Source organism: Diplotaxodon limnothrissa, linkage group LG7 (assembly GCF_057381915.1).
Source record: "Diplotaxodon limnothrissa isolate DT_005_m linkage group LG7, D_limnothrissa_male_GT1.1, whole genome shotgun sequence".
NCBI lineage: Eukaryota > Metazoa > Chordata > Actinopteri > Cichliformes > Cichlidae > Diplotaxodon > Diplotaxodon limnothrissa.
Window position 1 is genome coordinate 46,550,530 of NC_140602.1, and position 288,358 is coordinate 46,838,887.

At 40.7% G+C, this 288,358-nt stretch overlaps 5 protein-coding genes across 5 annotated transcripts in view; 3 read left to right on the forward strand and 2 right to left on the reverse strand.

The window, feature by feature from the left end:
• Positions 1-27,536: 27,536 nt before the first annotated feature.
• bmpr1bb (bone morphogenetic protein receptor, type IBb) lies at positions 27,537-46,225 on the forward strand. Its single transcript, XM_085359775.1, has 11 exons — positions 27,537-27,761; positions 36,588-36,747; positions 39,199-39,301; positions 39,558-39,660; positions 40,905-40,995; positions 41,076-41,220; positions 41,529-41,721; positions 44,141-44,438; positions 44,535-44,710; positions 44,798-44,928; positions 45,887-46,225. The coding sequence occupies exons 1-11, from the start codon at positions 27,674-27,676 to the stop codon at positions 46,010-46,012; spliced, it is 1,614 nt and encodes a 537-aa protein (XP_085215901.1). The 5' UTR covers positions 27,537-27,673; the 3' UTR covers positions 46,013-46,225.
• A 2,748-nt stretch (positions 46,226-48,973) lies between these two features.
• On the reverse strand, positions 48,974-191,474 carry unc5cb (unc-5 netrin receptor Cb). Its single transcript, XM_085359774.1, has 17 exons — positions 191,357-191,474; positions 125,850-126,080; positions 117,139-117,282; positions 110,832-110,935; positions 88,453-88,633; positions 85,656-85,823; positions 85,266-85,430; positions 81,317-81,373; positions 78,010-78,201; positions 74,254-74,616; positions 68,704-68,791; positions 68,408-68,579; positions 54,839-55,072; positions 54,028-54,177; positions 53,759-53,923; positions 52,391-52,569; positions 48,974-49,133 (listed from the first exon to the last, which is right to left on the reverse strand). Exons 1-17 carry the CDS (start codon positions 191,472-191,474, stop codon positions 48,974-48,976), a joined length of 2,871 nt encoding a protein of 956 aa, XP_085215900.1.
• A 51,567-nt stretch (positions 191,475-243,041) lies between these two features.
• Positions 243,042-243,859, forward strand: LOC146629010 (uncharacterized). The gene is made up of 3 exons (XM_085357105.1): positions 243,042-243,339; positions 243,444-243,641; positions 243,732-243,859. Exons 1-3 carry the CDS (start codon positions 243,042-243,044, stop codon positions 243,857-243,859), a joined length of 624 nt encoding a protein of 207 aa, XP_085213231.1.
• Positions 243,860-246,588: 2,729 nt separating this feature from the next.
• On the reverse strand, positions 246,589-250,067 carry LOC146629011 (uncharacterized). Its single transcript, XM_085357106.1, has 6 exons — positions 248,687-250,067; positions 248,237-248,384; positions 247,745-247,888; positions 247,527-247,631; positions 247,153-247,417; positions 246,589-246,798 (listed from the first exon to the last, which is right to left on the reverse strand). The coding sequence occupies exons 1-6, from the start codon at positions 248,826-248,828 to the stop codon at positions 246,589-246,591; spliced, it is 1,014 nt and encodes a 337-aa protein (XP_085213232.1). The 5' UTR covers positions 248,829-250,067.
• Positions 250,068-286,329: 36,262 nt separating this feature from the next.
• glis3 (GLIS family zinc finger 3) overlaps positions 286,330-288,358 on the forward strand; it is a 14,060-nt gene continuing 12,031 nt past the window's right edge. Inside the window, exons 1-3 of the mRNA XM_085358270.1 lie at positions 286,330-286,696; positions 287,324-287,501; positions 287,582-288,358. The exon at positions 287,582-288,358 is cut by the window's right edge and continues 370 nt beyond it. Coding sequence (XP_085214396.1) covers positions 286,330-286,696; positions 287,324-287,501; positions 287,582-288,358 — 1,322 coding nt within the window. The remainder of the gene's footprint in view (positions 286,697-287,323; positions 287,502-287,581) is intronic.

Here is a 288,358-nt window from a genome sequence, read left to right on the forward strand (position 1 = left end):
ACCATGATTTAATTCATTCATGTGATGGTAAATTCATACATAATACTTAAAATCAGACTTTGAAGATTAAGTTCTTGCTATAGATCTCTTGTTTCACTTTATATGTTGCTGCAGAAACCTAATCAGGCTGTAATTGTCTTACGCAGATGCGCAAGTTTATATTAGGGACCCAGTACAAATAGAGTTCATGGCCATCTCAGTCCCCTGTGAATTCAAAGGATGGATCACTGCGTCCAATCGTTTCTTTACCCACTGTCTGTCTTCATTAGATACGGAGTGACAGGACAGCTGTTTCTATGTCTGGCATGTATAACTCAGTGTGCCGTCTCCTTGCTTTGACATTGAACCATAAAGAAGAATCATCACCAGTGAATCCGACAGACTTTGATCACAAGCCAGTCCAATGAAGGTGCAGGATTGATGCCTCGTGTGAAGGAGAAAGTATGCCATGCTGAAAACTGTGCAGTGTGTGACACAATTGTACAAAACTTATCTGCACAGTGGACTATGAATTGGCTGATGTAAAATAGCTTACAGTATTACAGTAAATTGCCAATCAAAACCAAGGACACTGCTTTTCTGCAGTGACACACACACACACAAATACAGCAGCAATTATGACTTCATCCTGAAGGCCAACAACCACAGATTAGTGTCATAAACAAACAGAAGCCATAATGAGACTGAAGTTGGTCACCATGATTGTTTACATTCCTTCACACAGAGCCTTCAAATGCAAACTGCAGAGATCATAAGAAAGCCATAACTGCTGATTAGCATCCAATAAACAATGATAAACATACTGCAGAGGATCATCGTGACATTTCAGTGACTTTTTACCCACTTCACTCTCAAACAGGATGTAGTTAGTCCTTAAAACAGGCCACCCCAATCTCCATGATGAATACGTTGTCTCCATAGGATTAAGTACATGAGAGCTAGTTATGGGTTGCAGCGCTGAAAAGATTAAATTAGTTGATGGTTGAAAACACTGCAGCAAGCTAATGATATTGATGGAGTAAAGCCCATCAGTTAAGAGTGATATAGTCTGCAGTGGCCTGAGGTTTCATTTTCTGTGTTAGACGGACACTTCAGATGAAAACCCTTGTGGTTGTCACCCTTGGATACCATTAAGCTGAACAGCAGTAGGAGTCCTTTACATAAACTTCTGGAGAAGGCGGAAACTGCCATCCATCATGTGTAGCATGTGATGACATGTTTGACCGTTTGTCCTCTCCCACTCTACACACACACGCACACGCACACACACACTAAAATACTGCCTGTTTGGGTCTCCACTGACATTGCCATGCCTTTCCCCATTTGAAGACATTTATCACTACATCTCAGTGTAAAAAAAAAAAAAGAGAAAAAAAAGTATGTGTTTTTATCTGTATTTTCCACTAACCTTTTCATTTTCAGACAAGTGCAGCTCAGAGGCTACTTTCTGGAAGAGGGATTAAATGGAGGGGAATTCTGAAATGAATTTGGACTGATACAAATCAGTGTGACTGTCTGATTTGCTTTACAAAGCATGCATTTGTGTAATATGGAAATTGTTTTTTAAAGTTATTTTCTTTGTATTGGCTCAAACCCAGGCTGGATATAATTATAAAAGAATACCAGGCCACTCGCTTAACAATACATTTCTTCATGTTGAGTCATCTGTAGACTCACAGAAACTTTAATCCCCCCTTTTTAAACAAACACGATTTAAATAAGTTAATTCATGCAACCAGTAATTTATTGCAGCAGTAATAAGATACACAGCATGATAGTTATCTGAGTTTCATTCAAGTTATTTCTTTAGGTTCTCTGCTTTAAAATGTATTAAATCTGAAAAATAAGCATAAAGGTTGAAAGTTTCCTTTTAATATGAGTTGGCGTTGTCTTTTTGTAAGGGGTGAGAATAGGTGGGTATGACAGTGAAAAGGTCATGAAGCTAAAAAAAGGAGCAATCAGAGATATATCAGCTAGAAAATGGAAACCAAGACCACGTTAAGGACAAGATATGTGGGTGATAAGAAAGATGTTCATATTGCAAAGGAAACCCTCTATTTGACAGCACAGGAAGTGCAGTGCATGTTTCCATTTACTGTAGGTGTACATGTTTCTATGTTAGCAATCAAGACGAGGTTTTGTGAATGCAACCTCATAAGATGTGAACCATCATCAAGCAGAACAAGCAGAAAGAAAGGACTGCAGTTTCTGAACAAAAATCAAAAAGAAACCAGCAGATTTCTTGATCAAAGATTTATCGACTGATTAAAAAGATTTTAATCATATATATTTAGCATAAAATGACTAATGACTATTAATGACCCAAATCTCTTCACCTCATCTTTTGAAAGTGGTGTTTCAGTTATGGCTTGCAGAAGCAACAAATGAGGCATGAAAGAGAATTTTTTTATGCCTGTTTTCAGTCAAAGCTCAAAGACTTCATCTCTCTTAAGGATAGCAATCGTAAATATATACCCAAAACTTATCTGGCATTTGACCTTTGCCATTGCTAAACGTGAACCCAATTAGAAGAGCGGTTAAGTTATCAGCTACCACTGTTTAACTAGAATAGCATCCATACACTGTATAGGTACTGTGATAGACTGTATATAAAGGATGGACAGAGGTTCAAATTTAAAATGTGACATGACTTAAACCTGCATTCTCTGTGGTTCTGACAATTCAAATGCACCAGCAAATAGAAAAAATGCTTCAAAAGCTAAAAAAAAATCACTAAACAAAATGAAATCTTGTCTGGTTTCAGAATACCAAGATGGCAAAAAGCTCAAACTGAGTGTCTAATGCCATCTTTTATATACAGTGTATAATTGTGTTACTAAGACCCAAAACCTGATAATTATGGCAACAACTAATGGATTCAATAATAATAGTATTACTGAATGCCCCCACCAACAATAAATAAATAAAGACAAACAAACTGGTACACAGATTTCTTGGACAGTCTGTGGGTACAGTTAGCTACAGAGAAAACCATTTTATTTTTCAGAAAACTGTATTCAGAAAGACAACAATGCCAGCATAGTATGCTCAAGAAGTCCAGTTCAGGGACTCGTTAGCAAAGGTGAAACCTAGCAGACATCTAGTGGTTCTAGCATGTCCACAGTTTCAGGACCCACTTGTAAGTCAACACCTGACCACGCCAATAAGCAAAAAAGGGGCTTGGCTCATTTTTGGAGCCAGCTTCAAGTGGCTATTTGAAGGTAGTGCATTTTATGTTGTTGCAACAAAGGTTGCCACTAGAGCCAGTGTAGAATTTATAAGTCAGCCAGATTTCGAGAGATTTTGCATGTTGTCACACAGGTACAATACTTTACTGGTGAACCTCTTAATTTCCTACAGCTGCTCCTCTTTAAATACAATTAAACCGAGCAATTGTGTGATGTTGACTTTGGGTTTGGTACACTTTCTCTCTGGTCCTGGTAGCTCGTGCTTTCTGAGGATGACATCATGGGTTTCAGGTTGCCCGTTGTGGCTTTAGTTCCCAGGGGGTTGGGCAGACTGAGTGTAGGCCTGGTGAGCATGCAGTGAATAGACACTCATTCTCTCCTCTCCTTCTGCTCAGTCCACTGACCTTTCTGCTACCTCACTCGGAGCTCAGGGTTTGTTATTGGCTCTGCTGGGATGTGTTGACAGATGAGGCAGATGTGTGTTCCCCTCTTGTTGATAGTTTGGCAGTGTTGCTTTCAAAGTTTAAAAGCTTTCGGAATTAGCTAAGTAAATACAGTAATTTGGCTCAGTGCCATTGTGGTTTGATATGTTTAAAATATCCGTGTTATAATTAAGAAATACTGTTTGGTCTATCATTTGTTTGAAGGGTGGAGAGTGGTTATGTTTTATTTGGGCATACGCAGCATGTGTGGGTCTGCTTTGATTTTTACTTACATGATTTGCATTAAAGCCAGTAGTTCCCTTTAAAAAATGTGATTGTTGTAAGTGGGTAACATTTGCATTTTGTGGATAATCAACAACTTTTTTACAATAGATTTCATTTTAAAACTGCTGGAGTGATGATGTATTTGTTAGTCTTTAAAATGACCAAGCAAGTATAAGTTTTTACTCAAGGTTTTTTTTGTCAGCTGCCACCAGTAACCGGGTTATCAGCGTGATTAATATAAAATATTTTGTAAGTCTGGCTGTTGTATCTCTTATTTCTTTTCATTGATTGGTCTGCTCTCTTTTGGTAAAGAGCTATGTTGATCACATGATTTAGCATCATTAGCCGTGGTACCATTTCTCTCTGCTTCATTTTCATAGTTGCTCTGGTAAGTTGAACACATTTGAACGACGGCTGCAGGTTCAAGTGTTAAATTATCCGCTAACAGTTGATAGCTTGGTTAGTGTGGTGCATCACACAGACACGGATAGCTTCTAAATATTGCTATAAATATAAAAACAAAATATTAGCCATAAATGCAGTTCATGTAAAATACATTAAACCATAATATTGTTGGTTATTTTCATTAAAAATGCTCCAAAACACAACCTCACGGGATACTAGTACATGTTGGGTAGGTCAGCGACTTAGATAAGATGATCACGCTGCTAATAGTCTGTAAATTTAAATCTTTTTAGAGTTTAAAAAACAGCTTACATAGTTTTAGGGTCAAATTTGACACATTTTGACAATTGAAAGCAATAAAAAATACTATAATTGTCATCTTTTTAGTGCAAAATTGAGATACGTTTTATTTGTATTTTTGGGTTCTAAGTGTTAATTAAATATTTAATTAAAATTTGACAATTATAAATTAATTTATTACAATATAGCAGTGAGCATGGTGTTTAATAGTCGTAATGTTTATACATGATTTATACATCCCAGTTCTAACTTGCAGTAGATATATAAGTAAATAATATATTTAAATCTAAGGAACTTGGAAAGAAAAGCGTCTGGACTTCTTTAAGTTGCTTGAAGACGTTTCACCTCTCATCCGAGAAGCTTCTTCATCATCATGACTGCTTTGATTTCATGTCTTGATACAGTACACAAAAAGTGTCAGATCATTATAGCATTATGATGTGTGATAACATGTGTTTTTCTCCAAATACAACACACTCTTCCTGCTCTATGAAACATTAATTAAGGATTAATCATTCATTCATTTATTAACCCTTTAAAGCCGGTCTTTTTTTTGCATAACTAATTTTTAAATCCCCGTAGAACCGGAACCATGTAAGCTAGCGCAATAATTTTTTTTGCATATGAAACCGGAGGAGTTGTACTTACATCTTATGCCATGAACTTGGGTCACAGTTTCCTTTCACATATAGCTTTGCAAAAATTGCATTAAAAGCGCTTGCAGGAAGAAAAACATAATATTCCAGAAACAGGCTTTGCCGATCCGATCAGCTGTTCATAACACTTCCTACATTGAAATAGATGTCAGCGGGAACCATCGCACGTTCGCCATTACCTGCCCAAAACCAGAAGTGACATAATTTTCGCGGAAAATTTAGTTTTTTACTTGTAGACCTTATAAGCCTATACTGGTGTTTTTAAAATAGTTTCTGGGATGCTTAGAACTCAAACTGCACTGCTTTAAATAGTTTGATGCACATGCTGTTTTCTTTGCAAATTTGTATTATAGGATTGTTTTTCGTTTCTTCTGCAGTATATAAAAAATGGTGTATCTCAAAAATAAAACTATGAAGACGCTCAAAATAAATTTCCTGTTGTTGTAAACTATGTTTTGCAACTTTTTTGTATTTAAAGTTTTGAGGGATAAACCTCTTAAATTTCTCCAAGTAGAAATATATGTAAAAAAAAACAAAAACGATTTAATGCATACCTATTATTAAAATTTGGGCTATAACGGTTGTATTGATGTATAGCAACTTGAAATGCTCCCAAAAATGGCACTACAGCATGTAAAAATATAAAGTGAGCTCTGGCGGACTGGGTTCTATGGTAGGTTTTAAAGGGTTAATGTCAGTAGATGTGTGTAGTTCAACATTTTGGAAAGACACTTGCTGTGTGTGTGACGGCCTAAAATATGCACAGTGTGTAAGGGATGAACTCATCCCTCTGTGCAGTAGTCACAGATGGGAATGGGGTAATTGAGTGTGTAGACTGACAGTCACTTTAGCGTTTTATTCTTACTTTAAAGGTTAGACATTTTTATAGGAGGAAGCTATGGGTATTGACTTTTGTTTTTGGAGCCAGCCTAAAGTGGACATTTTCAAAACTGCAGTTTTTGGCACTTGTGCAATGGCTTCATTTTACAACCTCAGAGGGTGATGTTTGCTCAGGATCTGACATTTTTTGTGTACTGTATTAAGTGCTGCCTGACCAGTTGTTATTGGTTGATTTTATGGATATTTTACAGGCAACATAGAACCCAACGTCCTAGTTGATTTCCACGAGTGTCAGTCACTCTGTCAATCATCTGTTTTAGTTATTCATAGAACCCTGCAAAGTGAGCCTCGTCCACTGTGGGGTCAAACTGTGTGAGCCAGCTTTCCTCTGTTTCCTTTTTTCCTCTCCCTGCATGGACACACATGGTGATGGCAATCACACACACACACACACACACACACACACACACACACACACACACACACACACACACACACACACACACACACAGTTATCTTGAGATTTTGTGAAAACGAATATTTTGAAGAAGTTTTCTTGTTTTGTGTAAAATAGAGAAGCAGAAGGCTGATGTAGTTGCCTGTCTGGACAATTCAAGAAGCTTTGCAAGGGAAAACTTAACACTTCACGATTGTGCATAATTGAAATCAAGGTCTGAAGGGAGGGATTTGTCTGTAATCTTGTATTGATCCTTCCTAGACAGCTTGTCTGGTGGACTGACAATCTGCTGTACCTATGGGCACTTAGCCACACAGGCTGCATGCCTTGCCACATCTAACTATAGCAGCAAGTACAAGCTGAGCCCAATTTGTGGTAGATTTAATGGCTCATAGTGGAGTCATTATGTTAGGGCGAAAAAAGGCAAACTTGCGTAGTTTGTTTTCCAGTTTAAATGTCTGTCCCAGAAGTCTTTTCATTATTAGTTGTCGTATGTGCTTTTAATTCTTCATTCCTCCTGACTAACACACTGTGTTCATCTATCCTAATTAAGCTAAAGTGCACTAGAGGGAGTCCGCTCCACTCAAAAAAGTTGCCAGCCAAAGTTCAGGCTTGGAGGAGTCTTAAACCCTGTGCATGTTAGTGAACGAGCAAACAGATAGAATTTGTTGTGTATGATTATTTCTCATTACACAGGAATAATAAAGAGCATTTTTTTTAACTCAGCCAAAATCATAAAAATAAAAAAGCTCCAGTTTTATTATGTCAAAATACTTTGTTTAATAATAAAATGTTTTTGTCTCGCAAACAAGCCTGCAGGGCTCAACTATACTCATGTAATTACCAAATATGAGATTATTATCATGCTATTTTTGTTAATATTGTAGTATTTTGATGTAGTAATGTGAAATTAAACCAGTGCCCTGGTTTAACTCCTGCAGCGACCGTGTCTCCTCTCATATTTTTTTCATATTTGAGCTGTTAATTATCAAATGAACTATGTGCATTTGGAGGAAAAACAAGGGACTGACTGCAGAAATGTATATCCTGTTTATACACCACAATAGCTTGTCAGTGTAGGGACCCTTAACCCTGCTCTGTTTAAACATCATCTGTTAAAAACCCCCAAAACAAAACACAAAAACAAAACTTTTTTGCCTGTGGGTATGTGAAAATTTTTTTACCTTTCTAAGACACAAATACTCTGACAGAGCATCGAATAGTCTGACAAATCCCTTCCGCTCTTGTGTAGTAAAGAGATGCAGCTACGAAGGGAGCAGTGTTCAGGTGTGCTTTCAAGAGCTGCTGTCAACACTTCATTGAGAAAATGTCAAAGAGCTTGGAAATATCTATGAATAAGAATTTTAATGAGTCGGATAGAAATCTTTGTTTGAAATTTCTCAGACATTAATGCTGTACGTACACTTCTGGGGAATGAAAGGAATTAAAGTGTCATTGGCAGTAGATCAACTTCAAATGCGCAGAAATGCTGCTAATGATCCACATCTTGCTCTTAGGTCATGATTCTGTCCAAGAAGAACTGATAACAACCATCATTAATAGGAAACAATGATAACTGGTTCACTGAAAGGTCCAGGAGTTTTGTGTAACAGTGTTATAAACTAGCGTCTTGCTGTCGCTCTGATTGGATAAAAATATTCTTTAGTTATTAATCCAATCTTACTCATATTATTTTACAACATATTTTGCATAATTTGTTTTTAAACATTTCTGTGAGACACCTAACTTCATAATTGTACATTATTTAATGCACCCCTCTGTTAGGAGCAGCCAGACCACTGTAGATGATAATAGCAGGCATGGCTAAATTGGTAGCTACAGTCTGTCTGATGCGTCTGTCTTTGGGACACTAGTTACTCAAACCCCCCTGATCGGTCAGTTGGAAGAACCCAAGCAGTGGCCTTGGTGACCAACTGGGTGCACCACTGCTTTACAGGATAAGTGTGTGAAGTGGGGGTGAAAGATGTTATATACAGTGAAGTGTGCGAGCATAAAAATACCAGGCGGAGAAATTGCTGATGATAGATTGAAAATGTTAGAAAAATATCCATGCCATCAGTTGACATAAGAAGAGAAGGTAGACAGAAAGAGAGAGAGTGACAGGGACAATGGCTGGAGTGTGACTGAACAGCCAGTCGAACCGTGTGGTTGCATTCTCGCTTTGTTCCATGAAATCACAGTTGTGGCAGATGCAGGATAGACTGGGAGCAGCTGTTTTGCTCTCTGTTCTCCAGTTACAGACGCTGGCACTGCCTGCACTCTGGGGATGGGCAGAGGGGCACATTGTCGAGTCTTAATAGTGTTTGTTCTCTGAGGGTGGGCACAAAGAGTCCTCAGACCAGTACTCCATCAGTATTCTTGGCATCGGAAGAGAGAGATGTGGCCGAAGGTGTCAAACAGATTGGGACTGGTGACAAGACATAACATGCAGCTGGTCCCACTCTCATAGGACCCATGGCGCCATTAATTACTATGACTGGGGAGGCTACAGTGAACTCAAAATATTATTGGAATATGCACTTTTATTGTTGCTGTCAGTGGAAGTTAGATCAGATAAGAAGTGGGTATAAATTACATGACAAACACGGGGAAAGTGTAGAAATTTGTCACAGTTAACTAATTCAGACATACTGAGACAGTAACCTTTATTCCAGTAAAGAGTGACAAATGCACTATAACAAGGGCTTGTTTCCTTGGACAGGGAAATAAAAAATAAAAGCACTAATGAGGTATGAAAAGTGTACCCAGCTGCCTGACTCAGTTTTGAGAACCAAGCCAACAGCAGTGTCAGTGTTTACATTGTAAGGAGATTTTCTTGTTCTGTAGGATTCGCTTGTTTGTGTGCTGTCATTTTAATAGGATTTGGCATCTAGAAGCTCAGTTAACTGTATGTATGTATTACTTTGAACAGATGCCTCCCACATTTGTCATCTTGTTCTCAGTAGCAGGGGCATGTGGTGGTTTTGTTGCCCCTGTAGTCTCCTCTGGTGCCCCCATCAAAGCCACTGCATGAGAGTACTGTTAACAACAACAATCTAGCAACAGTAGATTCATTGGCACTTGAGTATTTTACTGTACCAAAGTACAGGCTCAGTGTATTTCTACTTTAAATATATACTTTAAATATATATACGACTACTTTCAATGATATAGGGAAAAGCAGACAATTAAATGACCCCTTTATGAAAATATTTGGTGAAAGTGGGAAGGAAAAACTCCCTTTTAAAAGGAAGAAACATCCAGCAGAACCAGACAAAGGGAGGAAAACAGCACTATTATATTTAAATTCTTGAGCAGCCACTTTTCATGTAATAAACCTGTCCAATGACATAAGGCAGCCCTCAAGTGCATAAATCACACCCAATGTGTTGTAGGACACTGATTTTCTCTCTGATTAAATATTCCAATGACCTGTGGAACAAAAAAACACCCCAAAGCTCCCAAATCCCAGGAAACACCCCTGCAAAGAGAACTAATAGCTATATTTTTAAGTGTATTCAAATACATTAGATGTAGCTGTATAATTTTTTTGCTCGAAACCTAATAAAAACACCATGTACTGAATTCACAACAGTAATAATACGGTCTGTGGGCAACTCAAGCATTGGGTGATTTGGCCTTGAAATTTTCTTCACACTCTCCACATCTTAATGGTGCCATTTGACATTGCATATACCTTTATGTGTGTAATAGTTTCCCAAGCTTGATGTATCACAATAACCAAAACCAGGTGTATGAATACCTTGTGAAAAATATGGAAAGCAGAAGGTTTTAAAGTGGAACAGTCTAATAAGAAGCTTCTGCCAACAACTTTCCAGTCTTCACAGCCAACACCAAGAGTCAAGAGAGTAGAAAACAACCAGATACAATCATTTGAAGAAATCAACACTTTTCCATGAAGTCAGAGTGGATTTTACTAGTGTGTTCTGACTGCAGACACTTTCTGCTTCTGCAAGAGAAAACGTAGGCCTCATCTTATGGTCCTGTTCACAAGTAAAAAATAGATATTTGGCAGAAACTGCTGCTATATGCCCCCTAAATGCTTTTTAACAATACAAATCAATGTAACCCCATTTGTTAATTTAACCCCCCCCAAAAAATGCAACTATTTAACCCATGTTAAATGGACAATACATCATACGAACAATTTCATCGGCCCATTGAAACCCAGACACAAAAGGGAAAATACTATTGAATGGTCCAGAGACAAGCACAGTTACTTTCATTTCATTTAAATGATAATGAAGAATCCACAATTACAAATATAGTCTAACATGCAAAGATAAAAAAATATACGCGAATATATGAAATTGTGGCCTACTGACTAATCCATCACCATCCTTGGATCTCTGTGCACTGACAGTAGGAGGATCTAGTTTTTCATTTGTATCTAATGCCTTTGCATTTCTCTGACGTTTATTAAGAAACATGTAAACATTATTACTGGATTTTTTACAGCATCCTATCCTCTCTGGAAATGCCGTTATACATCAGCCAGACTGACTTACTAGTTGGTCTTTGCAATCATTATATATCATATCACAAAAAGTTATGTTTGTACCTAATATCAGGAGTTGTTTAGACTCTTTTTTAGTTGTTTTTTTTTCCTTCATTATTTTATATGGCTCAGTTGCCAGTGTGCAGCAATTATGGATTTTGTTGCCCAGAACTCATAAAAGTCAACATTAAAGCCAAGAAGTATCAAAGGACATAAGAACAGAGCTGCACATTATCATACTCCATTCCCAGCGACGTCTTTTTTAAAGTATCTCTTACTCCTGGAATGATGTGAAATACAGGCTCATATCTTAAAATAAGAGCCCAATTTAGACACGTAGTCTATACACTGCAATTTTAGTAGTAAAAACTATGTCTGTGGTTGCATATGATGATGCTCTGTCATGGCTGGGGCCGCCTGGTGTAGTCTTCCTCCTTGTCAGCACTGTGGGGATGGTGCCCTCTGTGATGTGCACTTACAGTAAGTGAAGGAGTGATGTTTCAAAGATGGGTAGCATTTCCAGTATATATCGACTGATGCGAGACGCGCTGGATGACACTGCATTCAGATACATTAGTGGTTGAGGGAAGCTTGACGGGCTATCGCAGGGAAAGAGAGGTTTGAGAAGTGAGGAAGGAAGCTGTTAAGACATCACCTAGCTTATAGTTGGACACAGAGACATCGATCGCAGGCCCCGCGCTCTCGAGGCTACTTCCTGTGTTTTCATTGTGCTATCATTGGAAGAGAGCAAACAACACTGTCAGGGGGAAAGGGTACTGATAGCTCCGGATCTAATGCACTCAGACCTCAAGGGAGAAAGATTTACATGGAATACAATGCCCAGTAATTTACTGCACGTCTGGACGCCACAAAATAAGCTATTGCTGATGGAGATATATATATATATATATATATATATATATATATATATATATATATATATATATATATATATATATATATATATATATATATATATATATATATATATATAAGCGTTTCTCATAATTTCTTTAACTAGTTTTCAGAAAAGTTCTCCATGCTTCTTGAAAAATCAAGCCACCGCTAGTCAGGTTCTTTCCATGATTGATCAAAACCTGGCACTTTTTTTGTTTATAATTCTGTAAATTTTGATAAAGTCTCCAACACCTCTGGTTGAAATGCAGCCGAACACCTAGCTGCCACCGTGTTTTACAGATGGCTGTAGATAGTCACTGTTGTACTTCTCTCCTGACTCCCTCCATAAATTAGATGACACACTGGTGAAATATGCAAAGTATCTTTTTAGGAATCACCTTGATGCTGTAAAATATTATTTTATGCCTGTCAAACTGTCATTTATGACATTTTTCATAGCTTCAACAAAAAAATGAAGCAAAAATAAAAATAACCAACAACAAAAGCTTCTACCCTTGTCCCTCCTTTAATATTTTGGAGATGCAACTACAATGAAAATGCTTAAGTACAATTTTATGACAACTTCTTTTGGGCTTACCAATCTGTTTTCAGTTTCTTCTGAAAGCTGATTTTGCATTTGCACTCCATTTTGTTTGCATTTTGAAGTTGTTGGAATTTTTATAGCTGCGATTCCCCGGCATTCTTAGAAAGTAATATTAAAGTGTGCATTATTAAGTATGGCTTTATTGTTAGGGTTTTTAGTGAAAAATAAAATAATAAATCCCATTGATTGTTAAATAATTGCAGAAGGAGAGGGTTCTTTATGATAATATATCAAATTGTTTGAGACGTACAACTCAGTTATGGCTTCATAATGTCACACACATGTTAGATATTCAAAGAAACTAGTGAGTCTCTGATGTGGCTCTCTCTCACAGACGGTCCATCATGAACATCTCACATGTCTTTTATTACTCCCACACTGAGGATATGAATATTTCTCTGTGTATTAGACTTGTAGTGTACTGCATATTTGTCTAAAAACAAATGGGATGCCTAAAATTATAAATATGCTACATTTTTTTGTGAAATTACACTATGTGTGTGTGTATATATATATATATATATATATATATATATATATATATATATATATATATATACGTGTGTGTGTGTGTGTGTGTGTGTGTGTGTGTGTAAAATAAAATGATTCAGTGTGTTTTGTTTTTTTTCATTTTCATCTAAAGCTGCTGAAATCTGTTTTTCATAAGACAAAAAACAGGTGTCCATATTTTCCACCATGTGTAGGGACTGACAGATTTGAGGGAACGCAGACTATGAAGAAGAGTATTATAAAGCAAATTACCTTTCCCACTGAAATAAGTCTTTCAGTGGCGCCTCAATCTAAGCTGATGGACTGTTTCTTCTAATTAAGGCCAAAGTTGTCTGATTGATAAATGAACTGTGGGTCAACCAGGCAACCAGAGACAGGATTTTGCTGCCAAGACTGCAAAGCCCCTGGGTTTCCCATCAGCCACAGGAGCAGATGGTTTAACACTTACTCAAAACTTCCTGGAGGAAAACAGGAATGTCTCATCTGCTTTTGTTAGAGCACGGGGATTATTATGGGCAGCCCCTTGAGTGCAAGGAGGCGAAGCCAGTGACATTAGAATAAATAAATGGAAAAGTGTGTTTTGTGGTTGTTGTATTGGACACTATAATTTGTTGTTGTTCGCCAAGTGGATAAGGATTTGATTTTGGAGTCAAATTAAACTTCATACTTGACCTTCAGTGACTTCAAATTTAACCCCTGAATGCTGACATATTTACATGTGTTTGTAATTGGATTGCATGGCTGCAGAATTTGCATATTGGATTGTTTTGGGGTTTTTTGTGCTCCCTAACTATGTCACAAACAGCAGGGATTACCTATGGCTTTACTATTTTATGATAACAGAGTAAAATTTAGACTTTGTTGATGGAGTTTGGTAATTAAGGAAATTTAATATGTTGATGTGTAAATAAATGGGAAAAATTGGCATGGCATATTTTACCAGCAGTTTAGTCTGACAGACAAGAATAAATGATGTAACTCAGTACTATCTTCTAAATTCTGACTTATCAAAAAAAATGTTGTAGGTTTGTAAGTTTAGTAAGAGCCATATCAAAAATACCTTTGATCTTGAAGTGTGTTTTAGCACGCTAAAACTCCAGTGCACCACCCGTAACTTTACTGCTCTTTTAGGCATTACCAAACTGCCTCTGATGGAAAAAAAATCTACTTTAGCAAAAGGTCAGTGTCCTTGATTTGCTCCAGCATGGAAGTGAGAATTTTACTGAGTAAGTCCAGCTGTGAGATTCACACATTTCAGCTACTGTGTGTCCTTGTCTGGTCAGAAAACGTACACCTTATTCCATTTACTCATTTAGTTAATTTAATTAGGCAGCCATGTGCTCAGGGAGGAATCACGGTAACGGAATCTTTTCATCTCTTCTTCCATTCAGTGTCTTTGCTATGTTAGTGAACGGATAGCCTCTCAGTCTTATATTTGCTGATTTCGTGCTTATTTGATGTTAGAGAATCGAAATGTTTTAAAGAGTTAAGAGTTTGTTTGTTTGTCTTTTAAATAAAAGGACTTTTTTTTTTTAAAAAGGACTTTTAAAGCCTCACCTTAATTTGCAATGACAAAGAAGCTACTAAGTTAAGCACAAATTTAATATTAAAAGTTGCTAGTGACCGTGCACGTTAAACTTCTGTGGTGAATACTTTATCACTGTAGCCTTCACACCACTCACAAACACACAAAAGAGCTTTCAGCACCGCAGTCGAGGGAGGGGTGTGGCCGCACATGGAAAATATGTGCTGAAGACTCCCTCCCTCTCTCTCCCTCCTGCTCTCACCCCGCAGCCCGTCTCAATCACACTCCAACAACACAGAGCAGGTAGTTTGAGCAGAGGCAGCGGGCCGGCTCCTTCTGTTAATTCCCTCTGATTTATATAAAGCTGTAAAACGAAAATTTGTCCAGACACCATTAATCACAAAGGCTCAGAGCGTCTAGGCGTAGTGAAGAGATTCTTTCTGGGGGCATCTACGGGCAGTTAATTTGCCATTTAAACCCCACCTGTCTGTGTCAACTAGTCCGTAGAGAGGTGCATGAATGAAGCCCAATAACTGTTCCAAGGGTTGGGCTGTATCCTTTCCTTCTTGCGTTACCGCAGCCAGGGGCAGGGACCACGTAAAAGGGGATTCAGTGGGCAAATAAATAACACAGGCTTGTTGTTTGTCTAAATAGGCTGTCAGCACAGGGGCCAATTGTTCTGAAAATTTCTTGTGCAGTCTTTGTATTAAGACTGTTGCTTAAAAAAAAAAAGAAAAGAAAGAAAAAAATATTTAAGGTTCAAAAAATAGAGAGGAAAAACATCAATATTATAATAATTTAATAATTTAGACAATTCTTCCAACTGTGTTATGTTTTCTTAAATAAATCTGTGTTATCCTGACAGCTTTGTTTGCTCTGAATTACAGCAGACCGTATCCTCTGGCAGCTGAAAATGGAACAAGATTAAAGACATTTGTTTGTTTACCAACTAAAATGTTAATTGGCTTTTGTTTTATTTCACAGTGTGGTAGTTTGGGCTCACACTTTCCACTTCTTATTATTCTTGACAGATTTGACACATTATATGTTGCCCGAGCTGGTCTCTCTATTAAATGTCCCCCTGCTGCTTAGGAATGACATTCAGTGGGCACACACTCTATTAGAGCTCGTTAAAGAGCACGCGATATGGGAAACACTACATATTCACAGCATCACAGTCTTGGGTGAACCTTAAAGGAAGCAGGTGCTTTGGTTGACTCGTTTCACCTTGCCCTTTGCTGCTTTTTAAAGTAAAACTGAAAGACAACTACTGTGTCTTTTCATCCTTTGTTTTCCCTACACAAATGGACATGTAGTTATGTTTCACGCTGGCTACATTTTCTTTTGTTTTTTTTGGGGGGGGGGGGGGGGGGGGGGGGGGCTTTTCAGTTTCTTCGGCCCTATTTTGCAATATGTCTCTGCAGTGGCTGGAACAACTAATTGGAGTGAGAGACAGGTGGAGCCACTGTGTAACAATCAGTCCTATTAGTGGCAGAGCCTTAGCTCACACTAGGCAGTCTTTTTGTTTTTCCAGGGTGTACACTGAAAAGAGGGCATGAACTTTTGACGCTCTCGCCTACGGGGGCCCTAGAAGCTTGTAAGACTTCACTTACTGCGGTTAATATTAAAGTATCTATATTATAGGGCTAGTTGGTCAAAGCACCTCTTTGCACACATATAGGAAGGGAAACAGATTACACAGATGCCTCTGATACTCTGAAAAGATGATCTTCATTATAACTCCTTTGATGTTTCAGATTTGTGTGTGTGCAAATACAGACCTCAGGATTATACTTCTCTGCACTGATCAACACTTCCATGGCTGGATTTTTTTTCCTAAATTCATCATCACACATTTAAGTGTAATTACTTACCTATAGGTCTGGTTAGCTCTTGCCTCATTCTAAAATTTTGTCTCAGCTTGTGTGTGTGTGTGTGTGTGTGTGTGTGTGTGTGTGTGTGTGTGTGTGTGTGTGTGTGTGTGTGTGTGTGTGTGTGGGTGGGTGGGTGGTGGGTGGGTGGGTGGGTGGGTGGTTTGTATGAGTACCAGTTCCATAGTGATGTGTCGGTAGGAGCCTGTCAATGTGTGCAGGCATGTTGCAGTGTAATGGAAGCAGGCAGGTGTGAGGGTCACGGCCAGTTTGTGAGCCAGCGTCTTAACCCCTGCTGTCTGCTTTGTCTGACCGTCAGAGGAACCCCTTAATTAGACCCTAGTTAGTAACGTCCGCCCGATGCAGCCCAGCAGACATGCTGCAACAATCCTTTCATTAAATGCTCCTGGATGACTTGACAAGGAGAGATTTGGTTTCCCAGTTTCTGCTGCACAAAGGCCATGTTAAGGAAATTTCCTCTCATTTCTCAGTTTGAGAAATGAGAGCACTTTTTGTTCCCTTTACTGAAAAACGAGCATGTGTAAGCCTTAGTTTGTAGACTATTTATATTCATCTAGTTGCTAGGTAAAAAGACCCCCCCCCCCCCCCCCCCCCCCCATCCTTTTTGCAAAGGAAAATAGTTACAAAGCAATAAGATTCACAACATACCTTGGGTGATAGTGACATTATGTGCCTAACTGTTTATTAGTCTATTTCAAAGCTGTAAAATCTTGCTTTTTTGTCATGAGCCATTAATTATAGGTTTACACACTGCTGCATAGTGTTATTTCAGCAAACTGCTGCTTTTGGTCAGTGTATGTTTGCAATATGAGTTATGTAACTTGCCAAACTAAAGAGATCCAAGTGGCCAGAAAATGATTGGAAACAGAGCTGTGAGGGAATTAGCTAAAGTGTGGCTCAGTGGCAGCCAAGTTCGCTGACAAAGACAACAGGTCTCACTCTGTAGAGATCCAGGACCACAACCTGGTCCAGTGACCTTCAGAGGCAGACACAGAGAACGAGAGTGAGGCAAAGGATTTTATTCTGCTGTTCTTGGCCAGTCTGCGTTGTTGCCTTGGCCATGAAAAATCACCTTCCTAATGGCACCTTCAGAGCCAGATGGACATCTCGGAGTGTTGTGCAGCTGTTTGTGCCAGTGCTTGAAATCTGAGCCACAGGTGTGTTTCAGGTGCAGCTACCAGTTTGTCAACAGAAAGGACCTTGTGCTTTGTTGTAACTGTAGGCTGAGCTGGACTCCAGTGCTGGTGGTTATTTCTAAAGAGATTACGACATTGCTGAAGCTTTAATAAGGTTCTCACGAAGAAGCTACATACACAAAGAAAAGTATATATTTTAGTAGGAAATCTGATCATGTTGACATGCACTGCAGCTGTAGATTTTGAGTAGCAGATTGAGAATAAAGAAAAAAAAATCCCCTCACAGGTATATCAGTTAACATCTCAGAACAGGAGGATGTAGAGTTTGTATGTTAGTTGTGAAATGAACGGTATTAGATAAACTGGATTACAGAAATATATATATATATATATACAGTGGGGCAAAAAAGTATTTAGTCAGCCACCGATTGTGCAAGTTCCCCCACCTAAAATGATGACAGAGGTCAGTAATTTGCACCAGAGGTACACTTCAACTGTGAGAGACAGAATGTGAAAAAAAAATCCATGAATCCACATGGTAGGATTTGTAAAGAATTTATTCGTAAATTAGGGTGGAAAATAAGTATTTGGTCACCTCAAACAAGGAAAATCTCTGGCTCTCACAGACCTGTAACGTCTTCTGTAAGAAGCTTTTCTGTCCCCCACTCGTTACCTGTATGAATGGCACCTGTTTGAACTCATCATCTGTATAAAAGACACCTGTCCACAGCCTCAAACAGTCAGACTCCAAACTCCGCCATGGCCAAGACCAAAGAGCTTTCGAAGGACACCAGGAAAAGTATTGTAGACCTGCACCAGACTGGGAAGAGTGAATCTACAATAGGCAAGCAGCTTGGTGTGAAAAAATCAACTGTGGGAGCAATCATCAGAAAATGGAAGACATACAAGACCACTGATAATCTCCCTCGATCTGGGGCTCCACGCAAGATCTCATCCCGTGGGGTCAAAATGATCATGAGAACGGTGAGCAAAGATCCCAGAACCACACGGGGGGACCTGGTGAATGACCTGCAGAGAGCTGGGACCAAAGTAACAAAGGTCACCATCAGTAACACACTACAACGGCAGGGAATCAAATCCCGCAGTGCCAGACGTGTTCCGCTGCTGAAGCCAGTGCATGTCCAGGCCCGTCTGAAGTTTGCCAGAGAGCACATGGATGATACAGCAGAGGATTGGGAGAATGTCATGTGGTCAGATGAAACCAAAGTAGAACTTTTTGGTATAAACTCAACTCGTCGTGTTTGGAGGAAGAAGAATACTGAGTTGCATCCCAAGAACACCATACCTACTGTGAAGCATGGGGGTGGGAACATCACGCTATGGGGCTGTTCTTCTGCCAAGGGGACAGGACGACTGATCCGTGTTAAGGACAGAATGAATGGGGCCATGTATCGTGAGATTTTGAGCCAAAACCTCCTTCCATCAGTGAGAACTTTGAAGATGAAACGAGGCTGGGTCTTCCAACATGACAATGATCCAAAACACACCGCCCGGGCAATAATAATAATAATAATAATAATAATAATGGATACTTTATTGATCCCCATGGGGAAATTACTTGTTTTTCTCTGCATTTGACCCATTCACTCAGTGAAGCAGTGGGCAGCCCACTAAGCAGGCGCCCGGGGAGCAGTGTGTAGGGACGGTACCTTGCTCAGGGGTACCTCAGGGTAGCCGTTAAGTGGATTCGAACCGCCGACCTTCCGATCATGGGGCGACCACTTTACCTACTGAGCTATCCCTGCCCCATTACTGAGCTATCCCTGCCCCAACAAAGGAGTGGCTCCGTAAGAAGCATTTGAAAGTCCTGGAGTGGCCTAGCCAGTCTCCAGACCTCAACCCCATAGAAAATCTGTGGCGGGAGTTGAAAGTCCGTGTTGCTCGGCGACAGCCCCAAAACATCACTGCTCTCGAGAAGATCTGCATGGAGGAATGGGCCAAAATACCAGCTACTGTGTGTGCAAACCTGGTAAAGACCTATAGTAAACGTTTGACCTCTGTTATTGCCAACAAAGGTTATGTTACAAAGTATTGAGTTGTATTTTTGTTATTGACCAAATACTTATTTTCCACCCTGATTTACGAATAAATTCTTTACAAATCCTACCATGTGGATTCATGGATTATTTTTTTTCACATTCTGTCTCTCACAGTTGAAGTGTACCTCTGGTGCAAATTACTGACCTCTGTCATCATTTTAGGTGGGGGAACTTGCACAATCGGTGGCTGACTAAATACTTTTTTGCCCCACTGTGTATATGTGTGTGTATATATATATATATATATATATATATATATATATATATGAATGTTGCAATTATTAAATTAAAATTAATATATTTGCCATCTTGGGTGGCACAGTGGTTAGCACACTCACCTCACAGCAAGAAGATACTGGGCTCGAATCCAGATTCTTCCAGCTGACGCCTTCCTGTGTGGAGTTTGGAACTTGTGCCTACATGTGCTCTTTGACTTCCTGCTACAGCCCAGACTTTAAAACCAGACCTTAGTAAGCCAATGACGGACTGATGTGCTTCTTTGCCAGAAAGTTTAACAATCGCCAGTCTAAAAGCTTCCAAAATTAAACAACAATGTAGTGTAGTTATAGTTAGCTTTATCCTGAAGCTACTGCTTCATCCCATCATTTGACTCTTAATAAACAAATCATATTAATTATTGAATATTTCTGTTTTTATAGAAGATAATGTAGTCTAGTGGAGCGGGGTCAAAGACAGGCAGGCTGCCTTAGCATGCATTCTAAAAATACAAAGTCCATGAGGCCAAAGCAAAATACTTTCCAACAAAACTTTAACCAGACAGGAACAACTAAGGGGAGATTAACAGAAACACTGAGAAAGAACACAGGAGAGACACACTGAGGGTTAATCAGGGGAATAAGACAAGGTACAGGTAAAACCAATCAATTAGATGGAGGACAGAAAAGCAGCGCAAAGGTAAAACAGACAAAAGACTACTAAAAAAAAACAAGTAGTAACAGGAAAGCAGACACCAACTTAACAAAAAAAAAAATGCAAGCAGACACAATGTGGGCCAAACTAAAGAAATACAAAAATAAAATGCCCAAGCCTGAATGAAATCAAAACAGAATAATCCCTCTAACCAAATTCAGAAAACTAGAATAATCATAAAAACCAAAAGACAGCAAAATGTATTCCTAAACAAAACTAGGGCTCAAAAGTAACAAAATATGCAGATTAGCTAGGAAATCCAAAATAACCCCAAAAAAACCATGACCCTCAGTGGCTAAACATGTAATTGAATTAAAACCACAGCCAAAGAACAAAAACTGAATGTTGTCACAAAATAAGCTGCATGGCCATGATGAAAAGGGACAAGCATACAAATTAAAAAGAAAAAAAAGTTTAACTCTGCCTTGTATCAACAGTTCAAGCTGGGCTGGTGATGTAATGGTGAGGGCGGTATGTTGTCGGCACACCATCATTAAAATACATCAGTCCCTGAGTGTTGTTGCTGACCATGTCTATTATGACCACATTGTCTCTCATTATCTCTCATTATTATTAAATGTTTATTTACTTTAAATGAAAGAAACAAGGAAAGAACTTCAGATAGCCCTGGTGTGTAGCATAATCAGAGGTGTAAATTAGAGCATGCTTGAAGAAATTTAGTGTGTAATGTTGTTTAGTGCAAAATAAAAGGGCAACAAGAAAAGAACATTGTGTAAAAAAAAAAAAAAGAAGAAGAAGAAAACAGGTGTCTGAGGGAAGAGAGCCACACAGGAGCTGAGCTCTGAGGGCTTTTATTGAGCTGGCACACTGGTCCCAAGTGCTGCTGGTGTCACTGGAAACGAGCCACACCAGCCCAATAAGGGCCGGAGATGAGACACAAACAGGGCTAAAGAAGCTAGAGTGGAGTGGGTATTCACCTTATTTATGTCATAAAAACAGGCAGAACTGGATTACATTTTAAGATTTTAATTTGATTACACAGGCAATTAAGCAAGTACTGGGTTTCGTAAGATCTCAGATTGTGGGAATTTGCATTTTACAATTGAAATATATGTAGGGGTATGACATTAAAAAATGTTTCCGTCATGATAAAATAACTTATTCACAATGCACTATAAAATGCAAATACAGCTTTACATGTCCTCTCTGCATTCATTTTACTTGACTAGCTGGAGGCAGTGTGCAGTGAAAAGTTTATGAGGTTCACAAACGTTTGACATTTATAGTCTGATGAAGAAAGTGCACGGTTGCGACAGACTTAATTATTACTTGCGAACCGTGCGTTTAATGGTCGTCTTGATGCCGTAAATGCTAGTACGTGGATACGTGTTCCCAGAGAATTTCAGAGGAGTTTACAAGCATTGTTATTTTCCATCAGACAGGTCAGATCCCGAATCAAACATAATTGCATTACATATTCTATCACAAGCTTTTTAGTTTCAGTTTGAAACTTCAGATGAGCATTTAACAGCCAGCACGAACCCTCCAGCGTTTTGTCATTAACAACAATAATATTGGCTGAGAAAAGTGATTCAACAGAAGTGTGATCATGTTTCAGTGCTCTCCGTTGTCACGTCGTAGTGTCATGAAGAAAGAGACGGTGAGACGGCCTGAGTGAGAGAATGAGACAGCATGACAGACAGAGGGAGGGGAAGGAGGGAGAATCTGGCTGTGACAGCCTTTTCACTCTTTATGAATGGAGTTTTTCTTCCCACTCAGCATTCTAAAAAGTATTCGTCAATCTCAGCGCAGTGATTTGGCCCTACTATTGTGGGAATCTTTAATATTCATGAAGATCTTTCTTTTACTTGAAGGTTGAGGCTTTGCTGGGGATATTCACATTCTCCCAATATAGTTACTGTATATATTTATATTCTGAATTATCCTTAGAGATTCAGTAGAGAAGGTGTCCTGTCTACACATGGGCATTGTTAAGTCTTAGCATTGTAGGCTGTAGCCTATTTGGAAATAAAAAAAAATCCAAAACAAATACATATAAAACAATAGAATGGAACATGGTCTTCGCATTATTTTAATGCCTCACGCAGGAGTAAAGTGACGGAGAGTTAAGGTGCAGATGAGACACCAAAAGAGTGACCAAGGTTCTGTTCTATTCAGTTTAGATTTAGTTATGCAGCACTAATCAAAAGCTGCCCCAAGGTGCTTTAGACCTCCTACAATATAGTATTCTGGAGAAAACCCCAACAATCAAATGAACCCCTATGAGCGAGCACTTTGCAAGGAAAAAACATTTCTATGCTGATGACATTCAGTTGTATGTCTTTTAATCCTCACCAGCTGGATAGGCTGTTTAACCTTGATTTGTGCTTGGCCCTTCAGTTACCTTGACCTGAGCTTGAACAAAACTGAGGCCAAGATCATAGCGCCTCCCGATTTACATTCTGAAATCAGTCAGACTCTTACTGCTTTTTGTTCAGCTGCTAAATCCAGTGTTCAGAATCTTAATGCAATATTTGATTCCTTCCTCTTGCATGTAAAGTCTCTTTTTATCTCAGCTTCTTACCAAATGCACTGCTGCGCGCAGTGTTCAATCACATGCTCAGAATCTGCTGTTCCACCTACAAAACTGAAGACCAGGCGATAGAGCTTGTCAGTCTGGGCACCAAGGCTTTGAAAGAGTCTGCCACTAAAATTACATTTAGCTGACTCTGTGGAGTCTTTTGAAAACCAGTTAAAAACCTTTTTGTTTAACGGATACTTTATTGATCCCCATGGGGAAATTACTTGTTTTTCTCTGCATTTGACCCATTCACTCAGTGAAGCAGTGGGCAGCCCACTAAGCAGGCACCCGGGGAGCAGTGTGTAGGGACGGTACCTTGCTCAGGGGTACCTCAGGGTAGCCGTTAAGTGGATTCGAACCGCTGACCTTCCGATCATGGGGCGACCACTTTACCTACTGAGCTATCCCTGCCCATTTTTGTTTAACCAGGTACCTTCATTAATTTTTAATTAATTACATATCTTAACTTGTTTTTGTAATTTTTATGGCATTAAATTTTCTTATTTATTTTACACTTTTTTGCGTACATTACTTATCTATATTAAAATACACACAGGCAGGCACGCACACGCACACACACACCTACACACACACACACACACACTCAACATATTGAATGCTTGTTTGATGAAGACTGTCAGATTGATAGAGTTTGTGAGTATTGTTAAGTTGCTAATTCTCATCTTCACGTTTATATAAGACCACTAATTTCACTGTTGATTAGACAAAAGCTGTGATCTCAGCGATGTCACCTGGATCTCTGAAAACTAAAAGACAGAGCAGTAGTTCAGCTCCATTGTATCAAATGTGGTTAATAATCTTTTCTTATAACTCAATGAAGAAAGGAAGCTAATCTTTGTCCTGCTGGATGATGAAGATAGTGTCACGCTTTCCTGACTCTCGCACCCCGATTGGACCATTTGGTCTAGACAGCTGTATTGTCACGGTAATAAAGTGCTTTCCAGGATTCGGTGACAGCCGTTTTAACGCTGAGCTGCTGAAAATCCTCCTAATTTCACAGAGCTGAGGGTCAGTTTGGCCCCAGCTGAAAAATCGTTCAAGACACGCATTCCATCTTCTGAGAGTAATTTCATCATCTGTGTTCTGCCATGGCTTTTTGTTTCACAGGTTAGCGGTGATTTTTCACAGTCATCTATCCCATTCCTCTTGCTGTGTGATGAAATGCGTGCCCGCTTCTTTAAAGTCACTTTCTTAAACAAAAAACATGGCTCATTTTCATGGTGCATTGCAATGCTAGTGCGGGTATTAAAGTAGGGTCTCTGTTTCAAAAGAAAATGTTTACTTTATGAAATGGAGACAGATTATTACAAACAATGCAATAATTGATCTCTGACTGCTAGAGGGCAGAATGTGAAGCACATAAAATCTGCAAAACGAAGTGACAATAATCTCTGAGCTAATCTACTCTCCACACAAGCCCTCCAAGTAGCACAGCACCCAGTTTACTAAGCCAGAGCTATGGTAGAGCAGCACCAAAGAAGTTACTGTACCTAAAATGGCAAGTGAAAGGGGCTCATACAAGTATGTGGTTTATAGAAGAAACAAAAAACAAGAATTTTTTTATTTTATTCAGGTAAAAGCAGTAATTTGTTCTTTTCAAATAGCTTAGTGTAGTGCAGTTTCCCTCATGTCATTTTGCTATTTTACCCATGCTATTGTACTGCTATTTTACTGCTCCTTTTCATGCTTACTGGAATCATTTGGGATTTATTGGAACTGTCCTGAATTTTTTAAGTTACAGCATACAGCAATAAAGCAACAATATTGTCAGAAAAGAGCAGTGAGAAGAGGGTTTTTGCAATGCATCGATGAGCTCTAATCAGAACCAACAGGGAGAAGGAAAAATCTTTAGTCTGATGAAGAAATTTTGAGCAGACATAAAAATAAAATGAGGTTATAAAAAGATATGTCCCAGGATGGTCACCCAACCATTCTAATAAAAGTGTCTCACTGGGGACATGTGCATGCACGCTTTTTTGGCTATGTATTTTTTGGCCCATGAAAGCCCTTCTTCGGCTTTGTGACCTTTTGATAACTCTGCATAATATTGTGCACAGGAAAGTACATCTGAATCAGTGGGTGTCTTTTGACCTAAACCCACCCTGTGGTCAGAGCATATTTCATCGCAAACAAACTAGACAGTAATAGTTGTTGCACATTATATTTCACACTGTAAGCAATAGTCATTAAATGAGTTCTTCATTTATTTAGGTCTGCAGCTTCTTAAAGGTGCAAGGCTGCAAGGCCTGCAAGAGAACAATTTATTAAGGAAAGATCAAGCCAGTACAAGCTGAAATATTCAATCCGTGATATTGACCAAGGTGTAATTCATACATTTAGAACAAAAAAATGGTTAAGATCATCATAGATTTTATTTTCCTAGAAAGACAGAGCCACGTAGGGAATTCCCATTTATTTTGAATTGATGATTGATCCTACAGCTGACTATGAGACAAACAATTTCTCAAGCAGTATAAATCATCTCTAAATATGTGTGATAGCAGATGTGCTATCACACAGGAAAGGAAGAATTAATTTAACTGAAAATAGCTCTTGCAACCAGTCTGCCCCACTTTGAACCCCTTTGTTTGGTGGAGTGACGCCCACCTACGGAGCTGCTTACTCCACTGGGCCCCCCATCACTGGCCTTTGGGCCCAAGTAGGCTGTGTGAGAGTCCAGAGAGGCTCCACGCTGGGCATTTGATGGAGCGCAGTAGGGTGTGTAAGGTGCAATGACCCATTCACATTGCTCCCCACGCGTTCATGCTCCAGAATAGTCTGACTTATCACATGTAATACACAGAGATGCACAAATCAGGAGTGACAGCTTTAAGGCTGGAGCACTAAAAAGACGAAGAGGCTTCTGGGAGCCGATGTTCCCACCCAGTGAGACTTTCGGAGGGGACAGTTGTGGGTGGAGAAGCCCATTTGGCTGTTGTTGTTTTTGCCTTCTTTTAGCACCACATTTGCTTTTGTTTGTGTCCCCTTGAACCATTTGGAATGAATGAAACTCCACCCAGAAGACCCATACATACGGCATGTGATTGTGGAAATTCTTCCCTCTCGGAAATGTTTATGATTTCTATAGGCGCTCTTGTAGAGTTGACGCAATTTGGCACACGGCTTAGTCAATCCTCTTGACTTTTGCTGTGCAGTGTGTCCCTATTATTATTCATGTTTCTTCTGTTCGGTTGTAAGTTTGCAAGTGTGCTGGATTAGTGTGAAGTTGCAAAGTTGTGGCGGTGCCTGGAGGTGTGAGCTCTAATCGCCTCTAATCACCTGACGTGTGATGGGCTGATCCCTGCTGAAGCTCTTCGCGTGGTTGTGTTTTCACCCCTTTAACACACAGGCTCACTGGAGCAACTGAACAAGATTGAGCCTTCATCTGCACTTTAATACCATACTGTTAGTTACAGATTAATGCCTGCGCGATTTTTGCCATTCACACAACACCTGCGTCTGCAGCTGTAGCTCAGCACACTTTAGGTCAAGATGGGGTTGTGGAAAGGTCGGTTTCTTTTCCTTTTTCCCTCTGATGATTATTGTGGAATGCGTCGCCTTTCTTCTTCAACTATCAAACAAATGAAAGGTGCAGATGAAAGCCTTTTATTTTATAATCTTTCTTAAGATTTTCTAATTGTTAAGTGGGAGACTTAGATGCCATTAAATAACCTCTGCGGTGAGAAAGACGTAAATGTCATGTCTGGAGCACTGGTGCCGAGCCAAGATGGATAACCTGCAATAACCTATTTGTATTAACAACAAATGCAAATTTTCCTCTAGATTCTTGCTTTAGTTGTTCATACTCTCTCTGCCTTGCATGATTTGATATCAGTTTGCTTTACCATAGTATATATACACATGTCCTCTGTAAGTTTATAGTCTTGAGTTCACTCTGTAGCTTCTGTGTCTCTCTTGGCATGCTGTGTGTTTGCACCAGTTCATAATGGCTTCACTGCTACCTTTCACACCTCACGGAGCCTCATGCTTGCATCCATCGCCCCGGTTCACCCCCGAATGCCCCCTCTGCACTGCTGTCTTTTCTGGGTATGAGGGATGAGAAAATTTGCACCGTGTGCCTGTGTTGTAGCAGCACCTCGGGGATGTGTAGATATACTCAGCTGTTCCCTCTGCGGTGGACATCGAAAGGGCTGGACAAATAGCACAGTGAGAGAGCAACAAAGTAACACCCTCCTCCCTCTCTTTTGCTCCCCCCCCCCCCCCCCCCCCCCTCTTTTCTCAGTGTCTGTCTCTCCCAGGCTGTCAGTGTGGAGTAGTGCTGGAGGCTGCAAGGCGACTGTGCTGTGGGAAGTTGCTGAGAGTGCTGAGGGGGAAGTCACTCACAGAGAAACACTTGTACAGAAAAAAGCACTGAGCCTCTTTCACCAGAAGGATATAAAGTGCACTCTCGCACCTCCTCCTTGTTGCGCGGGGTGTGTTCGCTGTGCCAGGACCTCAGGGGCTTGAGGAAAGTTAATGCTGGCATGATGGTGGTGTTGCTGCCTCAGGAGTGGGCCTGGCAGGCTGTTCTCCTGGTGACTGGACTAGCATCACTGAGGCCTGGGTCTGATGGTGAGTGTTTTGATGTTTCTGCTGTCCTGCTGTCTTTATGTTTTGATTAACCATTTGGCTTATATCATAGGCATGTTTTCTTCCTGTGTATGTTGAGACTAGACTGGTTATGCACTTCTTTTACTGGTTGAGTTAGAAGCAAGTTTTCACATGTTTTATAGGCGATATCATACGCTGACAGGTTGATCGTGCTAGCTGTGCACTAGTCGGTCTATTTTTTGCCCTGGGGTATTTATGATGAAAAGCTATTATGATCTCCACAGGGGCTGCCATGAAAACCGGTGTGCATTTATCTCCGCTGTCCTGTCCACCCCCCCACCCCCCCCAACCCTCATGTCCCCAAATCCCCGTTCATGTTTTGAATTGTTTGAAGATGGACAGCCAGTTGTCTTTTATTATGAATGCCAGCAATGTCACAGTGCCCCGTAAGGTTGTGACAAGCTGAACTCCCAGTCTCAAGAAAATGACGCTTGGTTGGAGTAGGTCAGTATGGGTATTACCATGTTTAGGTGGTTTTCAGTTTTTATTGCTATTTGCAGATATTATGACACATAAATCAACACTTAAATTATTTGTTTAAAATCTAAAAATTTCAAAATTAATCAATGAATTCTGCAATTTTTCATGTTGCATTTTCTTTTTCTTAAAACCTTTTACACCAACTATTACAGATAATAAAAAAAAAAAGAAGTTAGTCCTAATATTAAAAAACAGAAACATTAAAAAAATCATTAGTTGCACCTTGACTTTCATACTTCGTAACAACAGAGTTTGGTGTCAAGCTATAAAACCAGCATCTGCTTGCACACAGTAACATGCAGTGTTTATAAATTCTGCCATAAAGAGATGGTCTGGAAAATTTCAGCATGACTCTTAGCTGTGAGTGGATTTCCCTTAAGTGATAGATGGCATGCCACTTCTCTCATTTGTTCACCCAGTGCTGTGTTGGCCTCATCTTGCTCTCCGTTAGTTAAATTGTTTTCTTAGTATAGGATAGGGGCTCATTGGAAAACGGAAGGCTTCAGAAAAAAAGTTGCTCTTGCTGATGAATCCTTTTTAGTGAATTAGCCCAACTCAGATCTTAAACTATGCGGGTTACTGGAGCAAAACTCATCAAAAATGCCTCCGAAGAGCAACATTGATTTTCACTCTTCCAAAACTGCAGCGTTAACTAACTGGAGGCAAAGTGTCTGCTTATTCCTGTCAGCACAGACTGATAAATACTTCCCGAAATGAAGCTGAAGAGCTTCTTGGAAAAGTTTTATACTAAGGTTATTCTTGAGCTTCCTTAGTTTCACTCCCCTATGCTCAGCCTTTTCCCCCACTAACTTTTATCAATACCTTTTCTGTTTCCCCTGTGATTTGATCTTTTAAAGGTCACCCAAATGAGTTTAACATGTGGGAGGTAGCCCATAAATCTAAGTAGCACAGCCAGTTTGCCACCTGTTTCCCTAGGCTGGTAAGGTTCACAGAGAATAGATGAGTCCAAACACTGTTCATCCTGTGGCAATGCAGTGGAAATATAAAAAATATGGTCGGTTATATCATAATAAGTTAGGCTTTTTTGAAACTGATACATTGATATGTGTTAATTTCCTCCTAGCTATATTTTGGGTTAGGTTTTCCCCATGTTTGTCACTGATCGATAAAATATCTGTGGTATCGCTGCTGTTTCAGCTACTACCATTCAAGGAAAAAATGAACAAAAGTTGACGCGGGAGAAGTTGACATGGTATGTGTTTGGCTTAGTGACGTGAAAATATAAAAGGTCTGAAAGCTTGCTTGAGTACACTGGAGGAATTCTCTTGAAAGATGTTTATAATCAGGAGTCTTCACTGAAGAGCTGCTACTAAAGTAACTTGCCATTTATATTTTACTTCCAGCGATCTTCACATATTTGAAAAATGTGCATTGAACATGCAGTGGTTTAGACAGCCTGCAGGAAAACCTGAATAAGTTTAATGTTCTGTAGGTAGTGTTACATTTTTACTGCAATTAATAATTATGTTATTTATACGAGACAAAAGTCTTGACTAATGCACGTACTGCATACATTATTTGAAGTTATCTTAAATGGAGATCGAGCGTTCTTGGATGCTCAAGGAGGATGATGCCTAACTCAAAATCTTCCAGACAAACATGCAGAGGTTTTTGCTCAGTACTTTGCAGGGACAAAAATTATATGCAACAATAATATACCTTTCCTTTGGAACATGTTTGTGAAGCTAAGCGCTGCACAGTAAGGTCAGAGTGTAGCGTGGCGTAGCGGTCCAGCAGTACAAAACAGCAGCAGTTGGTCCTCAGCAGGACCGAGCTCCTTCAGCGTTCTGTGTGCTGCTTCCTGTCAGGATGTGGATACGGTTCCCCCACACAGAATTTGATCCCCAGGCAGATGTGCTGCTCTAGCGGTCAAGCCTGGGAATAAAAACTCTATATGTGTGTGTCTGTGTGTGTGTCTATTAGTCCTTCATGTGAACCATGTTAATATATCTGCTTTGTGAGGTTTGGAAACTTGGGACTATTTTTGTGAGTTTTAAGAACGTACTGAAGGGACTACTAAACCCTAGTTGAATCCTTTTGAAATATGAAATTATATAAAAAGGCCCTGTTGTCTAACAATTAGTTAACAAAGTTAACTATGTTTGCAGGCTTCAGCTGGGATTCTTACTAGACTTTAGAGGTGGCAGCAGGTGGATTTTGTGATTGTGCAAAAGTCCTTAGTCAAAGGCAAACATACTTGAAAATGGAATATATAAGGCAAAAAGAGAGTTTGTGTAATTTTAATGAGCTTCAAATTTAGAATTGGGTATGAGCACCTTTATTATTCCCCACAGCCTAAACTATATTAGCCAAGCTTTCTTTAGGTATCCTTCAGTAATAGTTGTCCAGGGTTTTTGGAGGACATTCAAAGCTCTTCTTTAGGTGCTGCGTGCTTCTTCTTTTTTTTTCATTTTCTGCCAAGATGATTCCACACTGTTTTTGTCTATCCGGTTATGCTTTTAGCACACAGACAGTGTGTTTGAGAACATTGTCACTGCTGAAAAATAAAGCTGTTGCAACCAGATGTTGTCTAGATGGTATTACATGGTTGATCAAAATATGATTTGATAAGATCCCATCAACACTGTCTGAAATGTAGTTTTTGACAGCCACCCTTCCACTGAGTGCTACTGAGGCTTCAGTGAACGGTAGACTGATGAACTGAACGGTCAGATTTATCTCTCAGGTCCTGCATCAGGTGCATTTGGTGGATTTTTTCCTATGTCTTATCAACATGATTTTCAGATATCTGCTGGAGATGGTTTCTTAAGACTGCCACTTTTCCCCTCCACTAGACCAGTTTGCTCAATTTTCTTAAGGACACTCTGTACAGGATACTGAGAAGTTTTTAGCTAATAGCTCTTTGGGAATCATGTTGTTGGTGCAAAAATACTTTTTATACTGTCAAACTGTGTTATTTTTGTCATTTTCCATAGAGTCAACTAAAGAAATGGGAAGAAACTATGTTTTTTAGACATGCTGCTAGTAACAAAGAGCCTAAAGATGCATTTTAAAATTGGTTCCTGTAATGTCTAGACACAACACTAATTCATCCCTTCATTAAGGTGTCCTTTTATGCTTGACTGCACTGAACTGGGCTGAAAAAGCATCCAATGTTCATAGAAAAACTTTGAAAGACCTTCAAAAAGCTTGGAGAGCTATTGTTGAAGACCCCTTTAAAACTTTACATGGAAGTCTGTAAAGCTCCTTGAAAGCAAAACATACGTAATGTAGGGGTGGCTCAAGATTTTTGCGCTATCCTGTATGTCTTCAAGTTTTTCACCCTAAGATACTACTCTCCTGGCTGTACTTTCATATTTAACATATAGACATGTGAGTGTACTATGCTATACTTACAATATACAGTACTTACATAGATTAAACAACCTTAAGTACAAAAGAGAAGCGTCTGCCCACATTTCCTTTTTTTGGGGGGTGCAGAATGGCTAAGGTGACATATTGTGGTGGCGCTATGGCTGCAGTCTGTAATGAACCCCAGAATTTTTCAGTCGCTTGTGGCTTTTTCCAGTAAGTCCAGACCACATGAATAGATAGACGAGCAGTGAGACGCGTTGATGGGAATTGTGGGCAGATAATGTTAAAAAAAAAAAAAGAGAAAATGGGTTTGAGATGAGACAGATACACTTGTGGTGTCAGCACCTACACCTGTTTCTTGTCTATCAATGTGTGTGTTCGTCAGCCAGTGTGTGTCTGTCTGCAAACATTTTGCAAGATTCATACAATTATATGCAAGATTAAGAAGTTTAGTGCATCTGCGCACCCTATATATAGGCCTCTGTGTCTCTGTCTCTTTATGTTGCCGGCATCTGTTGTGAATAGAGCAGTTATTTCGTCTGTCTGTGTGTACATCTGCCTGTGTTTGAGTATTTGCATGTGGATATAGCAGCTCTTTGCTGTATTCACACCCATATGTAGAATTTAGTTTCTGACAGTGGAGCTATTTTTTTTTTTCGAGGGTGGGATTTGAGAAAAATGCAGGGCAGGGTCAACTCCATAAATTTGTCGTGGCATTATTGCTCTGTCTGGTGGGAGCCCCTGTCAGTCCTTCAGAAAGGCAGCCGATAAAGAGAAAACAGGTTGGTGGAAGCTGTGCGCTGGAAACCGATGACCTGATGTGGGTGTAGCAGCAGCAGAGAAGAAGAAGCGAAGAGTGTGGAATGTGCTCCTCGGACACTTTCTTGTGTGTGCGTGTACAATATGCGCACATGTGTGAGTGTCTCATGTGGCACAGGCCTTTGAAGCCTGTAGGGGGTTAAGAGGAATGAGAGTGCAGTGGCAGGGTGGAGGAGGATGTATGGGCCCTTTGCAGGTTGGTTGTGACCCCCTCAGGGTCAGAGTGCACCCGGCAGACAAGGGGGAAGATGCCTCTTTTTGAGAAGGTGATTTATCATGGCCACCTGGAGTAACTTATCCTCCTCTGCACCCATGACGAACAGTTAACAGTCTGTGCAGTGGTCACAGCTCACAGATTCAATGCCTGTTGTCTAGTCTGTGAAGTCTGCTCCTGTTATACAGCTCTGTTAATTGGAGTGCTTATTTTTCAAGGCATGCAAAGCCCGTCACATCCCATTGTTGTTACTGTTTTTATTAAAATCTTTTATTTGTAATAAAGAAAAAGGAAAGTAAAAAAAGTTCAATGAAACAACAATGTAGCACCTCAAACTGACTCAACTTAAAACAATCAGTAAAAGTCGAACATTTGGTTAGAATAAGGAAAAATGGAAGCACGTCTTCCATTAGAACTGGCAAAAATAAAGACGTTCATTTAAAAAAATGCATGTCTTAAAAAACGTTTAAAAAAAACACACCCAAAAAGCCTAACAAACAGAACATGTTATCAAGTGGGAATTTCCATGATTCTTCCATGATGGCTCCCATTTGTCATTGCTGCCATTATAAGATTGTTACAGAGGTCATAGTCATGCTTCGCTTAGCACTATAAAAAAGGAAGGAGGTTGTGTCACAAACAAGGCCAATATTGCTCAGTCACAGCCTTCAGAAATGAACAGAAATGAGAAACATGGTCATAAAGGTGGCAGATAAACTACCGTCAATAATGCAGACATGTTTGGAAAAGTTCAATCCAGTGTGGAAGCGCTCGCATTTACAGTGCCACTGATGGTGATGAGCTGTGACTGAAGGCTCTCCAGCTGGAGTAATTCACCATAATTACACTTCGCTTGCTCAGAGGGTGTGTGTGTGTGTAATATTGTGTCAGAGACAGAGGAGCTGCCTGTGGAATGTGTGAGGGATGCAGATCAGGTTTCTGGGTGACCTTCAGCGTGCTACGTCGCTGACAATGCAAGTTTGTGTGAGGGTCCATGTAAGCTTATGCATCTCCAAGACGAGAGTAAATATAAGGAGGAAACGAAACGAAAGGTGGGCAGTATATATATGTGCATACATGGGTGACAGTGCACTGGTGTAGTAGTTTAAAGTAGTTCATAGTAATGAGTCAAACTTAATGTGATTTCCAGTCACATTAAGTTATAGGACACAGAATATTAGTAGAATTTGATGCCACTCTCCTGCAAATACAAATAATGAGGCGATAATGAGTAAATAAATAAACCTCCAGGGTCTGCAGATGGAAGTTGGGATGTTGAAAGGCTGGAAACAGCAGGAAATGATGAAAGGTGGTATTGGCAGTGAGATGTAAGAGAGTGAGGGATGAGACATTCTGCAGCTAGACCACCTAATTGGGAGAATGCATGTGACACATTATGTGAGAGTCAGTGTGAAGAAAATGTCACATCTTGGTTATTTTCCTGTCTTTAGTTTAAGAGAGGTAGTTTCTCTTTGATTTTTTTCTTCCCATCATTGAGGCTTTTTAGTAATTTGTTGAACATCAGTGACTGTGCAGTAAAATTACTCATATGTACAGCAGGCTTTAAAACTTGTTGGATAAATACTTTCATTATGACTTCCATAACAGACAGTTTGTATTGTAGTCAGGTTGAGGGCCCATCCAATAGTGATTTTCGGCCTTATCTATATCCTCAATTTCAAATTGATGGCAGCAACATAACTATATTTTTAATGAGATACCACAATGTCTCTGTTTAAACACTTGATACATTTTCTGTGTTCTACTGTGAATAAAATGTGAGTTTATAGAGCTTGCAGATCATGTTCTGTTGTTTAAAATTTTTACACAGCCTCCCAACATTTGTTTAATTGGAATTATATATTGGTCCATCAGTCAATGAACTGGCGGATACGATAGAATCTGCATACTTTGTACAGCAAGCTATAAAACTTATTGCCTTCATGTCAAACAATATGTGTAATCAAGCAAGTTTATTTATAAGTACAAATTGTTTGAGACTAATCTGTTCATAGCCAAATGAACTGTTTAGAAAATATGTAATCCATGTGCTGCTCTACGTAATGCTCATTTTTGTGTTTATGTCATTGCAGTTAAGTGCTGTCATGGTACAACGTGCACCTTGTTTACCAAAAGATTAAGTGACTCAGAGCTCTTCAAGACAGAAAGTTCCTTACAGACTCGTGAAACATTCCATTCTTGTGTCCTTGTTTTGAATATTTGCAAAACAGATGTGATAAAGAGACCAAGGCCACTGTGAGGGAGGATCTGAACTTCCCCTCTGACAGAAACCGCAACACAGAGTGAAAGGACACAGTCCCACTTAAAGAATAGTCACTGTATTTGGTATTGCAATCTGATTTAGCCTTTTCATCACGTACTCCTCTGGAGGATTAATCATGTCTCCCTTTTGATGCCTGATTGGCTTTCTGGCTGTTTCTGCCCTTTAGATCTTGTTGCATCTATCAGGGGGAAACTTTTCTTGGATTTGACTAACACTGAGCGCTAACATGGAAATGGGCATTCTTGATGTCTTGAAAGCCTTGACTTTGGCTTCACTGTGTATAATCTGTTAAACAGGTTAATTTTTTTAATATATATATATACATACATACATACATACAAGGAAAATAATGTGAAGGTAAAAGGAAAAGTGAGAATCGGACAGAGAGCAAGAGAAAGACATCCATCTAGTGTGGCACAATGCTGTTCTGCTCTTTGACCACAGTGGTCTTTGGGGATTATCTGCTGTCATGACTGATTTTGCACTGAAAGACTTTATGCAGCTTCAGCTACTTTACAGTAAGAGTGAAAAAAAAGCGCATAAGCTGCACAGTTACTTTTAATTGAAAAATGTTTCTATACCAATGAGCAGGGTTATTATAGTGTGTCATACTGGTTTAAATAATTATACGTCTTTTGGAGATTTCAGCTTGCATTCTTTTTTAGCCCAAATATTTGTTACACGTGTTTTATTAATTTTACAATGTACGATTACAGGTCATATATCTGGCATTATTCACAGTCTAAAAACAATTAAATAACTCCTTTCCATCCATGTTTTCCAAAAAAGGATTTCAAATTTTGATTTGTTGGACCACAGAATAGTTTTCCAGTTTCAGGCCAGAGAGGACAGCAGCCTTTCTGGATCTTGCTCATTTGTGGCTGCTTCTTAGCATGGTAAAGATTTAACCTGCATTTGTGGCTGGCAAGCTGAACTGTGTTCACCCACAAAGATTTCTGGTCTGGTTCTGGTGTTTCTGATGTCCATGACAGAGCCATGCTTGTTTTGAGTTCGGTGAGGATGAGAGGAACATCGAATACTGATTTTCTGACAAAGCTAAAAATACTGATTTCCAGCTTTGTCCCTTGCACACAGAGCTTTTTCCAGATTCTTTGAAATTTTGATGCTATTATGTACTGTAGATGATGATATATTCAAAGTCAATTAAACAATTTTGCATTACAGAACATTATTCCTAAATTGTTCTGCAATTTATAGACACAGTTTGTTTGCAGGTTGCTAAACCTCTCCCCTTTGTTTCTGAAAACTCTTCCCCAGCTGTTTCCTTTTAGTACCGCTTCCTTTTTTCACTCTTTTCCTCCCCTCCCCTATGAGTTTATGAAGTTTGCAAATCGGTCCATTGATCAGTGACGTGGGAGATGCAATAGATCCACATACTTCATATTATGTTTTCACTTGTTTCCTTGATCAGCTCCTTTATCAGCTCTGCTAAACTCTGACCACTTGGAGTTAAATTCAGAACAGCAGGGTTTCTTTCAGCAGCACACTGTTAAACTCCAAACAATGCTAAGCTAGGAAGACAATTGACAGGCTTTGAAAAAGGGGATGTGTTATTATTATTGATCACTGATCACTGATTTTCCTGAGGTGCAGTGTACTAAAGTTTTCTGTCTCCTATGTCTTCACTGTACAGCTAATATGTTGGACACTATGCTCCTGAAGAACGGGGGGAAGGGGGCATCGGATCGAAGGGTGGAGGAGAGCAGCAGCGCAGCCACAGTTTTAGCTCAGAACATGCTTTGGTGCCACTGCTACCATCACTGTCCTGAAGACTCGGTCAACAACACTTGCATGTATGCTGGACTACACACTTGCATGCTCACAAAACAGACACATACAAACTTTTAAAAAACACTGTGTTAAGCTCATTAAAAGACAACGCAAACATTTACCCGGTGTAATTAGCCAAAAGACTCATAATTGCGTGATTAGATCAGAAGCACACAAATGTTTTAATTCAGCTCCATTCTTCTGAAACCCCTGAAGCTTCGTGAGGCACAGCTTATTTCTACTCTCATTATCCATTTCAGTTGTTTGTTTCTTTGTTTCTTTGTTTTGTTTCAGAGATTACATTTTAATACTTAGTGGTACAAGGTCTATATGTGCTTAGATGCAGTTATTTAATATATAAGGATATGAATGTACTATTTGTCATCTTTGCTATCTATTTGTTTTGTGTCATTATTACTTCATCTCAATTTTTTGACTATATTTAAAGGTAAAAAATGTACTCATAAATACACATCATTTAGTGTGTAATTACATCTTCCTACAAATTGATGGATTCTCATAAGCTTAGACTGAATCCATTAAAAATATATAGACGTTAATTTGTGGAAGCCACCATGTTGCGCTGCCACGAATACAGCGGCCACGATCACCACCGCTCTCTGTCCTTCCTCATTTCCATTTCATCCTCATCGTCCTCACCTCAAGCCTCATCTCCTGAACTGAAGTCAGGGCTCTTTCACATTCAAAACATTCATAAATGTGCTAGTGTATTCCTGGTATTGTCACAATTACTCATGCCACTACAGTGGGGCAAAAAAGTATTTAGTCAGCCACCGATTGTGCAAGTTCCCCCACCTAAAATGATGACAGAGGTCAGTAATTTGCACCAGAGGTACACTTCAACTGTGAGAGACAGAATGTGAAAAAAAATAATCCATGAATCCACATGGTAGGATTTGTAAAGAATTTATTCGTAAATCAGGGTGGAAAATAAGTATTTGGTCAATAACAAAAATACAACTCAATACTTTGTAACATAACCTTTGTTGGCAATAACAGAGGTCAAACGTTTACTATAGGTCTTTACCAGGTTTGCACACACAGTAGCTGGTATTTTGGCCCATTCCTCCATGCAGATCTTCTCGAGAGCAGTGATGTTTTGGGGCTGTCGCCGAGCAACACGGACTTTCAACTCCCGCCACAGATTTTCTATGGGGTTGAGGTCTGGAGACTGGCTAGGCCACTCCAGGACTTTCAAATGCTTCTTACGGAGCCACTCCTTTGTTGCCCGGGCGGTGTGTTTTGGATCATTGTCATGTTGGAAGACCCAGCCTCGTTTCATCTTCAAAGTTCTCACTGATGGAAGGAGGTTTTGGCTCAAAATCTCACGATACATGGCCCCATTCATTCTGTCCTTAACACGGATCAGTCGTCCTGTCCCCTTGGCAGAAGAACAGCCCCATAGCGTGATGTTCCCACCCCCATGCTTCACAGTAGGTATGGTGTTCTTGGGATGCAACTCAGTATTCTTCTTCCTCCAAACACGACGAGTTGAGTTTATACCAAAAAGTTCTACTTTGGTTTCATCTGACCACATGACATTCTCCCAATCCTCTGCTGTATCATCCATGTGCTCTCTGGCAAACTTCAGACGGGCCTGGACATGCACTGGCTTCAGCAGCGGAACACGTCTGGCACTGCGGGATTTGATTCCCTGCCGTTGTAGTGTGTTACTGATGGTGACCTTTGTTACTTTGGTCCCAGCTCTCTGCAGGTCATTCACCAGGTCCCCCCGTGTGGTTCTGGGATCTTTGCTCACCGTTCTCATGATCATTTTGACCCCACGGGATGAGATCTTGCGTGGAGCCCCAGATCGAGGGAGATTATCAGTGGTCTTGTATGTCTTTCATTTTCTGATGATTGCTCCCACAGTTGATTTTTTCACACCAAGCTGCTTGCCTATTGTAGATTCACTCTTCCCAGTCTGGTGCAGGTCTACAATACTTTTCCTGGTGTCCTTCGAAAGCTCTTTGGTCTTGGCCATGGCGGAGTTTGGAGTCTGACTGTTTGAGGCTGTGGACAGGTGTCTTTTATACAGATGATGAGTTCAAACAGGTGCCATTCATACAGGTAACGAGTGGGGGACAGAAAAGCTTCTTACAGAAGACGTTACAGGTCTGTGAGAGCCAGAGATCTTGTTTGAGGTGACCAAATACTTATTTTCCACCCTAATTTACGAATAAATTCTTTACAAATCCTACCATGTGGATTCATGGATTTTTTTTTCACATTCTGTCTCTCACAGTTGAAGTGTACCTCTGGTGCAAATTACTGACCTCTGTCATCATTTTAAGTGGGGGAACTTGCACAATCGGTGGCTGACTAAATACTTTTTTGCCCCACTGTAGATTAGACACGCGACTAACATGCTGACAGTCAATAAAAATGATCTTCAGATCTAAATATTTATTTGGATTTCTGTGATGGTGAAATTGTGTGCATATTCTTTGTAGGACTGATGGTTACTGCTTCACTATGGTGGAGGAGGAGGAGGGGGGGATTGCTGTACTCACTGCAGGTTGCCTGGGACTGGCTGGCTCTGAGTTTCAATGCAGAGTAAGTCTGCTGCATGTGAATGCTGCATGTGAATGTGCGTGTGTCACCCGTGAAATCTTTTTAAACCTTTATAAGCTTTACTTGACTTACTGAAGCTGTTGATGAGACCCATTTGAATAAGAATTGTCCAGTCCATTGTGTTTACTTTATACACAGTAGAAGAGCTTTTGTTATATTACAAAATGCTAACTAGCCCCCTCTCATTAGTGTTACATAGACATGCACAGTTCTGACATTTTGTTTGTGTACATGAAAGGACACGTGGAACGCACGTTCAAGGAGAGCTCTCGAGTGTTGCACGGATCAAGACTTCTGCAACAGAGACTTGCGTCCCACCCTTCCTCCACTGATGACATCAAGTAAGACAAACACACACACACATCCACTCTTTCACACATTTTTTTTTTCACATAATGAAATCCTGCCCCTCTTTAAAGTGTGAGTGGCTTTCAAAACTGGCTCTTTTAGGCCACGCTGGGTTGGTGATGGGTAGTGACAGTTTAAGCTGTTACAAACCACAGTGTGGTGCTGGAGTGAAGTGGCACATAGAGAGACAGAGAGAGAGAAGGAGAGAGAGATGAAACGGAGCCTGCAGATTTGGCTTGTTCTCTCACCCTCTAATGAAAAGGACAGCCTCTCCCCAGGGCCTGCTTGAGTTTCTTGCCTCAGGACGGATGTGAGATATCTGTCCATCTGTCATGCCACAACCCACTAACTAACACACACATACACACACTTTCTCTCTCCCTCTGGCACATACACTAACCTATGTGTATTTTTTATACATTCAAGCTACCTCTGCTGTTTTGTTATTTGACTCTTTTTTTCGTAGTTTGAGCTTCATTCTTATCAGTTTTAATAACAAGGAACAGTTCTTACTATGATCTGAGGATAGGATAGAACAAAATCTCAATGGGCCAGAAAGGAGTGTTAAAAAAAAGTTGCAACGCGGCTTTATCACCAAGTGAAAGATTAGCACAAGAAAACAGCAAGCGCTGCTCTCACGTCTGAGGATGAAGTCAGTTTTTAAACAGTAACAATGGACAGTTATGGTAGTAATTTATTCTATGCATTATGTTTTCCTTTAAATGTAGGTTCATTTGAAACATTACTTATCATCAGTTAATTTGCAGTGACCTTATAAGAAGTTCTTTCTCCACGAATTCTTATTGTGTTTGTGTGTGTTATTTTTTCCCCACCATGAAGTATCACTGTTCAGCCATTCGTGTTTCTGTGCTTCTGATTGACAGTGCAGAAAGTCTAGAGCCCCAGAGCTGCTTCAGACCTCTGGGGTTTCTGTAGATGTCCGTGTGACATCTGATATGTGAGATTTGGGAGCGGGATGTGATCGATAAGGCAGTAGGAAAAGGGGGTGCAGGGAAGAAATAGAGAGATGGAAGGGGGAAAACTTGTCCCTGCCAATGAGAGATATTTGGAATGACGCCCATGAACAACTGACTGTCACCTCCATTTATCAGTAGTTGTTCTGTTGACTTTCCATCTTGACCAGACCAGGATTTTTTTTTTTTTGTTGTTTCAAAATCGCTAAATTAAAAAAAAAATAAAAACTCTAATTTACATCTTCTCATCATTACATTTTTAGATTACCACAGTATCCAGTACATGGCTCTCTTAATTTCAGTCACAGTTTGCAGCATCATCCTTGGCATCATCCTCGTATTTTGTTACCTAAGGTAAGAAGGTCGTCTCATACACACATAATTTAAACACTTTCACACCTCTGGATGTTCACTCAGCAAACTTTCTGCGCCAGATATAAACGGCAGGAGTCACGGCCACGCTACAGTATCGATCTGGAGCAGGATGAGACCTACATTCCCCCTGGGGAATCTCTGAAGGACTTGATAGAGCATTCCCGTAGCATTGGGTCTGGCTCTGGGTCAGGACTCCCTCTACTGGTAAGCAAAACTCTCTACACCTCTGCGTCACCTCAAGGTGAGATTAACTGTGATAAAATAATCACTGTGTCACTCCATTGTTTATAAATATATGCAGAATATGCAGAAGAAAATGTCACACAATGAATTTTAGTGCAGTAAAATATCTGAATTACATCAACCTGTTCGCTCGTATAAAACTTAAACAGAGCAAGATGCTCAGAAGGAAGTTTTTCTATATTTATAATGAAAAAAATGGATTTTAAAGAGACTTGTCTTTGTAAAAATGGAATTTATTTTGTTTTGTTGTTTCAATAATTTGTTTCCAGGTGCAGCGCACCATCGCCAAGCAGATTCAGATGGTTAAGCAGATTGGAAAAGGACGATATGGAGAAGTCTGGATGGGCAAGTGGAGAGGAGAGAGAGTGGCTGTCAAAGTCTTCTTCACCACTGAGGAAGAAAGCTGGTTCAGAGAGACTGAAATCTATCAGACCTTCCTGATGAGACACGACAACATACTGGGTAAGGTCCTGAAAACTGCGAAGTGAGTGTAAAAGAATGAATGCACTTAGTTAACAGTGAGCAGCGGTTGCAATCAGCACAATTAAGGTTTGTTTTTGTTTTTCTTCTCAGAGGTCAGTTAGGGTCAGGAAAGTAGTTACTCTGCAGAATGTGTTAATGTTGCAAATGTAATGGTAAAGACAAAAATCCAAGAAAGAACAGTCAGTTGCTGTATTAAATGTATGAAAGTTAATTTAAGAAGAAAAAGGTGAACTTCCAAATGGTACATCCATGAATACAGGAATAAGGCCATAAAATAACTAATACCAAAAGGAAACCTAAAGTCCAAGTTTGATATGCAATTTTATGCAAGTGCATAAAAGGATCGACAGTTCCAAAAATAATTTCCCATTCCAAGTTGGTGTCCCATGGAGCCCTGGCACCCCCATCTGTTGCCATCCTGGGCAGGCGTACCACGTGACTTCCACAGACGACCATTCTAACATTTCCATCGCTATCAAAGTCGTTTTTTTGGTGGGTTATTTTGGAGTTTTGATAGGGGACCATCTTGTTTGTGCCACACATTTGTTTTTCTCGAAGTATCTTGATGCATGTCCTCAGATTCAGCAAAGACTGATTTATATTACCTGCTTCAGGTATACTAGTGCCTTCTGCTCCTGTCCTGCCAGGTCGCTCACTTCATGCCAAGTCCACCAGGCACAGCTGCCTGACACTTATCTGGTTCTTATCCTGGAGAACATTCTTGCCTTTTGCATCAAGAGGGGCCTGAGCCAGTTTAATAATGAACACACTGTGGGAGCGATTGGACTTTCTGTTCAGCCAAGTGTTTGCAACCTTCCTCTTTTTTTTAACCTCTCCAGAACACTTGAAAAGCCTCCTCTGCAGATTTGACTTCCACCTCCAGACAACCAGCCACGTACATGATGTGGGCTTGATTGCATCTTTCCTCCAGGAGATCGTAGATGTTGTAGTTGTAGATTTCTACATAGGAGATGAAGCTGCTGTAGCTGCTGTCATCATCCACGCCATCTGATTTAGAGGCCTCATGGCAGCAATTTCAGGATCAACCTTATAGGAACAGACAAGTTGTTGTCCCGTCTTTGGCGCTCCAACAAAGCATCTACTTCAGTCTGAATCTCCATACCATTTTTATCATCAGTCTTAAATACATATCTCTTGGCCTAGTAAGGACCTAAACTGTTCAAGATCATGTCAACGAATAGTAATATAAGAAAAAAAAGAAAAATCTCCACAGTTCTTTCACATGTTAGAGGAATGCTGCTGTAATGAATGAAAGGAATCTGTCAGCATGACTCTTTGGCAAATGTGTAAAATTACTTTAATAGTTATTGTATAATCATATTTTCTTTTCTTTCTTTTTTTTATGTGGATCTATTGTTAAAAAAACAGAAATTTCTGCAGTAGTGAGTGATAAAATATGATCTCTTCTGGTATTTATTTGCTTTTTATTACTTCATTACTTTGGTATGGTATGAATAGCCACAGGGGAGGACTTTATCAGAAGGAAAAGCTGTAAAACTTTTGAAAATTCAGGTAAAAGTCCAAAATTTATGCTGTCATTCCAATATAGAGGGCTGGATTGGAGTGTCTCAAGCCAATTCTGGCCCCCAGGCCTTAATTTTGACACCCCTGGTTTAGGCTCTTCTTGGAACTCATTGACTGGACTGCTGACTTAGCCTCTGGGGTTAACGACTAATTTCTGGAGTTTCAGAGGGCTCTGGAAGTTTTGATAACTGAGTGCCAATGTCAAAAGCCCGGGAATGATTGATGGTTGCACATTTAGTATTTATGCATCTGCTCAAAGGGCTATATTTATATTTATGTAGGTTTTATAGGTTTTTCAGGTTTATTAACATTTGATTTCTATGTTAATGTTAAGACGATTTAGATTTAAAACTAAAAAGGTCTCATTTTGTTCTGCTTCCACACTCTGACATTAACTGTGGATGCCAGTTGCATGCGGGTCAGACTTTGAAATCTCTAGATTTAGAGGAAAGGAGTGTTGGGTTTCTCAGAACTCATTGTTAACAAGTGTAGCAATTAAAGTCTGAACAGCAAGCTGTCATAGACAAAGACAAAAAAAATATGAAATATCTGTAAAGATACACATTTTTTCAACATGTTTCCAGGGAGATATAGCGATACACTGGGTTTTGCATTTCAAAAGCAGAGGTAATAGCTGACTAACAAATGGAAAATGAGTATTAGAAAGAAAAAATACAGTGCATGGTTCCTACTTCCATGCACTATGTTTGATTGTTTTGGAAGTTACACACACAAATGGATGTTCAGTGACTGAGCACAAGTTGGTGAAATGTCCCCAAAAGTGAATGAAACCATGCGCATTGATTTCTGTTTGTATATTTTAATCCCCTCACACCAGCTATCTAATCCCCAGGATTCATTGCAGCCGACATCAAAGGAACCGGCTCGTGGACTCAGCTGTACTTAATTACAGACTACCACGAGAATGGCTCTTTATACGACTACCTCAAGTCCAACAGCTTAGACGTCAAGGCTCTTCTGAAGCTTTCGTATTCCTCCATATCAGGCCTTTGTCATCTCCACACTGAGATCTACGGCACACAGGGCAAACCAGCTATTGCACACAGAGACCTGAAGAGCAAAAACATCTTGGTTAAAAAGAATGGATCCTGCTGTATTGCAGACCTCGGTCTGGCTGTCAAGTTTAATAGGTACACAAGACATTTTGAGTCTTTTGAGCGTTTACATTAATACTGGACGATGCTAAAAATTCTTTGACTCGTTCCTTTTTTTCCTCCCTGTCTCAGTGACACCAATGAAGTGGATATCCCTCCTAACCTACGCGTTGGAACAAAGCGCTACATGCCACCTGAAGTACTGGATGAGACCCTCAACAGGAGCCACTTCCAGTCTTTTATAACAGCTGACATGTATAGTTTTGGCCTTATTATCTGGGAGATGGCCCGGCGATGCATCTCTGGAGGTGAGGAAGATGTGTTTATTTTGACTTGAAGTGTCTTAATATTTTATTAATGATAATTAATGGACATTTTCTTTCATTAAACTCCAGGTATTGTGGAGGAACATCAGCTTCCCTATTATGACCTCGTCCCGTCCGATCCTTCATATGAGGACATGAGAGAAGTGGTTTGCATAAAAAAACAAAGACCTTCTTTTGCTAATCGATGGAGCAATGATGAGGTACTCTTATCTTTATCCATTTTTAAAACTTAAACTTAATGGCGTTTATGTGTGAACGTCATTACATCAACATGGTTACTTACATTAAAATAAATCCATGTAAATATGCATTAATCTGCATTCTAAGTGGAGATTTCTGCCTCATAGTATGAGAGAAATGATGCATTGAAACAGCTGTTATTAGCACAACAGCTGTTAATCATACACTTTTCCAGAGTATTCTTTAGTGCGTATCATTCTTCCTGTCTGTAAACATGATGCCTCGAAATGTCTTGAATGGATTCTGATGAATCTTTGTAGCAGTGTAGATCATCCACAAAGGTCATTCAAGGTCAAGTTTATGATTTATTGGTCGGAAATTGAGAAAAAGGCTTATAACTTAGAAACTATGATGAAGTGTGGTGTGTATTGTCAAAATATAGAAAGCTTTGTATAAGGATTTAAAATAGCATTTCATATTTCACCTTTGAAGTGATTCTACATTGGCCTTTTTAAACTATGTTATTTCTACAACATATAGAGGGAGCATACAGGGAATGATATATGGGGTTTCTTAATATCACTTTTTTTTATTTCTGTGTTATGTGCATTACAGTTATTGATTATAACCGCTTTTTCTAATTGATATTTATTATTAAATGCTACCCATTTATTATATCCACATAAATAAAAAAAATAATTATACTCAAAATGATATCAAGTATATTAAAATGGGTTTCAGCTTGGCAAATAATAAAAAGCCTGCACTTTGCACATAAACACAACGCTATTCCCTTTAAAAAAACAAAGTACAGCCCTGTTTCTAAGTTATAGGTTGACCTTGTAGGTCTCGGTGGATGTAAGGTACATTTTTGCTAAACATGTTTTTGCATGCCCATAAATAATTAGTAATCATGGATTAAACCATTTGCCTAAAATATACTTGTATTCTTATGCATATGGTCGTGTGTGTCTTTAGTGTCTACGACAGATGGGGAAACTCATGTCGGAGTGCTGGGCTCACAATCCAACTTGTCGTCTCACAGCCCTAAGGGTGAAGAAGACTCTTGCAAAGATGTTAGAGTCCCAAGATATCAAACTGTGACAGAGAGTCCACAGAAAAGATATCATCTCCCAGAGTCTCATCATTACCACTGGCACAGGCCACTCAAGCTGGCCAGAAGAAAGGGAAGAAGAAAAGAGAGACTGTGAATAATAGAACAAATATAACTGACAGGGAGGATGAGTGATAGAGATAATGGTCACCGTAGGGCCAGAATAATGATATATACCAAAAATTTTATTATATCAGGGGACATCTGCTCTACCATTGTCTGAGGCGCCTCTCCCTCAGTGTTGAGACTGTGCTTTCTGTGAAAGCTAAGTGGTTTCTGGTTCCAGACTGTTCAGGGGGCCTTGCAGGACTAAAATCTGGAGGATGCTCTTGCGCTGCTCCTCTAAAGCCATATAGCAGTATTCTACGGGCAGTCTTTTGTACTGTCAAAGCTGCTTTGTGTGTGTGTGTTTTGCTGTTTTGTTTTTTTCTGAGTCAGCCGCTGCATGCTGTGATATCACAGTGGACTTATGACGATGATAGTCATCCATTGACCTCAGTGTAGAAGATGTGGATTCATACCATTATTATTATTGCTGAACAAACAGAAACATGATTAATATATATATATATATATATAGATAGATATATTAAACAAATATACATGCATACACACACACACACACTCAAGGTGAATCAAAAAAGAATCATCTGATTTCTGATTTCAGTGTGCTTTAATTCAACAGCCGGAGACAACAGAGACAATTTGTGAGGTTCATGTGGTTGTTTTTGTAGTTTGACTATCGTATGGCTATATACCATCCGTCCATATTTAGCCTTTTAGTTTAAAATGTACAGGATGGCTTTTGAAACCAGATGATTCTTTATAACCTGTGTGTGCGTGTGTGTATATATATATATATATATATATATATATATATATATATATATATATACACACACACACACACACACATTTGTGTGTGTGTGTATGTATGTGCATATATATATACATACAACCTCTTTTTAGATCTGGGCTTTGCTATCCTGCATCGTCTCATCTTTCTGGTCACGTTTTTTTTTTTTTTTATCCATATGAAGCTGATCTGAAATCTATGTATTATTGCCTTGTTGGATGGTAAAATGCATTTTTGATCAGTGTCTATACATATATATATGTGTGTCTCATCCACTCTGCCACTGTAGCACGTGCCTTATTTAATCTGTACATATGCAAGTAATGAAGGTGTATGAGTGGATCTGCAGAACATTCCCTATTAAAAAAAATATTTGAAAAATATATCTTGAAAGCCCATAAGGTTTTTTTTTTTTTTTAAACACAGTCTCACAAGTCAAATGGTCGCACTCCATTTTCAATGTTGCATATAAATATAATTTATTATTAGTCTTAAAAATTCTTTCTTACAGTTTGTACAATAACTTGACAGATGAAATGCAAGCCGTTGCAAGAAACAGACAGGCTACATTCTCACTATACACAATATTAATCATGAAGCTGAAGCTGAAGAACAACTAGGGAATGCAAAGGCTAGCCCACTGAGAATGTAGAGATTGTTTCAAAGGGATGCAAAGTTTGCATAGACGGCTTCAAGAAAACTGGGACAACTGCCATTCAAAAAAACAAAACCAACCAAGAACACTTGTATGGGCGCAACTGCTGCTCCATCAAAGGAATGTCACATTTACAGATCATTTTTATGCACAGAATCAGTGTCATCGTGATATTGATGGCTTCTGTAGTGAATGTACAAACATCGTTGTCTGAGTTAAAATCTCTTATCCTCCAAAAGTACGCATGAACGTCGGTTGATTGAGACAATATTTAGATGATCACCTTACATGTCAGGTATTTGGTAAAAAGCAGTTGTTTTCAGTTGGACTGGTCCTACAAAAATATACTGGTTTGATTTCCCTTTCTGCACCATCTCCCTCTTCGCTCTGCCTGGTATCTTATGTGAACGCGACATCATCATGAACGTCACACAAATTTGCATCACTCATGACTTTTTTTTCAGTCTGGCTAATTTCCCATATCCTTTTGTTAACAGGATATACGATATGTAGAGATATGTAGTTAGCCAAATGATCCTGCTAAAAAAAGAAAAGAAAAAGAAAAGCAAAAGCAAAATAATCACCAATGCAACTCAAAAATATCACCCATAATAGAAAAGCAATAATTATACATAACATGACTAAAAGTATTAATAGTAGTTATAACAACACTTAAAAAACGGTGTAATGATTATGATCGTTGAGTTCCCTCTGTGTTATAAATGTGGCCGACAGAAAGAATAGTTACAGCGCCAGGTGTCCACCAGGTGGTGCTGTAATACAGTCAAACGCAATGAAAGAAGAAACGAAATACGGTTCAGTAACAGACAGCATAAGATACAAAAAAAGACATGTATAAATAGGCATATCATTAAATACTATGTTGTCACAGAACACATACTTTTCCATGGAGTTGCCATGGAGACTGATTTTTGGAGAATGAGACGTTCTTTCGCCGATCTTCCTCCTTTGATCCATTGACCTGTCACTGTTGTGAGGGCATCATCCACATCTGCACAGTCCATCCGAATAAACCGGAAACATGTTTCCAAGGAAACCATAGCCAAAAATATCAAATCATTCTTACAAGAGAGGGAGAGAGAGAGAGAGAAAGAACGAGGAGAGAAACAGCCTGAAAATGACTGGCAGAGATTCTTGTTTACTCTCCAAGTTTTCACAACCTTTGTTGCCAATATTTAACTGGGTCATGGCAGGGTAGACCTGGCTGTGACTATCTCCTTACTTCTTTGAGTGTACACACAGGCAGCTTCTGTGAGTGTGTGTGCGTGCATTTGTCATCGAGAATGACTTTTCCTGCTTTTTTTTGTTGTTGTTTTTTGGGGTGTGTGTGGGGTGTGTTTGAGGGGGTCCACCCTCTTTTCATATTCACTTTGTGTCTTCTTCCTCCCTGGAATGTCACTTGTCCCTGGCAGGCAGATGTCAGTGTTCAGTCACCGCGGGAACAAGGCTGTCATGGCGTCCCATCTCCTCCAGTACTTGGGCAAGGCGACTGAGGTTGCCGTCAGGAAAATGCTGGGCCTCCCACAAGTCCAGGATCACTCCAGTGGGGCTGGATTTGGTGGCAAAGTAGTTAAGATACCTAAAAGAGTGATCATGTGAAACCAGAGAGAGGTAGGTTAGAAAAGCAGACAAATGGTTAATAGAGAGGAATGAGTTTGCTTATTAGTAATAAAAAACTCGTTGGTGTGCTGCAATAATCTTTTCATCATCAAATACTTTAATTCTTACTTTCTATTTTTTCCTTCTATACACAGTAACCTTTCTGGTCAGTAATGAGATACTGTGGGCATGAGAGGAAAGCAAAGTGAGCACTGATATACATCCTCAAATGTATTTGCAGTCTATGCAGAACTAATGATCGCTTTGTTTTCTTTTAATGACTTTTGCTTTGGCTTTGAATTGATATATATATATATATATATATATATATATATATATATATATATATATATATATTCATTCATTCGAGTCTCTCGCCTTCACCCTTTGTCCTTCATGCCAAAGTCTGCCAGTGGTCTCGTCAATCTGCAGCTGCTGTCTGTGATAAGGCTGCCCTGCTGAGCTGGGACCTTAAAAATGGGTGCGCATTGTACGTCCATCACAAACAGAAGACTATCAAAGACACGGGGATGATGTTTTAAAAAGAGGAACGTCACTCTGTCTCCATTGTTTTTTTCATCTTTCCTCAGCTCTGATGTTTATCAGAATGAGTCACATTCCCACAGATCACTCACAATCAAATTAAAAATAGATCACTTATCAACAGTTTGAGTCCCCATGGACTCTTAATGTTTACTTCTAATGAAAAAACAGCCGTTCTTTCTTTACTGGTACCACGCTATAAAAACCACTATGAATAAACAGAAAATTGACAGTTAATTAAACTGTAGTTAGAAGCTATTTAGGTGTTAGAGCCACTTAGACCCTATCCTAGGACACATTGGGTGAGGGGTGCGGTACACTGCAGACAGTTGGCCAGTCCCATCACAGCAACTAACACAGCAACTCAGACGATTCATGCTCACATATGCATCTAAGGACAATGTGGAATCATTAATTAACCCAAGGGATTCCATGCAGCCACAAGGAAAACACACAACCTTCATGACAAAAGGCCCAAGCTGTGAAATGACAAATAAATATGTTGATAACTGGTTTTTTAAACCAACCGATGAACATTATCAGTGTGGCTATTTTAAAGTTGCATCTGATATTTCTAATACTTGTGTTTCAGCGGACAGTCCAGGTCCCAGTAGGAGAAAAAAAACCTTTAAACCTGGAGCTGCGGTTTATGTTCTGTTCATTATGTATGTGTTCACTGGTTGTTTAGTTAGGTTAATAAATCAAAACTATGCCTGTTCAAAACATTAATCTTGCAGGCTGAAAAGTGACACTTAATGTTTTCCAAGTGAGACCACAGATCAGTAATTAAACCTGTATGACTAAACAACAACCTCTAGTAATATGAATGAATGCATAATGTAATATATAAAAGGCTTATGGGTCATCTCCTCTTGTTAGCTATGATTCAATACATAATATGTAATACAGGGAGTGCAGAATTATTAGGCAAATGAGTATTTTGTCCACATCATCCTCTTCATGCATGTTGTCTTACTCCAACCTGTATAGTCTTGAAAGCCTACTACCAATTAAGCATATTAGGTGATGTGCATCTCTGTAATGAGAAGGGGTGTGGTCTAATGACATCAACACCCTATATCAGGTGTGCATAATTATTAGGCAACTTCCTTTCCTTTGGCAAAATGGGTCAAAAGAAGGACTTGACAGGCTCAGAAAAGTCAAAAATAGTGAGATATCTTGCAGAGGGATGCAGCAGTCTCAAAATTGCAAAGCTTCTGAAGCGTGATCATCGAACAATCAAGCGTTTCATTCAAAATAGTCAACAGGGTCGCAAGAAGCGTGTGGAAAAACCAAGGCGCCAAATAACTGCCCATGAACTGAGAAAAGTCAAGCGTGCAGCTGCCAAGATGCCACTTGCCACCAGTTTGGCCATATTTCAGAGCTGCAACATCAATGGAGTGCCCAAAAGCACAAGGTGTGCAATACTCAGAGACATGGCCAAGGTAAGAAAAGCTGAAAGACGACCACCACTGAACAAGACACACAAGCTGAAACGTCAAGACTGGGCATAGAAATATCTCAAGACTGGTTTTTCTAAGGTTTTATGGACTGATGAAATGAGAGTGAGTCTTGATGGGCCAGATGGATGGGCCCGTGGCTGGATTGGTAAAGGGCAGAGAGCTCCAGTCCGACTCAGACGCCAGCAAGGTGGAGGTGGAGTACTGGTTTGGGCTGGTATCATCAAAGATGAGCTTGTGGGGCCTTTTCGGGTTGAGGATGGAGTCAAGCTCAACTCCCAGTCCTACTGCCAGTTTCTGGAAGACACCTTCTTCAAGCAGTGGTACAGGAAGAAGTCTGCATCCTTCAAGAAAAACATGATTTTCATGCAGGACAATGCTCCATCACACGCGTCCAAGTACTCCACAGCGTGGCTGGCAAGCAAGGGTATAAAAGAAGAAAAACTAATGACATGGCCACCTTGTTCACCTGATCTGAACCCCATTGAGAACCTGTGGTCCATCATCAAATGTGAGATTTACAAGGAGGGAAAACAGTACACCTCTCTGAACAGTGTCTGGGAGGCTGTGGTTGCTGCTGCACGCAATGTTGACGGTGAACAGATCAAAACACTGACAGAATCCAGGGATGGCAGGCTTTTGAGTGTCCTTGCAAAGAAAGGTGGCTATATTGGTCGCTGATTTGTTTTTGTTTTGTTTTTGAATGTCAGAAATGTATATTTGTGAATGTGGAGATGTTATATTGGTTTCACTGGTAAAAATAAATAATTGAAATGGGTATATATTTGTTTTTTGTTAAGTTGCCTAATAATTATGCACAGTAATAGTCACCTGCACACACAGATATCCCCCTAAAATAGCTCAAACTAAAAACAAACTAAAATCTACTTCCAAAAACATTCAGCTTTGATATTAATGAGTTTTTTGGGTTCATTGAGAACATGGTTGTTGTTCAATAATAAAATTAGTCCTCAAAAATACAACTTGCCTAATAATTCTGCACTCCCTGTATATAAGATGTACAGATGGCTGGCCTGCTGGATGGATAAATGAATAATTACTTTTTAAAAACAAATTCTAATATATTTCATTTTAGTTGTCTATATTAACAGAAAAATAGTTTTGTTTAAACTATTTAACTTTAAAGTAAAGGCTGTTTCTGTGGCCAGACTGTGATCCCAGAGGTCCTAAATGTAAGTTACCATTTCACCCTTTTCATTGTTTGTCAACCCACCTGTCAAGATTGAGTTTGTGGGCCAACATCCTCCAGTCATTGCCTCTGGTCTGCGGTGCGTCCAGGCTGCCGCACAGCTTCTGACGGATAGAAACAGGGATGCGAAAGGCATTTGGCCCTACCAGTGTCGTGATGTTGCTGGCAGGATCCAGCAGAGATGTGTCAATACTCTGGGAATCCTGTAAAGAGAGAATGAGAGGGATTAAAGCAGAGACACAGACTGTAGCTGTGGTTTTTTCCCCCCTAGTTTGCAGACTGCCTGGACATAATTCAACACCTCGCAAAATGAAACATAATGTAGTTCAAATGGATTTGTAGCACAGGAAATTTCTTTTTCCAGGTGCCATAAAAAAAATTGAAAACCCTTCGTTGCGTTGCCATCCATTTACTGATGCAAGCTGAGTGATTTTCTTTTAAATATACTGCATCTGGAGGATTAAGCACTGGATGTCTGGCTACAGAAACCAGATCAAGACCCAGAGACAAATGAACCAAGGCCAGGCAGTAACACAGCTCTGCACTGTATGTACTGTAATTTATCTCATTACTGAGCACAAAGCATGAGTGCTCCTCCATCCCTCAAGCTCTATTCTCCTAGCCAGATGGCCTTTGTAAAGCAAGTGCAGCATGACTGGGGGGGGGACACAGGCTTATTATACCCTCCTGTGCTCCTCTCTTGTCATAAGCAAGACTCTATGTAGGCGGCATGGTTGAAACTCCCCTGTCTCACACCTTGCCAGTTTTTGTGAACGTTGCAAAAAGTGGGAAGAGGAAATGGAAACGAGGTTAAATTCATTCTGAGCGTCTGGCTCGGTGGAAGGACAATGAGGGCGAGGTGGAGGGGAAGAGTCAAAACAGCTCTGGATGCAAAATTCATGTGAAAGCAGAGCACAAAAGTCGCACAGACCTTTGAGGTTTCCATTATAATTTCGAAGGCTATGCCCCGTATCCAGTCAAGGTGAATAATTACTTTAAGCCTTTATAAATCAAGTGAAAGCATTAGGAGGGAAACAGTTCATTACAAAATCAAATACAAGCATTTTTCCTCAGCCTGTAGTGCTAGTCGTGTAGTGCTCTTTTATGTGAATATAATGAAATCAGATGGTATTTAATTTGTTATACTTAAAGGTCTGGCATCCAACTTGAGCCTGACTGTCCTACACATTTACATGCTTCACTCTCCTCGTGTCATACACCGTCCCCACCCAATTTATTGTTATTTTTAGGCTCCAAAATCTCCAATCTCCCTCTGACAAGTCAGTGGTGCTGATGCCCTGCATCACTGCCTGCTGCTTCAACCCCTCCACCGGCCCAGCATCCACCTGCAGGGGCCGGGGGGGGATGTTTACTCCAAGTATCAAACGCTACCTCCGACAGTGTAGTGTCCAGCTGAAAAATCTGTCCTTCTCCTTCCACTTGGCGCACACATATTTTGCAGGTCAGGTCCACCGTGCTGGAAGAGAAGCGCTCCAGGGTAAAGCAGCAGTGGAGGTTCCTTTGTGAGCCGCTCCACACCTGCTGAAAGGAAAGCTCCTGCAGAGAAGTGGAAAGTGTAGAGGAGTTACATCGGTGGGAGAAACCATGTGGCACACTGTGCATGGCCTTTTACTGAAAAAGGAGTAAAATGAGCAGTTTACCTGGTACTTGGCTAGCAGTTTGCTCTTCCATAATGTGTGGGGAACATCATGGATGGAAAGCCTCAGGTTGTGGGTGCTGTCCTTAAAGATGAGAGTCTTTGGTTCATCCAACAGTTTCCCACCCATCTGCTTCTCCATTTGAAGGACTTCCTAAATAAACAAAAGCAAGCTTGATTAGCAAGGACACCATCTATACCGACCTCAAAAAGCTTCTTCTTTATACCAGTTGAAAAGCAGACAAACTGCTGCTGTATTCCTGTGATAATAGTCTCTGAGGAATTCTCACAAGTACATTTACAAATGATTAGTTTTTAATAAAATATTACGTTATAATCATCCGCAGGGCTTTACAAACTTAAATCTAGACATGCAAACCTGAAATCAACTTCTGTGTCCTTGCAGCAGGATCACTATCACTTCTCATTACTCATTCCCAAACTTAATAACTGTGTTCAATATCCCTCCTCAGTACAATAATCCTTCCTTATCTTTCCTTCATGCAGGCGCATGAAGGTATTAAACAGAATTGAGGTGATGAGACAACAGTAGAGAAGGAGGGATATATGTGGCTTATTTTGTGTTGTTGCAGCAGCTACGTTATTCAAATACAGGCGCTTGTATCTCCTTATTGTGACACACCAACACAAAGATTTCTCATTCTGCCTCCCACACATCATCTGCTGGCTGTGCTTGCGCATAAACAATTCAGTTACAGTGGGGAAAAAAAAAATCACAATTATATTCATTTCAGTGATACAAATAATGAGACAAAGGCTATGCACACATTCAGTACAGCGTGCTGCGCATTTACCTTGAGTGCGTCCTGTGTGTCGTCCAGGCAGTAGACTCTGATGTGATACTCCATGGCTGGGCAGGTGACGGGGCCAAAGATGGCTAGTTTGAGGCGCTTAGTGGTGGCAGCGCTGAGAGATTGACCCACGAGGCAGTAGGTGCCCAGCGTCTCTGTCAGGATGTGGCAAGCCTCGTCATCCATTTGGATATAGCAAGGTGTGGTGAAATTCTCTTCTCCTACTACCACTATATCCTAGAGCGTGGACAAGGAGAAAGGGGGAAAAAAGAGGAATGTTGAAGAATAAGCCTGGGTTTTGTCATGTATGTATCAAGCAAAAAATAGAAGTGGGGCATGGTTAATACGATTTTTGACTAGAGCAAAATATGCCATATCCAATTTTCCCTACATATCTCCATTTGCTCGCACAATACTGCTACAGCTGTCAGTTCTATTTGGTTGTATTGATCTGTTTCGTGAAGCAGATAACTTCACATTACAGCAAAAATGTAGATAGATACAAGTACCAAAACTGGCATGTATGCTCTCTTTTGATTACTTTTTTGATCGAGCCCATTAGCCATTTGAAAACTGCAGTCATTTTCGTGATGGCTGATGAGAAAGGCGGAAAATATAATTTTTCTTTACATAAAGTAAGCAAGACTTGCATTTATGAATGATTTTAGTGTCAAATTGTGCATGTTCAACTATTTAGAAGTCGACTTTAGTACTCTGAAGTTGCTTTTTCATTTGCACAGGTAATGCTTCTTGTTTCAATTACATTTCATAGATGGACCTGCACATTGCTCAGTGGTTACCCATGACCTCCCAAAAACCTTGTTGTTTTTAATGGCATAGGGCTGATTGTGGTCGGTGGTTTAATCCCCAACTCCTGCATACAATGCTGAAGTGTCCTTGGATAATTCAAGATATTAAACCCCAAGTAGCCTGCAGTGCTGCGTTTGCATACGCGCATAAACCTTAACATTGTGTCCATGTTGCAGTGTAGAAAGTGCTATAGATGTCACAGTTCTGTTTATATATATGCATATGTATATATACACGCACATGACAGGGCGTGCCAGCATGACATGCATCATGGATCAAATATATGAAATTCACTGAACTGAGGAATACATTGGCAAAGGAAGAATGTTGAATGCCTGAGCCTACAGTGCTATGAGAGGGATAAATCCCTCGACCTGCACAGCACTGTGTAGCTACATTTGTCATTGGACCACTGGAGCAAAATATAAGATTGACGTAATTTGAATTATTTTCTTTCACGTGAAATGAAGAAGCTCACATGAAGTTTTGAAGTCATAAATTTGACTTACTCAGTCAAAAGCATATAAATCAAGAGTAAAGCCTCTGAAATGCATCCAGTGGTTGAAATAATTCCCCAGCTGTTTCCCAAGATAGAAATGACCCAGAGTAGACCTCAACAAACATCACCCCGATTACCTCAAACACAGCATGAAAAGGAGGTGACGGTACAGAGGAGGGTTGCAAAGGGGCTTTCAGGAGAACAGCAACTGTAAACGGTTTAATGCATGTTGTCCAGGGAAACTTATGTGAGAACCATATTCTTGCATTATTTGTACATCTGCAGAAAAACTGGAAAATATGCAGCAATGTTATCAAAAGAATAGAAAATGTCACAGCTTGTTGCTGAATTCCATGTTTGAAACCGATTAGATAAATAATCGGTACAGTGTCTTCTTTTTCTTTCAGCTGCCTCTTTATTAAAGGGTCACCACAGATTTTTCTTGTGGATGCACTTCCTGTTACAGCCCTTCCTGGGATTTGTGTCTGCTCCTGGTCTTGAACTACTGTGTGATCTTTTACATGTTATTGTTAACCGCTAGACTACAGAGTTACTGTATAGTATATTGCGTGGAGTTATGGATATATTAACTGGCCTACAGTAGTGAGTCTGTGTATTTAAAAGAGTGTATTTAAAAGCCTCAAGTGTGGATTTGTAAACGTTAAATTGGATTGGCTAATTAGTGAAAACCACATATTTTTACATGAAGTCTTTGCCACTGGGTAATTAATAGCTAAACTTGTACATGTGTTGCTTTTTTGCCACACAGAAATGTGCTCAGTCACATTTAACTGAAACAGAATGAATTTAAATTGCATTTTAATGCAGAAAGCACAATTAATGTCCTGACCTTTTCACAGAAGCCGTGTACTCTCGAAGTAACAGTTAGTGTGTGTGTGTATTACTAATATTTGAGACTGTCTCACGCGGAAAATGGAAGCATAAGTATCCCGACTATTTGCAGTTGACCCCTGTAACGACACCAATGCCAGGACACATTTCTCTTTCATTAGGATTGCAAGGTCTGAGGAGCCTCCTGCGACTCTCCCTCTTTTTCTTTAACCCTCTCTTCATTTCTCTTCATCTCGCTTATTCTTTCTCTTCCTCTCTCCGTCGTTCTCGCTCTAATCCAAACACTCTCACAGAGTGGCACACTGGTATTAATTCAGCCTATTATGAGAGACAGAAGAGGAATTACTTACGGCCTAGCTCACAATTATTGTGAGCTAGGCCGTTTAACAGCAGTATTATGGCAGATCATTAGACTCTTAACTGCTCCTGTGGGATGGCACTAGGGATCCTTATTGGGGGATAATTGGAACGCACAGTGAAAAAGTGGCCCTGCTTCATATGTAGTACTGTGTGCAGGCAGAAACAATTAAACATACAAACATACAAATGTTAATTTAGTCAAAAATTCATCAGCCGGCTTTTTTCCCCCTCCCATGTAGACGTGGGAGGATTTTAAGTAGGAGAGTTACTGAAGCAGAAATCCCCACATGTTCCTCATTATATGACACGCCATCTTCATCATCATCACAACACCATGAGATTGTGTGTGAATCGGTGTGTGCGTGCGTGCATCAACTGGGGAGGGCTGCGGGCTCCCAGACGCCAACGGAACTGATTATTCTCAATATAAATATCCGTGGAAAACTCCTTTGGAGGAGCTCATCTCTCCTGTATCCACTGCAGTGATGAAAACACATTTTGACAGAGCATGTCATATAAAGCAATATTTCACTCATGCAGCGCCGAGGCTGGCCTCAGAGGGAAAAGGAAACTCATACGAAGGAAGCCGCCGTCACATCACATATTACCATCTGCGTTTGTGGCAGGACGGAGATGTAATCAGGAATCATTTCTTCTTTAAAAATCCTCAGTTTACACTGAGCTTTATTGGTTGTGTCCAAGTAATTCATCAATGTCACGAAGGCATGTGGGGGCCAGTTGGGCAGTTTTTCCTCGGCTCTGTAAGTAATGCCATCGCATCAGCAAGAGGAAATTATGTAAGGGCTTGCTGAAAATTACATTATTTAAGTCACTTTTTAATGATGATCTGACAGAAGGCCTTATTATTGGGTATAAACTGATGCTATTGTAGCCCAGTGGCAAACAGATGGAATTAGAGACTGTTTATTGTAATTTATTATTAAAGGTGTTTTATTTTGTTCAGTTAAAAGCACTCATGATTGGAGAGAGACTCTAAAGAAAAAATCCAAATTATTTTGTATGGAATTGCATTATTTGTGTTATTTATTTATTTATTTAGTTTCTCAAAGGTTATTTTTTGACCTGGATACAAATGCAGTCCAACCAATGGGATTGTTTGTCCCGCCTTGTTTTTCATGTTTGGTTGCGCTGCTAAGGCTGCTTAGACCACACGCGCCATAGCAGTACCTGTGGGGAAAACGTGGTAGCTGTTGAAACAGCGAAGCTGTTGGTGTCTGCTTGATTAGCCGCCAGATTTGGATAGCCGAAGCTAGTTTTATGAATACGAAGTGCTTTGCACTGGTGAGTAACGAAACTGTTATAGCCGCTGATCGGCATCCTGAAATGTTAATGTTGTTCGCTTCAAAAAACAAACGCTAATGGTGACGGTACTATGCAAGTAGCTAGCGAGTGTGCTAAACGCTCACTCCCGTTGTTAAGCGTTAGTTGAGAACTTATTAGCTGTTGTTAGGTTAAGGAAAAAACAGTATGTCTATCTGTTGTATTGAAATGTTTTATTGTGTTACTTTTATTCATCACTGTTGTTACTTGACCGTGAGCAGAGTATATTGAGTTTGCTGCTTTTAATGAGCAGTGTGAATTGCTTTAATGATTGGTGATAGCTACATTGCCATGTAATGAAAACGTTTAGAATTTGATTAGTTGTACAACATTAGAAATTGAAACACATTTTGTTCATGATTTATACTTTAAACAGAAGTGTTAGTTAAGTGTGAACCGTGTTCATTTGAAGTAATTCTGACCTCACTCTTAGGTCAGGTTTTTTGAGTTGGAGAAAGGAGCTGAGACTCCTCGGAGAACATTGGATTACAGACTTTGTGGAAATCCGCAGAAGAGGAATAATTTTCCATTGCAATGGATGGCGAGCCACAGCCCATTTGGAATTGAATCTTGAAGTCTGGTTGCCTGAACTGTGGTAGGACAAAACAGTGCAAACCATACATCGATCGTGGACTGAACTCACACCAATAACTCACCAGATCACCAAACAGGCCTGATCTGGATCCTATTGACACTTTAAAAGACCCGGGTCTAACATTCTTTTCTTTTTTATTTTGGGTATCTGTGCGCGCACACACAATTTTGGTTGTTATTGTAAAGGCAATACAGTGCACAAATTTCAAATACAGTTGAACTATTGCTTCATCATTTGCAGTTGTGTTTTCATTGTGGTTACCCATCCTCTGGGCTCCTGTCGTTCCTGAAATCTTCTGATTTGCCCATTGTTTATATATTTTGTTACATACTGGTTACAGTGTAAAAGTGGCGAGCCAGCCAGGAGCCTTGAATTAATGGGTGACGATAGTGAAGCATATTTTGTGTGATTGAGCTTTTGGTAAGACCGTCTGTCGCACCAAAAGATGGATTTTGTTGAAAAATTAGGTATTAAGGTCCCAAATGCTGTCATAGTGCGTGGGGTAACAGGATCAGAAAAGGATGAAGAGATTTTTGAGTTCTTAAAGCAGTACGGCTCTATTAGTAGGGTCCTCACCATTGATGATCAAGTATCTGAATTCAACAAGGATCAGATAGTGGAGTATAACTCAGGAGTAGCAGTGCAAACATTAGGACCCTTGTTGCCCTATGTCCACCCCTCAGCTGCCAATCCTGATGTAGTATTTTCTGTACATGCTTTGACAGATGTTTATTCCCAGAGAGTTGGGGGGAGTGTCACAGATACTTACCTGAGTGAACTGCGAGGAATAGCCAAGCTAAGTGGGAAAGATTTTGAAGAGGTACTGAGAGAGGTGATGACAAAAATTGAAAAGTCTGTGGGTGTCGCCGAAGAAAGTGTTGCACTCAGTACTGAGGTTGAAATAGAGGAAGTTGATCATACTGACAGGCCCAGCCAGACCCCTGCTACTTTTATTGAATCAGCTGGTATTTCAGTCTGTCCTAAGCTTGGCCACGCTGATGATGAATATCGCACACCGACTTTAAGCTCTGGAACCAAGAGATCCCTGACTGTAAATCCTGGTGAGCTTAACCCACCAGACGTACAGAGAATTGTGGTTGAACACATTGTAAAGAGTGATGATAAGATGTCACGTACCCATTCCACCTTGAGACTGAGAGCTTTTTCTGGGAAGATTCCCCGGCCATATAATGAAGCTGATTATGATACTTGGCGCTCTCATGTTGATTTAATGATGGAGGACACTTCTGTTTCTGACTTGGAGAAGACTCATAAAATTCTCGAGAGCCTCCTCATTCCTGCTTCAGATGTAGTTCGACATCTTGGACCTGAAGCGCCACCATCTACCTACCTGCAATTATTGGAATCTGCCTTTGGCACAGTTGAGGATGGGGAGGAATTGTTGGTGAGGTTCATGAACACGTTGCAAGATCCTGGAGAAAAACCCTCAGCTTACCTGCATCGCCTGCAGGTGGCATTGAACCGTACTGTACGCAGGGGAGGTGTACAGCCACAAGAGGTCGACAAACACCTCCTGAAACAATTTTACAGGGGTTGTTGGAATCATGACTTGCTTGCTGTCTTGCAGCTAGAACTTAAGGATCGACAACCCCCATCACTCGCTGAGCTTTTGTTGCTGCTGCGTACTGCAGAAAATAGGCAAGAAACAAAAACTAGTAGAATGAAACGGCACCTTGGTACTACCAAACCTAAGGTTGTCTCCCATAGACAGAGTGTTCAGGAAACAAGCGAAACACAAGCTGAATCTGAATCAAGTGACCTAAGTAAGTTAAAGAAGCAAGTTGCTGACTTGAAGAGTCAATTGACAGCACTCATGAAACAAAGAAAACCCACTGCTTCTAAGAAAGAACACATGCAGAAAGATGAAACTAAAAAACCTGACCATGCAAAGACTGAACCAGGGCCCCCTCCACACAGCGCTTTAACTGTAAAGCCAAAACCGTGGTACTGTTTCCGTTGTGGGGAGGATGGTCATATTGTGGCCACCTGTGAGTCAGATCCAAATCCTGCCCTGGTAGCTGCTAAAAGAAAGGAACTGAGAATCCGTCAGCAGTTATGGGAAAGCCAACACCGAAACACACCTTCGTTAAACTGAATTCAGTCCCTGTCGTGGGACAGATGGGGACTGCAACGGGTCAAACACGTCCCGCTGATAAGAAGCCTAAAGTGACCACTAAGAAGGGTGCCATGTTAACATTGAATGCTGAGCGTGGTAATTTCAAATTACCCAAAGGTTTAATAGGGGCGAAAACTACAGCACAGGTTCAAATAGAGGGCAATTGTGTTAGCTGCTTAATGGATACAGGCTCTCAAGTCACCACTGTTCCCCAGTCGTTTTACAATCAGAACCTGTCACAACATGAGATCCGGCCTCTCTTTGAGCTTTTGGAGGTTGAAGGAGCCAATGGCCAATCTGTGCCTTATCTAGGCTACATTGAGATTAATGCTGTATTCCCCAAAGAGTTTTTAGGTGCTGAGGTTGAAGTCCCCACACTAGCATTGGTGGTTCCAGATGTTCGTACAGTCCCCCAGCCACTAGTTTTGATAGGTACTAACACACTAGATCTACTTTACGAACTCCATCGTGATACCTGTCCTGAAGAGTATGAACCATCACAATATGGTTACAAAGCAGTGCTAAAGATTTTGGGGCTGCGACACAGGCAGTGCAAGGATAACCGCCTTGGTCTGGTCACCTCGCTCGGAAAAGACCCCCAGCTAGTTCCAGCAGGACAAACCGTAGTGTTAGAGGGGTTCATTGATGTAAACAGTCATACCACTGAGAAATCTGTCCTCTTAGAACATCCCTCCTTGTCAGCACTGCCAGGTGGGGTGTTAGTTAAACCTTGCCTCATTGACTTGCCCCAGAAAGCGCCATATAAAGTGCCAGTCGTAATGACTAATGAGCTGGATCATGATGTTGTTATTCCCCAGAAGTGTGTGATTGGGGAAATCAGTGCATTTCATCGTGTTCTCTCACATGAGCATTGTGTGGTGACACCAGATTCTAGCACCAAGCAGAAGCTAGGCCTCAACTTCAACTTCGAGGACTCACCCATAAGTGCTGAGTGGAGAGAGAGAGTAACACAAAAACTTGCCAATATGCCGGAGGTCTTCGCGCAAAATGACATTGACTTTGGGAGAACTAATCAGGTAAAACACCAAATCAAGCTATCTGATGAGACTCCATTTAAGCACAGGGCACGCCCCATACACCCAAATGATCTGGAAGCTGTCCGAAAGCACTTGCTAGAACTTCAACAGGCAGGTGTGATCAGGGAGTCCACATCACCCTTCTCTTCTCCCATAGTGGTGGTGAGGAAGAAGAATGGGGATGTGCGTCTCTGTGTTGATTACAGGAAGCTCAATCTGCAAACAGTGAAGGATGCTTATGCACTCCCAAACTTGGAGGAGACTTTCTCCACGCTGACTGGTTCCCAGTGGTTTTCTGTCCTCGACTTAAAATCTGGTTACTACCAGATTGAGGTTGAAGAGGCTGACAAACCGAAGACAGCTTTCGTTTGTCCCATTGGATTTTGGGAGTTTAACCGTATGCCGCAGGGCATTACGAACGCTCCAAGCACATTTCAGCGTCTCATGGAGAAATGCATGGGGGATATGAACCTGAAGGAGGTTCTTGTCTTCCTTGATGACATCATTGTTTTCTCTAAAACGCTGGAAGAACATGAGACCCGACTGATCAAAGTTCTCAACCGTCTGAAAGAGTACGGGTTGAAATTATCCCCTGAGAAATGTAAATTTTTTCAGACATCAGTGAGGTACTTGGGACATGTTGTGTCTCGTAATGGGGTGGAGACTGACCCTGAAAAAGTGAAGGCTCTGCAAACTTGGCCAGTGCCTACTGATCTGAAAGAACTGAGGTCTTTTCTTGGTTTTGCAGGGTATTACAGACGCTTCATTAAAAGCTATTCTAACCTAGTGAAGCCCCTCACCAATCTGACCTCAGGTTACCCACCCCTTCGCAAAGGTACCAAGCCCAAAGCTAACACTCCTCAGTATCATGATCCGAAAAAACCCTTTGGTGAGCGATGGACTCCAGAGTGTGAACAAGCTTTCCGAGCGATCATTGAAAAGCTAACTACTGCTCCGATCTTGGGTTTTGCTGACCCCAAGTTGCCCTACACTCTCCATACGGATGCCAGCACTATGGGGTTGGGTGCTGCTTTGTATCAGGAGCAGGAGGGGCAGATGAGAGTAATAGCATATGCTAGCCGAGGTTTGTCCAAGAGTGAGTCTCGCTACCCTGCCCACAAACTAGAGTTTTTAGCTCTAAAGTGGGCAGTTACAGAAAAATTTTCTGATTACCTCTATGGTAGCCAATTCATGGTTGTAACTGACAGCAATCCCTTAACATATGTTCTGTCTACAGCCAAGTTGGATGCAATGAGCTATCGTTGGCTAGCAGCACTCTCCACGTTTAACTTCCAGCTTCAGTACAGAGCTGGAAAGTTAAATTCTGATGCAGACGGTCTTTCAAGACGACCACATGGAGAACTGCTCAATGACACCGTTTCACAAAAAGAGCAGGAACGTATACAGCGGTTCACTGAAACACATCTGTCTGGTCAAGGAGTCACTCTTGGCCCAGACGTGGTCCCAGCTATCTGTGAGAGGCACCTCATTGGCTGTAGCCCAAGTGAAAACAAAGAGATGGATTGTGCTTTCACCCTGGTAGACTCTTTGGCCATGTCTGTATCTGCTATACCAGATGAGTTTGTGAATGAAGATCAGTGTGGTGGGTTACCAGTTATTCCCCATATGCCAGTAGAGCAGCTAAGGGCAGAACAACGAGCTGACCCGTGTTTGAGGGAAATTATAGCTCAACTCGAGACTGGGGACAAGGTTCCACCCACCGTTAGAAAGCAACTGCCCGATATTCCCTTACTAATCAGGGAATTCAGTCGCCTTGAGCTACACAATCAAATACTGTACCGAACACGACAAGATGGAGGTTGTGTAACCTGGCAACTTGTTCTTCCAGAGCAGTTTCGAGACACAGTCCTCCATAGCCTCCATGATGATATGGGCCACTTAGGGATTGAACGCACTCTCGACCTGGTGAGAACAAGGTTTTACTGGCCAAGGATGGCTGCAGATGTTGAGAAAAAGGTTAAAACCTGTGATCGCTGTGTTCTGAGAAAATCCCTTCCTGAAAAAGCTGCTCCTTTGGTCACCATAAAGTCCACCAGACCTCTTGAGCTTGTTTGTATGGACTTTTTGTCCATTGAGCCTGATAGGAGCAATATTAAGGACGTCCTCGTACTTACAGACCACTTTACTAAGTATGCCATTGCCGTCCCAACTCCCAATCAGAAAGCTCAAACAGTTGCCAAGTGCCTGTGGGATAATTTCATTGTCCATTACGGCATTCCTGAACGTTTGCATAGTGACCAAGGGCCTGACTTTGAGTCACACATCATCAAAGAACTATGCAACATCCTGGGTGTTCACAAGATTCGTACTACGCCCTACCATCCTAGGGGAAACCCTGTAGAGCGTTTTAATAGGACGCTGTTGAGCATGCTTGGCACATTGGAAAACAAGGACAAATCACAGTGGCATAGCTTTGTGAAACCATTGGTTCATGCGTACAATTGTACAAAGAACGACGTTACAGGGTACTCACCTTATGAATTAATGTATGGCCGTAAACCCAGATTGCCCATTGACCTGGCTTTTGGTCTTCCCCTCAGAGACGACGGCTACAAGTCACATTCGCAATATGTGCAAAGTTTGAAGTCACGTCTGGAAGAGAGTTACAGGATCGCGGCACAAAACGCAGCAAAAATTGCTGACAAGAATAAGACCAGATTTGACTTGCGTGTAACCGCTTCTAAATTGGAAGAAGGAGACAGAGTTTTAGTGCGTGCTGTACGCCTAAGAGGGAAACATAAGCTTGCTGATAAGTGGGAGTCAGATGTTTATGTGGTGGTAAAGCAGGCGGGAGATCTCCCAGTTTACACAATAAAACCTGAGAACAGAGACGCTTCTTGGCGAACTGTCCATCGAGATCTCCTACTCCCTTGTGGTTTTGTCACACCCACTAAGGAGAAGCCTGTTATGACAAACTCCACACGCAAGCCTGTAACACGGCAATCAGCTAAACAGTATGATGAGACTGAACCTTCTGAGACAGAGGAGGATACCGTTTGGTTTCGTGAGAGGCGTCCCAGAGAAACCATTCGATTCACCACATTGTACGAGATTCCAAAATCATCCCCTGACACCGATGATGGTGAGGCAGCACAGATAAATTTAACTGAAGACTGCTTAGCTGTTAATGATACGGTAGTCAGAGAAGACTTGTCTCATGGAAATGCAGAAATCATTTTGGAGGATACTGCCTTGGATGCCGTGAGTGAAAAACGCTCAGCTGCTGATGTACCTGGAAGTGGAAATGACTTAGCAGACACATCCACCTTTCAGGGAGATGTTCTTCTAAGCAGAGAAGACTCTGACAGTGAGCCTGAGGCCTTTAACAAAGAAGATTCACAACAGAGCGTGGAAGGTGATAAAACGGACACTCTTCGACGTTCAGTGAGGAATAGAGGTCCGCCAGAAAGACTGCAGTACACCCAGTTGGGTAATCCACTGATATCTATTGTGCAATCCTTATTCCAAGGCTTGAGCTTAGCTTTTACTGATGCTTTGCAAGAGAGTAAGGAGGTTGGAACTTACCAGGAGCCACTCTCTCAAGTGGTGAGGTCACAGCCATCTCCCATGCAAAGGGACTTGCATGAATTTAGGAGGGGAGAGTGTAGCCCAGTGGCAAACAGATGGAATTAGAGACTGTTTATTGTAATTTATTATTAAAGGTGTTTTATTTTGTTCAGTTAAAAGCACTCATGATTGGAGAGAGACTCTAAAGAAAAAATCCAAATTATTTTGTATGGAATTGCATTATTTGTGTTATTTATTTATTTATTTAGTTTCTCAAAGGTTATTTTTTGACCTGGATACAAATGCAGTCCAACCAATGGGATTGTTTGTCCCGCCTTGTTTTTCATGTTTGGTTGCGCTGCTAAGGCTGCTTAGACCACACGCGCCATAGCAGTACCTGTGGGGAAAACGTGGTAGCTGTTGAAACAGCGAAGCTGTTGGTGTCTGCTTGATTAGCCGCCAGATTTGGATAGCCGAAGCTAGTTTTATGAATACGAAGTGCTTTGCACTGGTGAGTAACGAAACTGTTATAGCCGCTGATCGGCATCCTGAAATGTTAATGTTGTTCGCTTCAAAAAACAAACGCTAATGGTGACGGTACTATGCAAGTAGCTAGCGAGTGTGCTAAACGCTCACTCCCGTTGTTAAGCGTTAGTTGAGAACTTATTAGCTGTTGTTAGGTTAAGGAAAAAACAGTATGTCTATCTGTTGTATTGAAATGTTTTATTGTGTTACTTTTATTCATCACTGTTGTTACTTGACCGTGAGCAGAGTATATTGAGTTTGCTGCTTTTAATGAGCAGTGTGAATTGCTTTAATGATTGGTGATAGCTACATTGCCATGTAATGAAAACGTTTAGAATTTGATTAGTTGTACAACATTAGAAATTGAAACACATTTTGTTCATGATTTATACTTTAAACAGAAGTGTTAGTTAAGTGTGAACCGTGTTCATTTGAAGTAATTCTGACCTCACTCTTAGGTCAGGTTTTTTGAGTTGGAGAAAGGAGCTGAGACTCCTCGGAGAACATTGGATTACAGACTTTGTGGAAATCCGCAGAAGAGGAATAATTTTCCATTGCAATGGATGGCGAGCCACAGCCCATTTGGAATTGAATCTTGAAGTCTGGTTGCCTGAACTGTGGTAGGACAAAACAGTGCAAACCATACATCGATCGTGGACTGAACTCACACCAATAACTCACCAGATCACCAAACAGGCCTGATCTGGATCCTATTGACACTTTAAAAGACCCGGGTCTAACATTCTTTTCTTTTTTATTTTGGGTATCTGTGCGCGCACACACAATTTTGGTTGTTATTGTAAAGGCAATACAGTGCACAAATTTCAAATACAGTTGAACTATTGCTTCATCATTTGCAGTTGTGTTTTCATTGTGGTTACCCATCCTCTGGGCTCCTGTCGTTCCTGAAATCTTCTGATTTGCCCATTGTTTATATATTTTGTTACATACTGGTTACACTATATATTTGGACATGGCCTTCCTGAGAGTAATGTGCATTTTGATTATCATCTTATCATTTATGCAATAAGCCTGGATAGACTGGAGTCGTGTTACGTATCACTAAAGCATTGCCTTTCATTATGCTTCCTGTACTGCGCCCTGCTCCTGCTAACCTTTATTAAATGCTTTTATCTTTAAGGGAGCCTTTCTCCTTAAAAAGGTTTGAGTAGAAAGTTAATTAAAAACCACAAGGAAGGAAGACTTTTTTTCTTTTGACAGCTAAGAAAAAGATGCTGATAGCTGCCCGCAAGAAGGTCGGCCACGTCAGGTGAGGTGCTGAGAGATATGTTTTGGAGGTAAGCTGACCACCTGGCACATTTCTAACAAAGTTCCCTCCTAACAAGCAGATTTGTTTCAAGTTTCTCTGCAAATGATCCCTTGGTAATTGGTCCATTTCTGCATCAGTGTGTGTGACAAAAACAGCAAAAGGGAAGACTTGAAAAAAAAAGCAACACGAACAGAAAAACCCCCATACATGTTCACACCTGATGAAAAACCTGCCGTTATAAAGGTACAAGGAAACAGCCTGGGCAAGAAAACAGTCCCAGTCCATTCCCTGCTATTAGAGATGTACTATTTCAGCTCCTAGGTGCAGCAGGGGTTTACTTTGAGTACTACTATGAGTTGGACAAACAATGCAGGGGACGTTGATCCCTTTCACCTCCTCCATCCTATCAGTTCTCCCATGCCATATCATGGATTTATTTCTCACAGCATCTTTTCTTTTTTACTGCTCGCTGACACACTGAGCAGAGATTCGCTTGTAAACACATAATTTCAATTCTTGTGTGCATGTGACCGTCAGAAACCCATTTTTGAAACTCGAGCGCAGTCGATAGATACAGTCTACTGTAGCACAAATTTCTCTGTGAATCTCACATCTCACCTCCCACTGATTCTGCGGCGACTGGCTTTTGAGCTGGATCAGCCAGTCCTGCTGGCCATCGCACACGGCACAGTGATGCATGGTGATGATGACCGGACGAGTCAACAGGGTCCCCGGGGGTCCGCAGCTCACCATGGGGCTGAGCACCGTTTGGCCATCTTCCACCGAGGGCCTGGAGGCGCACAGGGATAGCATACATACAATATTTAGCCACAATCTGATGGCACTCTCAGTATGTATGTGTGACACGGAGCGGTTGACAGCAGCAAATAAGGTTCTGGGGCGTCGTCGCATACCTCATGTTGTCCTTCCTGTGAACTGTCACATACATCTCATACACTCTGCCCTGAGGAATAGCCCCTGCAGGAATTAGCAGACTAACCCCTGGGAAGCAAAAAGCAAAAAAAAAAGATAAGTTGACAGAGGTGTCTTTATACTGTCAGTGCTTGTTATGAGACTTTTGTAAGAATGTGAGAGTATAGAGAGTGAGACCAACAGGCTGGTGAATCCTGGCTACTCCAAATATAGAAAGGTAAATTATAATTTTACATTTAACTAGTGTGTCTTCATGCAGTGCTGCACAACTACAGAGATATGAATTGATTTTTTTTCATTTTATTCAAATGAATATTTTTCCTGGATAAACACAATAATAATTGCACTGCCGTTCAGTCCCACACACAGCAACTATGTAATTTTACCACCTTCTTTTATGGTATCAGGAAATGATGTGGAATTTCATTTCTAAAAATCAATGATCTCTTTGCTCGTCACAGCCTTGGCATATTGCTGCAGCAGGCGCGATTTACATTTTTCCATCTCAGATTTATTCGATAAGATGACCTATCCGATACGCGCGTGTGCGTTTTTTAGAAGCCTAACCCCCAATTTCCATCATGCATACGCACACACAAACACACACATGGCTTCTCTCTGGAGTGGTGGTGGGGGAGGGATCTCAGATAGCTCATTGATTTCCCATGTCCTTGTACTGAACTTTTCAAAAGGTGACAGACAGCTTCTCCAGCTAGCTAGCGAGGCAATCACAACTCTGCCAAGGGAACGTCTCGCGCGCTGCTACTCTGCCTCACAGCAAAGCTTCAAAGAGATGAGAAATGCATTTTAAGATGCAAAATACCAAACAGCCACAGTGACAGCACCACAAAATATTTCATTACCCAGACTCACAAACAGATCAAATATCAAATGTGCTCTTTCCTCTCCCTATTCCTATGTAACATGATGAGGTGGCTGAGCGCAGCCAACAGCTGAGAACATTTTACAGTTATCAAAATGAAAAAAAAGAGAGAAATTTAAGAAATGTGAGAAGTCTGCGTATCCTTTAATGTCACTGCTAGTTTGCTTCTGCCTGTCAGCATGCATCTGCGGCGCGTTACAAACAGTCTGCATGTGTTTGAAGTGAGGACAGCATGGCTAATGTAAGCTGCCTGAAACGGGACACCTCCAGCACTTCTGGTGCACACACCTTGGGTATCCATCAACTCTTGTCATACTACGTGCAGTCAATATGCTGATGGGCTGCACATGGCTTAGCTTATTTCAAAGTCGCAGATCATCAGGGATATACTGCTACAGACAGCAAAGTATTGAATGATACTGCACATGCTTTAAAAAGAATTCTTTTATTTTTACTGAGAGGTTTGCTTGGGGTTTGCAAAGATTAACAATTCTTAAGTTAACATTTATGGTTGATTTGAACTGCCGTGTCTACTGAGAGCTGCAATGGTTTTGTATTTTTCACTTTACTGAAGAGCTCTTTATATTTAAGCTCTCACATACTGAAATCTTCATATTGCACTGACAGCGAGAGCAAGTGTAACAAGTTTGGAAGCTTGTTTGAGCCCCAGAAAAAAATAAAATAAAATTTGCCATTAAAATCCAATTTTGAGGTTTTTTTCCTCTTGCTTCTTGCTTAAGTCAGAAAGTCACAATTTTGAGATACCCAACTTGAAATCTAGAGATAATAAACTGAAAATTTGACTTATGGGTGGCAAGTCTTTTTTCCAGGGGAGAAAACGAGCTTCTATTAACAACTGAAATGAAGCTAAGCTTTGAGTAAAAGCAATCTCTAAACAGGAAGCACTCAGGGAGCATAAACCTTCACCGAGGCAGCTCACTCTCTGGCCAGTATTTACTTTTAAGGGAAAAGCACTGCAATTTGTATATATTAATTTTGTTTTCTTTGTTCTGTTTAAATGTACTTTAAGAAGTTTGTAGTGCTGTAAAAGGCAGTTAAGGGTAGAATCACACATGTTTACTTTGACTACAGAAACATGTAGGTGTGTGTAGGAGTAGGTAAAGGATAATAGGTAATGATTTGTAAATAGCTTGAGATAATTATATAATACTATACAACAGTATATTTATAACTAACTAGGCAGCTCATTTCCAGTTAATACTTGTACAGCTGCTGTTATTGTGTATATATTTATTTATCTATTTATATTTCTTCATACATTCTTATATAGTTCCATACTGTGTATTGTGTATTTTGTTGTACAGTTATTTTATTTTCAACTTTAATTTATATATTTTATCTTATTCTTTCCCAGTTAAATTTACCCTTCATTCTAATTTGTGTTGTACAGTTATTTCATTTTTAACCTTAATTCTTTTTATATTTTATTCCTTCCTAGTTAAATTTACCCTTTTTAATTTTTCATATTTATTTCCTATCTTATTCATAGCCTTTTCCTTTTTTTTTCTTTAGGTCACGAGCAGTTGTCTAAGCATTTCACTGCATATCGTACTGTGTATGACTGTGTACGTGACAAATAAAATTTGAATTTGAATTTGAATTCATTCTCTTTCTCTTGACAATACTTTCTTTAACCCTTGTATGGTGTTCGGGTCTGTGAGACCCGTTTTCAGTTTTTTTCAAAAGAAAAATTAAACAATTAATTATTTTTTCAACCTGAAATTCATTGGCTTTGGCTTATTTTCTGTGAAGAACATAAATCCGAACTAATTTTCAATGACCTCATACTGTACCTCCCCCCACGCATTTACATTACATACAAGGTGTTCGGGTCCACTGGACCCAGGTCTAATAAAAGTGTTGAAAGTGTAGGTCCTGTGTTCCCACACTCTGTCTTCCTCCTTTCTGGTGCTGCTGATAGTGTTTTCTTCCCCTGCCGTTCCCGCACAAAGTTGCAACATTGTTGAAAATTCAACTATCAACACGTCTGCTCTTACATCCCACACATTTTACCCTCTTTCTTGAGGGATCCAAATTTTATTTTCTTATACCCTGTCCCACCTGCTAATTAGGGGCATAATACTATAAATAAGACTTTGCCGATGTGGTTCTTTATCACAACTGATCAAGATGGCAAAAGATTATCTGCTGCGAGGGCCATCCAATTGATTTTGGAAGAGAGAGGAGCTTCGGATGATGATGTTGACAAAGAGGTTTCAGAATATTTCACATTTCTGAAAATTCAGAGTCTGACAGTGACTTTGAAGAAGAGGATGAGGTTGAGCACCATTTAGTAACAAAACGAAGACAAGTACCCCATCTGCAGCCAGCTCTAGGACCAGAACAAGCCCACCAGACAGCAAGTGAAGAAATATGGATGTCAATAACTGGTGAAATTGAATGGTCTTCTTGCCCAAGAAATGAGCCACCCTGCAGAGCTGTTACTGTGATAAGCCAGGGCCAACACGGCTGACAGGTACTCATGTGCAGGACATCAAGTCTTCATTTGAGCTTTTCATCCCAGATTCCATCCAGAAAATTATTCTGGATTGCAGTAATCTAGAAGGAAGGTGTGTTTTTGGAGAGAGGTGGAAGGAGATGGAACAAATTCATCTAAGAACCCCAAAGGCCTACTTTGGGGTTCTTATCCTTGCAGGAGTTTTCAGGTCCAAAGGGGAATCTACAGAATCCCTGTGGGATGCAGAAACCGGCAAGAACCTTTCCGTGCATCAATGTCTCTGGAAAACTTCCACAAAATTTCCAGGATTATCTGTTTTGATAACGGAGACGACAGACCAGCTCGACGGCAGAGAGACAAGCTAGCTGCCATCAGGACAGTGTGGGATAAGTGTGTGCACCACCTCCCCCTGTTTTACAACCCTGGGCCTAATGTCACCATTGATGAGCAGCTGATGCCATTTAGTTGTGAAACATATTGCTTCACGTGTAAATGTGTTGTGTCTTTCCACTCACTCCACTTGATTATAACTGATTTATGTTTTTATAACATTTTATAAACCCCCCCCCCCCCCCCCCCAAAAAAAAACGAGAAGCACATTATTCATAAATGTGATCTAACAAAGGTAAAGGGAAAAAATTAACCATGTTTGCTGTTCATATGGTTTGTAATTGGGATGAAGTAAACATCTGTTGAGTAATTTAACATAAAATTGTTTGATAGTGTTAATTTGGAAAGCCAAAACTCTAGCGGGTCCACCAGACCCGTGAACACTGGCTGAGTAACAAAAATATGAACACCACACAAGGGTTAAAGATGTCACACATTTTGGGGTCAATTTGAAAAAGTGAGGGCAGAGGTCACATGTCATATGAAGTTTGGATGCAAACTATAACGTGATATTTAGAATCCCCATATATCATTCGCTATATGCTTATACGATGTCAATACCAACCATGGTGGTAAGGAACATAGTTTTAAATAGCTCTATATAGCATTATTATCACTTTGACCTTTCAAATCAGTCTATTGACCTTGAAGGAGAGGTCAGAGGTCAAATATGCCTTAATATTTGAAATCTTTCTAGAGGTTGACAGTACACACCGGATTTGTAAGAATCAGTTTATAGTTAAAAGGCTTTCTGTCAATTTTGAACCAATAAATCATGAAGTTGACTTTGAAGACCTTGGCACACGTAAGCCAAATTTGAATGGATTGCTAAGTTGACCCCACTATACACTCCTGCAAAGTTTTATCAGAATTCAGACAGAATGACACGCATGCATGCAAACCCTACCAAAAACATAACCTCCTTGGTGGAGGTAGCAACTTTCTGAAATGTATTTTCTTGCAGAGAGTTGATGGCAAGATTGATATCACTATCAAACATGTTAACTAAATCTAAATCAAAGAAAATCTGCAGCCAGTAAACTTTTCCCAGCATAAAGACAGGAGGAGACGGCCAGCCTGGCTCTACCACAACCTCTAATGTTCACTAATCAAAATAAATAATGTAAACTTGCACTTTTATGAGGAGGGTATTATGTGCCAGATCATTTCCTGGTCAGACATAGTGACTTCCCAGAGTCTTGTCATCACTATGAGACTGGCAGAAATCCAGTGGAGACACCAGCAAGTTTTGTGTTTGAAGTTTCTTTTAATGTTTTTTTTAAATGGGATCTTTAAGGGAAACGTGGGCCGAGATCATCATCACCAGCACATTATTAAGTGAAACAAGAGTAGAGATTTAAGGACACGATGAGAAAAGCTGATGGTATATTTCATTTCCTATCAGGCTATACAATGAGAGGAGTTTCCTTTCAGTATGTGCACACATATAGACATTCACACATGCACATCCACACAAGTGGAGGTGCTATTACTAAATGCTGATGTGCCACTGAGTGAATGAAAAACGTGGCTCCAATCATAACTCACAAAAGACAGCTAATGAGTTTTAAGACGAACACTGATAGAATCTGCTGGAAGTAGCAGATGCTGCTTTTCATGAACCTAAGCTCGTTTATTCATTTTTTAAACTATTTCTTTTTTACATTCCTGCATACTTTGAAATATGCAACATTTTTTCTTGATATCCAACTGAATCACCTATAAAATAAAAATATATAAATATGGAAAATCACTACCTATCTTTGGCTAGTATAGTACCTGAGTTGGGCACAATAAGCTGTCCTCCCTGGGAGCTGAACGAGCCCAGAGCAGTGCATGATGGATCCCTGGTGCGGAGCAACGTCTGGGTCTGTGTGCGCCGGCCCATTGTGTTGTCACCGTTGTCCAGTAGGCAGTGCGGCAGCTTAGGTGACAGTTTAGAGGAAAATTCTCCTCCTAGGTCATCCTGTGGAGTCACTAAGCCTGAAGAATTGTACACCTTAATCTTCAAGTTAGGGAGCGGGTCAAGCAGAGGAGAATTGGTCATGGGTATTTTGTCACCCACGTCATGGAGAGCGTAAACTGGGCCGCGGTACATGGCAGCTGCTGAGGTCAGGTCAGGGGGTGCTGATAGGAGATCAGCTGAAAAGGAAAGAAAACAACATGGGTAAAGCAGAATAAATGTCTTAACACATGTATTGGGAAAGGAATCAGGAAGAAACTAACTTGAAGCCTATATATCCATGAGGAAATGAACTGCTGGCAGCAATCAGTGAGACTGGAGCACGGCTTTTTTGTTTTTTACTCATTAGGGAGGTCCACTTCACCACCAAGAAACATTACTCAGTCAGAGAAGTTATAGGTGCAGCTGTGATTTATGAGTAACAGATGGCATCGTGAATGTTCGGTTTACCCAGTAGGATAAATGTTCAATAGCTGGACTGAGTGGGTGGAGCGAGGGTCAGTGGGGGCCTCTCTGTCCTCCAGCTTCTCCACTGTCTCCACCCCCTCACAAGTTTCTAAATGATGCAAATGTTAATGAGAGTCAGAAAAGTTGTTCCAGTAATAAACTAGAAGTAGTGCAAGTACTAGTGTGTCACTGGAGGGCATGTTTTGCAACATCCATCTCCAAGAATGTATGGCCCATATTTTCACAATCTGTATTAGGAAATTAAACAAAATATGCTTCAGCTCTCATTCATATAAAACTGTATATTTTCCTCAGGTTTCCCCCAAAACCAGGTTTCAGATAACCCCCCTCCCCCCTCTTTTGTTAATTAGATTGCACAGGTGCCACGGACTGCAGGATGAAACTGAGACCTACTTAACAAGGGATAATCTCAGCTAAGTGTCGCATTAACGTGGCTTGCAGGCTTAAGCTCAAGTCAAAATGTCATGACCAGCAAACAAGATTTGAGCAAAATATCACAGAAACTCAAATTGCACCACTTCTTGGTAATTAAAGCTAACACAATCATCTCCTAGCACATCATTAATGCCTGTGTCTAGCACCATAAAACGCAAAATCTCAATGATTCCCTTAACTGGTTCTTCTATTCAAACACCAGTTCCTACACCATCTTTCCTACTGTGTATTTGACACAGAGACATGAGAATTTGTTACACACTGCCACATTTCAGAGCAGAGAGCTGTCAGCGGAGATCAGACCTTGTTATAGTTCACATACTCTGTCAAATTAGATCAATCACGCTAATTTTTCTTTGCATGTAGGGATATTTCCCCTGTCACTGTTGCTCCTGCACACAGCACGCGCACCGATGGCAACACTGAAATAAGAGACCCCCCCCCCCCCCCCCCCCCCCCCAACATTACAAATTCCAATTTAACCCTTGTTTGCACTGAGCACTGTGGTGGATGTGACATTTCCACCCATGAATTATCTTCTTCACAGCAAATTGTGTGTGATGTGCTTTATGCATGCTTCATACAGTATATAGAACATAAATTACAGCTTTTAGTAGGCTACTTTAGGAAAGACAGAGATAAGGTGGAAGTAAAGTGGATCAGCTTATATGATTCCTCCAACACCACTGTTTTTTAAATCACCACCAATTGTTTCTGTCATGATCAGGTGGTTCAAACATATGAAATATGAATAACCCCACAGTAACATCGATCTATATTATAATACTTAATATATTAACTATATCTGTAAAGGTGAAGGATAATGTTAAGGATATATAATCAACAGAAAGTAAAATGATTTAAATATAATGTTATTCATATAAATTCAGCTTCATTATAGAGTTTCAGAGTTTGGATTTCTTTTAGAAAATAATAAATAAATGAAAAAGCTTGAATATTGGTAGATTCTTTAACCAAAGTGCCTTCTGCTCGGGAGCTGTTTTAAATAGGCTTGGCTTCAAATTATCCTTTACTTTATAAGAGCGGTGACAGAAGCAGCACCTTTAACAAGGGTTGTTGTTCGATGGTGTTTATCTTTTTGAATTGTCCCACATTAAAAAGCTTCGTCTCTAGTCTCTTCATTGTATTTTTATCTCTTCTGCTTTTATTTATTTATTTATTTCCTCTTTCCAAAAGCTCACACTAATCATTTACAACACAGTTACATATTTCTGTCTCTCTCCCTGCTGTCTTTTTGGCCAGTTCACAGTGACCTGTCCTCATGCATGTAACTTACTTTAAGTCCTGCATCAACAGTCCAAATCTAATTACACAGAGACTGGCCTTATTGTGCTTTAATGACTGGGCATAATGTGGCCTCCCATCACAACAGCAAGCATTTTAATAGTTTCACCACGGCTGACGCACGTGCCTCCAGAGTCAGACGTGTCTCAGTGGGTTAAGGTAATGTTTTGAAGATAATGAAGCTATTATTAATGCCAGCACTAATGAAAGTCATTCCATATGCCTGACAACACAGGTGTGTCTAAGGTCGAGTATTACATTTCTTTTAATCTGCTGAACTGAGTCTGTACCATTAAGTAGCAACACCTTTACTAAAAGAGGATTGAATTGTGCTTAAGCTTCAACAATACACGGAGCCACTTTCTGTATCTTAATTTTATGGAAACAAAATATCCAGTTTTTAACACGGTTTTTGGGCAGGTTTTGAGGAAACATTTGGCACATTAGGTTCTTTCAAAACTTTGTGCATTTAAGTTTTGCCTCATTTGTTAAATTTATTACACTTCTTGGTAAAATAATAGCTATTTCCATGTGTGGGAACAGCTGCCACAGCAAAAGCAGACTGTCTGATGCAAAAAAGAAGTCATCAAGGAATGCTTGAAAACTTGATCCCATGATTTGTGGGTTTATTTTGCAACTGTTGGGATGCAAGTGCTTGAATATACAACCAAAAAATCTTAAAATCTGACGTGCATGAGAGGCGTTCCAGGAAAAAGTTGAAAAGTTGTCCAAAAAGAACATTAGAGCAAAATCACAGCTGGCCAGTGAACATACAGGTACGAACCAGACGTCTTGGAATAATGTGATGTAGACAGGCGAATCGAGGGCAGAACTGTTTGGTCAGAATACATAAAAATGTTTGGCGCAGACCAAAAACAGCTCACCAAATGTAATGGATTAGGGTTAGCTGCATCTGGGACCGGGCAGCTTGCAGTGACTGATTTAACAATTAATTCTTCATGATATCAAAGAGCAAATGAAGATATTGTGAGACAATTTGCCCAAAAGCTGAAACTAACAGGATAATTATACTAGTGACAAAAGGAAATCCACTAATAATGGGCTCAAAAAGAACAAATGGAGGGCTATAGAATCCCATTCAAATGGCCTTTTCTTCAAATATCTTGCAACTGAAGGGATTTTTACTTGGAAAAAATGGTAACATTTTTAAGCCAGTGACACAGTTACGGATCTAAAAGTTCCTTGGATTAAAGGGGGCAACTCTAGGACAGCAAAGGTGCACTTACCTTTCACACAGAAGAAAGTTTAATCTATTTATGTACCGATTTGAGATGCAGTTACATTTTGATATATAGAAAAACCAACGCTCAAACACTCACACACGCCTCTTTCGTATAACTCACCTTTGCGAGCGGTCTTAATGCTGACCGGCTGGAACCCTCCGTTGAGGGCAGAGGAATCAATGATGTCAGAGCTGAAGTCCCGGTGGTTCTTCCTGTAGATGAAGAGTGCCACGACGACGGAGATAACCAGGCACATGATCACTGCTATCACAATACCCACATAAAGAGCTACATCATCAGTAGTGGGGGCCACTGGAGAAGGAGTTTGGGGACGAAAGACAAAAAACACAGACAGAAAAAAAAAAGTCTTTTAAGATCTCGTAATGCTTCCATTTATGACATAAAGCCTTTTTCTCTCAGTATGCAGGACTTGTGATGAAGCCATTATCAGCAGGGTAATATCCTGGTTTACGATTGAGCCGGATATTAATAACTATCTACTGAGAAATAAATGCACGAAGTATAGCTCCAGTCTTTTTTGATTAATGCTGACCTGCTGTGGGAAACACAGTTCATGAAAAAAACACGAGGCTCTCTTGATTGTTAAAACTGAGGCGAGATAATGATGCAGGCAACTTAGTTTGACACACATCATCTGGCCTTTTTTCACTGTTTGCTTGGACATGTGCGACACACTAAAAGGCACGCCAACATCTGTTCACTATCTTGTATGCGAATGTTAAAAATGGCCTCAGAATTCTTGAAATAATACATACTGCACTGTGTCATGTGCAAGACCTTGATAAAATAACAATGTAATAACCATATAATAAAGTAAATGGTGACAAAAATTCATTTAAACAGCACAATTAATAAAGAAGGCTGTTCCACCGCGGTCCAGTGACACAAAGATTTCTGCTCAGAACCAAGATCAAAAGTTCTGAAGACAGAGATGTCGATGTTTTCATCTTCAAATTACCATGCTCTGTGCTGAAGTTCAGAGTCTGTCTCTGTTTTTGTTCTTACACACTGCAGATAAGATCTAGACATGGCTCACATTTCTCAAATTGTCTTTCATCTCCGTCTCCCTCCCAGAGACTTTCTGTCCACTATCCAGCTGGAGAAGCCTCAGTGATTAGTAGGCCTGGCATGGATATATGTGCCTTTTAGAAATACAGACTCAGACGGGCTCTCATTAAAGATCAAACCTTTTAATGGATGCCTACTGACAGTCTGAACTCTCTTTGGTGTTTGATAAGGAATGTCCTTCACTGTCACCAAGTTGACAAATGGGGGTGAAGCTCTTATGTGGAGGACACGAAATGTCAAAAAGGCATGTATGAGCATGTATGCACGTATTGTTCAACACATGCATGGACATTGCACAAGTGAAGTCATTGTCCAAAGAAAGACAAACGCCAAAGCAAATGCTTACAAACACACTCTTATCAACAGGAGAACAAAAAGGTGTTGTGATCGGGCAGACACAACAATTTTTGAGATGATGTGTGTGTTGAAATTGCACAATATCTGCACCAGTAGATGGCAGTGTCACCCATAAATCCATACAGGGCGCTTTGAAGACGTGCATGATGGCCGAGCATTTGTGTAAATTAGCCTCGTGTGTCTCAGGGATACAGAAGGCACTCAGTCTGTGTCTCTTGTGTTCTCGCGCACAAAGGAGGATAAAGGAGCAGAGCGAAAGGAAACCAAGAGCAGAGTGCTTTCGTGACAAGTGAAAGTCACGCGTTGTGTCATTTTAATCACATACTTCCTTTCTGGCTTCATTTCCAGTAACTTATGGTTTGATTTTTATTCCATAAAAAGGATTTCAATGTAATTAAATAAGTCCACTATTCAACACTTATTTAAATCATATTACATTTAATTTCTTGATGAATCCCTATTGAATAATATTTAGAGTGACCTCCATTTCAATTAAAGATCATTTCTGTAATTTTTATTGAAAGACTACAATTTAAGTGGGGAAAAAGGGTATTAATATTGTAGTGCTCCCATAGATGTTTTCTGCGAGGAAGGACATGCATGTCCCAGCCATGACTTTTCAGCCTGGAGTGAGACATCGCATTAAAGATACATCCTCTAATCCTTCTTCTAGCACAGACACAAACAGAAAACAGAGCAGGGAGTCAGTGATGAAAGTTTGAAAATGTAATTTCACTGCGTTCCCTCTGCCAAGCTTCCCCGCAGTTATTTAACATATATCCCCTCAGTCGAATAATCTTCTATTCATGCTTTGATGATAAAGGCAGCAACCTGCTAAGTGTACGCATTAAAACGTATCACTTAGATTAATACATCGCTTTGAACATGAGCCATTGTTGGAAAGTACAAGAAATGAAACTGAAAGGGATTATTTGAACACTTCATTCTCAGCGAGGTTGCAAAAATTTACAAAGGGATGGGTGAGAGATGGAAAATAATGCCCCCACCCCCCAAAGAAAATCAGCATAGATGTGCAAATTCTTAACCATAGCACATACCAACAAATGGGCTCTTTGAAAAGGTCACATTTAAACTAACAACAACCCAAAAACAGACAGATTTACAAAGACCTTTAAAACCAAGAAGCAACAGTCTTACAGAGCCTCGCCCCTCACTCCGACCAGAACATTGAGTCAGCCCTAAATTATACATGAAGAGACAAAAATCTTAAAGCAGCCGAAATCCACAGAAGAACTGTGCAAGAACAACCTACAAAAATTCTTCTAGCTGAGAATTTTGAAATATATATATATATATATATATATATATATATATGATATGCACACACACATACTGAGGATATTTATATGAGAACTGGTGATATTTTAAAGCAAATGGAGGTCACAGCAAATATTATTTTGAGTTTATGCTCTTGCCTGGTAACTGATCAATAAACAATGTTCATTTCCGAAAGCTTTAGGTTAAAATGTCTGCTTGACACAGTGCATGAGCTGCTGGTGAGGCAAAGTTCGGCAGGGTAAAGAGCAGGGTCAGCTCTTACTTCGAGAATAGTAGCGTGGCTGTAAACAAGCAGCCTGCTAGCACAGACACATTACGAGGAAAGGGTTAGGGCGATCAAAACGGATCATATCCTGAGGTGGTTATGAAGTAAAAAACAGAAGAGCAACAATAACTCGCTGGTGGACACAGAAGAACATTCGCAAACATTGTTTTTCATTTTACTTATGGACACGTTGTTGTGTTTTGTTTTATGCTTTTAGTGCAAAATGGCTATTTCTGAAATGTTGCTTTTTGCTAAAAAGGAAAATCTGTATGTAAGACTGCAAATTCAGGTCGTGCACATTAAAGCATTAAAGATGCCTTAAAAAAAACAAAAAACAAAGGCAGACGTGACAAGAATGCAGAAATAATGAAAAAAGAACTAAATGGGGGGAAAAAACAAAACAAAACAATAACTCACATGAATTTCCAATATCACTCTTGTCTTTTGCCTCAGAGGACTTCTGATATAAGGAACCTTGAAGAGAGAAGCGGATATGGATAGTAGAGCGAGAGGTATGGAGAAGGGGGGGAAGAGAGAAAGATGAGGGTGGGGGGGAGGAGAGGGATGATGAAAATCAAATTTCCAACAGAAAAACAAACTCAACAAATGAGACAGCAACAAACTCATGAGTAGGAGTGATGGCACGGGGAAGCGATCTTTCTTGATTTGGCCCCTCCTCTCTATATCTGTGTATGGAGATGGATGAGGAGAGCAGGGGAAACATGGAGGTTCTGTAAGAGAGTGGCGCGATCCATCAACTGGGCTTAGTGCCTTAGCAGCAGCAGGACTGATGCTGGCAGGTGAGGGGGATGGTGGGGCTGATAAAGTGTGGGCTCCAGCCGAGTCGGCAGAACCTACAGCCTTTCATCTGTCACTGGAAGGTGGATGGAGAGGGTAGTGCGCGAGATAAAAGGAATGATTATGTTAGGGAAGCAGGAAGTGGAAAAGGGCTGAAGGACAGTGATGTGGAAAGTTGAAGACATGCGATTGAGAGATTAGAAAAATCTTCAGCTAAGATAGGTTGTTTTTTTTATGTGTGTATGTGTGTGTGTGTGTGTTTTTTGGCCTAAACTGGGGTCTTGGTTGTTTTTTGTTGTGGCCAGGTTTTTTACTGAAATGAAGTGCAAAGCAGGCTAGAAAGACAGAGCCAGGAATAGTGCACAAGCACACATAATATTCAGTCTCCCTGGGACATCCATAAACAACTATACAAACAATGAAGTCCTTATTGGAAAAGGGAGAGAGCCACAGGCAGACAAGTGGACTGACAGGAAAATCAATGGCCTGATAGATGGGATTGGTGTGTACATGTAATCAGGCAACCGGGATGCCGGGACGGAGCAGGGGGAGGTCGGCTGTTGCATTCAGTCTAACTGATGGCCCATTTGAACCCATCCTGTGGAGTTTCTATTCAGCCCAACCGAGTCTACAGCACAGCCGACATAAAGGCATGCTTCAGTGGGTGGGCTCATAAGGAAACGTCAGATCGCCGAAGTTTATTCTTTATTGGCAACACAGAGCTGGGAGAGGAAGAGGGAAGCATAGTACAGGAAATCATTGTCTGTGTTTTAACAATTACTCCTTTGAATGTGACAGATTTCCAATCTCTGGGAAATACACTGTCATTTGGGGAAGAGAAAGTCATTTGTCACGTTATTTAAAGGCTCCTTACTCTTCTATGTTTAATGAAATTGCTAATTACATGACAAATAATATTTATTGACATTTTAACTAATCTTTGAAACCGCATATAAAACACAGAGGATATAACTTTATGGTGTTTGGAGGCTGAACTGAAACTTAAGAGTCTGAACTGAAGCTTAGGAGTCACGGCTGTCCTGCCTCTGGTGTTCGATAGCAATGAAGCGTGTCCCCTTGCTGGAGTTGGTGTTCCCCTCTCTCTAGATCAATATGTCAGAGAAAATGTCGTGTCAGAGAGCAGGGTTACCTTTTCAAGAAAAACAACATCAGTATCAAGAGCTGCAGACCACAGGGGGAGTGCAAAAAAGAGATTTAGACAGGTCAGGCTAAGTGAACAGTGAAAACTCTACATGTGTAAGAGTTGGGAACTTCTCTCTAAACACGCAGAGTGCAACCTTTCTAGATCAATTTAAAGACACATAACTTTGTTAAATCCAACCCCTCCCACCCAGAAAACTCCCTGACAGTCTAAATGTGATAAACAAGCTGCAAAGTTAATTATAACAACTCTTTTTGACGCGAGTCAGTTGTATTTCTGCAGGAGGCAGTGATGGAGCTGAGCACCACGTTCTATTTCAAGGTCTGGTCTATCAAATTCCTTCGGTGGATTTTGGTGATGGACTGCAATTGAAATGATTTAAATAAATTCAAACAACAGAAAATAAGATCAAGCTGCAATGGAATCCACAGACACGTGTTTGCTCAGATCACGGCCCTGCACTAGAGGGAGCAGACCAGCGGTCCAAGGTGAGTTCAGATTGCACACAACTTCCATTCCCAATCATATTTGCCATAACATGAGCTTTCAGATAATGGGCCGTTCTCCTAAATGCTTGTGGAAATGGTCATTAGCATTGACATAAGTGGCTTCACCCTTTTAGCTTCCCCAAAAAAAAGAAAAGAAAGAAAATCAATCTCTGAAATGATCCTAAATCTATATCATTATGGCTTTATATTCTCTGAAAACTAGCCATCAATCTACCAAGAACTAATGCTTTTGGTGTAGGCTGAGTTGCAAAGGGTGTACAGAAGGGCAGGGAAGTGTGGGGTGAACATATGTTGTGTTGCAGAGGGAAATAAAACAAGACGAAGAGAGACAAATAACAGCACATCTGTCACGGCCTTCTTATTGATTTTTTTTCTCTCTCTCTCTCTCGTGCTTCTATATGCCGTTTACATATGTGCTCCCTCTCGTAATGAGCTAATGCAACCTCTCTCTGATGTTAAAACGTTTCCTGAACACCGTCCTTAGCACATATAGAACATGCGTGTGACGGCAGGCATCTACTTCAGAGGCATACAGATCCACCAGCCATCTGCATCTGAAGATGTAACCTACGCTACACCACATCAACAGGTAGCAGTTTACAACCTTATGGTGCAGCAAAAACTCAGATCTGCTGCACACAGCAGTCGCTAGCTGTCTCAAATTTTATACATCTAGCAGCTGAGCTGCTCTTATATTATTAGTGTCACATCACCATCTGTAATAGGTTATACACACGACAGAGGCATTTGTGACAGCGATTGGGTCCTACACCTACAGAGATGTTTATTAAATAGGAATTTTATGCAACTAGACACAGAGTTTAATTCACTTACTCTGCGATGCTCTCTCCCTTTCACAGACTCTCTCTTTTTATTAAAGGCACAGAATCACTACTAGCACTTTTGGTTTAGTTTTGATGTTTTAGGATGTAGGTGTTTCACCCTGTAACAACATAATACTGCGGCACGCATGCAAACACATACACACAAACGTGCATCAAAGCAACTGCGGCTCGATTCTAATCTGTGAATGTGTTATAAGGCAGAGGAAGCAGGATTGTTGGCTTCACTGGAGTGCGTGGCTGTTTTTAACTTCACTGGAACAAAGAGGAGAAGAAAACAATTCTCTGCCTGCAGAAAAATATCTGGCTGCACCACAAACTGGCTTTAGTTTGCTACTTGAAAGACAAAGTAAAAGCAAAGAAAAAAGAAATGCTGGTGCATCTGGATGTCTTTTGTGTTTTTTTTTTAAGTTATTGTAATACCAAATGATATGTATTTGTTCACTTTACAGTGAACATAAAGGCCAGCTCGGAAAAGAGGGCGAGTCCAAACACGTGCTACTTTGTGGCCTTGTGTTTCCTATCGTTGGACGCAGGAATCCAGAGTTTTTCAGTAAAGGTAGTAATCAAAGCAGTTTAGTCGTTGTGCCCCCTCCCCTTTGTGTAATTAGTGCATAATGACTTATTATTTTCAAATATACCTCCCAAATTCTTAGCTTATGACAAGGATAATTAGTTAGATTGCTTCCTCTTGCGGCCAAGTACTTTTTTTTTTTAAACGTGTACTTATGCTTGCAATAGAACTGACACAGGAAGATGTGTGGTGGTTTTTGATTTTATGTTGCTTTGATCAAAAACGCTTTTGTCTGTTGTGTACATAAAAATAAAGAGAAACAGATCAAGTGCAGAGGACAGAGAGGCGTTTCGGCTTGTCTTATTGTTTATGTATGAGCGAAGTGAAACAGACTGGGTGAGGACGGGGTGAGCGTGTTATGTGAGGATGTGAAACACAGCGCGCAGTGATGAAAGAGCACAGTGAAATTCCCGGTCAAAGGGTGAAGAGATTTCTTTTGTTGGCAGGTCAGACAGTCGCAGAGGATTAATCGGGTACTCACTCTGCATGCACAGCCCATCGGTGCAGTTCTTAGACTGGAGCACCATGCCCTCACAGTCCTTTCCCCCGTTTTTGGGTGCTGGGTCGCTGCATTCTCTCCTCCTCCAGTGGGTGCACTCTGTCCCACAGGTGGACCACTTACTCCACTCTGTCCACAGGCCATCCACTATCACATAACAGACAGGACAGATGAGGGTCGAGCGAACGAGATGACAAATGAGAAGATGAAGATGAATTTAGCGCGCGAGCAGGTGGAGTGGGTGCGGTGGACGCACGAACTGGGCGGAATTTGTGCAAACGTACAGAGTCGCATCAAATTGAATGCATTTCGTTTATGTGCACCTGAACTCAACACGCCCACGTACACATGGGCGTGTTATCATTTTAATACCTGGGCAGAGAGGATTACACGGTAGCTTCTGGATGCCTTGCCCTTCACAGATGGCACCGCCATTGAGTGGCGCTGGGTTAGTACAGCTCCGTGTGCGTTTCTGGTAACCACGGCCACAGCGGCTGTTACACACTGACCACTCTGTCCATGTCGACCATCCACCATTCACTGGAAACACATGGTGGTAAAACATGTTAAGTATAACTTGATTATGGTCTGTGAAACTGTTAAATTGAATAATAAAATAAAACACAAATGTGTGTGAATTAGAGTGAAAGAACTAAACCCATGAAATTAAAAACTCTGCATGTTTGTTTTCAGTGACCAGCTCATTAATTTGACTGTCTAAGAAAGCCCAGCTCAGAGGTTCAAGTGATTTGCCTACTATATAATGTACCAATATTGTTCATTTTGTTTTGCATTTTGACCTTAAACTATCGGGCAATTACTTTGCACTGCAGACAGACAGTAAATTCTGGTCAGACTGCTGCATTTTCCATTCACTGATTCCCTCTAATGCCTCTCTTCCCTCTCTCATCCATCTCTGTCAGCGACTAAATCCAGCGCGGAGTGACATCAGGGCTTGTGGCTGAGAACAAGTCTGTGGCATTTCAGATGGTGGAACCAGGCCCCTTGGAGTCTCAGACCTTCAAATGTGACATGCTTATGAGTGAAGCCCAAAATATTGGACTCTGGGGGAAGACCCACATTTATTTACTGTCTGCTTTGTCTCCTCCATGAATAAAGGCTCTATCTTCTGTCTTTCGCGCCTCTTTTCTTCTTCTCTCCCTGCCATTTTCTTCTTATCAACTTACTGTTTCTAGTATCTTTGTCTGGGATTTTGCTGGAAACCTCTGGGATATAAACATGCTCCCTTTCCTTCTAATTTATATATCACTAGTATTAGGCATAGCCCTTATTCTCTAGGTTTTCTCACACTTCTTTGCAGGGAAATGTGTATACTTTCATGTACAGTAATATTGTACAATAGCACTGTCAACTTATGCTTCCCCTTTCCAAAAGAGACTTATTTCCAAAACAGCTGAACGACTGTGTAAAATGCAAAAGATTTGCAAAACTATTTTTGTTTCACATTGAACCAAATGTTTCCAACAGGTCTGAACCAAAGGCAGGCCAGTTTAGCACCTGGACTACAGACTTACTACAGACCCATATCCAAAACATGTACATACTGTTTAGCATCAACAATGCAGGTCACATATACCATGTGCACTAATGTTCCCCCCATACCATTTCTGATACTGATACTCTTAAGCTGTGCACCGGCCACAAGACCACCATCCTTCTCACCTTCAGCTCATCGCCCACAGGATGAGGCAGAGAGAAATCTGCAGCGTTTCTGGATCTTATTTTTATACCATTTGTTTTTATTTGCAGAGGTTTTCAGAAGTGTTTCTGAACTCAAGCTGTGTTTTCCACTTTTCCACTACAGAATCATATCTGGTGCCACATGAGCAGCCAAAGGACACAGCCATTCGATAACAATTTGCAGACTTTACCCTGGTGTGCTGAGATTTATCCAAATTCTCTGAATCCTTTAATGATATTACAGTATATACAACAAATGATACAATCCCCAAACTGAAACACTGCAGATTAACTGAACAGATTGTAAGAGGTTACTCCAGGGGGTCCTGATTCTCTTTTTAGCAGCATTAAACAACTGTTTTTTGTTGGCCTATCCAATATTTTGACATGTTCAGCTTTTTCTTTTAGATGAATATAGTGTTTAACTGATTTATAGGTCAGTGCAATCTCTTTCACACTTAAGACAGAGTCCCAGCCTTTTTAGGAAATCAGGGTATACACGAATGCTTGTGTAGTCCTCTTTGGAAAGGAAAAGGACAGGCTGACATCAAAGTGCTTTTTTGACACTTGGCTCTAATATACTCTGCTAGTAACATGAAATTCTTGAGGAGACACTTGTCTCACTGCCTTCCTATTATAATACTAACCATGCAGTAAGTCCAGGGAAGAGATAAGGGAACAGGATGAGAAAATTCTGGCTTTGAAGCTAAACTCTGATCTCATATGCACATCTGTATTTATACGCCACCTTCATTTAGAAATATGCATTACACTGTTCGTGCAAAGTGAATAAAATCTGTAAGCACTTCTGCACCTGAAAGAGGGCAGTTGTTTTATTATTCCCTTTTAGAGTTAAATTGGCAAAGCCATGAAAAGTTCTATCAAGCACAGGATGAACTCTGCTGGCCTCAGTTAAATGAGCTATCAAGCCAGTAGTCATTTCTACAGAAAAAAAGAACAATGTCTGAGGTTCAAAGGAACATTTGCTTCACGTGTCATTTGTTCTGTCTTAAGTAGCCTCCAGCAGCTGTTGAAGTTTAACGTCAGAACCGTGCTGTGCAATAACAGTCATGTTAGCTGATGTTAGAGAGACAGTGCGCGAGGCTGCGTGAAACCACAGCAGGGGTCTCTTTAAGTACAGCTCAGCCACATCAGCACCTCTGCAGATCAAAAAAGAGAAAAAAAAACAAATCTTCCATTCCTTGCACACCTTCTGGCAGGAACAAAATGAGTGAATGTTACACGCTGCAGGAGAGAGAGAGGGGGAGATTTAAAGTATGCAGAGTGACTTTGAAATTTGTTTTTACTTTGAGCCGAGCTGAACTTCATAAAGGAAGTTTCCTCAACACCAGTTTCTCACTTTACTAATCAGCCGTGTGGTTGGTAAGAACAATGAGCTGGTCAGACACATGTAAACTACTTTGAATCGAATTGTATTAACGTGTAGAAAGGTAAGACTGTAGGTTACCATAGACAATAACTGTGGCAGTTGTGCTGCGTCTTTTCGCCACAATGTTCTTTGCCACACAGGTGTAGTTGGCCGTGTCAGAGAGGCGAGCCTGTTTAATAATGAGGTTGTGGTCGATGGTGATGTAGAAGTTTCTGTCGTCTGCAGGGTCGATAACCTCCTCGTTCTTAAGCCACTCCACCTACAAAAAAAACCAAACAAAGGAAATCAGGAATGTGAAAGTGAGAAAGAAAACTGCGAGCTTGGAGGCAACAGAAATGCATTTTTTTTTTTAAAAAAAAAAGGAGGATGTGAAAGGAGATATAAGACAGTTTGACCTCATTAAATTGTACCAAAAATCAAAGTGAAGTGTTTAAACAGTGATGGTTTTTGTGTAGTTTCTGTCTAACCTCTCAAATAACTGTGAGTGCCAGGATTACTATGTTTACTCTGAGGTCCTGCTACAAAAAGTCAATAGCTATCATGCTCTTTTTATTCTCCCCCTAGAACAAAGCGCCGCAGTAACAGCGGCGCTGTCAGACAACAGAGACAAGAAAACTCTCCAGAATTCCTCAGGCTGAGAAGCTCTCTGACCTTTTCTTTTGAGTTTCATTTTTCCAAATGAAACTGATATTGCACTCCAGGCACTATCGTGGAACAGAAGATCATTTGGAGGCTTTATTTGCTGTAATTCACCGAGATCCCTTTTCTCTCTTCAAGAAGAGAGAAAAGAAAAACATGTGCCGCCTCACAGTCCGCAGCCAGTTTGATTCAAAATATTTCCTGGTTCTCTGGTTTTCTTCAAAGAAACTGTCCAGTGATGAAGAGGCCTGGCAAACAGCTAACTTCCTGTGCATTGTGATAGCCCATGAGTAACAGGGCCTGATAAGAGATAAGACACCAAGGAGGACTACAGAGAAAGATAAGCAGGATGTTTATAAAGGGGCTTTCTCATGAGAGATAGAATATCGCAAAAAGTAGGGCAATAACCTGATATGAGACTGGCCAAGACAAAACAGTCACTGTTGTTTTTGAATTTCTTAGGCAACAACACAGAAACAGCATTTTGTGCTGTGAAAACGTAGAATACACTGGCCATTGTTGTAAGACCGGCATTGTTAGGAGTTTCTCAAAAGAGAATACAGACCCACTATGACATGCACTGGGATATCAGCATCACCGGCATCGCACCTCAGCAAGACTACCTGCTCTTTCTTTTTCTAGTTTTTGCTATGTAAAGTTTATCTTATCTTAAAATACAGACTTTAAATACTTCCTTTCACAGTTAATTCTCAGTAAACAAGTCCCAAATTGTTGCATACAACACATCAACAGGCACTTATCCCCATCACACACTTACATCGGAAAAAAGATGGGGTTTAAAACACAATATCAACTGAGCATTTCAGTGAACCACTGTAAGCTTAATGTATATTCACTGTTCATTTGGTGCTTATGAATTTCTTCCTCTATAAACACGTATCAGTCGAATCAATCTCACAGAGCCACGAGGGACGCAGTTCCATCACTTGCCGTCTATTAAATATAACTAAACATTTCTCTCCCTTGAGAACAAAGTGCAGCATGACAGACTGTATATTGCAATATATAGGAGATAGATCATTCACAGATACATCATTATTTAAAAAATAATAATTTCTGCAAGGAACTCATGCAAAAAGAAATGTTTTATGTTAACCTAGTTCATTAGACTTCTGTCTAGATCATTAATAAAAACAGAGTTTACATATACATATACACACGCACACACACACACACACACTTATCCAGCAGGGTAACACATCATGTCATTCAGATCCATTCATGTGTTCACTCTATTCAAATGTCCTTTACAATCACCAGATCTCAATCCAATAGATCACCTTTGCAATGTGGTAGAACAGCAGATTTACATCATGGATGTACAGCTGCTGAATCTGCAGGAACTGTGCAAGAATTAGGACAGATTGAGGGTAAAAAGGGGTCCAATCTGGTACTAGCAAGGTGTACCTAATCAAGTGGCTGGTGAGTGTTTATAGTTAGTTGTTTCCTGCTATTGAGCTGTCTTCTTTAAATTATTTTGACAGCAGCTCAGGTGTCAGTCAGACATCTTCTACAAAGTTTCTCTTATTTTATACCGACACAACTAAGTCACATATGCTGTGTACATTACCACGATTTCACTACAAAGAAGGCAATAACAAACTGTAACTGTAAAAATATAACAAGAAGGTTTATATTCTATACATATGTATAGAATTCTACGTATATTTATATATGTAGAACTGACTAATTTAAGTGCAGGCATCAGGAGAGTTACTGAGTACGGGTCCCATACATTTTCTGTACATGTGTGTGTCACCCTCAGTCTTTAATAATGAATAAAACATTTCGAGCACTACCAGAAAGAAGGACCCCTATGTTCAGAGAACAAAGATTTGACAGTGATCTGATTGCCACTTTTTGTCTTTTGTTCCCACACACAAGCAATACCAAAAGCAAACAATCTAATGATGCAAACAGGAGAAACAATGGCTGTTTTTTTTTTCGTTGTTGTTGTTGTTTTTGACATAAATATTTTCTCTTTTGGTGCCTGCATCAGTGTGTGTTGGGCACAGGGAATTAAAAAGTGAAAGGTCTCTTCTTAGAATAGAGATTGACAGTTGATACAAAGAGGTGGTTATCCAATTTTGCACCAATCACAGAGGCTGCCTCTTCAAATTTGCTGTGTTCAGATGTCAAGAGCACTTTTATATGAGAAGGTAATTAAAAATTGAACAAAAGCGCTTTTCAGTGCAGATGGAGGGGTGGGAGGGAGACAGAGTGACAAGAAATATAAAGTGGTAGAAACTCATGTCAAAAGGGGGAAACGTGTGAGAGAGCTAAACTGAGCAATGGTTCACCGATTATTTTGTACTGACTATATTTAGGACTCATTTATAAAAGGTTGTTTGGCTACAGGGCTGTGACTGATGGTTTCTTTGTCAGGCAACTGATAATGCTCCGGACATTCGAAAAGATCACAAAAGTTTTAGACTTGGCTGAAAATGCATGTTTAATGTTGTTGGTTTTTTGGTTTTTTTTTAATTGAGGTTTGCTGCTGACAGGTAGCTTAAGCAGGTTTTATTATCAAACTTCTTAAAAGTAAAAGCAGCAAATTTGCACATTTAAAGGATGAAACCATTATTTTTTGGCATGTTCCTTCATGTGATAGGGTTTCTTTGTACAATATCACATATGCTCCGTTAATTTGAAACGTACTTTGAACAGGTAAAGCTACATGTTGCAGAAGAAGATTAGGGCCACTGAAATTCATACACACACACAGTCACACACACACACACACACACACACACACACATAAATTTTGTAAAATTCAAAGTGCAACATGCAAGCATCAAAAACTGTAATATTGTGTATGTATATGTATAGTGTGTATTGTGTAATATTGTGTGTAAGTTGTATATGTCGTGAAAGAATACTTTTAGCATGACCTGTGCTTTTTCAGGTGGAAGTGTTTTTACAGACTCTTCTTTGCAGACTGTCTGTTTATGCATATGTGGTGTAATAAGTGTGGCGTATCAGGTGACCCTGAATCCTTCCTCAGTTATGTTACAATAGGCGTAGGCTGCTGGGGGCTTCTCATCATGCACTGGGTGTTTCTCCTTCACTCACCTTTTTTCACTTACTATGTGTTTGTTTATATGTATATCATTAGTTATTATTAATCTCTGGCTCAGCTCAACAGTGCATCTTTTGTCCTGTGTCCCTCTTTTCCTTCCCACTGGTGACAAGTTCTTGCTCATAGGGTGTCATCTGATTGTTGGAGATTTCTCTGTATCATTATAGGTTCTTTACCTTACAATAATACAGTGCCTTGAGGCAACTACTGTTGTGAATTGGCGTTATATAGATAAACCTGAACTGAACAGAATCCCAATCACAGCACGGCATACTTCTGTATGATCTAATCTAGTACCAGTCTTTAAAGGAACTAAGCTACACAGTCTGTATACTAATTGCATATGTGCAGAAAACTTCATGTCACATTGAACTTGTTCAGGTTTCTTTCATGCCAACAGATTCAAAAGACATAAACACAGATACACAAAGTTATACACACACATCCAAATGCTCACGCTCACAGCTCGTTAGCGTCTGATTGGCAGTAAAACATCCGGAGAGGTAATTGGCACATTTCTTGTCATTAACGAAAGGAAATTGCCACATGTCAGCTGCCATAAAGAAAAAGCCTGTCTGGCTGAAGACAGCCAAGTGACACACAGTGAGAGAGTGAGCGAGAGAGGGAAAGTGAGTGTAGGGTGGGGGGGGCACGTAGAACTAGGAATGGAGGGGGACAGGTAAATGAGAGATGGTAAGACAAAGAGGAGAAAGACAGATGAGTGAGAAGGAGAGCAGGTGCACATCCAGGAGGGCAGTCACTAGTGTTCCAAAATATATCTAATACATCATCACCGAGAGGCAAGGACGGACAAGAAAGAAGAAAGATGGACGATTGGGGGGAAAATGTTACAAACAAGTGACTTTGGCTTGAAGAAAGGAAGATTTAAGATGAACGAGAAGGGACAAAGTCTAAAGCATGAGGTTAACAAAGAAAAATCACATCGATATTCACAGATCAACATACTGAATTGTATTTACACAAATAATACGGATCGATTAAGAAAATTAAAGACATTGAAGCCAATAAAAGTCCATTGACTTCTTGTGCACGGACTAGACTAAATTATTTCAGAGGTGGGATCATCTGAAGTTTGCAAATCTCGTGCAAATATAAAATGCTGGGTTATTCCACTGGAAAGACAAATTTGTTCAAGAAATTTAGCTTGTAGAAATTTGCATGGAACAAATAAAATGGTGAATTGGTCAGTTTTTGATTAATTTAATGTATTTTTTAGCCTTTACTTAAGACAGATAGAGGAGAGAAGACGGTAAAGCAGGCCAAAGGCATGCAGTAAATGGCCTTGGAGCAGATTTGAACCAAGGCCTCAGCAACTGCTTTAAAGTACATGGGTTACCTGTTCAATCAGATGAATTATACCAGAACCCTTTATTTCATTTTTAAATGAAAATCGCAGAAAACGTATTTATAAACCACACCGTGATAATGTCACATGAAGATGCAAACACAAAAAGCTAGGTTTGTATACTAACGTTTGTTCCCATTATTACTGAAAAATAAAGAGTTCATGGAAGGTTTTTTACGCAATAAGTTGTTTGGGGCAGAGTATTAGACATTGAGAACCAAAAGTTTGTTGCACTGGTAAACACTGGAGGATGAGCTCATGCTGAGCTGCTCTTGGTATCAAAGCATGCAAATGTTTGAGAAGTTTCGTGAACCACAGTGCCACCTTATGGCATTAAGAAAGTGCAGTCAGTGGTAGTGGGGCATGGCAGAGCACATGGTGTGACTAGCTTGTTCTGCTATGGATGATGGGTTTATGTTGTTGCCTTGGAAACTGTCCGTGAGTATTCTCAGTTATTGTGTTTTAAATGTTGGTACAATGACATTTTAAGTTTGGTCAAATTTAACTGAAGCCAAATAACTGATTTTGGTATGGAGTGACTCTATATCCTTTTGCATTCCTGTCAGTGTTAGGGCTTTACACAAAGTGGAGTCACAGTAATGTTAGTATGGGTTTATGCTTTTCTGCAGTTTTACTCATGAAAAGCTTTAATAAAGTCAAGAAAAGTTACACCTTGTTTTATATTGGAAAGGTTCATGAGCTTTGAAGATGGAGTCTCATCACAAGGAGGGACTGAAGGGTGTACTCCCCTCAGATAGGCTACAGCCCCTAATTTTGATAGAGTAAGATAAGCAGCTAAAGAATAATGAGTGGAATTTGATGTGATAAAACAGACAGCAGTATTCTTCACAGAATCGGTGAGAATCTACTCAACACGTGAAGTCTCCACTAAAGATGCAGTTCTCCAGGAAGGAACATACCTGATGTTTAATTTCTGCTTTTGTACATCCATCCATCCATCCAACCACCCACTTATCCATCCATCATTGAAACATCTATCCATCCATCCACTCATCCATGCATCCAACATAATTTGTTTTTTTAGCACGACCACTTGGGGTCAGCAGACATGAGCACTAAACAAGACTGACATATTGAGATCTCATGGAGTTCATAAGGTAAACCTTTACAGTGTTTTATAGCTGCTAAATGCATTGATATGTTGCGTTATTTTATTTTACATGTAACTCCACGACCTTAGCCTGAATGTCTAAAATCAAAACTTAATAAATGGAGCTGTAGCCCCTCGGTGCACCATTAGTTTTGCTCTCAGTGAGGCATAGCTCTATTTTGAATGACTACCCAGGTGGCCTACGTCCTTTAAACCACCCAGCTTTCAAATAAGAGTGCAGCTTCGGTGCGCCTCCACTGTCACTTCTTCTCCCACTAGCAAACATTACTGGCTGAAGACCTGGTTAGAGCAGCAATGTAGGAGTAGCCACTGAGTGTGATGTTTCTGCCTGGGTGTGCCAGCAAAACACTAATTAGCCCAATAGACAGAACACACTGTATACAATCCTCTCACTTGTTAAGAACCACTGCAAAGCAAAATCATTCATTACTCATCGCTGTTGTGTCAGAAATAGAGTGTACAGAAGAGTGTGGGGGTGGAAAGGGGTGTGAAAATAAAGAACGGGGAGAGAAAAAAAATATTCCACAGCAAAGTGCAAGACTTCTACGGAGAAGTCATTATGAGCTCTTCTGCTTTTCCACATGCACTATAACTATCTATCAGATGTAATTTATTCATTTCCCTTTTTTCACAGTATATATCCACTCCAGGCTTGAATGACACACCTGGAGAATGAGCCACTAAAGGTTATAAACTGATTATTCAATCATTCACTTACAGACAACAAGCCATATGCTCTGCATCTGCCTGCATGACAAGTATGGAAATGTGAGCTGTATAAATATTAACAAGCCCAAATGCTCAAACGTGTGATATCTTGAGATGTGATGGGAAAAATGTTAGTGTGAGCGTTAATGCCGGTATTGCTTGTTGTAGCCGAACCAGTATATTTGTCTGTGAGGGTGTTTGTGGAGGAGCTGGAATGGGACAGGTTAGGGAGGAGGAGGAGAGAGGGCAAATTTAGATAACAGTAGTGGAGTTGGAGCGGTTACTACTGTAGGTGTCCATAGAGGAGATGGATCGCTAAGACTCGAGCCAGGAATAATGACCTCTCCCAGTTCATTTCCACCTTTAGTTCTCCTCTACAGTCTGCTGAGGGAACACAGGCATTTCTTAAACTGGCTCCAAGGATAGCGAGGCACTGCTTACTCTGTTTTCCCCTTTCCCAGTACATTTACCTCATACGTGTGGCAAAACGATACTCTTTTACCAATGTGTGTTTGTTGGGAAACTACCTTAAGAATCCATAGTTTAAAAATGTCTCTATAAATCCTCCTTCTGTCACTAAATGGATGATTAAATTCTGACAGTGATGATGTGATTATGGGATTTCTGCCAATACTTTTTTTTTTTTTAATAAATTCACCACATGTGGGTGGATAAGTGCAAGTTGGCTATTGAGAGGCATGGCACACATGTTATTTCATTAGAATTTTTAAATAACAACCTAACACAAACCATTACTGAGGCTCTGGCTTTCCCAGTCAGAGAACTGTTTAATACACTCTCTGCATTCAGTGCTTGGTTTCCCTGAGACTGCCCTGACTTTTAACAAAGCTTAGATGATAACTCCATCAAGGGAGAGGGTTTCTTTGCTGCTCAAGAGGTCAGATCTCACTTGGTATACAGAATGCAACCTTCAGGAATATGAATAAACTGAAACAGCACAAGCCCAGTGCAAACAGCTTAAAAGCGGTAAGGAGGTTTTTGGGTTTTTTTAGGTGATACAGAAATAATTTTCCCACCAAATAAAAACAGTCGCACTATGTTGTATTCTTTGCTTGGGAAAATGTGTGGTTTTAGTTATTCTTTTACTATATGATCTGTAACAAACGTTATTTGTTTGCTAAAAAAGGGCTTGTGAAAAATATGCTTCCAGATGGCCAAAGTTTCAAAATCTTACAAATGGCGAGTGGGACTTTAATACATAATGTTGGTTTGGTTTTGTCTTCCAGAATCAGTTTCTTGCATGCAGATTAAAGTAAACAATGTCTTAAGGGGCGTTCACACAGGAAGCGATTTGATTCGCTCGTCATGTTTTGCTTTTTTGTTTGGTTGTTTGTTTATGGTCAGTTGCTCGCGGACATGGCCATAGCAATTCTCTGATTCATTTGCCATCCAGTCATACCACTTGTAGCCTTTATTCTTACCAGCAGCTGCTTCAGTTGCTCGCAAGTCGAGAAGAGTTTAACTCGGGACTCACCCACTTCATGTTGGCAGTGGTTATTTCACCTGTCATCATAATGTTGCTAAATGTCACTTTCTATGATCTCTGGTAAGAACGTTGCTGCAAATTGCTTCCGGTGGACGAGATGCTGGACTGCTAGGATATCAGCTGACACAAGCACGGTTGGTTACCGAAGAGCACTTATAGACTTTAAAAGTGCATCAGAGAGACACATGGGCACCTGCTAATTATTTCAAGAAAGTAATATCCAAATAGAGTTCCCCCACAAAAACTGGAGCACAGTCCCTTTGGATGAGCTGTTAATACAATTAAGCAATCCACTTAGTGATTCAAATGAGCAACTACTGGCTACAGCTGCTGTGTCAGCATCCACCTGTCACTAAAAGCAGCCACAACTATAATAATGTATAACTAATCTTTAATATAAGTGGGTGAGTTGTAGAATACATTCATGGATGGATGCTGTTCATTTAATTATGGAAGTCTATGGGGTCAGTGATTCTACAAGTTCTTCTGTCTTTACTATACAGATAGATTCCACATGCTGTTGCTTGTTATGAAACTGTACTTTATGATCCACATCATTTTTAGAATTAACTTACTCGGTGACCTCTTATACCGCAAAAAGAGACACAGAAATATTTTCTGATAGAATAAAGTCACTCACAACACCTTTATATTGATCAGAGACCCAAAATACTTCCCTCACTGTAACACAACCACCACACACTGTTACTATAGGGAGCAGGGATTCAATTTTTTTTTCTACAACAGTTTCTTTCCTTTCTCAGCAGAAGTCTGACTTAATATATGCAGGGAAAATCATCTTCAGAATGAAATACATTTGACAAATAAACCTTACCCACCCAACAGTAGAAAGGGCTGTGCGGGCAGCAGACCTCACAAATGCGGGGCTACTAGGATTAATCGCAGTCTTTTCACGGGAAACCTGCAATGATTGACAGGTGAGTGCCTGAAGGGCAATCTTTAGTTGGTTGCCACAGGGATTTAGACTGGCCTTGTGACTCTTTCTTCCCATGGGTACCTTAATGAAAATGCCCTCCCTGTTCCACTGGGCACTAAAGTGTTTTTCTCTTGACATTCTTGGCACTCTCATAACGCAACTATGCAGCATTTTTACAGCAGTAAAAGCACTCAGCTATTTTCTGACAAGGTGAACATATGGGCAACCGGTCGCAGCATGCCTTCATATCACTAATTAAGTAAAAGTGGGCTAAAAAAAACACTAATCGCTTACATGCTCTATGTGTAAAATGGGGTTGATGATGAAGCTTGATAAGTGCCAGATATACAGTGGGGCAAAAAAGTATTTAGTCAGCCACCGATTGTGCAAGTTCCCCCACCTAAAATGATGACAGAGGTCAGTAATTTGCACCAGAGGTACACTTCAACTGTGAGAGACAGAATGTGAAAAAAAAAATCCATGAATCCACATGGTAGGATTTGTAAAGAATTTATTCGTAAATCAGGGTGGAAAATAAGTATTTGGTCAATAACAAAAATACAACTCAATACTTTGTAACATAACCTTTGTTGGCAATAACAGAGGTCAAACGTTTACTATAGGTCTTTACCAGGTTTGCACACACAGTAGCTGGTATTTTGGCCCATTCCTCCATGCAGATCTTCTCGAGAGCAGTGATGTTTTGGGGCTGTCGCCGAGCAACACGGACTTTCAACTCCCACCACAGATTTTCTATGGGGTTGAGGTCTGGAGACTGGCTAGGCCACTCCAGGACTTTCAAATGCTTCTTACGGAGCCACTCCTTTGTTGCCCGGGCGGTGTGTTTTGGATCATTGTCATGTTGGAAGACCCAGCCTCGTTTCATCTTCAAAGTTCTCACTGATGGAAGGAGGTTTTGGCTCAAAATCTCACGATACATGGCCCCATTCATTCTGTCCTTAACACGGATCAGTCGTCCTGTCCCCTTGGCAGAAAAACAGCCCCATAGCATGATGTTTCCACCCCCATGCTTCACAGTAGGTATGGTGTTCTTGGGATGCGACTCAGTATTCTTCTTCCTCCAAACACGACGAGTTGAGTTTATACCAAAAAGTTCTACTTTGGTTTCATCTGACCACATGACATTCTCCCAATCCTCTGCTGTATCATCCATGTGCTCTCTGGCAAACTTCAGACGGGCCTGGACATGCACTGGCTTCAGCAGCGGAACACGTCTGGCACTGCGGGATTTGATTCCCTGCCGTTGTAGTGTGTTACTGATGGTGACCTTTGTTACTTTGGTCCCAGCTCTCTGCAGGTCATTCACCAGGTCCCCCCGTGTGGTTCTGGGATCTTTGCTCACCGTTCTCATGATCATTTTGACCCCACGGGATGAGATCTTGCGTGGAGCCCCAGATCGAGGGAGATTATCAGTGGTCTTGTATGTCTTCCATTTTCTGATGATTGCTCCCACAGTTGATTTTTTCACACCAAGCTGCTTGCCTATTGTAGATTCACTCTTCCCAGTCTGGTGCAGGTCTACAATACTTTTCCTGGTGTCCTTCGAAAGCTCTTTGGTCTTGGCCATGGCGGAGTTTGGAGTCTGACTGTTTGAGGCTGTGGACAGGTGTCTTTTATACAGATGATGGGTTCAAACAGGTGCCATTCATACAGGTAACGAGTGGGGGACAGAAAAGCTTCTTACAGAAGACGTTACAGGTCTGTGAGAGCCAGAGATTTTCCTTGTTTGAGGTGACCAAATACTTATTTTCCACCCTGATTTACGAATAAATTCTTTACAAATCCTACCATGTGGATTCATGGATTTTTTTTTCACATTCTGTCTCTCACAGTTGAAGTGTACCTCTGGTGCAAATTACTGACCTCTGTCATCATTTTAGGGGGGGAACTTGCACAATCGGTGGCTGACTAAATACTTTTTTGCCCCACTGTAAGAACTATACTGGATTTTATATAATAATGAAGCATTTTGAACATATTTTTAAATTAGCAATGACATCTGTCATGAACTGAAACGGATTGAATTTTGTGTCTCAGCTGTTTTAATTCATCTGCATTAGTTTTCTCCCCTCTCTGGATGAGAAAGTGTGAAGTAAAGATCTTTGTGTTTCCCATCTTTCTTCTTACTAAGCCAATGGACTTAATCATGGCAGCAGGGCCCATACCCTGCAGAGCATCAATGACTCGTTACCCGTGATAACACGGCAGGACCCCGACCGACTGAGGAGATGCCTGAATTAAAATCCTGCTTCCATGGAAATAGGCACAGTGCCTCCCGGTCCTGCGTAACCTCTGAACTCTTGTCTTTGTCTCAGGACTGTGACAAGCGCTCCGAAATGGAGACGGAGGGAATGGGCGAAGAAAAGAAACAATTCTTTTTGCTGTCGAGTTTATAAGGCTGCCACATATTAAGTATAAAAAGAGGCCGCTGCTGCTTGTCGAGAGGTCCTTTAGATGTGGATGAAAGAGCCTCCTGAGGGTTTTCAAAGGGAAGGATCTGCATTGAGCTGGTGAGAAGCTCTCAGTTCCCATCTTTACCTTTATTACTATAACTACGGATAGCACTCAGCCACTAAGCTGATATAACAGTGAAACAGTGCACAGAGCCTTTGTGCCAAATCACTCTGATTCTACTGTTCCTAGAATAGCCTCAACAGTTAGATTTTCCTTCTGCTCTTCATTAAGTACATATCAAATATTCATGGCTATGGAAAGGTGTAACAATGACTTTAAGGGAGCCTGTTGAGTGTCTAATTTATTCAGACCATACAAGACATTCAGATGACTTAATCCCTGTGCTATTCCAGAAACCCAACTCGCTGTATTTCAGCTCTCAAAGGCCAAAGTTCCATTGGTAATGGTCACAGGGAGAGCCAAGATAAATGCCTGCTGCTTGTTTTCTTTGTGTGTGTGTGTGTGTGTGTGTGTGTGTGTGTGTGTGTGTGTGTGTGTGTGTGTGTGTGTGTGTGTGTGTGTGTGTGTGTGTGTTCCACAACTAATTGTGCTTCAGTAAAAATAAGTTAAGTAAACATGAAAATGGCTTAGATTGAACTTCAAGTACCAAAACCTCTGAGATGTTTCATGTGTTTTTTTATGAAAACTTGCTGCATCATCACAGAAGCAATCCAAGCTATTCAGCATAATGTTTAGTTTTCAGGGCAACAGCCCACGCAGAAAGCCAAGAAAAACTCAAAACCACTTAAAAAGAATCACAGGATGTCATTACTATGGTAAACCATCATGACAGCTTATAATGTAAATCATCTGAAAAAGTGGGAAGACAAAGACGAACCAGGAGATAGATAATAGCTCGCATCAAACAGTGCAGTTCTTTGTAATCTGAGATCAAAACTAATTAGGATTGACTTACTTTGATTCTGCAAAATGTGGGCTTCTTTCTTCTTTGAATGTGCAAGTATGTATTTGGTTGGGAGGACGCTGAAATACTTTGGTAACTAACCGTTTCAAACAGCTGAAACACTTTTGGCATTATAGCTGATCTCGACAGAACGCCTTTTTGAAAGCTTAACTAAAACTATTCACCTTGAAGTAACACAAACTATCAGTGCTTTCAGTTCTAATGACAGCTCAGAATCTTTTCTAAAGCGAAACAACAGAGCAATATGTTACTACCTGTGGAACAATGTTTTTAGACACCAATCAACAGTAGCAATAGACAAGGTTATTACAGTTAAGTAAAAGTTAACCGGTAAAAAAACTACACACAGAAAATAACAAAATCTAGCAAGAACAATATTATGCACTTAAGATAATAATATACTACATTGACAAAGTTACTGTTTTATCTACACATTAAACATAGAGAAGCTGCTGGGTCATCGAAACCCATGTCACAAAGCTCCCGGTGAACAGTTTTTGTGCTGATGTTAATGCAAGAGGAGGTTTGGAGCAGTTATTGAGTCAGCAGACTGTTGGTGAATCACGCATTATGTTCCTCAACACTCGGCAATCCTGCTCTGTAACTTTAAATGGTCTTCCATCTTGTGACTGTGGTTCCTAAATGCTTCCACTTCCACTAGCAGGTAAGACATTTCCAAACCTGACCTGTTGCAATGGTAGCATCCCATAACAGCAAAATCTTCAGTGACCTCTTTATAGAATGACCCATTATTTTTTAAAAGGAAGACTGCTTACCTAGTTACTTGATTTTACACACCTGTGGTAATGGGACTGAAAACACCCCAATCTGTAGACCAGTGCTTGTTTGTATATTGTATATGTATGTGTAGGAAATGTCCCACTTTGTTAGTTTTAGTCTGTTAACACAACCAGCTTTGGGTGGCTTTACTTCATCTTACGTGAAACTGGGGTGTCTACGTGAGTGTGATCTAAGTGTTTATACTGTAATGCCTCCTGTGTGTGTCTTAAATTTCCCTCTGAAATAAATCCATCTATGCTCTTTCTCTACTACTTTTGGAGGCTGTGGCTTATCCCAGTAGTCATTGGATGAAGGAAACTAGCAGAAACTAACACTGAAAAAAATAAGTAGATAAACTAAAGCCGAACACTTTTGAGCAGTCAAAACTGAAACATGCAAATATTTAAAATGAAACCAAACTGTAAAAGAAAAACTGCTAAATAAAACAAATATGCAGAGCCATGTATACAGAAGAAACTGAAAGTAGATTAAAAACTATTTAAAAATCAAGACAATAAGAAGATGATGAGTGTATTTTGTAATACATAATGAATGAAATGCTAGATTTTCTTTAATATATATATATACATATATATATATATATATATATATATACATATACACATATATATATACACATATATATACACACATATATATATACATATATATACACACATATATATATATACATATATATACACACATATATATATACACATATATATACACACATATATATATACATACATATATATATACATATACACATATACATATATATACACATATACATATATATACATATACATACACATATACATATATATATATATAAACAAACACCCAGCACGCCCCTGCGGGCGGTTTATCCTTCAAGCTCGGGTCCTCTACCAGAGGCCTGGGAGCTTGAGGGTCCTGCGCAGTATCTTAGCTGTTCCCAGGACTGCGCTCTTCTGGACAGAGATCTCCGATGTTGTTCCCGGGATCTGCTGGAGCCACTCGCCTAGCTTGGGAGTCACCGCACCTAGTGCTCCAATTACCACGGGGACCACCGTTACCTTCACCCTCCACATCCTCTCGAGCTCTTCTCTGAGCCCTTGGTATTTCTCCAGCTTCTCGTGTTCCTTCTTCCTGATATTGCTGTCATTCGGAACCGCTACATCGATCACTACGGCCGTCTTCTTCTGTTTGTCTACCACCACTATGTCCGGTTGGTTAGCCACCACCATTTTGTCCGTCTGTATCTGGAAGTCCCACAGGATCTTAGCTCGGTCATTCTCCACCACCCTTGGGGGCATCTCCCATTTTGACCTCGGGACTTCCAGGTTATACTCGGCACAGATGTTCCTGTACACTATGCCGGCCACTTGGTTATGGCGTTCCATGTATGCCTTGCCTGCTAGCATCTTGCACCCTGCTGTTATGTGCTGGATTGTCTCTGGGGCATCTTTACACAGCCTGCACCTGGGGTCTTGCCTGGTGTGATAGACCCCAGCCTCTATGGATCTTGTGCTCAGAGCTTGTTCTTGTGCTGCCATGATTAGTGCCTCTGTGCTGTCTTTCAGTCCAGCTTTGTCCAGCCACTGGTAGGATTTCTGGATATCAGCCACCTCCTCTATCTGCCGGTGGTACATACCGTGCAGGGGCCTGTCCTTCCATGATGGTTCCTCGTCTCCCTCCTCTTTCTTGGGTTTCTGCTGCCTGAGGTATTCACTGAGCACTCGGTCAGTTGGGGCCATCTCTTGGATGTTCGTTGTCTCATCCTGGACTGTGGTGCTGACACTCACCAGTCCCCGGCCCCCTTCCTTCCGCTTAGCGTACAGCCTCAGGGTGCTGGACTTGGGGTGAAACCCTCCATGCATGGTAAGGAGCTTTCTTGTCTTTATGTCAGTGGCTTCTATCTCCTCCTTTGGCCAGCCTATTACCCCAGCAGGGTACCTGATCACGGGCAGGGCGTACGTGTTGATGGCCCGGATCTTGTTCTTACCATTCAGCTGACTCCTCAGGACTTGCCTGACCCTCTGCAGGTACTTGGTGGTTGCAGCCTTTCTAGCAGCCTCTTCATGGTTCCCATTCGCCTGCGGGATCCCCAAGTACTTGTAACTGTCCTCTATGTCTGCAATGTTGCCTTCTGGTAGTTCAATCCCCTCAGTTCTGACTACCTTCCCTCTAGCCAGTCTTGTTAATGATCTCACTGAGGGGGTTCAGGCCTATGCAGAACAGCAGTGGGGACAGAGCATCTCCTTGGTAGATCCCGCACTTGATGGTGACTTGTGCTATGGGCTTGGAGTTGGCCTCTAGTGTTGTACGCCACGTCCCCATTGAGTTCCTGATGAAGGCTCTTAGGGTCCCATTGATCTTGTACAATTCTAGGCATTCCAGTATCCAGCTGTGGGGCATTGAGTCATAGGCCTTCTTGTAATCAATCCAGGCAGTGCACAGGTTTGATTACAAGAAGGCCTATGACTCAATGCCCCACAGCTGGATACTGGAATGCCTAGAATATATACATACATATATATATATATGTATGTATATATACATACATATATATATATATATATATATACATATATATATATATATATATATACATATATATGTCATTTAGACAGCTGTTAGCACATGATTCTCCTTATGCTGCTGAGAATATAGCCCAGAAGAAGCGGATAGTATAGCTTTTATTTTGGAAAGAGACATTTCTCTGTAATAAATTCTCTTTTCCAAAGATGCATGATTCCTCAATCAGATACAGGGCTTGCAATATCGCTAGCCTGACGTCCTGGGGCTAGCGATTTTTTCAGTCGGGCTACCAAAATCTATCTCTTCCCTGCCCGTCGGGCTATTGTAGGAAGGAAAAATATATGTCAATGCTTTTGCATTCTTTCAGAAATGTAGCTGGGTAATTATGTCATTGGCATCGGTGAGCCAATATGTGACATATTGAAATCGCGTTTGAATTTGCGCTTGTTTTTTTGCTTTCACTTTGCAATCGTGAGAACTGTGTATAGAGAGCGACAGCACTGATCTGTGAGTGATGATAATTTGTGCACCAATTCCTCTGACATCGTCTTATTAATCGTTAGTTTACTATGCAAACATGACAAGTGAAATCTCCCGCAGCAAGCTTAAACATGTGAGAGGTTGATCGCGCAGAGAATCGGTGAGCTTATGTGAGTGCGTGTGTAAAAGCAGCAGGATATATATTTCACTACGATGACCTGGATGACTGAGAACCTTCACAGACAGATATATATTTTAGTTCTGCTGAGCCAAATAAGACAGGTCAGGGTGAAGAAGTGACAGCCAAAGAAAAGCTTACCACAAAACGGAGAAGTTATGACAAATCAGACTATAAGGCAAAAAGAAGGTGCAGCTTTATGGTTTCATGGACAAAATAATTTCTGTGGCTGCAATATGACGAGCTAAATAACCAGGGCTGCACATAAGTGGTCCGCAGGTGCGCATTCGCTGTCAAAATAAAAAACACGCACAAGGGTTAGGGTTAATTTTAAAAACTGTATTTTTGAGTTAAAATATATATTTATAATTTTAATAAATGACAAATTAAAAAGGCATGAACATTTTTTTTGTATCGAAAAAATATCGAACCGTGACACCAAAGTATCGAACCGAACCGTGAATTTTGTGTATCGTTGCACCCCTAATATATATATATACATACATACATACATACATACATACATATATATATATATATATATATATATATATATACATATATATATACACACACACACACACACACATATATATATATATACCTGAAAAATAGGATCATGGCCAAGCTTGAAACCTGGATCCCCGTAGCCGGTTACCAAGATTACGTGAAGTACCCTCAGAAGGTCTGCTAGATGATGTTAATGCAGCACTACGGGCAATACCTACAACCACGATTACCGACACTAACAAGCTGATCTACAATACGGCAGCAGTGATCAGTGAGATGCTTGGCTACAAGTTGAACAGCCACAAGGGGCAGTACCCTCCATGGAGAAGGAGGCTAGAGGGCAAGATCAAAGTAGCACGGAGGGAGGTTAGCCAACTAACGGAGTTGCAGAAAGGTGCGACAAATAAGGTGCCTAAGAAATACAGCAAGCTGTCCATACCTGAGGCCTTGGAAACTGCCAAGCAAAGACTCACAGCCTTGGCCAGCCGCTTGAGGAGGTACACCAGAGAGATAGAAGGCAGGAGAATAAACCAGCTGTTCTCCACAGAACCAGCAAAGGTGTACTCTCAGTGGCAAGGGAACAATAAGAGAACAGCACCACCAAGGCTGGAGACGGAGCAATACTGGAAGAGCATATGGGAGAAGGATGCAACCCATAACGGCAATGCTCAGTGGCTAGAGGATCTGAGGGCAGACCACAGCGACCTCCCTGAACAGGGTCCAGTAACCATCACAGTGGCAGATATCCAAGAAAGGGTCTCCAGTATGAAGAGTTGGACAGCACCAGGGCCCGACATGGTTCACGCCTACTGGCTGAAGAAGCTGACTGCACTCCACGAGCGTCTGGCAGCACAAATGAACCAGCTGCTAGTTAACGAGAGACACCCGGAATGGCTAACTGAAGGCCGGACGGTCCTGATCCCCAAGGACCCCAAGAAGGGACCGGTCCCCTCCAACTACCGACCAATAACCTGCCTCAGTACTACATGGAAGCTCCTGTCAGGCATCATATCGGCTAAGATGAACAGGCACATGGGTCAATACATGAGCGGGACACAGAAAGGAATTGGCAAAAATACCAGAGGCGCAAAACACCAGCTACTGGTAGACAGAACAATCAGCCGAGACTGCAAGACCAGACTGACCAACCTGTGCACTGCCTGGATTGATTACAAGAAGGCCTATGACTCAATGCCCCACAGCTGGATACTGGAATGCCTAGAATTGTACAAGATCAATGGGACCCTAAGAGCCTTCATCAGGAACTCAATGGGGATGTGGCGTACAACACTAGAGGCCAACTCCAAGCCCATAGCACAAGTCACCATCAAGTGCGGGATCTACCAAGGAGATGCTCTGTCCCCACTGCTGTTCTGCATAGGCCTGAACCCCCTCAGTGAGATCATTAACAAGACTGGCTACGGATACCGACTACGGAACGGAGCAGTTGTCAGCCACCTCCTGTACATGGATGACATCAAGCTGTATGCCAAGAGTGAACGAGACATCGATTCACTGATCCACACTACCAGGCTATACAGCAATGACATTGGAATGTCGTTCGGACTGGAGAAGTGTAGTCGGATGGTAACAAAGAGAGGGAAGCTAGTCAGAACTGAGGGGATTGAACTACCAGAAGGCAACATTGCAGACATAGAGGACAGTTACAAGTACTTGGGGATCCCGCAGGCGAATGGGAACCATGAAGAGGCCGCTAGAAAAGCTGCAACCACCAAGTACCTGCAGAGGGTCAGGCAAGTCCTGAGGAGTCAGCTGAATGGTAAGAACAAGATCCGGGCCATCAACACGTACGCCCTACCCGTGATCAGGTACCCTGCTGGGGTAATAGGCTGGCCAAAGGAGGAGATAGAAGCCACTGACATAAAGACAAGAAAGCTCCTTACCATGCATGGAGGGTTTCACCCCAAGTCCAGCACCCTGAGGCTGTACGCTAAGCGGAAGGAAGGGGGCTGGGGACTGGTGAGTGTCAGCACCACAGTCCAGGATGAGACAACGAACATCTCAGAATACATTGGGAAGATGGCCCCAACTGACCGAGTGCTCAGTGAATACCTCAGGCAGCAGAAACCCAAGAAAGAGGAGGGAGACGAGGAACCATCATGGAAGGACAGGCCCCTGCACGGTATGTACCACCGGCAGATAGAGGAGGTGGCTGATATCCAGAAATCCTACCAGTGGCTGGACAAAGCTGGACTGAAAGACAGCACAAAGGCACTAATCATGGCAGCACAAGAACAAGCTCTGAGCACAAGATCCATAGAGGCTGGGGTCTATCACACCAGGCAAGACCCCAGGTGCAGGCTGTGTAAAGATGCCCCAGAGACAATCCAGCACATAACAGCAGGGTGCAAGATGCTAGCAGGCAAGGCATACATGGAACGCCATAACCAAGTGGCCGGCATAGTGTACAGGAACATCTGTGCCGAGTATAACCTGGAAGTCCCGAGGTCAAAATGGGAGATGCCCCCAAGGGTGGTGGAGAATGACCGAGCTAAGATCCTGTGGGACTTCCAGATACAGACGGACAAAATGGTGGTGGCTAACCAACCGGACATAGTGGTGGTAGACAAACAGAAGAAGACGGCCGTAGTGATCGATGTAGCGGTTCCGAATGACAGCAATATCAGGAAGAAGGAACACGAGAAGCTGGAGAAATACCAAGGGCTCAGAGAAGAGCTCGAGAGGATGTGGCGGGTGAAGGTAACGGTGGTCCCCGTGGTAATCGGAGCACTAGGTGCGGTGACTCCCAAGCTAGGCGAGTGGCTCCAGCAGATCCCGGGAACAACATCGGAGATCTCTGTCCAGAAGAGCGCAGTCCTGGGAACAGCTAAGATACTGCGCAGGACCCTCAAGCTCCCAGGCCTCTGGTAGAGGACCCGAGCTTGAAGGATAAACCGCCCGCAGGGGTGTGCTGGGTGTTTTATATATATATATATATATATATATATATATATATATATATATATATATATATATATATATATATACTCAACTGAAAAGAGGAAGCACAGAATTCAGATTCTTCCTTGTCATTTATTAGTGGTGAATCTATTTTGCAGTCCATGTGAATTAATTTTGGCTGGTGAGCCAGGAATCACACCGGTAATTACATGGAACGGACGAACAGTCTTTTGGCAGCAAGTTCTCTGTATGCAGGCAAATTAATGTCCTTGCTGGTACACTGTCATGGGAACATGTCAGTGGAAGTTAAAACATATGACAATGCAGTACATGGACAGTCAGCAGATGTGCATGCCTTACTTGTACTTTTTTATGACAGAGAAGCCACACGGCACATGATTTTAAAAAAAAAAGTGCTGTGAGAGTATGGGGTTTTTATGGCTCCGCCACAGCTCTGCCATCCTGCCAGCCTCTTGCTCTCTGGGCAAAGGCCTGCAAAGGAACCACAGAGTGAGCTGACAGCTCATTGGAGGCCTGACAACAACTCAGTGGATCCAATCCCCAACAAACCTTAACAGCTCTCCTCCTTCTGCCTTCATCCTCTCTATATTTTTTTGTGTCTTGAGCCGGTGAAATATGACAGATCTTTCTCTCAACAGCGGCTGCTACATATTTCTCCAGATTCATATGTAACCACAGACTTAGCCCATCTGCTTTTTCCAAGGTTTTTTCTCTGGCGAGCTTATGTGAGAAGAGGCCTGACAAACACAGATGAAAAAGCAGCATTCGGTTTTGTCCTTTTTCCCTCCGAGGCAGCTGAGTTTGAGTTCAGAAGAAAAGGGTGGGGGAACTATCTAGTAAAATGGGACTGTTGTCTTTTTTAGCAGCCATGAGGTAAGAGGGACTAGTTAAAAGAGCTGGAAGTGTGCCTCTGTACACACACTGAAAAGTCAGGTAGATCATGGAAAGAAAAGTAAATAGAAAGCAATTACTGACTTTAGTCTGAATACAAGTGAAGGGAAATCTGAAAAGACTATAATGTTTTTAAAAGAGGTCAATTACTACAATAGCTAAACATCGTATGAGTGCTTTGTTTTCTCAATTGATGGCATCTACACTAAAACAACAGCGGCTCCTTTACTCCAGGCGAACAGAATCTCCTGTTTACTCTTCACTGTACATCTGGATTGCCACAGCAATTCAGAAGGATGTGGTATGATTGTAATCAAGCTAGGTCTTTGATCGCTACACTGAGCTAATCCAGGGCTTACAGTAACCTCAGACAGGCTGTAGAAATCACCATTACTATACAGCTGTTACAGGAAAACTATCTGACTAAAGCCTGGCTTGTATGAGGAGAGTCTGCGGAGTGCTACTCCTAAACTTTCGTCCATTGAGCTTGTCAGCACTTTCAGCAGGGATAAATGCTGTGCAGTTCCACTCACTTAACTCAGCTTTTCCAGGTCATTCATAAGCTTTTACAGAGTTCAGTCCCTACAACTCACAACTGAAAAAAAACCACCTCCCGACCAAACCATCAAACCACACTTTCATCCTGTATCTATGGTCCTGCAATCTCAACTGAGCCTTTTCAAATACAGTCCTAATAGGGTTCTACTGTCGGGCAGGGAGAAAGAACGGCAGGGAGGAGATACTGGCCAAGCTAAGGTAGCAAAGTCACACAACTGAATGTATTTTTTTTTTTTTATCCCTCGGCAGATAATTACAATTTTCTCTCCTCCAAATTGCAGTGACAGGCCGATGTTCAGGAAATACCCAAAGAACTTTAATAACCCGGGCAGTGGTGAAAAATGTCCTTATCTGCGCAGTGTGGCGTGTCAGATTTATTCAGTGTTATTTTATTTGAAACCTCTGAAATAGGCAAGTTTAAAACTGAGGCAAATTCTGTAATCAACACACAGTTTCTACCTGAATTATTTAGAGAATAGAAGAACAGAATCAGTGACTGACACTACCAAAATTACAATATATGCTAAAAAATGCATGAGCTCACTATGCAGTACAATATTGTAGGTGATATTTTAACATTTTATATACTTAACAAAAAATAATGCCAAGAATAATGATGGCATATCTCCAAAAACCCATCCCAAAAGTCAGTGAAAATTACCTCTTTTTAAAGAAGTCAGTTGGGTGGATTTGAGGTGAGAGCATTTTGCCTTCATTTCCCTGAAAAGTACTTACCTGTTCAAACATATTATCCTAACAACAAACGTGCACTGGCTTCATGAAACACCCTTTTGGACCTTACCTCAGCAGCTGGGATGCCTTCGGGTGGGCGACATTGAAGTAACACTTCCTGTTCAAGTGACACTTCTTTTCCAAGAGGTTCCTGGTCAAATGTCTTTCTCAAGTCTGAAAAAACACATAAAAGACATTGTGTATTAGTGCTAAATGAAAGTGTATCATACTGGAAGATCGACAGTATATCCTGAAATATGTTTAAGATTAAACACAAAGCCGACCAGTGTTAATGTCACAAACTATAAAAACAATTAAAAGAAAAGAAAGGTTAAGTTGTCAATAAGACCTGCCTATGTAAAAGCAGTATATATAAAACAGACTATAGGTGAGTGTTATGTCTCCAAGCTCATCTTCAACACACACACACACACACACACACACACAGATTGCTTGAAATAGATGGATGGAAAATATGGAGAAGGGGCTCACTTGCGCTCCATCAGAAAACCAACATTTTCTCGGCGTGAGAGCCCTTATGGATTAGTGCAGGGAAGGTATAGTGGAGCTGACAGGCTAGGATTACTGAAGGTGTCATGCTACACTGGAACCTGAAGCCCATTAGACATATATCATGCTGCACAGACTGAGACAGTAGCAGTGGGCATCAACTGACGAGAAGGGGCGAGGAGAGGAGAGGAGGTACAGTAGTACTTAGCAACGTTAGAGGCACTGAAGCATCATGTCTACAATCAATCCTCCAAACCCCAGTGATACCATTTTCACAAGCATTGCAAAATTCTCGTCATACACACTTTTATTGACACATTCGGTTTGGGGGTGAATAACTTCATTCAGCAAAGCACAAAAACATATTTTATTCCAGACAACAATTCTACATAACTTTGTTCCCTTTCCTGAGGAGACAAATGTACAAAATGTGGCACCTATACTGTATGTGGATGAGGAAACGCGCACAGTCAAGAATGACTGAAGGGTAAAACAAACCAAAAGGCTCTATCACCAGCTGTCTCTTTCTTTGTGTGCGTCCGTGCGTCCGTGTGTGTGTGTGTGTGTGTGTGTGTGTGTGTGTGTGTGTGTGTGTGTGTGTGTGTGAGTGAGAGAGAGAGAGAGAGTGTGAGTGTTTGTGTGCATGCGTGCGTGCCATCACAGCAAACTGCAGCAAGAAGTACCACAAAGGTGGCCTTGAGTAGTTGGTAGATATTTATACATCTGTCAGTCAATCGGAAATATGACAACTTACCAATGTCGAGAATGCAAGCTTTATAATCTAACAGATGTCACTGGTTATTCTACCAAAAATGCATTTTGAAATGTAATGTAATGTAATGTATTGTAATGTATGTTAATTTTTCATCAAAATATTGAAAAATAATGTCATCTACTGTATTTTATTTTACCAGGAAGTCTAACTGAGATGAGCTGCTCAGAGGAGAGACTTGGACATGATTGCACCCATTAGAGCTCTTTTCTCTAGAAAAACAACCACATGCCACATGTTACTTACTACATTTAATTCGTTTTACATTGCGCTTCAAAAAAAACAAAAAACCCAGTTATAAAACTGTATTTTGCATTACACCAACTTCCTGTAGCTTTTGATGTTGGCAGCACTGAACTATACAAGCTATAGAATGAAGGCTGACCTGAAGATCCTATTTTTGATAAGCCAACATGGGCTCTTAATTAACATTAAAAAAAGTTCACCCATCCCTTCTCTATTTTTTTAAATGCTTAACCAACCAGAGTTGTGACACTGGGGACAGAGAAGCGGGGCAGAGACAGAAGAGGTTGCCTGTCCATCACACAGCTAACAAACACACAGAGATTTGCATGATGACATCCACCCTTATGGCCAATTTAGAAAGTCCGGCTAACCTAACCTGCATGTCATTGGACTGTTGAAGCCGAAGTACCTGAAGGAACCCTAAAAGCAGAGGGACCACATGGAAAGTCCACAGCAAGCAGATATATTAGTTTCTTCTTCAACCCACACCTAACTGTGTCCATGAAAACAAATCCTGCAGTGACCTTCATTCAGGGACTCGATCTTTTAAAAGGATACAGCTGTTCTTCTTCAGAGAACGCTGCTAATACAGAAATGTACAGCTACTGACATTGTGTACCAACATAAGGCACAGATTTATTATATTTTATAGTCCTAGAATAGCACATGGACTTTAGATGTGGGCATACAGTCTGAAGTGACACAGATCGTATGGCAGGATTTGCACTTGAAAAGTCAAAGCAAACTGCGTGTAAATCTCTAAAGACTCTCAAGACTCTTAGGCACAGTGTGTAACAGGATACACTTTCCTTATCTATCATAGTAAAGAAATGCTTTTCAGTGTCTGGGGAGATGGTGTATGAATGGATACAGAATGAAAAGAGCATTACCACCTGTAATAAAACGAGAGATCTCCAAAGACTGATCACAACAGATTTTTTTTTTTTGTTTCTTCATTTGCTTTCATTTCATTCAATAGCTATTAGGTTTAGAGACATTATTTTAAAATAGACATGTTTCACTGTTTAGAATGAACTGGTCTGCATCCCCGAAGGGAAGAAGACAGATCATGTTCCTATTACAGAATACATGATGATGCAGCACCTGGAAACACTAAAGAATACCTATAGTCATTTTACGGTTCATTTTTTATTTGGAAAAATGATCCTTAAAATAACAAATTCATGAGGTATCCTTGTTCCAGTTCAACCCGTGAGTACCCGTGTCTTCAGGGGAATATGTTATAATTCAGCACATTTCAATGTATTGTAATGGCTGAAAGGGTGACTGCTGAATTGAAAGTAATTTCCGTAAAAGTCTGGTATGAAATTAAAAGAAAGAATGACTGCAGGGGTATATTCTTTGACAGAGGTTTTTCCAATTCAATCCAAGGACACACAAGCTGTTTGGTTTACTTAAGATAAAGTGGGCAGGAGGAAAGGAAAGGAGATACATCAGAACTATTCTATAGCGATGGATGCTACCTTAACGATAAAATAATTAGAAGTCACGGTATGACAGGTACACACTGATAACTTTATGATTTATAAAATTTGCACTACAGTCAAATCTAACAAATTAAATTATCTGTCCAGGTACTCTGGCTTCCCCCACAGTCCAAAAACATGCATGTGTCAGGTTAACTAACAGCTGGCCATAGGTGTGAATGTGAGCGTGAATGGTTTCTGTCTAAGTTTCTGTCTAAGTTAATGGTTTCTGCATTGGACGGGCGACCTGTCCGAGGTGTTTTGGCACCCCCGCCCCTGATCCTGAATAAAGTGAAAACACCCAAAAAAGAGAAAATATCTATTGAGCAACAGTTTCTGAAATACCAGACTTGCTGATGCCAGGTGTCAGAGGAGAATGGCTAGACTGCTTTATGTTGAAAGGAACGGAAAAGTAACTCAAATAACCGTTTGACATGTCAAACCTTGAAGCAGATGGGCTAAAGCAGCCACGCGAGGCGCCACTGCTATCAGCTAAGAATAGGAAACTGCAGCTAAAGCTCGCATGGGCTCAGAAGATTGGAAAAATGCTGCCTGGTCTGACAAGTCTTGATTTCTGCTGTGACATTCAGATGGTAGGGTCAGAATTTTGCATAAACAAAACTCAAATCATCTCCAGCTGGTTTCATGAATATGACAGTAAGTTCACTGTATACAAAGAACTCCCATGGCCACAACATCTCATCTCACATCATGTACATGCAGGCGATGAATGGGCTACAAATGTGTCAATATGGACCAAAATCTCTCACGAATGTTTCCAGCACCTTGTTGAATCTGTGCCATGAAGAACTGAGGCAGTTCTGAATGCAAAAAAAAAGTCCAACCTGCTATTAGCAAATTGTTCCTAATGAAGTGGCCGGTGGGTTCCTATTACATATTTTATTCTCTTTTTGTTTGGAACAAAACCCAATTCTTTTTCTTCCTTTCATTTCATAGCTCTTCTTAGTTAAATTATGCATTTACTATTCAGAGCATAAATTCGCTTAACAGGCAACACTGTTACTATCAGTGGCAAAGGCCAGTGTTTGTGTGTTTATGTGGAATATTCACACTTTTAGTCCTCAGCCTTCTTATTCAACTAAAAATTGAACACCCGCTGCTTTTGTAGTTCACTAATCAAAATGTACCTGTGATGAAACAGTAAGTAGCATACGAGCGATTATTTTGCAATATAGATTTTTATTGGATGTCGGTTTAAATTACACCTCCCTGCTGGAGTCTCTCCTTTCCTCACTTCTCGTAACCCTGAGCGGTACTGCGGCATAGAGGGTGTGGGAGCAGCTGAGTAGACATTCCTGCGGGAGACACACCATTCTCCCCTCAGCAAGCAAACACTTCCAGCCTCGCAGGCCCACAGAAAGATACACATATGACAACCATTACCTTAAGTGGCTACTTGTCAGGCAAAATTACACCAGCACTGCGGACTTCAGAAATTATTACTTTTCTTGCTTAGTAAATCATTAGCTACTGGTGCAATCCGATATCAGGAGGCCTACTCTGAGAGTTTTAATCCCGAGGAAAGTCACATGCAATGCTGCTTTGGTTTTACCTGCTCCAAAAGTCCACAAACAGACAAGAAAATCAATTTGCTCTCTCTGTGTATGATTCCCCTCCGCCAGTCCTGAAAGCCATTTCTTCTGATTTGATTAATTTATTTAATTTGCTTCTGTGAAAATACTTTCATTACCCCTCGGTGGCAAGCAATAACTGCACCCCAAAAATAGAGGCCAATTAAAACGGTTCTGTGGAGGTCACATGAAGGGAAGGACACACAAGAAATGCACACGTTCTCTCTTCCTCTGACAGGCTCTCACAATAATTTCAGCCGAACTTCCAACAAGTCTGAAAGCTCCTTCTTCAACACGGCAGCCTCTTAACTCATCTGCGCTAGATGTGACTCACCGTCTGATTAAACAGTATATGTTTAGATGATGGGAGAGGAGAGGAAAACAACCCCAGTTTCCATTAGCCTAACGGGATAGAGTCTGGCTCTGACAAGAAGCCTGCCTGGAGAGAAAGCCCAGTAGAGGAGCTAATCCATTCAGCAGAAGCTAATGGGAGGGGAAGAGGGGTCCATTGTGATTTGAGGGATAGGTTAGTGCTGGCAGGCTGCTCATCACGGGTGATTATAGGAGGTGGAGCAGCGGGAGTGGACTCAGTGGGAGACTGAGAGGCGTGATTCGGATTCACCAGGCTAGTATAATAGAAGCAGTAATAGGAAGAGATACTGGTGTTGGAAATAAAGGGGAATGCACTAAATTCAGAGACAAACTGTGCAGAATATGGAGCAAATACAGAGTTAGTAATACAAAGAAGTGGAGATGATCGAATAAAAATAGGGAGAGACAGCTCCATCACTGCTAAGTTGCTTTTAATTGAGCGGTTCAGGTGAAATCCTGGATATTGACTTTGCGAGGTGCTTTCTGATGCACTGTATAGCAAAGATGAAATCATTCTGACAGTTCTCCACCAAACATCAACAGCTCAAGTCATATCCTTATCCAGTTTTGACAATATATTTGACATAAACTACAATACACTCTCCAAGTGTGTATTGCAGGGTTTTTTTCCCCAGTTTGCCACAAGTCTAAAGAGAAACAGTGAAGATGGGAAAGATGCATCAGTCACGGTGCCTTGAAACTACTTGACAGGAGGTGGAAGTGCAATGATCTAGCCGATACTATAATAGGATTTCCTTCAGGTGGAATTTTGACAAAAACGTGTAAGTAGTTGTGTCACGTAATAGCTGTGTTGCAAAAATGTTGCCTTGATGTCACAGTCAGACTTAAGCAGCTCTTGCTTTCTGCATCATGTCTTCTGGGGTTTCATTACCCTTTTTTTCTGATTTTCTTTGCCACATCCTTTGGGGAAAACTGTTAAAAAATGAGCCCAAACTTTAGATCCAGTACAGAATGTTTCTCATTATTTAGAAACAATTGCGTGGTGCTTTTTCAGCAGGACGACAAACCGAGAACAAAGGAGGACCATACACAAATGAAGTCATAAACATGCACCACAGCTCTCCTAGTGCACAGACGCCACTTCAGCTCTTTTTCTCCCCCTCTGTGCTTCTTCTTCAGGTCTGTGCTGCCCGCAAGGAAACCACTGTACTGGCTTTTTACCAACTCAAGTTCAAAGGGACGCTTGAATCTCATGTTAGCAAAACCTCCTTTTCACTGCTACTATCTCCAGAATCTGTGAAGATACACAAGTCCATCGCTGAGATGCGTTTTCTTGGCAACCGAGAGGTTTTGTTTGGAGAGAAATACAAAGATGAGAGAGATGATAAGTGAATAATGGCCTGAAGAGAGGGATGAAAGGAGGGGGAGTATACTCACAGGCGATGCGGACATGAGCTTTGCGGCTCTTGGTGGTCCCAGCGGAGCTCCAGGCCACACACTGACACCAGAAGTCCTCTGGCCCAAACAATTCCTCCACTTGCTGCCGAGTGATCTCTATGCTGGCCTCCCTCACGACCAAACCTGGGAAAAAGAACATAAAGGATTTTTTTTTTAAATCACGGAGACGTGAAACAGTAAAGAGAACAAAAAACAAAGAATTGACCGTGCAGGAAAATGACATTAATTTGAACACCAGAAAATATAAACAGATGGACAGCTGAAATGGTTAAAATAATGTGACATCATACACACCAAACTCAAACAACACATATTTATGTCAGTCTGTCCTGATTCTAGAGCCAGAGCACTGAGCTGCTTGGGTCTGGGCCTTGTGGGGGAGGATTCTCAGCGTCATGGCTAACACAATCCTGTTTGCTAACTCCTCTGATTACTGCTCATCTGGGTGCCAGGGCCCAAACAAACAAATCATCCCCAAAACAAATGCCTCTACCCACAGCTGCCCCTCTAGAGCAGATTATGCTGCTACCATAGCGTGTGCACATCTCTGCATGTCTGTAAATGCCTATTTGTTGGAGCATTTGAGTTATGTACATGAAACCTAGGAACAGTCTATGCGTGCGTTATGTGACACACCGACGTTTATTGAAGTACAGTGCTTATTTCATTTCTCAATCCATAATATTTTTTCTGACAGGATGGGACATTTAAGAGGACAATGATGCATTCAAAAAGGCTAGGTTGAGAAAAAAATGCATTTGCAACAGACTGCGTTTTGCAGACATCATGAGAATCTCAACAAGTATCCGAACTAAACCGAGAGCACGCTTGTAACTAATAGAAGTAAAGTATTCCATATGTATGGAGATGGTCCCTATAACTGCATTTGGATGCTGCTGGGCACTGGAACATCTCGCATTTTGCATGGATCCACATCCAGCAGTCCTGCAACATTTGTGCAGATTTTTTAAAAAGAACTTTCACGCTGTGAATATCCCATGCCACCTCATCCCAACAGTGCTGCCCCATTAGGCTTAGATAAGGGGTTTGTGTATCCTACTGGAAAGAAATTAAGCTGATGTCATTTTCCTGGAACTCTCATGCTCATGTACCTGGTCAGCAATGATGTGAAAGTGGGACTATCAAATCGCTGCCAGTTGTTCTTGAATCGCCTTTTTGTATGCATTCCCCGCACCATTACACCATCAGCAGCTGCCTGTGCCATCAGCACCATGTTGTTTGTATACCAAATTCAGGCCCTGACATCAGTTCCAAAACACTGCCTGTCATTTGCTTCCCCCCCAGTCATTAGTCATCGAGTTTTAGTGCCTTGCCCTGTAGAAAGGTTTGTTGTTAGCTGAGACAATGACTAACTGTTTGTTGAATTGGTAACAAATCTATTTTAACTCAGCACTTAAAGAGTGGTGCAAACTTTTTTTCTATTTTTTTCTGCAAAAATGTTCAAATCTTTGGGTCATTTTAATCCTATTGTTGAACATTAGGTTGTCTGCAACAACCCCCTATCATTGTCTGTTAATTCAAAAAGAATAGTGTGGCTGGGGTCTCTTGACAGGGCACAAATTAAAAGGGCTGTACAGAGTGCACGCTAATTTAAACAGTGGGCTGTGGTGGAATTAATGATTAATGCCTGTGTTGACAAAAGACTACAACTGTAAGGGAGTTTTTTTCTTCTTCAAAGTTAGAGTTACTGTATTAAATGAATAAATTACCTATTTGCAACTTTAAGGGTAGGTATTGATAGGTACCAGTTTTGAATTTTGCACTTTTTGTTTTTCTACTGTACCATTCTCCAAGTCATAGCTGTCAAAATCATTTTACATCTTGGGTCGGACCAGTGAAGCTGCCCTTTCTTTCAATGTAAAGAAGTTTAACAACATCCCGAATGAATCTCTGAGGTATCTTATTATAAGATAAAGAAGAGCAATTTCAACAGTACGTCTCAGGTTTCATACAAGATGAAGAAATGCTGCTCAAGTAAATGAAAAATCTGTCAGCACGACTCTTTGGACTTAAATTGTGAGAATTAATGTACAAAATAACTGAATATTTTCTGGTATCTCATTGCTCAGAGTGTTTTGTAATAATAAAACAGACCTTTTTTTTTTTTAAACCAAAGACCCATATAAAAAAATAAATAAGTATTTCTATAGCAGATGGTGAAAAAAATGTTCCTGTCATGTCACTGTTTATCTCTATTACTTTGGTGCAGTGCGAATGGCCAGTGGGGGAGGTCTTATGAAAACAGTAAAAAATGTATGCCCTCCTTCACTTTTTCCACAGCCTGACTGGGCCGATTCTGGCCCATGGGCATTATGTTCGACACCCCTGCTCTAGATAATCAAGTTTGGAAATTTCCACAAAAAAAATAAAAAATAAATCACAAAGCAACAAAGCTTACAGGGTTTGGGCTAAGCCAATAAAGCAGAAAATATCATTATGTAGGTCTTACTGTATGTGTGCCTTATAGCAACCGCTGACAGTAGTACTGACCATTCTGTCAAATCATCATTGCTTTGTATTAGATGCAACTGTGTTGTGTTGACAGATCTCCAAAAACAGCTCTGTGGCATCTAAATCCAACATCAGCCAGAGCTCTAAACTGTATATCTGGGTGTTTCTAACTTAGCCATTATGCTAAAAATATCTTTTTAACTAAGCTTACCTAAGAGACACCATGTGCTGTCAATGTGGCATCGCTATTATGTACAGTCTCAAAACTGTGTCATAGATCATTGACTCATCTGTGCCGCAATGTGCATTTAATCAGTAATCTAATCTCTGACTGACATCCAGCTCTTTGCAGCGTGAATCACTGCCAACTGATTCAGATGATAAGCTAATTTGCAACAATTTGTTAATTTAGTTTGTGATGTGAAAACCGGAGAAGAAAAGAAAGAAGTAATCTGAATCAAGGCTCCTGGCTCAAATCAAACGTTGTGCCGGCTCAGTGTTACTTTAGTTTTACATATGTGCAGTCATCTCTGCCACTCATGTTAATGTAACAGCAGACTTTCTATCACTAATTATTATGTGAGAGATTATTGCCTGATAACTGCCTGAGACAGCATCTCAGGAGTGAATACTAATCCTGCTCTGCTGGTATGCCCATTAAAAACCATTATCTCTGTGTAAATCCTGAACCTTTTTCCTTAGATTATTAGAGCACAGCTCTGATTGGTTTACATGGTAGCTGTGTGACATTCTGGTTGAATGGAAAATGCAAAAGAAATTGGATGGTTAAAAAACGAACATGCCAATTTATTTCAGGTTCAGTGAATTCACACAGCCTCCTTGTTCTGGCACAGAGCAAGCATAGTGACATCCCACACACTAGCTTACCTCTCATGTAAAATTTACACAGTGTGCCAGCAGGCAGGGGTACAGCCACGTCTATTGTGTCACCGTTTGCTTCGGCGTGTATGGCTTTCAACACATATGTGCGAGTGCCAAAGAGTGCGCCTCTGGTCGTCGCTACTTGATGCCAGTATGCTCGCCTGAGAGGATGTTTTGTTAGTTTGAGAATGTGATGATGGATGTGCTTTTGTGGGAGCATCACATCCAGTCTAGCAGAGGGAAAATCAATAGTGGAAACAGTAAGTAGATTCTCATAATTCTCAGAAGGTCTAAAACGTGCGCAAGAATCAGTCATTTGTTTTTTTTCTGTCAGCGCTGCAGACATAAAGGGCTCTACAGTGATCAATTATCCGCCTGATGTTGTTAGCATACTCTATACCATTAGAGAATCGAAAATGATGACGATGCCTGCAGTGGTTATCAGTCTCCTTTAAGAGTCATTCATGACTTCACGGGGATTACTAAACCTGGATTAAACTCTTCCTTTCCTGTGTTGCACTTCAAACACATCTGAAGAATCACCCTGATGGAAAAATCAGAGCTCTGAAACGAGCCCGCTGACCTCATCCAGTGACTTCATGTGTGCTCAGCTAGAATTTCTAAGTGTACTTTATATCAATACAATGATAACAAAATAAAACCGGCCATTCAATTTAAAATCAAGGTGTGTAAACTGTGTCAGGGCCAGTGAGGCGGGGCTACTATCTTCCTAAGCCATTAATAACTGGCTAAATTAGGGGCTTCATTTTGAGAGGATTCATTATTTATGTGGTTTTTAACATGAGCTAGCCTAGCAGCCTATTGTTAGCACCAGGAAACATTATTGATCAAACCAGTCAAGCAAAAACAGGCGCCATTGGTCACTGAAGGAGAGATGGAGGAGGTGGGAGGCATAAGTGCCCTGATATTCTTGTGAGATGAAGAGTGCATCTGTTAGATCTTTTAACGTATATCTCAGAGAAAGTGACAGGCTGTCTCCGGTGTACGTTACACTACCTGCACCTACATATAATTAATTTGCTACTCATTTGCACAGATCAATGCACTCTCCACTCACAGAGACTATGAAGTGCCTTTAAAAATGCTACAATGTTTTTGGGCCACGTTAAGCACCTACAAAATCTTCAAAAAGGTTTTGCATTCAATACCCAGTTATTTTGCTTGGGTGTTGTATCTGTCCAGGCTTACTTGCATGTCCTTTCTAGTTCTTTTTATACCCAACAAACAAAATTAAGTCCTATAGAAGCAGTAAAGGTGCACTTACTTTGTCACAGGACTGCACAAAATGCTCTGTTCTGTAAAAATGTTCTTTTCACATGATTGTAGATGCGCACATGAGCCAATTTCCTTTGACCTCATATTCAAGGTGGGTAGATTACAATCTAGTATTGCATTTATTCAACCATTTCCTAGTTGACATCCCTCGTTTGATCATTTTACACAATACCACAGGAAAGTTTTAACATAATCAGCAGAACATCACTCAGATATATTTATTGAAGCCATAATGTGCAATGATATTTTAGTAATGCAAGCTGGGTAGCTAATGCCTTGTTCTTACCTTTAAAATTATGAATGTTTTCTCAGTGGCTTTGGTTCTAAATGACCTGCCTTTCTTTGTGAAACACCTGCACATAAAGTGAAGCTCACAGTGATAAAAACATTTCAGACAGTACTTTTTAATTCGCTTCTTCTAATGCACCTTTATCTACCAGATTGTCAGAAGAGTCTGTCGTCACATACGGCAGACAACTGAATAACCAATCACAGCAAAGCAGCCCTCCTGCTGATCCAATCTAGCACCAACCAATTTGAAATGGTTTATGGCCACATGTCAGAATGACGCTTCCTTCTGGAAACTGTGTAAATATAAGTTCCCTTTTTCTTTTGGACTATTTTTCCTTTGCACAGGCAAATGCACATGCTGTTTTACTTTTATAACTGGCTGCTGATCAAAAGAAACTCTTCAAATGGCCCCTTTACTCTGCATGTAATCACCGGCTCCTTACAAAAAGATCATGTACAATCATGCCACTTGTTGAGGTGTTAATCGTTTTTATGCAGTGTATTTTTTTTTAATGCTCATGTGCTACTTGTGGCTTACAGCACCTTAGATTCATGGGAATAAAAAAACCTTTAGACATTACATATACCTGAAGCCACTTCAGCACCAGTGATGTAAGGCAGCAGGTAAGTTGGTTCATGCTGTGTACAGTGAATCAAGTCCTGTATTGCTGATTGCATTCCAGCTACTGATGACGCACACATTGTGCTTTCAGCCGGTAGGATTTCATGACGCAAACATCTTAAATTTTAAAATGAATGTCATTTGCGTCATTCAGTGCCTTTAAAAACTATTCGCAACATTTACATTTATATGTTTTACTGCCTCACAGGATTGAGTCAAAGCTGATTTGTAGCCTTTTTAACAGAAGAAAAGTCCTTTTTGTAAGTAAAAAAAGAGAGAGAGAAAGAGAGATGTGTTTTTGAGGAAAGCTTTTAGTTGGCAGAATTACAGCTGTGTAATTCTCTTTCCATTTCTTAGAGGCTGATGTTCCTGTACTCCAAAGCATGTTCAGTGACAGGAAAATTGTGTCTTTTCCCTGACATGTGCTCATCAATCACATTTTCCCAAGTTTTTTTCTGGGATGTCCCTGTGTTTTTATTGTATGGTTTATGCTACAATACTGATCGAAGAAGGTGAAATCTTTTAAATAGAACCTAGTTTTATCTTTTTAACTATGTGCCCTTTAAAACCTTTGCACTATGTCTCTTCCCTTTGTTTGTGTATATTTGGGATAAAAGTCAAATATGTATACAGTGTTCCCCTGTATGTATAGCACTGTGCAAAAGTGCAAGGAGTAAAGAGTAAAAAATTTTAAGTTTTAACAATTTAATTGATTGTATTTAAAAGAAAAGTTGAATGGAATTTCTATCCTTTGTCTCATAAACATTTTTGATCTCGCAATCTCTTATTTTATGATCAGAACACCTTAACAGAGGTAAGACGAGAGAAAAAGAGAAAATGGGCTCAAGATTTACTCGTACAGAGGAAGATATCAGATTTCTTTAGGCTACACTGTCAGTGTTATTGACCATGCTGGCCGTATTCTATTGGTGCTTCTTTTTTGTCAATCTGGGGAAATCAGAGTGCAGTGGAGTGGGATGAGAAGGGCTACACACATCCACTGAGCTCTTGTGGTGTTGTGTGTGTTTGTGCTGGGTGCAAGAGCATAAATGAATGAATGTCTTTGCAGTAAATAGCCTGTGGATATGGCTATGTAGAGTGGGTGCGTGTATGATGTGTGGGTTGTTTTCCGTGTTGATGCTTTTAGCTAAAAACCTTCTGACATAAAGGCTAAGAGCCACTGATACCTCACCCTCTTCTTTGTCATAATCATAACTACGAAACACAAGCTCAGATCGGTGTATTCTACCTAAAGTACACTAGGTCACAAAATAAAAGTATTTCAGGTTGGAAAGCGTGTTGTTTTTCTTGTTTTTTTCCCCAATAACTCCTTTCATGTTTGTGCTCACTGCAAGAATCCTTTTGTCTGTGTATCTGCTTTTGTATCTTGTACCACTGCTGTAATACTTCTTTTGTATATGCTCTGGCTGTCATCTTTAACACTGCTATTTTTTTTCCCCATACTGTATATTGCAGTAAAATGGAACTTCAGAGGTATTTTATATTAAATGCCAAAGTTAAAACACGCTTTCCGATGTTCAAAGTGTATGCATATGTGTGTGAATTCACGTTTAAGTAAAGGAGAAACTATCTGTGTGTGTGTGTGTGTGTGTGTGTGTGTGTGTGTGTGTGTGTGTGTGTGTGTGTGTGTGTGTGTGTGTGTGTGTGTGTGTGTGTGTCAAAACAGTGGAATGAAAAGGGTAAATGCGATGTGATTGGTACCTGTGGGTGACAGAACAAACTCAATTTCCAATACAGCGGCTGAATGCAGCCAATCAGTGCTGGGCTGTTGTGTGTAATGGCTCTGGTGCCTTTGGGGACTGAATTCTTAAAAACAACCGTACCGGAGCTTCACTACCATCACTTCCTCTTGATGCTCAACAAAACAGGTACGTAAACAGACATATCCCAAAAAGTTGATTCTGTTCATCTATGCGCAACGTTTTCAGTGGAAGAAACGTTTCATCACTCACCCAAATGAACTCTTCAGTCTCAGCTGCATAATGACGGAAACTGGAACCACTGACTAACAACGAGGCACGAGCTCAGTTTAAAATGTAAATTGACAAGAACACTGATCCACAGTCAGGAATACTATTCACAGAAAATTGGGAAATGACTGCAATCACAGCACTGAAAGATCTACCCTTTTCTTAGTTCAGAGATGGCCGTTCTCTTTTCACATACGCAGCTTCCTTGACTTTCCCGCTCAAACCACCTTTTCTCCCCCGACAAGGATGTGACAACATCATCGCTAAAGGAGTGACATCTGGTCTGTAGGGGTTCAGGCCCAACAAGGCAGCTCTTCTGTGTTGTGCCAAAAGTTGCTTGGTATCCCCAAATTACGGCAATCTCCTCAGCACTTAATCGCGTACATCGTTTTGCTCTTGTGCCAGAGGACCCGATCCTCGGGGCAGAACAATTTTTGGTGTACTGTAGGGTGTTTTCAGGTTTGAAAGCCAGAAAAACATTGTGTTTTTGAGAAAAAAATGCATCTCAGCTGTTGCTAAAACTCCTGACACATAAAGGATCACTAATCTGTGTTGTTTATGAAGTTGAGGAAACCTGCAGAAACTGAAGAGGTCAGTTGAATGAGCGGCAAACTCTTTCTCCACTCCACAAACACTGTTTGAAAAACTTTCTGGAATATCCTTATCTGGATTATTGAGCAGGCACTGAAACAAAATATACACACTCAAATGCATAAACGTATGATTGTGATGGAAATGATGGTGCCAAATGAAAGATACCTCACCTACAGTCTGAGTGGCAAGGTCAGCAGTTAAATATGCTGGACAATAAGATTTATAAGCAGAGATTCACATTGAGCGTATGTTTGTAAAGACACTTTTGTCAGAACTCATACTCATACACTTGCTTTTGGGAAAATATGAAAACATCATATTGTGATTCAAGGTTACGTTTCCAACTTTTTATCAGAACAACAATCTTCTGCGAACCTTAACCAACTGCTTTGATTTTCTTAAACGATAATATAAAACCAAATCATGTTTTAGCTGTCAGGATGCATTTCTGTGAAGAAAACAATTTTTATTAATGGTCTGTGCAGCATGATGTCTTCTAAAACAGAGTTGCTAGTCAGCACGTAGCCGATCTTTCTACTGACCAGAGTTCTCGTCAACCCTCTCCTCCACAGTGTGCTCCTTCTGGTGAACCCACTCGCTGTTGCACTTGAAGTAGATTTGGGTGGCAGGTGTGGCCTTGCAGTACAGGTTAACAGGCTTGTTCTTGACTATGTAGGCCTCCTCTGGTTCCATTAAAAACACGGGCAGCGGCTCTGGGGGGTCTGAGGGGAACGTTTCTGGCAGCTCACCGAGACCAATGAAGTCATCCTCAACTGTGAAGAGAGAAACAAACGAAGAATGGTTAGAAGGAAAGAGAGGACGAAGTGGAGAACAGAAGCCAAAATCCCAAGACAGAAAGTGGGAGGACGGGATGGAAGAGCGGAAAGCAGACAAGAGACAGTGGGACAGTATTATAACCACAGCCTTTGCATGGGATTATCCATGTGCACAGCACACAGTGAAATCCCTATCATTTGATATTTTGGAATGTTTACACAAGTGTATTTTTGAGCGCAGGAAATTCTGTGATTCCTCTCCGGCAATAAGACTGCCTCCTCGGTCTAACCACAATCAGCTACTGCTGAGAAGCGAGCACGGCAGAGCCAATAATGAGAAGCAGAGTTCAGAGGTCGACTCCGAGGAACTGAAATTATAAGCTGATCTATCCGTGTCTCCCATTTTCTCTCGTGCACACACGCTCTTTGCTTTTGTCACTTTCTCGCACACGGGCATGCGAGCACGCACACATGCTCCAGATCTAATGACCTCAGGCTTCTGGCCCATTTTATGCCATTCCTCGGATACTTCTGCAGTAGACAGATATGCTTCCCTGTAATTACAAGTCCCTTTCATCTCCCTGTCTTAAATCACATACACACAACTGCATGTGCATGCACACACAAACATGGAGGGAAGAAAAAAAAAAAGTGGCACAAATATATGGGTGTACACGCCCACCAAATGAGCCCAGCTAACTTTGTAACTCTTTGAAGAAGGAAGGATGAAGCCTATTGGCCATCCCATTTGTCACCTCCAGATCTGTTCTATTATTACCATCGAACCGGTAGACATTAATTATTCACAAGCGCGAAAGAAAGAAGGCAAAGTAATAGAGACAGAGTTACAGTGGGAAACATAAGGTGAGAGAGGGAGGAACACTGGGAGACACTCAAAGTAACTCAGCCAGACAGACATGGATTGAGTCATTGAAAGAGAGTTGCAGCAGACAGACAGTAACATAGCACAGGAGGACAGAAACAGGAAGGCAGACTGTTCAGATAACAAAATACTTTATCAGCCCATCAGTAATTCTTCCATGTCCTTCTGTCTACCTATTTCTCTGTCCTGTGTGGACATGCTGGAGCCTTGTTGTCTGACAGAGGTTGCCTCTTGGATGCTTTGAGAGCACTAAATAATGTCTTGGCTGAGCAGATATCTCCCCATGATGTCTCCCTAATGTTATCTCTCCCTCCATACCTGCCACAGATTGAAGCTGATTGCTAGGAAATGAAAGGGCAGGAGGAGTCAACCAGAAAATGGCCAAAGCCACCTTCAGCAAGGTGGAGGAGGGGTCTGTCTCTGTCCTGTTATGATGCAGGTGAGGTCTTATAAGAACCTGTCCATTTACCATTTGCACATCCTGTTTTGTAGGTGTGTGATTGCATTTCATCAAAAAAGAGTAAGCTTGGATGTGTTTTTTATAGACTTCTAAGCTCCTGCTAATTGAATATAAGCTATAAGTGACCTTTGACCTTTGGGGTTTGTGTTTGTGTACGTGCAATAAAGAGCCACAACAAGACCATTAGTTGTTTTGATTAACTTCCATCATTCGCTATCAATTCAAGAAATAAGCTAAACATTGCGTGGCCTTTCCTCCCATGCATCTTTATGTACTGTAGGTGATGACTCTATAATGTACAAGTCTATTCAAGCAGACCTTGGCTTACACTGTTCTTTTCTGCTCTATCGTCCTCAGTCCACCCACATCCTCAGCCAGGGGACCCTGACCCAGAAACAGGCAAAGAGAGCCAAGGAAACTCATTAAAGACTGTGTTAGCCTTCTTTCACCCTCCATTCCTATTATCTCTCCATCTCTCCCTCTCGCTTCTGGCTCCGTCGCTCTGTCGAACTCTGAGGCAGCGAGATCTGAAACAGCCATGAAAGCGTGGCTCCCTTACACATAAAGAGACACGTGTCTCATCTCCTCGCACACATACACCCAGCACAAGCGTTAATGTTCGCGAAGGCATGCACAAACTCGCTTACAGACATTGGACTTCATCAGCTTCCTCAGTGCAAGAAATAATAAATTCAAGTGAATGGAACTAGCCCTGCAGTGAAAAATCAGCCCAGAAATGGGGAAAAAAGAAACATGACAAAATGAAAGACCCTGACTCTTACCAATCATTCTGCTCCCCCTCAACACCCTGCATTAGTAGTTTTATGTTTGTGGCGTACATTTCCCGTATAAGAAACCTATACTCACATTCACTTCCCTGGACAGATTTGTTATTTTCGTTCTTTGAAATGTGACTGGAAAGCTTCTTCCTTGTCACCTACAGCCAGTGAAAGCTGGAAAGCAATGTGAGGCACCGTGCTGTAAGGCGCAAGTGGCTGGAAACTAGCATAGACCGAATGTACAGGTCTACAATGAGCAACCAGGGAAATTAAGAGGACGCATCCAGCGTCGGCCGAGTGCATAAACAAACTATGCACCTCAGTTCACAAAAAGTAGAAAATAAACAGACTGAACTGCAGGAACATTAATCAGGAACACTTGCTTTCTCTGATGTGCAAGGTTTGTTAAAAGGCAACATACAAGGGTCTATTTAAGCAACAACCTGTGTTGGGAGCAATCTGAAATTATATATAAGTGATAAAATTCTTCCTTTCATAAATGTGGGAGGACTTAGTTGGGTTGGGATTAGTCTGACTTGACAGTGTGGACTGATGCTAATTTGTTTTCATGCTTGCATAGTGGTGTGATGATTAGCACTGGTCACCTTGCAGCAAGAAGATCCTGGGTTTAAATCCAGTCTGGGGTCTTTCTATGTGGGCTTCTTCCCCAATTCCAAAGACATTCATTGGTCATTTTGGCTGTGTGTCTTTTTGTGTTAGTCCAGAAAGTGACCTGTCCAGGATGCATCTGCTTATGACAGCTGGGATGGGCATCCACCCACTATAACCCTGAATTGAAGTGCAAGAAAATGGATAGATGGATTGTACTTGGAAGTTAGCCAGTTAATACGCCAGGTTTATTAACACCTCTAACCTGTTCATAGACACGATATGCTTGTGTGTTGATGTAAATTGTCCGTAATCTCTTTAAATACACTTTTTGAATCACGACTGTTTCATGATATAGCCAATTACTGATCCCTGTGTATCGCATTTTGTCAATCACTGCTTAACATCTCAGTACGTTCCACCTTTGCTCCCTCACCGAAACAATGCAGAGGGCAACAAAAGCTCAGACTTTTTCTTTTCCAGTTGGTGATAAAATAGTTTAGATGTTTAGGCACTGGCTTATTAAAAATAATGAGTGCTCGTGACAATGCACAGTTATGTTGTGTAATGGCAAATTGCATATTGCTTCTAAAGACCAAACATGCATTATGAAATACATTTTTAGTGTCACTGTCCTTTTAACAGGAACATTAATATGGCATGCCTCCAGTGTTTGATATGCAATATGGACTTTTCGAAGCATCTGCGATTCTGTAACTTGACTTTAATCAGAAAAAATCGAAATTGCTTTCATATCGAGTGTTTAAAATTTAATGAAATATGTCCTTGCAGCACTTTTATTCAAATTGTATTTTGCTCTGTAATTGGGGTAAGTTTTCCTAATGCATACTGTAACTCTTATTAGTGAATATTTTAAGACTCAAATTGAATATTACTTGAATTTTAGAACAATTTCACAACACAAGAACAAAAAGAATTTTGAAGACAAATGAGCTGCTAAAGAAAAAGAAAACCCTTAAAAATAAGTTTACTGGATGAATGGATACTGCCATTTTGCATCGTCAATGAATTTATTAGGTAGAAGGCACGCTGGTCTGGAAAATGGAAAGACAGATCAGAATTAATCGAATTAATCCGAGATTAGTGAGTGGGAGTGAAGCAAGATAAGAGAAGGTCTTGGCAGTGACTCTCTATTTTGGCTTGAGTTCACTCCAGTAACTGTGGGAGTGCAGCAATATTAAGGGATGTTTACATTTTGGACATGAACAAATCATAGTCAAAACAGGCTCATAGCACTGGCACAACAACATATATTAAGACAGAGTCCCTGAGATAAGAGGTACACTAAAAAAAAGAAGTGTTGCATAAATAAATCACAGTTGCACAGAAAAGTGGGAAACCCACATCAGAGAAGAAAGAAAGAAATTCATAATAAATATGAGATCATATTTCGCAACTTCAATGTGGTCAACACTGAGATTTTGCAAACATGCGAGCACTAACCACGTGAAGTTGACCATTTTGGACATGTGATAATCACAATAACAATGTAGGATCAAGTGAATGCTTCAGTTACACAGGCCTAGAAAGCAGTTTACGACTTTATTCTTAGAACCATATCAGGTCCAATATGGCAAATGGTTCTAATGTAATAGAAGCACAACATAACAGGAGAAACCTCTATGCAGTAAGCGCTAAACAGATTGCAAAACCAGCTAAACCAAGAGTGACCAGTTTAATTAGCCAGTGTTTACTTTGCTGGTTATTATTTTGGCGAGTTGATACTGATATTGCCAATATTTTCTTTAACATTTTTTGGCTTAAAATCATGTTACATGGACTTCAGTTGCTCATCCATTGCCCCTTTGACACACACGCACACAGACACACACACTGCAGGCACGTCATGGATTGACAGTTATATTGCAATGCTGCTATCAAACGTTGATGGATGCACTGGAAATGAGTTGGGGTCCAATATCTTGGGCAAGGGCAGTTAGCCATGGATCGAACCACCGACCTGACAGTGGATGACCTGCTCTCTCTCTCTTAAGCCACTGAAGTCACAAAAACTTGTAAAAGCTCTTGTTCTTTTAAATTTTGTGTTTAGGTGCCAGCTGTAGCCAAAGTCAGTTCTTCGCAACAGACACTCTGGATATGTCCAAATCTGGAACCAGGGAGATTTGTGTGGATTTTCTACAGTGAGTAGAAGTAAATGGGATTTCAAAGTAAAACATTGAAACACAATATTACTACAAAATTTCTAGACTAGATGATAGGGCTTCAGTTTTCAAAAACCATTTCTGAAATGCTGAAAATACACTGAAAGGTGTTGTTTACTGATACAGGTGATACTTTTGAGTTTTACATAAAATAAATTCTCATTATACATCTAGAAAATAGCCTGTATTATGTACACTATGTTTGCTGCACATACTATAGAATGAACCGTTTTCCTGCACCGCATGCCTGGTGTGAATATTTGTAAGACCGTATATCTTATATCATATATTGCATGTGAGTGCTTCTGATAACAGCATTTCAATGCTGGGCTGTGACATCACCGTGCAAGATAAGCTGTCTCCATTTTATCTGTACTCAAGCTGATTTATTGTCCCAAAGAAAGCACTGTATCAGTTGGACAATGTTTCCCTTCCATCAGCGGTGAGTCAAGCATGAAAAAGAATGAACACCAACATAAACCTCCTCTCTGTTCATCCCCGTTTTATTCAGATTTGTCCACTTTGCTCTCCTCTCATTCCCTCTTGCCTTCTTCCTTTCACCTTCTTTTCACTCAGCCCTGTCATTCATGTATACATCCCTCGTCCAGATATAGAAAAAAGCTGGTTGGCTTGATCGCTGGACAAGGGTGGAGTTTTACTCGGCGGTGTTTTGCTACTTCGCTATGGGGAAGGACAAGAGGTGCTTTGCATCTGGGTGGTCAAGCAGAATAATAAACCATCCAGCTGTCAAGTCAAGTGAAGCAGGATAAGTAGACTGTCAATCAGATCTCCCAATAAATGTACTTTAAGCACACCTACCCATTATATTGAGTGAACATAAATCTATGGTAATGACTTTCCCCAGTCAATACTTGTTAGTATTGGATTAAGTAAAGACCCATACATCCCACTGGCTCAAAATCGATATGTATGGCTGTTGGTTTAAAAGCAAAATCCTTTAGAAGCTCCATGAGAAATGGGCAGAATAAGTACAGGCTTCCTTCCACTCTGATGTCTCTTTCCAGCTGAGTGCTTTATATACACTCGTGTGTCTACACACATTGTCTGCAGGGTCCCGTCTCACACTTGGCTGCGGCAGGTATTTATTGATTACTGTTAAGGGCCAGTGACCTCTCCTTCGCCCCGTCCTATCGGAGCCTCTCTGCTGAGGCATGCAAAGCACACTCATATATCATCTCTAGGGAATCCTACCATCACACAAACTAGCAGGGGAGGAGAAATGAAAAAAAAAGAAAAAGAAAAACAACAACAAGAGATTCCCTAAAAGTCAGCATTGAGCTCAATCAGTTCACTGCACATAGTCATGTCATTGCAGGCTGAAATCACAGCGACCTGGAGGCAGAGTTCACGTATACCAAATAAACAGAATGAATAATTAAATGTGCTCAGTATAGCAAACCCCAATTCATGGGTTTTATCTTTACCGGCGCATGTGATGTAATTGGAAAAATTAATGCGCAAACTGAGTTCGGCCACTGTGGTAAAGTACAAACACGCAGCTGAAAAATACCGGAATATTAAAGAATGGGAGAAAAAGAGATGCACATGTAAAGTTTGCACAATAATCAGCTTCCTAAACTTTTCCACAGCTTCCTCTGTGACTTATAAGTGGCCAGATAGGTGGAGAATAAAAAAACAATATTAAAAAATGCAAAAAATAAATCAGCAAATGCTGATTGTGGTTTTTTTTTGTTTGTTTGTTTGTTTTGTTTTTTGGGAGGACAGACCCACTTCTGTCTTTGTGACTTTGCACATGCAATCATGTCTTTCTCACTGTTGGCGTTTACATGTTCTCTCCGATCATTATCCCCGACCTTCACTTGGTTCTCTCTGGCTGCACTCTGGCAGGAAGCAGCTGGCGGTTGCCAGGGTCATGCTAGGCCTTGGTCACTGCCTGTCCAGTTGCATGATGGTGCCAGAAAAGACTAGGTCAAAGCATCATAATTATCAAGGTTCACCATTTCATTTTTTAAACACATTTTCACTGCCCCAAAAACTATATTTTGATGGAATAGAAGACTAAATTGAAATTTTTAGATCAACACATTTTTAAATATTACTGCCTGTGGTTGAAAACACACTGTGTGCCAGTCAAGCAGTTAATCTGGTCAGACTAGCTGGTAATAGAAATGAAATGATGGATTGAAGACTAGAAACTGCTCTATGTTTCTCAAACCAAATGTAATTCTATTAATTAATAATTATTCAGTTACGTGATAGGAGACACTAAAGAGGTGAGAAGAAGCACGAGAGAAGCCAGAGACCTCGACAAACGAGATAGGTGAGCGATCTTTTTAAACTAAAGAAAGCAGTTTATTCAGTGTTCATCCAACGTCTGCTTATGAGATTTTTCCCTTTACAAGTGGGAACATGAACACTGAAAAGTAACTAGGAAAAAACAAGGAAAAAAACAAGACAATTAAAATTTATGTGTAAAGACCAATAGTTTCAATTCAGTGAGCAAGTGGTTGAATTGCTTTGATGCATAAACGAGTACGACTATTGGCAATTAAAGCCCATTTAGATGATTTATGTTTCTCCTCTTTATTCTTTTATAATGTTTGAGAATGTGTTTGCATTCACACTTGTTGTCTTACAACCTTAAAGTTGCCATTAACTTAATGCATGACCAACATTTTACATATTTAATTTCATTTTGGGGTGTTATTTTAGCTCCCCTATCCTTATGTGTCACATTCTCTGTTTTTCTATTGCTTTTTCTAAATGTTTTTTTCTCCTCAGTCTCCTGCAGTTACGATTACCTTCTCATTGGATACAATATGCTCCCCATCCACCCCCCTTTCCCTCCCGCATGTGCTCATGGATGAAAAGTCATTTCGGTGCTTGATTGGAGAATGATGCTGCTACTTAGAGAGTCAGTCCATCAGCACTGAGGGAGGAGAGCGCAAGGAGACAGAGAAAAGCTCTGGAGGAGAAGTGGCTCCCTGGGGCGTTGTAGCTGTGATGGGTGAGCTGTCAAACGCCCCATTGTCCAAATTACCCAGCAAGCACCATGCCGCCACCCAGGACTAATTTATGGTGCAGCAAGGCACGGCACATACATTGCTTTCTGAGTTTACGGGAGAGAAAAAGAGAGGAAAAAGGTGTAAGGAACAAGTGGGCTGTTCAACCTAACCCATTCCAAAGAGGTACAGCGGGGGTTCAAACACAGACAGTACAACACAAACCCCAATTAACTTCACACAGGATGGGTATTTGCCATCTTTATGCTTCAAGTCCTCAATGACAGGTGTCAATATGAATATGTGTCATGCTCCCGCGCCTCCATGCCCACCCACAACTCGAGCACTTGCATTCACTGATGCACAAACACTTAAATGATGTTTTAAAGCAGCCATTGCATACATAAGCCCCATTGCTTGGCTTCACTTGCAGACATAACGACTGGTCCTTTTATCGCAAAAATGGCAAGCCTATTCACTTGTCACATGTCACACCCCTGGGTGCCCGAAACCAGACAGGGCCATCACCCTACCCCATACTGACCAGCGGGCCATGGAGTGGAGCTGTGCTTGTCAGAAGGAGACGCGCTGCACTCTCTGACCCCTCACTGTGCCCAACGCCTTGATGCGATGCCTCTACTTGGCTAATTGGCCCATAGCAGTAGGCAGCCTGTTTCTGCCACTAGCAAAAGGCCAAAAGGGCAGACATACAAACAAAAGATGACAACAGATGCACAGGATCATCTCATTAAAAAAAAAAAAAAAACTATGATCAGAATAAGCTACACAACTTATCAACAACATAAACTCTGGAGAAATTAATTGTGCATGCAAGAAAGTGTCAGCAAAATAATCTCATTTACATTTGTTTTTGCATTTGACATTTGGGCATTTGTTTTAAACGTAGCCATAAAGCGGTTCAGAGGATTTCTCAAATACCTCACATCAGCTTTAGAAGTGGTTTACCAATGTACCCGTGTCTTCAAAAAGACAGTGAGAGAAATCTTACGCCTTTCACCACCAGTGTAGACTGTCTTCACACTGGAGAAGAGCTGCTCATCAAAGAAAATTAACAGTAACAAACTCATTTTCAGCACTAAATTAGACTCCTGAAAAGACATGAGTACCGACAAGTAGAAGCTGCCAATCTGCTCATGAGCTACACTTCAATATTTGTCCTGTGTATATCAAAACATACATACATCTGCTATACATGAATTAATTACTCTTATGGCCTTTTGTTACTCGCATGTAAAGCTCAAGAATTGTCCATTTTTCAAACTCCTTCAACCTTGCCTTAGTGTAAAGCCATTGATAATTTGGACATATGCATACAAAGAGATTAGTGTGATTTCAGCAGATTTTTGAAAGCAGAGTGTTTATTATACCATGTCTTTCTGCTTTGAATTACACCGCTCCTCTACTGTGCAGCAATCAGCCGAAGATGACACGTGACACTGCAAATACATTCAAAAGTTCTGAGTGGAGGACTTCTAAATGTAAATCATTTGTATTATATTATATAGACATTAAGACTCAAATTGAATTTTTGTGTATTTTTCTATGGATTCACAAAGCAATAGCGGTACCATTGATACAAGACAGCAAGGTTAGAGAAGACATAACAGCGATATACAGGTGTAGCGATGAGGATCGTAACTGCGTAACTACATAGAATCAAGACAAGGCAACCATCTCATCATTTCTCAGTGATGTGTTCTCATTTTATATGCCTTCCTCACACATATATTCTAAAGCACTCGAATGTCCAACCTCACAAAAATCCCTAGCAGCACTTTATCTGAAGGACATTACAGACTGGAAGTGTGTCAGAAAGTGTGAGACACCATCCCCAGAGCATAGTCTATTCTGCACGTCTGTCACAGAATCTGGCTGCCTGCTTATTCCTCTGAGATGCACGGGCACATAGAGCCCTCATGCCCACATCAACCTAAATCTTATTCTCACCATCTCGTCAATCAAACTGCAAAGTGAGAAACCATAAAGAGACATACGGTGCCTTGAAAAGTTCTCTCTCTCTCTTTTTTAATGTTCTCTCCACAATTGTGCCTTCTACTGTGTTCCCAGGCCTACCGCTGAGCTGAGGATTTGTGTATTTTGACCTGCAGCCATCTACTAAAGACCTCAGATATGATGGGAAATGAGAAGATCAGGATTTGTTGTGCGCCGTAATATACCAAACATGGGTGTATGCTCGAATGCGGGCTTTGATAGTCTAACCATGGGTGTGTATGTGGGTGTGTTTGTGTGTGGAGGGGTGAAGTATGCGTTTGCATGTGTGTACATGTGTCTTTGTGTGATGGCTGAATTAATGTGACAAGGCAGATGTAATGCAGAATCATAAATCTTAGCCCCGGGATCACTAGAGGGAGAGCAGGAGGTGATATATTAAAGGGCAGAAACGTGCACACACCCACACGCACAAATGCCGCCGTTATGATGCTGATAATAAAAACAAGAAGCCGACCGCAATAGCCAGCTAATAGACATGACTCCGCATCTAGGCCTAAGGGCGATGACATGCACTCACACATGCAAGTAACACCAGATACACACCGAGAGCACAAAACACAAACTCTATCCGCTTTTCCAGCAATTTATTATGCCGCTTTGGGCCTAACAGCTCAAGTGTTAGATATGGCTGTAATACTGTTAAAATCTTAATACTGTTACACAAGCTCGCTGTTGTACAACATGCTAATTCTTTATTTACAGTGCAGAGAGCATTAGATGGCAGTAAAAAAAAAAAATTGCAACAGTGCTTCTGTCGAGAAAACTGCAACCACTCACTTTATCAAAAACACAGATGAAGCCAGCAAGTGTTACTATAAGTTCTAAAAAGCCTCAGTCGCAAAAGAAGACTGACCAGCTGATCAGTTATCAGAGTGTGTCCCAACAGTCTGCTCAACAAAATCTGACAGCTGTCACCATCGACTCACTTGCTTTTATGCTGTAAAAAAGTATTAGCCACTACAAATCCATCTTGTGCTTCCAGATACATGACTGCCTGATCCAAAGACAATAAATGTCATTCACTTATAATATAAAGGCTGATTTTTCTATGTTTCAAGCTTTATTCCTATAGAAATATCTATAAACTATATAGATAAACTATCTATATTATGCACACATACAGTAGGCTGGTTTAGCTACGAACACAATCCCCCTCTGAATTTAAGCAATAATTAATGCATTTCTACTTTTCTTCAGCATTTCTGACAACAATTCATATTCAACTTGAATTTACAGTCAAAAACTTACATCTCAGCAGGCCTGCAGCATATTTGCTCTTCCACGTAGATTAAGCGTGTTATTTTAAAAATGCTGAATTCGTTCGAACAAGAGGAGCTGCACAGCAACACAGTCAGAATTGCAGCTTGTTTGGCTGCTTTACAAATAGTTCTGCGGTGCAGAATTTTTCCATTGTATTTCCGTACCGCTAGTGTGTCCTCCTGCATGCTTATTTAAGGGTAGCCAGGACGCTTGCTGGGCTTACGCCTAAAAAGAAAAGGGCTTTGTAAGCATTCGAGGGTAATTGCACCACGCTGGTTTCTGCACACAGGCTACATTACATACATGTGTAATTACTGTAGGATTGGTGACTGTGTAGTTTTTGGGTGTGCCAACACCCATTAGCTCACATGCACTTAGATCCATTTGGACTCCCTTACATGCAAAGCCCTGGCAAAATTGGTTTAAACAGCCCATGATGATTATGAAAATGAATCAGCCCATTTCATACTGTTCCATTCCCTTGCAATAACATCTTGAATGATCCTCTGTATCCTTGCTTACTCAAATATCAAGTAATGAATCATTTCCTTGATAAAGATGCACTTCGTACTCTGTACTGTACCCTGGTTCTTCCATATCTTACATATTGTGTGGAAGTGTGGGGAAATACATATAAAAATACAACTAATCCATTAGTCACAGTACAGAAACGAGCACTGCGTATTATTCACAAGGCTGGTTATCTAGATCATACTCACAAATTCTTTCTTCAGGCAAAGTTACTTAAATTCCAGGATCTGGTTAATTACAATACATCCATAATTTTGTATAAAGCTTTTACTAAACTTTTACCGGCAAATTTACAAACTAGATTTGAAATTCGAGAAAAGGTTTATAATGTGAGAGGCTTTGGAGAATTCAAATTACCCAGAACTCGAACAACCCGTAAAGGCTTTTGTGTGTCTGTATGTGGTGTGAAAATCTGGAACAGTCTGAGTTTACAATTGAAACAATGCAAAAATATTCATAGATTTAAATTTCTCTATAAACAGTTGGTCTGGTCACAGTATACTCAATGATGGGTTTTAGTGTGCTCTGTAATGTCTGTCCTCTTACCATTGCTGGTATGGATTCCAAAATAAAAAATAAAAAATAAAGTGTGCGTATGTATGTACATATATGTACTTGTGTGTGTAGATATATATGTATGTATATGTATGTGTGTCTGTTACTTGTAGTTATTACTGCCTGTTACCTGTGGTAATGCAATTTATAATTTATATATTCTGTATTCAGTTATGAAGGCTCTAATTGTTGGTTGCGAGCTGCCGCTTAGATGCTTGTATCTGCCCGGGGCTGTTGATGGGTCTGTATGCAATGATGGGCGTAGCTGCGGGAAGTTTATTGTTTTTTTTTGTTGATGAGTGAGTATAGGGGTGGGATTTAATAAGTTTTCTTCGTCCCACTCCTTTTTCAGGCAAGTTTTGTTTTTTGTTTTGTGTATTTTATGTTCAATATAGGTATTTGTTGTGCCTGAAAATGAATAAATAAATGAAATGAATGAATGAAATGAATGAATTTCTATACAATCCCTGCCTTATGATCCAATGAATGCTTCTATAGGTGGTAGAGCAGGCTTAAAGATGGAGTGACAGTGAGGAATCTGCAGTAATTATGGCGCTACTTCATTGTATAACAGACACAGACAAAAGTGGACATGTGATGCCAGTGCTGCACACTCATAAACCATGCCACTATGCTGCTATGACCCTGACCAAACCTGGTATCACAGGATCATATCCTGACTGCTTCCATATCCGGCTGAGCTAGATTGCAGTTCACATCTGGAAACAGAGTGCATCTGAAATATATCTTGACTGACTACTTCAGATCAGATTCTGCTGCCCTGGTCAATTTTCATTTTGATTTATTTATTTATTTCACTGTGAGAAGAGAAACTGCATACGGATTCAAACCAACCCAGACAAGTTTCCATAAAGCCAGAAGGGAAAGTTTGAGGGAGAAATATGAGATTTCAAATCAAGATGTGAAAATAGAGAATGAAAAAAAGCTAACTAAACGCTAAGACTTTAGTTTCTCTGCTTGGGAACTATGTCTAGTCACACAAATGTGACAAGACATCTCACAGAGATGAGACCCATCTCCATATGGTGGTCCCATGCACCTTCAACTATATGAGACTACATGTCGTATCTTGACAAGTATGCTTGTGTTTAGAGTCGTCCACTTTTGACTCGAGCTACAGACACAAACCCACAAGCGCGGAGACACATGTAAGTAAAACAAGAATAACGGCCAGAGGCTCACAGGTATTCGATACATGAAAATATTATGAGGCATTTGCTATTGCCTTCGGTTCTGAACCCAGTTGAACATCTATGGGGAATTTTGGACTGGCTTGTTAGCTTCGTCCTCCGCCGCCATCTAAACACCAAGCAGTACTTCACTAGAGCTCCAAAGACTGAAAGTGTTCTGCTGGCAGCAGAATAAGAAATGATCTATTCCACTGAAACACTGTACATAAACAAGAACACGTAACAGAAATAACACACTGCCCAGCAACCTGTGTTTCACACACGCGCGTGCACGCATACACACACACACATACACACACTCACTCACGCACAGACATCACACCTGTTAATGGATGTGTTAAGAGGAAAAGACAGTTGGTAGGAGGGCAGGCAGATATTTGGTGCGTGTTTGTTTCGTGTGAGTGTGTGTGTTTGCGTACGTGTATGTGTGTGCGATGGGTGGCGGTGATGGAGGTGGGGGGGTGACTCCATTAGGCAATCACACACCCTGCTCCGCTCACCAGGGGACTACTGTCAGCCTGTGATTTTGCCCTGTACCCCTCCCAGCTCTCTGCTGCTCACTGCTGAAATAGGTCAACCACATATAATGGAGGGGCAATGAGGAGTAAGTATGCACTCCCCCAAGCCTCCATCTCCCCATGTCCCTTTACACTACCCCACCCGTTGCTTCTGCCATGCCCGCAATAGAAAAGCAAGCCATGGCACCCCACAGACAAGCAGAAACCAGCTGGGGAGAGAAAGCCAAAGACAGCCACAACATGCCGACCTCGCAGCCACAACACTCGTTTACACAGCCACGCTTGAGCAGAGCAGATTCCTGGCATCTCATGTGGAATACGCACATTTACGAGACAAATCTGTAGCATTGGCTTAAAAAGTTAATCTCTGCAAAATTAAATGAGAACGGGGAGGGGAAATGGGGAAAAATCTAATAATGGATATTGTGTGTATTGTGTGGAAATGTTTGCAAACACAAGACGGTTCATCACTGTCACTCCCCAAGGAAGCACGAGACTGAAAAATATCTTTACAGGGACTGCATTATTTCAACATTAAGTTGGCAGTGAATTTAATGGTCATGGGGAGCTTGTGAAAAAGAAAACTTGAATAATGTCTTCTGTGGCTCTGGGGAGATTTTAGCCAAGTCTGAGAAAATAAATCAAGTGGAAGCATCCAGGTATCACAGCCTGGAAATTTACAGATAATGTCATTCAACATATGAGTTGAATTATGTGTTGAATTCATAGACTGTAGATAAAAGATGGATGTAGGCACTCTAAAGTCACTGACTGGATCTTGAAGTCTTTAAGCTGAGCATTTGGAAGCGTCTGCCCAAAGCATGTGGACTAAAACTGGTCAAATAATGCATCTCTAAGGCACCTCTGTACTGGCTTTACTTTTCAGATCAGGAAGCTACATCAGTCTTCTAATTCTTTATTACCAAACTCTCATTTGCAGATCTATTTCAAAAATGCTGGTAAAATTGAAACCAAATAAGTTAGAGCAATAATCCTTTTTACCATGCAAAACTGGATGAGTATATCACACATTCAATGTGTCCCAGACTGTTGTTTTCTTCTACTAACACAGAAATTTTGCAGAACTCAAGCGAAAAGTGAGAGCAACAACAAAAACTTCATAATCCAATTATAGGTGCTTTATTGATCTAATCAGCTGTTCACAGCAGATAAATTATACATCATCAGGTTGTCAGGATAGACCATCACGTGTTTTTGTGCGTACAACTAACTGTAACAACAGAAAAGTGATGTAATTTTCCCAGTAAAGTAATATTTAACTTTATACCTTTCAGTAAATACAGTTCCTGGGACACTATCAAAAATTGTACACAATATGCATTCTTCTTGCCATTTATAAAAACGAGAGTATGTCAAAAATGAAGCCATGCACATACTCAAAAAACAATTTCTGTGCTTTGAAATGATTTTGTGCCATGTCCATTTACAATTTTGAGGGATACAACTTTGACATTTCTGTATCTAGAAGATATGTACAAAAGGAATTTTTCAATTTCTTTGAGGCTTTTTGCACTTTTCAGCAATATATTTAGTTACTATGGACGTATTACAGATGTACATGACTAACATTTGGGATACAAAGGTTGCATCGATGTATCGCAAGCTTTTTTTTAGAAAAGGATACTGAAGCAAGTAAAAATGTAAAGATAAGCTTTGGCAGACTTGGTATTTTGTAGGTAATAAAGGCTTAAATATCTATCCTGACACTTGTCACCTTGGCTTTTTAAAGCTGAACGTGATGAGTGAGAACCTGAGGACAATGCATGGCCCTACACGAGCAGGCTATGCAGTGACTTTGCACTGCTGTTAGTGAAATGGCATTTAAAAGAGAAGTTGGAGAGTCCAATTTTTAATGCATTATTGAATGTATTAAAAACAGACACGTATTAGTACAGTATACACTTGTGTCAAACTGAGACGTGGTGTGTGCTATTCCAGCCTGATAATGCATGCCAAATATCTCTTCGGGGAAAACATGTCAATGTGTGTTTTCCATTGTTATGCCATTAAAAACTACTCTCAAGTACAAACTTCCTCAGTGTTTATGTTTTTCCCCCTTTGGGAATGTTTTTGCATGCTTCACCATTAGAATCCACTCTGATGTAGACATAAAAGGAACTGCTTAAAACATTGTGTTTTTTGTGCAAAATCGTATTAAATGTGAGGATTTGCAGCTGAATACTGGAGTGGTGGGAAAAATCCCTGATAAGTAATCATAGCCTTCATATTGACAACCCAAGAAACCAGATTTATTAAAAACTGCCATGTTTAGACTAAATTCAATAATTTCCTTCTGCTGTACATATAAAATATAGCTATTGATTCAAAGGCAAATCAGATATACTGGGATCGCTTATCATAAAACATGCATGCATGCACAGGTAGTACAGTGTATGGACAAACCTGGATAAGTACACATACATTCATACATATATACAGTCAAACATAACACTGCCACACTAAGAATTCTTCTGCATGCTCTGGTTTTCTAGCCTCCTTCTCTTCTACCCCTTCTCTACCTCCCTTCTTACTTTGCATCTCCCTGCACCCTCAACTCATGTTGTCTTTCCTCTGCAGTCTCCATTGGCTGTGACCTTTTCTCCAGTGGAACAAGATACTGCTCATCTCCATCGCCCTCATGCATTAATGATCTGTGGTAAGCTGAGGGCATCTGTCTGACTCCCAGCCTGTCCGCTGCTCACCCCACTTCCAAGGACGGAGCTCAGACAGAGCCGAGCTCAGCCACGTTCCCTGTCACCCGCAGGAGTATGCAGATAAATAGCCACAGATAGCAACAGCACAGTGGACTAAAAAGTAGGGGCTGCCTCTTCTCATCTCTACTGCATACATCTCTTTGACACTCCCCAATGGCAGATATCTAAAATACTAAAGGCAAGAAATGACAGTACACAGCAGACATAAAGAAACAGCCAATTATCCTGGTTTCAGACTGAACCTCACTGCAGAGACAAGCAGCTGAGGTTCCTCCACAGGGCAGCGATGCAGAGTGTTGCAGTTCTTTAACTTTATTTGGCGGAACTTAAGAAACACGATGTAATAAATAATGAGAGCTAAAATATATGAAGATGCCCTTTTTTCAGTCTGGCCTCATGTCCCGTTTCTCAAACAACTCCCTGCAGCTTTTTGCTAAAAGATCCCTAAAGTGCTTTTTTGGCAAAAGCTGAGTCTTGTCAAGTTAACGGTGGCCTAAAAAAAACAAGAAAGAGGTAAATTGATTACGTAGAACAAGATGCGGCCCATTCAGCTGGCTGTACATTTGGAAGTGGTACCAGTGATCATTTCTCGTTTCCTCTAATGTGATTTAATTGGTCACAAATTCCCTCATAAAGCATGGACATTAACATTAAAATATTCATATGCAACATCTCCTTCGTGAATCCAGTAAACAAATCAGGACTTTTTTCAGATGCTACAGTGAACTCCAGATCATTTGTAGTTCCTTCACTGTAATAATCTTCTCATACGGCTGCTGTGAGTACACTAATCCCGGGTTCCTCCCCGTCTCCGATGAATAAGACATCAAGATTCCTGAACTTGCCACTTCAGACACTAACAGTTAAAAGTGGTGCCTTACAGCGATGATACTGTTATTCCTTTACGGTGTGGTATTCAGTTCGTAGGTATCGTATGTTTCATTGCTTTTAAATTGTCTACACTAAAGGAAATTGCACCGCAGTCTCGTGGTGAAAATGTAAGTGCTTTTGCTCTCCCCTCTCAACGTTTTAGAGACAAAAAAAAAAAAACTGCTGCCATGCCCTCGGGTGGACATTACAGAACTCTCGTATTCACTTTCATCAGGAAACTGGTGCTCCAGCAACAATAGATTGTGTGTCACTAAAAGTAACAATAGCAAAAATAATAAGTAAAAAAAAAATCAGATAATAGATATTATTAAAGGTATCATTAAATAATACCATTGTCAAAATAAACACCTGGTTTCTACGTACCATAGGTGTTCTGCCAGTGTTTTTCCCATTTTACTCTGTTTTTCTAGTCAGTATTTCTCGGTCTAGCATTATTGTCTGCAGTAGCCAATCATGGCCTCTCTGGTACCAACAGAAGGAAGAGAGGTAAATCTTTGTTGACACAGACCAACGGTGGGATATACTGAAAGTATACCATACCATAAATTTAGCAATTTTGGGGGGGAATTCCAACAATAATGGTGAGCCACTTGTCATAACACAGCCATACTGCAATCACTAATCAGCTCACCCTGTCACCTGCCAGGACTCATTCCCCAAAACCCTCAGATGCATTCTGACAGCTGCAGAAATCCTCATCTGGGGGGAAGGGATGAAAAGATTTCTTCTATGCACCTCCCAGACACTCCATAGCCAAATATTTGACTTTGCCTGTGATCCACAGCCCTTGAAGGCTTCTGTTGGGCTTTTCCACGCGACTGATCTCTGTTTTCAAAGCAGGTGTTTAATGCACGTCAGACACAGAAGCCTCGCTCGCGAACCAGGACATAAAATAATATGGAGGGAGAAACAAAGAGTAATGAAGAAAGCTAAAAGTTAGATTTTTTTAAAAATGTGACAAACAAGCAATACGCATTTACGGACATGTATGGTCTTTGATTATGTGACTCAGACTAAGCTCAGAGGTTAAATTAGATGACACGCTTTAGATAGCTGTGAGCCTGCCTGTCGTGCTGATTCAACTCTCCGGGGTTTCTGTCCATGGCACGTCCTTGATGTCACTGCTAAAAACACACACGGCCTTCAGTCAAAAAAAAATACTAACTGGCATACTGCAAATGCATGTCCAACAAGGAGCATGCATTCAATGGAGACACACAGCATAAAGGGAGAAACCTCTCGGGGAAATCGTGCTGACAGATCAAAGAGTAGACATACAGGGATGAACCTTTAAGAATGTTTGAAAGTCTACCACAGAATGTTTTCCTTAAAGAAACCAATTATCCCCGCGGTTGTGTTAAAGGAATGACCACTGCTGCTTCCAGTTCATATCAAGACTTTGCAGATCAGAGGCTCTACCTTTTTTTTTTTTTTGTTAAATTCCAGGCCTACGTGAGCTACACGCAGTGCACTTGACATTTAAAACCAAGTCAGAATGACAACGTTTCTAAAAAGTGTTTATTTAATGTTTTCAGTTGTCAGAAGGCGTAAGCGTTTATGTGACAACAAGTCGTGACTGACACGAGCTGTAATTTACAGTCTTGTTTTTAGCTTGATGACCATGGGTTTTGGGGGGTTTTATCTAATTGGTTTTGAAATGCTTTCGTGAATCATGGGCCTCTACAAATTTGTCATCCTATTAAGAAGCGTGCAATCCTTGGACTGAATTTAAAACATCAAAGGCTCGGCTGTGATGAAGAGGAGCTACAACGACATTTACTCTCAAATCATATTAGTCAGTAATCACAAAAAAAAGCTCCACACCTGACTACAGGGTGAACTTAATGCAACTGAGCTACAAGTGATGTCTTTACAGCATACCAACATTGGAAAGACACATTACTTTTTTATGTTATTATGATTCGATGGTCATTGGAACTCTAAATGCAACACTGAACACATATCTGTTAGTGAATAGGAAAAAGCACCCCTAAAATTTTGCCCCAAGTCAATCATTCATCTGCCATTGCTCTGTAAAGTTCTTCACTTTACCCGTATTCATCTGGCAACCGACACGCCACAAGGAGCCACAAATAAGTGACTGTGCAGGATCCACATAGAGAGGTTGCATGTTTAAAAAGTAAATGTATAAATTGTTGGTATATGCTTATTAGTTTATGTCAGCCCATGTACCTACAAAATACTGGGACATGCAAGTCTGGATGATATAGGCAAAAAACAAAACAAAAACAGGCATCTATTCAGTTCTGTTCAATTTTATTTAAACAGAGCCAAGTCACAACAACACTCTTTTCAAAGGTAAAGACCTCACACTTAATTTTGAAATCCTTTTTATCTGTTGAATAGTAGAAATGAAAATAATAATGGGTGTTTTGGTTGTCCAGGGTCAAAATGCCAACTATTAAACTGAGTTTTGTGGCATTTGAATAAACATCAGTGGTCCCCAGAGGTAATGAACCTGACGACTCCAATGATTCCCTAATCTAAATGTTGTAACTCACAGATCAAAATATATCATTTGTTGAGTAAAACTGAAGAGCTTGGATTTGTATCCAGTGCCAGCCTCAGAGCGAGATTTCTATCAGCACCAGTTTGATCATTTTGGATCACTGCACTTTACACATACAGAATAGAGAATACACTGTGTTAGTAATACTGCTCCCACGTTTAAAGCGTTACACACCCACATTTATGAACTCACACTCCGTGAACTCAATATATCCTATCACCATGTGATATGTGGGGCCTAGCACTCACAGGGCCCAGGAGATACACACCGGGGGGTAAACACAGTGCCTTAATAGAGGGAATGAAAATGTGGCTGGTAAGATAGAAGAAGGTGACAGAGAAAAAGAGAGCGGAAGCTACTGAGGGAGAGATGGTGTGATATCGGGGGAGATTGAAGGGAGGGGGACTTCTCCGGCTCACATCACCTTGCCAAACTGTCACTGCCCCTCACACCCCACCCTTACAAACCACCCCGACCCCTCGCCCCGTGGCCCAGGCTCCCTCCCTCCTCGACAGAATGATTAATGGCGTATCTGGTCATGCGAGCACCCCTGTCCCCGACTACACTAAACAATATAACATAATATAAACATCATAACTTGTTTTTCTTTTCTTTGATCACAGAGACTACGTTAGATCCCAGGGTTCTCCATAAAACAGCGAATGGGACATCCTTACCAGAGACTTTTATTTAATCCATTTGTCTGCCGTTGTGTTAATAATAGGTGGAATAAACAATGCACACTCAGATTAATGGCACTGTTCAGTGGAGGAGACTGATAAAATCAGCATCATTTCACATCCTATCTCCAAAACAGCTGAATAATTTCAAACCATTAAAATCCCCCCCAAAAATGATCTTCCATCTACTTGCAAAGAAGGGGCTTGGTTCAGCAATCCACCTATCCCTGTGAGTGGGTCATATTATTTTAATGTCTTTTTAATATAGCCATGTCATAATCCTGCTGTTCCTCTAAACATTCTTGCCCATCATGCACCATACACAGAGTCAACCACACAATATTAAAGGCAATATACCACAAGAGTGGCCTACAAGTTTCATATCAGCTCTGTATTCCCGCTGGATCCATTACGGTTTATAGGACTGTACATTAGCCTCTGTCTAGTACCATTATCTCCTGGTGCTGGTGACACACTAGGATAACACACTTCACAGAGTGAGATTTTTACACTTTTCAGACATGCAAGCAAAAACACACAATACATCATCTAAAGAGGTATGAATTCGCACAGATACGTATGCACAGAGAATAGTGTATGGCACGCGCACACACAACAAAATCTCATTCCATACGGTGACAGTCCTCTCAGCATTCAGAGCACAAAAGTGGTGTGAAGTGTGTTCAGCTGCAATGTGTTGTGCAGTAAAAATGCAATTTGAATGTGTAGCCTTTCCAGACAGCCTGCAGAGATTTCTGCCTCTTTGGAGGAATCTGAGTTTGATCCCTGATGAGATTCGGTTTGGAGTTTTCATTCCTCCAGGAAGACAACGAACACGCACATGAGAAAGCCATGATTCTGAATTCTGTTTTTATTTATTGATTTACTTATAATTGTCCATTTGGTGCCACAATTCACTTTTACTAAATAGTGAAGTGACTGAATGAAAGTGAAACTGAGCTTTCATTTCTTGAAAGCACTAGTTAATAACACTAATTTGATGTTCACTCTATAATACAGCGTGGTAGGAAGAACTGAAAAGAGAAAGATGGAAAATATTTATAATATATAAATAAAAAGTATTATAATAATGACTGATACAAAAAAAACCAAGGAAAAAATTGTCCATATTATAACAATATACTGAAGATCATGCAAAGTAACATTATAATAATGTGACTCCATCTGAACATTTAAATGCAAAGACATCACTGCAGATAAATGTTATACTTGGACACGACATGTCTTTTTGTTCCGAATACCTTAAAGTTGATTTATTTCTGTGCTCCACACTGACAAAGGAGGCCATGTCATCTGCTGAGCTGTGACCTGCTCAAACACAACCTCAACACCCAGCACATTTCAGTGGCCTCCCAGGGTCTGATGCTAGAAGGCAAGTGCTAAAAGCTGCACACATAGAAAAGAGAAAAGAAGAAAAAGTGGGATCTGCTGGACAAGTCTAAACACACACACAAATCAAGTCCTCAGTGCTCAATCACATCCACCGCAAATGCAAAAAACATCTGGTCTAAGGGAGGCGTTGTTATTTTCACTGCATTAATACTAAATAATAATAATAGAAATTTTCAAATTTGAATAAAAGGCAACATGAAGTCTGAATTTGTTTATAGTCACAGCAATAACCTGACTAAAAAACGATGCCCTCTGATTAGAAACTCTTTAACAGCACCTGACCCAGCATGTGTTTACAGGCCATCCTGGTGAAGCCCAAGGCTTATTGCACTGAGCTCTGAGGTCGCTGCCTTCACCGAAGCCTTCAGGCATCACCACAGAGGGTCACGTAGAAGGTCAGCAAGCATGTCACCACTCTTCCTCTAGCAACAACAGATCCACCCCAATTTCTCACTAAAAACATCATCTTCTTCTTAACCTTTCCATGTATTTTTTATACAGGCTGGAACACACCCATATCAGTTACTCTTTATGCTTCCCGTGCTGAACCAAGCACACAGCGTAGGGCTCCTCTTTTCTTTTTTTCCCCTTCTTCTTGGAAAACTTGGCAGCTCTCTAACTGTGAAAGGGACATGCTCAAGATGCTGCATGTACGCCAAATGAAAAACAACAATTTTCCTCCTCAGCTCGCGCAGATGATGTACTCCACAACTTATAATTGTGCTACTGATTAGGCTCATCCCAGTGCATATCTCTGCCACTTCACAAAGCTCATCAGGCACATCTGTTCCCAACAGCACCAAACAAGAGGCACATTAACAAACAAATAGATAACAATTAGTCACGTTTGAAGTCTTCTGTTCCATTAGACACAAAGCCAGGACTGCTGGCTACAAGGAAGCACAAACGCCATGCTACAGTAGGGGGCTTCCTGGAGATAAACTTTCAGCATTTTGCATCATGGTGTCAATGCATGTGAAATCATTAGACTATGAAAAAACAAAAAACAGGTAGAATTTAGCAGCTATTTACAACCTAGCCATTGCAACTTTGGGTTTTTATTTATTTATTTTTCAGCAATCTGAGCTTTTCTTCTCTCCGCTGAGACACAAGAATGTGAAAAGGCTGCCAAGGTATCACTCATGCTACATTAAGAGACAACTCATGACACGGCGCAGGGTCATAGGTTAAAGCCATTACGAGCTGGGTGGCTACACTTTTTGACCTTTGACCCTCTATTCATAACGCCCTGTCTATCTATTCTGCTCAGTGCTTCAGGTTAAAACTGACCCACCATGAAAGCAGGTGTTACAAAAGCTGCTGAAACGCATACCTTCGTCTGCACTACCAAACCTTACTTTCATAATATGTTAACAGGGCTTTTAGTTTCATAATTGCCTTCATCTTTTATTTTGACAATTAATTTGCTTGTTTTTCGCTCATGCACTCGACCCTGCTACACACACACACACACACACACACACACACACACACCCCTAGCTGCTGTAAAACCCTCTCATCTCCCCCACTTCTTTTTCCATTTTTTAAAATACTTTGCTGTCCTTTTATTTTTGATGAGAAAGGGGAACAGAAGGTCTACCCCAGTGCACTCCCAGCCTTGTGTTTTAATTTTTAATGGGGTTGTGCAGCAATACTAGCACAAACACACACACGCATACACGCACACGCTCACACTGGTGGCTGGTTGCAAGCAGGTGTCGTTGGCAAATGCTAATTGAACTGATCCATGGGTCAGTGAGCCTTCCTGTTTTCCCTGTGCGCGGACACACTCAGGCAAAGCAGAAACGGTTGTTTCTGGAGGGCACTTCTGCCTCCCGCTGTATGACAACTGAGACACTCTCTGCGCTTTACAGTCAGCTAGAGAGGAGCCACTGAGCCCTACGATGGGGAGGATTACGGAGAGTAGCAACTTGATATTTTCTTTCAGCGGTGGATAAGAATGAGCTGGTGAAAAGACAGACATCCACCTGAGGCACTCTAATCTGCTGTCTCGTTGTCATATCACAAGACCTACATAGGATCATTTATGTCTCATTCAGCCTGAGCAAACAAGGAAACTGAACAAAAAAATAAATAAATAAAAAAGGAAAGCTGATCCGTTTCACCTTCAAATGTGATTTGATTTGCAGTTAAGCACACATATACACACACACACACACACACACACACACACACACACACACACACACACACACACACACACACACACACACACACACACACAAGCACACATGTAAACAAGTTGCAGCCAACACAGCTATTCCTCTGAATAGAAGCACTGTGAATGGAACTGACTTAGTAATATAAATGAAAAAGTGCAGTAATGCAGAGTGACACATGCCGTGCAGGGGCAGGTTCATGTGGCTGATCCCTTTGGCCCATTAACTTAGTAGCCAGCCAGTGCTGATTAGTCTGGAATTACAGTTATGTAAGTTCATACGATAAGCATGCAAAAGCATTCTTAGACCACGCTTGTATAATTCGCACAAGCAAACTTTGAATCATTTGTAGCAATTCATAAAGTATTCAGATGAAAAGATAATAATGTGGTGGATTTTGTTTTTTTTTCCTTACCTATATGCAGCAGAATCAGCAGGCACGGGGAAACGTGGACCGACAGGGGAGAGGGGAAAAAGAGAGAGAGAGAAAGAGAGAAACACATGAGTGCAGGAATACTTTTTTCAAGGGGCACAGAAATACACCGCAGTGCATTAAAACATTATTAAAGCATTACACAATCGCTTTTCACTCGCTGGTATCTCGGTTATATGCGAATTGGTCAAAATGTAAAGAAGCCGCGGTGCAGCCATACCCTGCCCCCTGTGCAGCCACACATGGCTCTGTTTCAGAGATGGAGGAATTCGGGAGGAACACATGTTTCCGGGAGCACTGTCAAGTATGTAGAACACAGCAGAATTCAGAGAGTAGGGGAACCGGCTTTAATTAGAGTTAAGCCGACCTGGCTCTATTTGTTTTCATTTGCGTGATTTATCCCCTTTGATTTGGCAGCTGGCTAACATGTCCCAGATCATCGGACCAACCCCGCCTGAGGTAAAAGGATACTGCTGGCCTTCGGAAAGGAGGGGCAGAAAGAAAAAAGGAAGCTAAACAGGCTTTCGGAGTTTATTGGGCCACAACTGAGGCCACCTTTTGTGTGGAGATGCTTGCATGCATACCAGCGGAGATGTCATGAGCCACATTTCCCTCAGCCAGGGCTTTCAAATGAAAACAGAGACACAAAAACTATTTGTGTCTCTGTATTACAAATAGTCAAGGAACACAAAGTGAGCATCTGTGAGGAGCTCTGTGGCAAGAAGGAAATCAATCAAAAGCTAACATCTGCCTCAGAAAATACGTTCTTTACTGCAGTAGAATCTACAAACCATAAACTCCAATATGGAAGGTGAAATGATCCGAGACGTATGATCTAGATGCCTGTCATTGTTCACTTACAACCGGCACTCTTACACACTTTTCTCTCTCTTCTCATTTTTTTTTCCCCATTTAACTTTCACTTATATTGCTGGAAATGGGCCTTGTAAGATTACAGCTAATGTGTATACATCTTAGCTTTGTGATCAGATTACCCATTGCCACTGAGGCTGATCCATTTGATGTAGAGACACATCTTACTTACAAGAGCTGAAGTCACCGATAACTTGTCACTGCCAGCTTGTCGTTGTGCGCACGCACGTACAAAAAACAAGCAAAAAGAAGCCTCGAGCTAAATTAGAGTCAGATATAGGAGTGCACCAGCTGAGTTGAGAACTTTTTCCTTGTTTTAACCGCCGTGTCACTGCGTAAATTGGCAAGCCACATAATGTTCAGCATGTCCCATCTCAAGTGGCAGCAGACACCAGAAGGCAACAGCCTTAAAGCAGAACTAAAGGCTCGCAGAGGAAACACACATATCACTGTTTAGTTTTTGACGAATGGCCATACTTAATTTTTTTTCTCCCCTTTTTGTCTAATGACCAAGTCTGCATTTACTCAAAGTCTCCCCGCGAGCAGGTGATCAAGCCCAGGTTGTAGATTTACAGGCTGGCCAGCCTGCAGGCAGCCGAGGGGTCTGGGAACATCAATAAAGGGTTAACCAGCACCGTAAAGATTTAAAGAGGCAGTAAGTGGCTCTATTAGCCCGGCTGACTGTAGCAGCCGTAGGGGTTGAGGTGGAGGTACAGTGGATGAAGGAGTGAGGGAGAGACAGGAGATGAGGTGCCCCTGAGACATCAGTCCAGGGTGGAGAAAGGAAAAGAACTGGAGGGCAAAGCTAAAGACCGCTGCACAGGCACCAAATCAAAGCTACTGCTTTACCTTCCAGCCCCAAGACAGAGGCAGTACAGTCATTGTAAGAAAAGAGCAGGAACTAGCACAGGAAAGGAGACGAGATGAAGAAGCGGTTTTATATATCGCTGGGCCTACACCAGTTTCAAAGGCTGCACATTCGAGTCTCATCAAAAGAATCAGTGTAGTCACTGTTCAAATTCTGGCAAATCTGTATTCAGATTTCATTAATCAGGAGCATTTCCTGCTCTGCTGCCTCTCTAAACTTTGACACTGATGCATTTTAGTGGGGAGCTACTGAGCGATGCAATCACCAATGAAGGAATGTTTATAATGTTGGTTGTTGCCACTTATTTAATGCTCTGTCAAGGACGTTATTAACTAGCGGCCAGGGTGCCCAATGATTTAAACCTGCCCATGGCGTTTGAGCTTGTTCACCCTTCTTTTATGCAGGCAGTTTCTGTGGAATAGCTACATCCATTTACTTCACTTTAGCAAATGCCCCCCAACCTGTCAAAAGGCTAACATGCACATTCAACACGCTCAAGCATGATGGATTTGTTATCAGCGTCCCAAAATCTGCTAAAATTTGCAAGGACGTGCCAGCTTCAAATATACTCAACCGTCAAGTAGCTAGGGACAGCACAAAACAGCAAAACACACCTAAAGCATAGACACAACTTTAAGATGAAACCTTTTCTGTACCCTCAAACACCCTGATGTTAAACTCATTTTACATTGTGGGCCACGTACAGCCCACTTTGATCTTAAGTATTAGTATTACTTAAGTATTACTCTTATCTCATCTGATAAACATGTGAAATTACAGAAAAAAAGCAGAAGTGTCCTGTAATTACAAAGAAATTAAATTTGACCTTTTATAAAAATTATAAAATATAAAGTTCCTAATTCACATAGTTTTTTTTCTCCCTAATATCTATAGATAGAAAAGCCCCATTTTTATTGCTATCATGTAATTATATATCTATTACTTTACTTAATTTATTTATGTGTATTAATGGTTTAACTTTATTTTCATAAAATTTAAAGTTTAAAATCTTTGTACTCCCTAACATTTTCCAAAACCTTCCAGTGGCCTGGACTGGCTTCCTGAGCCTTATATTTGACACCCATGCTCTAACGTGTGCTTTTTTCCAATTTTCTCTGAAGTGACAAATCACACACGCTTCGTGTGTAACTGCAAAAATCTTGCAATAAACTACATAAAGAGAAATGGTCAAAGGCTATTAGATATTATCTCACAATGAGACTGCATCAGCCAGTCAGGTCTCGGACCACAGCAGTCATGTAAAAACACAATATGTTATTATGCTGGATGAAAATACTATACGAGGCAAACTGAATTAAAATGAGCTCATTGCAAATGTATAACTATGAAAATACAAACACTGTTTCTGTTGCTGTGCTCATTCCAATTATCTCTCTGGCCCTTGGTATAAATACACAGATGATAGGAGTGATGGTGCCACCTTTTAATTTTCCATCCTTTTAATTCAGCATTCATTTCAATTTGTGCTTTTACAAAAACACATAACACACAATCCCCGCTCAGCAGTTCTGCCCCGTAATAAGTGGAGGTCTCAACCCAGCACTTTAATAAATGTGTTAATTCAGAGCTCACCAGGCAGAAACAATGCCAGGATGGGAGATAAATTCCCCAGCGTTCATTTCCTCTGTCTGTCTTATGGCTGGTGCTGAGCTGGAGATGGCCCATAGGGGGGGGGGGAATGAAGATCATACATCACACTGAGGCATTCCTGCAACTCTAACATGGCTCCTTCTCTCTCTGTCTATGCATCTGTTTGTGTATATTCCACGCTGTAATGATACCATTTGGACATTTGTAGTGCAAGATGTCGTTTAAAATCAAGGGATTTTCTAAACAAGAGTTGATCTTAGGTATACATCAAAGCCCAAGATACGACTGTGCCATTTAAAGACCGTGTGGGCATGAGTGTCCACTGCATGCTGACGGGTAGGGGGGCTTTTTATTTCTAAACAAAGCCCCTGTGGAAATGCTGCTTTTACTCAGCCTGAACGTGTCTATTATTAACTCTCGGTGCTACAAAATCCCCAAGGCGAGTGTTCTGCTGGTCTGTAAGGGAGAAAAAAACCCCGTCTTCGCAGGATAATAGCCCTCCATCTAATTACAATACGAGCAATCATGAAGACAGACAGACAGCCACAGCATAAAGGAGGCGGAAGAACAAGGTGATATGCACCACATATACAATTCGGTGAAGGTCTATGTGTATGGACCTTGTTAAGCTTAGCTTAATAATCGCTGTTGCAAATTCTGTGACTGCATCAAAAATAGCATGGTAAATGAAAATTAGTAGGCAGATTAGTGCGTGCACAGTATCAAGAAATATACTCATCCAGTGACTTGGGAGCAGAGACAAACTGCCTGATGAACTGGGTATGAGTGAAGCTGAATCATCAAGCTAAATGGAGTTAATAATAAAGCTGTGCCCTGAGCCCTTCCCTTAGGTATGTTTAGCTATCTATTTGACCCTTCTAAATTCTCTCCATCCTTTCTTTTAAGAACTCGTGCTTGCGACTTCTAATTAGACTCCATACGCAGGGGTCAACAGTTAAGTTGCTCACATCTGGGATTTCTCAGAAGCTTCTCATTCCTGACTAACCCGCGCTGTAAACACGGCGCTCCATAATCTTGTCTCCCATCACATAAACGCATACAGAGAGAAAAGACTCAGGTTCCTGGCCGTCAATAAACTGCGCAGCACCTCTTTTGTGTCACTTATCCCCCCCTCCCTGCTCCACTTTAATGGCTTTTTTGAAGACTGAAAGCTTTTCTCCTGACTCCCCCTCCCACTTTGTTTAAACAAGTTAATTAGTGCAGTTGATCTGATGGGACTCTGGTGCCTCTCAGATCTGTCACAGAGTCCGAGGTTCCAGTCAGTGGGACAAAGGGACACTAATCCTTTCTCAACTCGCTGGCTGGAGGTAAGTGGGGCAGCAGACAACTTGACGAAGCATACTTTCAAACTAAGAGAGGAACTAGATGGCTGAAAAGTACAAATCAAAGTTGAAAAGATCTGGGCAATAAAAGTCCAATTAGCACTGTTGGACTAACTTTGATAACTAATAAAGAAAAGTTATGATACAGCCTGCCCGACGAACATGGAAAAACAACCTTAAAATCTGCTTTTGAGCTGTGCCTCATGTCTTAATCAGGCTGCTCGATACCGGATCAATACTGAGATCTTTATTGTAAAACCGACTTTAAAGCTCTTCTTTTATGGATCAGAAGACTCATTAGTATGCATGAACTACTAGCTCAAATCAATGCATCACCAATGGAAACTATCTTCGCTTGTTGAGAGCACTAGTCATTGATCACAGCAGCAGTAAATATGGATTTGTAAGTCTTCTTCTTTGCTAAAGAACAGCGCTACTCCAGACTCAGGTTTTGAGTGGGCCAAGCGATGGGATCTGCAGGAATAAATGATAAAGGTTTTAAGGTTAAATTCATTTGCTGGAGGGCTGCTTGGGTGTTGTGTGCCATGTGCGCCGCACTCAGCCACAATGTAAAATTCATAGCCTTCCTTGTTAAGAGCGTCTCACTAATCAAAGTAGTCAAACAATAGACGTTTACCGTTTCTTGCAAGAGGCGAGAGGCTCACATGACCACAGAATTTCTTTGTTAATGAGCTCCTAAGTGACTCAGCTGAGAAGTGCAGGTACAAGAGCAATGAAGAGACACCGTAGGGAGGGAGGGGAAAGAAAGAAGTACGCCGAGAGGTCACGTCTCTGGAGTGATGGAGCTGAATGAAAATGGCTCCATATGAGGAAAGGCTGTCTGACATCCTCTTCAAAGTAGAAGTGAGACACAGGGAGCCGGAGGAAATGCAGAATGCTGAGAAGCAGCTAGGGGGGTTATTGATTAAGAGACCACGAATGCGTGAGAGGAGACAGCCCAGCGAGGGAGGGGGGAAGAAAAAGGTAGGGATGAGAAGGTGGAATAAAAGGATATCTAAAATAGTAAGAGGAAGGGGAAACAAGGGGAGTTTAAAGCAGGTTCAGACTCAATCACCAGGTAAAGAGGACAGAGAGAGAGAAGAAGTGGGTATTGTGAGTAAGACACAATTATACCCTCACATCTCCCAAGTAAGCCTCTGGTGGCTGATGAGCGGATGAAAGTGGAGTAGAAGAGCAACCAAGAGAGATAGCGATACCGAGATAGTTAACATGTTCCCAGCTATCCCCAGCACCCCTGCTGTCCCTGCCAGTCAGCAGGCATTCTGCTCCCTGCCTAATGAGTTGTTTACATCCAGAAGCAGAAGATCAAAACCTCACCTCCAAGTCATGGTTGGCAGCATCCTAAGATACATTAAGAATCTTTGGATTTTTGCAGCGACTCCTTATTTGAAAAACAGGGGCAAACACATCATTACAGTTATAAGCACTTCTTTTCCCGCAGTTCATCCCTAATTCCTATGACTCAGATGCCTGGGGATTGTGTATGAGTCTTCTTTAATGACCAAGATTAATGTTAAGTGGCATTATGGTAATGGAGGTACCAGGCCTATTCCACTTTATTAAATAAAGCTGCTTGAAAATGAATACGATTATGGATTCTGCTGTTGTTAATGGAGCGTGGCAGAGAACAATGTTGACTTTTGTCCTCATTATTGTTTTGATATGATGATCAGGGTGCATTCTGCTGTGCCGTATTCTGCTTCATGCGCACAAACTCATATACGCGAGGAGACACAGACATAGGTTTCAATCAGCATCTTGTAGCATACAATCTCACATCACAGCAGGGACTTGCTGTGCCTTATGCGTGTGCCTGTGTGTGTGTGCTGGAGTGCACAGCAAGAGACAAAGCAAGAGGCAGCAAGAGCTACTGTGTGCTCTACTGCATCCCCAGCACTCCCTTCAAATTTCAGCAACAATAGAGTCATACGGCACTTTGAGATAAATCCAGTTGTGTAGTAATACCCCATGAAGATCTGCATTATCCCAGATATCAAAACCACTGCTGTGCGAATTTTCTAAAAAAAAAAAAACAAACAAACCCTAAAAACTTCATTGACAGTAACTGGAATATTATGCCTCCATCCTCTTCGGAGGGGAATAAGAGGATTTTTACAGAAAGAAACTCGTCCAGCTGCCTACTGAAAGCAAATGTTTCAAATCATTAGAGGAAGATTCAGCCCTGATTCTTTGAGTTGAGCATTTATTTTGTGGCAACTGGCGAGAGAACTTGAAATCAAAAGTTGAACGTTACTCTTGTTACTGACCCGATCTCCTCTTGAAAGAAACATCTGTGTTGGTGAGCAGTGGGTGATGTACTATTCTATTTATTTCTTCATATTTTGCTAGGAAAATTCAGATACTATATTTCTGTGTTTTTCTAAGGCAAAAACTGAGTTTTCATCATGCTAACAAGCTTGAAAATCAATATTTGGTGTGACTGCTTTTATTCAGTTTAGTTTTATCTAGATAGTGCCAAATCACAACAACATTTGTCTTAGGGTGCTTTATATTGTAAGGTAAAAACCCCTACAAGAAGACAGTTAAAACACCAGCAATCATATGACCCGCTATGAGCAAGTGCTTTGGTGACAGTGGGAAGGAAAAGGTCCTAGGACAGAACCCAGTGGAACTCCATAATTAACCTCTGTGTGTGAAGAGGACTCTCCATTTACATAAAGAAATTACAGTCTATTAGATAGATATGATTCAAATAAGCACTACAGTGCCGTGTTTATTCTTCAACACAGCCTGAATACTCTTTGACAAGCCTTCTTGTCAGTTCTTTAAGTAGTCTTCGGGAATAGTTCTCCCGGCTTCCTGAAGGACATTCAAGGCTCTACTTTGGATATTGACTGCCTTTTGTTCTGTTCACTATCAAGACCATCCCACACTGCCTCAGTAATGTTGAGATCTGAGCTCTGGGGAGGCCAATCCATGACAGATAGTTTTCCATTGTGTGTTTTATTATGCAGGTATGTTTTCACTACATTGGCAGTGTGTTTGAGATCATTATCATGCTGACAAAAGATGCAGTTGTCAATCAGACGCTTTCCAGATGGTACTGCATGGTGTATCAAAATCTGATGGCACTTTTCTGCATTTATAATTCCATCAGTTTTGACAAGATCTCCACCACCACTGGCATGACAGACCTAACGGAGTTTTACGGATGGTTGTAGAAATTCACTGTTGTACCTCTCTCCTAAACTTTTCATATTAACAATGATTTGAACCAACAATTTAAAAAAAAAATAGCATTCATCACTCCATACTTATTTATTTCCTGTAGCCTGGAAATAAAGAAATAAAGGAAATGACCACATTCCAACATGGAGTTGGTTCATATATTAAAGGTTATTAGCTTAAAAGTAACGTGATAATAAGATACAACAGCATTTTGAACTTGTAGGAGCCTTACAACTTAGATGCATCCAGTGTAAGCAAGAACTAGCATCATATTCAAGGTGAAACTTCCAGGAATAAAGCCAAAAACTGCAGTTCACAATATGGCCACTTGAGGTTAAAAATGACTCAACTTTAGAGGAGAAGTAAACATGTTTTTGGTCTCTGTAACCATTCCTCCAATTTCATAGGTTGGCTGTAGCTCAGAAGATAGAGCAGGTACTGCACCACAAGTTGCACTCCGATGCATTCATTGGAGTGTGAATGCTAGATAGAAAGCACTTAGAAAAAAGTGCTTGGCAAATGAGGCAAGCTGTATAAAGCACTTTGAGTACTGGAGTGATTTTTTTTCTTTCTTTTTTTTTAGACACACAACTTCACCTATTTAGTACAGTAACAGTACGACTTCGATTGTAGTGAGATTCACTCATGCACCTTGCGAGCGTGCTAGCATTAGTTTGACTCTTGAGCTCCACCATCTGAACAAAATATGTTTATAGTGGAAAAAAAGATCCAGACACCAAAAACTCCATTTGTGATGTCACCTTGGTTGTGTCGGATTTTTATGCACGGCCTCTGGTATCATAACAACAACTTGAAATAGTAAGATATCAGTTAAATTTACCCGCTACAAAATAACTGGCATCTTACTATGTTAGTTGTCAATGAAATCCAGCTTCTCTTGCATACTTTTAAATCGCTTTAAAGAAAGTCCAAATGTACCGCCATAAAAAATAAAGCTATGAAATCACATTGTTTAAACTGATTAAAAATACACTGGAGAAGCTTGATTTAACTATATAAACAAGTATGTGTTGACCTGTGTAACATGTCTTATTTTAGCCATACTTTAGAAAAATGAATGAATATTTGAATTGTTATAGTGAGCATTAAATATGAATGGACTCACAGAATTTTGGGGGCAGGGGTTGAAACATGAGAGCGGCCTGGATTAGGTGATCATTTGTTTCAGGCTCACCAGCTGTACGTCTGCTTGTCTGTATATGTCTGTGTAAGAACGCACAAGCTTCGAGTCTAAACTCATAAAATCTCACCTTAACTTTGAGGTCTCCCCTCATGGGATGATGTTCCGGTTGTTTTCCGCAACCCTTTTCTCTCACCTTCAGTTTCCCTCAAACTACACCCCTCCCTCTTTCTTCTCTTCATGTCCCCCAAGTCACAGACACCAGAGCACTTAACCTCAACAGGCCCTCCCCTCCTACTTAGACGGCCCCTGACACAGACGCAGTGTCACATCAACTCGGCTCATATTTAGCCCTGGATATAAAAGATTAATGGGAAGAGAGCGGGGGGGAAATCAGCGTTTGGGCCTGCCAAATGCTCTCTGCTCATCCAGACAGGGAGCTCTCTCTTGTGTTATGGTGGAACTGTAGAGGGTCTGTAGTTTGAGCTGAAGCACTGAAAGGAAGACGGCATCATGCCGAGCCTTCCACCCTGGTGTCACTTTCAGTTTACCTTCCCCTGCTGAGAATCCTCCGCCAATTATTTGGGCTACAGCGCACACCGCTCTCCTTCCTGCAACAAACAATGACATCAAATACTGCGTCTTCTGGGATCTTTGAAAGTTAGAAAAATGTATATATATATATATATATATATATATATATATATATATATATATATATATATATATATGTGTGTGTGTGTGTGTGTGTGTGTGTGTGTGTGTGTGTGTGTGTGTGTGTGTATATATCTTTGGATTTTTAACAACTTTCCATGAAAAGAGGAAGCCCCAGCAGCAAATTCAAACACAGCAAGCGATGAAATTTATGTGATACCCACACTACAGAACCTACTGACTGCTTATTGAATATGCAGGGACTGTCGATAAACATTTCAGCGGGTGCAGCTTCATACTATGAAGAGATATAGCCCAGAGTAAGGTTACAAAAGGAAACACAATTGGATAAAAAGATAAATCAATGATATAAGTAGGTTACATAGCACCATCTGTTTCCTTAAGCATTCTAATGTCTCTTTACAATCGCTTACCTGAGACACCATGAGAGAGGCAGACTAAACGAAACAGCGATTGAAACACACGCCAAGCTCCTCTGAGTATCTCAAATATTAAAAGCTAAATTTTAACCCTATCTTTGTCATCCTATTGCCATTAACACCCTCGTGAGAGCCTGTGTGTGCGCTTCTGTGTCTATGTGTTTTTTCTTGTGTTACGAAGCAAAAGTAATGGGTACAGAAGCATTTGTGAGAGCAGCAGCTGTGAAAAAGGAGAGGTCATCCATAGGGCATTGCTTTAACAAAACAAAAAAACAGAAAGAAGGAAAAAAAGAAAAAAGCTACTCCCACATTTTTGGGGTTGAGAGGTTTTTAAAATGCATATTTGTAGTGGCTAGGACATCGCTTAAGGAACTGACTTCATCCAGTACAGCGACATGATCCTACTGATGCATACGTTTTCACATATACTTTCTCCCCTCCCTCGCCAGAGTGATCTGTTAAATTTCACTTGCATGACTCAACGTGCAACATTTTTTCATTTTTTTAACCCACATGTCAATAAAGGATCCAAGCAAAACATCCCCTAAAAGCCAGCCAAGTGCAGTGGTGACAGGAAAACACTCTCAGAGGTTCAGAGTCACTTAATGGCAAGTATTTTGGGGGCTGCAAAATAACTTCTTGGTCTTTCAGCAGCAACAGTTAAGGTTACAGAGCGCTGCAAAGTTGTTTTGAGCTCACTCTCCCCGAGGACCTCGGTTTTCTTGTTTAGCACTTCCCCTTCTCCCCTCGCCAACACAACTGCTTCCATCAACCCCCGAGACCCCTCGAACACACTTTTCACAGAATAAAACAGAATATAAAATTACTGGGAGTACTAGCTGTTACTGGAGCAGCTAAAGCGGGGTTAGATAATGCAGAAAGTGAAGCAGCAATGTGGGATTCGCTCAGTGCAGGGTAGCATTAACTAAAGGTTGGGGGTTTGGCATGGGGCTAAGAGGTGTGGACCGCAATAACTGAAGTGCTGCAATATGCTACTCCCTGAAGTACTGTGCTAGGGAGGTCACATCATCCCGATTACAGCGACGAAGGCATGAGGCAGTCTTGGCCTATTTAAAGCAAATATCTTTTTTTAATCCATGCTACAGATATGTGCTGACACATACTGGATGAAATGAATTCTGGATGATTTTTGGTAATACTAAAATTCTTTCAAAACAAACCACAATCAGCTGCATTTATGTTACTTTGAGCTAATTTTTAGAATCAAGGCAGAGAATCACTAAACACAGGACAACTTCCACTCTCAAAACTTCCACTTTTACTAGGGGATATTTGCGAGCTAGGCCAGAATGAATCAGGCTCTCAGCCACATGAGCCACTTTATGGCATTTGCCATTTTGATTTCTCACAAAATCAAACGAGGAGCTGCAGAAAATTTCCAGCCGATAGCAGTCACCACCGAATCCATCCGCTTCCTCTCATACACACAAACAGCTTCTGTCTTGATTTATTAATATTCCTAACATTGGCTGTAGTTATTGTTATAAAACCGGTGCAATCAAGGGAGTGCGTCTTCTTGTAAATCCTTAACGGATCAATCAGCATACATTAGCGCTAATGTTTTATGGGCAGTTCTCTATAAGAAAAACAAAAGGGACATTAGTTCAATTCATATAATATTACCATAACATATAATCGATACCATATTTGTGAAAGCTAAAATAAAAGTTGGCCTTTTGTCTAAAAGTAAGTGTAATAACTTTTCTTTTGCCATTTATTGCCTATTTATTTAGGACTATCTCGCAAGAGCACTACTTGAAAAACAGCCAAGCTCAGTACAATGAGATTAATAGCAAGACAAATAGGTGGACAGGCTCTTAATTTGTATATAAGATTTAGAATATAGACCCGATTTTATCTTTAACAAAGTGGTGCTTATAGTCACATTCGCTAGAATCTTATTATAAGCACAAAAGTAAGCAGTTCAGGCCCAAACAAATTTCCATCTCTTCTTCTTCTGTCCACTTATAGCCCTTTAACCCAGGGACACAGCACCTTATTCATTATTCAGGTAACACGGGACCAAATCGATTTCCTGCCCTCACATCTCGCCTCTCACCTGCCTCCTCTTCCTCTTAGATCAACATTCCACGCTGAGTGCAAAGGGCCCAGCCACACGAGTGAGCATTCGGGGGTATTTGGCAGAATAGCCGGCATTTGAGCTGGTTTAGGGTTTCACATAAACACACCTTGATCCCTAAATCTCTGCTAAGCCTGTTTCAGTTTCAAACAGCAGGAAAGGAGCCTGTTCAAACACTTAGGCAGGCAGGCTGCTGAAATGATCATGTACAGTAAAAAGACTACATCTGGCTCAAAAGACCAACTGAATGTAAATGGACAGTGCCTTTTTTAAAGAAACATCCAAGTCTCTTTTTGTGCACTATTTGCGTGCCCGTGTGCGCAAGTGCATGCATGCATGTGTGTTTGTGTATGCATGTGTGTGTTCATAACCCCATGCATGTATGCAGCTGCTCTCCCCGCAGGGATCTGCTCCTTCAGACACATTTTCACCTCATCTGCGTTTAAGAGCATTAATATTGCACCAGTCATGGTGGCAGGGTTAAATGGATGACTAGCGGGAAAGAGGGGGGCTGAATGTCAAATGCAGTCCCTCCGCCTCGGTTCCTTCCTCTTTCCACTTCTTTTCGCTCTTATCTGGTATGACATGATGAGTGCAGGGGGATGCTGTAGCTAGTTCTCCGCAGAGAGATGCTCCACAGGCCACAGCACCAGCATGTGTTCTCTGTTTAGGGAAATATATTGTCCTTTTCATCTACATTTACATTTGCACCGCCCGCTGTTCTAGCGCTTTCCCTCGTTGTTGCTCTTAAGCTCCCTATGCATTTGAAAAATCCAGCGCCAAGAAAAAAAGCGACAGAATATTAATGGGATGTGACGCACACTTTCAAAGGTAACTATTGCAATTTCAAATCCAACTTAATCACTGTTTATTCTACATGTTATATTGTCTAATTAAGAAAATCCATTTACCAGCTTGTTAACGTCTTAAAAGGTGACCCTACAGCCCAGTATAGTACGCACAGTTTAATACATTATCTAAACCATCCTCATCAGCCCTGCTGGGACTACGGTGCTATGCAACCACCAAAGTCTTTTATGTTGGTTCTGTAATTAAGTCCCAATCCTACCATTGAATTAATCTCTGAGACATTTTGCGGGCTGGTTTAAAAGAAGAAGAAGAAGAAAAAAGAAAAGAAAGAAAGGGGCGAGGCATGGCAACCCAAGGAGACTGACATCAGCGAGGTCACTCTAAGGTTAAGTTAACAAGCATGAGCTTCTGAAAAATTAAAAGCCTGAGCTCACAAAAGCTTTGCTCCGAGCACAAGTGGCATGACCTGGAGGAGTTGTGAAAAGACTACAGTGAGAGACGGGCAGGCAGAGACCCCCCCACCCCACCATCCCAACCACCTCAAACACGTGTGTTAATTCATTCAGCGTGTTGATCTGCTTCCACATGGGTAACCTTGCAACACATGTATTGACACACACTCATTCCTCTGGCACAAAATTCACGCAGACCAGCCCCAGTGATTGAGTGCTCAGTGGAGTGAGCAGCCCCAGATACGCACCTACAGGACAGATGCACTGATAAAGGAGCTGACGGACAGATCGTATCTCCTTCTCTCTCTATTTCTTTCTTTTCTTCCTGTCTTTGTCCACACACACACACACACACAGACAAAGACACACACAGTGGATGCGCTTAGTGGAGTGTGATGTATAAGCGTTGCTATGCACGGTCACATGGGGCAAGGCGCTGGTACTTCATCTCTGAGGTGTTATAATGGCAATTACTAAGTGTTAGAATGCCAATATCTGAAGGTCTTAGTCCGCATCGCTGCAGAGTCACGCCCGAAGGTCAGGTGTCGGAGAAAAGAAGTAGTGGCATGGATATCTATTCCATAAAATAAAAAATAAAGAAATAAGTAATCTTTGATAAATCTTACTGCCAATATCAGCAGATAACACATTATAGATAGCACATTACAGTCCTTCTCTTCCATTTAGGTTTGCCAAATAGGAGAAAATCGCTTAAAACAAGATTTAAAACCTAAATCCTCCCCTTACCTTTAACGGCTCATTGTTAATCTGGTATGTTAAAGCTACGTTAAACACTTCCAATGTTTCTCGCTTTATCCTCGATGGAAAATTGTGACTGCTATATTGCTTATTAAATGCCTTTCACATCTGTCAGCAGTGGCTCGTCTGTACACAAACATGTTTTGACAGCAGAGATTCAATGAGTTGATACAGAATAATGAGTCAGTTAGTCAGTTAGCAGGAAAAAAAAAAACTGCCGAGCCTGCGTTATTGACTGTCTGCTTGCACTGACAATAGAAGCACTTTTGTCCATCTCTAGACTGCACTTAGAAACAATTAGTTAATATAAAATTTGCTCTATAGAATCTCAGAGCGAATTTGTCTGAGACTTCTAAAGAAAATGAAAAATGCATCATCCCCACCACAAGAAAGCTTTATTTTCAAGTTCCAGGTATGGTGCATGCAGAATGTCCTTGGGGGCACACACTGAAAATGTTCAAAATCCAGCTTTTTCCAGACACGTTGAGCACTGGAGGATAAAAAGTGGCATTCATCACTCAAAACTAAAACCACGCTTCTCTTCTCCCAAACCGTATGCCACTTCATTTGGTTTCATGAGTCTTGTTAAAATGAATTAGATGCTACAGATATTCATCTCTTGTCACGCTATTTTTAGATTTTCAATAAAGCGCTTGTCGTCGTTGCTGAGGTTTGGAATTCTGCAGTGAGAGCCGAATCCCGCGTGGGTTCAGCGAGCACTGCAGTTTATGCGGCCAGATGTGACTGCGCACTGTCCCTTTTTCCGAACGCATGACACATTCGCAGACAGGCGCATCTACGCTGATGAACAGATGAAGATTTGACATGCACTGCTACAGATGCGGCACAAAGCATACCTAACACAGAGCAAATGAGGGCGAAAAGCCTATATTCATTTGTTTGATTCACTGAACTGGATGAAGCAAGCTTTTTTATGTCTGCTTTCATCAAGGTGCAAAATATGAGAGGAAAACAGTCCAGACAAGGAAATAGAAAGAGGGAGAACCCTATTTTTATTAGGACTTTATTGTATTAGGGTCACAGTGTTAGATTTTCATGACACAGTTAGAGTGGTAAAATGATTCATGATAATGATAATATCACAATGTGTTAAACAAAACACTGCTATCAGTTAAATTCCTCTTAAAATGTATTAATTGTAGTCTTGCATGCAAATGTGGCTGGTGAAAACTGTTACCAGTGTTTAATTCAGAAAGGCAGGTAGTAAAAAAATGATTTAGCTAAACTGGGATGATGAAATGTCACTGGTATGTGCAGTACTCAGCCTGTATTATATAAAAAAAAGACCCCAAAACAAAAAAACAGTAAGAAAGTAATACAGAGCACAAACCTGCAGTAACTCAATTAGACCAGCAACAAACTGCAGCTGAGAGCACTCGAAAAGCAGACAGGAACAGATGAGCAGACAACAGGACGGTAATGAAATGAAGAATTGAGTCCTCATCAGTTCACCTGTCTCCACTGCTTTACTCAACAAGGTAACAACAGCCTTGCTACACCTGTGCAAGCGACTCGGCATAACTTGGCACATTTGCCGTGGGGAAGCGAGTCTCTTCCGGTTTGCGACAATAAGTAACTGCTGCAATAGAAAAGAGGATCCTCTTGGAGGTGACCAGCGTACTTTAGTCGGTCACCAAGTGAAAGTCAGTCCACAAGCACACCTGCACATGTGCTTGACTGTTTGTGATTTTATCATATTTGTGTTAAAATACAACGGCGCTTGTTTAAAGACACCAAAAATCATAATAAACATTAAGTTGGTCGATAATCTTACCGAACTGAACACATCCATTCATTAACAAACATTGTGCATTTATTGAATTTAATAAAATCATGTCTTTATTTTATTTATTTATTTTTTTTTAAAATGGGATTTTCTTGAACTTTAAATACTGTTCATATAATACTAAGAAAAGAGGTGAGCGTGGTGGGCACGCGGGATCATCCGACAGGGAGTTGGCTGCGGCTTTGACAGTAAAGCCTGTTCTCACAAGAGCACTGACAGGCTGGCAGGGAGGCAGTCTGCCTCCATTCTGCGGGGGCAGAGAGAGGCCCAGGCAGCAGCGGACTTATGTGCTTTGGGAGATGTTCACAGCAGGCACAGGATGTGTGACAGAAAATGGAAAACCAACAGGCACCTGTTAATATTCCTTCCACTCGTTCACCTACAGAAACCTTGTGATTTTACTTGGACTTTTTAGTAAGATGCAAAATCGAACTACTGTCAAAGGAAAGGGCTGCACTGGATTTACAATAACAACAAACAAAAAAGGAGAGAGAAAGCCTCGTTTCTATTATGGCTGGGAGCCAAAATCGTAACAGAAAATTTAGTTTAATCACCCACATCCGTTTCTCATTTTTAGATAATACGGGTATTATCAATAGCGGTACATTCAATCGTGTAAAACAACAAAAAACTGCTTGGCTTTTTTTGTTTGGTTTTAAAGGAATTATACTTCATATAAGTTTTACTGTATTTTGCATGCTGTGACTTAACAAAAAAAAAGATCAGGGCTTTAAGTGAAATACAGCTCACTACGATTACAAGAATCTGAGGTTTTTGCCACTTTGCACATCATGACGGAATCAAAGAAAAGCAGACAGTTCAGCGGGGAAGAGCAACCTTGAAATTATCAGCAAAGTCAAATTTAAATACCTCCTGATTTTCAAAAACATACATCAGCCTCTCCCTCGCTCGGCTTTGCATTCATTTGGAAGCGGAGGAAAACAGGAGCCATGGTGAAACGGTGAAGGAGACAAGTGTGTCATTTATCCTTCCAGCTCCAGGTTAATTGACAAGATAATTACGAGACTGAGGCGAAGGATGAAAACTGACAGTGGTGCCTGTAAGTGCATTTTTAAGACTGAAGCATAGATGGGCTCTTGAACATGTGCACATGTTTTGAAGTACATTTCATTATGCCGGCAGCTGTATTTGTTTATTTGTAATGAGCAAGTACATTGCTAATTTTTTTTCATGGGAAACTTGGCTGCAGTAAAGCTACTCTTGTTATTTTCCCCTCAAAAACATTCCGGCAGTCTTTCACACAGTAGCCTCGCTAGCCAAATTGTTAAAAAGAAAAAAAAACACTGTACAAACATAATATGACAACAAGACCAGAAACCAAGCAGAAAAGTGAAACTTCTTACTTATCTTATGGATCGTGTTCAATCCATTGGAATGAAAAAAAAAACTATTGTTCAAGATGCACTATAGTGATTATTTTCAGAAAGAGCTACTTAGAACTTTTTTTTTTTGCTTTGTTAACAGACGTTCAGTCAGTAAAGACCAGTGTAGTCAAAAGATGATTGTTATTTCCATCCAAGCAGTTCAGATTTGGCGCTATGAGTCTCTTCTGAGACCTGTTTGAGCTTCCACATGCACATGAAAGCCAGAGGCATTGAGAGCAGCAGCACAACCCCTAAGAACAGAGCATTCAGTGATAACAGAGATTACATTGATTGAGTACAACATAGCATGAAAGGAATAGCACAAAAAAAGGTTGGTTGCAAAGCGGCTAGCAGATACTGATCCACCAACATTTCAGGCTAACCCTAAGTTTATATCCAATTCAGGACCAGAAGAGGCCAGGTACACCCTGGACAGATCTCCAGTCTGTTGCAGGATTAACATTGTAGCCTGATTGAACTAATGCTTTGCTCAATTTTGGCTGCATATAGAAGCAACAAAGCTATTAAGCTCTTCAAGGGAAAACAAATGGCAACAATGGGCTCAATCACTGGCTCAGTCCTCTCAAAGTAGGCCTTAAATAATATACATGTGGCAAAAAATGAACCTCAGTAATTACTATTCCATAGCAACACTCTTCAGCCACGCCTTATGAAAGCTTATTTCACAAATTGTAACATCATTTTTGTTGCGGCTGCAGTCGGTGAGCTATTACTGTAGCCCAGGTAATATAGAAGGAAGCCCTCAGAGAGTTAGTTTAACACAAATAACTGAATGATGAATGTGGCAATAAATGTCGTGGATTTTAACGTTTTCTTTTTCTAGCATTGTTCAGAAGGACTCGACATCGAAGGCAAGCCAAGCGGATGTCAGTGAGTCATTCATTTTGCCCTGGGGACTATGGTTTCTCACCTCTGGTGTCCATTCTCTCTGTGTCCCTCTGTTTCTGGTGCTGCAGCTTTCTTTTTTCTCTTGTTCAGCAGCTGTGGAGAAGGGTTAGGGTCGAGGGAATCTCATGCACACAAGGATGTGCTACTGTTAGGCTTGAATGCAGCTGAGGGTGTGGAGGCACTGGGCTGGGTTTTCCCATGCCAATAGTTAACTGTTGGCTGTATTGGAAACTGTGGGGAGACTTTCACTGCCCTCTGGATCCCTGCACTGGCCCCTGGCCCAGAGGCTGTGTCTTCTCTCCTGCTGGGACACTCAATGGACTCTGTGTGTGTGTGTTGTGTGTGTTACTGGCCAATCTCAGGAGGGGGTTCTGTTATTCAGTCATAAGCCATTCAGCCACCAGCCTCAACATCGCAGGCCGCCAGGCAAGTCATCTATCTTTAAAAGACAACAAACTAGAGCCTTTCCCATTCACACTTTAAACTATCCTCATTTTCCCCATCGCTTTTCTCTTCAAAAAACCCCCCTATTCATTTTCAGGGAACCATTTTTTCTTCCCCCATTTTGGATGACAAAATTACTGTTTGCCTTTGTCCCTCCCTCCTTCCGTCATCCATCTAGTTTTAGGGTTTGTGTAAGACATCTCCTGCAGAGGAAGTTGAAAGCATTCCTCTGCCTCCCCTGTCATCATGGCTTATTTAATAACTATCCCAATAAAGTCAACGATAAACCCCCACCTCTTTTGTATGTGAGACCCCCACCCCTCACCCGCAGGTCTGATGAATGGGGCCATCAGGCATGCCAGCTGCCCCGGAGGTGAGCAGGCTGCCCCCGCCGGGCAGCCAGGCCACCGAGCCAGGGGGAGGAAGTGGAGCAGAGTAGAAGAGGAGGCCAGGGCAGGGCCAGCATGCCAGAACTCACACCAGGCAAAGCTTGGACAGAAAGAACTAGTGGAAATATGGAGAAGCGTAGGGAGGGCTGTGAAGCAGAGGGGTACAGGATGCACACGCAAACAGGAGGCCAGCCTGGACGCCAGCAACGCAGTGGGCAGAATGGATACACTCACAACATGGTTTTGCTCACAGCTTGCTCATGACTTTCCACTTCTCTTGACAACAGTTGTTCCATATTTTACTAAGCATTACATTGACTTGGCAATGTCTGAAAAAGACACATTTGCATTTGTCCAGTGATTTTTGCGTTAATTAGACAAAATGTAAATCTTTTAACTGATCGAGGTTACAGCTCGGGGTCACAGCGTATACCAAAACCTGCTACAGGAGCTCATTCTATGCAACGCAGTGCTTCCATCCATCCATCCATCCATCCATGCATAAATTACAGAATGTTTAGTATATATTTTTTGCATTTAAAATAAGATGTTTAAGGTGTGCCTGTATGTGTGCTTGTGTAAGACAGCAACAGGGAAAATGGGGCATGGGTAAACGGCACTGTATGGATCCTAATTTGGGGAAACTGGACATGCTTGCATGTGAATAAATCTCCAAGGACACTCTCTCATGAATGAAAAATAGGTCAATAATTAGAGAAGGCTAAGCATGGTCAGAGAGCATAAACACATATGAGTGACAACTGCTCCACAGCTGGCTGTTTAATTCCAAACCAGAATTGTTCATTAAACATGATGAACGTCAGTTATTGGCAAGCCAAAGCTGTTTCCGTACTACCTGCCATATTTCTTGACTCTGCCCACTTTAACAGCTTATGTGACCCCCTCCCATCCACTTGGACTGCCAAATAGCCATGCCCTCTATTCATTACACCACAGTTTCTCTCTGTTCCACTCACACTGATGCTGCCAGCCTTGGGTCTGTTGTGCAGACACACAGAGATGGTAAATTGGACAAAGTAAAAAACTGGGTAAGAGAAATTTTGACTCAGTGAATAAAGAGGAGAGGCCAAATGTTTACCCAACACAAATCCTGAATCTCCAGATGAAATGCCCATGATGTGGGACTCATATTCAGTGGAGGAATGTACATTAACCCTGCATAAGGCAAGGCCGACGCAAAAAAAACAACAACCCAAAAACCATCCAGTAAATGACATTCACACAAGCATTTTTCTTAATCCAACCTTCTAGGGAGAGACTGGCTAGATTTACTCAGGGAGAAATTGCCAGCTTGAACCCTCAGCCTACCTTTGATTTGCTGAGAAGTTGCTAGTATATTCCCTAGCAGCCGCTGGGTTAGCTGATTTGCTACCTGTTAAAAAAAATCTTTTATCTCCATCCAGCTCGCTTTCTCTCTTTACGTTCCCATCCCTTGCCACTGGGGAAATCTTCATTTTCATATCCAAGCAAACATTTTTATAAATGCAAACAGGCTCTCTAAAGACAGCTTCAGAGGCGAGACCTGCCCAGTACCTGAAAGCATAGCAGCACGTCTCTCCTGGCCCCTGCCCCCAGAGTAAGCACAGCTGTGTTGAATATTTCCCTCACTCTTCAGTTCATTTGAGGGTGATCTGAGCTCGGTTAGCCCCCAGGACATGGAGCGGTAAACAGGCCTGACTATCAAAGCAAACCACCTCTGTCAGAAAGACTTGAATATGAGCCTCTGACCACTGAAGCTGTGGATGCAGGCGCAGAGGCAACAGCGGGGTAAAGCTCAAAGGCTCCTTGACAGCAGCTGGTTTGACCTGGCGCTATACAGGCTGAAAAAACAAGATTCCCTAAACCATCAGTGGGCAGCAGGATTGTACATCTACTGTAGCCATTATGGTGATTACTGCAGTCTAAATCACGAGTGGCTCTAAACTAACTTAATAACCAGACACATTAAACTGGTCGGTTTCTTTTTCTGAGCTCTACAAGCTTAAGCTACAATTTCGTTTTGTACGGGTGGTTAAAACTGAACCAAGAAGAAGTAAAAATTCACACGATTCCTCTGAAATCTTCATATGCCTCCATACCCATTTTCAGGTTAGGCGTGTGGCTGAGCTTTCAGTAAAGAAATAAAAAAGACGAAAACAACAGATTTAATGGCCAATGTCCACGTGGCAGACCGGCAGGCAGTAAGGCACCAAAGCAGCCATACTGTGACTACCCACATCCTCAGGACGTCCCGTCACCTAAACACAGGCTCGTGCTCCAGGGGAAATGACTGGATGCATTTAGCCCGGCTCATCACAGAGTAGCATTCATCTTCAGGAAATAGCATGCTCTGTGAGATGTGTTTAACTGGAGACAGTCAGAGGAGAGAGAGAGAGAGCTAATGTCCTAACCGCTGGCCTGTTGTTGCTTTCTGCAGTAACATAAAACTAGGAAAGTGCTTCTTTCTTTTTGGATTTGGGGTATGCAACAACTTCTTGAAGAGTATCTACACTCAGTGAACTAAATCATACACTAGTCATTATTTCTCTCATTACTCTCATGTTATTATGGTGCGCAGAAGGCCACAGCCCAAAGGGCTGATCTTCACCTCTGTCAAGTTTTGTCAACCTCCATAAATTTCTTTTTACCCACAGCTGCACACTTTGGCAGTGTTACTGCAGAATTAATGCTAATTAATGCTAACAAGTCCATCACAGCCTGCCCAGAGTAAACACAGATTAACTTTAGAGAATTTATGCTCCTCTAGCCCAACACACATCTGAAAACATCATCTGCTGGGGCAATCACAGTCAATTCTTTTCACACATTGAGCATTAAAGAAACACATGTTTGATATAACCGTCTGCCTTTGTAAGCTGCTGAAAAGTATGGAGTAATAAAATCACATGGAAACACTGAGTTGATGTGTTTCTTTTACACACAGCTGGGCATGTTTTGCCGAACGTGTCACCGAAATTAGCAGAGATGTCAATGATGGATGTCCCCCGGCAGAGTGAACTTCAGAACCTCTTTTCAGAGGACTCTGAGTGTTTCAACATTTATCTGGAACAAACTCTTTAACCACAGCCATTGTGAGACAGCACTGAAATCCCTTTAATGCCAAAGGAATGACACGACTGGTAAAGGAGAAGACGGAACTGTTTTAAAGGGACGAGGAGGAAGGGGGAAAAAAAACACTGTGAGGGGGCACTTAAGAAATCCACTGCGATATAATGTGTCCCTCTGGCCCTGACCAATTCCACTGTTCACTCTTCCTCAATATCCTTTCATTTATCTGGTGTTTACCATGTAATTTCTGCAGAGGACTTAACAAGATCTCTGAGCCTCATTGGTTCTGCTGGGGAATTTGCAGAATGACCATTTCTCACTGAGTCCAATGCTCTCTATTATTTACAGGGCTCATGTAAATACTTCCACCCCATTCCTTGGAATATTTTCTTTCTAGCTATTCCCTTGTGAACTACAAAAAAATAAACAAACAAAAAAACTAAATGGGAGAGTGACACAGAAAGAAAGACTCTGTACGTGTGTGTTCTTGGTAAGCTCCTCAGAGGTGGGTGGGGGCTGTGAAAGGCCACATTGTTGATGTCAAGGCCAGTCAGCATCAAAGGGCTGATTCAGGTTGCGAGAGGAGTCTCTCTTGCTCTCTTTCTCCTCCTCTCTACACGCACACATACCCTCACATGCTGTTCCACTCAGACCCCTGAAGACCCCAAAAGAAACATCATAGTTTACTGTTCCTGCTCGCAGTCAAAGAACAATATTTGGAGTTGACGTATAAATTTAGAGTGAGGGCGACAAGAGGGACTAACGTGCCTGAGTGAAAAATAAAGTGGATCTCTCTTTATTCCCCATCCGTCCACTTGACCAAAATGCCTTCCAAGGCTCAAGCACATCTTTCAATTGGATGCCTACCTGCTCACTCTTTCAGGGCTTGGACCATTTTTGAATTTCTATTATAAATGTTTATTTCTTTGATAATCCTTAGTTTTTTTTTAATGTCCAAGGTAAATGTTCCACAAAGTGCACCACATTGGGTAGTAATAATAACAATAAATAGAAGAAATAATAAGGTGGTTGAGTTTGGATTTTATTTTTCACCGAACCTGTGTTGTGTCACTTCTCTGTTTCTGTTCAAACTAAGCAGCTGGGAAAGCCACAGGGCTTACTGAGAGCTTTAATTACACTGAACAAAGTGCATTAGACCGGTGTGTGCAAGTGTGCAAATCTGTAACTGTTACTTCGTGTGTGTGTGTCTGTGTGTGTGTGTGTTGTAAGGGGTAGGGGTGGAGGGCATGTTTCTGTATGAATTTGTAAAGTTAGGCACCAGTAGCGGCGCTACCATGTCAGGATGAGATTTAACGAGCTTTAATAACAAGCTTTAATGAGCTTAATTAGGAATCCATGCGATCCCCATGGAAACGTCTCAACCCCACAGAACCCAGCTCAGGGTCTGAGGAGCTTTCAATTGGATTACTGTGGATAATGTCACTGGGACACAACAGTGGAAACAAACAGAGCCCAGTGGGGGTGTCAGTTTGGGAGGGGTGGCAGGTGACCTGAATGGCAATAAACATGGGATGGATGTCAGCGAGGGACTTTGGCAGTGGAGAAATACCTGCTGAGGGATCCAGGGGAGACCAAGGAGAAGAGATAACCAGAAGACCGAGCGGGATTAGTGTTGCTCAGAGATTTCGCTTCTGCACAGTAGGCACAGGAGAATGATTAGCTTCCTCGGCCTATAGACTCAAATTTATTTATTTCACCATTCATTCTCAGTATTTTCCATTCTTTATCACAATTTTCGAAAAAAAACAACAACAATCGACTTTGTTGTGCTCGCAGAATTTGTTGACTACTCCGTGACGAGAAGTAGTAAAAATATGTAATTATTATACATACTTAAAAAGAAATAATGATTAAAAAAAAAAAAAACAAGGTCATAATATTGTTGCTTTTTATTAGTGCGTTGCAAAGGAGCGGAGGAGTAGGGCAGAGGCACTCATTTTAAAAAGACTGTGAGAGGATTTAAAGAGTGACTGAGCCTATACAAAGATATCACACATTTCATGACCTAACTGTTCCTGTTAATGCTGTCTATAAACTATTTACACAAAAAATACATACAATAAATAAGATGAAGAGACATCTGTTCCCATGTGAAAAAGAAACACAAAAACTTTTATGTTTCATCTGTTTTGCATGCCTCATGCGATTTACTCGTGAAAGGGGCATCTTTTGTATTTTTCCTCTTACGACGTGACTGTAAGACTAAATATGGACCAATAAAACTTTATACTGCATGAGAAAAATATGAAAGGAGAAGTAAAAGTAGAGGAATGAAAGAGGGGGGAAATTACTTTTAGGACATCCGACAATGTTGTGGGAACTCCTTTTTGCTTATTTTTGTTGTTTAATCTGTTTAATTTTAGATGAGAAGGAGCTGCTATTACCATTCATCATCACTACATACCAGCAATGTAACAGGACTATAATCTTGTTGTCCTGAACATAAGTGATGGGAATGCACATTCTTTCAAAGTGGTGCAACATTTCAAGGAACAGGCTGCGTCTTTCAGTCTTCTTCTGTCTCTCCCAGATCAGTTTGCCTTGCGGTGACCACGAGAAGGTTTTGTGAAGCGCGCTCCGACAATGACAGAGTGACCTTTCAGATAAGCATGATAAAACTGCCCATCCCAGCTCTTACCTCTTCCTCCCATGTGTGTGTGTGCACAAAGAAATGTGAACGTGCACAGACGCAGAGGTGAACACACACAGGCATATCTGATGACCTACGCTCTAAGTAGATGAAAAGTCCTCCCTAAGGGATTTTTCCACAGGAGCACACATGGACACACACACACAACAGCTAGACTTCTTCCCAGACACAAGATCATGGGATGTCATCTGGCAACTAGGGTATCACTAGGCCCTGGGAGCTGTGCAGGTCACAGAAGTCTCACGGACAACAACGGGCATCTATACTCTGTCAGCCTCGACTTGGGCTGTGTGGCTCATCTTTCACTATCTGTCTGCTGAATTCTCTTGCGCCTGTAGTCCCTTCGTGGTAGCTCTATATATAGTCCCAATGCTTCCCAGGATTCTTTGTGATGTCCTGCTGTGGTGGAAAGAGTCTGGGACTCATCATTATAAATCAGCCTGTTAGAAGGAATAAAATTTTAAAGAGCTTCTCCTTGGATTCGAGCTGAACTCTCCATTAGTGGGACCAGAGCAAATGGTTGCTTGCATGACAACACGTAGCAAATCAACACAACAACCCCTTTAATCACCCTCTGAGTCCTTTTGTTCTGCTCCCTATCTTATTCTGCTCTCTGGGCTCCCAGCGATAAAGTCTAGCGACCTCTGTGAGGAGGATAATCATCACAGGTACGCATATACTGTACCACTGAGATCAAATATATGGTTTATTACATCTGCATCTCCTTAGTTCTTAGCCCTTATCTGCTGCATAATATAAAAATACTTCAGGAGATATATTTTTCTAACCTTGCATAGGTCCACATAAGGGGGATTAGTAGGGAGGAGAGTTTAAGCTCATCTTATCATGCTGTATTCTCTGGCAAGGGGTAGGACTGCTGACAGTATACAGATATCAGGCTTTAGGGATATAGGAATGCCAGAAACAGAAACAGGGCCACACAGCAGGAGTGCCCAAAAAGACAGTGATTAGAAGGCAGAGAAGCAGATACAACGAGTATGACAAAAGAGCAATAAAAACAAAAGAACATGCAGTGCAATATACCAGCTTCAGAGCACAAATGCACACAAACCCGCTCACACACACACACACACACACACACACACACACACACACACACACACACACACACTATGATTTCATGATTTCATTTCATGTCAGCCTTGAGGGAGAGCTGAACTCCTCGCCTCATCATCATCCCCCTTCCCGATCGCTCTGTTCTTGGCCTGCTGCACGCCTCCAGGGCCAGCGAAGGCAGCGATTAACGACAACAGCGAGAGTGTGTATGAGTGTGTAAGTGTGTGTAAGGCCCGATCGTTAGAGCGGCCAACTTGTGTAATACAATTACAGAGGCTGCAGAGAAACTGCTAATGTGCACGCAGGCAGCTCCGTCAGATGGATCAGGTATTGAGTTTTCTATGCTTAATTCACTTTCCAGCACACACATGGGTGCATTAGTTAGATTAGAGTAGCGGGAGGGGACGGGAGCTGGGGTTGGTCTACCGCCGGGCCGAGCAGATTTGTTTAGTGGTGGCTGTCAATTACAACCCTGACCCTTGCACTAAATGGCTGCTCGTCCAGTGGAAAGTAGACAAAAGCCAGACAAGATTGGTCAAGACATGGCCATTTGCTGCAGACGATAACAAGTGGCATGTTGTGGAGTAAACAACGGTCAAAACACTGCGAATAATGCTCCGCCAATAAAACAGAGTGCTGGGGGCCCGAGCAGGCAATGTAACCATCAGTAAGATTAGTGGGGCAATGTTATCACTAGGACGTGGCAGTAATGGGACAATGCAAGGCCAGGGGTGGATGGGTACTTAAAAATATGAAATGGAAAACAAATTATTTAATTCACTCTTTTCAAAAGTCTCCTGCAATTTAAGAGACCGATTGTAGAGGCAATCACTTAAAAAACTACTTACCCTCTTGTGGAAAGCCAAAAATATGAAAGAAAAAATTTTAATCCAATTATTTATTCTCTTTGGTTTCATATTATGTTGTTATAATTTCTTTGGAACTTTATATTATTAAAAAATAGATTAAAAAAAAAAACATTTTCGAGAATAAAACATCTCATTACTGATATTTTAATCTGCATATGCCTACAGAGCCGCATATGGCCTGTATATCCATTATATTATAATGCAACAAGAAACAAGCAAATGTGGGCACAGGCTGCATGAGCCGATGCTATAGATCCCCACGCACAAACATATGTTGTTTGAGGGGCCTTCTGTCTAATTAGAGGAATTAAATGTACAATGTACACATCAACTTCTTTCTTTTTTTTTTACAGTAAAGCTGGAGCGGCTCATCTCAAGGGAATGTTACTCAGGAATATACAATCACAATGTTTGTCAGGAAATCATAACTCTCTTCACGTGATGATAAATATCATTAAATCTCACAGAAGCTCTTTTTTTTCTCTCCGGTAGCTAAATGAGCGTTGGCGGGTGGGTGGACAAAGTTTCCGCAGTAAACACCTCCTTCCCATGTAAACATATATAATCACAACAAGATGGGCAATGCAGAACAGCTCGTAATTGTATCAACGAAGTGAGATGATGAGTGAGTTTCGCAAAGGGGGGGGAGCGGAGGGAGGGGGGAGCATTGCAACTGATTGAATTTAAATGTCTGCTTCACTCCCAAGAGACCACCCCAATTCAAAGGACAGAGATTGTCTGCATGTAACTGGGGCCACGCAGTAACAAATAATCCTGTAAGCCTTCACAAAAACTCTCTTTGTGGGCACTGACAGTATTTTTTTTTCCCCTCGTCTTGACACGAAGCTTCTTCTAACAGAGCGCGAGAAGAGAGCCAACGGGAAAAAAGAAAAGAAATGAAATGAGTAAAGTTGGATGTGACAGGCTGAGCAGAGAAAACCTTTATCCACTGATAGATGTTAGACAGCTACATCCCCTCATTGTGACACATCCATCAAAGCGCTGATCACTTTTGTCCTCCCACATGTCCAACCCTTGTGTGTCAGAGCTGCTTTGATCAATCCAATTTGACTCCACGACTTCAGACAAAACAGTGTTAAAGGAGTGACCGCTGACACTCCTTGGATTCGACATGCCTGGTTTAAATTCCTTCAACAGTGTACTGCATTCTGTCAAGCTCTTATTAAAGCAAACTACAGTAACAGAAAGAGAATGGAAGCTACTGTGTAAATATTCCAGCGTGAGTTTGCATGCCCTTGTCCCCTAAATTCAATCTCTGTGTGAGCAACTGCCAACTAGAAAAATGGCAGTCAAAACCAAAAACAGGTTGCGCTGGTATCTGGTGTTCCACAGAGAAGAAACACAATAAGGTTCAGATTACTCAGCCAAATTTCCCAAGAAACTGCAGGGGAATGGAAATATGCAAGTGAGCTGGTAACGCTCAGAGCTGCCCAATCCTTACAAAACATTGGTTTGTTCGACACTGTTGTATTTGTTTACTAGATTTTTGCTTCTCTTCCACAAACAAAAAGCCACACAAAACAGCCCAGAATAGCTGAGGGTTAATGTGTCTGAATCCTGGATGCTCGCAGGCTGTTCATCCTGTGGGTAAAAGCCATGCAGCTTACGAGTGGCTCTTCTATTCCTGGCTCTGAGATCCTTGTATCCACCTCACCTCTTTTCTTTTTCCCTACTCTTCCTCTGGCCACATATTGTTACCTGGGTGTCATAATGAGCTGCTAAATAAAATATCTGGTAGAGAAAAGAAGTGATAATAAAAAAAAGTGGCTACCAGAAAGCAAGTTAGGCCTTCGTAGACTTCTAAAAAACAAAAATACTGTGATTTAGTAATGTGCAGCTTTCTAAATGCAAGAAGTAACGAACCCGGGCAACGACTACCGAGGAAACTCATCAGCAGGGATAATTTACTACGGTATTGCTCCTTCTTTTACACAGCAGAGGTTACCCCGCTCGCCCCCACCACATCTCCCCAGTGTAAACCTTTTTGCTTTTACCTGAAAGGATCAGCTTACCTCACGTCAGCCTAAAAACCATGGGAACCCCTATGCGTGGTGTGTCACCACTGAATTATCGGTTTCCGCTGCACATGCTCCTGCATATCTACAGCAAGCCATTATGGTGTATCGGTTTACAGTTAGTGTGCTGACTCCAGTGCAGCTGGTGTACTGTATGGAGTCATAGTTTATGGATGTCTGGAATTAGAGAAACAAGCCTGTTATCTTACTAAGCTCTGCCATTTTTTTCCCCCCCCTAACCGAGATTGCGCTTCTCCATCGATTTAACTCAAGGGAGAGCAGCTCTACAAACCCTTCAAGTGTGTTATGAGCAATTATCTTTAAAAAGTGATGGGTAGGTTGACAAACCCCTGATACCAGAGGGGCACTCCTGTGCCTTGGTGGTTAAAATGCTGACCATAAACCACATCATCCACTCCAGGCCAGAGGGAGAGCTTTGGTCCACGTCTCTCTCTCCCCCTCTCATTTCCTATATGCTTGTGTGTGACTAGAAGTATAAATGTTGCTAACCTTCCTAGTCAGCTAGAAATACTAGTCAGTAAAATGTATTCCCATTTTATTTTACTTAAAAACTGATAGTTACCAGATCAGAGATGGTGTTCAAACTATAACAGACCCAGGTTTTACCATTATCTGCACTGGGCTATAGCAGCTAGCATGAAAGAGACCGAGGCTACTGTTACGAGCACTACTGAGGTTAGCAAAACAAACAAACTAATCTGACACTGTGCGTGCTTGCAAGGTTAGACACAGCCAAATGTTTCAACATGCTAACTAAGACATCATTTGACTCAAGAAGAAATTTTGATATAGCTCATAAAATACACACAAGATATTGGTTTTGGCCAATGGTAAACTTTGTCTGTTTCAAGCATGCTTAAATGTTCTCCATCTTTCAGTAAGTGCAACTAGTCCAGTTTTTTTTTCTTTTGTTTAAAAACCTAGCAAACTAGTTACCAGGAGCAATCCTATTCAAAATGGAAAATCGAATAGAATGTGTGATGTTCCAAAAATTCTACATTTAATACAATATTAAGGTATTATTGCCAATATTATAACTACCAGTAAAACTAAAGGCCTGACAGCGGGAAACTTTTTGCTACTTTTTGCTTGTCAAGTGAACGACTACACTATGAAGCCACAATGACATGCTAATGGTAAGCACTATTTGGCCATTATTGCACTGTACATCTTTTATAATGTATTATTGTAGGGCCTTGACCTTATAATATGAAGCATCTTAGGGCAACTGTTCTGATTTGGTGCTATATAAATAAAGCTGAACTGAATTGAACTGCATTGAATTGAAAGTACAGATGACTGATTGCAGAGCAGCTAGCTTTGTAAATAGGCAGTCAAATGCCATGATGTGAAACAAGTTCTAGCAAATAACTTTATACTGGTGGTAAAGGAAAGCTGCATCTATCCTTCTGGAAACACCGTAAACACATTTTAAAAACAGGTTGTCAAAGACCACACAGCAATCACCCAACTGACAGCTTCAGAACCACCAAGTTTAACTTTGAGCTATTCATGCATATTTCTAAACTGCAGAAAATTATCCTTTCAAAATGGAACAGTACTGGCGCTCCAATATGCATGTATCCCTAAGTCTGTAAAATGTACCAGCAGCATTTAAAACACAATAAACGTCTATTTTGTGTTCAAGCCTGGATGGACTAGGAGCTTGTGAAGGTTACACATCAAACAAGAGTTGTGTTGAATGCAGTAAAGCTCATCCTGTATACAAAATATATCCATTTCAGACATTTGACCTGGTTTGGGGGGAGGGGGCTGCCAACCCCCCTCGTATTTCTGAGAAATCATCACAACAACATCCATTATTCAATTTCTGCCTACTCTTTGGTTAAGTTCTTGAAAGGGGCAAAGGCAAAGCTGCAAGCTCTCCTCTACCACCAATTTATTATTGCACCGTACAACTTTTATACTGTATTAAAGTAAGCGCATTTAAACCAATGAATATATGAATGCAATGCCCTGCAGGAAAATATTGTGCTGCTTTTTTCAATCCTTTTGTCTTAGAGCATAATGTAATTCTGACATTTAGCTACAGAAGTGAACTTTCAGATTTGCTCATTTGCCTTCTGTTATTAGCAACCTCATCTCAATATCATTCATTAAAATAGGAATGCATACAAATCAAAAGACAACAGAGTAACTTATTAGCACCGCCTTTTGGTTTCCTGACAGATTCCAGAAGAACAACAATACAGTACATTTTGCCTGCTCTGGCAAGCCCACAAATTGCAGCAGCTTCAACGGTGTGCTTTACATGTTAGGAGTCATAAAATAACCTTTCACCGTGGGGCTTCTGTCTGGGCCCCCTTTAAATGAGACCCATTGAGCCTGCCCCAGTTAAACACTGTCTGCCATTACTTAAAACACCAGGGTCTGATCGTGGAGATATGGCACGCACACACACACAAACACACAGGAAAGTGCTGACACCCAAGTGCAACCTCAAACTATTACTGGACTTGCAGCAATAAAGCCTGAAATGCTGAAAACAGGTCAGGCACAAGGCTGTTTGAGCCTGTGGTGGTAGACATGATGGTGGTAGAGTGTGTAGTTAACGCTGCTTTTAAAGTCGTCTTCTTTTTTTACATTAAACCTGATGAATTCCGCAGTGTTTGCTGAGACACGCACAGTGTAATTACAGAAAAAAAAGACAAGACGAGCATGATTTCAAGAGACGTGTGTTTTTTTAAAATATCCCTCTCTCGCATTTTGACTCAACAGGAATGTATGGAAGGTTGGGCGGGGGGATCAATCATCCAGCAGTACATAACAATTGTGAAGCTTTAATTTAGCACCTCATTTAACTCAGTAAAAACAACAACTTTACAGGCTGGCATTCTGACACACATTTAATTCTGCCCCCTGGTAATGGTCTGCTCTGTTTAAAAGTCTGTTTGGCAGCTCTGTAGATAACAGATGGAAGAAAAATGAGGGGAATTATGAGAAAGATTGATTTCCTAAGGATGAATGGTCTGGTATTCGCACAGATTTATCTGAAACAGACTTTCTCGGACTCTGTTATTATTGAATAAACATACACGCGCGCATGCACACACACTCTGTCACCATATGCAGGCAAACAACAATGTGCGCACACAAAGAGACGCACAGCACACAAAACACCATAGTCATGCAAGAAGGCTAAGAAAACAGAAGCACGGTGAATTTATGAGTGTACAGTACATGAACATTTCTAAAATGGTAAAAGAGTGGAGCGCAAAGGACATAGCTAGGAGTTAGGATTTTCAAAATATTACCAATTTTCACTGCCCAGATCTAAAGGATGCCAAATAATCTGTAGGTAGAAACAGATATATTTAACACAGTCAGCACAAATGTGGCTTTCCAGACAAAAAATACAACTTTTCCTAAGTCTCTTCCCCAATGTCTAGCAAAAATTTACTCTTTTTGAAGAACAAGAGCTCCCATTGTCCTTTTAGATGTCCCAAGCCTATCTTTAAGGAACCATAATATAAACCAGAGACTATAACTTCTCTTGTGGCATCTCAAAAGCAGACAGGAATGAGGCAAAAAAAGAGAGAGAGAGAATGAAGGAGGGGGACGGGCGGGTAAAGTACCTCATTTGAGCCCCATAAAAAAAACAAGACGGCACAAACATTTATCTGTGGTCGGGCTTTCATCAGATGCTTTAAGAGTGCAGGAATAACAAGAGAGCCGGATGCTGATAAAGTAAAGACAGGAAATGGGGAGCGTGGGTCTCCTACTCTCATGTTTCACACGGGACAAGGGGTCCTATAACCTCCACCCCCTTCCTCTCTGCTCTGCTGACATACGTAGACCACAGCCCTCCCCAACCAGACGTTAGCGCAGCAACTGGAAACCACCACCCCTCTAACAAATGCAGAGATGAGACAACAAAATGAGGAAAACGTTGAAGTCTGCAGGTATATAAAATGTGCGGCTGTTTCCACTTGATGGTTTAAGTCAATATAAGCCGGCTTCTCAAATCATTTATTACAGATGAGTGTTCTTCCTTTTCATTGTATATATCTGCTTTTGTCTCATTCCACGAGTGAGGCTCTGCCTCTGAGCACAAGACGGGGCAAAGCCGGGATTAAGGGTTTAGCTTTGTCAATCAGAGTCAGAACTGAGGGAGGGATAGCAGCTGCATCTCCATTCTGAGAGGAAGAGACTGAATTTCTATAGAAACACCAAAACCTGAGTGATTCTGTGCTATATTTGTGACTCAGGTCAGGTGTTATGAGTCACCACTGACATCATCTCGCTCATTACCGATTTCCTCATCAGAACTAAACATTTAGTCTGGTTTTAGCAGAAATGATGGTAATGTGATGGTAACAGAGTAGAGCACTGAAAGAGTATGAAAGGATGATATCTGTGTTCAAGACTGTTTGTAGAGTCCCAATTATTTATCAATCAGCTACAATACGTTTGTTTTTGGGGAATTTCTTACATCTAACCAGGAATATTTAGTATGCATGTATGTAGGAGATACAAGCACACTAATGACAGTGTTAGGGTTCAAAAGTTGGTTGTCAACAATTTCCAATGACTGGTGAACATCAGTATTTTAAGCTACAATTATCGGCTGGCTAGCTGACTGAATATGTTATCCCTGCAACAGCATAGTGACCTGTCCAGGGTGTACCCTAAATTGGATAGGCATGAGAAAATAGAATATGGATTGATGATGGATTATTTTACCTTTAAACTTCCTACCACCCATCTTTGGCCTAGATTATTGAGCTATGCCACATCAGACCAGTGCTTGCTCTGTAGCAGTTACCGAGGCTGTTCATACTCCATGCTGGGCCAGGAAACTAAGACTACAGGGAACAACGTTAAAGGACATCAGGGAAATAACTGCATTCTGTCAGCCAGCACATTTTGCTTTTTATAGCGTCTGTGCGACTACATAAGATTAGCCACGTTCTAGGAGCTTCTCAAATCCCCCCTAATTCTGTTTATTTTGTATCCTAATCAACTTTACAAGAGTAAATAGCATGTCTGGAAACAGCAACAGCTCAATTATAGTAAAATGCAAATGGTTATTAAACAATTGTATTAAAAAAACACATCAGAAATATGGGATAAGAGTTAGTTTACTGTATAAAAAATATAATTTGTTATTGTGCATCTTTAACAAATCTTTAAGAAACACGTATTGATTAATTAATTGGTCTTCAGGCCTTTCTGTGTGGACTTTGCATTTTCTCCCTGTGCCTGCATGCCTGGCTTCCTCCCAAAGTCCAAACATGTGCACGTCGGGTTAATTGGTTATTCTAAATTGGCCACAGGTGTGGATGCAAGATAGATAAAGTGCTTAAGTCCATAAAACACAAGTGCTCTATGGATGTGTTTGAAAAGGTGCAGTGTAAGACTAGAAAAGCCCTACGTAAATGCCAGGCCGTTCCTTCCATTTTAAAAAACATGACGCACAAATACAGTGAGACTTCCTTTGAGTTCCTTCCACATATTTTTCCCCTCATTTACCTGCCTGTCCTTGGCTGATATCCTGTTAGGAACACAAAAATGCAGGAGGACATTAGTGGTTGAACATCAGGGGGGAGGCCATGATGCCAAATTAAAGGGCAGGAGTGGAGTGTGTACTTATACTCACTCATGATGTGCTCTGTCAGCCCTGCTGCTTATAATGGCATGAGAAGGGCCACTTAACTCATAATCACTTCTCTCTCTCCCTTTGGCTCTGTCCTCCTCTGTACCCCACCTCAACCCCTGATTTTCTGACTGCCGGCTCTGATCTTTAATCATAAATGAACTGTAGATCAAGAGCAGGGACAGTGGTCCACACCCCCTTCCCTCCCTTGCCGAGGCTCCTGTAATCACAGGGCTCTTGGCTAGTAAGAGGCCAACAAGCCTTTGAATGAGAAATGACTGTACCTCTAATGCATCAGCCATCTCAACTTTGGAGAGCCGCTTTCTGGCAAAGGGTGTACAGCAGGTAGGAAATCAGGTCACCACTATCGTCGTCTTCACAATCATTATCTCCGATCTCATCCAGCAGCGTAATTGAAAGTGGGACTTTTTATACAATTATTTTCATTTGCTGTCCGTAGCCTACAGTATGCGAGTAATTTCTGCCTTGTGGTGCACTCCAACTTACTGTACCCTAAAAAGAAAAATCATGCACGCCCGCAATCTAGGTGGTGCAGCATGCATTGTATTGAGACACAAGTCACCCTCCCTGGCAAAGGCCTGCTTGTCAAGTGCTGCTACTTGTGCCGAGTTCTGCTAATGGACTGCTAATAGGAGTGAATGTTGCACTGTGAAGCTCCCCTGTAGTTGAGAGTGTCACACAGGGTGATTAATGACACACTCTCTTCTCCTTCCAAGCCTGTCCCTGTCCTCACTCCATATCTTGCTTTCACCCTTTTCTCTCACCCACCCTCTCCTGCCTCGAGGTCCCTCTCCTCCTCCTCACCTCTAATCTTTCTGTCCCTCTCTGAAGTCCCCCCTCCCCAAATCTCTTTTCATTTACTTCAAGATTTTAGCACACGGCAATCTGAGAACATTATTATTCACCCCACAAATCAAGTATACTCGCAATGCTAAATTGTAAATTGCTTTAAAGGCATGCAGTATGAGCACAACACATCAAAACTGCATGGAAGCATTAACACAAAACTCAGTAGGAAAAAGAAAACGTTTAGGTTTAGTTTACAAGGAGCTTCAACTTTCTATTATGCTGATGATCAGGGATTACATTTTAACATAAGTTGAGAAAAACAAGGCAGAATTTATAGGAAATTTTAAGTTTTTAACTCTCTGATAAGGAATTTACATTCTAGTGGTTTTGAGGGGAGATTATGGTGGTCTTAATATGCTCATTTCCAGGTCCACAGTTTATCCAAGGATTCTACTGGAGCAGCTTTGCATGATTCAATCACATATTACTTATTAATCTTATAGCGTGCCTCGGTTTATCCACCGTCGGAAACAAAGCCGTATTAACTCCTCTCACATTCTTCAGATTGGCTGTCTCTAACAAACAGAAGGTTTGAATAGAAGGTGGGTGGGGCAGAGCTAAATATCCACTAACTGGGATTACTGTGTGTTGAACTTGTACAGTTTAAAGAGGTAATCCCAGTGAGCCATTATATATACACATTATTTGAAACATTAGCCAGTTTAATGTTTTTAGGCCCATTAGGAGGGAGAGAAAGAAAAATCCCAGTGGTCCCCTTGAGTTTAGGGATTTTAGGCTTAGTGTTACTCAAAATGTCGACTGGCTTGACTCTTGATGATGGAAGGCTAGCAAGCTGGCTAATGAGTATATAGCAGCAGGAATGGTTCCCCACACCCTAAGAGATGTGAGTGGTTTCATGAGAAACTGACATGATGTATCACAATGTCAGAGTTTCTTTTGGCTTTATTTTGATAATGGGGGAGGGAGTAATGGACACAATATTTTTGGTTGGCATAATATTTTTTGTTGACATAAATGGTCACCGACTGATCACATGCAGTTTTTAATGACATAGAACACTTCAGTTATTTATAGAAAATTATCCTTGGATATGGGTCACGTTCCCCGGGGGTCCCCAGACCCCACTTTGTGAACCATCTATAAAAATGTGACTGATTTAGACATCATTTGGTACTCTGCCATATTTGCATCATCAAACTGAGGTAAAAGTAACAGTTCAAGTGCTGTGGTAATATTGGAAAAGAAAAGAAAAGGCACAAAATAATCAAACCGAGGCATTCTGATGAACTGGCCAAAAAATTCTTAGATAGAAGACTTGAACTAAAGGGGAATGTGAACACATAACCAAAGCAAATTAAAAAAATCTTCACGACAGGCCTGAGTGCAATGACAGACAGTATTCGTGTCCGCCGCCACAGCTGTTCCCGGCCCCAAAATAGCAACAGAGTATATTTTTTGCGTTCATAACAATAGCATATGACATCAAGTAGAGCAAGGAAGCAAACTCAGCAGCTACTTTTCACAGTAATTATCACTCGCTACCAGGCTCCGTCTGGCTTAAATCGCAATCAGCATGCAACTGTGACCTCACACAGCCATACTGTGTACACACTTTTTTTTTTACTTTGCTCTCTTCGTTCACCTGTGCATATCACAGCTCAATCTTAATTTCCTTCACTTACACAAAATCCTTCAGTTACATAAATTTGCTTTAAATATCACGTACTGCGAGCTTGCATTGATGGCAAAGGCTATCACAGGAGGTCATTTATATGTACTGCTTCTTTGCACAATGCTCTCATTGTGCATGTAGACCCAGTTTATATAATGACCTCTATGGTTGTAATGTTAGCAGCCCCAGGGGAAGCCTCTTAGAATAATAATAGGCAGGGAAAAAAACAAAAAAAACAACATTCACGTTTACCTGCATTCTTTACGAAGCACACAGAAGTAGCCTAAAAGCTGAACGAGTGTGTCGTACGAGGAAAACAAAGAAGCCTCACTGTGTATGAGTTACAATATATCTGAAACCATAGCTGTCCTTTAACTTTTTCTCTCCATAAACAATCCTCAGAGGACACATCATCAGAAAGTGGAGAGGCAGGAGAGACAGAAACATGGTGTGAGAGGCAGCACGAGAACAGCGCTGTGGAAAAACTGAACTAATCCCAGGAATGCCAGCGCCCATGTATCCACTGCCTAACACAAGAGGTACACTATATAAATGCCAGCGTTAAGGTCAGCCATGGAAATGAAAGGAAATCGAGAAAAAGGAAACACCTTAAAAAAGTGATTTTCCCTCCCTTATCATGCATGTAGCACAACACATGCATGTTACCCACTAAAGACTATTGAGCAGCATATATGGTTAATATGCATTTATTGATTTTTTTTTATTTTAATAAACCTGGATAAATAAATGTGAACTGGACTAAAATGAGCCACAGCCCAATGGTGAGGGAGTTTGGACTTTTAGGTCGGGGCAGAATGTGACGGAAAAGAGAGGATCCACTGCTAAATTGAATGCGGCACAATAACTGTTTAATCTCAGATGTCTTGGTTTTTTTCCAAGATTTAAAAAAATAATAATAATAATTAAAAATACAACCTGATTGCACACCTGCCAATAAATCTTTTATCAGAGCAGCTATTCCATATGTTCCCTGTAAGAACTTGACATCCTCCATCAGCTTTAACAGTACGGTGGAGCTCTGACACCTCCACCGTACCAAGGGTTTCAAATCAAGCTGCTGTCAGAGCCCTCAGCTACTTTCCTGGCAGCTCATTGCATATATCTGTCTCAACTTGTCTCCTTTCTGAAGAGTCCAGCAGGTTAATGAGAAGGATCACTTCCCGGTGCTCGCCTCTGTCTAGAGGATTAGAAAGCACTCTCAAAAAATAAATAAAAACTGTAAACACATATTTACAGCCACAGAAAGTAGGTCTGAAGAGCTGCAAGTAGAAGCACAGCGTTACAGAGAGCGCCCGGGTAAGTGAGCCACTTTGATCACCAGTAGTTTTACACTGAAGAAGTGACTCTCCAGCGATTAGAAAATGTGTAGAGCTCATCAGTGCCCCAAAATAGCGAGGCCCATTAATTAGGCTCAAACAATGTTCTCCTAGTGTATCGACTTCTTAATGGACAGATAAGAACCTTGTTCGTATTCCCATCCAGTCAATGGCACAGGGCTCTCTGGGGTTTTGGAATGGGTATTATGTCATCTCACCATGCCCTTCAGAAACTGGACCTGTGCTGGGGTTTTTTCCCTCTCTCTTTCTTCCTCTTCCTCTTCTTGCTCATTAACTATGTAGGAGTGAGATGAAGGTCTGGAGCAGCTAGATAAGGTTGCTCACAGACCCTCTTCCCCTGTCTGGGATATGTGCTTAGACTTCAATTTGAGCTTGTAACACTTTTGCATGAACACTGAAGCCTCACAAAAAAAAACCCCTAACTGTTCATGATGTCACTGCAGAAGGGAGTATATCTGAAATGGTCAAACCTCCCCTCCCATCCCCTCCCCTCCATCTCATCATGTTATTCAGACAACAGTAGATTCCAGACAAGACAGACCACCTACCTTAATTCCACAGACATACACTCTTGGCGTCTGATACACATGCACAAACACATAGTGAACACTAAATCCTAACACAGATGGCTTTTTCTCAGCTCCCTTTGTTTGACAATCTTGCACGGTAGAAAGAAGATTAAGTAAATGGCTTCAGGTGTTGTGGCATTATCTCCAAGATTTCTGTGACTGACAGCCACTCTGCAGTTTACAGAAACATCTTTCACCAGGCAATTCTTTGAAGGAGAGGTTTTGTAAATCTGCTTACTGATTGAAACCAAGCATAATGACAAATTAAAGCTCGCTGCCGAGATATGTGTGTGTGTGTGGGGGGGGGGGGGGGGGGGGGGGGGGGGGGGTGTTGAAGATTTTCTTGGCAAACTTCACTTCACGACTGAAACTTCCTTATTTAATTAGACATTCTCCTGAGCAAAAAGTCAAGATCATTTAAGCATTACTAGCTTCACTGGGCTTTGAGATCATTCTTCATTCTTAGATGATCTGATTGTTTTCAAATAGTGGACCTCTAATTTGGGGATTACAGCAGTCATCAATCAACACTGAGTAAGATTGAATAATATGAGAATGAATGGAAGTTCAGCTTTCTTGATTTGATTAATAGCAGCCCGAACAGGAATATTCTAATATGACTGCAGGTAATGGTCTACATGTTATATTTTACCTGTAATAACTTGCTGTGATTCAGGGTTCTTGTGGCTAATTACAGTTTTCTAACACGTTTTTTTTATGTGTAATGCTATTTTTTTGTGTGCCTACACTAAAATCTTTAACGGTTTAGGAAGATTTAAAGCAACAGCCACAATATTAAGGGTTTCTCAGGTCTTTGTCTGAATTTCTACGAACATTATTGCTAAGGATTGTCTTATTGCATTGGAGTCACACTGGGTTAAATATGTACACTTGGGTTTTAAGGGGTATTTATTATTTTCTTCTTTTTTTGGGGTTGTATGGAAGCCCCAAACGCAATTTCATTGTTCTTGACAATGACAATAAATAAATAAATACTAAATAAAATACTAAATCTCTTGAGCTTCAAAGCAACACTTCTCCATTTCTTTCCTCGGAGAAACAGATGCAGGGCTGTGATGCTTTGGTTTCCAAGTGCAAAGCGTAGTTAATATAAATTATTGAATAAAAACTTTTTTCCCCCAGTGAAGGCTTCTTTGGATGTAGTATCTTCATATTTACCTCACATAAAACTGCTTAGCAGTAGGCAGCCTGCTTTAATGAAGGCTACAGCCTATTATTTCTAGTACAGCCGAACTTCGGGGGCATGAAGTGGCACACTGTATTCTTCTATTAGGAGTGTGACTAATTATGATTCCGTTTTGTCTTGCCCACCACAACAGCGCCACGAGAGTTCATAAAAGTTTTCCTGAGAGCAAAGCCAAAAGGTTCACTGGTGAAGAATACACTTTAAAGTTTACCTTGAGCTACACCGATGTCAACCAGAAGGAAAAGCAAAAGCCAGGATACGGTCGGCATCTCTGGACAGGATCTCGGCGATCTTCCTCCTTCTCTGTCAGTCCGCGCAGAGTACCCCATGATGAGGAGTCAAACTACGCTCTAAGGCGAGTCCCAGTCACTGAGAAATTGATATGAAATGCGCGCTGGTGTCCCTCGTTACGCTGCGCAGCACTCCACAAACCCTCACAACCCGGGCGTAAAAGAAAGAAAAAATAGCTTTCGACAAAATATATCCAGCGCAGTGTTTTTGCAAACATGTGACACTTTATGAAACAAGAGGTGGGTGCATCGCCCTCTGTCACAGAGGATGTTGCATTAAAATCTGTATCCGCTTGCTTTTCCCTCTAAAGGTTCACTTGCTAGAGGTGTGGATCGATGTTCTGACGGCAAATTCATGCTCCCACATGAAAGCAAAGTCCGTCCAGCAGAGTCCGAGTCTGTGCAGAACCCTTTTTCACTCGTGCAGTGAGAGAGAGCAGTGTGTGTGCGTGCACCGCGTCTCCAGCGCTCCACTGACGGCACTGAACGAACCAGGGCAAGGAGCCGTCTCTGCGGGCTACCTTGCTCCTTCAGCCAATCCAAGTGCTCCGGCAAGTGGCGGCGCTGCATCAAAACCTGGCCCGGACAGCAGCGAGGAATGGATGCTGATTTTTTTTTTTCAGCTGAGAATTTTAATCACGCATTCATCCAGGTTAGACTACGAGACAGAAATTAGATTAACAGAAATATGAGTGTATGCAGTGGAATCCGTTATGTAACGCTTGTACTTGCGCGTAAATTCCTGCATCCAAAACTAAAGTATCATTAGGGGAAATCCTTTTAAGCTGTTTAAGCCCATTTCAATATTGTTTTTTAAAAACGATTTTAAATACTCATTTATGTGTAGTAAGGCTTAGAGATGCGCAGTGAAAATGTTTTTACCTCCATTTGAACTTTAGAAATACAGATCAGCACCATAACATCAACAAACTCCCCCCTACATATATGATATAAGTCGTTAATTTAAGAGTACTTTGCAAAAATATTTAGTCACCCTTAATTTCTTTATATTTTGCAAGGAAAATGGGAAGGTTTACTGAAATGTGCAAACATACGTGGAAATACAGTATATAAGCTTAAAAGTCAATATGTTGATGCCAAACAGCTTCAGTAATGCTGAGGTCCGGGCTCAGGGGAGGACAATCCATGAGTGATAGTGTTCCATTGGGTGTTTTTCTAACCAGGTATGCTTTTACTGCCAGTGCGTTTGGGATCATTGTATTGCTAAAAAAAAAAATAAAGCACTGGCCAATCAGACACTATAAGGTGGCTCAAAATCTCACTGTACTTTCTGCATTCATAATTCCATCAATATTGACAAGATCTCCAACACCACTGGCTGAAACGCAGCCCCAAACAATGACAGAGCCTCCACTGTGTTTTACAGATGCCTGTAGACACTCACCGTTGTACCTCTCTTCCATTCAAACTGACGATAAACTTCATACTGACCATATACTTCAAATTTCAATTCATCATTCCATCAGACATATCGCCATTGATTTTCACACCAGTTTTGGTGTAATTTGGAATACCTCAGTTTTTTCTCCCTGTTGCCCTTTCTTAAAAATGGCTTCTTGACAGCTACTTATCCTGCAAGACCACATCTGTCAGGTCCCGTGACAGCTCTGTGATCTGGATTTTTTCCTATTTCAGTTTCCTCAGGCTTTTGTTTTTTTTGTAAGGAAAAAAAAACAAAAAACAACACACCATGCTGAGATATGCTAATTCATAGGTGTCCTTATAGGTCAGTTTTAAGTTGTTGAACAAACAAACACATTGCTCTGAAAATAGTATGGTACAAGGACTGGACTGAAAATATGTGAAAAAGCAGCCAATGACCAAATAAATTATTCAAGACTTTTAAAATAAATACAAGAACTTCTGGCTCCTTAAAAACAAAATATTTCCCCTGGTCTTCCACCGCACATTAAGAAAAACCTGAATACCCACTCCCTTATCCCCACTGCTCTCTGGCAAAGGGTCACAAAATAAGTACAAGCAGCTATGAGATGATTAACTGGAGAGGAAAGAAGAAAAAACAAAATAATTTTTTTCATACATCTAAATTTTGTTTGGTTTTCAGCGGGGAATGAGGATAACCACTTGAGAATTTAAAGTATCGCAGAAGTTGGTAAAAGGTTTGAGGGTTTTTGTTGATTAAAAGGAGACAACAACTCAGACATCTAAAACATGAAAATGATCCCCACATAGATACGGCCACTTTTTAGTCACAAGCATCCATCACCTATAACTGCACATTTCCTTGTTTACACAGCTACAACATAAAGTAGCAGAATAAATCAGAATAATTTTTTCCTGCACAGTAGAGCACAAAATGTTTCTTATATTCCCTACCAGTATAGTGCAAATAGGTGCTTCCATTTTCTGCTTTATTTAGAAGTAATAATAGCATGTCACAAAACCTGATCGATGATGAGCTCAGCCTCGCAGACTTTCAAACCCACACACAGAGACACACAGACATATACATGACTTTTGCTTTGTAGGGGGAAATTTGTTTCAGTCATTTCAATAAAAGCTGATAAGTAATTGCATATGCATCAGAGATGCCTAGGCAATGCTCCCGGCACTGTGATTAATGTGGCATGTGAACTTGACACTATCTCTGTACCAAAATTAAACTTTTCAAATATGAATCTAATTCAAGAAACACAGTATTCCCCCCTTCTCTGTAATCCTTTTTATGCACAGTGCTGTGAAAAAAGTATTTGTCCGCATCCTGAATTCTTAAGTTTTTGCACATTTGTCAGACTTAAATGTTTCACATCATCTAACAAACTGTAATATTAGATCAGGAAAACCCAAGTAAATACAAAATGCAGCTTTTAAATGATGATTTCATTTATTAAGGCAAAAAGCTATCCAACCCTACCTGGCTAAGTAATTGTCCCCCTTGTTAAATCAAAAATGAATTGTAATTAAGCACACTTTTTGGAAAGGTGAGGGTGAACTTCACTGGCCACACCCAGGCCTGATTACTGCCAGAGCTGCTGAATCAAGAAATCACTTAAGAAGAACCTGTCTGAAAAAGTAAAGTAGGCTAAAAGATCTCAAAAACCAACACATGTTACAATTTAAAGAAACTCAAAAACAGATGAGAAACAAAGTCATTGACATCTATCAGTTTAAAAAGGGCTACAACGCCATTTCTAAGGCTTTGGGACTCAAGTGAACCACAGATAGAGACATTATCCACAGATGGAGAAAACTTGGAACAGTGGCGAACCTTCCCAGGAGTGGCCAGCCTCATAAAACTACTCCAAGAGCACATCAACAACTCATCTAGGAGGTCACAAAAGAAAAATCCATGGGAGAGTTTCAAGGTGAAAAACTCTGCTGACCACACAGAACACAATCTTAAGCAGGTCTTACATGCTCAACATGTTTCTGTGTGGCTGAATTAAACAACTATGCAAAGAAGATTGGGGCTCTTCTTCACTTAAATCATCATCATTTTAAAAAATCCCTTTTTAAAGTTTATTCAGGTTATGTTTGTTTATTAATAAAATGCATTTGATGACCTGATACATGTAAGTTTGACTAATATGCAAAAAATAAGAAATCAGGAAGGTGCTACATACTTTTTCACAGGACTGTATGGTGATGTCCACACACACACACACACACACACACACACACACACACACACACACACACACACACATATATATATATATATATATATATATATATATATATATATATATATATATATATATATATATACATATATATACATATATATATATATATATATATATATATATATATATATATATATATATATGTATATGCATTTGAGTAATTCAGTCTTCTGAAAGGAATGATAGGTATATAGTCTACATATTCTGTACATAACTTTAAAATGGCGCCGGTGAGGTCGGCTGCCGTGCTGGATGCTCTGCCCTAACTTCTCCACTTTTTCGTCACTTTTTGCTATATCTGCGATAAGCTTGCATGGGCATCATGCAAAACACACAAATCCGCTACAGTAGAGACACTTTGGTTTCTATTGGTCTGCAGTACACGAACATTTCACCATGTTTAACTCCGGACCCAACCTGGCCAAAGGAGATCCTGAGAGAGAACAAAGGACGCGACCCTAAGCGACGGCCTCGAGGTAAAAGAGCCGGCATCAGGAACAGGCTACGGGCTCGCGCACACCGCGCACCCATGCCCAGTATCCTGCTAGCCAATGTTCAATCCATCGAGAACAAGCTTGATGACCTCAGAGCCAGAATCAAGTTCCAGAGAGACATTCGGGACTGCAACCTCCTCTGCTTCACCGAGACTTGGCTGAACCCAGCGATACCAGACCACGCCGTGCAGCCGACGGGGTTCTTTTCGGTTTACCGCATGGACAGGACAATGGAGTCGGGGAAGAAAAGAGGTGGTGGAGTGTGTTTGATGGTGAACAACAGATGGTGCGACAGCACAAACATCTCCCCACTCATACGCTCTTGCTCGCCCAATCTGGAGCTTTTGATCGTTAAGTGTCGCCCTTTCTATCTCCCTCGGGAATTCACTGCGGTCATTGCCTGCACTGTTTACATTCCGCCTCACGCGGACTCGGACACTGCCTTATGTGAGCTACATGAGGCTCTCACACATCAACAAACACTTCACCGAGATGCCGCACTCATTGTTATGGGAGATTTTAACAGAGTGAATCTCAAACGGACATTTCACAACCTTCACCAGCACATCAACTGTCCCACCCGGGGCACGAGGACATTAGACCACTGCTACACCCCGTTCAAGAACTGTTACAAGGCTCAGCCCCTGCCGGCATTTGGAAAATCGGACCATTCTGCCATCTTCCTCATACCTGCTTACAAACAAAGGCTAAAGCAGCAACCACCAATCAGGAGGGAGGTCGCTCGCTGGACGGACCAATCGGTGGCCGCGCTGCAGGACGCACTGGATGACGCAGACTGGGACATGTTTCGGCGCAGCTCTGATGACATCAACATGTTTACGGAAGCGGTTGTGGGATTTATCGGGAAACTAGCGGACGACACAGCAGAAAGAACTATCATCCGAACGTTTCCCAACCAGAAGCCGTGGGTGGATAAAAACATCCGCGACGCTCTGAGATCACGCACCGCTGCCTACAATGAAGGGCTCGTCTCCGGTAATATGGACCTATACAAGGCTGCGTCCTACAACGTGCGCAGCGCGGTCCGAAAGGCAAAGCGGAGCTACGGGGAAAAACTAGAGTCACAGCTACGACAGTGCGACTCTAGGAGCCTGTGGAAAGGACTGCGGACTATAACGGACTATAAACGACCAGCTTCTTCAATGATGAATGCCGATGCTTCACTGGCTGATGAGCTGAACACGTTTTATGCTCGCTTCGATGCCGCAGCAATTAAAACAACAAACGGCTGACTTCAATTGTGATGAAGTGTTTTGAAAGACTGATGAGAGATCACATCACTTCTTCACTTCCTCCCACCATCGACTCACTTCAGTTTGCTTACCGGACTAATCGTTCCACAGACGATGCCATATCTCACCTGCTCCACACATCCCTGAGTCACCTGGACACTGGCAGAGGGAATTATGTTAGGATGCTGTTCGTGGACTACAGTTCAGCATTCAACACAATAATTCCCTCTAAGCTTTTCACCAAGTTGACGGATCTAGGACTCAGCTCATCACTGTGTCAGTGGATCCTCAACTTCCTCACAGACAGACCCCAATCAGTGAGGGTGGGAAAACAAGTCTCCCCCTCCATCTCACTCAGCACTGGAGTGCCTCAGGGCTGTGTTTTAAGCCCCCTGCTGTACTCACTGTACACTTATGACTGTGTAGCCACATCCGACACCACCTCCATTGTCAAGTTTGCTGACGACACTGCTGTTGTGGGCCTGATCTCCGACAACATCGAGACGGCCTACCTGGAGGAGATTAGGAACCTGGAGACCTGGTGCCAGGAGAATAACCTCCTCCTAAACATCAGCAAGACTAAGGAGCTGATCGTGGACTTCACTACAAAGCAGGCGAGGAATTACAAACCCCTCATCATCAGTGGCACGCCAGTGGAGAGAGTGGACAGTTTCCGATACCTGGGTGTCCACATCACTCAGGACCTGTCATGGTCCTGTCACATCAACACCCTGGTTAAGAAAGCCCGTCAGCGTCTCTTCTTCCTCAGAAGACTTAGAGACTTCCATCTGCCACTGAAGGTGCTCAAGAACTTCTACTCCTGCACCATCGAGAGCGTCCTGACGTCAAACATCTGCACCTGGTTTGGGAACAGCACCAAGCAGGACAGACGAGATCTGCAAAGGGTGGTGCGCTCGGCAGAACGCATCATTCAATCAGAGCTCCCTGACCTGCTGTCCATCTACACCAAGCGGTGCAAGTCCAAAGCTAGGAAGATTATGATGGACCTCTCCCATCCCAACAATGGACTCTTCTCACTGTTGAGGTCTGGGAAGCGCTTCCGCTCCCTTAAGGCCAAAACAGAGAGAATGAAGAGGAGCTTCTTCCCCCAGGCTATTCGGGGCCTGAACCAGGTGTAGGACTGGACTCTCCCAAACACGTCACTATAAGACTGGACTCTCACACACGTCACCACACGCACCACCACACATTTCCTATAATCCTATAATTCCTATAATTTATAATCCTTATCTTTATAATCTCTTCTGCTATTTGCACATTCTTTACTGTAAATTCCTAAGTTAATTTGTAAATTTTTGTAGTAAATTGTAAATATTGTAGAACTTTTCTTCTGTCATTTAATGGTCGGGCATTGTACAGCTACAAGCATTTCACCCCCATGTCATACTGTGTATGGTTGCGTGTGTGTGACAAATAAAATTTGAATTTGAATTTGAATTTGAATAATCCGTTGAGTGTATTTGTTTTATTGAAAATCACTAAAGTGAATCAGAGGGGCTTTGAGGTTTTTGAATATAGACCTGAATATGTGGACTCTTTCCAACAACCTTTTGTCAATAGCATGGTTATATTAAGGCTAGGTGTTGCCCACTTTTAGCCTGAACATTATCACATACTCACCAAAACAAGTACAAGTGTTACACTTTGCGCAATATGAACTTATGAAATGGCAGATTGTTCTAAATTTTGACTGTGGTTAACGAAATAGATTATAAGCAAGATGAGACCTAGGAATAGACAAAACTCACTTCCTCACTTTTCAACCTGAAATTCAGGAAGGACAGGGCAGTTTCTTCTTTCACCTGTCAAAAGAGGACCAGCTAAACCAAGTCCAAGCAGTCTGCGTGTGTTTTGTAGAAATGTCTTATGACCTCAAGAAGTTTTGTAGGGGGCTACTAAGAAGCTGCAGCTGTATCTGTATTCTTGGAAGGAAGTGGCACTCCTAGTTGGTGTCAGCCTCCACCGGCGTCCTCCTTTATCACAGATTCTGTTTGTGATTTTCATGGACAAGCTTTAAAGGTGCAGCTGGGGAGGAATGGTGTGGTCTGATTTAGGAATATGTTGGCTTTATCACACACTGGAACGAGTTTTGAATAAAATGTGAAGCAACCAGTACCTTCAAGTTTGTGCCAATTGTTTTTATTTTGGTTGTGAGTTAGGGTAAAATGCAGGGTGAACCCTGTGGTGCTAAGAAAGCTGTGGATGTACCTGTTTGTTCTGGTTCCACCTATGGAGATGAAATATTGATAGTGAGCAAAAGAATGAAATTGCACATATAAGCAGATGATGCTACTTTAGGTGTTGTCATCCTCCGATATATCGAAGGGTGCTGCTCAGACAGTCGAGGTGGCGTCCAGTTGGTATCTAATCAGGATTCGCTGGAAGCTTTCCAGGCACATCCAACTGGTAGGAGGCACAGGGGAAGACCTAGAACATGCTGGAGAGATTATGTGTCTCATCTGGTCATGTATATCTCATGAACCCCCAGAAGGAGCTGAAAAAAACATTTGGAGAGGGACTTAAGTCCAATGCCGCTACAAAATAACTCAGAGTGAGCACTATAAAATAAATGAGTGCCAGTAAGCATTTCACAACAGCTTAGATTCAACAAGGTGATTTCTCATGTGGGGGGTGGTCCACGGTGACTTCTCAGTAATATATTCCTGTTGTTATCAACACCTTTCACATTGTCTCAAAGGTGGTCTGTATGCTTGAGATATGAAGAGTGAGCGAGTAATGTGAAGAAAACTGAGGCCACGGCCACATTCTTTAAATAATCTTGATTCAACGTGTGCACAAGAATGGCGTGTTATCTTGCCATGTATGTCCATTTGGGGGGGCGGTGCACTGTGACCATGAGGGCCATATCCCAAACCACTCATCAGTGTGTTAAAGTACAGGGTGGGCCATTTATATGGATACACTGTAATAAAATGGGAATGGTTGGTGATATTAAAGTCCTGTTTGTGGCACATTAGTATATGTGAGGGGGCAAACTCCTCAAGATGGGTAGTGACCATGGTGGCCATTTAGAAGTCGGCCATCTTGGATACAACTTTTGTTTTTTCAATAGGAAGAGGACCATGTGACACATCAAACTTATTGGTAATGTCACAAGAAAAACAATGGTGTGCTTGGTTTCAACGTAACTTTATTCTTTCATGAGTTATTTACAAGTTTCTCTTTGTTCACAGCCATTGACATGTTGAAGAGGTTAACATGTGAGGAGCGGATCGAAATTGTGTTGATATCTGGTGAACGCAGTAACCGGGTCATTGCAGCAGATTTCAATGCACGACACCCTACGAGACCACCCATCTCCCATGCTACAGTCAGCAAACTGCTTGCTAAGTTCCGTTAAACTGGTTCAGTGTTGGATTTGCCAAAATGTGGATGCAAGAAAACTGTCACTAATGAAGAAACATCAGTGGCTGTCAAAGGAGCTTGCAAAGAAAAGCGTCTGGACTTCTTTAAGTTGCTTGAAGACGTTTCACCTCTCATCCGAGAAGCTTCTTCAGTTCTAAGGTCAAATGGTGGAGAGTCCCAGATATAAACCTAGTGGGTCCCATTGCGTTGGATTGTCAATACAACCCTCTTCTCCCACTCTTCACACACTGAGAGCAACACTACAGGAGAAATGCCAGCACAGGCATCCAGTATCTGTAGTTTCAGGTGTTGCACATCTCGGATTTTCACACCATCGACAATTGCCTTCAGATGACCCCAAAGATAAAAGTCTAAGGGGGTCAGATCGGGAGACCTTGGGGGCCATTCAACTGGCCCACGACGACCAATCCACTTTCCAGGAAACTGTTCATCTAGGAATGCTCGGACCTGGCACCCATAATGTGGTGGTGCACCATCTTGCTGGAAAAACTCAGGGAACGTGCAGGCTTCAGTGCATAAAGAGGGAAACATCAACACAATGGGCAGCACATTGATGGACAGCCACTGATGTTTCTTCATTAGTGACAGTTTTCTTGCGTCCACATTTTGGCAAATCCAACACTGAACCAGTTTCACAAAACTTAGCAAGCAGTTTGCTGACTGTAGCATGGGAGATGGGTGGTCTCATAGGGTGTCGTGCATTGAAATCTGCTGCAATGACCGGGTTACTGCGTTCACCAGATATCCTCTTCGACATGTCAATGGCTGTGAACAAAGAGAAACTTGTAAATAACTCATGAAAGAATAAAGTTACGTTGAAACCAAGCCCACCATTGTTTTTCTTGTGACATTACCAATAAGTTTGATGTGTCACATGGTCCTCTTCCTATTGAAAAAACAAAAGTTGTATCCAAGATGGCCGACTTCTAAATGGCCACCATGGTCTCCACCCATCTTGAGGAGTTTGCCCCCTCACATATACTAATGTGCCACAAACAGGACTTTGATATCACCAACCATTCCCATTTTATTACAGTGTATCCATATAAATGGCCCACCCTGGACAATTGAGCTTTTTTATTTTTTTATTTTTCTTTAGATAGCACTTTATTTTTTTTATTTTTTATTTTTTGCTCCTCAGTCATCCAGTCCTGGTCATGGTTCATAGCTTCATTTTCCTGTTCTTTGCTGACTGGAGTGGAAAGTGGCATAGCTCTCCGCTGCTGCAGCCAGTGCAATTCAAGGTTAAATGATGTGTGCTTTCTGAAACGTCCTTCTGCACACCGCTGCTGTACTGAGCTGTCATTTATTTGTGGCCTGTTAACTTGAACAAATTTTGACTTTCTCCGCTGACGTCTCTCGTGAGCCTCTGAGGTGCGTATCCTGAAAGCAGCAAGCGGCACCCTGTGTGAGTCAGTCGGCTTGAATTATAGCAGGCCTTCCAAGATATTCTGTAGTTGTTTAGTAAATCAGAAAATTATTAACAGCCTCTCAGTGCAGCTTAGCGGCCTTCTATTTGGCAACTACTGTATAGTGTAAAGAAGTGATGGAAGTCTTTCTTTGTGCATAATGAATAAGATAAATATTAAGGGACACATTCAAGCAAAGTGTCTTTTAACATTTGCCACAGACCTTTGGACCTTTTGAGAAGTGTCCCGTGTGTCAGGAGTGAAAAGCCAGTGTATTACAGAAACATTGACCCACAAATTCCTCTCAGCAAATAACTCTTTTCACTAGCATGCCTTTGCCAGAAATAAGTGCACAGAACTGTTGCTAAACGGATGTTTCAACATTGTAGGAAACATTCCTTAACCGTGCCTTTATTTTCTTGGGACCCACTAAGTAACTGCTTACACTGGAAAGCATGTCCAAAGATAGCTATATCTAAAAGGAAATTGAAACTACATGTTTACTTCATGTAAATGGCATTACATAATGAGAGTACACAGAAGAATATTTCTGGGAACCTGATGCTGTCACGGCCAGCGGGGGCAGACCGTGTGGAGAGTGTGTGCGGTGGACCCAGGCATGAACACAGGCGAGGAGACGGGAATGAACTTAAACTGAAAGCGAGCCTTTATTTGGGCTGATGCAGAGGGGAGTGGACAAAACATAACAGGGACAGAGACTGCAACTAACCAAAAACCTAAACTGGAAAAACACTAACCTAACTGAAAGGAATAACTATGATCACTGTGAACAGAACGCTGTGCAGATGCATGGAAACTGTGAACCAAATGGCGTGCCGAAACAGATATGAACATGACCTGCACGGAACCTCATCGTGTGGCTGCATGAAAAACAACACAAACCAAATGGCAAACATGAACTGCACAGAATCCTGAAAACCACTTAATTTGACCAGCGGTGAGGTACACAGACAAGACGACGACAACGACGAACAAAAGAAGACTGAGGACTTAAATACACACATGAGGTGATCAGGGGAAGTGGAGACACATGAGAACACAGCTGACTAGAATGAAACATAATGACAATACAGGGGAGAGTAACACTAACTACAACGAACAAAGAACATCAGACTCTTCCAAAATAAAACAGGAAACACGGAGACATAGACATGGAGATAAAACATGACATGAACTTAACATAACCGCATAGACATGAAACATGACACGAAGACACAGGAACCAGGGAGACTGAGTACAGGGGGAGATGACAGAAACAACTAAGAAATAAGGACTAAACAGCAACCTAGAAATTAACTAGATCAAAAATAAATCTAAAAATACATAAAACTCAAACACTGACCACCTTAGAAACTTGTAACTTGTATTTTTAGTGGTTAGTTTGTATGGGAAGGAGTGGGAAGTTGTGTATGATCCTTACAAGGATGCAAATTACCCCTGAGCGTGGGAGAACACACATGGTACAAACACTTATTAGATTTTGTTAGTTGACATTCCTTAAAATAATTCCAGTGACTATTGTGTCAGACCTTCATGCGTGAATTTCCGTTACATTACGTATAAACATTCACGTTCCCCAGAGGATTAGTAAGGCGGTCTTTGACGATCCTCCTGCTTCTAATCTGTAGGCACAAGTGGGTCAGTGCTGTCCTGTAAAACATCTGGAATACTACTTGATGAATGTTTTTATTTGTTTTCTAGAAGAGTTACCAGGGCCACGGTCCCCTGATGTTGAATCCCAATAGCTTTGATTCCCTGACCTTTTCTTGTAACGCCATGAAAATAGTGGCCATTGAACATTATAACAACGTTTTTTTAAATAACAGGTAACTTCACTTCATGGATGAGTTGCTATGGTTTCTAAATGCTTCCACTTTGGAATAATTCCACTTCCAGTTTGTGAAGTAAAAAGGAAGGAAGAAATATCATGAATTGGCTTGTTGCAATGGTGGCATCCAGTTACTGTGTTGCATTTTAATTCAGCAATCACTTTAGAATGATCAATTCTTTCATCTTTCTTGTTTCTTTTTGTTTTTTTAACCAGAGATAATGAGAATCGGAGCTTCCAAGAAGTTGAACATTTAACCCATCAATCCCATTTTCCCAACAGTCTTGGGGATTGTTAAGATGTTTTTTGGCAAATGTGAAATGAGCCCTTGCGTTCTTTTTGGTCAGCAGTGGTTTTCTCCTTGGAACTCTCCAATGGATGCCATTTTTGCCCAGTCTCTTTCTCGTTGTTGAATCATGAACTTTGACCTTTACTAATGCACTCCCCCTTGCTAAGCAAGCTCACTACTGTCATTTAAAATATGGAAAGAGCCACTACAATAGAACTGAGGCCTCCAAATTTATAAGAGATGTCACCTTGTCTATATCCATCTTTTGTACAAAAAATTATATTTAGCTTGACAATGTTGGCATCCAGTTAAAGCATCATGCCCAACTTTGCCTTACAGAGCTATCAGCATGGTTGCAGATTCTTAGCTTAGTTTCACACACCCTTCATGTGTTTTTTAGAGAGACACGGCTCTCTGGGCTGTTCATGTCAGACATCGCATACTCCTGCTGAGCACTCACAAAACCTCTGTCTCTCCCATCAGCCTGTGGATCAATTAGACCGACAGTGACAGACAGATTGATAGGCAGACAAACAAACAGAGATATGCAGGCAGACTGATGATAATGCAGAGGCAATGTAATGCAATTTCTATGTGGAAAGCCCATCCCCCTTTCCCACTGCAACACACATGCTCACAAATAGACCCTGGCTTCGCTCTAATTTCAAAGATAAACATCACTGAGTGAAAATGGAATTGGAAATTAATCACAGCTATAAATTAAGTCACCTTTAGGGGTATCCTTTATCCTCGTTAGAGTTAATGGTAGCTAGGTAAAGTCAACCTGTGTGCCAAGCTCCAGAATACTGAGGATTTTGAATTATGACAAATGGCACAATATGATTTGCAGACAAAGCAATGGTTAGCGGCTGATTTTTTTTTTTTAACTTTGCAACAGTGAGCCACGGTGAGACAGTGAATAGCGGCGACAGCAGTCATGTGCCACACAGTAAAGCTGCTTTCCATCGCTTTGGGCACACTTTACTGCTGCTCTTGATATCGGTATTAAAAGTGATTTGCTGCTCCGTATGTGGCAAGGAATCAAAACTTAATTTAGGCAGATAAAGATGCCATTTGGGAGGGAGATAAAGTGCTGCATCATGGGAGATGTGTTCCCCAGCTTGCTCTCAGCTCCTCACCCTTACAGCGTCCTCAGATTTACTAGCTCTTTTTTCTTGCTCCATAAAACAGCAAATCTGCTCGCCAGGCGACACGGCAAATGTTAATGGATTCATTTGTCAAGAACCTTCCATTTATTTACAGTCCTCTTCCATTACGTCTCTCCTCCTGTAAGAGGAAATCTAGTGGACAAAGTCAAAATATCGATTTGCCTGTCCATCAGACTGTGAGTCATCCTGTAAAACACACCAAGCCGAAGACACTGCTGCCACCAGGAGTGTTTAAACATGACAGTTACACAATCAGTGCACACGGCTCCCCCCCCCCCCTCCTAAATTATGTAATGCAGTACAAGTGAGATGTGAAGCTGATCGCATTTGCAGCACATAAAAAATATCATTGCATTTTGATTCTGATCTTATCTATTTAATAATTTGCCGGTTCTCTGTCATTGATTATTTTGCAACCACCTGAACTTTGGGGGAAATCATTAGCATTTTTTTAGTATTTGAATTAAATATAATGTTGAGAGTTGGGGCTTCGGACACGTTGAATATCTGATTGTTGAGCATTTTTATTTATGAGTAAATGTCTCCCGAGTTTCAAGTAGATAAGCTAGAAAAACACTCAGTAGCTCTGTTTACCTATTTATCATGTATAGCTTACTCAAAGTGCTGGTGCTGATAATATTAGCTTCCTGTAGCTCCTTAGACCACCCAGGTGGCTTTAGTGTGACTGCTGATGCAAGCCAGGCCTTGAGCCTGTACTATCAGTACCAGGTACTGATAGTTCAGACTTCTCATTTGAACACTCAAGCCTGGGGGAAGGTGAACGCCCTGCTGTGCCATCAGATATCCCCCTACCTCGACACATCTTATATCGTCTCCACTGTCCCGGTTTGATCAAAGCACCCAGCACCAGTCCAAACTTCCCAAGATCAGATCCATCTAAGCAGGTCACAATCTGATCAGAAAAAAAATGAACAAAAAAAGATTCATGGCAACTTATGTACAGTAATAGTAGCAGTAAGGCTTGATGGAGGGGGAATAGTGGCGCTTCATTAATTATTACCGAAACATCAAAAGCAATGCAAGACACAGTGGCAAACGTTAGCAGGTCACACACAAGCCAACAGCTCATAAATATACACAGCCAATTAACTGATTTTAGAACAGCATCCTGTGTGCCATGCAATAATGTTTGTGGAAAGTTCTGGGAAATAATCGCAATGCCACCACATGTTAACACACAGTGGGATGCATGCATTTTTTGTTCTTCTATGTTTAGTGTTCTTTGTCCCACTGATGTTTTTTACTGGAGACCTAAGCTCATTAAGACTCTTTAGACTGTTGTCCTTCAAAACCACATCACCTTAATTGCAGCCTGGACTGGTGGCATTTCAACAGAAGAGCATTACTGCAATATCCCCAAGGCAGAGACAGAATGTCTGTGATTCATTGTGGAATTAAATAAAATAAAAAACATCACTGGAAAAAAAAGGAGTCTCTTTTCACTACGTGTTATGATTCAGATCTGCAGAGGTTCCTGCATTTCTTTGACTATATAAAAGACCCCTATTATCCTTCGCTACCTTGGCTTAAAGGCCAGGCACATATGGCATGTTTAGCACTGTGGCATCTCACTGTCTGATTCTGTTTCGGCCCCTCTTCCATTCTTTTTTCTTTTCCTACAGTCCCCACCTCCCATGCAGGGAAATGGTTTGGCCTTTCTGAAGTAAACAGGCATTAATCACTTCTTGAGAGGGAATTGTCTGAGGGACAGCCCAAGGCATTTGAAAGGGGCCACACAAAGTCACATGGGACTGGGAGATAGATGCTGGAGGGGTGGTGGGTGTTATGGCTCCCTATGGGATGTGTACAGCACCAGCTGATGGGGTCAGCGTGTCCACCTTGGGTAAGTGTGTCAAGGACAGTGAGAGGAGGAGGTGAGACTTTGGCTATGGTTGAAAAATGCTGTTGCAAACTGGAGCAGTGGGCTAAGAGAAATTCTTTGTTTCCTCTCGTTTTTCCCCCTCCACCTCCTTTTTAGAAACAAGCGAGGAGTTTACGCCTGAACAAGTACAAAAGAGTTATGTGTTGTGAATGTCACAAAGTAACAAAAATAAGCCACATTTTCAATGTTAAATGTCAAAAATAAAAAACAAAATCTAGTCTGTACTGACATCTGTATATAAAATTAAGGTGTGTGTGCGTGAGGTGTTATTTTGGTATTTTGTAGTCTTTGATTTTTAGCACACAGCTTACTTGTTGTAGAATATTTATTTAGAGATTCAAGATAATCTCTTTGTATTCTTTGGGCTGTTCCTTCATTAGTTCCACAATAGTGAAATAACACAATCTAACACAATTCATGAAGCATGTAAGAAATAAAATAGTCATTTTAGTCATAATTACTAGTTCTTCTTGAGTGACCACATCAAATTGACTTTTTATGGGGCTTTATGAATCATTTTTTAAGAAAAAACTTTACAAATAAGCCTTTGTATTCAAATATCTACGGTAATCTGGATTTCATTTCAGACTTTTGTGCTAAAATAACAAAATAATACGTCACATATGTTTGGGGCAAGTACAAGTACATTGTTCCCCTGCCCTTAACCCTTGTATTGCTTTTTAAATAAACATTTTTACAGTTTTCCATAAAACAAACAAAAAAACATTAGTAATGCTCATGACATCTTTAATGATCCATTTTTGCATTAAAATGCCACTGAGTGACTGCAGACCACTGAGTGACTGCAGACCACCGAGTGACTGCAGACCACTGAGTGACTGCCATTGTAATAGAATCTCCAGTTAATTGCCAACAAACATGTACAGTTTGCAAGACACTATTATCCTGTCCACTAACTGTGATTGAATTCATGAAGTTATAGAGGGGTATATGTTGTGGACAAGAATATATTTTGTCAGCTAAAAAGTTGATCTTGATCCAAAGACAATCCAAATAAAAGATGGTTAATGTCAAGTCTGAATACAGAACACAGAGGCAGAGGAAAAAACACCTTTAATTGCCAAAAGAAAACTCAAAGAAACACAGGAGTCCAATAGATGCAGTAACTCGAAGGCACATATTTAAAAGCAGTAATGTACGAGGAGAGGAGAATTAAGACAAGATGTGGACTAAAACAGTGCCCACTACTGCATAACTATTAATTAACTAACTCTGAAGCACAAAGACTGACAAACCATAAAGGTAGAGACAGGGGAGCACAGAAGGTACAAGATGAAAATAGCACCAGCGACCATGGATACCATAGGCACCACAAGAATCGGAAATTATATTGGTTAATAATTTATCTTCTGAAGGATCCAGAAATACCGCAGCAATACTTTTCTCTTTTTTCAGTTCCCATTGATGGCAAGATGACTGCATACATCTGCTTATTAGTTCCGAGCAGCTCTTCCAAAAACATTCTCATTTGCTAATTCAACAACTTATTTAATCCTCTTATAGCCTCATAAATATATGGTTAACCAATATTTAAAGACCATTTTAGGGGAACGTGAAGGAAAACAAATGTTTTTCTTTTTGTTGGTGTGTTTTTACTGCCGTAATGTTTTAATAAAAGTCCCCTAAATATATGTGGCACATTTATAAAACAAAGGGAGCTGACCAAAGTGTGTGCACATACTGGGAGAGGCAATGGAGCCTTATGGATGGCAGTGTCTCTCAGTCTGAGTTAGGCATCCAGAGCTGCCACAAGATGAAAAATGAATGAGAAAGACTGAACAGCTTTTGGGTGGCCTGATTAAAAAGTAGTAAGGTGGGGCTGATAAGGTGGTTAGAAAGGTAAGTTTTGCAATTTGGCTCTACACATGTACAGTGTGAAGAATAGGGGGTTATTGTTTTTCCTCCAAAAATGGCTGAGTACTTGTCTGAAGCCCTTCAGGATCAGATTGACTTTGATATTTAGGATGATTATCCTGCTTTTTAATGTAGATTGTGCTGAGTCACAGATGAAGGACTCATACCCTGACATTAAAGATGCCTTGATAAACGTGGATAATAAAGGCAGTAGCCATATTATTGACAATGGGGGCAGGGACAAAAGGTCTAGGTCTGAGTGCATGAAAGCAGACTGTGATAAAAGCTGCTTGCACTTTAGTCAAACACACAGTTATACAATACAAATTCAAATTCAAATTCAAATTCAAATTTTTATTTGTCACGTACACAGTCATACACAGTACGATATGTAGTGAAATGCTTGGACAACTGCTCGTGACCTAAAGAAAACAAAAAAGGAAAAGGCTATGAATAAGATAGGAAATAAATATGAAAAATTAAAAAGGGTAAATACCGCACAGTAATGAATATGCAATGAGTGAAAAGCTGCTGCTGTCTACTTAAATCTCACATGCAGCTCAACATAAAAGACACTTGCCTTGGACTTGACATGGGATTTCTGACAAATATCGCCTAATAAAGACACGAATATTAGTTGAATATGCCCGTGAGCACCATTGAAGGTCTCTTGGTGAATGTGTGAATAGATAACTTTTAGGTAACTTATTGTGACAGCTAACTCTAGAGATGGCCGATTAATTTGCACTCACAAATGAGGCAGTTTTTTGTTTTTTTACCAAAAATGTCACTTTTTTCCCCCACTCGAGGCAATTACCGACACTTTTTAAGCAAAATATTATTTATTTCCCCCAATGTGCTTTGAACACAATTACATTCCCGGTGCAAAAATAACAGCCATTAACATTATCCTTTCATGCATGTACTGACAGGAGTGAAATGTGTTAATTGGTACGGCGTTAATAATAACAGCAGTATTAAAAATAATAATAACAGTAACAGGTGACCCATCAACAACTGATGGATTCAGGCTTTACACATTGCAATGCCTCTATTCCAGTTTCCCTACTCCTTTATTCAAAAGTAATGAAACAATGCTTGACTCCTGATTTTACCTACCCCAATGCACCCCAGCAGTCCACCAATGATCTGCTGGTGTGCATTTTAGTGATGAGAAGCGACGGAGAAAGAAATATGTTATTCTAAAATCCTGCTGAGGTTAATGTGCACGTAGGAAAATCAGGGGAATATCTTGTGAAACCGTAGTCCTGTTATTAATGAATTACTCATTTGTGCCATTGAGAGCATCCTCACTGGATGCATCACCACCTGGTATGGCAACAGCACCGCCTACAACTGCAAAGCTCTCCAGCGAGTAGTGCGGTGCTCTGAACGGATAATTGGAGGTGAGCTTCCCTCCCTCCAAGACATCTACAGGAAGCGCTGCCTGAGGAAAGCGGGGAGGATCATCAAGGACTCCAGTCACCCCAGCCATAAACTGTTCAGACTATTTCCATCAGGAAGGAGGTTCTGCAGCATCCGGTCCCGTACCAGCAGACTGAGAGACAGCTTTTTCCATCAGGCCATCAGACTGCTGAACACGTCATAGACACCTCAGCTTCACTACTGGAACTTCAACATTATGCACTCCACACTGTATATAAATGCCACTTGTTTTGCACATATTCAACTCTGTATATTTTATATATTTTATTATTATTATTATTATTATTATTATTTATTTATTTTTTTTTTTTTACTATTTAATTTGTAAAAATGTGTATACACACACACACACACACACACACACACACACACACACACACACGTAGGAAAATATTTAGTATACACATCCAGAAATGCATACACTATTATATATTGTACATATATTTATTAGTTTCAGGTTGGCCATTCTTGTATTTTGCTCGTTTGTGTTGTTGTGTTTGCACATCTCTGTTGCTTGTGGGGCTCGCACACAAGAATTTCACTCGCATGTGCTGTGCCAGTGTGCCTGCACATGTGATGTGACAATAAAAGTGATTTGATTTGATTTGATTCCTTGCGATACAGGAGCACAAAAATATAATTTTTTGCCACGAGGATTTCACTTCAACTCTATCACCTCTATCCAAATAGCATTTTTTAAAGCAATCTCTCCTTGGCCACTGCAGACAGGAGGTGTAATTGCAGCCACCGGCAACACCCTCATTTGTACATTTTGTGTTATTTACATTGCACGTGTGGTTTGTCAAGTTTCCCTTTTTGGATGTGAATCAGACTCTTGCATGTCTTAAAGCCATTATACGGCTCGTGCTGGTCTCCAGCTTGTTACAGCCGCTCTGGGAGACAGCAGGGAGACATATGTTCCTCGTCCTAAGTGGTGCTTTAAAAGGTATTGATGGTTTAAAAGCAGCTAGTAAGTGATCAGTGAGGAGACTTCTCTGTCTGTTTCATTGTGATGGCCGTATCACGAACAATGCCCAACCAGACCAAAGGAAATGCTTAAAAAACTGTGTCAGATTACCCTCAATAAAACAGTTGCTGCACATATTGAATTGACCCGGTCCTAATGGTGTTCCTAATGCACTAGTTTTGCTGTAATTTTGGTTATAAATATGTATATGTCATTAGATCACATATCACACTTTTTTTTAAATTGCAGTTGGAGTAAGCGGCATTAAGGGTCCTTTGCTTTATGTGGAGTGACAGTTGGACAACAACTGGAGTCTTGGCAAAGCAGGAGCAACTCTCTGATTGCCAGATGGCTGCCAAGCAATGTTTGGATGCAATTGAGAAGGAGGGGAAAAAGCCATTTCTACACTTAAAGTTTATCTTTCATTTCTTCCATATAACCTAAAACTTCATAAAACTGTAATATTTTCAGTAATCTATGGTTTAGGACCTCTAAAGACTCTATGGCGTGTTTTCTGACCCCAAATAGTCACATGACTGCATGTAGTTGCAATATTCATTATAAACTACAGTAAATATGTTTTAAAAAGCAAACATTTTTAACGATATTTACTTTCCAGCTGCCTTTGCCCGTTCACCAGCATCGAATTAATAGTTTCCCAATAGTCTGAATCAGTCTCATTTAGCTGTCTCAGTTTGCCAGGATCACACACAAAAATTCAAATTCCTGTTAGATGAGAGAAAAAAGGTTGGCATAATGTTCCGAGGTGTAAGAGCTCTCCACTTTCTCTAAGATGCTTTCATCTCGCCCGTCTGAAAGTGAGGCCCGTTGTTCTTTGTTAGGGTGTGAGTTTCGTCTGCGTTATGAGCTGACATGACACGGCGAGGGGTGTTTGTACATCCAGTGTTTGAATTACTGAGGAGTAAAGGCTTGCGTGGTGATGTATGAGCAGGATGTCAGGTCTGTCTGTTAACAATGATTTATGAACGCTCGAGGGGGGTAGGGAGCAGCGGCGGGTTGCGGTAATGCAGTCAGACTGAAAAAGCTACTGTAAACACAGTGTATGACATGTAATGAAAGCTCACACAGGAATCCATTACACCCTTTCACATTCCACTCTTATGATCTCGCATGAAAAACAGTCTCGTTCCAGGGCAATGAACGGCCAAAGTACTTCATCTAAACATCTTAGAGAAATTGCTCTGCCGACGTATTACTTCCTGACTGCATAAGTGAACTGAGAAGGAAATCCTGCAGAAGAAAGATCTCAGTGACAAAGAAAATGTTGCCACAATAAACTTTCCAATCTGTCATCCACACTCTTATGATACTTAGACAAACATGACATGAGTCTTCCCCAGTCCTGTGGAGAGCACTACTGTAACCTGAAACTCGGGCTCATCAAAGAAATTCCAATAAGCAGTGGAGACATTTTCCAGAGAACGTCCTGTGGGGGTCTTGGTGGCAACCAGCACTGATGGGTGGGGTCAGCGTGTCAAACTCCAATCCTGCCCCATTAGTCAACACAGGTCCCATTAATGCATCAGCCATCAGATCTGCACAGCTGCAGAGGAAAGGGGGACGTGTAAACACAAAGGGAAGAACGGGGAGAAGGAGCTGGATGTGGAGAGCTGGGATTTACATCCTTGTTGCATAAAGTACAAGCTATTAGTGCGCCGCGCTGCTGCAGCGTAGGCTTACAAGCAAGCTGTGAGTGCGGGGTCAGATCAATCGCAGACCAGCTGGCAGGCCCTTTTCAAGCCACGGACAAGCTAAAAGAAAGGTTGAATAGTTGAAGTGTATTTCTGCACGTCGTATGTGTGTGTGTCCACTGAACAATAGAGGGCAAAAAACGTGTGTTTTTTTCATGAGTAGCTGTAGTACATGTAAGCATCCTTTTCAAGGAATGACCTGCTTGTCTCATTATTAGGTTGTCGCCAGAGGGGAGCAATATGCAAACCGAGAGGGGGGGAAATGTAAAATGAATATATATAATGTCTAACTCATTATAAACACTCAGAGTTATGGTGCATTAAATCATGCTGCTCGAAAAGCACTTGAAGTCCTGAAAGGTAAGGATTTTAATTTGTAAATAAACAGTTGCTTCCGAAGAAACAAGGGCTCATTTATTTAATATTTTATAAGCCCTTTATGCCAGTCCATTCATGTAAAACTATTAGCCATTAATATAAAATATATTGTATATATATATTGTATATTAGGCTGGCATTTACTTTCGCACCTTATAATATACCATTCTAAACATCTGCTTTAGTACCTTTAATGCCCAGTAAACAGTACACTTAGTAGCTGGGGCAATGTTCAAAGAAGAACAAGTAAAAAGCACATCAATTAAAATAAAAAGCTAATACAGACAACAATGTTATTGATCCCACTGCCCTAGGAGCAGAAACCAGACGTTTGAGGGAGGTGCTGATGAGAAAACAAAAGAAGGCCTTAATTCCAGTTTTGTTGCTCCACTGCACCAGATTGAAGCCCAGAGAGCTTTCCTCCACTCCCCTGCTGAGACAGGCTGTGGCAGAATAGCTGGGGCTTTTAGTCAGGCTTCACTTCAGGCTCAGAAACAGGGGAGTTGTGAGCTGGTGGGGTTCCTCCTGGGCAGGGGGCGGATGATCTTCCAGGACCCCTGTTCGGTTTCTGCTCCGGGTTACACTGGCGATAGTAGGGGGGTTCTTCATCTTTAAGTCCCTAAAGGGTGTCCTTACCCTCTGGTTGAACCTCAATTAAAAAGAGGCTGATATCAAACAGAACCATTCACCCCTTTAATCAGCCTTTAGAAGGACAATGGAGATGGAAAGAAAGAAAGAAAGAAAGAAAGAAAGAAAGAAAGAAAGAAAGAAAGAAAGAAAGAAAGAAATTTTGACTAATTTAGACTCAATATTAACTGATAGGAGAATTGAATCTATTTCTTTTTCTGACGTATGATATTTATCAAAGACGAAATGCATAAAATTACTTACTTTCTTTTTGAAAAAACATTTTCTGTTTTCTGTCTTACTGAGAAAACAGCCACAGCCAATTTTCAATTGCAAATAGAGCAACATCTTCTTGAAAAATCACATATTCTGAAACTGTAGATGAAAATAAATAAATGCAAATGTATCCTTGCTTGCAAGTTTGCCTGTCATTAACTTTCATTTCTTGACAGTCTGGAGTAAAATGAGAAACAACAACAAAATAAAGCAGTTTTAAACTTTGCTTTTGTCTCCCACACCTTTTTCTGCTCTTGGGGTTAGCTACCTTGTAGGTACAACACAAACACTGCTGGTCTCAATTACATCAACATTGTTGCTACACTTAAGTGCAGTAACCTAATCCCCTCTGAAACAGAAGGGTTTCAACCTTAGCCAGCGGGCTGGGAGGGGAGGAGAGAGCCGAGTACAAGTGGAGGAGGGTGTTGTCACCGCACTTTACACCATTATAGCATACTGTAGAAGTGGTGGGAGCTGGAGGGTCATTTAGATAGGGTTCCTCTACCCGAGGTGTTAAATTCAAAACCACATTTATTATGGCAAAAAAAATGCTTTTTCTTTCAGCATCTGCTCACTTAACTTTAATTATAGCTTCCTTTCAGGGAGCGTAGGCCATTAAGCTGGGCTTGGTCCTTAACTCTATTTCCTCTCAGCATATAGTGTGGAGCACTGTGTCATGGCTGGATACAGCTCTGATACGTGGAAAGGTAAAATTTATTCTTCCTCTTTTGCTGTGCCAGTAAACACTCCACTCGAGATCTACAATCTCATAGGACTGAGACAAACATTTTGAAGTAGATCTTTCAAAAAGGAAGAAAAAAACCAGCAGCAATATGAAAGCCTTGCTTGTAGTCACTGTAAACACAGTGGACTTATTTATGACTATGCCGCGTGTTTGAATGCCACTAAAGTACATACATGCACATTTGTTTGTGCACATATGTGTTTATCTTTCTATAGGCCTTGCACTTGGCCCATATTTTTCTTCATTGTGCTCCCAGTACCCCACTGGGGAGGAAGAAGAGGGAGATTAACTGTGTTTCCTGTTGGTGAGGCTTTGATGTTAAGTCCTGGGGGAAATGCTGTTCACTCACATTTTCCCTTCATCTACTGTGTGTCATTCAACGTGTACACCACCTCCAAAGTCACCAAGCCCTTCACGCTGTTAGCTACCTGCTTTTAGAGACATCAGTTGTGTTGTAAGCCATTACGTTTGACCTAAACTTGGGGGGAAAGTTTTTTTATTCTGCCTGAACTGTTTTCATTAAAAATAAGAGGGAGGTTTAAGGAAGAACAAACAATAAATGATGGCCTGTTGATAGATCTGTAGCACTTAATACACAACGCAGAAATGATCTATTATAAAATAGCCAAAGCTTATGACACAGCATTAATTAGTTGCTGTGAGGAGTGTTTGATGGACACTGGGTGTATTTATGGGTGTAGTTCAGGCAGCTTGGTGGTGCAGCACTCAGTACTGCCAACACATGGCAAGAAACTTACAGAGTTCAAGACATCCGTGTTATGTAAAGCACTTTTTCCCCACTACCCACACACAGGTCCACAACCAGGTTGTTTTGCAACAACCAGGTTGGGCCCCCTTTGCCTCTAGATCTGCCTTAAATTCTTCATGGCATAGATTCAACAAGGTGCTGCTAAGATTTTGGACCATATTGACATGATAGGATCAAAACGTTGGTGATGCAAATTTCATATTTCACTGGATTTGAGTACAGTGAAATCATTGTCACGTTCAGGAAACCAGTGAGCATTGTGACATTATTCTGCTGGAAGCAGCCATCAGAGGGTCGATACACTGTGGCCATAAAAGGATGAACATGGTCAGCAACAACACTCAGGTAGGCTGTGATGATTATCAGCTGGTAGTAAGAGACCCAAGAAAATATCACCCACACCCTTACAACACCATCACAAGCCTGAACCTTTGATACAAGGCAGGAATGATCCATGGTTTCATGTTGTTAACACAGAATTCTGACCCTGTGTCACAGTTACCATGTGGATGTGGAGGAAGGGAAGAGAGGACCCAAACGCAGGACTTGCAGGCTGGTTGAAGATGAGCACAGTGTTTATTAACAGAACTGAACGTGAACAACTGGACTGACCGGAACTGGAAACACACGCAGAATAGCCGATGATGCGACCAGGAACCGAGGGAAACTCGGTTCCTGGTCGGCTTAAATACACCGGATAATGACAATAACAAGAAACAGTTGAGTACACAGCTGAACGTAATCTAACTAGTGACAGATAGGTAGTAGAACTGAACATAATGCACACAGACAGATGACTAACACAATAAGATGAGAAACAGGGATGGAAAACTATACAGTGACAAAATCCAACTGAAAACACTGGACCCAGGAACCCTAACACCCTGTGATTCATATGTTGCACCAGAAATCGAGATCAGATAAGTTTTGGTAAGTCTTTGCAAATTGTAGCCAAAGTTCATGGTATTAGGTAGCACTAGCGGCACCTGTTGTGGCCTTTTAGCACTGAAGCCCACCTGCTTCAAGGGCTTGAGAAAGGTTTAATATGTTGTCCGATCAGAGATCATCTTCTGCATACTTTGCTTGTAATGAGTAGTTATTTGAGTTACTGTTGCCATCCAAACAGCCTGAAGCAGTCTGGCCAGTCTCATCTGACATCTAACATCAAAAAAAGGCATTTTTGCCCAGAGAACTGCCGCTCACTGGATATTTTCTCTTTTTCAGAGCACTCTCTCAACAACCGTGCCTCATTCAAAGTCACTTAGATCACCTTTCTTCCCTATTGTGGTGCTCAGCTTGAAATTCAGCAGGTTATCATGACCGTGTCTACATGCCTAAATGCACGTAGTTCCAGCAATGTGATTGACTGTTTAGATATCTGTATTAACATGAAGATGAACAGGTTTAACTTAAGAATGTAGGTAATGAGTGTATGTAAGGCTTATTGTGTTCAAGTGTAATGAAATTTGTTATAAATGACCAGAATAACACTGAAGCACAATAAAACACTTTCATCACACACATTATTCTTACCAAAACCTCAAAATGTTACTGTGACCATCATATAGTTAGCCCATCAGCAGCCCGTGACTGGATCATATTACATCAGTAGCAATCAGACCTCACTTCAAACTGTTGACCCATAAATTAATACTCCTCCTTAAGACTTGTAAACAGACTTTGATGTAAAATCAGTGGCTACACTTTTAATGCAAGGTCTAACCACATTTAGCTTAGGGGCACCTACCTACTGGTTCCCCATGAATTTTCAAGTTACTCAGGCATTTCTGTATGACTCTAGTGATAGTAATTCCATTACATAACCAAAACTTAATTCGTATAGATCTTTAAAAAAAAAAGAAAAAAAAGTATATATATATAAAAAAAAACACCCAGCACGCCCCTGCGGGCGGTTTATCCTTCAAGCTCGGGTCCTCTACCAGAGGCCTGGGAGCTTGAGGGTCCTGCGCAGTATCTTAGCTGTTCCCAGGACTGCGCTCTTCTGGACAGAGATCTCCGATGTTGTTCCCGGGATCTGCTGGAGCCACTCGCCTAGCTTGGGAGTCACCGCACCTAGTGCTCCGATTACCACGGGGACCACCGTTACCTTCACCCTCCACATCCTCTCGAGCTCTTCTCTGAGCCCTTGGTATTTCTCCAGCTTCTCGTGTTCCTTCTTCCATATATATATATATATATATGTGTGTATGTGTGTGTGTGTGTGTGTGTGTGTGTGTGTGTGTGTGTGTGTGTGTGTGTGTGTGAGATACAATATATTCTTCTCATACTAAAGTAATTTCCCCAACAAATTTAATTATCAACTTGGCATTTGCGCATTTGCATTCAACAGCATTTCCTTGTCTTACTTCACCTTGATGACCAAGCGGCCTCTGGGTCCATTTTGTTGGGAGCATTTTTAAATATGCTGTTCTATCTGTTTAAGCAAATGTACTTCAAATAATGTGTTTTGACACTGCAGGATTTATGGTTTTGTGAAGCTACCGCATATCAGCTCTTGATATGCATACGCGGTATTACATCTGCAACCTTCTGAGGAACTTTTCTGCAAAGAGGGTATTTTAATACAGCATTTCAGCTTTTTGCACTCTGGTGATTAGGATGGGGACACTAGATGAGCTGCTGTTCTTTCATGTTGGAGACGACCGTGGAAAGCACAGTACTGCGGCTTTTATTATAAGCTCTGAATACTAGACCTGTCATGACACAGCATATTGAGATCAGAGTTTTAAGGTTAATATGGGAACCTCAAAAGCACAAAAAAGTGAGGAGACAGTTAACAATTTAGATGGTGGCACAGCTGCAAAGGCTTGGGACCAGGAATGTTACATATATGCATACATGTCTGTGTTTTCTCTACTTTAGGAAATTCTTTCTTCACTGAAAACTGAAGATAATGTATATTCAAATTAAATAATATATCCATATAAAATACAAGTTAGTCATTTTAGTCATAGATCCAGCTTAATAGGAATGCCACTTATTCTAATTGAAGCACTGTTTAGTGTTATAGGCAAACTATTAAGCCTTTGGTCTCTGTGGCAGCTGGAGCGCTCTTTCGAGCTGTCAGTGAGATTGACGATTGAGACAGTACATGAATTTCAAATCCTAGAGGAACATAAGGGGCTGGCAACATAAACAGGTATGAAACTCCAGTAAAAGGACTCAGAAGAAGGCAATTAAGAGCTCTAAATGTAAATCAGCTGCATGCACCATACTCCCACTTTTCCAGTCTGTGGATCGTGGTGAACTGAAGAGGCCCCCTCCTCTCATTTGTCCAGCCCTCCTGCTCAGTCATCAGGGACTGGCTCAAGAAAAAACAGGGTTCCTGGGCCTTGGCAATCAATTACAGGTCCTCTAACCCCAAAGTAAGAATAGAGGATGCCAGGATGGGGGGTAAATGCAAACAGATAGACATAAGCACGCATACACAAACACAAACAATATTTGTATATCTGAGCATTGAAGTGAAGCCAAGCATGGCTGTGATGACCCCTTTTCACACATCAACAAACACCATTTATCTTGGATGAGTACTGGTCTCATGTTGAGGAGCTTTTGTTGCCTTAAATATCAGTTGTTTATTAAGCGTGAGCGTGTATTTAATAGAGTCCCCTCTCTGTTTATTCACAGAGAATGACAAAAAACCCCAAAGGAATTAGATTTTTTTTTAATGCTGTTAATTTTCTATATAAAAATTTTCCTACCCTCTGGTCTGGTCAAGCTAGTGTATTGATGTCTTTTTTTTTGTTTTCCTTCTTTTGAGAGAGAAGGAGACTCCAGATTGGACAGGGTTGATGAGAGGACTACAATTTACCAGATGGCACATTGTGTGTTCTTGTTTCTTGGCAGTCTGACCCTACTGAATATTGAGATGAGACACCAGCTTGGGTTTTCAGGAAAAAAGTGTGAAATTTCTTGGAGTCAGTGTATTGATCTGTCACCTTCTGCATTGGATTGGAGGAACGGTCTTAAAAACTGTCAGGGGAAAAAAAATGTAATGAAGCAAATATGAAATCCTTACGATTAAAATAGGCTGTTGAACAGCTACACGGACACGATTTAATGATTTGCTAAGCTACAGGTCTAAAAAGAGTCGCCGTTCTTTATTCATTCTGCATCCGCACATCAATCAAACACTTGCTGTTACTGAACTTTGTGTTTAAGGGGATAGTTTTGACTTCCTTCTCATACGCATTCCTCATTAAACAAAAAAACATATCTGGCTTGCAGACCTGCCTAAGGTTTTACAAAAGCTAACTTGAAAAGGCCCCGGCACAGGTCTTTTCATCAGGGGACCTGGACTCTTTCATTAACCTCTTACAACAGTGCAGGAGACAACAGGCAGCTGGACTGCATTTGGGCACAGATTGGGACCGACCATGTGTTTGGCTGGGAGCGCGGTGATGAGGTGAACTCGGATGTAGAAAAGGAAGTTTCCAAAAATAACGTCCTTGCCACTTAACTGGATCACTGACTCTCATTACAAAGCAAGGGATGCTATATTGTATTAAATAATAACTCATCTAGCTTATGCTTGAGGATAATATATCTTTCAAAATCAGAAAGAAGAATAGATTTGGTCATGACATAAATATATATACCCCAAAAGCCCTGGTTAATATCAATGATGCAGTGTGTGTTGGCTGATGACGACATGGCTGTTTATGAGATGCTCTCAGTGGGAAGTAAGGCAGTGGCTGGGGTGCCACCTTGAGGTTTACAAATGTACTCATATTTAGTTTTTCATGTCTGATTGAAGAGTGGAAAAAGCACAGACTGCTAACTGTATTTCAAAAAATGAAAGAAATATTCTTATTTTAAACAGGTTTTAAAATATATTTTTGATTTTTGCATTGCACTAGAAAGGACTGATAGTGGATTAAAAGTGGGATGACTGAGTGAAACCTTTCATTGGGAAATTCTTTGGAAAGTGTTTTCTCCTCAACTTTAGCAACTCGGTGACTTTCCTTATTAGGACTCAAGACCGAGAACACCCAACATCACCCTGCACTACACAGTAGATGTACTGCACCCTCATTCTGTGCCAGACAAAGAAACGGGTGAACTGGAGAGCGCCCTGGCTGTACGTCACAGTCGGAGACAGTGAAAGTGCATCGACAATTCAGCTTCCAACTGCAGGACACATGCTGGTAAATTTATAGAAGTATTAAACATTAAATGCTCTGATGCAATTGCGATTTCATGACAGGGAAATGGGATACTTAATAACTCTCTGAGTGAACAACTTTCAAGCTTGATATGAGCTACAATTAGGTCAAACTGGCTGGTGCATTAGCAGAAGGACAAGAGGCAGTTTTAGGACTTTTCTTCTCTGGGATGGGTGAAACGCAGCATTAATCACAGTAATGTTGCTGCAGTGGCGCAAGAGACAGCCCATGACGCCTTCTCTGCATAATTTTCTAAAGCGAACACTGTGCTCTCCTATTAATTTATGTACTGCTACCGGGGCTGTACAGTAAAGCCTTCTGAAGATGCTTATAGAGATGTGCTTCACAGGCTGGATGATAATACATTTGGCTCACTGCAGAAACTTTGCTGTAGTGCTGCCATATATATATTCACGGACTTTTGTAAAGTCTTCAGTGCACCCAACTTCTGAGAGCACGGGACAAAGAGGAGATTATCCTGTCCACAATAACTTCAGAATGAAGAAAGAGGCACCAAGCTGTCTTTCTGTTTCTGTTCTGCAGCATCTCCCAGCTCATTAATCACTGTAGCATTTCTGTTTATTCACAGTATTACTGCTCATTCCCTCATTTATTTCAGTACTATTTAACAAACTACATTAAATAATGAAGTGTGCCTTTTAAAAAGAAAATTAACTGTCAGAGCCATTCATTTAACTCCCAAATCCTTGTAACTCCAGTGTTATACTAGCTGGGAGTGAAATAATGTGCAAAGTCAGTTTTATGGTGTTTTTTTCAATGCTGAAATATTTTTAATGGACTTAAATCAGCTGTCTCGACATAATAAAATAATAATAAAAAGTTTATGAATGTAGCAGTCCATGATGAAAAACAAGCAAACAAAACTGCCCTTCTAGAGTACATGATAGATAGATAGATAGATAGATAGATAGATAGATAGATAGATAGATAGATAGATAGATAGATAGATAGATAGATAGATAGATAGATAGATAGATAGATAGATAGATAGATAGATAGATGCATTTAAAAATATTGTATATTTTAAATATGGCAATCTACAGGGCTCACTTGACTAAAGATATTGCATAACTATAGTCTTATTGCACTACTATATTTGCACTCATGGATTATGAATGAGGTATCAGTGCAGCAGGATCAGTTCAAGTGCAGTCACTGCAGCACACTTCACAATGTGGTGATCCTATTCACATGTCCAGTGAAAACATTAATAAATAAAACAAAAGGAAGCACACTTTTTTTACAACTAAGATTCCGTCAAAATTAAAACAATGTTTGCTTTTATTTCCTCGTTAATAATAAGTTCGGCAAAGTTTCCTCACTTCATTTCTAGCAATTAAAATAATATTACCAAATGTTTCGTTTCTAACAACATGTGTCAGCAGAACAGGACAAAATGAACACAAGACAACGTAGACTGAAATACTAAATCCAATAAGCCATTCTGCATGTTACACAGAACTGAGCAGTTTAGGAAATAGCACACTGACAAAGATGCTCTCCTATTCTGCATGTCTGCAATGCAGAAGTCCATACAGTTTGTGCTATCCATCGGATCTGCTGAAACAGCAGTGTACCTCTCAGTGCTTCCCATCTTCTGACAGTCAGCCTGATATGGAAGGCAGCATGGAAGAGAGAATCAATTAGAGGCCCATGCACTGGAATGACAGCAGGGATGGAGTAGGTTTGGAGAGCAAGGACTGGAATACTCTCTGGAAATTGTCAGTTAAGCAAAAATAATGACAATCAGATGTATCTTTATCTCTCCTCCAATCAGTCTCGAGATTCTTTTAGAAGTGCACACACAGCAGACTCGCATGCACTGACACACACGCACACACTTTTTTAAGGTACATCAAGTAACAGCATAAACATGAAAAGCTTTAGAGTAGAAAGGCATTAAGGATTAAATTACAATGTTTAACCAGAATTAAAATACTTCAAGTGTACAGTTACCTATTTCTTTCTTTTTTCTTTTTTTAAATTTACAAATGTGTATATTCATCGATGCAATGGTGCCACACAAAATGCAAACAAAAAGTCAACAGAAAGCAAAAACTACTTGAACTTCTGACCCGGTACCTTGCGCATCACTGGATCACTTCACCTACCACCCTCTTGCCATACTATATAGACAAAAGTGCTAAGCTACCTACACATTACACCAACAGGAGCTGCTGATCCATGAAAAAAATACATGCCATGAAGCTCCCGGTTCACAGGTTTTGTGCTGATGTTAATGTCAGCGAAGGTTTGGAGCTCTGCAGTAACTAAATCAGCAGAGAGTTGACAGTTAGTATGCACTATACACCTCAGCATTCAGTTACTCTGCTATGAAACTTTATGTGGTTTGTTACTTTATGGCTGATTTGCTGTGGTTCCTAAACACTTCCACTTTGTGATAATACCACTTGCACTTAATAGTGGAATATTTAGGTCGGAAGAAATTTAACAAGCTGACTTGTTAAAACAACTGTGGCGTCCTACATCCAACAGTGGTTGTAGGATGCTACTGATCTTTACACTGTGGGTCACATACAGCCCACTTTGATGTGAAGTGGACCAGACCAGAAAAAGGGAAATTATATACGTGTAAAGTTACAGAACTGTCCCCTAATTATACATTTAGAATATAAGTTTTCCAAGTTCACAGAGAATGTCCTTGGACTTGATGGATGGATGGATGGATGGATAGCAGTGAAGGATGGGGGTCTTCATCAATAGGAAAAGCTGTCAAAAATATTTAATTACCATTAAAAGTTCAAAATCTATGCACTCTTTAACATTTTAACTGCTTTCTTCCATTTGCGCAACATCTCTAAAATTAGAAATATCCTGTCTCAGAGTGACGCTGAAAAACTAGTTCATGCATTTATTACTTCCAGGCTGGACGACTGTAATTCATTATTATCAGGATGTCCAAAAAACTCGCTGAAAAGCCTTCAACTAATCCAAAATGCTGCAGCAAGAGTACTGACAGGGACAGAGAGAGCATATTTCTCCTGTTTTGGCTTCCCTTCATTGGCTTCCTGTTAAATCCAGAATTGAATTCAAAATCCTGCTCCTCACATACAAGGTCTTAAATAATCAGGCCCCATCTTATCTTAATGACCTTGTAGTACCATATCACCCTATTAGAGCACTTCGCTCTCACTCTGCAGGCCTACTTGTTGTTCCTAGAGTATTTAAAAGTAGAATGGGAGGGAGAGCCTTCAGTTTTCAGGCCCCTCTTCTGTGGAACCAGCTTCCAGTTTGGATTCGGGAGACAGACACTATCTCTACTTTTAAGATTAGGCTTAAAACTTTCCTTTTTGCTAAAGCATATAGTTAGGGCTGGACCAGGTGATCCTGAATCCTCCCTTAGTTATGCTGCAATAGACTTAGGCTGCCGGGGGATTCCCATGATGCATTGAATTTTTCCTTTCCAGTCACCTTTCTCACTCACTATGTATTAATAGACCTCTCTGCATTGAATCATATCTGTTATTAACCTCTGTCTCTCTTCCACAGCATGTCTTTTATCCTGTCTTCCTTCTCTCACCCCAACCGGTCGCAGCAGATGGCCGCCCCTCCCTGAGCCTGGTTCTGCCGGAGGTTTCTTCCTGTTAAAAGGGAGTTTTTCCTTCCCACTGTCGCCAAAGTGCTTGCTCATAGGGGGTCATATGATTGTTGGGTTTTTCTCTGTATCTATGAAGCGCCTTGAGGCGACTTTTGTTGTGATTTGGCGCTATATAAATAAAATTGAATTGAATTGAATTGAATTGAATTTTCTAATGCTGCTGAGTGGTTCGGATTGGAGTTTTTGCCAGGGTAATTCTGGCCCCCAGGCCTAATGTTTGACACCCCTGTTTTAGCCCAACCCATTCTTTTGCAAAGTTTATACAGTAAAGACCAGTGTTGGGACTAACGCGTTATTAAGTAACGCGTTACAGTAACTACGTTATTATTGTGGTAACGAGCACGGTAACTAGTTATTATGCCAAAATCAGGAACGCGTTAGTCGTTACTGGGATTTAGATAGGGTCGTTACACGTTACTTCGTGTGGTGGCTATCGCGGAGCTTCCACAGATTCAGTAACATTAGCAAGTGGTGGAGGCCAGCAGGTGGATGAAGGAAAGGGGACGCAGAAGGAAAAGAGACCCGAGGCGGCTGCCGGTCCAAGTGTGAACTGAACTTCAGGTAAGAAGTTATGACCTGCAGTCTCTCTGGGTCAGATATGAACCAAGTTTAGGTGGAGTTTATTTTCGTTATTCTGACTTTTTCCGTACTGCGTGCTAGCTAGCATGACGGAGTTTCTATACAGCTGGGTGGTGCTATGAAGTTAATGATGTTTAACTTTATTTTTTTCATAAGTTATTAGAGTTGCCAACCGTCCCGTCTGGTATTCAGAGAAAATATTACGCGTTTCGTATTGAGGTGAAAAGGAACAGTTTGTCCCGTAATTCAGCTACAATGGAAAAGACACAAAGCTGGAGTTATTCTGTCTTTGCTGCACAGCTGCCTCTTCTTCTTTCATTCTCCCCCCTCCCTCTCCCGTTTCTACTTCAATCATGAAAACTGATCAATGATCAGCTGATCAGCTCTCTTGTTTGTTTATCGCCCACTTTGCGCCAGAAAGAGGAAACCAGCGGATGTCGCGCTAAACAACAGCAGCACGTTTAAGCTTGATCAGCTGTTGTTAGAATTTATTTAATATTAATTTCTAGTATCAGCTGATGTTTGCTGGAGCCACAGCTGTAAACCTGCTGGTCATGATATGGTTTGGTTATCTGGTGAGAGGGAAACATGAAGATGAAACCAGGAGATGTCCTTACTGGATCATCAGAGCTGAACAGGTGATGGAGAAACAGGTTTACCTTTTAGGTGACATGAATGAGTTGAAGGGAAGTTATGAACTGTTTCTGAGAGACAAATAACACCAGGATCCTTTTTTAGGTAGCTGACAGCTGGTAACTGTGCAGGTGCGGATCTAGCAAAGTGTTGCCAGGGGGCCAGGTAGGGCATTAACAGGGAAAGGGGGGCACAAAGAAATACTTTTCTTTCTTATTCTCATTTAAAATGTCTAGCTTTTAAAAAATAATTATCTGAATCTTACAACAAACGATTGATAGATTGATGCATATATACCATCAAAACAGTGTTCATCACTGTCACAACAGTGTTTATTTTCATTCAAAGGCTTTATGATTTTTCCTATAATGGTGGGACGGTCTCTAGTCAAAATGCCCGGGACGATTTTCTGTCCCAGTCCAGCCCTGTATGCAGCTCATCTGCAGTCTGGTGTTGCCTACATCTTCCTATTCAGAAGGCAGAATTTCCGAGTTCTGAGTACAATCGAAAGCACCACGACTGCAGTTTTTGTGTTGGATGTAAAAGGCGCACATGACGCTGTGACGTAGGCTAGAATCATGGCAACAGTCAATGACGGTCCAGGTGTGGGATTTCTCTCGTGGAAATATGCACATTATCTTTTCCTTTCTATTGGTAGGTGGCACAGTGCACTTGTGGCAAGTAAGCAAGCTAGAAGACTGGCAAAGTTATGGAAGAAACACATTAACAAGAGAATTCTGAGTAAAACCAAAGTTACTTTCCCTAGTAACTAGTTACTTTGAAAGTAACGAGTAACTTGAAGTAACTGAGTTACTTTTGAGAGAAGTAACTAGTAATGTAACTAAGTTACTATTTTAAAGTAACTTACCCAACAATGGTAAAGACAGACTGCACGACTAGGCATTTGGTTTTGTACACCCGAGTCAATGGGACTGAAAACGCAAGAATTTTGGACGTGTGCAGTTAGTGCTTTTAGCTTGAATTTCATTTTGGGAATGATTCAGAGTTGCAGAGAGCCAAATCTGGCAAGTAGCCACATTGTTATTGAATAATGTGTTTGTGTGACTAAAAAAACGTATGATGTTCAAATGAGCTGTGAGAGTGTGCCAACACACATGCACCTGTTTGTGCATGTGTGTTGTTTGTGCCCTCAGACACTTCTGGGGCATGACAGTAGAGATCCTTGCTGACAGTTTTGGGGAATGAATTCTTGGTGCACAACCCTGTTAATGTTTTTTTTTAGGTGATAAAAGTGCTCCTGTTTGTGCTTTTGACCTAATGCACCGCCTTTGGGTTTGGACACTCAGGACTATTCTGCTGGAGGCTGCTGATCTCTGGATCATAGCCAGTGAGACCCAGGTTTCACCACCAGTGGCTATCCTAAACTGAAAGGTTGGTCAGTTTGACCAAAAGGTTTGATGTCTGCTTTGTGCAACACTGAGATATATGGTAAAATCAAAGATGTGTACACAAAAGTGTTCTTTTAGAGAGTTCTCAAGGGGGGGAAACTGCTGAAAGTAATCCAGGGTGCACAAGGCGGTGAACAGTTCTACTTGTATATAATATATACATGCAGAAAAAGAGAGTTAACATTAAGTAAAAACAATTTAATAACCAATGTAACACCACAATCTAGAACACGATACATAAAGGCAACTTAATACATAGCAATTTATAATTTTTTTGTTAAAAAACTTACCTGCATAGCAAAACAACAGTTTTAGGAAACCTTTCTCATTCTGCTGAATTAAATAGATGCTGTGAGAACAATTCATTTATGTTACAATAACAGAAAATGCACTCAGTGGGTAAATTTTAAAAAACAAACAAATGAAATATAAAACCCTCTCTGACTTGCAGAAAAACAATTTATTTCATGACAAAGAGGGCGCTGAGATGGTACACAAGCCTTCAAAACCTATTTGTGTTGTACAAAAGGAGGCTAGAAGTCATTTCCCACACTCATTTAAATGGAAGTGAGTTCTGCTATAAGAATCTATCCAGTAAAAACAAGGCCATAGATGAACAGGCTTATTTGTGGCACTGAAATGCATACCTTCCACGTGGCACTGCTAAAGCACTCAATCACCTCCATGATTTTCTCTCTATTAGTCCCAAGTATAAGTCACTTAACCACTTTATATAAATTCAAACACTGTAACTTTTTATTTCCAAGTGATAAGAAAATACAGAAGTGTCGTCATACAATGCATTTAATGTTCTACCGCACAGGGCTCTAAAATGCATTTACTGCTCAGTAAATCTTTTTAATAAATGAAAAAGTAGGAAAAAATCAATACTAAACAAATAGAAATTAGAAAGCACCTGACAGCACACACACACACACACACACACACACACACACACACACACACTGAATATTGTTCATAGCTCTTTTTATTTACTGGAGAATATAACTCATTAACGGACAAAAGCTTATAAGTCTGTACAAGTAAAGTGGCAGAGAATGAATCCATAATAAAATACACATTTTTTATGTTTAAAATGTATTTGCCCCTTTGCACCCAAACACATCCAAACAGCATGCAGACATGTGATATACAGCATGTGAGTGAGTGAAGTAAAACATCAATAGATGCTGGCAATATTCACTAAAATATCAGTAAATAGCAGCGAGGCAGTGCACAGACAGTGTACAGGTGGGCTATAAAGATCTCTCAGCATGGGTGACATACAAAAGGCAGCAACGACATTCTCTGAAGTGTAGGAAATAACAAACATGTCTGCTTTTAAGTTACACTCAAAAAAACATCATGGCCCGTGACAATGACAGTTTAATTAATGAGTCGGGGTGCCAGTCAGATCCGATGAGTAAAATTAAACTTATACAAAAGAAACAAGATGATGAAAGTGATTTTTTCCTCTTTTTTGTGACTGGTTACAATAAAATGTAACGTTCATGTGGCTCAATAATATGAAATAAGTATCAAAGGTAACAACAAGACATTAACAGCATTTTTGTACACTTGTACATTTGCACATTACCCCCCAAAAAGCCCAAAAACGTCCGGCTGAATTGAGCTGGAGCATTACTGCCTGCATAACTAAGACACAGACCTCATGATGCACACAACACATAAGAGCAACTAAAACTGGGTCTATCAGTGCCGATCCTAGCTGCTCCCCTCAGATACACATTTTGAACTGTACTGATGCAGTTGTCTTTTGTGTTGTTTTCACAGTCACGGTCATTCAGACAGACACTCCTTTCTAGTCTGAGTCACAGACAAGATAAGGATGTTCTATTACAGTCATTTACTGACTTTCGACTCACCCCATCTTTTTTCCTTCTTTTTCTTTTTGCATTACTAAAATGAACAAATGCAACTCAGTTAAAATGAAGATGAAAGGAAATCACATTTAAAGAGAGAGAGTGAGTGTTTGTTCAGCTTGCTAATCATGAGGAAATAGCTGAGCATCATAAAGGGCCGTACCATTTACTACAAAGTGCAGTAGCTTACATTCATTTCCACCATACGCATGAGAAGTTGAACATCACAAGTGATACATTTCTTTTTAAAACCTATGCAAAATATTAGTGTTTATTATAAAAGTATTTATCTGTGGTAATTGTGATCAGCTGTTGATTAACATTTGAAAAATCTACACCACACCTACACTGCACGGCAGTAATTTAACATGCAACAGTGAAGGTAATGATGTTCACAGTGATGAACTGTGAACCAGTTGTGGCAGTTCAATGAATGACTGACATATACTTTTATGTATTTAGTTGGGTTGATTAATTTCCCTCACTCATGGTTCCCTGTCAGAATCCACACATTCCCACACTGAGTGCTCGGGCTTTGGATTCCTCAAGAAAGTTCTTCTGGGAGCGAGGCAGCTCTACCAGGCTGGGGTGAAATCCACTAATCGGCTTTCGTGGTCAAACGTGATAAAGCTGCAGCCAGGATCAGGACAATTTGCAGTGCGCCAGTTTCTGCCTGTCCTGTGCGAGCTGCATATCCACAGAGCAGCAGCTCAGCATCTTCCTCTTTTACAAAAAAAAAAAAGTAAAAAGATTTCATTATTACCAGGGCTGGATTGGCAGACTCTTGTGGAATAACCCTGTTGTGAAGAGCCCGCTTTGCTCATTTCTGCAGCTGGTGGCTCAGTGGAAGCGGAGAGCTAAGATGGAGCTTCTCAGTGTGGGGTCCTTCCAGCAGCTCCGCACACAAGAAAAGGCAGCTATTGCAGCACATCTGTGCAAACGGGGGTTTGTTATCATACAGACAACTGCGGATGGGAAAAGAAATGGTGTATATAAATTTTGAAGAAATGAGACACGAGTGAAACATATAAGTCGTGATATTAAGGCTTGAGTTACTTTTGTTAGCGTTATGATCACTTTCATGTTACTTTTTTATTTTTTCCCCCGAGAGCCAGGATACTGTGGCATTAACTTACAACAAAAATGTTGAAAATGCAAATTGAGTGACAGGAAATCTGACAGGAAGTCTTCTCAGGAACATCTCAAGCACTGATGAAAAAAAAGATAGAAATGGTCTCTTTCATTCAGGCCAAATGTTTTTATTACGGAGGAAATTTTGACGTGTCACGGTAGGGAAAGCAAAGTTTTAAATGGAAAATGGAAAAAAACAGGCTGACTTCAATTCTCTGTAACGGCTTCAGTTTCAACATGCGACTATTGTACATGATGGCTTTCGATAGACACCTGAAAAAACGAACTCATTAGAATGATGATCAAACTGTGCTTTTCTTTCCTTCTTTCCATCTTTCTCTTTTTTTCAGATTTACAGCTACAAACATTCGTTTTTGCAGCTTGCAGGTGTACTGAGCCAACTCTGGATCTGACTGAAATGCTCCAGCTTCTGTGTAACCTGAGATTTTATACAACTTTAGCCATGAAAGCAAAGACAGCTCTGAAGCCTTTCAAGTTTTTATTTTTGTAAAAGAAAAAAAATTTAATTAGACTTTGTACAATGTCAACAAAAGGTCTATTAAATACACAGCCCTTGCATGACCACAAACCTTCAATATTTGATCATTAACATTCCACATTCAGCTATCTCAGCTTTGTACAGACAAAGTTAGCCCGGCTTTGAAAAGACAGTGTCTGAATACCGTGCAGTATTCATTATTGAAATCAACCTCAGACCTGAAAGACTTTAAGTATTGACTTTCACTTTGGTTTAAAGCAGCTCTGGTGCAGCTTTTCCTCAACATCTCGATTAGTAATATGTTCTCCCTCTGAGGCTCATTATCAAGCCCAACACCTGACTTCCTTTTTGTACTTTAGGACCAGACGTGCCCCTTATCAAAGATACCACAAATGTTTCAGGCGCATTTTGTATCCTTATTTAATAAAAGGGAGAAATTTTGTCCAGTGCGGGGATACCTCGTGTTTTAATTAAGAAAGAACTTGTGGTTTAAAAAAATATATATTCACACAACATAAACAGAGGGAAATTTAAATCCAGATTACAACAAATGAGTTTGTTACACTCTTGGGATCAGCAGCACAAGGTGCACATCAACAGAAAAAAGAGGGAGAAACACTTTATCTGGTTCTTAGACTGATTAATAGTTGCTGAATACTTCAACTCTGGACAGGTTTGCAGTGCAATTAATCACAAGTTTCATTGTAGGTCTTAAATCAAGAGGGGCAATTCTGGACTCAAGTAATTTTTAGAATATTGCTACCATTATTTTTGAACAGGTCCTACTTTCCCCAAAGCCCTTTCCTAGAGAGCAGTTATCTACTTATAGCAGCTGGAGTGTGCACTGAAGCATTTCTGGTGTTAGATCCAGGAAAAGGGAGAGTGCCTGCTCTGACTGTGACCAGACGATGCTGTGACTCAGCTTGTTCAAAGACAATAAACTTGTGTCTCCAGTCAGTGTAAAATGCATAGAAATATACTTAATATTAATGTATTATTGTGTAGTTTTATTATCATAGGGTGGCAAAGTAAGTGGTCAGCACTGTCACCTCACAGCGAGACGCTCCCTGATTTATTCTGTTTTTCCCACTATGAAAACTGGGATAGGCTCCAGCCCCCCACAGCCTTATGGTGGATGGGCTTTTAGTAAGATGGATGGATTATTATTACAGCTGGTTTTAAAATACCCTTGATTTCTGCAAAGTCAAAGTGTTTTGTGCCCATAGGTGGATAATCTGGACATTATGTCAAAGTTCATAACAGCAGTGGACTAAACACAGTCAACGGTCACCACAGAAGTGAGGTGGGCAAACCGAATGGCTGGCAGCTGCTGGCCTAAATACCTAACCTTCACTGTTACTTTTAGGCTACCGTGAAAAATAAATCTTCAGCTCATACCTTTGGAAATCTATCACAGTATTGCCACGACTGTCATATTATATGATATAAATTTTTATGTTATATAATTTACAGGTTCAGGTCAATTCTTGTTTATACTCACAAAACTCACAACAGAAGTAATATCAGTGTTGTACACTACTGTCTAAAAGTCAGTCACCCTTCATATTTTGCTTCCAGACTTCCAGACTTCTTTTAAAGTGGTCCTGAGCAATAGTTCTCCAAGATTTCTTAAGGTCTTAAGGTAGCTGTCAAGAAGCCATCAAAAGTTATACTGAAAATGAATCCAAACTTGGAGGTTTTTGGTTCACAATAATGATCCAAAACACACTCGCAACGCAGTAAAAGCGTACTTGGATAGACAAACCCACAGTGGAACACTATCAGCCATGGATTGGCCTCCCCAGAGTCTGGACGACAACATTATTGAAGCAATGTGAGATCATCTTGACAGAGAATGGATAAAAAGCATCCAACACCGAAACAAGAGCTTTGAATATCCTTAAAGAAGCCTGCAGAAGTATTCCTGAAAACTGCTTAAGGAAATGACAAGAAAGCTCGTCTAAGAGAGTTCAGGCTGTGTTTAGGAAGGAAGGTGGTCAAAATGGACTTTGAATGTAAAGAGTGAGTATAAAATGTAAAGAGATGAGGAGTGACTAAAGACTGGAAAAGTACTGTATGTATCAGTTATGTTGTAAGGTGAAGACCCTACAAAATTATAGATAGCAGCTCAACAATCTGAAAATCACCTATGAGACCTCGCCAAAAGCAGGCTCACGGAGGGAAGCCATCTGCCATGCGTTGGGTAAGTGGAAAACAGGTGCAGCTTAGATTTTTAAAAGCGATTTTTTTAATAGCACAAAGTTCACACATTGTTGACAAACATGTAAAAATGTATTTTCTGCTTTTTTTAGCATGTTCTTTTTTCTTTTTTTTTAAACTTTTGACTGTTGTGGTTCAGAACAAGAAGAGAAAATGTAAAGAAAAGGGTGGGAGGAAGAAACTTTAAAAGCAGTAAAAACAATAAACATAAAGTAAAAAATAGTTATTTGTGGCAGCGGAGAGGTCGACAGGATCCAGACTGGAGAAGAAAGGTTAATCTAAAAGGTAGATAACTCAATTTAATTATGGTTTAAGGTTAGGCTATTTATCATTTATCAGAGATAATGGCATAAGTGCTACTAAACAATAACAGTGATATAAAAACATCTTTTAATAAGTAAAGGTCAGCTATTACGCTGACTGTTACTACTATGGATCTGTGAAGAAATACTCCAGGTTGAGCTCACTTGAAAAGTAATTTGCTTCATAAAGCCTTCATCTGTTGAAATGTATTTATTCCGGGGGAGTACGTACACTCTCTGTGTCTGAGTAAGTGTTATGCAGTAAAGGAAGAAAAAAGCACAGCATCAACCTGGCATCTCTGGCATTTATTATTCTATCACACTACTACATAAACATCTCTCTGCTTATGCAATTAGTCTTTTATCTGTGGCCAGTCTAATCTGCACAGAAATTATTTATTTAAAGCCACGTCAAAGAAAGAAGGGCTTTAATATTAAAACAAAAAGACAGAAGAAAGGGAATACAAGTGTTTCGAAAAAGAAGAAGACGTTATGGCTGTGTGTACAGTATATGTGAACAGAAGGGGAGCGCCACGATTCTGACATCATTTTCGGATAGTGTGCCAGCTCTGCAGCCAGGCACAGATTTCTTGCCACAGCCCTCACACATCACATGTGTAGACGCAAGGACCCCATGCCCTTTGGGTAAATACACCGCAAGACCAGACTGCACGTTAATATCCACAACACATCGGGTAATATCCGCTCTCTGGTCCACCGGGAAAATAGTACTGTTGACTCTCTGTTTTTGAACTGGCTGTGAACCTTTGCCTCTTATTTTTTCTTTCACTTGCTCCTCCCTAATGTATGAATTTAGGTTTGCAGCGTGGTGTAAAGGGGCAATAACTGTTACATGCTTGTTTAGCAAACACGTCAGTACAAAAAGAAGGGAATGACCGATCTGAGAAGATTTTTTTTCTTCATCTACTCTGTGGTGAGCAAAATGAAATAAACATGGGAGTTTGTTTGGGCTTTTTTTTTTCTGACTGGTTGCAGTTTTGAAGTAATGCTTCTTGGTCAGTGAGTCAGCTTTCTGCCTTTTAAAATGCAAACATCACAAATTTAATTACCCTAAATAAACACAAATTTCACATATTTGACACTCTGCAGTTAGCTGATGGCCATAACAATCAAATAAAAAGAAATTATGGTGGCCATAATAACTAGCCAAAATATTTCTGCTTCTTTTCTCCCCTCTGCTACTCATCCTGCTTAATGGAGTTAGTCCACTATTTTCCTTGTTTCTGTTAACCTCTTCACCGCTGTTGCTTCCTCATCACTAATTTTATTGCTCGTACTTTCTCCTTTGGTTTCATTGCCCCACGCCCTCTCTCGTGTCTACCTCCCCATTCAAAAAAGAAGAAGAAAGAAAACACGGGCTCCGAGGCGTCCTTTTTGTCATTGGCAGCGATGACCTCCACGTTCCCCCTGGCACAGGGTCAATTATTCACTGCTCGGGAAATACACCTGTGTCCCTCGTGAATCTCCCCGACAACCAGCCGCCAGAAAAAAATGAGTCTATTACCATGGTGGTGCCAGGTGATGGATTTCATGTTCACTAGTGGAGTGCAGGTAAAATCCTGGGGAAGCCACTCAAGGTGACCTTCACAGCTAAGGCAACTTTACTAGTCGTGTGTGCAGACTCCCATAGGGAAGTATCAGAGGAGTGGATTGGCGCATGTGAGGCTTGTTTGTTTATTGTGGGCATGCTGTAAACCTGAACGACCTTGAGCTGTGAATTCCTCTATAAGACATTCCCTAGTGGACTATGATGCCTGCGTAATAGCTATTAGACCAATAAAACCATAGTCCACAAGCCTTTTGCACTGAGCTGTGACTTAATAAAACCTGTATCACTAAATCTTTGAATTGTCCAGTATGAATGATTTCTGCTCCTTTTCAGCTCTAACTGTACAGCATCGCTCAGAATAATATGATAAAACTTTACAACTGCTGTAAAAGAGTATTGTGAAGTGTTAAAAAATTTATTCGAAAGCCGGGGTCTGCTAGGAGTAAAGTATCACCTTCGCTGCACATTCGCATTACCCACTAGTGAGGTGGCATCTGCAGTGCTCAAGGCAGGATGGCAGCAATGCAGGATAGCACCAAACCAAGCTGTTAGGCCTGCTGTCTGCTAATCCATTCCAGTGTGGCAGCACAGCCAGTGACCCCCCTCCCCATGCAAGCAGCACTTCAGGTCAACAGATATGGTCAATACATGTGGTCAGAACATGTGGTCAGGACAACAGTTGTATTGGACCATGTGAGACTCAGTAATAGGGTATTTGTTATGTGCGCGCATATGTGTGTGTGTGTGTGTCATTTTTTGGCTTTGTGTTCGTTCCCTCCCTCCCCTGCCTTCATGTCAGCAGCTATACGCCTTCATGTGTACGTTTAAGGCCGTATGTCCTTTTGTCTTTGTGCACGTATGCATGTTCACATGGAGCATGTTTCCAGGGGGACTTGGCTGAATACATGGACAGGTGAGAGATGTAGGGGGAACAGGCAGGTTTTTGGAACAGCCTCGCCTCTCTGTAACTTTGGACTGTAGATGTGTCTGTCTTAATACCAGCGTGTGTCAGCTGTCCTCAGCATGCAGAGGCACTGGAGTGTACAGCTCCAGTCTGCTGCTCCTCGGCCTCACTTGTTTCCCAGTCGCTCCTGGGCCCGCCAACCAGGCCAGACATGGCACAGGCAGAATACAAACGCCACACGACTCAGGCTTGGTCACCCAACTCTTGCTTTTGTTCAAAAACTAATCCTGTTATAGTTTTTGCTCAAAAATTAAGCTATTTTCCTGGATATGTTCTTACCTTTTTTCACATAAGGGTATTTATGTCCGCGACCCGGCCCCGGACAAAGCGGATGAAGATGGATGGATGGATAGATGGATGGATGGATGGATGGATGGATGGTATTTAATTTATATGCAAAGCTTTCACAAAGCTTGAGAATAATAAAATAAGTTTGGCTTTTTATGGTCAAAATGCAGTTTACTCAATTTCTTCATTAGTTTGAGAGTTGATGTAAAAATGAGACCACCGAGTTTTGAACTACATACAGTGGAAGGGTTCAAGAAACACAAGTGTGAAACATTTATAGTATGCTTACAGTTTTATGGGAAGTTTTATTGCCCATCTGCCTTGGGCACAGCTGCAAGTGATTGAATTTACTCATACAGTATTTCTGAAATTCCTATAGAAAAATAATTAATTGCTCAGTTTATATATTTGAATACCTGCTTAATTTTAATCACCACAGAAATCAGAAGCATTAATGTGGTTTTATCTTTAATCTATATTTTACCCATGATTATTTTATATCCCTTTCAAACAGGCTTATAAAAGCATGCATAAGTCTGGCTAATAAATTCTCTTATATACTGTTACAAAAACCTCTTTATCTTCTAATCTTGTCATGGGTAATGGTGTCTATGAACATGTTGCTCATCATGACTAATAGGCATGTCAGCTAATGAGATATGAGACAATACGCTTATGCAGCACACTTCAGTATCTGTCATCAATCACTCAGGCCATGTGATTTGGTTTTATACTGACAAAAAAAGGTCCACACAGAGCACATGGTCAGATGCTCAGACCTCCTCAAATACAGATCAGTGCATGTTGATTTCTGTCAGTGTTGTTTAGTAGTCCAAAAGTGGGCAGTTTTTAAATCCATGATAACAATACCAATGTTTTTTTTTTCCAGCTAGGCCTAGCTGCAGTACAAATAGATGGATTATATTAAAATTTCATGGTTGCATGCATTTTTTTCTAATGAATGAAGCGCACATTTCTGAACTGCACTGGAGTCTGCTGTACTAGATTAGGGTGGATTTCGGACACAAAGCGAACAGCTCTCACTCGTGAGACTGCCAGGTTTGGATCCAGAGTCCCATCTGTGCTGGTTTGGAATGCATTTCCTATTGCAGCGCTGCTGCGTGAAACACACTGACTTTTCTAACATTTATACAATTCATTCAGATAAATAGTTTAAAAGATCTCTGCAGGAGGACGTGGAGGGGCACAAGTTAGGATTACAGAGTGATAGTGGCTAAAATAGCACCCCCTGAAGGCACGTGGATGAATTATGAATCTGCATGAAAAAGACAAAGCGTGTCTCCACACAAAAGCCCCTGCACACCCACCTACTGAGTATGATGAGCTCAAACAGCTGTTTATTGGTTTATTGGGTGCTTAATGACAATAGCCATAATAATGTTGTTGTTATCACTCTTTTGGTAACGAAAAATAGATTTTAATCCAGTGTTTTGAGGGTTGGTAGCCAGGGGAGGAGGGGAGGGCTCCCCTTTTATTTACATTTGTAACACAGAAGGGCATTTAAGCCTCGTCCTCAGAGTTCTGATAATGAACTCGTGTGTTACGACATTTAAACAGGCAGGTCTGAGCAGCTTCTCATAACTCAGAAAGGTTATTCTCTGGCAGCAGATAGAGATAAATGTCAGCAACATTGGTGAGGCTTTATACTGAAATGGAGCAGATATGATGCTGCCTGCTGATATTTACAAAGCCCAGTCTAGTGAAGAATTGGGGGAGATTTGGTTTGGTTCTCACAGTAATTCTTGTCCAGCCCTGGAGCTGATTTAAAGAAGAGGCCGAATGATCCCCTCAAATGTCAATCAAGGTGGGTATTGCTTTCTGTACGGCATGTAAATAAACACAACAGATTTGCTAAATCGGACAAATACAACATTTTGAGGATTCGGTTCATGTATCTGTTGCATTTGGTTAGGTTGTGTCCCCTCTAAGTGACATGGCTTGTAGACCAAAATTCATCTCAGTCTAGTGCCATTAATCCGGGGAGAACCTGAGGCATGTCTCTGCAAGAGGTTAACCCCAGAACTCAAATGAGGGATTGCAGGAGGGAAAAGGAGGAGAGAACAGAGGAAGGCCAATTTGTGCGTTAGCCCAGCAGCAGGAGAGGCAGGCACTTAATTCTGTGGAAGCGCATCATTATATGCACCATTTACCAGATGCCTATTTAACATGCAATAATTAGATCACTCAGTTTGGAGAGAGAGAAAAAAAAGAAAAGCAAGACATGGACTACTTAAATAGGGTCCCTTGCCATAACATTAGCAACCCCCCACAGGGTCACTTGTCAAAACTGCTTGCGAGATTAATTCTTTGGAGTGTTGAGGAGAAAAATGTATAGGCAGGCTCCTTTTTTGTCCTTTGTTCTTTGTTCTAAAGTTATACAATCAAATGAAAAATATCACACGATATAAAGTTTTTACAGTATCACTGACCCATATTTTTAGAAAATGAAAGTGAATTGCATTCAACAATCAATGTACAGCCTTCATAACAAATATTTTATGGTAATGATTGACAAAATGGTGAATAATGATTAAGACTGGATTCCATTTTTAGGATTTATGTTGATCAAAGACGCAGCAGAGGGAGGGCTCTAGAAATGCTCATTTTCCCCCCTCTGTGATTCATTTAAAATGATTTCTTGGAGTCGGTTTATATTTTTTTTTCTCAATCATTGCCAGCTGGGAAAGGCTCCAGCACCCTACCCAGACCTTCTACAGGATAAAGCAGGTAAAGCTAATGGACAGATAGATCTTTGTGTGTGTTTAACAAATCCCATAATTAGATTTTTAAAGGGGACCTAATATGCTTATCTCCAGCTCCAGATTTTTATTCTGTCACTCCACTAAAGCAGCTCCAGTAAGTAACTGCTAAAGTTCAATTTTATCATAATCGCTCCTAATCTCTCGTGAGATGTCTGCGGCTTCTGCAAACAAAATTTGGTGCTTGTCAGCGCCTCCTTCTTGGCTTGGCATTGCAGTGGTTCTGAAAACAGATTTGAAACCTATTATTTAAAAAAAAACAACAACAACAACATCATTTCTTATTTTCAAAACAAAATGTATACTTTGATGTGCACACTGCACTCATTCCAATCCCTTTTTCCACCCAAATGAAGGATCTAAAAAATAATGACTTTCTTATTTTATATTCTAATAAGAATATTTGAAATCATGTGTGCCCAGTATGTTTATCGACCAGTACGGGCTGGGCATATGGTTATGTGATATATGACCAACTGGGGAGTGACACATCTAAACTTAGATGTTCTTGGTACCTAAACAGGAAGAGTCCAAATTTGGGGTGATGTTTCAAGTTTTTCATCATCCAGTGTCACAAACCACCACTATGAAAGACACAATAAAAGATTATCATAACAAATAAGTTTAAAACTAAAAGTTGGAAGAAAAAAACCCACATGACAGTGATTGAACCATAACAATAAACTGCTTACTGACTCATGTAACACACAAATAAAATGTCATAAATAATTGGTGGTTTAAAGCCATAGAGAGCGGAAGCAAAGAAAAAATATGCATTATAAAATTGATTGGAATGAGAGAAAGCTTCCCTCTTCTTACTAAAAGAATTAACATTACCCCAGTCTCCTGGGGTGAGGGGTGGGGCTGTCTGTAGGGAAAAAATAGCTTGTTAGACATGAGCTAAAACCCTTTTAAGTATGCTAATATAACCTCATTAGCCTGCTGTTACTGTTGACCGCTTTTACACTTTAGCCATTAAGTCAACATTGTTGGGGGGGCAAATCTAGGTCTAGGTGTCAGGGTTGTGAGGTCTGCGCTAGAGATGGCACGATACCACTTTTTTATGTCCGATACCGATATCATAAATTTGGATATCTCCCGATACCGATATGAATCCGATATAGTGTTTTTTAATCAACAAAACTGTTTTTTAAATATCTTGCTGCATTTTGTATAAGTTCATACTCAAGTTTAAAACAACAACTACACTAAAGCTATTCTGTTATACCTGTATGCAAAAAAAAATATTTCATAGTTCAGCAATACTGATCAATCTAATAAACTTAAACCTACACCATCCTCCCTATTCTGGTATTTTAAAGAGTACTTAGCATATATATTAAGCAACCTAACTAATAGAGTTCCAACTCCCAGCAACAATAAAAATAAATAAATAAAAAATAGGGAACCACCCCTCACGCTCCACCTCATGATGCTTAATCGACGTAATCAACCTTAATTTGATGCAGTGTGAAAAAAAAATGCACAGAAATCAATTATTTTTCAAGAAATATTAAATAGATTCAACATCTTTCTTCAACAAAATTGCAGACTGCACAGATGGTACCTTCCCAAAGGAAAAAGTACTATAGCTTACTAGGGTATATATATTAGACTTAATAGTTACTATATACAGTAATTGACTTCTATTCATTTTACATCAAATTAAAACTTTGGGTGTCAGATAATTATTTATTAAAAGCTAGACATTTTAAATGAGAATAAGAAAGAAAAGTATGTCTTTGTGCCCCCTTTTCCCTGTTCATGCCCTATCGGCCCCCCTGGCTAAACTTTGCTAGATCCGCCCCTGCACAGTTACCAGCGTCAGCTACGTAGAAAAAGATCCTGGAGTAGAAAGTAATATTAAATAAATTCTAACAGCAGCTGATCAAGCTTAAACGTGCTGCTGTTGTTCAGCCGCTGGTTTCCTCTTTCTGGTGCAAAGTGGGCCAAAAGCAAACTAGAGTCACGGACTCACGACAGAAAAGCCGATCAGCTGATCGTTAAGCAGTTTCATGATTGAAGTAGCAGCAAGAAGTATGGAACTCCAAAGTGTTCAAAATTAAATAAATAAATAAGTCATGATGAAATAAATAACTATGTGAATAAATAAGACACAGATATGTAATGTGAGAATGATATTGTGAAATAATTGAACACATTTTGAAATAAATGCTCATTATTGTGAAATATATTCCATTCTGCTATATAAATTTACTTATTATTGTGAAATATTATTTCATGGTCTTTATTTTTCACAATGACAGAGATTATTCCTGAGGCATTTTATTTATTTCCAGCCGTTTTTATTCCAAAATGTCCTTTTTTTCAAAGTCAGTCTTTATTTCAAAATCCCGTTTTTCCCGATGGCCTATTTATTTCATAATGCGACTTTTCAGCAGAATGACTTTGTCTGTCAATCAAGAGAGACAGGGCGGAGCCACTCGTGTGATTGGTTGCTCCTTTACTCAGACATAAGTAATAGCACATGAATTGTCGATTTAGGTTTAATGGAGCAATGCGTCTCCTATGCAGCTGGCGGCAGTATGCAGCTCAAGATAAACTTAAGGCACCGACAAATGCAAAACACTGGGCGCGAATAACGTTACAGGTGTATCAATTCTTGTGAAGGGCATGGCTGCAGGAAACAAGTCCGTTTCTGAGTTACTCAGAGAAGTTGCTAACCGCTTAGATTGTACGTCTTCACCTCAGTCTGAGAGAGTGTTGCAGCAGCATACTGGAGATGAAGCGGTCCCTGGTCCAAGTTCTCATCAAAACATCACAATGTTAACGTTAGCAAACGCTAACGCTATCACAGCTAGCTCCACTCCACGAAACGCTGTTCAGGGTAAGTAACGATGTTATTACTGCTTGGTTAGTCTGTCTGCCAAAAATGAGCTTTTTAATCAGTTCAGTCACAAATTTTTTATACTGTTTTTATCATAGCAAAGAACTTAATAAATTAGGTAAGAGAAGATAATCGTCTTCTGGGTTAATGTCTGTATCACTGTTTACATTGTTGTAGGTAATAGTTAAATCATGTCGTTTTAAAGTGTCTTATTTTCTCTGCTAATATGGAAGTCAAGTAATCTATGTGAATGAAAATAAAGCAATTCTAGTTCAATGTAGTGATTTTGTAAGCGGGTATAATACTTGCAAATTAAGTAGCAATTAATCTAAGCTTTTAGAATGTTTTCTATAATATTGTTTTTCCCTTTTTAAAGCTGAAGTCGCAAGACTGTTTGCCCCTTACAGAGTGAGGCCTTCCTCAGCGCCACTTTCATCTCTGACCTCGCATTCTTCCAAGAAAGCATGCCGCTCCATTTACACACACACCTTCTTCTGTTTACATGATCATATGTCAGACACAGTGCCAGCTAAAGCAGTCAAATTTGACCTAGCAGCAGCTGGACTTGGAGAGAAACGGATTTCATTCCAAGGTGATGCTACATGTCATTTGTTAATATTTCAAGATTCAGTTTAACTACATTTTTACTGTTATATGTACCATTTTTGTAGTAATGTACAGCAAGTAATGTGTTTTATAGGAAGGGATGATGACCCAGAAGTGGTCAAGATTGAGGATACCTTCCCTCAGCTTAAAGACACAGGAGGGTTTGAACTGCTGAGAATCTCTGGTACAACACGAAGCCGTAACCTGTGCACAATCCCAAGCCCAGACACTGGATATACAGTGCGATATCTCCGCAGTCCATTGAGTGGAATTGGACAAGCTTTGATCTATATAAGGCCACTGCAGAAAAGTATTGATTTGGAAGACGTGAGTAATGACTAGGGTCAGAATATGTTATTTGCATGTATTAATAAACTAGTTCAAATGGCTAGCTAAGCTCAACTATGTGTCAAATCACTTTAGCTGTCAGCTGGTTAGAAACATGACTGCATATGAGTAATAATGGTTCTGAATGTGTATGTAAGCAATTCTTAGAAAAGGTTTAGAAGGAGATATGTAATTTTGTGTTTACAATTTGTTTCTGCTTCTCACGTTGGCAAATGCGATTGCAGAACTGTCAAAACATTTTTTATCACAGTATGCACCAAATGTATATATATATTTTTATCTCCATATTCTCTGTAGAGCCTGACAACCCTCCAGCAACAAGGACCCCCCACAAAATGCCTGAATTGTGACATTAACATTCCTTTAAATAAAATGAAAAACCACATCACTAAATGCACAAGGTAAGGAACATCTTTGATTTTCTATATATTTTAGTATATAGTGTGGAAACTAAGTAAGTCCACTTTGTATATATTGGTGATGGATGCTGAAATCTCTGCCAATCCCTCTCACAGTTCATTGAGTGGTGCTGAACCTCAGTCTGTTACTGAAAGTCAGGCTAGGCAGACTCGTAGTACAACAGCAAGGTCAGAGGTCCCATCCTGTAGCAACAGTGATGCCTGGAATCTGTCCTGCGGGGTAGAGGAACCAGATAGTATCATCTTGGAATCCACCATAACCTCAGCAAGAGCAGAGCAATCGTCAGGTGATATGGTGGTAGTGCAGGAAGATGCATCTCATCAAGATGAGGAAAAGTCACTTCTAGGGGAAAAACCAGGTAGTGACAGGAATTAAGTTAGGAAGATACCAGACAAATGGCAAAAAATACATATATTTTATTTCTTTTGATTCATGTGATCCATACAAATGTGTACCTTTCAGAGTGGAAATGTGAACAAGATGCAACCAGAGCAGCCTGGCTCTACAAGTCCGAGTTACTTTCAAAGTATGAGACAAGAAAGGCAGTAGTCCTGCAAATGGACTTGCGGGAAAGTATTGTGGATCAACAGAGATCACTTATCTCCCTCTACAAAGCTCCAAAGGTAGAGTGGGCGGGCCCTGTCAGCTGCAAACTGGAAGGTATTTTTTCTGTATTGTGAAAACATTAGAAATCCAGTGACTGACTAATCCGAAACTTCACAAGGTTTTTTTTTTCCTTCTTCCTTTTAGGGGATGTTGCTGTTGGAGAAGGGGTGAAGAGATTCTTCTTCTCAAAGGCAGTTTCTCTAGTACAGTCTGGTTTGCATTTGAATTTTGGTATGTATGAAACTAGACTGGGCACATGTATAGTGGATTAAATAAGAGAATATTTATTCATGTAAAGAAAATGTATTTGTTATGTAAATGAGTTAATTGTGTTAAAATTACTGCCTGGATTTCTCATACTCACCATAACCTAGATGTACTCTTTTCAGGGAACACAGATCTTACAAGACTGTTTGACGGTGAGCCAGAACACTTGACTCCATCCACTTCTCAGACCTTGCTTGAGAGTGACATGTTTTTGGTGGCAGGTAAGAAAGTTATGTACAGAAATAAGAGGAATAGTAATTTAAAATAATACATGTGCAGCACTAAAGGAAAAAGCATTACTTGTGTTACATTATCCTAACTGTAACCATAAAGATGAAAACTAGATTGAATACAGTTACAAAACTGTTTGTCTTTACCCCGATGCAATGTTAGGCTAAGTGAATTTATTATGGTTGATCTTAGGAAGAATAATGGGACATTCATTCATTCATGGTGGACCGTGTGTGTCTGGTATAAGTCCTGCAATCATCCATGTCCTTTTTGGTGGCTCACCTGAAACAGCTACAGTTCAGATTGAGGATTGCCCTGATATTGATATCCGCAGCACTATTCAGCTGGTTTGCATTTTTGTACCATTATTTTAAAGAATTACTATTTCACTAAATATTAAATTTAGAGACAAGATTGAATAGCCATCAGTACCTACTACTGACTAATTTTTTTCCCTCTGTCCTAGCTTGATAGCACTGCTGAATTAACAGAACTGGAACGAAGAAATGTTCTCGAGCTAGCCCTGGCTTGGGACCTGCCAGGTGTCACACAAACCAATAGAAAGTGGCTGTATGAACGTCTGCTATTCCACGCTGTGAGTACGGACTTACTCTCCCCAATAAATGTAAATTTTAAATAGAAAAGCAAATCAAACCTTTGGATGTGAATAAGTACATTTTTCATATACATTAAAAAAATCTCTTTGGAGGCCATTTGAAATGCTTTATCAGTACAGTGGATGTTCTTTAAGTATTTAACATTTAAAGTGTGTTTTACTTTACGGACTCACACTTCAGTTTTGGTTTAGTCTCACTGTTGTAGGTCATAACACGAACAAGCCGTCAAGTCAAGCAGCCGAGGAAAGGGCTTAAGGAGACCATGGTATGGCCGCTTCTGACAGAAAGATCAGACATCATTCCTCTTTTCTTACCAAGGGAATCAGAGACTGCTCCCTGTTGTGAGGTAAAGTCAGGTCACATCTTTTAACATCTGAATAGTAAAGGTATTTGGTTAATTTATGAAGGATGAACATTAATTGTTGACACAAAACATCAATATACTATTTTGTATGCTTGGGCTAGTCGAACAGCTGGGTTACATTTAATAAAAATACACCTAATGTTGCTGACGCTCTTAAGACTACAAGATAAGTAAAGATATAAAATGACAAATTAAGCTTATTTTATCTTGTAGCATTTAAGAGAAAAAATTAACCAAGGTGAACTATTTTATGCAGTCTATTCTAGAAAGGATAGTGTGGCCTGCCACAGAAGATGAAGATGAGGAGGAAGAGGAATGCTCTCTTGAGGATAAATGCAGAGTGGCAGGCTACCTTCGGTCCTTCATTGAAAATGGTAAGTCTGCTGCGATAGGTATTTTGCTATTGGTTTTCTCTGATTATACTTTGGTAAATTACATACAGTCCAGTGATCTCGGGTCATTAACAAAGTACACTATAGTATAATTTTGTTTTCTTATTTGCTCCATACTGCCTCCATGCAATACATAAAAAACAGAGTGGTGGCATTATCAGTTGCATTATAATTGTATGTAACTACTTTTAGCTTTGTTACCATAAAAATATCTATGACAGCTACAACAGCAATTTGAGTGGGGCAAAAATGTCTTGTGCTCTTTATGTAATTGTTCATCTTTTAAGGTATTTCTCCATAAAAGACTCAAAATAATGAATATAGGATGTCATTATAGCTCAAAACAATGTTCCATTGCAGCGTCTTGTGCACAACGAAAAGCCCTCATCAAGTTTTGGACAGGATGGGAAGTCTTGCCGAGAGAAATGACTGTGGAAGTGGTCAACAGCAGTCTTCCAAAGTCTTCCACCTGTTTTGAAGTACTACGTCTTCCTGCACACTACTGTACCTATGAATCATTTCTGATGGACATTAAGGTGTGTCTCAACTGTACTGACTCAGGTTTTGGTCTGGTTTAGGATTGATTCCATAACCACATGGTAAGATTAGACCATTTTTCTTTCTTGCATCACATTACTGTATTCAGTGTTCAAAGAAACGGACAATCTAGTGAGTTCTAGTTCCTTTAATACACTTGACAGTGTAAAATACACAGTAGAGGTGAGCATTTATTGCTTTTTGTCAGTTTATATTAAAAAGAGTTCAGAAAACAAAATCAGTTGTTCACTGTACATTATAAATTACACATTATGTTTATTTTATTCTCGCTACTGGAAAATTTATTTGCATTAAGATTTTATACTACTGTACCGTGTGCATTGTATTAAATCTGCTCAGAGTTGACATGTACCGGTACTGTACATCCAAGAAATGAATATCAAATCAAATCACTTATTTTTATTATTATTAAAGTGACAGCTGTGTAAAACAAATCCTGTTTTATAGCCACTCACTGTTTTGTTGAAAATGAAATTGGTTATGCTGTTTTGAGTCAGTATTAGCTACAAAGCCATAGATGTAGAAACTTAAAAAAGGGGTGTGAACATATTGCACCTGCTAACTTTGAAGACTTACGGTGTGGTATCACACATAAGTTTGAGTGACTGAACAGTTTCACAGTAGGTATCCAAAGCTTGACTGAGTGAAACGTTGTTGTTTGGTAGCACAGCAAGCTCTCGTTCACTCAGTGCACGTGGGAGCTGAATCTCAGGAATGGTGATCTCATTTGATGGGCGGTGATTATGTGGTCCTGTCCAGTCCACACCATAATCCTCATCAACCTGAAAGAGCATGCACATGTTTTAAATCTAAACTGAAGAGGTGTTTCCTGCAGCTGTTCCTAGATGGACTTATTGAGTCTGTCAGGGCCTATGTGAGTTTCTTAGGCATAATTATTCATTCACCCATTCTAGGTCAGGATTGGTTCTCTTCAGGTATAACAAATTTAACTTTGTTTAAAGTATTGCCATCTATACCTGACAGATGGAATAAAAGGAGAGAATGGCTTGAGAGACATTTTCACTTACAGGAGAAATATTCGGTACACCAACTCGAACAGTAGAAATAAACTCACCTCAACTACAGATAGTAGAGTTTTACATAGAAGAACAAATACGGATCAAATAGTCATGTACCTGTGACAAATCTTGTCCCTCCTTTCTGTGCAGCAACCAGAGTTGCAGAGGTGAATGGTGGTTTGCTGTTCTGAGTCCGTGCTGATTCCATGCTTCCTGGAATGACTGAAGATGATGTTGAATGTGATGCAAAAAGCATCTGTGCAGTGCAAACAAGTCAATTTCTTCACCAGGGTTGAGCAGTCCTTGAATCTCCAGCTGGGTGAAGATTGTGTAGAAAAGGTCAAGGACGTTTTCATATACATCCCTCCACAGGCGCTCAATGCTATAAGACACAGTGAAAACCAGTCAATTATGCTCAGAAACCATTTGTTTTATTACAATTGCATGTGTGAAAAAAATGTAAGACAGGCCATCAATTTACTTGTCCTTACCGCTGGTTGTGAACACTTCTGCCTGTAATGTGAGAGTTCCTGTTCTCCCCCATTGTCTGCACCATGAAATGTGCAACCTTCACATTTTCCCCTCCTTTGTCTGACCTGGAAAAAAAGTAGAGAAGTTTTGATCCGAGTCAGTGAGAGTAACAATCTGAATATAACTACTGTCCAATACAGAGTTTTTTGACATACTGTATTTGTTAAACACCTCTTACCGGACTCTTGACGGTATGCCATATTGTCTGATTGCTGACAAGAAACCATCAAAAACTGTTGTAGCTTTGTTGTTGGTGGCAGCTTTAAGGTAGACAATTAACCTAGAAAAACCATCTATCCCACCATGGACAACAAATCTCCATCTGACAAGGCAGAATTAAAAAAAAACAAAACAAGAAAAAACATTGTCATGTCCCCAGTTACATACAAGCAAGACCAATATTTCAGTTCCATATAAAGTGACAACATGTTATAACAGGAATGTAAAAGAAATAATAGAAGGGAAACTTAAACACTTTACAGAAAGATCTGTAGTGCAAGGAATCACATGCATAATGTAAAGCCTCAGACATGACTATAGCAAATCCTGTAAATGGCCTTATATGACAGCATTTAAGATGACATTTACAAACTCAAGGCTTCATTTTACAATTTTATACATGCATTCTGTTACTTCAATGGAATAGGGAAAAGGTGATGCAAGTACTGACCGAATTAGTTTATGATTTCCATCGATATGCCAAAGGTGATTTGGTGCTGGTACACTGTACTGACGACGCCTTGCAGTCTGAATAGATAACCGTCGCATCATGACCCCTTCTGGATTGACTCGTCTCATTGAATCCATCAGTCGAAATCCTGATTAACAAACAGATCATGTCTTAGTACTAACAACTACAAAAAGACTGTATTGTAAACACTGTAATGCTTATGAGACAGATCTTCATTGCTTCAGGTAAGTATCCAGGTGCTGTACAGATTTACTAGGGACAGAGAATCATGTACAAACTGGTTCAAACAGGAACATAACTGCATAACAGTGATGCGAACATGCCTAGTCATTTTTGATGCCTACATTATAATATCACATCATGGCTACACTGACACATGCTTTCTGGGCCAGAAACTGGTGTTTGGATATTCAAACAATATCAGCTTACTTTGAATGTGTATGCCTCTGGATCGTAGATGTCCCATCATCATTCTGCAGCCGGCATTTGGGTGATGACGCTGAATGTCCAGCACTTTTGCATCCAAGTCCTCATTCCCAATAGAAGAATACCTATCAGATTTTCTGCACATAATTTTTTTTTTTTAGTATAACAGCAAGTCTCAACAAAACGTTTTCCTGAAAGAACCAAGGACGTAAATGTATTCTTGTTTTAGCTTTACTGAAGACACCAGAGAAAGTATGATATTTAAAACGCTGCTGTAATAGACAAAACCATTTCAATAAACTTGCTATTTAACATCAACTTTGTTATGTGTTATCAGAGAACAATTAGCTGCAAACAGCAATGAAACATTCAACTATGTACTATTTAAAGCACTAATGACCCTGCTGTCTACCAAGATGTGATAAGTAAGTAGACTGTGGAAAGCTGGTGGGTTTACTCTGTGTAAAAGGTTCCTACAGGTTCCACTGCCGCCAAGTCTCCGAGTTAACACACTCTAACAGCTAACACTGCGCCAGCTAAACGTGTCTCAACAACAAGATGGCGCCGATAGCATTAGCCGTAGCTGCCACGCTTATTTTAGACATTCACAATAAAAAAGTAAGCGATAATATTTCAATATCAAACGTCATAATTAAGGTCAACATCTAAATAATGCTGTGTACAGACTCACACAGGTGTTAAATTACAGCATAAACTTACCTTAGACCTTCCTCCGTCATTCTCCTCCTAATTGTGCTCGGAGACACAGAAAACATATCGGCAATTACCCCGATGGTTATACCGGACAGCACTAAAGTCCTGAGTGCTGCAGCCGGGATTTCAAGACGTGGACGACCAACATTTGAAGACTGTTCTTCCTCGGCGTATTCCAAACGAACACGGTGCTGAATTGATCTTAAACTTTCGACAATGGTGTCATCGATGCTAACATCTTGAAGAGCAATTATCATCCCAAGCATTTCAGAAACATCATCTAAACGACTCAAAACAGTATCTACAGGTAAATGATCCCTCTCTATCTGATCTGCTAAAATGAGCAGAATTGACTGAAGTTCACACCAGTCCGCCATCCTCCGTGACTTTTGACCTAGCACGTTTTTGCTACCTGTAGCAGCCGTCCGCGGAGCAGGTATCCAGGAAAACTAGTCGATAGTAAACGATCAGCCAATAGGCGCAAAGGTCAAGCCCACTCACACTGATTGACAGACAAAGTCATTCTGCTGAAAAGTCGCATTATGAAATAAATAGGCCATTGGGAAAAACGGGATTTTGAAATAAAGACTGACTTTGAAAAAAAGGACATTTTGGATTAAAAACGGCTGGGAATAAATAAAATACCTCAGGAATAATCTCTGTTATTGTGAAAAATAATGATCATGAAATAATATTTCACAATAACAAGTAAATTTTTATAGCAGAATGCAATATATTTCACAATAATGAGCTTTTTTTCAAAATGTGTTCAATTATTTCACAATATCATTCTCACATTACATATCTGTGTCTTATTTATTCACATAGTTATTTATTTCATCATGACTTATTTATTTATTTAATTTTGAACACTTTGGAGTTCCATAAAAAGAAGAGGCAGTCGTTTGTTAAGCTTAACGCAGGAATGCTTTACAAACATTCAGAGATGGACTTACACACTTGCTTTACTTCTCTCGGGGATAACTTTGTCGGAGATGAAATGCCGGGTTGCTAGCGAAGCTCCAAATGCTATCCAGACCACCGACAGGTCCCGCATGCCACAGCCGCTCTATCACGTGATGCATACTGCTCCGACGTGCTAACGTTCTGAGGTGAGTTACGGCGTGTTGCAAGTTTTGTGAGGTGCTTTCGTGATATTTAATGGATCGGATTACATTTTTTATTTTTCTCCGATATCCGATCCAGTAATTTAGGTCAGTATCGGACCGATACCGATACGTAATATCGGATCGGTCCATCTCTAGTCTGCGCTCAAGACCTGCTACAACTGATAATGAACAGTGAAGTGGAGAGCACATTTAGCATGAAAATCTTTTAGCATGACTCTGCGCAAAAAGAAACATACTGATTTTTGGCTGTGTTTGGTTCCAAAAAATAGACTGTACTATTATTACGTTAAATTTATATTCCATGTCTTTTTTTTTCTTTTTTGCAACCAATAAAGCATTTTAAACAGCATTAAAACTTGAACACAGTCCTAAGCGGTGTCAAAATATTTGCAATTCCTGAAAAGTTGATTGATATCCATACATTACTTAAAAGCAGATTTCTGTTTGTGACTAAGATTTAAGGAAGATTCTGCCAGCCGTCGTGAATAGAGCTGGAAACACAGCAGACTAAAAATATGGAAACACATAAAAGGTCCACTCTGAACTCTTTCTGTTTTTGTTTTTTGTTTGTTTGTTGTTTTTTTGCCTGTCCCATTTGGTTCTTTTGCCATCAGAATTATTGTCTAAAGGCAAGGAAAGATGCCCAACGGATTTACTTTACCAAACTGACCATCCCAGCCTTGCCATAATGGTCTATTTGATTCACCTTTTATTGTTTATTTTATTTATTTTTTATTTTCACTTGCTAGATACGGGACAGACTTCAATGAGGAAAACAAAAGGGAGAAAGGAAGAGGGGGAAAACAGCGGAGAAGAGGGACGGGGATAAAGGGCAAAAAAACAAAAACCAACTAAATAAGCAGACAAAAAATACATATATTAATCACCTGGATCACCTGTTGAGAAAGAAAAAAGAAAACAAGCAGAAGAAAACAAGAGCAATACAATAAACAACATCACGATGATATATGGGAATATAACAGTAAATACTAAATATTAAACATTATTGTGCAGCACGTAATATCGACAGCACACAGTGTGCTTTGAGGTAGGAGCCAAAAAGGGTGTCGTTTGTGTGTGTGAGCACCCGTGTGTACACCTGTGAGTGTGAGCGCGCTTGTTTTTAAAACTCTTTCTGTTTTATATGAATATTTAACTACGTACAGTCACAATTACCTGTTTTACCTCGAGCCTGTCGCTGAGTGCAATACTGTTACCTAACTAACACCTTACAACTTCCTACTGTTGTTATCGGCTTGTTTGTGTGACGTGTCGCGGTCCTCTTCATGTCTCCAATTTCCTCTTTTCCCCCTACCTTCTGTGCTCCCCTGTCTCAGTCTTATTTGTCTTGTAGTACTTCCTGTTTTGCTTTGCAGGTTAGTTGGGGTTTTTTGCCCTCCTTGTTCCTGATTGTATGTCCAGCTTTAAATTGTTTCTGCCTGTACTGCGTTTCCACCAGTGTCTCATTTCCTAATCCCTCTGTGCATATTTAGTCTTGTTTTTTATTTGTCGCTTTTGACATTGATCAGTTGCTTTTCCTTTGATGTCCATCAGCTGTGTTCCTGTGCTTCTCACTCTGTCCCCTGTGTTTAGGTTTAGTTTTTGCATTTTTAATGTCATTTTGTCAGGCTGTGGTAAATCAGCTTTAATTTTAAGAAGAAAGCTCACCTTGGCTGCTTTTCATTGAGTTTTTCATGTGCCTTTGGGTCCTATTCTGAGTAATACTTGATGAGCCAAAACTCGTGCTTTCTGCAAGTCCTAAGAAGCAGATGTTGAGTGCTGTGCCTTTATTGGTCCTGTTATGCAGACATTAATGAAGTAACCTATGGAAGGGAGAAGCCGAAATAGGTCATCATAAACTTTTAGCCCTTTTTGTGGGTGGTCTGTGCTTATTTTAGCCCAGGAGAGCCATGGAGTGCTAGGAACACCCCCTGGGCTGAGGAGAGTGAGTGATATCTGAGGAGGAAATGGCCCGAGGACGACAGTGTCCACCATGCCTATATTCTGTAAAGCTCTATAGAATAGACTAATGCATTAACAGAGGACGGGGCGCGCTTCATTTAGGAGCTGGAAAAGTGTAAAGTGAGCCTGTAGTCATTCACTGAAACCTGAGATGTACAGTAGTGTACATACAGTATATATTAAAATGAAAAACAGTTTTACATCATAAACCTCTGTAATGATCAAAGTAAGATGTTTGGGGGAAAGAATCAGCCAGCCTGAAACTTCACTTCTTTGTCCCAAAAGTCTGCAGTTGAACATTGGCTCCATACCACAACATAAAATATCACTAATTATAACGTGTGATTATAATGCCTAATAATAAATTCTAAGCGTTGCTGTTAGCAAAGTCAACAGACAACTTGATTACTTAAACAAATCCGGTTGTTTTCTGGAAACATCACCAAGCAGTAAGTCAACTCTTCTTTATGTAGAAGTTAAAGGTGTTTTGTTGTTAATGCAGCCATTGTCATCTGAACTGTCAGTGTCAACCTGAAAAGATTTACTCATTTAATAATAGAAAGAGCCTTTATATGACCGTGTCCCTGGGATTGGCCCACTTTGATTGGCCATTTCGCCTTGCAGATAAAATGAAACTACCTTCAACATAATTTATTGATGCAATTTTGTTGGACAGTCCAAAAGCTCATATTTGATTTGACAGTTTGATGTGGGTGTGTGCACGCGCATGTGTGCACATGTAAAAGTGTAATAAATACAGACATTACATTTGAAGCCAGCTGTAATTTGTACAGTTCCTGAAAGTCTGCTGACTTCAAACAAAGTGTTTCAAGCTGATAAAGTTACAATATTGTCACACAACAAAAACTACATCCCCATGAAGCGCTGCCTCGGGTTGTTTAATTTACCGACAACTGACATTAATAAGATTACATACCAAAAACAGACATTATTTAACAAATTAAAAATGGATTTTCCTATTTTCTTGTGGCTTTTAGTACAACATTTTACCGTATGAGAGCTTCCCACATGTAGCAATAACAGCCACTTTTTTGTGTAAACCTTGCTAACATTGGGTTGGACTCAGTGTTACCTCAATTCTGCATGGCACAGATTCAACAATGTGCTGGAAATATTCCTCGGTTATTTTATCCCTTATTGACATGATAGCATCACACAGTTCCTGCAGATTTGCCGATTTCCATGAAGCGATTCCCAAAAGTGCACTATTGGAATTAGATCTGGTGATTGTGGAGACCATTTAAGTACAGTAAGGTCATTGTTGTGTTCAGGGAACAACTTCTGGGGTATTTTTAGCTCTGTGACATGGCGTATTATCCTGTTGGAAGCAGTTATCAGAATATGGTCAAAAAGGCAGTACATGGTCAGCAAGAACTGGTAATAAGAGACCTAAAGTGCGCCACACCCTTACACCTCCATCAGCCCGAGCTGTTATGACTCCAAGCTTTCATGTTGTTTACACTGAATTCTACCTTACGATCTGAATGTTGCAGCAGATTTTGAGAATCCAAGTTTATCATCCAAGTTTGGTGAGCGCTTGTGGCCTCAGTTTCTTGTTCTTAGCTGACCGGAGAAGGTTTGAAGTGTTGTACTTTCAGACATGCCTTCATTGTAATGAACTTTTTTTTATTTTATTTTATTTTTTTTTGAGTTAATGTTGTCTTCCTGTCAGTTCAAATCAGTTTTTTCATTCTCCTCTGACCTCTGGGATCATTCAGAGAATTGTGGCTGCTGTTTCTGGACCATTCTCTTAAACCCTAGAGATGGTTTTGTGGGAAAATCCCAGTAGATCAGCAGTTTCTGAAATATTCAGACCACAGCTTCTGACACCAACAACCACATTCAAAGTCACCTAAAATCACCTTTTTCTCCAGTTCCGATACCCAGTTTGAACTGCAGCAGGTTGTCTCAACCACATCACCATGTCTAAGTGTGCTGAGCTGCTACCATGTGAATAGCTGATCAGATATTTGGGGTGTACCTAATGAAGTGGCTGCAAGTGAATAAGGAAGAAACTGATGAAAACATCAGCGAATTTAAAAAAAATGTTTTCACCATCTAAGACATAATTATTTCAGTATTATCAGTGTCTTGTTCGCAGTACCATGGCTGCAGGTCACCGGAGTGATTAGCATGTGACCTCTCTATAATTCCACGCATCTTTATATAATCAGTACATTATGAAAAGGGCAATGCTGGCTTTTCAACTTGCAGAGACCTTGGAAAGTTAAACCGCTTTCTAGCATGTAAACAGAGTCTATAAATGACAGAGGTGTGGACTCGAGTCACATGACTTGGACTCGAGTCAGACTCGAGTCATTAATTTTATGACTTTAGACTTGACTTGAAAAAATGTTCTAAGACTTGTGACTTGACTTGGACTTTTACACCAATGACTTGGGACTTGAATTGGACTTGAACCGGTTTACTTGAAAAGACTTGATATTTTACCCCAAATATAAAATTTAACATGCATATTATATGGAGATTGAAAATGTGACGTCATTCACGGGTAGAACCGCAAAGGATTCTGGGAACTCGTGGCAAGCGGTACTAGCGCACGCAGGCTTTCAATTAAAATCAGTCACACAGCGATAAAAAGAAACACAAAAATGTCAAGAAGCCATTGTATTATTAACTGCAATAGCCGGTCGCATGACAGCCACGGGAAGCCGACGGGTAAAGAGATCGGTTGTTATCGGATTACGTCGTTGAAGAGAAATTGTTCGAGCCATGTTTCCGAAGTAACAAAGAGGCGACGGGTGGCCTGGATTGCAGCCATTCTAAGACCAAATATAACGTCCTAGAACACTCCAGCTCACAGGTTAGTCTGCTCCAAGCATTTACACAAAGGTCAGTCTGCTGTTGTAGTTAATGCGTCATTTTTCTTAACATAATTGGTGATATAGGTTACAAGCAAGTCTGGCGCTGAACAGAAATTGTCGCGCTATGCTCCTTTATTTATTGTGCATAAATAGTAAATTGTCCTGACACAATATTGCGTTTCGCTTCTGTTATTATGGTACACTGACAAAAACACATACTTTTATTCACAGGATAAAACAGGTTTTTTGTATCACTAATTGCCCAGTACGATTACAGCATACAATATTGTTGTCACTGCTACATTTCTGTGATGCTACCAGAAATTATTTCCACTACTAATTAATTACCGTTGAGCTCAAAGGTTATATTAATAAACGGTTAACGAATGTGTATTTATGAAGACGATTTGTGAGACTGGTAAACTTATGATACGTACGATGGTCTTTCGTTCTACACGGTACATTTCAAGGTCCTGTACCCATCCGTCGGTAAACTGTACCTGGGCTTGTTGCAGTGACCGGAAGTTACTAAACTTCATGAGTGTATGCACTCACTCCAAGAACCGTATAATTATAAATATGCATATAAATATGCTAAGATGAGATAGCTGACTTCATCTAACTAGCAAATGTTTTCCAGGCTACGTTGGTGATACAGTTTTTTTTTATGTGTATGATATTTTTGTCATGCGATTTTAAAGCTGGTCCTACAACCGCATCCAAGAATAACATGCAGCGTATCTCAGAACTGTCGGTGAAAATTATTCTTGGAGCTAGGTTTAATTGAGCTGCATTTTAAAGAGGTGCAATTTCACAATTTGTGTATATTTTCTAAGTTCACTATTTTGTATGTGTTGAGAAAAACACAGATTTTAAAATTACATGGTCTAATATTTACATTTAGCATAACTGCAACATTATTTTTTCGTTTGTTTTTTTTAAAGACTCGAAAGGACTTGAAATTCAAAGTTTCAGACTTGTGACTTGACTCGGACTTTTACACCAGTGACTTGAGACTCGACTCTGACTTGCCTGACATTACTTGAGACTTGACTTGAGACTTGAGGATAAAGACTTGAGACTTACTTGAGACTTGCAAAACAATGACTTGGTCCCACCTCTGATAAATGATGAGCTATGTGAGCATTAAACAGAAAATTACATATATTTCACACCAACACGCTGCTCTTGGACGCGATGTGACAGCATGGTTTGCGCGGGGTTATCTTTACAGACCGAGGGGTCCTATTACTTAAATGAGCGCTATTAGTGTCTCTGTGGGGACTGCTGCATCCACCAAACTCGCAAACCTGCTCACAGACTGAAAAACAGCTTTTGTTATCCCACCCCTCTATTGCCCCGCAGTTTCTTACTGATTTACATACAAATTGATCTTGAGGTAAATCAGATGTCACTTTTCTCCGGGTCACAGAGAACACGCTGAGATAATGAAATCAGGGTCCGCTGAGTGCTACACTTGCACAAGCTACCAGATGGGACTCTCCTTTAATGCAATGCCTCGGTTTCGGTGTGTGCATATGGGTGAGTGCACACACATGTTGGTGCAAATGCACGTATATGCACGTGTGTTTGCTTAGGGAAGAAATTGTTTAACAAATTCTATTTATTTTGCCAATAAAAAGGAAATGTGTGTGCTCATGTGTGATCATTTCCTTGACAGCTCTGTATAGAATACATGCTTCCCCTGTGACTTTGAAGATTGCTCTGATTTGCTCCCTGATTAAATTCGGTGCTTTCTGTCTGCTCTTGCTTGAGGTAAAAATTATAAAATCAAAACATTCTGTGATTTTTGTGCTGCTTGATGGCTCCTTTTTTAATATACAGCAGATGGATAGTGTAAAGTTCTTTTTTATCAGCACAGTTAATCGCCCCCTCAGTGGATTCCTCTAGGCTTACCTCAGAAAACTAAATGACAGACAGTCTTTTATGAAGATGGAAGGACCAATGAGGTGACAATTATAAGGAAAAGAACCTGACTAATCATCATACTGCATTAATGCAGAGATAGCAAAGAGCAAACCATTATGCCCCACGTTTTAGGAAATGATAAGTGTTGATAAAAGGCACTGTATCTCCTTAACACAACTTTGGCTCATTTTGGCTATAAATATGCTCAAAAAATTTTTAAAGGGAGGTTTGATCATCTCGGTTTAACACCAAATTAGTTAAATTCAAGGATACCAATTTGTCCAGTAAGGAAGTATTGTTTTTACTGTGAAGTCATTGCACCTGATGTATCTCCCAGCAGTGTCATGAGTGTGGAGGAGACGCCGGGAGACAGAGGTGTAGAAGGATGTCAACTTCAAAGCAGGACCAATATCTGTTCCTCTGTGCCAGGAGAAACAGGAGGAGCACCACCAGAGCCCTACAGCTAAACTGTCAAAATCAGACTCTGTGAGGGCCTGAGATCCTTCAGGGAGACTCATCACATTCTGTGATGATCAGTGTTAGGGCCATTACTCAAAACAAGTAATGCTTTACACATTAGGCTTCACTTTTCTGGAATGGAAAGCAGTGTATATATTTTATTTAATTAGAGTAATTAGAGACCTAAAACGCATTGTCGCATATTACCAATTAACAAGGCTAGATCCCATATGCCAATACTACTGTATCCTAACAAAGACACATAAAATCTTTCTAGTGTTTAAATTTGAAGACAAAGAAGCACAAAGGAGAACCATCAAGAGCATGTCCTACTGTAGTAACATTTACAGGTAGAATTTGAGGCTACGGTGCTTCAGGCCTGACTGCTCATCACTGCTCTCAATACCAGCTGAATTTCAGGTTGTAACTGCTGGGCTGCGCTCAGATTTATCGTCACTCTGGGCTCTTTGCTCATGTATTAGCATGCTGTCTGTACAAATGCTAGCAAAGTTGTGTTAGCAATGTTATTCAGTTACATTTGTCAGTTACTTTGGAACTTATTACCCCCACGATTGGTGTTAGCACATATGGGTGCCAACCTGGGCTGTCTGTGCAATCTGAATGGGCTGCAGGTACTTTTTTTTTTTTTGGAACCAGCAGCAACAACAATGCTAGCGAAAAGCAAAACTAGAGAAAACTCAGTAAGCAAGTAATAAGGAGTAACCAGTGGTCTGCAGCCACCACCTGTAAAAGCATTCTTTTTTGTGCTTTATTGCGCTGTTGCCTCTCCAGTTTACCTGTTCTCACTTTCATTCACACCAAAGCAGGTGAAACAGCTTCACGTGCTTGCTAACTGGACAGATTGGTATCCCTGAAGTTTAACTAACTTTTTGTTACACTTTGATGATCGAGTGTCCTCATAGATTTTTTTGACCAGTTTAGAATTTCTAACAACATTGGACAATATTTTTGATTAATGCCCTCTTTTCAGCCTTCCAGCAACAAGCATCAGTTCATTTCTGTACGGTCAGAAAACTTGGTGAAACCCATTTGAGTTTTGTCATTTATCATAGTAGACACTATATATATATTACACCTGTCAAAGTTCTGTTTCTCTTATAATCACGTGAAGACTGGTTTCAAGACTTTCAATGCATTGTGTAAGCAATTTAAAACATATTCCCAAGGTTTTCTTTTTCCTCTTTAAAAACACTAAATGTTTGGGTTATTTTATCTAGGTCGCCATAGCTTTAAAAAAAAAAAGCTCTTTAATAGACAAATCAAAGACTTCAGAGCTTCCAAAAGTGAATCCATTTCACTGCAAACCTTTATAATCAATGCATAGCCACACCGAGATAATGGACTTTTGAAAAAAAAAGGGGGTGAAAAAAGTAGAAGAAAAAAGGAAAAACTAGGCACAGTTCATTGGAATGGATTTAGCTATCTCAAGCAAGTTTCAAGTCTTTTGATTTCCATGCAGCATCTTTGCATGAAAAGCATGAATAGCTGTCTGGAGGGCAGGGACCAAATTTAAAACACTGTGTGTGCTTTGAAAAATGGTTGAAAATTGCATTAAGCCTGCACAAAACAGGTTACTTCTATAGATCTTGTACATGTTTTCATATTGTTTAAATGCGTATGTCCTTTAGAGGAAAAAGTAACTACAGCTGCAGTTGACAGACAAATGAAGATTTAAAATAAATGAAGGGACTCTGCAGGCCTCCTGTGTTGTAATTCCTCTGCTTCAAATCATAAATACAATGAAAAGAAAGAGAGGAATGATGTAAGGCCTAGAAGTCATCAGTCAGACTGACAACCTTGAAATGGAACAATACCGTTGTCTCCACCCCTCCTGAGCTGCAGATTGTTTTAGTATTTGTTAAATAACTCTTGCATTCATGAGGCTGCTTCCGAGTGCTCGTATACTGTGGCAATCAGGGGAATGTTAAAAATGACTGTTAATCTGTTCGTTTCAGACCACAGCGCTCGCTCATTACAATCAAGGTTCCGAGTAGAATAAATGCAAAAAACAATGATGTGCCCTTTATGCTAATGCATCTTTATCTCACAGCAAAACAAATATTTAATGTTTGAGATATTATAATATAATGACTCATTATACCTGAAGTCATGCTAAAAATAAAGTACATCTTCTTTAAATTCTAGAGTTTTACTAATGAAAACATAATAAAAAGTTATATGTCCTTAGCAGCTCTTAATATGAGATAAATACAACCTCAGGTGGGCTACAACACTTGAAATATTATACTGTGTTGTTATTTACTAAACTGTGATTAAGCAAAAAGGGAGAAGTAATGAAGTGCAGCCTTAGTCCTTCCACAGGAAATAAAAGGGTAGGTAGCTAATCAAATGCACTTGATTCATTAACTGTCAGCAAGTATGTGGACTTCTATAATAACAGGAGTTTTGGCAGTTTTCTTTTCTCAATTATTCAGGGACCAGCAAACACCAGCAATCCGTTAACAGAATACCAGTTTTCCCAGGAGTGGACATCCCAGCTAGTTCATGTTAAGATCATAATGCTCAGAGGAACTGCAAAAACCCACAAGTTACATCTCACACTCTACATGCCTCAGTTAGTATGTTAAAAGTTAAAGGTTTTGGGCAGAACAATTCAAAATAAGACCAATGAAGTATGGCTTGTTTGAAAGGATGTTTCAGGACAGCTTAGCTTTGCTGCATTGCATCTGAATGAACAGCAAGACTTCTGGAACAATATCCTTTGGACAGATGAGGCCTGTCATGGTTACTGATGCTGGACTTATTAGGCAGGACTCTGTACTGTGCAGTCAAACAGTTTATGTACAGCACTGGTGGATAATATACATATATACAGTGATGAAGGGAGAAAAGGTGCCAGGGATTCCAAGGGCAAGTCCGGGGCGGAGAAAGAGGGGTTTGGGTTTGTTTTGCAGCCACAGCAAACTGGTCACCTTGCAGTCAATTCCTCTGGATACCAAAGTATTCTAGAGTTGAATGTGAGGTCATTTGACATCTGACAACTAAACCTTGGCCAAAATTGGGTCATGAAATAAGACTACGATCCCAAGTACACCAACAAGCCTGCAACAGAATGATTTAACAGGAAAAGAATGAATGTGTTGCAATGGCCCGGCCAAAGTTCAGACCCCAAACTGATTGAAATGCTGCGCAGGAGATGTGCATAAATTTACAAACCACAGTGAACTAATGCAATGTTGTAAATAAGTGTGAGCAGACCACAACAATGTGAGAGTGAAAAAGTCCTTCAAAAAATAGTTACTTCAAATCACTGCTACTGCTAAAAGTGGCTCTGCAAGACATCGAATCATGGGGTGTACTTACTTTTCACAGTTCTTTGGCTTTTTTTTTCATGTGTAGTTTGTCTCAGGTCCTGTTTACCTTATTTTAAAACCTGTTAAGGACTAGAGTTTTTTTTTTTTAGTTTTTCCAGATATGTAAAACCTGAGAGTGTACTTTCATTTTACCATGGCTGTAACTGAGTTTAAAAAAATGTAATATTATTTAACGTGATGTCATGGTCAATTGGGATAAAATGTGATGAGCGAAGACATTTGAACGACTCAGCATTGATTCCCTCTACATACTGCTGCCAGTATATGAGTACAGTCTAGTATAAGAGAGTTCATAATGAAGCAGTAGTTTATTTTACTCTCAGTGGGCAGTGAGGGCAGTATCTGGCCAGTTTCTCTGCTATGAGGAAGATAAATCAAAGGAACAATAACAAAAATGACCACAGACCTCTCTGGGACCAGGCTGAACTGCTAAATGTGATAAAGGTGAGGCCTGACGAGCTCTGAGCCAATGGCAGTGCAGTTCTCGGCGTAATAAATTTAACACAAATTGCTTGCTTTAATTGGGTTCGTGATCTGTGGACTACAGTGTCAGGAGCCTCCAGTAAAAAGGGCTGACAAATGAGACACACCGATTTCTAGCACCGTTTAGTGTCGTTATAAAGACTGGGAAAATATTGGAGATGTCTGCAGAAAGAGAAAGGCTTTGTATCACCTGGATGGGGAAAACCGGGCAGGAAATACTTTGATTTGTAATAAAGACATGTGGACCCGGAAAAAGATCCTGAATTAGTCTAACAAACTTAACTAGCGGTAATAAAACTGTTTGTGTTCTCATTATCTGCAACATTATTGTATGTTGTAGATAATGATGTCAGCGAGAGACCAGAAATGCAATTAAGAGTTCTGCAAGCAAGTATAGTACAGTCATTCTTCTGGATCTTTTCTATTTAGCTGTGAGCAAGGCACCACAATAGAGCTTCCTGCACTCCATCCTTGTATTTTGAAGCACAGTTGATTATGTTATTGACTTCTTATATTACATCTTGAGCAGAGCTGATACTCAGTATGAGTTCTAGACATAATTTTAAGGTACTCTGTGAAGTTTCTGGCCTCTAGTAGAGATGTGAACCAAAGTTTTACGAAGATTTATATTTAGCCATTCGACTGTGCCGATGGTGTGAAGGCTTCAGACTATTCCTTTGATCTACAACTGAAGGTAATGTAGCAAGAAATATAGCAAGGAGTGAGCAAAGGCAATAAAAAGGAGGACTGCAAAGTCTAGTGCATAAATATGGAAGCAAACACTGCATGTAAAATAATGTTTTTGTAAAGATTTTACAAAGTTTCATGAAGAAAGAGTGCACAGTGCACCTTTGCCTTTAAGTCCAGTGATTGCTCTAAGCGATTATCAGCATTCAAAGCAGTTCAAACAAAGAACCTGTAATCCTGTAGATTAGTTTCATAAGATGTGGTAGATTATTTTTACAAGATGACGGTATAATCATAGTCTGAAAAAGTGCATAATTTTAGAAAAGCTTACTCTTTGTGTGTTTTTTTATGAAAGAAGAATGAAAACATTTCTGAAAAGTCAGTGTGGCGAGACCTAGAATAGCAAGCAGGAGCTACGTCGAGGACATAATGACACGCACCAGCTGGGGTTGCGGAAAACAGCTTGTACTCCTACATCCAGAATCAGCGCGGCCACAGTGTGACAGACACAGGATCACACAGATGAGAAATTCAGTCAGATGTTGAGGAAAGTTGTGAAACTTTTGTGTCATTTTGTGTCACTCCAGACTTTAAAAGTTTGTCTTTGGACACTTGCTGTGTTTTTTTTACTCATTTTCAGTTCAGTCCTAGTACCTGACTGTTTTAAGCCTCTTAAATCTTTTTTTTTTTTAATCTAATCTAATTTTTAATAAAAAATAGGGAAAAAATCCAACACGGGAGACCTGACACAGGACCTGAGAGAAGCCTCTGACCCTTCACGCATCTACTGTTCAGCAAAGCATAATCAGAAATGGTCTCAGTGGAGGGGTGTCTGTCAAGAAGCCACGTGTAGGGAATATGTCTGTGAAGGTTCTCAGTCATCCAGATCATCGTAGTCAAGGGAGCTTTCAACGAAAAGCGTCTGGACTTCTTTAAGTTGCTTGAAAACGTTTCACCTCTCATCCGAGAAGCTTCCGAACTGAAGAAGCTTCTTGGGCTGGGTTATGCCAAATTACACAAGAACTGGACCGAAAACCAGTGGCAGCAGATGGAGTGATGTGAAAATCTTAATCATCAAAATCATCATCAATACATATGCAGCACTGTGAAGCACTGTCAGGGTTTTGCTCTAAACTGGGTCTAAACTTCAGTAGTGATCGGGATCTTACTGGTAGAATCATGAAGCCAGCAAAGTAACCTCTGTGCAATGTTCCACCATGCAATACCATATGGGAAACATCTGATTGGAAATAAGGGGTGCCTTGAGACTGTTGCAAACGACCGTATGATATTTCTAGTCTTTGTGCACCAGATATGAAAGTGTATTCAGTGTATAGACCCTTTTTCCCCAAAACCCGTAAACCTGCATAAGCTGTATATAAAAATGTATGGTGATGATTTGTAAACTATATAAACCTTCCCTATGCTCAGCTGAAATTAAATAAGCCTAATGGAACTACTGTGGTGCTGTAGTAGCAGCAAAAGTGTCCAAACTTTCAATATGGCATGACGCACTGGGTCAAGTTAGTTTCATTCAGTCAATCATTCATTCATTGGTAGTAAAATAAAGGGGAAATAAAAGGTACTGGCCATTATTGTCCCAACACGAAGACATGGTATTACAACCAAGACAGACCCACAAGTGGAACCAGCAAGTAAAAAGAAGTGTTCCTCCGCCCTGAGGCCCAGCTCAATGTCAGTTTTATACAACAACACACACTTGCACACCTGCACACAGACATGCATACGGAGTCTAGACTGGGTCCTGGGGCAACGAGGGATGCGATAAAGAAATCTCTGTCCAATGATATCTTCCACTGATAACTATGTGTGAAGGTCATTTGTCCCCTGCGTTGGCAAGACTCTCAATAAATCACAGTGGAATTGGCATGATGGGTATTCGCGTAGGCAGCTACTGCCTCCCAGTCTTTCCACCCTTCCATCTTCTCCTTGTCGCCAGTAACCCAAGCAGATGTGTACGATAAATAATGACACATCTGGGCAATTTCATCTGTTACAGTATAGTTGGAGCAGACATTCCATGGTCACTATCCTGTGAGACGACTTCATTTTTTTCTGCCTTCCAGTATTTTGACATTTCAGTGTAGTGAGTTATGGGAACCTACCTTTATTCTGGCTACAGTTCTTTACTTGGCTTTTGACATTGTAGATAATAATAATTGTTCATTTGATGATTATTCCCACATTCACTTCTTATTCATGCTTGTTTAGAATCAATTGCAAAACGTTTGACTGTTTATAAATATTGCAGGGAAAAGTTAATACACCTAAAATGTATTTTAGACATCACTTGATAGCAATTTCTTGTATGTATACAGCACACATATGCCTTTCCTTCTATTTCTTGGCTACAGGCAGTTGCCAGGCAACCAGCAGAGACTCTGGGAGGTTACTGATGCCGGCCAAGAAAAAGTTGCACACTGAGCATTGGAGGTCCTACTAACCAGAATTTTGAAACTAAGCTAAACTAACTGGCTGCTTGCTGCAGCTCCGTTTTTTAACAGCCAGAGAGCAGTTAAGCATATTTCCCAAATGTCAAAGTATTTCATTAACAACTGATGTCAGATGCTTGCTAAAATTAATATGCTTCTCCACAAGTTGTCATGCCAAATGTGACATCTGTTATTGCAGTTTTGGAAACCAGTGGTGAGACATTTTTGTGCACCTTTTTTCGTGCGAACCAGGGGATATGATGCGTTTTGACAGCGAGCACTGATGTTAGGACTTACACTTCACTGAGCAGAAGGCCAAAAAATAAAAAATAAAAAAATCACGATTCCAGGCTCAAGGATGATCTAAAACATTAATGCATTTCACTAAATGAGCTGCTCATTGTAAAGAATCGCTTTCTAGATTATCTATTAATAAGGTTGAATCTTAAATCAGTCCTTTATTTAACCTCTTCACTGTGATGCTTTTGCTGCGTTTCACATAGAGGACAAAGACACGCCAAAGGCATGAAACCAGGCTGAACCAAAATTGTTTTCTCACATTCTTATGCAGATTGCAGTTACATGCGTGTGTGTGTGTGCGTTGTGCATACACATGTGCACACATCTGCTTGTGCATGTGTGTATGAGTGTGTCCCTGTGCGCGCCCAGGCACAACACTCATAACAAGTGAGCGTGCGTGTGTGTGCATGGGGTGTACTTATAAGAGCAGCAGGTTTGGCCCCCGAAGCGATGACAAAGCGATCAAACTCTATGTGTCACATATAAATTGCTTTGACCTTTTTTTCCTCTCAGACTCATGGCTCGATGGCAACAAGGGACATTTTACCCAACTGGAAAGAGTGCTCAAGTCTGCAAAACATGAGGAAATGGCAAGCGAGGAAATTAACAGTGGTAAGTGTTTGTCCTCTACGGGGTCAAAACGCACCACTTTGTTCCCTTGTGTTTATGCTTTGCCAATTTTTCAAGAAGACATCTGAAAAAGCTTACACGTTGATTTCAACACTGTGTTCTGAGAGAAAATTAAATTAGTATACAGACTGCATGATTGTGGACAACAAAATGTTCCTCTGTATTTCAAACTCTTGCTGTTGCCAAGCAGACAGGTCAGCAGTGTTCATTCATTTGCAACAGAGCTGCCCACTTATGTAGCATTTGCTATTATACCACTTAAACCCATTAAGCAGAGTAGCCATTTTGTTTTGGAGCCCATGGTTGTCACACTCTTGACCACTTTCATACATTTCAATTCTTGATGGCCGCATAAGTAGCCTTCAGAAATGAACTTGTTGTCTATGGTGGCCATCTGGCCAAAAGTCATGTATATAAATGGACCTGGAGACACTTGACTTCTGTAGCTATCAGCCGTGATTACTCTCTTGGCCTAATACAATATTCATGCATTAGAGAGGGCTTGCATTACTTTCTTTCTCCTCCTCACGCTGCCATCGGTAATTGAAATTTCTGAAGTGCGGCATGTTTAATAATGGAATTAATTTCCCGTGCAATGTGTATGTGATTGGCCATGCACAAGGAGCTGGGAGAGCCGGCTCCATTTCAAGGAGAAAAAGGCAGACTGTGCCATATTGCTAGATTTATGAATTTATGACAGAAGGAATGATAGTCACATTATTTAAGATTACATTTATGATGATCATATTTAATTCTTTGCTATATAATACTGTCATGAGGACACACGTCTAATACAATTTGACTTTATTTTTTATTCCAGCAGCATAAACAGCTATTATAGGCAAAGGCAGCAGTGTGTGACCGCTGCTGTTTCGGACGGGTTTTGTTTTGGGGGTTTTTTGCTTTTTTTCACCCCCAATACAACAAACATCAATTGCGTGAGGAAAGAAAATGAAAAACAAGCTATAAAGGAGAACATGAAGAAACTAGAAGAAAGGCACAAAGTTATGAGGAGCACTTTAAAATAAATGTAGCAGATGTGGGCGAGAGACCGAGCCTCGTGTGAAGGCTAATGATCAAGCTGGTTTGACTTTTCAAGCAGTTAATGTGGAACAGACTGTTTCTGGCAAGACAAGTCCAAATGACAGGCCATCACAGCAAAAAGAACAAAGGAGGAGCTCTCCTAAGAAAAGTGTTCATGTGGGAATAGTCATGTTTGGAATCTGTTTGGAAGATTTTCTGGATACCTTTGTTCCCCACCCACACTCTGATTGGAAGCCTCTTGTCCTTAAGGCAGCTCCTCCCTGTTTGCTAGTTAAACCACAAATAAGATGAGCGCTTCTAAATATCACAGTATAACATAATGATTTTCATGCATTGATTTGTTAGGAAAACACTGGACAAGCGCACAATTAATTTTCCTGCTTTACAGTTGACAGCAAGGGTTGAGGCTGGCACAAGGGGAGGGGTCAGTGCAATGAGAGTGTAATGGAAACAGTGTGCTCAGCACAATAATGCTGTATGTCCTGGCCTGGGCATATTAGACTAATGAAATGTTCACAGGCTGTAATTGGTGTAATGAGAGGGCAGACTGCGACGAAGGGTGAGAAACATAGGGCCGCAATTAAGGGCTGCAGAGCAGAAAGTAGAGAAGGTATAATTTAAGAAATTAGAAAAGTTGGAACTTTATATTTCCACAAAAGAAAATAGGTTCAGTAGCTGAGAAAAATAGTACAAAATGTCCTTTGGAGAACAATTTTGTACTTCAATCAATGATCAGACGTGAACATTACTCAAATTAGCCAGAGGTGATTATTCGATATGGGAACATCTGATAATTGAATTTTCCAAATTCCCACAAAAAACTGCTGCACTTCTTTATAATTTTGTCATTCAATGGCTTTCACTAAACATGTCCTGAGTACTTCATTAAAGCACGAAAATTATGGTTTTTGAGGCAAAAAACAAGACATTTCTGCTCGTGAAACAGAAAAAGTCATATGGTCGTACAGTCGTATTTAGCGACTTGAAGCTACAGCATAGTAATTTCCACCAAATAACCACAAATCTTGCAACTATAAAAGGTACTGCCCACACGCTCTCTGACAATTTCACAGTTCGGGAATGAACATAGACTACCAACAAACACTGACAAATCATAAAATGCAAGGATGCCGTGAGGAACACAAATAATTTAGTACCAGAATGAGTGGGAGGAGGAGAGCAAGAGCAAGAACAAAACGAGAAAGACAAAAGGTGAGAAAGCATCAAAGAATGACGAGACTGGGAGAGAGCGAGTTAAACCGAGACGTTTGTGGGCAAAGTGAGTTCAATTCAAATACCCAATGATTACGTTTCTTAACATGTCAAGTACATTTCCATTTAAAGTGCTTGCTTAAACACCCATGAAGAGGTGCTCTACGGGCGTGCCGCACACAGTAATAGCTGGAGGTCTCCTAAGACCCTGAAGCCTTGTAATGGCCATGTTCTTCCTCAGCACCTTGCCTCTCTGTCACAAACAAGCAGTGTTGGGACTAACGTGTTATTAAGTAACACGTTACAGTAACTACGTTATTATTGTGGTAACGAGCACGGTAACTAGTTATTATGCCAAAACCGTAATCCGATTATTTTTTTCAATTAACGAGTAAAGTAAGGGATTACTATTGCAAAAACGGTAATTAGATTACCGTTACTTTCCCGTAGGAACGCTGCGTTACTGCGTTACTAAAACCGTGATTTTTTTTTGCGAGAATGTCTCATGACAGTGACGTAAGCAAGGAAAAGGGAGGCAAGAGGAGAGACCCGAAGCGGCCGCTGGTCCGAGAGTGTCAGGTGAACTGAACTTCAGGTAAGAAGTTATAACCTGCAGTCCATCTGGGTCAGATATGAACCAAGTTTAGGTGGAGTTTATTTTATGCTGACTTTTTCGTACTGCGTGCTAGCTAGCATGACGGAGTTTCTATACAGCTGGGTGGTGCTATGTTACTGGTGTTGAACTTTATTTTGTTCATAAGGTTAATTATTAGAGTTTCCAACCGTCCCATAAAAAACAGAATTTCTCGTATTCAGAGAAAATATTACGGGTTTCTTATTGAGGTGAAAAGGAACATTTTGTCCCAGACTTCAGCTACAATGAAAAAGACACAAAGCTGGAGTTATTCTGTGTTTACGCTGCACAGCTGCCTCTTCTTCTCTCATCCTCTCACCCTCCCTCTCCTGTTTCTACTATATCATGAAACTGATCAATGATCAGCTGATCAGCTTTTCTCTCTTGTGGGTGACTGTAGCTCAGGTGGCAGAGCAGGTCAGCCACTAATCAGAAGGTCGGTGGTTCGATCCCAGGCTGCCTCCTGGCTGCATGCCAAATATCCTTGGGCAAGATACTAACCCCATGTTTGCCTACTGGTGGTGGTCAGAGGGCCCGGTAGCGCCAGTGTCCGGCAGCCTCGCCTCTGTCAGTGCGCCCCAGGGCAGCTGTGGCTACAATGTAGCTTGACATCGCCTGTGTGTGTGAATGGGTGAATGACTGAATGTAGTGTGAAGCGCTTTGGGGTCCTTAGGGACTAGAAAAGCGCTATACAAATGCAGGCCATTTACCATTTTATTTATCGCCCACTTTGCGCCAGAAAGAGGAAACCAGCGGATGTTGCGGTAAACAACAGCAGCACGTTTAAGCTTGATCAGCTGTTGTTAGAATTTATTTAATATTAATTTCTACTATCAGCTGATGTTTGCTGGAGCCACAGCTGTAAACCTGCTGGTCATGATATCGGTTTGAATATGTGGTGAGAGGGAAACATGAAGATAAAACCAGGAGATGTCCTTACTGGATCATCAGAGCTGTGATGGAGAAACAGGTTTACCTTTTGGTGACATGAATGAGTTGAAGGGAAGTTATGAACTGTTTCTGAGAGACAAATAACACCAGGATCCTTTTTTAGGTAGCTGACAGCTGGTAACTGTGCAGGTGCGGATCTAGCAAAGTGTTGCCAGGGGTCCATGTAGGGCATTAAAAGGGAAAGGGGGGGACAAGGAAATACTTTCTTATTCTCATTTAAAATGTCTCACTTTTAAAAAAGATTGATACATATATACCATCAGAACAGTGTACATCACTGTCACAACAGTGTTTATTTTCATTCAAAGGCTTTATGATTTTTCCTATAATGGTGGGACGGTCTCTAGTCAAAATGCCTGGGCCAATTTTTTGTCCCAGTCCAGCTCTGTATGCAGCTCATCTGCAGTCTGGTGTTACCTACATCTTCCTATTCAGAAGGCAGAATTTCCAAGTTCTGAGTACAATCGAAAGCACCACGACTGCAGTTTTTGTGTTGGATGTAAAAAGCAGGCTAGGATAGAATCAGGCGTGGGATTTCTCTCGTGGAAATGTGCACATTATTTTTTCCTTTCTATTGGTAGGTGGCACAGTGCACTTGTGGCAAGTAAGCAAGCTAGAAGACTGGCAATCTTGCTGGGTATCCAGTTACGGAAGCAACACATTAACAAGAGAATTCTGAGTAAAACCAAAGTTACTTTCCCTAGTAACTAGTTACTCTGAAAGTAACGAGTAACTTGAAGTAACTGAGTTACTTTTGATAGAAGTAACTAGTAATGTAACTAAGTTACTAATTTAAAGTAACTTACCCAACACTGCAAACAAGGATGCAGTGGACTCAAGAGCAGACTCAATTGCTCGAACTATGTGCAATTTATTGAAAGGAAAAAGAACTTAAACAAGACTAGGTCTAACAGAAATCATTCGCAGGAGCTGAGGGAGGCCCGAGGGCGGAGAAACAGACGTTGAATACAAGGAGAACACGGGCGGGAACTTCTGCAAACACAGGAGAAGGGTTTAACTGAATGGGAAACAATTAAAGGGCAGAGGTGAGTGGTACTAGTGGAGAGTCTTGTGCTTACTTGAAAACACGGGCTAAGGGGTTGCCGTGGGAGCATCCCAGGGATGGTTGAGAGTGTGGGGAAGCTGGTCCAGGTTCCAAGGTGTCCAGGGAAGTTGTAGTACGGGCTGGAGGGCAGGCTGAGGAGAAGGTGAGTGGGTGGTCCTAGGGTTCTAGGCAGACTGGAGAACGGGATGGAAACAGAACCAGCGCTGCTGATAACGGGTGATGAATCACGGGTGGTAGCAGGACGAACTGGCGAGGAGTGGCAGGTAGTGCCGGCTTAAAAACCCTCTAGATGGAGCCCCGGAAATTGGAAGCAGGTGATGAGCTGTCCAACTCCACCCCAGGGGACGGACAACAGGAACCTGGACCACACCCGACCAGACACTCCCACAGCATATGACACTCTCTAGCTCTGCTTTAAACAGTGTAATGTGTCTGTGCAAATGTAAGTCCAAAATTCCCTTTTCATTATCTTGGTTTAGTTCTCCATCATGCCCTTAAAGGCAAATGGAATAAAATCATCATTTTACTGAGCTCCCCCTTAAGGTGGTCTTCTTTAGCAGCACTGCAACGTTTCCAGTCATTGTTATTTTTTTGTGATTCATGAAAGTCCAGTTCTGACCACTTGCATTTGGGAGTCCATGATCCATGCCGGACCCCCTCTGCTGTGACAAACAGACAATGCCACCCTTCAAATCGCTGGGGTGAGCAAAGATTGTATTTGTGCGGCTTTTCAGCGTCAGCTTTTTTTTCTCTAAATGTACTTCGTCAGAAGCCTCATGGGGGAGATTTTGTGCAAACCACACTGTCACAGGCATTCATGTGCTTACACTAATGACCCAGTGCAATTTAACACTGCTGTTTGATCCATGGGTTGAAGCTACAGTTATGTTCCCCTAATGAAAGTTGGGTGAGTTTTATATTTGCTTGCTTTACTTATTCTCTGAGGAAGTTTGAGGTCCGTGCAAATGGTCAAAAAAGGAGTTTCAGTGACCCTGCTGGCCATCACAATATGCCTGATAGGCTGAGTCTTTATTGTTTCTGTTGTATCTGCTCCCTCTTCAGCACATTTTGAGCATTTTAAGGACATTTCCTATCACTGTTACACAGATGACATTCAGTTGTTTATCTCTTTTAAGTCCCAAGAGGTCACACATCCATGCATACTGTAGGTGCTTAGTGGATGGCTGATAATATTCTCCAGTTTAATGAAAAGAAAAGAAAAGAAAAGTCCTTGTTTGTGTCTCCAAAAGATTTCTGTCTGAGATCATAGAAAATCAAGGTCCCCTTGTCATGTTTTGGTAAATCTTCCATCAGCAACCTTGGAGTGACTCTTGATGCTGCTCTCACTTTAGATGCTCACATTAAACCTCTGGTTCACTCTTACTTTTATCACATAAGAAATATTGCCAAGTTGAGTTCCTCTGTGTCACACACCGACTTGGAGATTGTTATTCATGCCCCATCATGTCTGGATTACTGTAATTCATTGTTCACTTGTCTTAACAAAACCCCACTGGAATGTCTGCAGGTTGTTCAGAACTTCAATAATTCAGCGAGTAAATGGTAAAAAGGTAAATGGCCTGTATTTGTATAGCGCTTTACTTAGTCCCTAAGGACCCCAACGCGCTTTACACTACATTCAGTCATCCACCCATTCACACACACATTCACACACTGGTGATGGCAAGCTACATTGTAGCCACAGCTGCTAATCCAGCAGTAGCTAATCCAGTTTCACCGGCTCCCCATCAAGATCACTTTAAGATTCTGGTTTTGACTTTGAGAGCTCTGCATGGACAAGCACCAGCATACATCAGTGATCTTTTACATCCATACAGCCTGAGCAGGACCCTGAGGTCACATGATCAAGGCCTGCTGGCTGTGCATCATTCAAGGCTGAAAACTAAAGGACACTGAGCTTTAAAACTGGAAGAGTTCCAGGATTTCACAGGAGCATTACCCTGATGTGGGCATCAGCAAAATTCAAATCAGGTATGTTTTTTTTTTTTTTTTTTTAATGGAGAAGATGAGGAACTTAATGATTGAACCTTTTATATTTACTCCACTACAGTATGCTGACTAGCCATTTGCTGACTTTGTTTGTATTTGTTGTTGTTGTAAAGATTGTGTGAAGCAGATCAGAGCTTTTGTTCCCCAAACAGGTGAAAGTGATGCTGAACACAAACAGGAAAACTTGCAGACCATTAAACCAAAACAATGAGGCGAACGATACTAAAACAGAGGTAAAATGCAGTGTTAGGTACTATTTCTCTAATTAGATATATTACGCATAACATAACTCGGACTTTAACGTAGTATGATGTGTCTCTACATAGAAAGGACCCACATGGCTTGTAGTATAAAGTGTTTTCAGTGACACTAGTGCCACCCTGCATCTCAGTGTGGGCAGAGGTTGGTGTAAAGACATAAAAATGTTGGTATCTCTGATATAGTTTTGATTCTTGATTGCAATGGGTGACCAAACCCTAGAGGAACAACTGACACATGCTGACCCAAACAGATCTCAAACCTAGGAATGGTTTTAGCTCACTGAGTCCACCTGAAAGGGGCAATGCTCGTTTGACCCACTTGTAACAGAAAGGAAACACTGACAGGTGCAGATTTAAAGCGAGAGAGTTAATGCACTGGGAAAACCAGCTGACATCTTCTCAGGTGACGGCTACAAGAAATGTGAATCAGCCTCAGCCACCTGATTTCTAAGAAAATTTAGCTTTGCCAGTGTTTCTTATTAATGTTATCCATCTCCAGTATTTAGGTTGTCACATTAACACATCATACATATTGACTTGTCACAGCAACAAAAGCAGAGCAGGTGGCCTGAGGAAAGGTGACACCAACATTAGCTGCTATTAGTGGTCACACCAGATCTAGTGAAAAAAACTGCATTAAAAAAAAGCAGAAAATGCCTTGTTAATTATCTTCTGGTGCATTATCCTTTCTTTTTAGAGAGGTTTATATGAAAATTATATAAGAAAAATTTGCAAAAATTAAAAACCATGAATTGCTTTATTTTCGATTTTTTTTTAACTGTACACAGGTGTGGAACCACTAAGTGGATTTACCTGACCAAGGATCTGCTTTATTGCCTAGATAAAGTTTCCATTTGCAGTGAAAAACATTAATTTTTTTAAAAAGTTGAGGGAAAAAAACCCAAAATAACCAAATTTACATTAGCATGCCACATTACTGTTCATTATTTATTTGTAAACTTAATGAAACATGAAAGTTTCTTAATCCTGAAGCACATTCACACCAGCGTTCCTGCTGGCTGCATTCAGCATTGATAATCCTGGCACTCCCTGCAGGTCCGTGTATTAAAATGCACCGCTGATGTTTGCCTTTGTGGAAAGGCCTTTATTATTAAAGTGCCCTCACCTGCTAACACATTACAGCCCGTAAACAACATGAATGATGTGCTGAGCACTGCAGCCTAACACACATTTATTAAATTACACTTTTCAGCCACACATCAGCTTTCTCCTTTGATTCATTTCCATTAATGAGTTTGCTGATGTAGACTGGCATGCTGTAATGAAAAGGTAAAGACAAGCAAGCAGGAGAGCCATAAATAAGTCTCAGAGCATGAGGAATAATGACAGGAGTTTAATGTCCAATTAGATTAAAAGGCTCTCTGACACAAAAGCGGGATGCTGAGTGCACTGCTCAATGAGCCTGTGAGCGACATTGATTAACGCTAAACGGATCTATTACTCTCATCCATGGACCTGATCAACAGCTCTACCTGGCACTTCTCTAACACTATAAATGTGTGTACAGTTGTACCTGCAGCTTCGTCTTCTGCTACCTCTTCTTCCTTTGGCTGCTTCCTTTAGGGGTCGCCACAGTAGACTGTCTGCCTCCATACGGGCCTTGTATGGATTATCCTGATCCACATGTTTGATTTAGTAAATATTTTATTCGAGATACACTTAGTGAGACAATTCTCCTTATTTATCCTGTTTCAGGACAACCAAGATGACAAGCTTCCTGTAATCTTGTAGCTGGGTTGTATACTTGTACCCATATATTTCTGCAGGAAAAGTTTTCTACCTATCAGTTGGGCAGATGAACTGGCAACTAATATAAAAAAAATTGTTTGTGCATTTTTCCAAAGACATGCGGGGGATTTTTTTCCCTTAATAATTCTGATGCTTGCAAAAGCAAGGTGGTTTTGGCGTCTATTTCTGCAGATATAAGAGGCAAGAGAGTTTTCTTCTTGTGAAGCCGAGCAGAGGCCTGATAACATTCCACTTTATTGGCTCTAGCTGAAAAAACATGATAGTCTGTCTATCATCATATTTGTTTTCAGACACTTGTCAGCCTCAGCTTGCATCTTCTGTTTGAGCTGAACATGAGAGAGAGGGTTGCAGAGGTGTTAAATCTGCTTTGCTGCAGGGGAAGAAAACTACCTTGTAGTTGTGGCTCCTCATTATTCTGCCAGCAGAGCTTTGCTCTGTTGAGGAGAGATAGATGGAAAGATGACAGATGCCCTCCTGTGGAGGAGTATGTCAGCACCTTTGACATAAAACACAGTCTGCATTAACATACACAGTTACCATTGTGTGATGTGCACTGCACCACGGAGATCAAAAAGGCAATATTATATAACAAAAGGCATTGTACGCGTCTAACGTTTGAGGTTTCTCTCTAGGATCTCTACAGTATTTATTATAGGTCAGAAACCATGTGTGAGTCATTAATAATATACTTGAGAGAATGTTAGATGCCTGCTGCCTGACTTTACTTTTTTATTACAATGCAAATGCGCTCTAAATCTTTTTAGAATGACATAATCATCATTGTTCTAAGGTTGATTTTCTAATAAATACAACATATGTCATGTCCCATTTCCACAATTCATGCATTGTGGGATTATTTTTCCCCCTGCCTACTGTTACACTAAACAGCAAGGAAGAAAAATTGCACTATGCTTGTGCCAAATTCAAAAAAACGAGGACTCGAAATAGAGAAGCAAAGTGATTCACAATGGGACGAACCACGCTGTGATGATAGAAAATTACAAGGAATAATATGAAGTCACTACAATGCAGACTTGCTGTTAGAGATTTTTCAGGCAACAAAACAAAACCATTTTATAAAATCACTGATTATAATTTCTAGCTCCTTGTTTTGTGTTTTGTTGGCTCGCAGCATCATTTGCAAGACTGTATTAACATTGCAATTTACAATATCATTTGTAACCATCAAATGTTTGGCATTCTGAGATGTTTTTTTCCAGTAATTGGTGGTCATATGTAAAAGGAAATATCTTCCTATTCAAATCAACATCATTAAGTGTGTTGCAGCACAGTGACAAAAAATGGTTGTTATCCGTGGAGGTTGGGAGACACTGACCCTAGTCTTCTCGGCAAGCATCTCATCAGTGATATTCCAGGTAAGTCAGAAATTCTTGTTACGTGGTTTGTAACTGTGAAAATCCATTTCACATTAAAAATGTATACAGAGTAGGCACGAACAAACCACCTCTCCGAGATAATTTATAATAAACACAGCCTGTATTCAAATTCAGATCATGTGCACTCATTTGCATATGTTATTGGTTAATTACAACATGCCAGTCACATAATGTTTTCATTACATATTTGTATCTGAAATTGCTGCTGCCACATTTTAGACTCAGAAGCCTGAAGTCATATTTGCATCAAACAGCACTGAAGAAAATTTTGTTTGGGGACAAAAATGCATTTTGTCTGGTGGTCCGTAGCACAGATAGTCTATCACACCTTTCTCCATTATTTGTGAACCAATCTAATGTCTTCATTTTTTTTAAAAATGCCCCAAGAATGTGTCTAAATTATTTTTCCTTTATAATGGCCAGCTTTGTCTTATTCCATTACACACTGCACAGCAGATAGGATTATGTCTCAGCCCAAAAGGATCCCTGTGCCTCCCCACCTCTGCCTGCAATATATTTAAGCACAGTAACATCCATTAGATTGCCGGGACCCTGAGTTTTCTAGCTGAACATTGTAGTGTAATCACATGGTCTCGTGACTCATTTCACCAGTGGTATTAATGTTGTGCCCCGTCACTCTAGTTGCTGCAATAACTAGGGCAACTGAGACAAAGTAATCCATTTGTAACTAACAGCTACACAGTCCTAAAATATAAAAGTCTTATAAATAGCTTTGTCTAGTAAATACCTGGGTTATATTTTCACCTCCATCAGTTCTTCAGAAGGGACAATTTAGAGCTGGGAGACACAATCTCTCATCCTGGTCTACCCCGGGGTCTCATCTCAGTAGGACATGCCCTAGAAATCTCACCAAGGAGGTTTTCTAGAGGCGTCCAAGTCAAATGCCCTAACTACATCAAATGGCTCCTTTTGATGGAGAGGAGCTGTGACTTCTCCTCCTCACCCTATTTCTAAGTCTGAGCTCAGACACCTTTTGGAGGAAGTTCATTTCTGTCACTTGTATCTATAATGTTGTTCTTTTAGTCATTAGCCACAGTTCCTGGCCATAGGTAAGGGTGGGAACATAAATAAATCACTGTCTTCGCCTTAACACTCTGCTTCTTCTCCAGCACAGCAGATGGCCCAGCATCCATATCACTGCACATCCTGCACCAACTTGTCTGTCAATCTTTTGCTCCACTTTCCCCCCCCACATGTGAACAAGGCCTGAAGATATTGAAACTCCTCCACCCACCTGGAGTAGGTGGGTGGAGGATACACGGTATCAGTTGTTTTGGGGTTTTTGTTACTTTCTCAGTGTCCTCTTTCCTGGTAATGGGACAAGTCATCCCCCTCCTCCCCAGACTCTGTGGAGATCATAAATGTATTCCCTCCAACCCCTGACTATATCCCCAGCTGAGGTCAGCAACACTTCATTGTCACTGCATATACTATTCGGCAGAACACTGCTTCCCCCTCCTGAGTCATCAGACACTTTGCCAGAGTCATTTCAATGCCAGTAGAAAGTCTTTCTCCATGGTCTAGTGTTTTTGCATCAGCCATTGCCAAAGCCACACTCCACTTGGCCCGACTCTGTCAACTGTCTCACAAGCTAACCAAGTTTGAATTAATATTCGACCTCAGGCTCCCTTCACCTCTGGTGTCCACTCTGTGGTTCAGGGCGTGCTGACCATCTGCAGATCTGCGCAGCAACCCCAGCAGTACATCTGCAAAACTCAACGAACCAAATTTCACTCAAAATGCTTTTGAAATGATAGTAGTTGAAGATTTTTCAGACCACATTACACCCAAGCCCTAGGGCCCTTTCCATAGGTTGAACACAGACCCGTGTAGTGCTGTCCTTAGGGGATAAGACCAGCAAATAATCAACCATGAGCCCCTCTAGGCTTTGCTCTCAGCCTCTCATGGGCAAGGTGATGTGCTCTGTTAATTTTCTCTTTATAGGGGTCTCGTGGCCCCGCACCTAGGAGTAATTTGCCTTGGAAGACCCTACCAGGGGGGAACTGCCCCTAACGTCATAGTCACTGAGATCACTTGGACACAGAAACCCTTCAACCACAGTAAGATGGTAATTGGTGGAGGAGCACAGAGGGGTTTTTCAGGTCTTATTCTGAACATTCCTGATTTCTGTAGCCCCAAAAAACAGGTTGATAAATTCAGTAAAAGCTATTTATTAATGAGGAGAAAAAACAAGCTAAAATATTCCTGGCTTCAGAGGTTTGTGATAATTATACATCTTCTTGTATGTCTTACCTGGACATCAAATGTTGGAATGTCTTTAAAAAATGCCAAAAAAAAAATCATGAAATTTTAATGAATATAATTTGTGTTCTTCCTTATCCTATTAGTTTTGTTCATCTGAGAAAGCAACAAAACACTGCGGTTTAATGAGTTCTTAATGCTTTGAAAACATTTTGCAAGGCCATGCTTTTCACCTTCTGAAGACTAAATATTGAGCTTTTTTTTTTTTTTTTAAAAATCCCTTCCCTACCGTCTGCTCAAGGGGTGCAGAAAATAGTGCACTATTAGCACTGGTGGAGCAGAAAACCATTCAGCTGCACTTTTTCCACATAGGTTTGAATCAATTTGTTTTCTCACTCTTCATAAGTGCCTCACCTAGCCAATGTTATTGCTTAATTTATTTCTTGGCAGTGGATAAAGTCACATACACACCCACACGTTTCTATATCTGGAGCTTCCTTTCCACCTCTTCATAGCATTCAAACTTCATATCACCAAGACAACGCCACTGCATAGTTGTGTGTATCTAGTTATGTGCACATAGTGTACTCAGAGAAGTTTCTTTCACTTTCTTCAGTTTTTCTTCTGCTTTTGTTTTTGCAAGAATGTAAATCTCTGACTTAAGAAATATACAACTGAAGTAAGAGTTATATCTTGCACGTTATTGGCGTGTATCGAGTCACAACACAATGTTTTTGCTGGTGGTATATTCCACTTAAAGCATCGTTGCAGAGAAGACGTAACATCCATCAAGTCTTACCTCAGCAGCGGAAGAGAAGTGGCTTTGTGAAGCAGTAAAATTACAAGTTACATTGTTCTAATATCAGAAAAACTTAATTAACTAGGTGAGCCTTAGGGGATCATTCAAAATGCCTCCCCAAGCAACAGCAGAGAGCACGAATGACCCCAAGCTACGACAGACCTGCTTACTGATACAGAAAATGTGATTGCTTTTCATATTCGAGTGAATTTTCAACATTTCCCATTTTACCTCGGGATACTCAGACTCCAAACGCATCAGAATAGGTACGGTGCAGCACGAAGGGGCCGCACGCATGGGCGTTATTAGCTAAATGAATTTTAATAAATAACACCCGAGACATAATGAAACATAAGACAATATGAAAGATGAGATTAAATGCTTGTTGAAATATGTGAGACAGATAATGGGATACGGCGGTGAAACAGATGAGTTTAAGGAGGTGCGTAATACTGCGTGTTCAATTTATATGTAAATCAAACCTCCTAATAGAATGACCTCGACCAGGTGCCAGAGGATAGGAAAACGATCCCACCCAAAAGCATTTCTGAATTTTGAAATCTCGTGAGCTTCCACTGGAACACGGTGTCAACCTGGTGCTACAATAACCCATTAGAGAGTAGGCTGATTAGATGATTTATTTTTGTTACCACACCGCACCTACAACAATCTGCACGACACATATCAGTGACAGTCTCTGCTGGGTGTACGTGTACAGGTACTTTCAGCGGGAAGCAGGTTGCTCTCTACACCTATATATGTGTATGTGTAAGGTGAATGGATATGTGACAGACATACCACCACTCTCTCCAAGTGATCTCTGTCACCTTTTTGTCCTGTGCTCATCTCAAACACAGATCATATATGTCTGTCATACCGACCCTCTTTGTTAAGGAGACGGGAGAGGATAATCAGGAGAGGACAAATGATGTGCTGCAAATCCCCTGCTGCGTGACATTTGACCGTGCATGCACTGTAGACAAGCTAGCCTGTCCTCAGACGCTGCATAGCTACAGCCTAAAATGAAAAATAGATCTGAAATTATCAGAAAAAATAGTATGCATATCTCAGCAATTTATTTAAATTAAGAGTTCTTTTAAATTATTTTATTGTGGGTGTTTTCTGTGAAGTCATTATAGTATCTCTGTCTATCAGTCACTAATGGCATGGAGCAGTGGGAGGCCAGGACACCTGCGTCTGCTGCCTGATAATGAATATGATGAAGATGGATAATACTTTACCCTGTCTGAAACCACGCTCTCAGCTAGGGAGTGATTACTCTAGTAATTGGGATCCGTGGTGGCTGCCACTGGAGATGCTTGTGATGAGGCTGTCTCAACTGCAATGTAGATAACATTTACATTATTAAAACCCAGAGACACAACACCACAAATCAGCGCTAACAACCTCAAAATCAGATTTGTGAACTTTCATTGTAGATTTATATGTATAGTATAAGAAATTCTTCCTAGAGTGAGCTTTCGGGGACTCGGTTAAGATATGTTCACATCAGGTTCAAAAAGCTTCAGAATTGATGGGCTCAGTGAAGCAAAAGAACCTAACTGATTCTGACATGCTTCACCTGGGATTTCTCTAAACTTCTCACACAGGAATCCTCTGCCACACCTGTCTGGACACAAGTGCATGCTAAAAACAACACTGATATGCTAGTCATATAAAACAGACTGGAACAAAACAAAATACTTTTTTGGCCATTTGTATTAGTTGTGTTAGTCAGACAGATTGTACACGATAAACAGATATAGCCTCAATTTGATCAATTATGGGTTTGTGAAGTCTCATTTTGAGGCTCAAATCATTAGCTAATGCATCGTCAGCTAATGCTAGCAAGCCTGTTTAGCAAGCTATACACTACTAACTGGTGCAAAGTAACCTTTGAGTAAAATACAGTATTACACTCTAACAAACTAGTATAGATCTAATGGGCAGGCCCTTTTCTGTGACTCAAATTAACCGTGGTGAGCCTTTGCAGACATATAACAGTTACAGCCACCTTTGACAGCACACCTGTCACTCACAGTGGCAATACTACTAATAATGCAAAACTTTAACTCCTGATCAAATTTGAATGGGTGAAAATCACCCCCTGTACAAATTTCATGTAGGGAGGAGTTACAGATGCTAGACTCAAAGTATGTTTATTTCTGCATTGCATTTTATATTTTAAAATATACCTTGTGAATAAGGGAGTCGTCGAAATTAGCTTCTTTTTTTTTAACTGCAGCTTTGGCTAACTTTTGGGGTTAGCCTCAGGTAGCCATTTGAGGAACTGCTATTAGTGCACTGCGTCATTGGCTTCATTTTATTCTTTGTTGTCTCAGAGTATGAGCTTCTAGTTCATCTAAGAAACCCAGAGACACAACAACACAAATCAGTGTTGACCAGTTTGTGACCTTTCATTGTGTATTTGTGTGACCGCTCCACCTTAGTTTACCACAGTGAACATTCAGCTACATTAGAGCTCCATGGGTATTCTGTTATTTCTGGGGTAAAAAAAAAAAAAGAGAGAGAGAGATTTATGAAGATCCCAGAGTGGTCATTACCAACTGGCACCACTTTTTTTTCCATTCTAGTGCAGTTTCCCATAATTCCCAAGAGACACTGGGTGCCCTCTAGGAAGTGTCCAAGTGCATAGTGGGTGCCGAGACTAAAGAGGGGGGTGCTGTTAATGACCATCTGCTCAGAGAGCAACCTTTTTAATGAAGACGGATGTTGGGAGGATCTGACCAGGGGGCTACAGGCAGGGGTCTAATGACACATCCTTCTATGTCTGGACCTTCTAGGTTGTCTTACATGACCTGACAGCCCTCACAATCGCACTTGTACCAAAGACTTCAAACAAGCTTCCTGAAACTGCAAGTACTCACACACACTTACAAGCTTGCACTGTGTCACTTAATGGTGAATGGTGAGGACACACATCTTAAGCAGTTTAAAACTATAGTAAACTTAGACCCTATAAAGCATACATGATGAAAAAAACAACTGCTATTCAAAGCTTTTCAAAAGTAAAATGTGAGTAGAAATGCATGCTTGTATCTTGTTGTATGCTTAATTTTCATGCTGAGAAGATCAGAGGGGTCACTACAAATGTGCCCACATGAAGAGGCTCTAGGTCTGGTGCACAAAAGTATTACAAGTAAAAAGAAAGCATTAGGCTTTGTGAATGAGCCACATCATGTAATGGTTGACTAACACAGATTTAATTGGATTTCTGTTACTTAAATTAAATTCCTTTTCGCTTTTGATCCACAACTTCTGTTGCCTGATCTTCTTTTCACTCTTTGTGTTTGTATTGAAGCCTTGGGAAATGTTTCTGTTGATTGGGCAGTGTCAGAGTGAACCCTGTGATTGTGCTCGAAAGCTCAGGCCTCTTCGTCCTAGATGTGATTCCAGAGCTTCGGTGGTAATAACATCCAAAAAGGAAGGAGAGAGCTTATAGCACCAACACCCTTAGGCTTCACCCTGAATGTACGCTCAAATTAAAAACAAGCCCATGGCCTTAACAGCACTTCTAAACATAGGGGCTGATGTGTCAGCAGTCTTTTATTAGAGTCATCCTGTTCAGAAACACAGCAGGGAGGGAGGGAAAAAGATGGAGCCCGGCGGAGAAAACATGGAGGCCTACATTCCCTGCTGTCCTTTATTTTATTTCATCAGTCATCACTTTTCTGTAAAGATTATTAGACTAGTCAACTAAGATTGATGGATGGAGATGAAAGATGCTCAGAAGCCCATCTCTTTCACACTCATCTTCATCTGGGTGCTGGTTCTGACAGCAGAGGAGCAGAGGAGGAGATGGATGGATGGGTCTTATCTTCCTACTGTACTTCATGTGCAGCAAAAGGTGCTGCTGCTCTTAAGAGCACACTATTAATAGTTCTTTTTGTTGTTTAGACATCTAACAAAACATTAATTTAACACTTTTGGCTATATAACAACATAAATAATGCTAATTTTTATGGGAAACTTTTAACGCAGTCTCGGTTATGAATACTGTACTCAAGATTTAATATCCTGAGAGAAAGCATGTGAGGTGCCGCAGGCTAATAGGAGCCGTTATAATGAGGGATGATACCAATAAATTGATATCTCCTACACTCGCTACTGTACACCCTCCTGCTGCAGTTAAAAGGATTGACTCAGTCTTCACTAACCTTGTATTTGACTTGAACTGTCATTAGCGAATCAAAAGTAGATTAATTAATCGCGGGTCCACTGGGGTGTACATTACCTTAAGTGACTATTGTAATATAACTTAAAGAGAAATCACCCATGATTTCTCATCTTGACACCAGAATGAATGCTTTGCTACTTCCAGGAGTGCTGATGCTGTCATCAAGAGGCAGAAAATGGATTCTGTAAGTGGTGGAGAGTCTATTACTGCATTAATTCTGCAACAAATGGGAGCTCTTCAGAAATGGTCAACACTTAAATCTCATCAGACCTTTTTTTCATTGTATTGCATTAAGTCCCCTTTCCTTATTCTCCTCCTAACACTTTCTTAAAACCTCCAGAAAGATGTCATGTTTGACACAAGGTGCTCTAACCTGTAAATATCATCCATTATGTGCATATGTCAGAGCACTTGTTGACTGCTCCAAGTGGCAGCATTTGGTGCTGAAAAGAACAGTAAGTGCATATCTCTGTTGTTTCTCTGCCTCTGGCTCAGGTGTTTTGCCATCCTGTTACACAATGACTTTTTGTAAACACACTGTGACTTGCTCACTCGAGAGAAGAATAAGCCAAATCGGTGCTCAAAGCAAACAAGATCCCTGAAAGACGGGTATATTTGATATAATTATGCAAAGAAGCAGCAGTCTCTTTCTTTGTGACCTTCGTAAACATCATTCTTTGTCCTTTGTTGCATGCCCTTTTTTCCCCCATATTCTTCTTACTGCATCTGAGAATCTGTGGAGCTATCATCACAACAAGATTTGATCCACTCATTAGTGTACTAACAGTATCCCCTGCTGGCAAAAGAGGGAACACATACACAGCGACCTGTTCTGCACTCACTGTTGTTATTGAAAAGATGGAAATAAAATGTTTGTGAAGGCATCGTGATGTGAAAAATATGTAAAGTGGTCGAGTAAAAGGCAACACTGTGATGAATACATGCAGGGCCTAGTTTGCTTTTACAGATTGAAGTGCAGCAATTAGATATTTTCCCTTTAGAGACCCTGAAGTTAGGCAGGCTACTCGAGTGATCAGCCTCATTCATCAACATCATCAACCAGTTCATAATCAGCTGCTTTCCTGGTGCAAACTTAAAAGTTTTGATGCATGCAGTTTAATTAAAATGAAAAAACTGAGAACAAAACAAAGACCAAGCAACATAGCCGCCTAATTGCTTTATTTGGATAATACAGTGAAAAGCTGATAAGACATAAGGAATTAATGGCTCTTATACAACCCACCATTCTGATCGATGGATTCACAGCAGTGATTATGAGTGACTGTCGACTCCAACTATTCAAGCAGCACTCAGTCTGTGTGCTGTATTTGCTCTTGCATTTTCAGTAAGTCCATGCTGTCTGTCTGACAATAAGTTCATCATTACTACAGATTGCGAATCAGACACCCCCCCCCCACCTCTCAATTTATCTTCCCCTAAAGGGGGGGGGGGGGGGGGGGGGGGGCAGCCACCTGCCCTCCTTCTATAAACATTCTGGTTTCCATGACAGCCTGGAGCAGGATCCACAGAGCAAACACTGCAGCAGCCAGCAGAAAAGAGCCCAACAATGTGGAGGACTGGAGAAGGAGAAGGAAGAGAAGGAAAGCGTAAGAGGGCGGGTGGGTGTGTGTTTGTGGGGGGGGGGCAAGCAGGTACAGCAGGTCCATGCAACACAAAGCAACGTACAAATTATGACTTGTGCTGAATGGCAACCAAGCAAAGGATTTGTAGAGTCAAACTTATAATTAAATCAATATAATTAAATCTGGAGAGGTCCGTCAGCGATACAAAGGAGAAACGAACGAATTTCTGCAATTTGGATTGAGCAAAGTATGAGTTGCAGTAATTGCACTGGAAAAGATTTTTGATTGGATTTTCCTCCTTCCCGGAGCAAACTTAAAAGATTTTTTCAGATCCTCGGCGTAAGCGTGCAATAAAAACATAAATAAATCACCTTTAAAAAGAAAAAAAGTAGGCCACTGAGCTGGCTCACACTCTTTCCCTTACTCACAGCTGATGATTTACCTCAAAGTCTTTCACATGACACCAAAGATTACCTGAAGCCATATTAAAATGTGAAATCGGTGCGCGAGGTGGATGTTTAAAAATCTTTCTGCGCTGAAAAAAAATTGAAACGACTTTAGAAAAATAAATACATAGTTGAGAGTTTTTCTGTAACAAGTACATATTTAAATATATATGTGATAAAGAATATGTGTTAAAAATTTATCACGGTGGCGCGTGCGCTCACCTGAACGCGTTGCCTCGCGTGCACGCTCACAAGCACATTAAGGGCTACAAAAAAAATTTAATTATTGACTCTTAAGGTGCACTCAGTCTGAAATGACGTCGCTGATATAATGCCGTGTCAAGGGCAAAAGAGTAATCGGGAAAGTTCCTGGAAACGGAGTGAGCTGGGACGCCGCGGATTCCGCAGAGGGTTCGCTGCCCTGCTCCGCGCACACCGATAGAAACGCGACAGTTGATCACCCGGTAGTTACCCGGATTACAGTCACAGCGGAGGACTGGAGGAGCCATTCATCCTGACATGAAACTTGAGGGGAAAGTATTTGCGACAACAACAGCAGCAGCCGCAGGTAAATTCATGCGTCATGAATTATAGCGAACCCAAAACTTCACTGCAGAGGTCATAGTTTTAACCAGTTTGAGCACTTTCTTAGATGAGTAGATGCTTTCAGTATAGAAAAGTGAAAACACTATAGGCTTACGTTACGTGTAAGAAAGTTCCTGTTTATGGTCCTGAATACATTAACACTTACTGATCATGTTTTTATTTGAATTAACCATGTTTTATTCTAGGATAGCTTTGCTTGATGATCAATATGCTTTTAGGTTTTCAAGAGGAAACATTGTAATCTTATTACAAATATACAGAGCTAGTTATGGTTGAGTCGTTCTGTGCCAAAGTACACAGACTGTACATTGTTGGTTTACTTTTAAAATGCTTTATTTAGATATGTTATTGCACACATACAGTATGTTTTATGTTTTGTTGTGCTTGGGTTATTTCCTAGGTGTGAGCCTTGGTTTACCGGTTTCTGTATAAAGCAAACACAACTACTTGAATCAGCTTCCTTCTGCACTCCAGACTTTTGGGAAATCTGTCATAGCCATGAGCGGGAAAGGGTGTCAGCTCCTGGTGTCACCTTGTAGTGTGTCCCCATCGCTAAGTGTGATCAGAGGACACCAGTCCCAGTCCATCAGGATGCCTGTATCTTCCTCTCAGCAGAGCAACCTTAGTTCCTCTTCTGGGAGAATGCAGAAAGTGAAAAGAGGGACGGTTCATTCCTTTGCCTCTGAAGAACAGGGTGAAACTCATGTTATGCTGCCAAGCCTGAGTCTTCGCAGACAGGTGTTGACCAATGGAAAACATCTCAACATGCCGAGTAGATCCCCACACCAGCAACCACCTACTCAACATCCTATAAACACAAAAGGGGCAACTGCCATACAGACAAGACTCTCTGACAGCTTTAAAGGTAAAAAAAAAAAAAAAGTCTACCCAACTGTAACTAACCCACTTGTGTGAGGAAAATGTAAATGAGACTTTCTAGCTTTAAAACAGTGCAATACTCTGAAAGCCCAGCTCAGCACACAATCTGTCTCAATTTTAACTGAGAAATCAGGGTGCACATATCCCATAAAAAAATAAAAAATAAAACAATAGCAATAATGTTTTCAAACTTCTTCCCTTCCCTGGAGCCAAAGGTGTACTTTTCCTCTGCATTCTTGACATCTTCTGTATTTTTTTTCCTTTTGTTAGACATCTTGTTCTCATATTTACTAACAATTTACCAAGCACAGGGCCTAAAAGTGCAGTTTTCCACAGAAAAGTGCAAGCAGATGAAGAGCTCATTAGTGATTAACAGAGCAGATAGTGTCTCTGTCCTGGTTGGTGAGGGAAATAATCTGCTCTATAATATTAGTTAAAGAACAGCCCACTTAATGTGCGGTATTTCAGTTTGAATTATTGTTCTCAGTGGCTTTTCCTGACAGTGGCGTAATGTTATTGCAAAGCTTTAAACTGATTTGTGAACATTTGTTTTTGCTTAGCTTGCATATCCCTTGTGGATATTTTGCTTATTTAATTCTGGGCTTGTGTCCAGCAGATTGCTCTCTGTCTGGGCCTACCATGGATGTATTTGGTCAAGCAGCTGCTGTTAATGTAACAGTGACCAGCAGTCCCATGGCTCTTGTCAAAGGCCAGCCATATACTGCAGGACCCGCAGTGCCTCACCCTCCTCTGCAGTCTCACAGTGTGCCGGTTCCCTACTCTGACACCAGGTGAGTGATATCAGTAAATGTTATGTGCCGATAAAAGAGTTAAGAGTGTTGCTCAAGTGAATCACAACCGTTTTTTTCAGGTCCTTACTGTCCAGAGAATCCTTGGCATCCACCACCCTCAGTCTGTTTGAAACACAGTCAATGTTTAGTGGCAGACATGACTGGCCATATGGTTACCGTGTGCTTCCTCCTCTGGGATTACCTCAGTGCTCTGCCCAAGCCAGCGAGGGCGGCGAGCAGCTCAGCCTTTCTCCTGGCACAGCCATGTCGGGCACGACCATATCCGGTGGCACAAGCACTTCTGCCTCCTTGCCTTCATACCTCTTTGCAGGTGAGGCCGGAAGCCCCAGACAGACACGCGCTAAGAAGAGAGCACTCTCCATGTCGCCTTTGTCAGATGTCATGGGTATAGATTTTAACTCCATTATACGCACATCACCTACCTCACTTGTAGCATATATCAACGGTTATACCTCTCCAGCCTCCCACCCCACACTCTCACCTGTTCAGTCTGAGAGTTACGGTCACTTCCTGGGCGTGAGAGGCCGCTGCATCCCACAGAGCCATCTGTACAGCATGACAGGCTCTTCACAAGCTCTGGCCCCGCAGTCGACATGTGGAAATATGCAGATGCTTGAGGAGGGAATGGGCCTGGAAAGCCAGATGGCTAACATGGTGGTGGAACAGCAGTGCCTCCCAGATGAAGAAGGGGTGCTGGAGAAGACCTCAGACAGCTGCAGCCCAGCCGCCAATAAAATGCTGCTACCTCTACAGTTAGACCCATCGCTGTTGACTCCTGTCTCAGAATCCACTCCTCCACATGGGCCTCCACCACCCTACTACTCACACCAGCACAT

Bases quoted from the DNA above. Each gene is read 5' to 3' on its own strand.
- bmpr1bb (XM_085359775.1), top strand. From the start codon at position 27,674: ATGATGGTGGTGTTGCTGCCTCAGGAGTGGGCCTGGCAGGCTGTTCTC. The intron at 40,996-41,075 runs GTAAGAAGGTCG...TTTCTGCGCCAG, and splicing joins CTCGTATTTTGTTACCTAAG to ATATAAACGGCAGGAGTCAC. The intron at 41,722-44,140 runs GTAAGGTCCTGA...TCTAATCCCCAG, and splicing joins GAGACACGACAACATACTGG to GATTCATTGCAGCCGACATC.
- unc5cb (XM_085359774.1), bottom strand. From the start codon at position 191,474: ATGGGGTACTCTGCGCGGACTGACAGAGAAGGAGGAAGATCGCCGAGA. The intron at 126,081-191,356 runs GTAAACTTTAAA...CTCTCTTCACAG, and splicing joins TGACATCGGTGTAGCTCAAG to TTGAGGATGACTTCATTGGT. The intron at 78,202-81,316 runs GTGAGTTATTGT...CTCCTTCTCCAG, and splicing joins GAGTGATATTGGAAATTCAT to TGGCCCCCACTACTGATGAT.
- LOC146629010 (XM_085357105.1), top strand. From the start codon at position 243,042: ATGGATGCTGAAATCTCTGCCAATCCCTCTCACAGTTCATTGAGTGGT. The intron at 243,340-243,443 runs GTAGTGACAGGA...TGTACCTTTCAG, and splicing joins ACTTCTAGGGGAAAAACCAG to AGTGGAAATGTGAACAAGAT. The intron at 243,642-243,731 runs GTATTTTTTCTG...TCTTCCTTTTAG, and splicing joins TGTCAGCTGCAAACTGGAAG to GGGATGTTGCTGTTGGAGAA.
- LOC146629011 (XM_085357106.1), bottom strand. From the start codon at position 248,828: ATGTGCAGAAAATCTGATAGGTATTCTTCTATTGGGAATGAGGACTTG. The intron at 247,889-248,236 runs GTCAGTACTTGC...CTGCCTTGTCAG, and splicing joins GGAAATCATAAACTAATTCG to ATGGAGATTTGTTGTCCATG. The intron at 247,418-247,526 runs GTAAGGACAAGT...TGTGTCTTATAG, and splicing joins AGAAGTGTTCACAACCAGCG to CATTGAGCGCCTGTGGAGGG.